Source organism: Rattus norvegicus, chromosome 3, assembly GCF_036323735.1.
Source record: "Rattus norvegicus strain BN/NHsdMcwi chromosome 3, GRCr8, whole genome shotgun sequence".
NCBI lineage: Eukaryota > Metazoa > Chordata > Mammalia > Rodentia > Muridae > Rattus > Rattus norvegicus.
The window spans coordinates 77464027-77726073 of record NC_086021.1 but is presented as its reverse complement, the minus strand read 5'-3'; the positions used below and the strand labels follow the sequence as shown (position 1 = coordinate 77726073).

Below are 262047 nucleotides of genomic sequence, written 5' to 3'. Positions count from 1 at the left end.
CATAAAATCCAGGACCCCTCCCAAAGAACAGCCTGGAGATAACCACAAAAATGGAGAAATACCGTATCTCAGGATGGGCCATCTGCTCTGAGCAGCCCTATTTCACCCTATGATTAAACATTCTTGACATAGAAATGCAAACTGCTGACCACCTTTGGGCCCCTAACACCCACCAATGAAATTTTAGATTACCTGATCCTAATCGAGAGCCCCCCCACCCCCTATAAGAAGGCCTATGTTCCTTTGTCTGGGGTCACCATTTCAGGAAGTGGTTGACCCCCACATGCTGGTTGTTTCTATAGAATAAATGTTCCTTGTTTTTATATAGCATCTAAGTCTAGGGTCTTCCTTCAACAATTTTCGGACCCTTACACTTTTTTTTTCTTTTTTTTTTTTTCTTTTTTCTTTTTTTCAGAGCTGGGGACCGAACCCAGGGCCTTGCGCTTGCTAAACAAGTGCTCTACTGCTGAGCTAAATCCCCAACCCCGGACCCTTACACTTTTAAAAAAATATTTTATAATATCTTATAATTTAATACATTAAATTATATATAATATAAAAGCATCTCATAATATTAAATTTTCAAGTTTTGAAAAACCCATGTACTATATGTCCACATAGATATGGACAGACTTATATTCATTTCCCGTATAGGATCTGATACGTCGGAACCCATTGCTAAGTCGCTGAGCTAATCATACAGTGGCATGTTTTCGCTTCTAATGGAAGACACGAAAGAACAAGTGTGGGAATACATCATGGAGAGAGAGATGAGGACTGGCTTCCACAGCAGTAGAGAGGAATGCCATCTCCTAGACCTGGTGAGGGTTGACCTTAGCAGAGGGTTCGAAAACAGCAGTCAGTAAATACTTATTGTTAGCATTCTAAGCTCCACCCCCACAGTTACCTGGCAACAGCCAGGCATGCCTAACACTATAAAAGGGGCTACTTGCTCCCTCCTCACTCTCTTGCTCTTACCCTCTTCCCCCTTTGTCCCTTCTCTCCCCACCCCCCTCTCCCCTTCTCATGGCCGACCAATACTCCTCTACTCTTCTATTTCTCTACTTCTCTCTTTCTGTCTATCCTCAACTCCCATCCCCATGCCCTGAACCAACTCTGTCCCTCAGAGCATGGACCCACTGAGGCACCCCCTTTCCCCAGACCTCCATGGAACATAATCCCCTCTCTCTATCTTTTATAAATACAACATTTGTGCCAAAACTCAGGACATACCCTCTTTCTTTTTAAAAAACATATCACTTATTTCAACCAAAAAACAATTAGAAGTAGACTTTTAAATCTGTGAAGCCTTCCAAACAAACGGCCAGCCTCCGGGACAGGGCTTTGAATTCCTTGGGTTATTATGATCTTTAGGGACTGCTGGGTGTGTCCTGTGGCTTGTAGTCACCTTGCACAAAGAATTCCCTTGACTCTTGATTGAAACTTGATACTGGGGTTCCAAGCATTCAGTTACTTTTATAATGAGGTGAACCGAAGTCAGACCTCAGCTTACAGTGGTTGGATTTTGAACAAAGACTACAACAAGGAGTAATATATATCATTTTCAGATGAGATTTCAAATAGTGCTGAAGTCTGAATGGAGACTGGGCCTCAGACAGGTAACACAAGCCCTTTGCTTCCAGCAGAGCAGACACACCTGGAGACAAAGGGCCCCACAGGCTTTATTGTGTTGGTGAGTACCGTAGGTCACAAATCTCTATTTTCAATAACCTTTTAATTATATATTGACCTCCCCCATGTCTGCTTCCAGGATGCATAAAGGGAAAATCCCCTAATAGACCTTCTGGCTACGGAAGGATAACTCAGGGCCCAGCCCCTTGCCACCCAGGAGCTCACACCACCACAAGTTGTCCGCTCCAACCTTACTGCAGCACTTGCTAGCCGTTCTTTGTCAATATTATCTTAGTAGGTCAGTTTGCTGACACTGGATACCTGGTTACAGACAATTGAGGAGATCAATGAAAAGACATGGATGTGCATGTGTGAACATTTTTACCAAGAAGGTAATATATCTTCTCGGGTGAGCATTTTCCACTGTGATCTGGAGGTGTTAAGAGAACCACACTTTTAAATAAAATTTTCCTTGTTTGTGTGTCTTTGAGTACTTTGAATCAAGCTAAACTAATCTAAACAACTCCACCAAGTCACTTTCAACATTGTGGAACCCCAATTACATCTCAAACCCAATATCAGAGGAAGAGAATTTAAAAAATCCGTTTTGTCTTTTAAGACAGAATTTCATTGTGTAACCCTACCTACTATGTAGACCAGGCTGGCCTCAAACTCACAAAGGTCTTCTGCCTCCCAAGTTCTGGGACCAAAGATGTATGCTCCACATTCTAACCCACCTCTATTACTTTTTTTTTCCTTCCTTCCTCCTCCCTTCCTCCTTCCTTCCTTCCTTCCTCCCTTCCTTCCTTCTTTCCTTCCACTTAGCCATTTTTGTTGTGTTGTTGCTGTTTTGTTTTTCCTTCATGGACCACTCTTTCAGTGTTAGCAATGGCTTGCAACAACAGAACTTCAATCAATAAACTTGAGTGGAATGCTTCCTAAAACCAGCCTCAGAGAGAACAGTGGTTTGTTTGCTCCCAAACTGCCCCGCAGCTAACCTGCGGGCTTGATAGGGAGTGATAACGCCTTCCTGCTCCTCCTCTGTAGACCAGACAAACAACCTCCTTTCTGGGGTTTGGCACTGTTCTAACTCTACACAGTAGCTCAGTTCCTAAGCAAAGGCTTAGGCATCCTCTTTCTTCTTCCAGCTTTGTGGAAGCACCAGCACCACATCCTCTTTCTTCTTCCAGCACCAGTGATGCTGCTCAAGGTGAATTCCTAGTCTCTGCTCCAGGGGCCTTTTCTTTCAAGAGAAAAAGGCAAAGACTGCTTACCCTCCCAATCCATCAGGACCACAGGCAACCTAATGATAGCTTTGTCTGAAAAAAGGAACTTCTGCCTGTTTTTGGGTTGGGGTGTGTGTGTGTGTGTGTGTGTGTGTGTGTGTGTGTGTGTGTGTGTGTGTTTTGAGACGGGTTTCTCTGTGTAGCCCTTGCTGTCCTGGAACTCACTCTGTAGACCAGGCTGACCTCAAACTCAGAGATCCACCCGTCCTGCGTCCTGAGGGCTGAGGTTAAAGGCCGTCCTGAGGGCTGAGGTTAAAGGCGTACTCCATTCACTATTATCCTGCATCTTCACCAGCTTTTTGACACGCAAGAAAAACTCTTCAATTAACTACACATATATCTCAACCTGGATATATGTTGTATAACAATTTCTTCCCAGATTGAAACATTTCCTCCTGCCCTGAGCCTGTTAAGACAAAAAGTAAACAACTCAAAAATAGCTTCAGGAAGTCCCTGAAACTGAGCAGATTCTCTGGGGTCCCTCTCTCCCAAAAGTAAACAGTAAAAAGCTGCTGAGAGTCACCCTCAACTGTCAGGATACAAAGAAGCTTGAGACCAGACTAGCTGCCTTCAAGATGCAGAAGTTCACCTCGCTGTCTGGAAGAGGTGAATGCCGATTGAGCCACCTGGAACGCACACTATCCAACCTGTTGTGCTGCCCACAGGCTGTACAGCATGCTCCAGACTCCTTTCATGAGCTGTCACTATGCTGAGGTGGGCTTTGGTGATGCAGCTCTCCTCGTCATTTCTGTTCCTGTAAGTAATCCCTCACCCATAGTCCTGTAAGTACTCCCAGTAAAACTCAATGGTTCCCTAAGTTGGACTTTAGTGGTATTTTGTTCTGTCATGGGCTCCCATCTGGTTGAGTAAACTGGTGTGTGTGTGTGTGTGTGTGTGTGTGTGTGTGTGTGTGTGTGTGTGTGTGTGTGTTATGTGTAATGTGTCATGTCTCCCTGAGAAAAGTCTGTCTCACAACAATATATTAAAATTATGGCAAGTAAAACAGCCAGCTACAGCTATTTGTGGTAGAATACACCTAAAACCAAAGCCTAGGTGGGATGGACGGAGGAGGACATTGTGCCTAAGTCCAGCCTTAGCTCAGGAAGGAAGCTATCTTAAAAAAAATCAACCCCAACAGCTATATAGTCTATGATTCTGCATGTAACATTCTTGCAATAACAAAATAATGGAAACAAAAGAGAAGAGAGAGATCAATAGTTGCCAAATGTGGGGGCTGGAGAGATGGCTCAGCGGTTAAGAGCACCCGACTGCTCTTCCAGAGGTCATGAGTTCAATTCCCAGCAACCACATGGTGGCTCACAACCATCTGTAAAGAGATCTGATGCCCTCTTCTGGTGTATCTGAAGACAGCTACAGTGTACTTATATATAATAAATAAATAAAAAATCTTTAAAAAAAAATAGTTGCCAAATGTATTAGTCAGGGGTCTCTAGAGTCACAGAACTTAAGCAATGTCTCCTTATAGTAAGGGAATTTATTGTAATGACTTACAATCTGTAGTACAACTAACCCAACCATGGGCAGCTGTGAATGGGAAATCAGTCTAGTAGTCGCTCAGTCCCACGAGGCTAGTTGTTTCAGCTGCTCTTCCGTAGAAGCTGGAATCCTGAAAAAGTAGATTCCAACAGACGTGCTGGCAAGTAAGTGCAAGCAGGCAAAGAAGAGCGCATCTTCCTTCTTCCAGTGTCCTTATGTAGCTCTGCAAAAGAAGATGTGACTCCGATTAAAGGTGTGTGCCACCATACCTGGATCTGGAACTTGCTTTGTCCCAGCCTGACCTTGAACTCAGAGATCTGCTTGCCTCAGTCTCTTGGGATTAAAGGCATATATTACTTTGCCGGGGACTAAGCTTACAATAGCCACTATGCCTCAAGATCTCCACAACAAGATCTGGGTCAGAAGCCTGCATCTTCCAGCCTCAGGATCTGGAACAGAGGTGTACCCTCCATTTCTGGATTGTAGTTCATTCCAGATGTAGTCAAGTTGACACCGGGAATAGCCAGCACACCAAGGTTTAAGAAGCTGGTTCAGGCAGAAGGAAAGTAGATGCAAGTATAAAAACGAAGTTGAGGGACACTGTCAAGGCCAACATCATGCAGTGATATTGTACTATACTTTGGAATGTATTAAGATTGTAGGAAACTAGTACATAGAAGTGGGAACTCTATTGTTTCTTCGAACTGCATAGAGCAACTACAGCTATCTCAAAATGAAAACGTTTAATTTTTTTAAAATGAAGCAAGTTGGGAGATATATAGTTTGGTGGTAAAGTGTTTGCCTGCTACATCCATTCCCCGGCTATCTATCTAGTTAAATTATGCATATGTGTACATGTCTATGCATTGTGTGTGCATGTGAGTGAAGGAGTCAGAGACAAGAAGACGTCAGATCCCCTGGAGTTGGAGTTGTAGGCTGTTATAAACCACCAACATTGGTGCTGGGACCTGAACTCGGGTTCCCTACAAGACCAATGTGTGCTCTTAACTACTGGGGGTTACTTCTTCAGCCCCATTACTGTCTGTCTGTCTCTTTGTTTTTAATTAAGCTAATATACAATTCAAGGCTAAAGGAAAAGCCATCCCAGTGTCTGCCCAGATCTCTAGCTGATAATATAAACTACAACAGATCAGAGCAGTGCAGAATAAGCAGAGACTCCAGCTGTTACCAACAGCAGGGATGTTTGAGCCAGGCCAAGTTAACTTCCTGTTAAAGCAAACAGCTGAGACTTTTTAGAACAGAATACAATCCAGAGTCTCCGAAGTGTCTTAAGTGAAACCTCGAAATTCCTATAGAAAATTTAACTTAAAGCAGTCAATGCAAACTGACTTGAAGTCTCTCTAGATGTTGAAAGTAAGAACAAAGGACTTTTAAAAAGCCATTAAAACCATGCTTAAGAGAAAAAAGGAAAAGACCTTATAGTAAAAATGCAGACATGAGACATCAGCACAGAAACCAAAAGTTTAAAAAAGAAACACGTGGAAATTCTGTAACTAAAAACATAAAATAAGTAAAGGAAGAAAGAACATTTAGCAGAAAAGCTCATCGGACTCCCGGAGAGGTTGTAAAAGTAAAGGATTCGGAAAGCGAATGGTTAGGAGGACAGAAGGCAAGAATTTAGGATTACAGGAAAGAAAGCAGAACGTCACAGTGGCTTTGTGTCCCCTTCCACCATAGAAGCATAGGAGTAATTAGTGCCTCAAGAAGATAGGAAGGTGAATGGGACAAGGGACATATTTGAGGATACAGTAACACTTTCCCAAAGATACAGAAGGATGAGCCTTATTGAACCCCAAGCAGGATAAATATAGAGAAACCTGGTCAGTTGAGTTTCAGGGAAATTGATGGAAACCAAAGTTGAAGACTTAAAAGCAAATTCCATGAACAAATGCATTACATCACCAGAGGCTACAATACAAATGGCTACTAACTTCTCAAAATTTCTTGTCACTTAACTATTCTGAAGTCCATGTTCTAGCTATTACTCAACTTTAGCTGGCCGCCAGCCACAAGAGGCAGTTGTGTGCGTGTATGCATGATGGCAGGCCCTTAGCAGCGCTTTTCTTTTCCTCCACCATCCCATCCTCCGAAATAGATCAAAGAACCCGTTGCTCCATGGAGACTAACAAAAACCTAGTTGCTTAAGAAAATAAAGGTGTGCCTTTGTTGAATAAATATTAGCGGTAGGTTGTCATGTCAACCCTTGGAAAGTCAGGGTAGGGAAGACAGGTAATGGAGAGATCAGAAAAAAAAAAAATACAGCTGATTAAATTGGATTATCATCCTGAGAGCTCCTTCTTCAAATCTCCAGTCAATGCTGTCTCTCTAGGGGTTTATTTTCTTTATATTCTTCGGCTAACAGAAGTGTTCATTTTTCAGGAGATATTGACCTGATCCAGGACTAGAGTCAAATAGCTTAAAAGAAAATTTTACAACTCTTTCAGGCTCAAGATCAATGTAGGGGGAAAAAAAAAAAGGAAAGGTAACAATGGATACTTCTAAAATTGAAGAAGTTTTCATCAGAGACATTCATACAAATGAACTTAGAGAGGTATTTGAAAGTTTTCCTCACAATGGTCAGAAATACAAAGCAAGAATCAAATAGAAAAACATAAATCAGAAGTGGAATTGAGCATTTTATACTGATTCTTACAAAAATGTAACAACCTGTAAGGATAAAAAATATCTCAGGGGACCAAAGATAGACCCTCTTAGAATGGCTACATTCTCAACAACCTTTACATTAAAGCAATAAGAACTGATTCTAACAATGATGCTGGACTGAAGGTCTTAAGCCTTTGAATTCTCAAGTCCACATTTCTTGTCCTGACTTCTCTTCCGATCTCTAGATTGCCATTCACCACTGTTGGCTGGGTCAGGGAAGAGTGGTATTGAACGTTGTTTTTATAGCTTTGCTCATTCACTCGTGCCTAGCTGCAACCATGAGACCTTAGACTATAGGCAGTTGACCTATAGTTTTACATATATAAATTCTTGAGGTTGGAACTAAAATTTTAAAATGTGTCAAAGCCTCCAGTCGGTGTGGGCATCGGCAAAAATGTATCTAATTTTCCAGTAAATAAAATGGTAGATAAATGAATAAAATATGATTATGGGTTAATTAGATAGTGCTGTCTTCTAAAGCCCTGTTTTTGAAGCACAAAAAGTATCCAGTGATAAATAACATTAACATCAGATTGAGACTTAAAAAAAAAAATACTTAGTTTCTCTGTAGAAGAGAAACTAAGGTGACTAGTTTTATGTCAACTTGACCCTAAATTGAAGCCACTTGATAGGAAGGAACCTCAATTGAGAAAATGTCTCTGATAGATTAGGCCACACGGCATTATTTTAAATTGGTGATTGACAGGGGAAGAGTACAGCCCACTGTGTTGGTGCCACCCCTAGGCTGGTAGTCTTGGGCTCTATAAGAAAGCAGGCTGAACAAGTCAGAAAGCAGCACCCCTCCATGGGCTCTGCATCGGCTCTTGCCTCCTGGATCCTGCCCTGCTTGAGGTCCTGTCCTGACTTCTTTGATGATGAACTGTGATGTGGAAGTGTGAGCCAAATAACACCCCTCGCCCCCCAACTTGCTTTTTTGTCATAGTGTTTCATCATAGCAAAAGAAACCCTAAGACAGAAATAGTACTTTAAAAGCAATATTTAAAAAAATGAGAAAATCCCAGATTTGTATACCTATATTTTTGGTTGTGAGCCTAGCTGAGCCATCTCTCCAGCCCAGATTTGTGTGCCTAAACACCAGCCAAATGTACCATTAAAGAAAATGGAAATATGCAAGATCTAGTAGTAGAAGGCAAGCCTGTCTCATGAATCACAATATCTTGACCTCTTGTTGCCTTTGAGGATGCTCTGGACAGAAAGTATATATTTTGCTATTGGCAATGGGAAGGAAGTCGCTATTGTTGAGACAGTGATGATATTAAATTAGGGAGAGAACAATCAAAAAGATTCCTATGTAGAAGATACTCTCTTGGGTAATTTTCATTTTGTAAATTTGGCCTATCAAATCTACCAAATCTAATGTTCATCTTACTTGAGCAAAGACTAGTTTAATGGTTCCTTTTACATCTGAGCAGGGCTCAGGACCCCGAGACTACCTTCTCAGCAAAAAGGGGATTTATTTGTCCTAGAGGGACAGAGGGCAGAGATTAAGATAGGAGGTAGAGGATGAGGGAGAAGAGCATAAGGGAGAGAGAGGAGGGGTCTTTGACCCAGAGGACAAAGGACTGCCATGAACAGAGGAAAGGAGGCAGACATAGCCCATAGGCAAATGGTGATTTACTAAGGTAAAAGGTGAAACCCCATGTTAGGATAAGGTGTTTAACTTTAATTGGCCATGTTAATTAGGTGAGCCCAAAGGGTTTTAATTGCTGGACTTCAATACTTTGATGGCTGGACCTTGGCAGTGTGAAATAAAGGAATGGACCTAGCTTTAGAAATGCAATGTACTGGTTTTTAACAAGGCAGAGGGAATATCTTTAATCCGGGCTATACCTTCTGTTGTAGACCTACATAAGGACATTGGAAGAAGAAAAGAAGGCTCTTCTTTGCCTCCTTGAATTTACTTGCCAGCACATCTGTTGGAATCTACTTCTACAGAGGCCCAGCTGAAACAACTAGCCTTGTGGGACTGAGCAACTACTAGATTTTTGGACTTCCCATTCACAGCTGCCCGTTGTTGTAGAGTTGAACAACAGACTGTATGTCATCATAACAAATTCCCTTAATATATAAAGATATTCTTTAAGTTCTGTGACTCTAAAGAAATCCTGACTAAATAGAAGTTGGTACCAGGAGTGGGGTTGTAATGCTGCAGCTGTCTACTTCTGGGTGGTGCCTGCATAATGTGCAGGGCTATCAGTCTTCTCTTCTTCCGTCAGCCCATCACAGGGAACACTCCATGAGGCTATAGGTGCATGCTTGGCAGCAGGTGGCATTGTAACAGGAGTAGAAAACATAGGCATTTGAGCAACCTCTTCATGTAACTTGCTTGTGCCTTCAGGATCTGCTCAGGCCTGATCACATATATACCACTTCCATTTGATAACAGACTGCTGCTGTGCACGTACGTCCTACTTTATGACTTGGAGAGTCTGATAACACCCAGATCATGATGGTTAGTTCAGGTTGCATGGTAACTTGGTGTCCTATTGTCAAACGTTCAGTTTCCACTAAGGTCCAAGCAGGCCAAGAGCTGTTTTCAAAGGAAGACTAGTTGTCTGCAGATGATGGTAGAACTTAGCTCCAAAATCACAAAGGTCTCTCCTGTGATTCACTTGCAGGGGCCTCCAGAGGCTCCAACCAGCATCTCTATCTGCCACCAACACCTCAAGTACCATCGGGTCGGCTGGATCACATGGTCCATGGGTAGAGCAGCCTGCACAGCAGCCTGGACCTGATGAAGAGCCTTCTCCTGTTCCAGGCCCCACACAAAGCTTGCCCCTTTCCGAGTCACTTGGTAAATGGGCCTGAGTAACACACCCAAGTGAGGAATGTGCTGTCTCCAGAATCCAAATAGACCAAATAAACACTGTGCTTCTTTCTTGGTGGTGGGAGGGGCCAGGTGTAATAGCTTATCTTTCACCTTAGAAGGATTATCTCTGCGTGCCCCACACCCCTGGACTCCTAAGGATTTCACGGAGGTAGATGGTCCTTGAATTTTGGTTGGATTTATCTCCCATCCTCTGATACCTCTGTACCATGTGTTACAAATGAGTCCAAAGTGGTTGCTAGTTCCTGCTCAATTGGGCCAATGAGCATAATGTCATCAACATGGTGCACCAATGTGATATTTTGTGGAAGAGTCAAACGGTCAAGATCCCTTCTAACTAGGTTATGACATGGGGCAGGAGAGTTAATATATCCTTGAGGCAAAACTGTAAAGGTATACTGCTGGCCTTGCCAACTGAAAGCAAATTGTTTCTGGTGGTCCTTAGGAACACGTACTGAGAAGAAGGCATTTACTAGATCAATAGGTACCAGATGTGTTAATTTGGTCAAATAATGAAGCTACATCTGGCACAGCAGCTGCAATTGGAGCTACTACCTGATTTAGTTTTCAGTAGTCAGTTGTCATTCTCCTAGATCCATCTGTCTTCTGCACTGGCCAGACAGGAGAGTTAAAGGGAGATGTGGTGGGAACCACCACCCCTGCATCTTTCAGGTCCTTGATAGTGGCAGTAATTTCTGCAATTCCTCCAGGAATATGATACTGTTTGACTCACTATTTTCTTTGGCAGAGGCAACTCTAAAGGCTTCCATTTAGCCTTTCCAACCATAAGAGCCCTCACTCCACAGGTCAGAGAACCAACGTGAGAATTCTGCCAATTTTTTAAGTATATCTATCTCAGTTATCCATTCTGGAACTGGGGAAATGACCAAAAGATGTGTTTAGGGACCTACTGAACCTACTGTGAGTTGGACATCAATCAAAACTCCATTAATCACTGGTCCTCCGTAAGCCCCTACTTTAACTGGAGAGCTACAATGTTTCTTGGGATCTCCTGAGATCTGCATCAATTCAGAACCAGTATCAAATAGATCCTGGAAAGTCTGATAATTTCCTTTACCCTAGTGTACAGCTACCCTTGTAAACAGCCATGGGTCCCTCAGGGGAAGAACTGGAGAAAGGCTAACAGCAAAACTTTTAGGTGTCTTATCAAGATCCTTTCTCAAGGGAACCTGGACACCCCTTCATTCAAGGGGCTCTGGGTCTGCAAACTGGCTTGAGTCTAGAAATTGATTCGCTAGCCGAGATTACCTTTTGCCATGATCCAATGTAGTCTTTCTTTCATTTGTTTTGGGAATTTTTCTGCTTATACAGAACAAAAGATATGCAGTAGGCTTCCTATCTACTTTGTGCCTGGAAACACCATGACTGATTAGCCAGTACTGAAGGCCTGAACAAGTCATACCATTGTAAATTTCATCTCTTCTGTGCTGACTGTTATGGGCTAGGTCATTATAAATGTTCTCTTGTCTGCGCCAACCATTATAATAACTATAATCACCTTGTCTCTGACAATTCAACACTGCCACCAGGCCCTTGTTACCTTGTGGCCCAATCAAAGCCATTGCATTTAATTCATCTAATTGAGCAGCAGCATCTCCAACCCTAAGGTCTGGCAGAAGGTAAACGGCAAGAACAGAACTCTTCAAATGCTGCTGCCCCTCTCACCAGTTTCTGTTTATAGGATTCGTGAAGGGCATAGCTTCTGGGCCTTGCCATGGTGGAGGAATAGGTTTTACACAACGTATCCACTCTAGCATTGCAATTTCCCTGAGCCTTAAAATCCCTTCACCAACACTAAGCCAAGGAACATCAGGCATCTCCAGGTCCTTTTCAGTAAGGCATCTTTTGGTAATCGGTTCAGCCAACCATTCAAACAAACTTCAACATCTGTTTTAACTGTGCGAGCTTCCATATTAAACCTGGAATCTCCACTCAGAGGGCCCATGTCAATCAACTCAGCCTGATCTAGTTTTATGTTCCTTCTACCCTTATCCCACACCTTAAATCCATCCCCACACACATTCCCCAGACTTCTGCTTGAATGAATTAGCAAACTCATTAAGCTCCTTAGTAATGTAGCACATCTCCTCATGGACTACACTTTCTACCTTCCCTCTAGGGGCCTGTTTTGCTTTGAGTCTGGTTCTAGGTCTAGAAGAAACTATTGGTGGGCCTTGAGGAACGCCAGTATTGCCTTGCCCAGAATTTGCTTCCGAGAAAGTCACTGTTGGGTTATCAGACTCTGAGGGATTCATTTCCTCTTGTGAAAGAGGCAGTATTTCAAGGGGTGGGGCTGAGGACGCTACTTCCTCAGGTGAGGTAAATCCTTGAGAATCTGAAGATTGAAAGTTCTCAGCTTCTTCAACAGGTCCTCCCTCACATCCCCATCCCAAGTTGTAGGATCGCATTCTTTGCCAATGAATGCCCTTAACTTTAACTGCTGACACCCTCTGATGCTGAGACTTGAATTTTCTCTATAATTCAGCCAACCTTCTAACGAGGGCTTCAGTTTGATTTTCTGCAACAAGCTCTATGGCTGTTGGAAAGAAGATCCTATTCAAGGGCACATTTAGAAACCTTTAGAGTGTTTATTTGAATCTGGAGCCATTCGATTTTATCATACAGCTCATTCTTTTCCTTCACTAATTTTTCCAGAGATACTAAGAACACGCCAGCAAAATCATTTTCCAATTTCCCCCCCAAATTGTAGAAAATTTGGCTCACTTGGCCACCTAATTCATTATCAGTAATCATTGATGGATTAAGATAATCGAAGGCATTAGCTTCTTTAAGTTTGAGATATAGTTTCCACCACGGGCCTTCAATATTCTCCAAGTTCCCAGTAGAGAGAGAGAGAGAGCCTGGAGAAGTTTCAGTAGTTGAAGGTAAGGTGCTGGTGAATTATTAAACGGACTCCCAGAAGCTTAAAAGACTCATCTGTATACTTTGGGTTCTCTAGAACTACTCCTGGTACCAACTTCTGTATTAGTCAGGGTTCTCTAGAGTCACAGACATTATAGAATATCTCTATAAAGGGAATTTATTATGATCACTTACAGTCTGTACTCCAACTCCCCAACAATGGTCAGCTGTGAGTGGGAAGTCCAAAAATCTAGTAGTCACTCAGTCCCACAGGGCTAGTTGTTTCAGCTGCTCTTCTGTCGAAGTAGGTTCCAACAGAGGTGCTGGCAAGTAAGGGCAAGCAGGCGAAGAAGAGCCTTCTTTCCTTCTTCCAATGTCTAGGTCTCCAGCGGAAGGATTAAAGGTGTGTGCCACCACACCTGGATCTGGGACTTGCTTTGTTCCAGGCTGACCTTGAACTCAGAGATTTCCTAGCCTTAGTCTCCTGAGATTAAAGGTCTGTACTACCTTGCCTGGGCCTAAACTTTTCATAGCCACTATGCCTCAAGATCTCTATGTCAAGATCCAGGTCAGAAATTTGTGTCTCGCAGCCTCAAGATCTGGATCACAGGTGAGCCCTCCAATTCTGGACTGTAGTTCATTCCAGATATAGTCAGGTTGATAACCAGGGATAGCCATTACAACACTGGAAAAAAAATTTCAAAGCTAGGTATGGTGGTGCACACCTTTAATCTGAGTGCTTGGGAGGCAGAGGCAGGCAGAGTTCAGTGAGTTTGAAGCCAGCCTGGTCTACATATCCAGTTCTAGGCTAGCTATGGCTATACAGTGAGACTCAATCTAGGAAAAATATATTTTTAAAGAATATGGGGGCTAGAGAGATGGCATTTCAAGATGTCCTGAGTTCTATTCCCAGCAACTACATGGTGGCTCACAACCTCACAACCATCTATAATGAGATCTGATGCCTTCTTCTGACATGCAGGTGTATATGCAGACAAAGCAAATATGTGTGTGTGTGTGTGTGTGTGTGTGTGTATGTGTGTATGTATATATATACATATACATATACTTAATTTAAGAAAAGGAAAATATGAAATTGTATGTAAAGTCTGTTTAAAGTATTAACTGGGGGCTGGAGAGATGGCACAGTGGTTAGAGCCTCTCAGAGAGGCCAGGGGCTTTCTAGCACTCATATCAGGTGACTCACAACTCCCTCTTCAGCCTTCCTCCCACCCTGAGACACCCTGCATGCAATTGGTTCATAGATGTATGTACTCACACAGTTAAACAAAAGAATAGTTTAAAATGCCGATTTTAAGCCTGGTGGTCTTGAGGGACTCCTAACAGTAGGCACAGGGGCTGTCCCTGATTCTTTTGCCTACTGTGGGAACTTTTTCCTCCTACTGGGTTGCCTCATCCCACTTTGATATGATGGTGTGTTTCTGGTTTTATTGTAGTTTATTATGCCATGCTTGATTGATGTCCCTGAGAGGCCTGCTTTTTTTGGAGGGAAGGGAGAAGGTGGGTAGATCTGGGGGCAAGGGGAGGTCTGGAAAAGACTGACTGGAGGAGAGAAGGGAAAACTGGTCAGGGTGTAATATATGAGAGAAGAGCAAACAAATAAGCAGGAGGCAGGAGGCAGGAGGCAGGAGGCAGGAGACAGAAGGCAGAGGCAGAGGCAGAGGCAGAGGCAGAGGCAGAGGCAGAGGCAGAGGCAGAGGCAGAGGCAGAGGCAGAGGCAGAGGCAGAGGCAGAGGCAGAGGCAGAGGCAGATGGACTCTGTGAGTTCAAAGCCAGCCTCGTCTACAGAGTTCCAGGGCAGCTAGGGCTATGCCAGAGAAACCCAGTAAAAAACAAACAAGATACTGGTTTCCATACTGAGTCGTGATAGTTTATTGCAGACATGAGAAAGGAGAGGCGCCTGGATCTAGTAGAGCCTCTTTTCAGCAGAGAAGCCGACAGAGTTCTGGCATGCTTAACTGCTTAAGGTCTTTCATCCTAGCCACAAGCCTGCAGTTTTCTAGGAACAGTTTTTGGGCTGGTGGAAAACAGATGAGCTTTAAGAAGCCATATTTTTTCAATAGTCATATATACTGGCACATGTGGACATCCTTGTTTGAGGTTGATTGTGCACAGGAAGGAGAGGAGCAAGAATAAAGTCTAGAAAAGTTTGCACAAGTCTCTAGTTAAGAGAGTAACTTTGCTGGAGAGATGGCTCAGCGGTTAAGAGCATTGGTTGTTCTTCCAGAGTTCCTATGTTTAATCCCAGCAACCGCACGGTGGCTCACAACCATCTGTAATGGGATCTGATACCTTCCTCTGTCATGTAGATAAATAGGAAGACAGACCACTCATATACATAAGTAAAGAAATTAAATTAAAAAGAGAGAGTAACTTTGCCATGTCTCTTTCCGGAGCTCAGGTTTCAACAAGTTGAGTTGTCAGGGTTTTTTGTTTAACAACTTCTGTATATGTGGGGGCATCTCCTGGGACAGGCTGGAATGAAGGCAGAAAAACCCTGGGTTGAAAAATAATGGAGCCTGCATTCCTGCACCTGATGGGACTTTCTGGCCTCAGAACTCAGGTGCTAGCACTCTAGTTTATTGGGAACCCATTCTTTTGTCCACAGGGAGGCCAACCTCCTGATAACCTGGTCAGCAACATCACCTGGTCAGCAGAACTTGCTTCAGAGTCGAAGACCAGTTCCTTTCTCTAAGACAATCTTGTGTGTATTTTACTGATTTTCTGACAGTGGTTTTCACGAAACAGGGTCATGCATGGAGGCAGTGAACAATTCTGATGGACAGAAAGGCTTGTGGATGCTGGAGTGGATCTCTCTTTTATAATATTGATCATATATCATAACAGCTACTTGTATGCAGGACTCTCACTGTTCTAAGCAATTTGGCTTATGACGTGAGGTAGGTACTATATCTTACTATGCTCTGGTGGAAGCTGAAACACAGTCCAGGTAAGTAATTGATCACCTTTCGAAAGTGGTGGGAAGGAACCTCAGCTCAGGCAATCTGGTTTGCCCTCTGACCTGTGACACCCCCTTCCCTCACACCCTCCCAACTTTCATCTTGAGAGTTTTCTTTCTTTGTGGTGATGGGGATCAAACTCAGAGCCCTTTGCATACAAAGCACACACTACCACTGAGCTACACTGCCAGCCCAAGAGTTTATCTTTCTGTATGTGTGTGCAGGACTCATACAGCACCTGCTGTCCACCTTGTTTGGTGCAGCCTTTCTCTTTGATGTTGATTGGTGCTGTATACTGTATCCTGGCTAGTTAGCCTGAATTTTTGGAGAGTGCTGTCTCAGCCCCACATCTTACTCTAGGAACACTGGGATTGCAGATGTGCTCCATCAGCCCTGCCTGGCTTAATATGGGTTCTGGGGATTCAAACTCAAGTCTTCACATTGCAAGGCAAGCAGTTGTCACCCCAGCCCTCCGGAACCTTAAACAGAGCCTTTAAATAAGAAACCAACCTAGAAACCATCTAAGGTCTTAAGGACTCTCAGTGAGTGATGCCCAGGGAGTCTTGTCGTTTTGTTTTAGGGGGCTGGAAATTGAGTTTAGGGTGGTGGTTCTTAATTTTCCTAATGCTGTGACCCTTTAATGCTGTCCCTCATTTTGTGAGGACCCCCAACCATAAAATTATTTTGTTGCTACTTTATAACTGTAATTTTCTACTGTTATCAATTGTAATATAAATATCTGATGCACAGGATATTTGTTTAGGCCCCCAGAGGTTATGGCCCATAGGTTAAGAGCCACTGATTTAGCTTTACGCATATGCTTGGTGAGAGTTCTCCCCAGGGAGCTACATTCTCAATCCCATATTTGCTTGTTTTTTAATTTTATTTATTCTCTTCCCTCCCTGCCCCCTCCCCTTTCCTCTTCCTTTCCTTCTCCCCCTCCCCCCTCTCTGTGTATGGTGGCTTGCTTCCTGCCATGATGATAATGGACTGAACCTCTGAAAATGTAAGCTAGCCCCAATTAAATGTTGTCCTTTATAAGACTTGTCTTGGTCATGGTGTCTCTTCACCGCAGTGGGAACCCTAAGACACCAAGAAAAAATGAGAAAAATCATTTAGGCACATAAAACAAAAACAAACGGAAACAGTAAGTAGGTGCTCCTGTATTTAGCTGGGCGACACTGGTTTTCCATCTCAACCTCAGCTATTTCCATTTGAATCTTAGGACAGAATAGTAACAGCCATGGCGCTAACAGCTACGTTTTATTGTGCTCATGTGGAGCCCAAGTATGAACTGAGTTTTCACATATACGCCTTTGATCTTTTTTTAAATTGGTTGGGGGGGAGGGTCTAACTCAGGGCCCACATGTGTTAGGCAAGAGTTCCACTACTCAGCTAGACCATCAGCCCAGATGTTTCTCTTTTGAAGATGCCTATCTCCTCACTGTTCATCTGGGACCTCATCGTGGGGGGATATGGGCTGAGGACTCTGCTTTCCAGAGATCTTTAATTTGCCTGTTCTCAGCCTCTGCAAACCAGCCTAAAGGTCTTTAGAAAACCTGCTGACTATCACTGGCACTGACAGTTCTAAGTCAGACGTCAAAGGCCAAATCCTACAAGTTCAGAAAGTCTTTATGTGTCTTCCTCACTTCCCTTCCCAGGTAGTGGCAGTGTTCTGGCTTCCAAAGGCTGCAGTCAGGAAACTGTTATATAAGATAACAACAAAGAAATCTTTGAGACAAAAGGATGTCTTTATTGAGCAGTGACAGATGCCAACCAAAAGGGAAAAGAGGTGGGTTCTGGGATTAATTTACAGGGACTCCGGGACAGTAGGGAAATGTCCACCTGATTAAGAAGCCAGGGTATTTTATAAGGAGACTTTGGGGAGAAAGTATAAATTGCTTACATTGAACCTGCCCTGTCTATGGAGAAGCGGAGGGAGGGAGGGAACAGCAACTGGGTGAAGTCCTGGGACAAGGGGACAGTCCCTAGGAAGAAGTGCTCCTTCTTCTCAGGCTGGCTGCATCTGCAAGCAGAACACAGTTGCCCTTGTGGCTAATCTCTAGTGTTTCAGGAAGGAACTGGGGTACAGTTCCCCTTTCCTTCTCTGTTCCTTTAGTCCAAAGCTTTTGTAGCAATTAAACAAACTCATTTTATCTTTTCCTTTCTTTCGTCTTCTGGCTAACCTAACTTCACTTTGGGAGGACAGTCTCTGCGTTCTTATTAAAGCTTAGCATGAGAAAGCATGTGTCCTAGTGACTTTTCCAGTGGTTTTATGTTCTTAATCACCCGTTGGCGTGTGTGTGTGTGTGTGTGTGTGTGTGTGTGTGTGTGTGTGTAGCCATGAGCCTTCTCTTTTTAGCACTAGGAGTCAGCCACCATCTGACAAACTCCTTCCGGGTTGTATTTCCAAACCTAAGGCTGGACTCAGCCTTCCTTGTCTTGCAGCGACTGTGCAATGAACGAGAACACAGTGATTGAACAAAAGCCCGAAGTTAGGTCCCTCTGCACTCTAATGTGGATGGCTTTCTTGGTTTCTCTAATACCTGCAGGGAGTTCTTTTCACATCTGTAAAGCGTAGGTAAGGTGTTAACGCAGGCAGCTACTGGGAACCCCGGCAACTGTGGCTTACTTGTACAGTACAGTCTGGTGAAGGCCAGACAGCATTCCATCGGACAGTTTTCCCATTTATCCGAGAAACCTGTTTGTGTAAAAGTGAAGGATGAAGGCACAGGGGGCAGGATGTTTTCTTTTAGAGAACCCGGGTGAGGAAAGTGTCCCTCAACGCCGAACACTGTAGAATACAGTCAGTGGTTTCACGAGCATGCAAACTAGCCTTTACTGAGAATCAAATCACCACAGTCATATATTGAGGAAGATGAACTGTCTCTCCTTAAGGACAACAAGCGCTCAAGATAATAACCATGACAAGTATCATTAATCCGTGATTCCTGTGAGAGGTACAATGGTCTGGTAAGGGGTCACCCCGCAGGGGCACTCGGCAGCTATTGAGTGCAAAAAGCTGCCCCGCTAGGGAAACTTCAGCCAGACAAAGACTCAGAAAAACAAAGTGGTCAACAACACAGAACTGAAAATAATGCAGGATTCGTGAGGTCAGATGACACACTTATAAAGCACTTGACACAGGGTGACCAGCTCTGAGTATTGCTGCTTCTGAGCTGGAAGAGATTAAAAGCAGAAACATCGGAAAGCGACTTTCAGCCAGGTGGTCACAGGTAGGCAAAGAGAAATAGTTCCTGAGGCCAGGTCTCTAAAACAATACAGGTCTAAACAACTTCACCTTGGTCTGTCACCTCACCATCTTCCTGTGACACTCAGTTCACAGGGACCCAAGTGCCCAGCAGGTAGGTAAACCCAATAGTTTGGGTCTTACATAACTCATCGATTCCTTTACATCTCAGGGTCCTGTCCCCATCTGAAAATTAGTAGGATTGAGCTAAATCACTATTTTCTAAAGTCAGGCAGCTTACGATGGTCTCATAAAAGGAAGGGTCTGGGCTGGCAAGATGGCTCAGCTGGTAAAGATGTTTGCAGCCAGATCCAATGACCTGAGTTCAATCCCTAGGATTGAATTTGCTGGAAGGAGAGATTTGCCATGGTATGGACAACCTGCCCCTACCTTCATATAAACAAATTAATAAATGTAATAAAAAGTTAAAGAGTATTTAGAGGGAAGGGACTATTACATCCTCCAAGTACTCTGATTATAATGCTACTTACATACTACCACAGATAACACAATCAATCCATTATCCTTATGGTTTAGACAAGGTCTTACCCATACGTAGCCCAGGCTGTTCTTCAGCTCATCGTGTAGCCTGAGCTGACTTTGAACTTGAGATCCTTCTGTCTTAGTGTCAGTGCTGAGAGCACAGTCATGTGCCACTACACCTGGTAACTTAATATCTTAAAGGTGGCATGACTTTCGTATGTATCTGATTCCAATAGGAGGGTGATGACCTGATGATCCTTGATTCCTTCAGGCTGTGTTTTCAGAAAGTCTCTTTGATGGAACCTTACACAGTAGGTGTTGAAAAGATTTCAATGAATTATGCCCTGGTTTATACAATTTTGCAACCTATTACTTGTTTTTTTAAGAATTAAAAAAATTATATCTATCTGTCTGTCTGTCTGTCTGTCTACCTATCTTTTTTACACACATTCTCATGAAGCAATGGCTATCCTGGAATTTATTATGTAGGTCTGGCTGACTCTTCTCTCTCTCTCTCTCTCTCTGCGCATGTGTGTGTGTGTGTGTGTGTGTGTGTGTGTGTGTGTGTGTGTGCGAGCGTGTGTGCACATGCGTGCACATGCTTAAGGATTAAGTAAAAATCACTTTATTGCAATGAACTCACAAATAAAAACATCACACAGAGATTTTTATCTACACCACTTTTCTAGTCAGGTTCTTCTAAATTTTGTATAGAAATACAGTTATTAAACCATAACTTGGTTTAAATCTTCCCTTGTAACAAACTAAACAGCAGAGAATAATAATTTTCTAATTAATTCATTAATTAAATAATTAACTAATATCTCTCACAACCCCCTTGTCCTTTCTCTACTGGCCACAACTGACAACTTAATCACATTAAAAGAGGGACACCAAGGCAAGGGCCTGCAACCCAGCCACCTCAAATTCTGAGGCATCCTCTAGCACCAACCAGTCTTTGTGGGTTCTATTTCCTTTCTATTATTTTGGGCAAATGACCAACCACCTTGTGAAACATGGAGACAACAGTCGCATCTACCACACAGGGCTGGGTGGTGCTTAAACAAGGAAGGAATTTAGAACCGGGCCTGGCACGTACACACTGAATAAATGCTAACCAAAATCTGCTTCTGTGAGTTTGAACAGGCCAGAACGGTACCCGGTCTCTTTCACTGCCAACGATGTGGCTCAGGGCTGGGCTCATGGGAGGCAAATATTTTACTATTGAGTCACTCCAGTGTCAAAGGGGTTTTTAGGGTAAAACTTTGGACCCTAGGAGCACCAGTGAGCTAGGCTGGGACATCTGATACAAACCAATTAAAGAGACAAATATGGTGAGAAGAAGAAAAAAGTTTGTTCAGTGTGGCTGCATTTGAATGAGCAACAAATAAAGACCCCCCCCCCCCAGTCCATTTTTGGAGTGTGGTCTTGAAGTTTGGGTTTAAAAAGAGCACAAAGGCTGTTGAAATGGCTGAGGGGTAAATGTCCTCACTGCCAACCTTGACGAGCTGGGGACGAGCTATGTGAATACACATAGGGGAAGGAGGGAACCTGCTTCCCCACGTTGTTCTCTGACCTCCATGTGCATACTGTTGGGCACCGGTACACACTTAGAAAATAAAATAAGCAACTGTAAAAACAAATAAACAAACAGAGGGTAAGAGGTATACAGAGCTAAGCACTTCCAGTCAGAATGTGGTCCTGCTTGTCACCAGTGTCTTAGCTCTGGCCTGTTCCTTGAGGTGGTCTGACAAGAAATGGTATTGTGTAAGATCCTCTTCTTACAAGGATCTTTCTTCAGCTGGTTCAGGAGATCCATTTCTTTTCTTCTGGAGCGTGAGGTTCCTGGGGAGATTTTATTCTTTGTAGCCTATTGTCTCAATAATCTGGTAAGCAAAGGGCGGGGAGGCATAAGCCCCTTGTGGCCTTTCCTTTGATGCTTCTTACGGTGAAGACTCAGGCAGGATGGGGGATGGGCTGGGGGTATCGGTGGGGTGGGGGTGGGGGGCCATTTCTTTTGAATTGTCAAAAGATTGAGTGGCTATAAAGAAACATCCATTTTGTTAATCCCAGAGATGGGAGGAGAAAGGCCACTGACCCAAATCATCATGGCCAAATTAATTGAGGAAAACAGTTAATCAAAGCAAGCTTTTTTATTTGTGTTCATGGCTGCCTCCCCCTAAGGTGAGGTTTGAGGGGGTCAGTACTGGATGTGAAGACAAGGTTTTTCTAGCTCAGCAGTAAAAGGTTTCCAAATGGGGGATTTGGCAGGCAAAATAGGCAGGGTTATGGGAGCAGACCATAAGCATAGCAAGTTAGTCATAATGACCTCCAGAAACAAAGCCATGATAGGTGCAAGGTGGATGTAACCACAGGTGGTCCTTCCAACCATTCAAAACAAAGGTAGAGTTGCAAGGTGGTGATTAACTTTTTGGAAACAAAGACAGGATTGCTATTCCTGAACAGTCTGTACAGAACCACCATTGGTAGTTAAGGTTACAGCCCAATTCTTGAGAAATGGAGGTTTCATCACAAACAGGAATGAGCCTCATTTGTCTTTACTATAAGATGGCTTTCAAGCCTAAAATGGAGGCAGGCTGGTTCTTCAGTCTCTCACAGTTCTGGAGGCTGTGATGTCGAAGCTCAGGGTGCCAGCTCTTCCTGCTCTATGTTCAGCTAAACTAAGCTCACATCCAAACTCTAGACTGTAGGAGATCGTAAAACAAGCAGAAGAGGCAAAACCCAGAAAAGATTCTAAATTACAGAGGGGAGCAGAGAGACAGTGTGTGTCCATGGTGGCCATCTTGCAGGACGACCCTCCGAAGAGTTGCAAGGCCTGGCGCTTTCTTCTTTTCAGACTGAACAGGGTGGACCAGTGCAAGCCCTGAGGTGTTCCAGGAAAGACTGGGCAAGAGTTCTGAAGCCAAGCCAAAGGAGTGTGGCTTTCCTTATTCTCTTGGATAAGTCTGAGGAACCCAGCTACCCTGTCACAAGGGTTTTAGAACGTGTGGAAAGACACACATAGGGAGAAACTGGGGCATTTTGCTGACAATCAGTACCATGAGGTGGGGAATCTTGAAAGTGGGTCCTCCTACCTTCTAGAAAGCAGCCCATCCAACCCTCTGATTGGCACTTCATGAAAAACTCAGACCAGCCTGGCATCATGAGGCCCACACGGAAGGTCAGCACTCCAGAGGCAGAGGCAGTGGGGGTCACAAGTTCAAGGAAGCCCTGAACTTGTGTACGTTCCAGGAGTGTGAGGAACAACAAGATCCTGTCTGAAAAAATGGAGCCAGTCGTAAAGGCCACTCCTGAATTCTGACCCATAGATACCATCTGGAATCATAGATGGCTACTCTTTATTTTAAGCTGTTCTTTAATTCTTGGGGGCAATTTGTTAACAGCAAACCATAGCTATTTCGAGGTCTGTAACGAAGATGCAATTGTCCCTGAAGAACATTTATATAACACAGGGGAGTCTTAACCTTTCTTCTTTAATATATTCCCTCACCAGAGCATTATTGAGACGCTATTGTGTGCTAGCTGGAATAAGTGCAAGAAGTTCAGAAGCAAATAGAGTTGGCTATTTTCAAGAAGCTCAGGCTCTGGGGATCTGGGGTGGGGTGCTGCGGGGTGGCAAGCTGTAAGTGCCTGTCGCAGATGTCAGTTACACCCCCACTTTCATGTCACATTGCCATCTGTGTTGATGTTCTGAGAACATCAACTTTGGCTGGGCCCGCAGTGGCTGGAGAGCTTGCTCAGTCGCCCGGCTGTACAGTTGCTTGGTTTTAATAAGAGTGATCAATACCATCAGTTTCCCCTTTAAATGCTAATGATGGCTTTAGCGCAGCAGATGCAGACATACAGTGTAGTGCAGATTAAAATTAGGCTCAAAATTAAATTGCTTACACATAGCAAAGGAGCCAGTTTGGACATCTTGATAAACAACCACACCAGCTGACGAGTCTTGAATTGTCTTGCGCCCAGCCTCAGCCAGAATGGACATTGAGAGGCCATTAGTGAGAGGGCTTAGGACCTGGCAGACAGGGGACAGGGGTTGGGGGAGATGACTGCCAGGGCAGATTTTGCTTATAGCTCTGTGTACATAATATACACTGTATCTCTTCTTTGTTACTCTGTAACTGCAAGTTACTCCTGTAATGGAAAGTCTGCATTCAGAGTCCAGTGCTAAGTGCACAAACTCAAAATGGAAACTGAATCCAATTTCCTACAAGTCGAGGAGAAGCATCTTGGGAAAGTCAGACTGGCCAATCCCTAAAGGGTCTCAGGATACCCAGAATTGGTTTCAGAGCAAAATGGTGTCTTACTTTGGAGTTGTACTCAGGGACCGACTCACATTGCAAGCTCACAAGAGAGACAGAAAATCTCAGAAAGGTAACAGTTTTAACACTAGATCTATGTTTTGGTTTGGAGGCACCTGTTAATGACAGTGAGTGTGCAGTTAGAAGAAGATTTGGAAGGTTGGTAGCCTGATTAATTGACTGCTTCATTCACTTAATAAATAGACTGAGTACCATTTAAAAGCTATGATATTATATGATATAATATAATAAATATATATAATATGATATAATATATAACATATATAATATAATATATAACATAATGACCAAGTGTAATTCTTGCTCCATGCAGCCTAGCCATGCAAGCAAATGCAGACAAACTTGGGGATAATTTCAATAGAGTGGTTGATAAGCACGACTGAGTAGCCTGTAGTGTTTCTGTGTGGATGCACGGGGCAGGACAGTGGCAGCTGGAGATTGTGGAACATTCCTTACAGGGAACAGCATTTTAGCTATAGGCTGAAGGTTAACTGTGGAAGCAGGTTGGGGGTGTATAAAGTTTCGACGTTAACAGACAAAAAGACGACTAATTTGTAGGGCTGAACGGCCCGAGGAAGAGTGATACAGAAGAGGTTTGTGAACTTGGTCACGTGATCATCACCACCGCAGCTGTGTACTTTGTGGATACCTGTGTCCCTTTGGGAGGGCCCTGCTGGTTAATCCTGCCCTGCTTATGTGAGCTTGGGCAGAGGGTAGCCTGTGGGGAGGTTTTGCTCAATTTTTTTTCTCTTGTCCAGACTCCAAGGACAGCTGATGGTAGGGAAGGGACTTTTCTGGTAGAGTTAAGTAAGAGAAACACCAGTTATTAGCACCGAGTCTCCATTTTAACTGTGAATGAACTGTAAGTCAGGGAAGTCATGTTTTAACTGTGTTGTCTTGGACAGGCATGGCCACTGCTTAGGCCATGAGAGTGAGAGAGAAGCCACTGGTGTGAGTAACTAATGTTTGGAAACTCTCCACCATGGACTCTTCATCACTGCAATCACATTATAAGGCAGAAAAGGCAGGTGGATGGGAGGAGCTGGCCCCTTCCGGAGGACCCAGGCTTGGGGTTACGCTCTCATCTCCTCAGATCAGCCAGGCTTCAAATTCAACTCGGCAAGCGATTGTTCAAAGGCTCCTAAAATGTAGTCTCTGTAATCTCAGAATGAAGGAATGCTGAATCCTGGACAAGTTCACAAAACCAAACCATGGTGGCTCTGGACAACAGTTTCTGTAGCAACTTGTCAAGGAGGAAGGATACGTTATAGAGATGGGTCCTAGAAAGTTATAAGCTATCCCTGGACTCTGCATTGGAAGAGGCACAGTGAAATCAGAATGCCTTGAGCCATTCTAGGATGTGTTGACCTTGATATGACCTTGACTAATGGATATTTTGACCACTCTGTTCTGACCCCAGGATATTTTGATTCTGTATTTATAGTTAATTAACTATTGATAAATGTTTTTTGTCAATACAAATACAGAGTAAATTTTCTTTTAGCTATTTAAGTTTCTATGTAGCATAATAGTTACTGTTTTTATATTAATCGTGTATGTGTGTGTGTGTGTGTGTGTGTGTGTGTGTGTGTGTGGTATATGTGGTATATGCTGTGTGTCTATCTGTTTATGTGTATTTGAGTTGGGGGCAAAACACCCCTATGCATAAAATAAATAAATCTTAAAAAATTCACCAAGGCTCAGTGTGGTGGTGTGTACATGGCCTAGCAAGTGGCACTATCAGGAGGTGTGGCCTTGTTGGAAGAAGTGTGTCACTGTGGGGGTGGGGTTTGAGACCCTCCCCTTAGCTACCTGAGGGCTAGTCTTTTGTTTGACTTCAGAAGGAGGTGTAGAACTCTCAGCTCCTCCAATGCTATGCCTTCCTGGATGCTGCCATGCTTCCTGCCTTGATGCTGGACTGACTCTGAACTGTAAGCCAGCCCCAATTAAATGTTATCCTTTCTAAGACTTGCCTTGGTCATGGTTCACAGCAATGCAAACATTCAGGCGTTAGCCCTCACCTTCTACTTTATTCTGAAGCAGAGTCTCTCTTGTCTCTCCGCTTCCCTTCTGGGCTCGCCAGCTCTCCAGCGTCTGCACCACCCTCTGCTTTCCACCTCACCTAGGAACACCATGTTGATAGTGCTGTCACCTCTGGCTTTTGGTCTGGGTTCTAGGGATCTAAACGCTGCTTCTTGGGCTTGAGCAGAAAGTGCCTTATCCACTGAGCCTTTTCTGAGGCTCTTTTCTATTAAATTCTCCCAAAGTGGTTTCTCCTATGGGCTTAACATATCGTTTAACGTTTCTAAGGAATATCTTCTGTATCATAGAATTTTTTTTTTCTTTTTTTTGGAGCTGGGGACCGAACCCAGGGCTTTGCGCTTGCTAGGCAAGCACTCTACCACTGAGCTAAATCCCCAACCCCAGAATTTCTTTTAATTCATAGTTTGGCTTCTATTTTGCCCGACTACAACTTGTTACCTCTGTGAGGCTGCTTGAGGGAAGTTCCTTAACCTAGCTTCCCTGAGAAGCATCACACATCCGTGCTGCTTGCTGAGGTAGCATCGACTGCAGAGAAGGGTCTCAGGAAGCTTACGCACTGCTTTGGTACCACGGTGCTGGAGAAGGCCCACCGAAGACAGAGTTCCCAGGCGAATCCTATTGACCTCAGCTTCACTGTCAGTCATTTTAAGTGCGTTGTAGTTTAATTTTTCTATAAAGCCGTACTCGTGGTAAGTCAGATGAAAGCAATTGTTAACAATTCTGCTCACTTGTGGGTGCATTCGTGTACGCACATCCTGTGCCCCCCTAATGAGCCCCACCCTTAAGCTCTTACCTAAACATTTTCCTCTTTGTCTATTTTAATCTCAGCCTCTTTCAACTAAGATACTTCCTGACCCTTGGAGAATGACTGACTTTGTTTTCTGGTGTTGAGAATTGAAACCAAAGCTTTAAGAATGCTAAGCACATAACTAAGCCCGAGGCCGAGGCCGCTGTGTTTTTCTGTTTCAGTAATTGACTGCTTTGATGGAGCATGTCTTGTAAATTCTTGCTCTGCTCTAGATCTACATGCATCTTCTTCTAACCTTACAAATGTCTGATGACTAAGTATTGTTGAGAGAGAGAGAGAGAGAGAGAGAGAGAGAGAGAGAGAGAGAGAGAGAAGAAACAAGCCAGAAAAACACGGCCAACTCTTATTACTTCTTTACAACCCAAAACCAGACAGCAGCTGTTCTTGTTTTGACTTTGACTGGAAGCATCAATGCTGACAAGTACTTTTCCACTAGACTTTACAAAGTGGTCAGTTTGGTGGGCTGTGGCAGCAACTTTTTTTTTGTGACCAACCACTATACAAAAGAAGGCTGAGAACACACAGTCAGTCACGTGAATGCCAGTTTGGATTATCTAACTCAGGATCCACAAAAGCAAGACAGTGGCAAGGACCATGACACCTTCATTTGCATAGTACCTTTCTAACAGAGCGGTGTATTTGTTGTTCTAGTTCACACCGTACTTTGTATTCCCTTCAGAGTGACTGATTCAAGATTGTTACTTATCCAAATGTTCTCAAAGAAAGTACTGCCTATTTGGAAACAGCATAGTAAGACAGCAAACTTTACACAAGCCTTTCTGTTTGTTTGCTATTGTTTCAACACAAATAAAAGCCAGAGGGGAGAGGGAAGACCTGGGAACAGACTGTGTTTGACACAAAGGATTCCAGTGGAGAAGACAGACCTTGGAGCTATACAAGTCGGTCAGCCATGATGGAAATGGGTACCTCATACTCACGAACTACTCATCTTGATTTGCACTCCCATTGCCTTGCTTGTTAGTAAGTACAGATGGTAAATAAAATTAAGTTTTTGAGCCAACGTTTTAGGCCATGACAAGTCTTCCTTGTAACTGAAAGTCATTTCCTACCCTCTTGACTTTAAGGCTACAAAAATCCTTGATGATCCCAGCAGACCCCAGGTATTGCATTGGAGCATACAAACATATGCTGTAGCCTGTTTTATATAATATAAAAAGAGAAGTCAACCCCATGCAACACCCATGAATCATGTGAGTTCCTACAAGGCACCGAGAATCCTAGATAGATCCAAAGGCACACAGTATTTAGTTGTAGTGAGTGCTGAACAGAATCCCAGCGTAGTGAGAGTAACGTTTACCTATCTGGTGTATAACAGGCTTGTTGCCACCTGACTTTCTGACTTGCAAAATAGGAAGTGTTCCACAACGCTTCACATCCCATCTTCACATCCTTGTGTCAGGAGCTTCCTGCTCTAGACTACAGGCAGTCTCCTCTTATCCCCCAGCTGCTGCACACCGGCGAGCTGCAAAGCTGGTATTTACTGCCTTGCTCTAACAAGGCTAATGGTAATTTAATCTCTCCAGCTTTTAGCTTGAGATGGTGTTATCCTGCTCTATCTGTTTTCTTTTAGATTCGAGAGTTCTGACATCTCGAGGATGCTGAATGGACTGTCTTACCACACAACCTCTTTGCTCTTTCTATGGTGAAGGTGGACAGCATCACCCAACTAGAATCCTGGGAGCTCAGAAAAGGAACTGGCCACAAACCTCCAGGCTGTTTGAATCTTTTGTCTGATGAACCTTAATGAATGAGATAGCCGGCATACAATAAACATTAACTTCAATAATCTTCTTTTATTACCTAAAAATGACAAGCCAAATCAGTTCAACCCTGACCATGACAGAAACACAAATATCTCACTAAAATAAATACTAACTCGGTGGAGATGAGTGAGGCACTTGCCTTGGGCACAACATTTAGGGAGGCATTTAAAAAAAAAAATCCTTCGACAATCAAGATAAATGAAATTTTATCGCAGTAGATAAAAAATAAGATGCAAAAATTCACGATGAACAAAATACCTACATTTTAAAATAAAGGATTGTTCACAGTGCTTTGCTGAGCTATCTTGGATCCTTAGATGAAAGGGAAAATCAGACGAATCCTGCTTCATCTAGAAATTTGATTTTTCTGTGGTTCTCACTAGCTTTATCCCAGCCCCAAGATGTTCCCAGCATGGAATGAATGGCACAGCCTTTCCCGCTTCAATATTAATTCGGGGGATGAAACAAGGGCAGTTATTGTCAAGTTTAATCGCCACCTCTAGTCGACTAACAGCCATAATTATGGCCATGCTTTGGTTGTCTTTTCAGTAAAAAGGTATTTCCCAACCCCCAAACTAGTCTTTTTTGGTCCCTGGAATCTCAAGACATTTTACTACCAAAAATCCATTGCACAAACCACTATATAACCCGCTTGGAAAAGCGCATCTGACTGAATCTCTCAAAAGTTCCTCCGCCCACGGTAGTTGCCGCGGGTTCTGTCCTTGCTAGTCTTGGCCGAAAGTTGCCTATGCGTCTTCTTCCGATACTCCACTTTAGTCCAGCCCCCTTCACTCACTCTGCTCTCCTCTTCCCCTGCTTTGGGAGCAGTCTCGGGGTGCAGAGGCATCCCGGGGATGGTCTTGGGCGCACGACGGTCATGATCATTCGGGCTCCTCTTGAAGTCAGGGGACTGATGAGTGTTCAGCGCTGACTGGGGCAGCCTGTAGAACTTTCCAGGATACCTTTCTCTTGAAGGTGTGGAATGCTGACTTTTTCCACCGTATCTTCCTTTCGGAGAAGAGTTGAGGGATACACTACCGCGGTAGTACTTGTTTCTGCTTCGGTCTGAGTAGCGGCCCCTCTCGGAGGAGCTGTCATTGAGGCTGGAGAAGCCGCTGTCCCTGGAGTTGAGGTGCAGGGAGGAGAAGTTTTTGGTCAGCCCATACTGTGTTGGGGAGGAGCTCCGGGAAGGGTTGATGCTTGGTGTAATCTGCTGGTACTTCACGGGAGTCTGAGTCCGCCTCACTGCAGCGGCGTAGGAATCCTGGTTAACAAAATACTGGAAGAAAGGGGAACCCAGGATGGGGTTGCTTTGGGAACGCTGTAGAGAAGAGTGGGATGCAATCTGCCGCATGCGCAGAGTGTCTAACCATTGGCAGTCCGCACCTGCAGGGGAAAATGGAAATGAGCATCTTCCACGCCACAAGCTGCATGCCTAATTCATAAGCCCGGCTCAGGCAATCAATCTCAAGGCTGCTTGGGGGTGTGCCAAGCGTTACCATTCGTGGACGTTCCAGGCTATGTAGGTACATGGACCTTTTTCTTTATTACCACGAACCCTTAGCGGGAAAGGTCATTAAAGAACATTTTTTTTTCTTACTTTGCAGCCACAATCCGACTGCATTAGGACCTTCACATATATGGAACAGTGTAGTGTCCCAGCATCTTCTTCCTAAACTGCCAATTCTATATGGTTTACACGTCTACCAAGAGGCCTGAGTTTGAGGTTGCCTCTGCAGCCATGCGTGCCACGGGGAACATCCTGTGCTGGCCCATGACAGATAGACTGACGACAGCAAAGGACATATTTCTCTCCTGCCCAAAGCAGAATTGGTGTGGGGTAGATAGTCTGCTGGATTTCCCGGAGGTTTTTTTCCCTAAATGTGAGAAAAGGTTAAGACTGGCGCCTGGAGATTTCAGGGCATCACTGTGTTTACAGGGTAAGCCGGACACCACAGCAAATCCGTGGGCAGGGTGAGTATGGCAGCGAGGCCAAGAGGAGGTCATCCCTTAAGATACCATAGTCAAGAGTATGTGTCGTACTGCATCCACAGCCTACGTCACCTTTAGACCTTCAATGACGGAAGACAATACATTTTCTTAAAATGCTGACTGCTGGAGATGGGTCAGAGACTGTGCATCTCTGACAAGGCCACAGGGGACCCTGCAGAACCAAACTTTGAGATCCACTGAGGTGAGCCGGGTGGAATTGGGTTTTCTGCTACTGGCAGGTGAAAAGGGGTGTGCCTGATGTAACGGGCGAGTCTGAGTCTTCAGATCACATTGGAACAGTGAATAAAATGAAGTGGGGGAGGACAGAAGTGAGGTGCACAAGCTTGAAACCAGAGGAAGACCGGAGCTCTCCAGGGAGAAACTGTCTGGAGGAATTCCAGCAGGCGGTGGAATAATTTACTGCTTCCTAAGAGATGACTTGGGGTCTGGGCAGTGTCCTGGAGAAGGGAGCACCACGGTCAAATGTAGATGACCATAGGACCTACTTCCAAACCCACCTTGTTTTCTGCCATCCACCACCATCCATCACACCCTGATGATACAGTCCACTGACTATGGGAGAATGCATGGAGAAACCAGCCCCATGCATAAGTGTTACCAGAGGGAATCTGGAACTCAGCCTGATTTAATTAAAAACATGTTTATTTGGTGTCTCTCAACATGGTAGGATTTGAACTAGGTAAGGTGAAGGCATGATGTCAAACTAAAACTTAGAAGCCATTGGTAGTTGTTTTGTGTACTATCAATCTGGAAATGGGAACACTAGCTTCTCAGAAGAGAAAATACAGCAGAATCATAGAAAGAAGAATCCCACAGGCTTCATGGGGCGGGGGCTCCAGGGTCAAACAGGGTCATAGCTATGAAAGTCCTATAGAAGTAAAACATGCCCTGTAAAACACCAGGTATTAGAAAGAAGTCTTTTGCTGTTGTCTCTGAAACTCCTATGTAGCTTACATGGCCTTGAACTTGAATAGTTAGGTCAGCTGTGAGCTAGCCTACCCCTTACGGGATATGGCAGACATACTAGGCCAGGCACGCAGGCTTAACCAACATGAAGGAGCTTAGACATTGCCACAGGATAGGGGAGCATGTCTAGATCCAGACCTACCGTGTGGAATCACCTTGCAGGCCCTAAAAAGTGTCTGACAGTGTGCTTGTAGCTCGTCTTGGCAAAACCCTAAGCCCAGTCATGGTGGGCACGGTGTCCCCTGATGGTTATTTGCAAAAGAATATAAAGCAAACCAACTGTTGACCAAGGTGAAGGCATGATTTGCTGCTGGCTTTTGACTATTCTTCAGGATTCTGGCCACCCTGGCTGGTGGCCATTTAAAAATGTTTGTTCTGCTTGGCATGTCAGACCTTATAGTGGTCAATGTAGGGGCCAGGCTTTCATAACTCAGTGACAGTTGCCCTTGGGGGCAGTAAGATAGAGTCCTGCCTTTGTCTCCATGCCTGACAGAGACCTAACACATAAAAGCTTTTCTTGTGGGGAAAAAGAAGTGCTGTTGAGAAAGCCTGCATCCTGTGTGCCTGAGGGTGTGTCTCACGGTTAGGAGGGAACTGCCTGTGGCTTTGTTCACACCCACCTTAGCATATCTGTGAGCGAGCCTCAGTCCTACAGTCCTAGGGTTTCTCAGCCCACAAGTAGGGAATCAGGGTTTTGGCTTGAGTTCACCAGGTAAGGGCCAGTTTCATGGCCTGTCGGCTGGCCTTACATGCTTTTCTACAGTTTTAAAATTACTACCACATTATCTAGCACATGCATTAAGGTTTTCCTCTTTACGAGCTCTCTTAAATATGTGTGTATACAGGTGGTGCATGCGTGAGTGTGTGTGTGTGTGTGTGTGTGTGTGTGTGTGTGTGTATGTGTAAAACAGCTCATTCCACGAGGCTTGTGTGGTTAGAGGACAACGCTGAACCTCTCCATCCCGTCCCTCGTACTCCATTCTCATTTTGTTCATCCTTCCCCTCCCTTCCCCCACCCTTCCTCCCTCAGTGCCAGGCATCATCACCAGTTCTCAGGACTTAAGAAACACTTTGTTAGACACTCGAGACCCCGATATCTGGAACTCAGCCTGTAATGGGAATCTCCTAACCGACATTCTGGCCTCAGGCACACGTGCTGTGCTCGGACACTGACTTACTTGAGTCAGACCTGCTGCCAGGGTTGCCCTCTGAGCTGGAGAACAGAGTCTGAATGGCAAGCTGGACCGCCTTCACCTCATCCTGAGGCTTCGCTCTGTCCCACTGTATTGAGTGCACGTGCTTAGTGAATTTCGGTGTTCTGACATCACTCTGTTTAAAAATGAAAGAAAGAGAAACCTCATGATCATGCCTATATACATTTATAAAGTGAGAAGGGGAAATGCATGTTATTATGTCATTTGCCCAAATTAGTGAATTTGAATAAGAGGAACACTTTAATCTCCTTTCCCATAATGGACTCTAGTATCTCTTCTTCTCCCTTCTCCCTCTCTTTTCTCATTCTATGCCCTTTCCTACTTTGTAAATTATAATACTTAAAAATAGGGTTGTTGGGCTGGAGAGATGGCTCAGCAGTTAAGAGTGCTGGCTGCTCTTCCACAGGCCATGAGTTCAATTCCCAGTAACCACATGGTGGCTCACAACCATCTGTAATGGGATCTGATGCCCTCTTCTGGTGTGTCAGCAACAGTGTACTCACATACATAAAATCAATAAAGAAAGCTTTTAAAAAAAGATAGGGTTGTCTTCTCCCAGAATTTATAACATTCGATAGAGCTCAATTTACTTATATGATAAGAGATGTCTTTCATATTTGAAAAAAAAGATATCTTATTGAATAAACAGACATTGACCACTGTTTTCCTTAAGAGTACCTCTGGTCCAAAGTTCTAGGATGTACATAGGGAAGAGAACAAAATAAGGCTGTCACCGAGTGAGTGAAGGTGAGCGGGTGCACTGTGGGATGGGATGAGAGTGAAGAAAACCAGTATCGGGAGAGGATATCGGATCAAGATAACACGTCCTGAAACAGTCCTCATCACCAGATGCATCTATAGATTACAGTCTCTTTAGAGCGGTGGGTGTAGCTCAGTGAGACATTGGCTGGTCCCTTAAGCGGCCTTGGGTACACACAAAAAGGAATCTCTAGGATTCATACAGGGTGTGGTGGTACACGCCTTTTACCTCAGCGATCAGGAGGCTTGGGTAGGTGGGTCACTGCGAGTTCAAGGCCAGCTCTGGTCTCGTAGCAGGTTGGAGACCAGCCAGGGCTACATAGAAATATCTTGTCTCAAAAAAGACGAGAAAAGGAGGGAAGGAAGGAAGGAAGGAAGGAAGGAAGGAAGGAAGATAAAAAGGAAGGAAGGAAGAAAAAGAAAAAAAGATATCTTTAGAAGCTGGAAAGTGAACAATAGAGGAGTGGCATACCATCATGGAGTCGGAGGAAGAGGAGGAGGAAGGGAAGAAGAAAATGAGAGGGAGGAAAGGGGTTGAAGATAGGAGAGGGGAAGGGGAGGGAGGAAAGAGAGGACAGTAAGAAGAAGCAGTAAGAAGCAGGCATGGTGTGTTTGCAGAGTTGTCTGCAGGAATCAGTAAAAAGGTGGCTTCTCCTGGGTGGGTGGATGCAGGGAGAGGCCAGTTAACAGGATCGCTGACACACTTATTGCCTTGCAGGCTGTGGAGTGAGGTGGTCGAGGTTTGGGTCTCTGATTCTATAAAAGTAGACTGCGACAGCTCAGGAAATCTCAGTGGAGAAGCATGCAAAGCCCAGTCTGAGGGAGACTTCCTGCAGCTTGCTAGAGCCACTGTGAGGCTCACAGGTCGGGGCGAGGGCAGGAAAGAGTCACTATTCCCAGAGAGAAACACTGGCTGTGAGCACGTTAGCTCTGTCAGAGTACCCAGAGCCTCGGGGGTCCTTTCTTCTCTTCTGCCAAATAGAGAAAGCCATTACCCACCTCTCAGTATTTACCTGAGGTTTGTGGGACTGGGCAGGAGCACTTGCCTAACAGTTCTTGGCTCACGGTGAATCCTTACTAAAACTGTCATGAACGGATGAAGGGTGTGTGTGCCTACCAACGGAAGATACATACCGGTGTCTTCACGAGTCCCCAGGCTCTGTGCTATGACGACACCCCTCCAGCCTGGGCCACATGAGGTTCCTGCCTTTCTAGGGTCAAGTGCTCCAACAGCCAGGAAGACCTTGTTGACTTTTTACGATGTTATTAGCACTAGATACATTTTTTTTAATATAGAATTGAAGTATACTTTCAGAGAGATATTTTTATAACAGTAACTATGAGTTTTGTAAAAGACATGAAACTTTAAATTCCCCCTTTAAGCAAAGTTTTAAGTGTAAGGTATCCGTAACTTATGTATTGTATATTGTGAATTTTCACAACAGAATTGGCGCGTCTCTAAAGCTTAAAATGCTTCCACAGACCTCCTGCCATGCTTACAGTGGGTCCTTAGTGGGGTCCCCAGATCTGACTTCGCCCATCTGTCTGGCTTCATCAGTGTGCTCTAGGGACTTGCACTTGATGTTCACACAGCTGTTCTCTGATCTGACAACACAAGCTACCACCTCCAGCTGTTGTTTGTTTCTACCTGTTGCTGTCTGACAAGATAGTGACTGGTTACTCGTATCTGGGTTATTCTCGACCCAGTCAGCAGGTAGTAATGTATACTTTTGTGGAGATAGGTTTTCTCTGTGTAACAGAGCCCTGGTTGTCCTGGACTTTCTTTGTGGACCAGGCTGGCCTCAAACTCACAGAGAGCTGTCTGCCTCTGCCCGCTGTGGGCTGGGACTAAAGGCATGCACCACTATACCCGGTTAAGCACGTATGTTTTAATAGCATTGTTTTTTCAATATATATTTTTTGAAGTAGAAATGTATGGAGTCTTTTAATTTGGCTATAACAACAAACTCCTGAGGTGGCTGTAGGGTATGTGCTGGTATTTTGAACACTCATTGATCTCCTGTCCTAAACTCTTACTTCCAAGTGACTTCTACTCATTTTTTTTTTTTTACATCATTCGGTAGGGTATACACAGTATTCAATCGATATCTAACAACAGTATAGACTAGGAGTTACCCTCAATTCTACTCTCTTTCCTTCCTCGCACTTTGCTAGAGAAATTGTGTTCATCTTTGCATATGCAGGCTGGTATGTAATTTCTCTTCCCATAAGAGCACATACTAACCTGTAAGTATCCATAGAGATCTGACAAATGCCTGCTCACCAACAGGGGCTGAAACTCCCAACCTGTTTCCGGGAGCTTACCTCATAGGTGACGGTGCACTCCACTGTCTGATCCTTCACTATCCCTACGATCCACTTCTCCATTACAAACGGTGGCTGGAACACAAGCGTTAGGACAGCTTAGTATCAGAACGCAGTCCTGCGCCGCCGTGTGTAGTCGAGGACACTTGTGCCATACGTAATTTGCAAATAGGAACGATATCAGAATATCATAAAATCTTGTTGGCTTGTAATATATAACTGGGTTTTATGTATAAATATGTATTTGCAAATGTTATCTTTGGATGGCTGAATGAATTGTGTGCAAGTCCTATTGATGGGAGATTATAATCCGGTCTTCCACAGTCTCTGTGATTTTTTTTTTTTTTTTTGAGATAGAGTCTGGCTGTGTAGTCCTGGCTTAGAACTGGCCAATGATTCTCCTGCCTCAACCTCCCAAGTACTGGTATCATAGACGTACCACAATGTAGGTTCTTAACCTGTCTGGGCTGATCAATGGCCTGTCATTTGATCCCATCTGTGAGTTATTAATTCCTGCTGTTTGAAGCAGTAGCCCAAAGTGTTCTCAATATGAAGATTCATGTCTTCCTTGAGGGTAAGCAGTGAGTACTGTAGAGACTTTGATAATCACTCGGATTTCAGACTATTGTTGCCAAGAGGCTTGTACCAATAAAGACATTGTGGTGCTGTTTTCCCAGGGTCTCAAGACAAAGGATCAATGAAGCCTATATATCTTGGATCTTATGCTAATTCTGATAAATTATTTTTTCATTTTCTTCTCATTGTCCTATCCTCCCAGGTTAGGGCTGCAAAAACAATGGCTGTGTACAGCATTGTTGGCGGGTTGGGTGTAGAATCTAAGAGACATTTAACTGGGCTGGTTTTGTATAAATTAAGATTGCTATTGCCCCTGTGGCTCTTTAAAAATAACTTCCTGTCCATTTTGAATGGCCTTCCCAATCCTATTTTTCCTGTAAGTCCCGTTAAGGTTGGTGTGTGGTTTTGCACTGGCGCATGACAGCAGAGACATCCATTTTCAGTTCTACAACTGCACTGCATTACTTTTGCAGTGAACAACTTCCTTATGGTAAACAGTGGCCACACTTCTTCAGGACAGAGAAGCAAAGGGACAACTGTGGCAACAGGAGAGGACAGAACAGCGACCCAGAGGAGAACACCTCTCCTTTCTAGTCCCTCAGACACCAAAACATAGTATGTCCCCACAAGGTAAGGAAACACCAAACCATAGCCTTACAGGTAAGTAATGCCAGGGAAGTGAATTCCAGTTATGTAGAGGGATTCAACCCTGAATACCAAACCAGCCTTTTGACAAATCTACTGTAAGTTACAAGGATTTGGTCATTCAGTCATCGTAGGTCTATGTGGAGAACACACAAGTCAAATGCCATGACTTTGTAGACTCTGGCTCTTTGCAAAAGGCTCCATTTGCTTCACTGAGACGCAATATACAGTTAAGTTAGTCATGTACCAGCGTTGATAGTTACTTGAGGTCGGGATGACCAGCCCTACTGATATGTGCTTTGTCTGAAGCAGTAGGCCTTCTTCTTCTTTTTTTTTTGGTTCTTTTTTTCGGAGCTGGGGACCGAACCCAGGGCCTTGCGCTTCCTAGGCAAGCGCTCTACCACTGAGCTAAATCCCCAGCCCTAGCAGTAGGCCTTCTATCACAGAATCTGATACATTTTTTTTTTCTAGTATGGTTGGGGAAAATGAATTATTTTCCATTCTGAGGCGCAAGTTAAACATTTCTATCAGATTTTCTTCAGGGTTCCCAGTGACTCTGTTTTAGTAATGGGCTCTCCAATCACTGTAGAGATTTCCAGTGTGAGCACACAGAGGTTACAAAGCAGGAACCTGAGTCTCCCAAGTGTCCTTGTCTCAATCCTTCTAGACACTGAATAGTTCAGGCTGGGGATGCAGCTTAGGGACAGAGCATTGTCCAGAAGGTACGAGGTCCTGTGCTCATCAGTAGCAGTGAAGGGCAAAAATGAAGTATTCATCACAAGTTTATTCAAAGTTTAAATCAATCCGGTTCCAAGTAAATATTTTCATTGATAACATCTTTTTTTTTTACTTTAATAAATGATAGAGTTGAGTCTGAAGAAACGTAGGATTAAAAAGAAACTTAAATGATACTTTTTTTTTTGTTTGCAGTGCTTTTTAGTTCCCACGGCATAAGTGGAATTTTAACAAAAAAATTATCCTCTCAATCTGCTAAATAAAATGTGCCTTTCAAGAGGCAGCTTGAGACCGAGCTGATGTGCATCCAGGAGCACAAAAGCCCACTGCTGCGGTATTCTAATGTCTTTGTTTGATATCTGAGAATTCGGAGAAGGCTTTTGAGCTGTAAATAGAACCTTACCTTTGTCATCTTTAAAATCTCTGCATCAGGGAGGCTCGTGTTAAAAGTCACGTCTTTTATGTATGCTATAGCCACTTCGTCTCCATCCATCTCCATATACATCTTCCATTTGCAATCCTGGAATTAAGAGCAGAGCCACAGAAGCGAATGAGTGAGCCGATTTCCCCCCCCCCCCCCACTTCAGTGTTTTATAACACACAACATATTCTAAATGAAGTCGTGTGGGAGCGCTTTATCTTGCCTTCTCCGAAAGAAGACATGAAATTAGATCCCTTTTGTGTATCTAATAACCCCCACTCAGTGCAGCCTCGAGGTGTAACTTTTTGCAACAGATCCATTCAGTGTAGGTATTAAACAGCATAGGGATGTCTCATCATTGGTACAAAAAGAATCACGTTCCTCCCTTTCCTATTCCTTTACCAGTCAGTTCTCTTGACCTACCTACCGCCTAGAACTGGTAGCGATGTGGGCTAAAGATGCAGCCCACTGTCTTCTCAAGAAGAGGAGAACGTCACTCGGATGTGATGACACGTAACTGACAGCTGAGCAGCTATGGGAGGCGGAGGCATCGCTGCTTTAGTTGCCCTTAAAGTGTAGTCGCTGCCAGCCTGTTCCTGTGTGTGAATGCGCGTCCAGTTCTGCTAGGGCCTTCAATGTTTCACGGAAGCTAGAAATTTAGATTCTTATGGAAAACCACTTAAGTTTTAATAATGGTATATTAAATTTACAGTTCTGTAGATCATTGACCACTGGGGGTCAATGCTAACTCAAACCACAGGGAGCTATTATACACCAGCAGAGTGCCTGAGGCTGATACCATCAAATGTTGGTTAGGGTTTGAAGCTACTGGAACTCCCATGCTCTGTTGCAGAAATACAAGTGGTATAATTACTTCAGAAAACCTTTAGCAATTTATTACAGAACTAAACATATGACCATGACTAAGAAATTCTACATGTATAGGCATTTAGATAGAAGAGATTGGGAAAAAAAAAAGATTTGTCTGGGTACGTTCTTAGAAGCTTTAACTTACTAGGTAATAAAGTGATCAATACTAATAAAAAAAGAGAATAGAACTTCTATATGTTCCTAGAGCAGACAATCCAAAAATTACTGATACATTCAGAAACATGTGTGCATCTGAAAATCAGTGAGAGAGAAGTATGCAGAAGAATGCATTAATGAACGCATTTTTCTGACACTCAATAACCATCTTTTGGAACAAACTTTCAGAAGATTGATTGCCTCTTCAGATGGAAAGACTATGAGAGAACTTTCTGGGAGTGGTAGGGCTCTATTGACAGAGCTTAGGGTAACATAAGGGGGTGTACGCACTTATCAAAACCAGCGACTGTGCACACAAGATCTGTCCGTTTCTTATTGAACCCTAATTGTACTGGCACGATTAGGAAGCAGGAGTGTGGTGTCTCTAAGCTACTTTGAAATGTGTTATGAAATAAGTATTGCTCAGGTGGCTGGAGAGATAGACAAACGATAAAGGGAATGACCAGAGTAAAATGTTAACGGTTAGTTCAAGGTGCGTATATGGGGTTTGAATACAAAATCATTGCTGTAGAAAGAATTTCGTAATCAAACATTACACATGTACGCAATTCGGACTTGATCTCTAGACTGTAAATTGATATTGTCTCTTACATTTTTCTGAAGAACCAAGGGTTGAAGGATCAAGCATATCACAGCAAGCACACACAGGTTGAAACGAGAAGGCACTTTCCCGACAGTGACTTAAACCCTTCTCTGGAGCAAGTTTAGATGCAGTTCTAGGCAGGAGGAGCAGCAAGGAGGCTTCTGAAACCCTACTGGCTTCCGTGAGGAGCCAGGACTGGGGCTTGGGAGAGCCACTGGAGGACCTGCAAAGCCAAGCTAGGCTGGTGCCTGCGGGAGGGCCTCCCTGCCCAGCTACATTCACCAGGTTGCCAATTAGAGGAAGCGAAGGTTCCTGCAGTGAAATGAACCTGCTTTCTCACATCGGTCACAGTCACCACTGAGGACTGGCATGTCTCTCGTCTCTCAGGACTTCTTTGTTTTGGAGCCACTGCTATAGGGGCACAGGGGCCATGGGCTAACTGGGGAGGATGATGACTGTTGTCATGACTGCCCTTCTCAGAAACAGAACCTCCCCAAGGCAGTTCGTGAATGCAACACTTTAAAAAGACAGAACTGTTTTTAGTTCTGTTTCTTTGGCCTGTCAAGTTTGGGAATTGGGCTAGTCAGAGGCATTGTCAGAAGACATTGCAATGACTGGCCTCCCTCTGCTTCACTCGTCTCATAACCTGTGTTGCCTTCCCTCTTCACATGGTGTCCCCTTGACACTTTGTGCTCTGTTCTGGTTAGTACAAGCCTCTGGACATGCCTGTGAGAAACTATTTAGATACACTGATTGAGATGGAAAAACCCTCTTTAACTATGGGCTTCACCGGTTCACGGGCTGGAGTCCTGGACTGAGTACAAACCAGAAAGAGAACTTAAGCACCAGCATTCGCCTCTCTCTGCTTCTTGACTGCAGATGTGGCCAGGTGTCTCAGGCTCCTGCCACCATGAATTCTCCATCATGATGGGCTGTATTCTTGAACTGTGAGCCCAAATAAACTCACTCTTAATTTTTTTGTTGTTGTTGTTGTTGGATATTTTTGCCACAACAACACAACAGGCAAATAACACGAGCTCCAACCTCCGTCTCCTCACCCTGGGGGAGCTGCTTGCTGTTCTTACTGTGCTGGGCACGCTGCTGGCTGCTTAGAGCATGTGATTTTATTTGTAATAACTCAAAATAATCCTGCAAATCAGGTTTACTTTCCCTTTAAATGAATGAGGAAAACGAGGCTCAGGCAGGTGAAGGAGCTTTCCTGGTATGTCTTGACCAATGGTGGTAAAGACGAGATTCTAACCAGGAAAGGAGCCAGGAACACCAGTGGGGAAGGCAGTAAAAATAAGATGGTCCCGGCTGGTGGCTGGTTCTGCTGAATTCCAAATACTGAGAGGGAACAACCCAAAAGCCAGAGGCCAGAGCTCGTCCCTGCAGCTACTGCCCACTGTTCTCCAAAGCTCAACTCTGAGGGGCCCTGATACAAATAAGACGGCTCTGCCTTTCATTTTGCAAATTGTATTTGTCTTTTGTTTGAAAGACCTTTAACTGAATCATAAAAGAAGACAGCTTCAGAGGCCATAAAATTCTTGTCAGGGAAGCACTAAGAAAGGAGAACATACGCCAGTTACAAAGCTGGGAGAGAGACCAGGTGGAGCTCAAGGGAGGCACTGATCTTAATTTGCTAATCCCCTGACAAAACTCCTAGAGCTTATGGGTAGCTGTGACATCATTGTCATATAGTTAAGAAAAGTAACCCACAAAAAGGCACACGAGGAATTCTCTAAGTCCTGCTCATTTTCAAATTGACCTAAAGTGTCCTTGAGGCTACTCTGAGTTCCACAGGACACAAACACAGAGGCTGAGATGACAAGCAGCAGTGCTCATCAGTGGACTGCTGGCATTTTTCTTACTGACTGCTAAGCTATATAGGCCAGTGTGATGGTGTGTGGGACAATGACAGGTAGCCTGGTTCCCCGTTGAGATAAGGCTTGAAACCCTGGAAACTCTGAAGGGATGGTAGGCGCTTTGCCTGTTCCTGAGTACCAGGCCCCTGTCACTAGCACAGCCCCCCCATAGATTTGTGGCCATCAGTCATCTATGGGCAAAGCCCCTCCACACATAACCATTTTAATGAGGTACCTAAATGCTTGGAGGCTTAGCCAATAAGCTTTCCTTCCCAGACACTCTTCCCTGCAAAAGGTATTTAACTTCAGGCCCATACTGAGAAGGGGAGTATGGTTCCACCATGAAAATAAATGCCTCTGTCTCTTTTCATCGGGATCCACCATGGGGAGCCATGGAGAAGGCCTTTGCCTACAGAACCATCATCTAATTTCCTGTTGAAGGCCTCCCTGCACTTCCAGTCACAGCCACCACCAAACCCAAGCTCAAGCCAAGGACTATCCCTGCCAGACCAGCTGGAGCTCTCCCTCCTCAACCCAGGGCTAGATCCAGCTTGTCCCTGGAGCAGTGTCCCGAGACCTCCCTAGGCGCAAGGAGTAACTTCCCAGCATCCTGCCTCCCCAAGTGGCTGTGCCCTGTGGTGGAGCAGACACAGGACCCATAACCCTATAATGGTGCACATCGGTGATCCTCACACTCAGGAGGGAGAAGCTGGGAGATCAGGAGCTTGAGGCCATCCCAAGCTACCAGAGGCCTAATATTAAAGAAACAAAACAAAACCAAAGTCCCACATATTCCCAAGCCTCCTGCAGGGTCTTATATATCACTGCTAGCTATTCATATCTTGGTCCTCACAGGGACCAGGTTCTGATTTAAAAACCATTCACCTCATCAGGGCGATTGATTGACTGGCTTGAGCTAATACAACCTCAAGTTAGCAGAAACCTGAGTACAGACGCTCAGTGAGAGCCGGTCAAGAGTGACTGTGGTCATCTGAACAACCCTTGATCTTGACAGGCCTAAATCAAACGCTAGCAGCTATAGTGAGACTCCTTTTCTAAAACCATCTCAGCCTGGCTACGTGAACTATACCTGTTGATGACTATTGTGGGGACACATGGGGGAAGGTTACAAACTAAGTCATTGCTATGGAGAAATGGAAGAAGGGGAGATGTAGAAGAGTGTGAGCTTAAAGCTCCACCTCCTAACCCTGACTTCTAATTTTTATTTTCCCCCCACCTAATCAAAGCCATCTGATGTAATTTTTCTGAATCTCACTACTCTTTTTATTTGGTTCTGGGTTTAGAAAGGTCTCACCCTTTACCCCTAGTTGGCACCACACTCACTTTGTAGAACAGGCTCTGTAGAACATTTTGTTGAACTTGTGGCAATTCTTGTCCCTGCATCCAGAGTGCTGGCATTATAGGTGTATACCCCCATGTTTAGCCCAACAAACATTATCCTTTTTCAAGAAAAAGATTTATGTGTCCCATAAAAATATCACTATTTTCAGATGAAATGATAGTATACTTAAGTGATCCCCAAAATTCCACCAGAGAACTCCTAAACCTGATAAACAACTTCAGCAAAGTGGCTGGATATTAAATTAACTCAAATAAATCAGTATCCTTCCTCTATTCAAAGGATAAATGGGCTGAGAAAGAAATTAGGGAAACAACACCCTTCACAATAGTCCCAAATAATATAAAATATCTTGGTGTGACTTTAACCAAGCAAGTGAAAGATCTGTATGACAAGAACTTCAAGAAAGAAATCGAAGAAGATCTTGGAAAATGGAAAGATCTTCCATGCTCATGGATAGGCAGGATTAATATAGTAAAAATGGCCATCTTCCTGAAAGCAATCTACAGATTCAATGCAATCCCCAACAAAATTCCAACTCAGTTATTCACAGAGTTAGAAAAAGCAATCCTCAAATTCATTTGGAATAACAAAAAACCCAGGATAGCGAAAACTATCCTCAACAATAAAAGGACTTCAGGGGGAATCACTATCCCTGAACTCAAGCAGTATTACAGAGCAATAGTGATAAAAACTGCATGGTATTGGTACAGAGACAGGCAGGTAAATCAATGCAATAGAATTGAAGACCCAGAAATGAACCCACACGCCTATGGTCACTTGATCTTGACAAAGAAGCTAAAACAAACCATCCAGTGGAAAAATGATAGCATTTTCAACAAATGGTGCTGGTTCAATTGGTGGTCAGCATGTAGAAGAATGCAGATCGATCCATTCTTATTACTCTGTACAAAGCTCAGGTCCAAGTAGATCAATGACCTCCACATAAAACCAGACACACTGAATCTAGTAGAAGAGAAAGTGGAGAAAAGCCTTGAAAACATGGGCACTGGGGAAAATTTCCTGAACAGAACACCAATGGCTTATGCTCTAAGATCAAGAATAGACAAATGAGATCTCATAAAATTGCAAAGCCTCTGTTAGGCAAAGGACACTGTCAATAGAAAAAAATGCAGCCAACAGATTGGGAAAAGACCTTTATCAATTTTACATCCAACAGAGGACTAATATCCAATATACATAAAGAACACAAGAAGTTAGACTTCAGAGCACCAAATAACCCTATTGAAAATGGGGTACAGAGCTAAACAGAGAATTCTCAACTGAGGAAACTTGAATGGCCGAGAAGCACCTAAAGAAATGTTCAACATCCTTAGTCATCAGGGAAATGCAAATCAAAACAACCCTGAGATTTCACCTCACACCAGTGAGAATGACTAAGATCAAAAACTCAGCTGACAGCAGATGCTGGCGAGGATGTGGAGAAAGAGGAACACTCCTCCATTGTTGGTGGGATTGCAAGCTGATACAACCACTTTGGAAATCAGTCTAGCAGTTCCTCAGAAAATTGGACATGGTACTACCTGAGGACCCAGCTCTACCACTCCTGGGCAAACACCCAAAAGATGCTCCAACATGTAACAAAGACACATGCTCCACTATGTTCATAGCAGCCTTATTTATAATAGCCAGAAACTGGAAACAACCCAGATGTCCTTCAACAGAGGAATGGATACAGAAAATATGGTACATCTACACAATGAGTACTACTCATCTATTAAAAACAATGACTTCATGAAATTCTTAGCCAAATGGATGGGACTAGAAAATATCCTGAGTGAGGTAACTCAGTCATAAAAGAACACACATGGCATGTGCTCACTGATAAGTGGATATTAGGCAAAGAGCTTGGAATACCCATGATACAACTCATGGACCACATGAAGCTCAAGATGAAGGAAGACCAAAGAGTGGATGTTTCAGTCCTACCTAGAAAGGGGAACAAAATACTCAAGGAGAGTAGAGGATGGGAAGGACTTGAGAGGAAAAGAGGATAGAAGAGGAAAAAGAGGGGCGGAGTCAGGCATGGGAGGAGATGGGGGAGATGTACAGAGGAGAGGGTCAGGAAATTGAGCAGAGCTGTGTAGCAATGGGGGTTGGGGAACTTGGTAGGCACCAGAAAGTCCCAGATGCCAAGAAAGCAAGAGACTCCCAGGAATCCAGGGGATGACATTATCTGAAATACCCCACAAAGGGGAGGGAGAACCTGTAGAGACCATATCCAGAGGTTAGGCATGGGCCCCCAGGTTGAGGGATGGGGCCACCCACTCATCTCCAAAATTTTAACCCAGAATTGCTCCTGTCTAAAGGAAATATGGGGACGAAGTGTAGAGCAGAGACTGAAGGAAAGGCCATCCAGAGATTGCTTCACCTGGGGATTCGTCCCCCACACAGACAACAAACCCAGACGCTATTGCTGATGCCAAGAAGTGCATGCTGACAGGAGCCTGATACAGCTGTCTCCTGAGAGGCTCTGCCAGATCCTGACCGATACAGATGCAGATGCTAGAAGTCAACCATTGGACTGAGCACAGGGACCCCAGTGAGGAGTTAGGGGAAGGACTGAAGGAGCTGAAGGAGCCTTATCTGTCATCAATGGGAGGGGAGGCCCTTGGTCCTGTGAAGGCTTGATGCCCCAGCATAGAAGAATGCTAGGGTAGTGAGGTGGGAGTGGGTGAGTGGGTGGGGGAGCACCCTCACAGAAGCAGGGTAAGGGGGAACAGTATAGGGGGTTTGCAGAAAGGGGATAACATTGGAAATGTAAATAAATAAAATATCTAATCGAAGAAGAAGAAGAAGAAGAAGAAGAAGAAAAGAGATTCATGTATCCCAGGCTGGCCTCAAACCTAGTGCTGGCAACCATCACGATGACTGGTTTTGTTAAACAGAAGGAACACATTTTTATCTTCTTTCACAAACGGAACGTATAAAACTAATTTGGTCCTCCTCTGCTCCGACAGGCCTCAATACTGACTTGCTAATAAGAGCCCGGTGCCTGGAAGTGCAATGGCTATTAAATGTGACTGACAGCCACAGCACCTTATTTTGGTCAAGGTAATTGACACAGGCAGATGAGGCGATTTGACGGAGATCACACAGGTAGCCATCGGTGAGCTGGGTTCCCATTTGAATCAGGGCAGTTTCTTACGATGCTCTGAAAAGCAGGTTTCCTGTGTTTGTTTCCCATCAGCACAGTAAATATCCAGTATAATCAACTTATAAAGAGAAAAGGTTTATTTTGGCCCTCAGAAGTAGAGTTTCGCATTAGTAATCGTTTGGCCATTACCTTGGGGCCAGAAGTAGGATGGTGGGAGCTGTGGCATAGTGGGACCCAAGGGTCCTCTTTGAGGGCGTGCCTCTGACGACTTGAAATCCTCACACTACACCAGCTCTATAAAGGTTCCACCTCCTCCCAATAGGTCTAAGACGAGAATTGATCCCTTCAGACGCAATGTGGGTTCATTCCAGATTTAAACTGCAGAGTTTCCTCTGAGTCTTGAGCTTTTCCTTGTTACAGGTTAACCCAGGACAAACAGTACCCGGAAGTTGCCTTTTACAAAGTGCAGCGGGAAGGCAAAACCTGCCAATCGTCCAGATTCTCCCGTTGAATCCATATATAAGGATCCAAGATAATGAATAAGACCTCATCTCCATGAGGTTCGACATACTGCACTTTTTTCTCCCATTACTGCAGCAGGTCCTTGTTGGAGGTACACGGAGTCCCGCTGGATCACCACTAGATCCAGCCCAGCTGGCACTGTATCACCCATACCAGAAACAACAGCTCAGGCCTTGTTGCAGATACAAAGTCAGGGCAAGTCCCAATCACCCTGGATTTTGGCCACAAAAGCTTGGCTCCCACCCAGGATGACGTGCACACGGCTGGAAGAATTTTTATCCTGCCGTAGTTCTGCAGAGAGCATCACCTACACCTGCTGACCCACAGGGAAGAGACTGAGCTTAGCATAAGGGCTGAGGCCAGGGACTGTTTCTGCTGTGACTTGGGGCAGCAAACACAGTGCTTTGCGATTGTCCCTTAACTAGCAGATGCAGCCTCTCTGCAGTCTGCCGGAGACACATGACATTTTGATGGGGGGGAGAGAACAAGGTTTGCATTTGGAATAGGAAAAACAGAAGGATTCTACTGGCTGATCAGCTGCTGAGATGACAACCTGGACAATTCTAGGAGCAAGGGCGGGAGGAAGAGAGAAGAGCATCTCAACTGACTTCTCCAGGATCGCCAGTTATGTGGAAGCATTTTATGAATTAAGATTGCGGGCCAACTAAAACAGGGATCCTTTGCCTATGGAGATAAAATCCTCAACAACACCCAGTTAATGCTAAGTTAAGTATCTCTTTGTGAGCGCTCACTATTAAACGCGTTGTGAGCTGCTTACAATTCCTCGGAGCTCCAAACTGGCTGAAATGATGGCAAACATAGACATCCCTTCTCTCCACATAAAAAGGGGGAGGGAAGAAGACACGGGAGAGAAGAGAATTAGGAGAATAGTTGAGAAGGTGGTAGATTTGCCAGACAGGAAGAAAGTAACTCAGATATTAAAAAGCACAATATATATCAAACTGTAAAGTTCTGGGAGCACAGAGATAATACGCCTCTTCCTCCTCTTCTTTTTCCCTACCAAATTAACTGGAGCCATCAACATCGTAGATTAATCTTCAAAATAGGAATCTAAGTCCAGTATCCTTCAGAAGGAAAGTGACCCTCACATGAGCTATTTTAGACTAGTTTTCCTGAAGAACATGGACATTTAAAAACAACACACTGAGGAACAGTTTGCACGTCATAAAAGCACAGACCTTCAACTGCACAGGTCATCGAGTTTGACTGGCGTTGAAACCTGTGTAGCCAACCAAGCAGGCAAGACATCTGAGGTCCTCCAGAAGCCCCTTTCCCTGGCAAGCCCTCTTCACAGCCATCAGCGGCCGGCCCTGTTCTCTTTTACGTCACACAGACTGAACTTCATGATGCCACGCGCATACGTCCAGCCTCAGGGTTTTAAGGTCTATTTATGCTATCTAACCCCTATAGTCTTACTGTGTTCTAGAGAACTCTGTCCCCATTTTAGGAGTAAAGAAACCGAGGCTTAGAAACCATACAGCAAGCCTTGTGGAACTGGAATCCAGGCCCTAGATACATCGAGTTTAATCTTAGAGGCACCAGCCCCTCCACCCCCCCACCATCCCCCACCTGCTCCTCTCTCCCCATAAATGGAGAAATATAAAAACCACCAACTGTGGATGTACTTTAAAATATAAACCAGAGCGGTCAGAATAAACTTTCTGAAAAAGCAGAGCCGGGAGAGAAAGATGCAGCCGTAGCAGCTGACTGTCTTTTGCGAAGCAATCCCGGATTAAAAACAAAACCCACAAAAATAATATCGGTCACAGCTGTATAAAAAAGTAGGGAGATGCTGCTGACGGAGGCCTCTGAAGGCTCCTTTACACGTGTCACATCTTCTAGCTCAGCTGCCGAAACCTGCTGTGCTAAAGGCAGGAGAGTGGCATGTCCTGTGCTAGCACCTGGGTTATTTACCATTAAGCCTAACCTCGCCACACTATATTTTATTATGCCGTCTTTAGAAGGAAGATAATACAAGTACGGTTAATTTGCTTCTCTTCTTTATCTATACAGTGTCATGACCCATCACGGCTTTGTCCCACGAAATTGTTTTTTTTTTTTTTTCCCCAGCCCAAAAGAAACCCACAAGAAAGTCTCCCTAAAAAAAAAAAAAAAAATTCCATTAATAACCTCTTTCAGCGCGTATAGGTTGCAGGGTCTGGAACTAAGAATGTTTTAATCTCTTCAGCAAAACAATGTCTCATAATGATGTACAGGGCTATTGCGGTACTGATGAAGAATCATACATAATTCAGCACCTTTCGCTTTGGCACTACTGTGATAGCCTCATTAGCTGTTGCCTCACAGTGTCTGTCAGATGGTGTCCATGCGAACGCAGGCATTATATTGTCTTTGAGATGTGCAGCTGCTTCCGTGACACTGCCAGTATATAAAAACATGACGCCAGTTTGTTTTATTTAGTGCTAAACCTTCCAGTTTGTAAAAACAAGGCTGACACAGAGCCTGACATGAGGCAGAGAAAATAATTAGCTCTCATTTTCTCAGCCTCCGATTTCCTTCTCCCTGCTGTGTTCTCTTTCCACTAAACCACCACATGTCAGTCGGAATGGGAGGCAATTAGTGGGCTCATTTCAGTCCCCACAACTGTGCTGAAAAGAAAGTATTTATGATGACACAATGAACAGCTGAAAGATTAAATAACATTTGCCTTTTGAAAAGAAAATGACTTCTAGCTAAATGGGCAATTTTTGATTATTCTCAAACAAGCTTAGAGTAGTTGGTTTTTAAAATACAAGAAAGGAAAATGAGTCATTTTTAGGTGAAAGAATCAAATAAAACTTGACACAGTAATGCAAATAACTGATGTTTTATTGCAAAATATGTAAATGTGTTATACCCTTAACAATGGCTTGTGTCTAAGGTCAGGGCAGACTGGTGCCAAGTAGACACCAGTGGAGATAAGGTTGTTATATCGACTTTTGGGGGGTTGTTATTGGAGTTACGTATGAAAAGGGGCCTTAGGGATGACGGGAAGTGAAGCACATGGAGAGAGACACACTTTCTTTCACAGGGCGCACTAGGCTCGAGTATCTAAGGTGGTTCGGATGTTAGTTAATGGCTTAGAAAGGGCTTTTAGAATTTTGCATTTGGAATTTGAAGGTAGTTATCTTTTTTTAAAAAAGAATAATCAGTTTTGCTATTGATTTGCCATTAGTTAAGAACATTCTGTGTCGGACCGGGTTCCTAAATGAATATAGACGGTGGCCTGGCTTCCCTGAACGCTCATCCGATTCTTTTACTCCTGAGACATTTGCTGCCTTTAAATTTTTACTCAAGATTCTCAGAATATAAAAACAGCTACTTATAAAGTTGTTCTCCTATCCCGTGACTCTTGGGGTGGGGACAAGCAGTAGATTTACGAAAAAGCCCTGACTTGTGGGGAATACGCACTGTTCACCATGTGAGCCATTTTCAGTCCAAATGCAGGACTGGGAGAGCTGTCGTGTGTCCTGAGTGCTTCTAATCTTAATGTAACTAATGTGTCTGTTTTGGAATCCGTTATTCTCAGGGCCTGTAAGTGACCCTCTCAGTACAAAACTTACAATGGTACCCAGAAGCTTCTAAAAGCAAAGATCTCTGTCCGTATCCAACTACCACCTAGGACTCGTCAACTATAGTGACCACAGAGGGTTTCAGAAGACAGGCACAAATTTAGATTTCGTTTGTTTCCCCGTCTCCAGGCATCTAGTTTCACTTTTCACAAATCTAAGTCCTGCCTTTTGATTCATATAGCACGGTCAGTGTGAGACAATGTAAGTCAGCGTTGATTCAGAAGTCAGGCGGCCATGGCTTCGTTAAAAGGCGAGAGCTGTTTCTGAGCTCTAGCATTCTGAGAACCAGCACTAACATGTCTGTGTGTTTGCTCACATGTACTATATCATGTTTGCTGCTTTTAAAGGGACCCACAATCCCAACGAAGACTAAGAACGGTCCAATCGCACACCAGAGGCAGCTCTCCCAAGCTGATTTTCTTCTTTTTTAATTTTTTTTTGTTTTTAAGGTAATTTATTTATTTTTATTCTATGTGCATTGGTGTTTTGCCTGAATGTGTCTTTGTGTGGGTTACAGACACTGCCATGGGGATGGCTGGAATTGAACCCTGGAAGAACCTCTGGAAGAGCAGCCAGTGCTCTTAACTGCTGAGCCATCTCTCCATACGCCCCCCTTCCTGCCACTCCCAGATAAATCTTTTCCCAACAAAGTTCAGTGACGTCAGGCTGACAACTTGAAATCAGTCATGGCAGAAATATTTATACCACCAAAATCTGGAAATGCTCCATAGGGTGGCTGTCTCCTGTGGTTGTTAGTCCCTGGCACTTGGGCCTGTGGCTGTCAATCCACCAGCAGGCCTCTCCCAGCTCAGCTCTGGTGATATAGGTGACTACCCAGACTACTGCATGGAGCGCTGCTCCAATCCGTAATTAGAAGTCAGCCGTGAGTTACACAGCTGTAAACTGCATTTGCTTCTGTCACGTCGACTAAAACTCGTGTTCTTCCTCTGTTTAAAAGACTCCTTTAGGGATTTACGATTGACGTGTAAAAACCGGACATACTTACCTAGGAAGCGCAAGGCCCTGGGTTCGGTCCCCAGCTCCAAAAAAAAAGAACCAAAAAAAAGAACCAAAAAAAAAAAAAAAAAAAAAAAAAAAAAACCGGACATACTTGAAGCGAATAGCTGCCTCAAACTGAAAGCTGTCGCCACAGTTCACAGCTACCTGGCTACCACCTTCCGAATCCCTTCCCGCTTTCCTCTTGTTAATTCTGTGATGCTAACATTTAACTTAGATTTCCCTTGCTAGTGAAATTTTAAGTCCCCAGTCCAGAAGTGTTAACTGTAGACACTGTGCTATGCTGTGGCTTGCTAGCATTTAGTCCCTTTGCAGATCAGGCCTTGTAGGGTTTGGCTAATCCTTCTCTGTCTTCTAGACCTCTGCCACTGCAGGCTTCAGCACTTAGCTACATGTACCAAGACGTGCAGGTGCGCGCAGTCCCTCCCCCACAGCTGATCATGGGGCACGGAAGTCCCCTATACTGAATTTATAATAAATCCAATACCCATCGGAGTGGAGAAAAGCTCTGCTCTCAGCTCTTCTGAAATTGGCAGAAGGTATTGGCTGTATGTGCGTACACAGAATTCTTTTCTTGGGGCCCTGTTATTTTAGCCTTTTTGTGTATCCATTTACAAAATTTACACAATAAGTTAAAAAAAATCCTCATTTGATAATTTCTGTTATTTATAGTACTCTGAGGAAGAGCCTGGTGACTCAATTCCGTTTATTAAATGCAACGTTTTAGTTTGATAAAGGCCTTAGGACAACAGAAGTGAGAGGCAGAGGGAAAGGTGGTTTTGACCAATTGCTAACAGCCAGAGCAGGGAGAGATTGACCCGCCTCTGTGGGGGCAAGGAAGCAGCCAGGTGCTCACAGGACAAGGTGTAGGGAAGAAGAGGAATAAATCATCCACGGAGAATCCTCCTGAGACAACCAACCTCCTGAGGGACATTGCCAACCTTTTCCAAAGTCCTCCTCATTTTCTCCTGCCTCCTGTGAAAAACCCCTCAAAAGGAAGTCCAAAGCGATGGCCATTTGAAAAGGGATCCTAGACCTGGACCCAGTTCCCTGTTGGGAACTGCTGGGAGAGGGAGGGGATGTTTCTGCTACAGCAGGTAATGAGTTCAGGCCTGTAGGAGCACAGCCTCTGTCACATTTCTTCTGTCTTACTGGGGACAGGGATAGCTAAGGTCTCTGGGGTGAGATCTGACGGTTTGCACCAAGCAATGGATGTCAGCCTAGTAGTTCCTGCTCCACTCTGCTTTTGAATTTTTATGACACAAGAGTCTCAGAAGAGCTCGGTGAGAAAAGTACTGGGTGATTTGATAGTTTATCCCTGGGCAAATTGAGCATCAATATTCCTGACTGGTGAGCTGATAAGAGAAATAATAATAAACTCTAGGCAGCCGAATATTTCAATAAAAAGCATGGCTGCTGCCCTGGGGAGTGCAGGTACCGCCCGAGCTTCATGAGGCTGCTTCCCTTTGCACCAAGCCAAAGGCTTCGCAGCACAGAACACAAAGCAGTTGTCACACAAAACAAGAATTGCTGGGGTATAGCATTAACTGATCAAAACCCAGCTGATCACCAGTGCACACACTCGGAGGGGATGACGTTACTTTCCAGAAGGAGGCAATGACTGGAGCTGCCCCTAACCAAGTGGGGGTTCTGGACGAGACACTTCATCTCTCTCCTTGGTTTCCTCCTGGGGAGGCTAATTCAGGGCTGCTATTCCCTATCACGCTGAGTTGAAAAGATAGCCTTGAAATGTTTGCGAAGTGTCTGATGATGACGTAATGCTTACCGGAGGCATTAGTGACATCTCCTGCCCCTCCATGGGGATCAAGCTTAGGAAGACCCAGTTTCTCCCAATTTGATGGTCATAACCTCCATATATATATATATACATGTATGCATGTGTGTGTGTGTGTGTGTGTGTGTGTGGGTGGGTGGTGTGTGTGTGTGTGTGTGTGTGTGTGTGTTATTTAAATAAAAAATTAACTTTGCTCCTTGGAAATGGTCAAATACGGTAAGGCCCATTCTTTTTTTTTTTTTTTAAAGATTTATTTATTTATTATATATAAATACACTGTAGCTGTGTTCAGACACGCCAGAAGAGGGCATCAGATCCCATTACAGATGGTTGTGAGCCCCCATGTGGTTGCTGGGAATTGAACTCAGGATCTCTGGAAGAGCAGTCAGTGCTCTTAACCACTGAGCCATCTCTCCAGCCCAGTAAGGCCCATTCTTATTTATTAAATTGCCAGAATCTCCATTGGCATAAACATACTTTTTTTTTTCTCCCCTGCTAGGTTGTTTCAGGGTAGGACATGTACACGGACCCTTTGCTTGTGGGAGAAGGCCTGGGGCTTGCATAGTGCTGGGGACTGATGGATCCTGGGTGTCCAGAGGGTGTAGCCTTGAAGACAGAGATCCTGGACTAGGTGTCATGCAGCCATTTTGGCTGTTGGAGAAGAGACACGCATGCAGACGTGGATGGTTGCTGAAGGTTCTTTGAATCAGCCTCACGCCATAAACCACGTGGTTGGAAAATGAAGCGAAGTAAAGTAATTTAATCTGAATTTCTAGGGCGAAGGTTGACTACTCACAGTGAAAGGGTTTCTCCTCGGTAGCTGTTCGTATATAAATCACACTTTCAACTCTGTTCTTGGTAGGTTTCAAGTTTTCAAGATGGTGGAGCATTCGGAATGATCTCCACAGACTTATAGTTTGAACGTTTTATCCTTAGTTGGTGGTGGTTTTTTTGTTTGTTTGTTTGTTTGTTTGTTTTTGAAAGCTACAGAGTGTTTAGAATGTGGGTTCTCAGTGGTGGAAGGCGGTCACCAGAGGTAGGTAGCCTTTGAAGGTTCTATTTGGTCTCTTGTTGCTATCATGCTCCTTGCTGCTTGGTTTACCATGACCTGAGTAGCCTCTACCACAAGCTCCATGCTCGGAACTGAACTGCTGCACAAGTCCTTCATCGTGGACTAAAATCCCCCAAAACCACAGTTCCTTGCGTCATCTGTCAGGTGTTTCGTTAGAGCATTGCAAAGGTAACCAATACCACTTTTAGGCTATACTTGCCCAATTGTCCTTCTCAAAGGTAAAGAGAAAAAGTTGCTGTATTTTCGAGAAAGGAATCCCTGGCCTAGATTATTCCCATGGGTTCCTGTTGGAACATCCTTCTCATTTTATTTGTGAAATAAAAGCTGACATCAAACAAAAGGTTTGGAGGGGTGGGGATGGGGTATGGATTTCAAAACATCAACATTTCTTGTGAGTTTTTTCTGGTCATAGAGGGGTTGCAAAGGTAGGTTTATGAGAATTCAGTTAACAGGGATTTTGAGTCTATTTCTTTTTAAAAATAGGTCCTACCTTTAAGGGTCAAGGTAACAAGACTCATATGAACTGTAATTTGCATTCAAAGCATGCTGATTTTGTAGGGTGGTGTAACTCAGCTTTTTAGAACTGGACAGGAACCCATTCTGTGGCTGTTTTGTTTGAGTCTAGGGACAGCTTACATGAGTTAGCACATTTGAAACAAAAACAAAAACAGACAAGAAACAAACAAACAAAAACCAAGCCATAATAACACAAACAAGCCCTGGTTGTTGTCACCTCATCTAAGTCTTGTTATCTGTTTCTTAATCAATGATGACAATATCATGTCTTCTGAATCTGACATAAATTCCAGGGACTTATGGTAAGATGGCATTCACAAGATGCCCAAGATTTCCAGAAAGTAAAGGATGGGTTTTATTCATTATATTCAGGTAATTATTTTGCTGTGGCCCATCATCCATTTCAAGCTTCCATTCAAAACGTATCCCTTCCAAAAAACACTTTCTGTTAACCCAGACCGGTTACTTCCTTATACTTTTACACCTTGGCATTGCACCCACACCTAAGGCTTCCTTTTGATCTGTTGCTTTTACCACACCATCTATCCAGCTGCTCAGTTAGAAACCTTTGTCCCATTCTTAGCTCTCCTCTCTCCCAGCTTGTCTCCAGGGAATGCGAAGTCACATCAATTCTATCTCGGTGTATCCTGGCCTGTCCTCATCACTCATAACTTGCTTCTCTACTTGACTCACACTTCTCTCCACGCTGGCCTGGCCCTTCCCCAGTCACCCTCCTCTGCTTCTGAGCAAGGTTTTAAATGTGTAAACCAGATCTTACCTACTATGTGTGGCACGCAGGCGGTTCCTTTTGTGCTCACCAGCCCCTCTCTGGCCTCGGCTCTCCCAGCACTTCCATGTTCTTTGTTAAGTCTTCCCAGAGGGGGAAACGCTTGAGTCAGGTCCATGGAAATGAGCCCAAGAGGAGCTTCCTGTGTTTGCCGGGCTTCATATACGCTGGCCCCTCTGCCTCCCATGCCCTCTTTCTACTAAACAAATTGAATGGTTGGTTCTGAAATGTGAATTTTAGCATCATTCCACCAGGGAGACTTTAAGACCATCCCCCACTTCTTTCTCATAGACAAGTCAACATCTGTCCTGTGTGTGTGCATGGACTGATGTTTGTGACATTGGAAAGTTTCATCATTCTGAACCGCAACCACTCACTGATCCTGTCTATTTCTCCCAAGATGCTATGGGTTCCTTGCAAACCACAACTGTGCTTTCTGACTTTGTATCCTGAGCATCTAGCATAAATCCAGGCATACCATAGACCCTCAATAAATGTCGGTTGAGTGGATGGGTGAGAGAATTCTGGGTAGGTGGCCCAGGGACAGCAGACTATCACAAGTTGTGGGAACTTGTGTGTAACTCAGAATTTAAGAGGTTCACATCATTATGGTAAGATATAGGTCACTATATTTATTCTCAAATATCTCCATAGCTTCTAAGTTTTACTAAAAATGTTTTTCAGATTTCCACATTAACAAGTACATATTTTTACTTGTCAGTAATTGAAATCATAAAATAATCGAGTACTACAAATTGAAAAATATTTTCTTATTTGAAATATCTCTTGACAAGTCTCTCTCAAGGAAATTCTCTCTCTTTATCTACTTACAAATCATAAAAAGTTACTGTAAAGAAAGCTTATAAACTGTCCCAGAATCGAGGATATTAAAGAAGGCAGACTGTAGCATACACCTTGTTTGCTACTGGGCAGACTTGAGTGTGTGGCGGGGTTAGAAGGTCCTTCACTGTTGCCAGGGAGAGAGGAACTTCATCTTCTGTCCTCATTCTTCCTGTTTCTTACAAGAATGAGTGGATAGTGACCAGAAGTGACATATTATGGCCAAAATAGAGGTCATAACACACCCCCTTCCCCAGGCACAGTGCATCAATACGCCTGCAGTGCTGTAGGCAGAAGATTTCCCAAAGTCCCGGGTAAAATCCAACCCTCATGACTTACACACATCCCCAGTTCCCAAGCACTAGAACCTGGGACTGGCTTGAGAGGAGTAGGGTTTTATTAAGCAATGGCCTAGAGACCAGCCAGGCCTGTCTAACCCTTCCCCAGCCACAAGCTATAGGTTCAAGAAGTTAAAATATAAGTCTTTTAGCAAAGCAAAAGTACAGGTTATGTAGTAGTTAAAAGCAGGGGCTGGGGCTGGAGAAACGGTGCAGAGGTTAAAAGTATTTGCTGTTTTTCCAAGGACCTGAGTTCAATTCCCAGCGTTCACATCAGGTGGTTCATATCCTTCTGTAACTTCAGCTCCAGGGTTCTAATACCTTCTTGTAGACTCTTGCATTCACGTAGACAGACAGACAGACAGACAGACAGACAGACAGACAGACAGACACACACACACACACACACACACACACACACAAAACAAAACCCCAAACCAATTCTCAATTCAGCCACTTTCAGGCTATGTAACTCTTGGAGGGCAGGTATTTACCCCTCAGAGGTTCACTATTCACATTTGCAACCTGGGGAAAAGCCACTTTCATATGCCAGCCCCGCCATGATCCATCGTCATTGGCAACGTGACTAGATCTGGAATTTCCTTAGGAGACTTCAGTCTGAGCCTCTGGGTATGTCCATGAAGGCATTTCCAGAGAGATTTAAGGGAGGAGGGAAGACTGGAGGTGGGTTGCACTGTAAGGGGAAGGGCTCCCACACTGAATTAAAAAGTCCCAGTGTCAGCATACTCTCTCGCTGTCTTTCTGCTTTGAGCGCAGTTGCAGTGTGGCCAGCCCGCTGAGTCATGGTACCCTTCTTCCCACCTCGTCGGTCAGACCGTGTCCCTTCCTAAACTACGAGCCTAAATAATCCCTCTTCCTTAGACTGCTTCTGTCAGGATTTTCTCGTAGCAATGAGGAAAGGTAATTCATACAAACACTCTTTGTGTGACACACAGTAGAGCACAGACACAGAAGAGAAGCTATTAACTATTTACAGGGATCTGAGGTAACGAAAGTCATTCAAGAGTTCTGCTCACAGGCTACCTAGGCAGTGCCCCACCCCCACCCCTCCAGGCTGAAAATGGCAATGAAGGTCTCATTGAATGAGTTAAATGGCTGCTGCCCTATTCGGAGCTGATAATCCAGATCTCTGTTTCCATTCTCAATTTGGCTTTATTCTCCTTTTCCTCAAGAGCCAGAAAGCAGAGGAAGCAATGGCCAAAAACTCATGCTGCCTGTGCTTTGCTCTGTGCTCTTGAGAGCGTGGGCGGCCTCCCCAGTACCCCTTTTCTGATGGAGATTATACATTTCCTAGGTTGGATTCTAGAGGTAGCCTGCCAGCCTAGTTCAGCTTTATGAGGTTTGCACTTGTATTCACAACCAGGTTACCAGGTGGTTGGAGCTGGTGTATAAAACATGGAGTTACAGATGGAAAACGCCCAAAGGACTCAAAACGTTACCTGTGGGCCAGTGCCTGGCTTCAGGTGAAATCCAAAAACAAGTTCAAGGTTCACTATTTTTTCCTCATTTTCTTCAGGTTCCTCTCCTGAATCCTGAAATAGAAAAGCAGATATCATTATTAGAGTCGCTTTTTTTTTTTTTTAACTCTGACTTTTCATGTAAAGCAGGTAATTTGTCTCCCCCTCACCCCCGCAATGGCACAGGAAAGGGTCCACCAGGCCTCACCTGCTCAGCCCACACTTCCTGGTTAGTTCAGCTCCAGGTTCTGACTGTTCATGGGTCCCTGGTCCTCAAACCCCTGGCCACATTTCTGCAGTTCTCCCCTAGTTTCTGGTGCTAACGGGATTTTCCCAGTCCAATCTATTATTGAACTTCTATTAGACTAAGACACAGGTTGTAATTCAGACAGGGCTTTGTAAACTCTGCTGAATGGTTTATCTTATGCTTCTTCTGAGCAGCGTCACTGACGTGGATTTCGGGAAGCGTCTGGCAGTGTTCACTTCTTTCTGGAGTGCATTTTGTACAAGATATGTGGTGAGATTTCAGGCTGAGAGCTTCGAAATATTCAAAATATTTGTATACTCTTTCTAGACGGGAACTCTGCAGCATCTCCACTGTACGTGGACTGAGAGACCCAAGGGCCGAGAGGTGGGAAGCCGAGGCTGTTGGTGAATTAGCACAGCTCTGGGTACTGACTACAGTAGTTGTTGATTTTATAATGAAGTGTGTCGTGTACCCTGAGGCTACACTCACAACTGCGGGTGAGCACAGCGCTCTCTCCTTACTTATTGCTGTGTCTCCCACAGTGATCTGTAGTCAAGTCTGGTCCAAAACCATGATATAAAAGTTGTAGATAGAAACGATTCACAAGTTTAAAAATAACTTTTAATAAGTAAACTGCTATTTTATTACTTGTTACTGTTAATCTCTCACTGTGCCCGGTTTATATATATTAAACTCTATCACCTGCAAGAAAAAGCAGTGTATATGGGGATTGGTGCTAATCTCAGCTGCAGGCATCTGCAGGGGTGCTGGGCTGTATTCCTAAGGATTAGGAGGGGACTCTATTTAACCTAAGAATCCTCACTCCACCTCCAGGGCAAGTGGTGACCCTAGAGATCTGCTCGGTGACTTCCTTTAGTAACTTAAGGGGCAGAGAAAGGCCTCCAGAACCAGTCACGAGGCCAGAGGCCTTCCCCTATGTTATCGAGGAGTGCTATTCTTATCTGGAATGTGTTGTTAATATTTCAAAGTGTCATTTACACACATGGCAGTCTTCAAAGGGTCTTTGTTGGACAGATGTCATTAAATTTCACTTCAAACAACAGTTCCAGACATTAGCAAATTTGGGTGCGGACAGACGTGGCAGGTGCCTATGGCAATAAAAGCGGCCGAGAGGGAGGCTTCAGTGAGGAAACCTCTCTTACCTTTATTAGTGGCGGGAAGTGAAACAGGTTCAGGTAATCGTGGGTTAGCTTCTCAATTGCTGACTGGAAGGAGAAAAATCATGTGACTTTATTAATGATTTGATGAGAGCAAAGAGGATTAAGATTGTTGCACATACAAGAAAGGATTCTTTATGCAGTTTAAGGCTCTCTCGGGGATGTTAACGTTGACCACTGGTTGAGCGTATGTATGTCCGATTGTCAAAGTCACAATAGCAGTTTGTCATCATTTAGAGGAACAGGAGTGACTACTTTAGAGCTACTAAGCCACAGCCCACCCAGCTCCCCCACAGGTAAGACTGGCCAGGTCCCTATGGCTGGGGCTCCACTTCCTAGTCACCTAGCTCCTGGTTCCAACTACTAAGGAACCCTTGGCCCTGAAGCCCCTGCCCACACTTTCCCCGTTGCCCTGACTCCAGTGCTAGCAGGTAAGCAGTCTCCTGACCAGCAGACCTGAGTCTATACTCCTACTTAAGCAAGCAATTCCAAATGTGCAAATCTGTGCAAACAAAACAAAACAAAAGAAACAAACAAACAAAAAACACAGTGAAAATTCAGAGCAGCGTGTCTCCTCCCCACGTTACTTATCCCGTAGTAAGAGACTCGAGGGGAATGACCCCAAAGAACTCCCAAAGAATTCAAGAATATGATTAACACTATGTTCAGACAACTCAAGATAAAAGCCAAGAGTTGAATGAAGTAACAAAGTCACCATAAGATATGAAAATAGAATTCAATTTAAAAAAAAATGAGAAAAAGCCAAGCTGAAATGACGCTGGCAAAGAACCAACCAATAAGCCAGGCAGGGATGTTAACCTCAGGGTCTGCAATAAATAGAGCTGTCCTTCAAACCTGAGCTGGGTAGGGCCAGTTAACGCTCCAGCGTTTAGCCTATGGCTGTCCCGGAGAACACAGAAGTGAGGACCAGCAAAGCCATCAGCAAGGCTGTAGCCTCAGCATGCACCAATTTACCGCTAGGGGGCACCGAGAATCACAGAGAGGACAGGTTAGATCAGCAGTTCTCAACCCAGGGGTCGTGACCCCTCTGCAGAGGTGATGAAATCTAGACTCGTGCCTGGACAGAACACACCAAGCCAACATGGTTCCACGTGGAGAGGTTTAATGAGGAGAGGAAAGGCAGGCCATGAGCACGTGGAGGGAAGAGGGGGATGGGGAGAGAAGGGACAGGAACAGAGGGGAAGAGCAGAGAAGAACAAAGAGAACAAGAGCAAGTGTGGGTTGGGGATTTAGCTCAGTGGTAGAGCGCTTGCCTAGGAAGCGAAAGGCCCTGGGTTCGGTCCCCAGCTCTGAAAAAAAAAAGAACAACAACAAAAAAAAAAAAAAGCAAGAGAGAATGAGGAGGGGGCAAGCAGCCCCCTTTATAGTCAGGCACAGCTGGCTGTTGCCAGGCAACTGTGGGGAGGAGCATACCTGGCTGTTCCCAGGTAGCTGTAAGGGTGGGGCTTAGACAGAATACCAATAGGGTGTACTTGTCAAACAACTATTTCAGAAGGAATGCATATCAGATACCCTTAATTTCAGATATTTGCATGACGATCTGTAATCCGTAGCAAAATTACAGTTATGAAGTAGCAGTGAAATAATTTTATGGTTGGGGTGTCACCACAGCATTGAGGAACTGTATTAAAGGGTCTCAGAGTCAGGAAGGTCGACCCAGGAAAAGTAGATGTCTGTTTGGTTTTTTTGTTTGTTTGTTTGTTTGTTTTGTTTTGTTTTTTTCCTAAAGCAAAACAAAACTTCCAATGATGTCATGAACACTATGGGATGCTTAGCTTTTGTCTGGGTACCCTGTTTCTTCACGGGAAGCTTGGGGAGAAGGGAGCAGACAGGTTCAGAGGGCGGGACCCTGGACAAAAAAGCTGGGCGGGTGGATATCCGGCTCCAGCTTGCAGGGTTTTATCCCCTCCTCTTAGGTTGAGAGTCTCAGTCACGTGATGACCGTACCTTCCAGTGGTGGAACAGGGAGTGGGGATAGCTTCTCACCGGCAGTGTGTGGACCCATGCGTGCAGCAGACACCTGCCAGGGACCAGATGGTGCGCCTCTGCTCTGTCTAGAATGCTCGCGGGGCTCTCATTCCAAAGCCCATTCACACCAGAACCATTCACACAAAGACCCAGTCAGAAAACCCTTCTTCTCTCCCTCTCACAGAAATTAGTTTGCTTGAGTCAGAGTCTCTCCCTGCCTGGTGCTCACCCAGTAGGCTAGGCTGGTTGGCTCTGGAGCGTCAGGCACCTGCCAGTCTCTGCTTCTCTAGCTCTAGATTACACTCGCCTAGCACCACGCCTGGATTTTTTGAAGATTTTTCCTCAGGTTCTAGGAATTGAACCCAGGTCCTTATGCTTGTATGGCAAGCACGTTACCCTCTGAGCTGTTTCTTCTGCCCTGTATTATTTTTTTAGTGAGGTAAAATTTACCTACCATAAAAGTAACCTTTCCAAGTGTTTCCTCCAGCTGCCTCGACTGCCGAGACAGGGTCAGGCAGCCCTTTCTTCTCCAGTGTATTCCAAACGTCACATGACACTCAAGCAACTGCTACCCCTTCCCTTCCTGTCCCACCCACTGGCGACCACCACCTCTAAGATAGGCTATTCTGGATACGCAGCATACACACAGAATAGCAGCGTGGCCCTCTGTGTCTGTCTTTTTCAGAGAGCACCCACACAGCCTCACATGCTCCAATCTTACTGTGCTCTCCTTCAACCAATGCTTCGCCCACCTCCTCTTTTCTCTATTCCCATTTCTGCTAAGGAGCCAGGCAGGCCTCATTTCTTGCCTGTTTCAACCGCCTACCTGGAGTTTTAAACCCAGCTTCTCCTCCCTAGTCCACTGTAAAACGCCAAGCCAGAAGCCAAGTTTAAACATGTCAGCTCTCAATGCTCTCCAGCTCTGGCCACATTCCACACATCCGGTTCGAAGCTGGAAGTGGTTCAGGTGCTGGGCCACCCTCAGTCTACTTCAGCCAATCCCAGGTCTGCTCCAGCCTCACACTTCCACCAGACCAGCAAGCTACCCATGGCTCTGAACACAGGCAACCCACTTCTTGAATTCTGTGTTCTACCACTCCCCTTCTGATGAGTCCTTGTCCCTAGATCCAGCTTCAAGTACCCCTCACCCCCTATTTTGAGGCCTCTCCATCTCTTCCCACTGGTCAGGTAACGGACTGCCCCTTTTCTTTCAACTGCCTGTAAGGAGTCGTATGCATGTTTTGTCTCTTCTCTGGGAGGTAAATTCCATAAGGGCAGGGTGAGTCTTTGAACTTCCATAGGCCCAGCCCTGTAAGCAGACAGGCAATGAATTTGATGAGTCATGTGTAGTAAGCTGGGATATTACTTATCCAATAACACCAACCAGCATAGATGGGGCATGTCTGCTATCCTGGCTGTGCCAGGAATATTTAAATCACTCTGGTTTGGTAAAGTATCATAGCTTACAACTCCTTTTCCTTCTGGCTGGTTCTTGAGGCAAGTTGGTAAAGGCAGAAGAGGGTAAGGGCAGATAGGAACATCTTAGTATCTGTTCCGCAGGTCAAGATTTACAAAATTTTGTCATTTGGAGCTCAGACACCTCTGTGCCGGGAGAACTTTTTGTTTAGCTTTTTTTTCTCCCCAATAGATGTTTGTACAGGTGTCTTCTTGTTCCCTTTGTAGGGGAGGACATCACGGTACTGCTTTGTTTTAAAGATAGTAGGTTAGTGTCCAGCCATTGTCCCAAGGTTGCCAAGAGACATTTCTTACATGGGTCTGGGCTCTTTGGAACAACATGAATGAATGATTCTCTCTGGGCTTTAATGGGACAGCCATAGAGAGAGGTACTCAGAGTAAAGGGGGATTTGTTGACGTGGCTTTGGGGAGGTGTGGATTTGGAAGAACTGTGTTCTTTTTACCCTTTGTCCCATCTAATCTATATACATCCACCCGTCCATCCATCCATCCTAGGATTGGGATTTGGGGAGCAATTTGATCTTGCAGTAGAGATAGGGAACAGTCTTACTATATAGTTCAGGCTGGCCTTGAACTGCCAAGACTGTAGGCATAAGGTCTCTTTTGAAACAGATCTCTAGTAACATTATCCCATAGACGTCTGCACTTGTTACTATATTAGAGTAGCTTTCTGGAAAGCCAATCAAAGGGCTCTGGTTCCTGGGTAGCTGCTTAATTAACTGATTAAATTTATTAAGTATTAGGTACAGAACTTGTGTACACTATTTCAGTGCAGTCCTACTAGGCTCTAGCCCCAGTCCTGCTCTGGGCTAAATTGTAGAAAAAAAACAAAACAAAACAAACAAACAAACAAAAAAAAAACCAGCAGTGAAAACAGGGTCAGTCTGGAACCTTCCAGACTGATGTTTGGAGGGATGGTAGTATTTTTTGGAGTTTCTTCAGGTTTCAGAAGTATGCACTTTGTCTGTTGTGTGAACAAGATTACACACGTGACATATACTCCTGTGACTTGGGTGCTGGCAGTGGCTTTGAGTTCATCTGGGCTGTACACAAGTTCCAGGCTCCTTGTGGATTCCTCGTGAATGTCTGGCCTCTCCAGCTCTAAGTGGGCTAAGTGGCCTCCTGCTCGTCCTGGGTATGGTGGTTGCTCTAGATCTCACTCTACCTTAGTTCCAGTCCTCTGGCCCACTAAGCTCCTTCCTTGCCCTGGTCTTTCCCCCGGCAGAGAGGAGTTCTGCCCTACACACCTCCAGTGCTAATCCTTTGCCTGACTAATATTACTTGTCCTGAGCATTCAACCCCTTCATGACTTCCTTCCAGAAGTCTGCCCACATCCTGGGTACCTCTCCTTTGTGGCATTTCTCAGAGGTGTCACTGCACAGAACGGTCCACTTCACTTTCCCCTAGACTAGAGGTTTCCTGGCGCTACAGCAGTGTTACGCCATTTTACCCAGGTAAGGGCTGCTATGCCAGGTTAACCTGTTTGCCTTGGGCTTTTGAGGTGGGAACAGGAGCAGACCGGGTGTGGTAGCTACTTAGGGCCCAGCCTGGAGGCACCTCAGCACCTAACGTCATCACTCTACATGCTGACACGTGGCCCACCCCACGCCACACCCTCAGTTGACTTATTGACGTTCTCCTACCACGTACCTTAAAATGAATGATGTGTCCCTTGGAGACAATGCCCATGTCTTTCAGATCTTCCTCTTCCAGAAGCAGCAACCGCTTGCCTGTGATGTTGTTCTCCTTAAACAAGCTTGCGTATCCACTCATCTCGACTGAGGACTCGCCTGGGGGAGAAGGGCAGAGGGCAGGGAATGAGGCTCAAGCACGGCCTCCACAAAGTGAGCTCCACAGATACAAGGGTGACTGATTCTACTTGCCTTTCCCGACGAGCTGCTGAACCCAAAAATACTGTGAAGAGAGGACACACACATGGTTTGGGAGGTCCACATACAGGCAGTAGTCATTCTTAACAGTTAAAGTCTCCCCTAGATTCAGATGTCTCTCACTGAGCCACAAGGGAAAGATAGACGAGTTCTCTCGGTAGTTCTAAAGCCTCAAGCTTTCTGATTGGAGATATCCTCCCGTAGGGGGCATTGGGCAGTTGAGACACTTCTGAGGGAGAGTTTACATCTCTCCTAGCGGTGCTTCCATAATGACTTTTCCACTCACACGGGCAGGTGGTGATTGCTATGGCACGTTTTTCAGGAACTGCGTGAGTAACAAGGACCACACAGCAGTGGGCAGAGGGATGGGACGCCTGCTGGGCCTGTCAGGCCATAGCAGTCACGGGTGAGGGACAGGTAAAACAAGGTACTTTCTGTGTCTACTGAGGTGGTTACAACCAAGGGTCCCTTGTCCTTGAACATTACTCGACCCCTGTTTACTGGTGGCTTAACATCACCTTGGGGAAGACACGTAGAGGAGAGGCCAGACTCAGTCATTCTGATACCCTGGGTCCCTTGACAATGGACTTCTACCTCAACCTGGCAGCAAACACTGAGAATCGCTTCTAGAACTCAGATCTTTCAAATCCATCTCTATTCAAAGGAAATGATCCATTCCTGTTGTTAGGGAGGGAGCAATTATGTACAGGGCTGGCAAGAGGCATGGCTTCTAGGGTTCTGGGAATGAGGAGAAACAGGAAGCTGGCACCCGGCCTCTTTACTTTGTGGAGCCTGTGCTGCTGCCTAACACTAAAGGAAGCTAACTTCATAAAAATACAAAGGGCAGAGGGGCATGCCCCAGCCCCGCACCAGGCTGAGCTGGAGAACAGCTCTCCTGGAATTCCTACCCATGAGTCTTGAGATGCCTTGGGGTGGCTGTCTCCCTAGGGCGGAGCTAATTCTTGCCAGAGCTACTTAGCACACCATCTTTACCTTCCTCTTCATTAAATGATGCCTTTGCGCTTGTAAATTGATCCGGGACAGGCACGGACCCTGAGGTATCTTTCTCTCTCATCAGCAGATCTCAAAACCATTTCCCATTAAGGAAGCAGATATGGGGACAGAATTGGCTACACGGTTCTTCAATTCGTCTCCCCAGAGCTGCACGCAGCCCTTCCTGTGGACTTAAGCATCCCGTGTTGTAAGATTATGGGGAACACTCTGTCCATTCCTCTTGGGGAAGGCCTGAGCAAGGGAGGCAGTTAAGCATTTTGTCATTTAATGAGCAGGCCTGAGGTGGGAAAGGGACCCTGGCAGAAGACTCCAGGCTGTCATTGTCTGTCTCCCCTACGCGCAAGTCCTCCTTTGGTGTTCTAGGCAAGTTTAAGTATCTTTTGAGGCATGTGTATGGACACTGAGGCTTTTGTCTTGCTGTTGGCATTCTGCACTCTGGAGTATTTTCACAACCAGTAGAGGAGGGTGAGGTTTGAAGAGCTAGTCGCTTTTACCATGGGGTCCTTATTTCCAATCTCTGTCAGATTATTTGTTTATGCAAAGAAAAGAGGAGTTTGTTAGTTTCTGCTAGTTAGACCCAGATCTCTCAACTGCATTTCTAAACTTGTGGGCAAATCTGCTGGCTTCCTACCCAGATCTAAAGAGGCATTAACAGAAGCAGCTTACCACATCTTCTTCGGTCCACGCACCAATCTCAAAGGAAGGCAGCAGCTGCGTGGGAGATATGAAGGAAATGAAAAAGGGAAGCAAGATTATCCTTGTCCTTTGATTTCTCACCTCAGCTCCCCTGCCGCTCTGGCCTGCTTCCTGCTTCCGCTTGCCAGTTAGGCCGAGTGGAAAACAGTTCCCTCACCCCCTCAGAGGGGGTCCTTGGATGCTGAGCCCAGCAGGAACAACCCACTCTACCTTATGAGCTGTTTTAGGGGGACTTGGTACAAGTTGGTGTGGTCTTCTTTGGCATGGGGCTCGGCAGGAATGGATTTACAGCCCACAACATCACTAGCTACCAGAGCAGCCTTAGAATGCTCAGCTAACAGTAGGATTATAGGGTAATTTGCCATCGGAAATTCCAAGCAGCCATAAGTAGACAGGTGACTTATTTTTCCTGTCCTAACAGTGGGCTTCCAGGGCTTAAACACCTGACTTGCATGGAGGAAACAGGATATGTGAAGTTGGAACTGTCCTGGGGCATCTGGTTACTGGAACACAGACTAGAACAGCTCCCTGTCAGGGGTACATGTGGATGGGGACTTGCAGAGCACTTCAGCCTGTGCCAGAGAAATGTTCACATCAGTACATCCCACAGTTATGGGCTAAATAGCAAATGCTCCCATAACTTGAAAAGGCCTGTGTCCTATGGGCCAGTGTGTGGTATAGTCATTAGCTTCAACTAGCTTGAGTCTTCAAAATGTTTAAATGGTTCATGAAAGACGAAGCAAAAATACCACCCAGCCTCTGTTACAAACAGTACATACAGAGTAGGCAAATTGGAGAAAAGACTGGGAGGGGGTGGGTATGATCTAAACATGTTGTATACCTGTGTGAACTTTTGCAAGAACAATAAAAAAGAGAAGTTGATTGTTGTTGCCTTTACTGTTAGTGTGACGATCTGATTGGTGGCTAAGTTAATCTTCCTAACTTAGAAGTGCTTACTGTATACTTAGCTCAAAGTGCTAGGAAAGCAGAGTCCCTGTAAGGAATTTTACTAGAAATGAATGAAGTATGTGTGGATTATGTTTGGGAGAGGCCACTTTTATCATGTTTTGTTTTTCTTTAAGTTCCTAATTCATAATACTTGGTACGTGTGTGTGTGTGTGTGTGTGTGTGTGTGTGTGTGTGTGTGTGTGTGTGTGTATGTGTGTGTACATGCATGTATGCATATGAAGACCAAAGGACAAGCTTGGGTGTTATTTCTCAGATCCTACTCACTGGGTTGGAACTCACAGATTAGGCTGGGCTGGCTCTGGGCTTCAGAGACCTACATGCCTGTCTGCCCCCAGCATAGGGAGTGCATGCCACAACAGTGGGCTTTTTATGTATACTTTGGGTTGGAGTCAGGCCCTCTTACAGGCAAAGCAAGTATTTTAGCAACCACGGTCTCTATCTAGCCCCGCCTGCTTAACTGTTATGGTACTACCGTCTACAATGAATAGATCGAGGGATGCATGTATTCCGTTGCCAAATTTCTTGGTAGTCGTCTCAGTGTTGACAGGCACACAAAGGCCCATGCTCCATAGCATATGACAGGGGGATGGAAGGCAAGTGGGCTGAGCTGGGGATTGCGGACCCAGGAGTGGGGTGGGGTTGAGGTGGAAGAGAAGGCAAGGAAGAGTGAGTGGGTGAGGCGCTGACCATGGGGGGTCGGGTAGGTGTGACAAGTTCACTTAATTGGAGCAGAGGATGAAGTGAGCTTGCGTTGGAGGAAAAGGGGAAAGAAGCTGATTCTGGGTGGGGCAGAGCACAGTCTATTGTTGCAGACCCTCCTGTCAGAAACCCCACACGGATGTGCAGAGCTTGAGTGCTCCACACACTCTGCTCCTCGTGCGCTTCCTCTCTCTGAAACACAAAAGCTGCGAAGGAGTCACCGAGCACACTCACCTGCTTTAATAACGTGGATGAGTGACGGAAGTTGCTCTCCATCAAAGAAAGTACATGGTAAGCTTTACTTCTTCAAAGGGCAGCTGGACAGAGCTGCAGAGACATGCCGTCCCCTCTGCCCAATATGGACACAAATGTGGAGTAAGAGACAGCAAGTACTGTTAGAGCTGGTCTTTACAGGACGCCAGCGCATGCATGAATGTGATGTGTGTACGTGTGTGTGTGTGTGTGTGTGTGTGTGTGTGTGTGTGGGCGTGCATTCATGCATCTGTGTTGTTTTGACTTCTACATAATTGCCGAATAAGTGTGATGTGTGTGTATATGTGTGTATGTATGGTCTGATTTCTATATAATTTCCAAATGTGGTGCTATACAGAACTGAGAAATAAGTATTTCTTGAGTAAAGATTGCAAAGGAAATAACCAACATCTTCAGCTTTAATGTGCAGAGGAGAGCAGAGTTCTTGCTGCCAGGCTGGCTCATCTACATTATGCCCCAGGGAAGAGCCTGAACTCTGCCTCATGCTCCCTCCAGCAGGAGTCTGCAGATGCTTGCAAAGATCAGTGAGAGGGGGGCTGGAACCAGGCGCTGCAGCAAGACGGTTTGAATTTGGCAAGACAGGGGATAAGAGTTAATGATCTGCAGCCACACAGAGGCTCACCATCTCCTTCATGTTTTCTGTACCTGGTTAACATATCAGTGCGTCTGCTGTAGACGAGTTCTAAGCCTTTCTGTTTTCTTTAGGGATTAAAAAAAAAAAAAAAGAAAGAAAGAAAGAAACCAAACCAATCCCTCATGACTGCCCCATCACTTTAGTAATTCATTATTTATACTCCATCAGACTCGAGGAGAGAAAAGCACTTGTGTGCATGTGTGTGACACTGATTTCTTCAAAGGATGTTGGGAATCCAGTCTAACAAAGATCTTATGTACACAGCGACACATAACAAAGGGATTTACTGTCAAAACGTTTATTGCAAAATGGAGTCTTAGAACAAAAGAAAGCGGAGAAAAGTTCACATCAGAATGAAACGTGCGACGCCAACTTGGATTTCTGAATACATCGTGGACTCGGTGCTGGAATATCAGCTTCCAACTACGAAGTCGGCAACTAAACGGCCTTACCACACCAGAGCACAGTTTAATCTTCCATACAGACATTGTACATGGCATTTGGCATAAGACTTGCTCAGAATAACATTGCAACGGAGTGGAGGCGAGAAGATTGTTATGCAAACACAGTGATGAGGCCTCCTACTGAAAGCTCACACTCCAAGGATAGAAACTTTTCCGATAGCAGGTTTTCAGGGTGCAGAAGCAATGTGTCGTGTCGGAACTAAGGGTGTTCTGCACACGCTACAAAACAGTTGCATGGGTGCCTGAACTCTAGTTGGCAATAATTATCCACATGCCAGAAAGTTCCTCACACAAGCAACAGAGTGCCCACAAAGTTGGGGTCTGAGAAAACATGGCCTGTCCAGGATTCCCTGATAGACACTCATTTTTCAACCACAGAATGCTGTGCTGACAGCAGCCAGGCTGCGTCACGTCCAGCAGGGTTGAGCCTCTGCTGCAGTGTTAGTCTACACAGGAAAACGGGTCTTACTCGAAAGCAGCAGGAGGTGCCTGATTATAGAATTACGCCTTACTGTGTGCTGTGGTACAGTGAGGCTCGACTGGCTTCACAAGGCTCTCCAAGTCTAGTGTGACAGAAAAATGTTCTTAAAGTATCAATATTTAACTCAGGCTAGGTTTTTAAGACCATCTTTCATGAAGTTCTTGGCATGCTAATGGAAACTAAAGTCATATACATGCATGGTAACTGGATGGGAAATGGGTCTGAGTCTCTCCTAGATGCCACCCCTTCCCTTAGTCCCTTTGATTTCAATGGGGATCAAGCGTGAATACCTCAGCTGGTGTTCAGAGTCTAACAAACTCACTGCATATTAATAAAAAAGAGGCACTGGTTAAAAAACACAAACAGTATTTTCAGAGCATCAAAAGCAGTGTGCCAGGTGTCTGCCACCACATCCCATTGGCTAATTGTGAACCATTAAAATGTGATTTTGCTTAAAAAAAAAAGTTAGGAAAAATGCCCTTTACATGACTTCAGCATGACAGCAAGTCCACCAGGGTTGTACTACTGTGGAGTCACCATGCTGGGGCAGCGCCCCTCCCCCAGCAGATACAATAATGTCGTAGTGTTTCTGCTACCAACCTTAAGTGGGGGAAGGAAAATAATCGTTTCCACCATCAGTGATTTGAGAAAAAGCTGCAGCCTCCGGACATGCAGAAGGCGTCCTTATTGTTCTAAGAAGGCGTGGGTGATTTTGTTTGGGGGAAAAAAAAAAACTAGAGTTGGAATCGCAGATGTGTCAGGTTTAACGAGCAGCACAGTGGGGACAGGACAACTGTACGGAGATTGTGCATGGAAACCTTTGCAAGAGGGGGCTGCCCCTGGCAAGCAGGATGCCACCAGTCTACAGTAAATGCTGGCTGGCCAAGGTCACATTACTTCTCAGCTGAGAACCACTATGGATGCCCCCAAATTCTATACATTAGCTTTACGAGTAAAGAAATGTCAGAGGCAGTGTTTTAAGGTGTCTGACTGACACTTAGTACCACAATCAATAGTTCTAATTCTCATTCTGAACCTTCACTTCTTTTCAGGATTTCTTTAACTTTTGAATTGTGTTCCTTTGTAAGTCAGGTCACTGGAATAAAATCTAACACTGATAAATTAATTGGTCATTTCAAAAACTGATCTAAGAAGTGAGTTAAACCTTCGACATTGGCTTCGTGAGAAATTCTTCATGTAGCTAATAGACATTTCTTACAAAATTAACTGACTCTAAAGCTCTATAGGAATTTTTACAGGAGGTGTGAGAACTCTATGGGGTCCTGTTTATTTGAGTCGGGTTTCTGGTATATTTGTACATTTTAAAGCCACAAGATGAACACTAATTGGAGCAGAAGTAAAATGGCCAATGGCATATTCTCTGGTTCTAGATGGAGCAGTTGGAAGCTTTTCCCCAAGGCTCCTGCTCTATCCTAAGTCCTGTGGTTTCTTCATAACTGAGGACTGAGCTGAGCATAGCTGCAATGTTGGTAGAGAAAGCGGCAGCAGTTAGGAGATGGGGACAATTTTTAATGCACTAAAAATTTTATATAGAATATGAATTAGGTATTAATTTAGGAAATACATTATTTCCATGCCATCTATCTGTTCTAAACCAACTCTTGCTTAGTGGGTGGTGAGGTTTATGTTCTTACATATAGGGCAGAACTGGCCTCTCAGAGGTCCCTTCACCTTCTTGGGCTCTGTGTAAACATTACATCACCATGTAACAGCGGGCCTTTCCTGAGCACACTTTGAGACTTCTCCCTCTAGCTCCCATCTTCCTTGCTTGCTTCAATTTCCAGCACGCACTTAGCGAATCTTACCGTTCTGTGATGCTCACTAGCATGCACGCTCCACGAGTGCAAAGGCTGTCTATCATCTAGCTGTCCTCTAGAACTCGGTAGACAGTGGGTCCCAGCGAAGGCTTGTTGAACACGAGGCTTTATTTTTGCCTGGGCAGGAGTGCAAGAGGCTCCCTCACCTCCCACTGTCTCCTTCAGGTGCCCACAGCATGCTGGGAAATCAGGAGTTGCTAGGCATCCTTTCTGCTCCATCTAAGACTTTCTGTTTGAGCAGCCTGACTACATGTGCTGAGTACGCATGCGCCGAGGATTCCAACTTTCAGCGGGATGGGGGTTGCGGGGTGGGCTGTCTTCTTCCGCAGCCTTTTCCTGTCTGTAAACACCCAGCGCATGTGGATCCGGCATGGCACGTAGGTTCCAAGGCAACTGAATTAAACTGTTTGTGTAGTTTACATTCTAAGAATTTCTCTCTTTATTTTTCCTGAAAGCCATCTACTTTTAACTTCATACTTCCGAGCAAGTGTCATTTGCAATAGATAGTTTAGTGGTCCAGGTTACAGAACACACTTCTCAGTGTCTCCTTAACTTGGCGGTTAACCATAGCTGGTGCTACCTGGGCCCTGCCATGGCCCGGTGCTATGCTACATGGTTACATACTTCTGAACCTTTATCTTTGAAGTACATTAGCATCCCTGTCAGGGTAGCGAAGGGCTGGCAGGTTCAGAGATTCCATAGTCTACCTGGGACTGCACAGCAGACATACCCAGAACATTCCACTGTTCTTTCTCCCCAGATAAAGCTGTAGCACACTTTCCACTTTGGATTCTACTTTTCGGTCCTCATCAAGGGTTAGAGGCCCGTCGTACCTCACGTATCTAGTCCTTTCTTGGGACAGAGTCTTGCAACGTTGCTCATACATAGTCTTGCAACATAGCTAATACTAAACCCACTACTGTCCTGCCTCAGCCTCCGAGAGCCAGGATTATGACATGAGCTACCGTACCCACCTGAGGTTATAGCTTCTGTATAGAAAAGCCCACCAAGAGTATTTAACTTCCATTGTCAAATGAATGACACCAATTTCTGAGTTAGATTGATAAGGACTTTTGTCTTAACTTTATCTAGTTGTAATTTTTATATGCCGTTTATAGTTTAAATAAGTTTTAGCCGCTATATTAGTCTTCTTCGAGTGTCTCTGGGTGGCCTGGCCTTCATAGTAAGTGGTACCTGAATTTATTTCCCTAGCCAGTGTAATAGAGAACAATACAAAGGAAAGGAAGTGGGTGTGCTGGGGGAGGCTACATGTAACAGAAAGACCCCTTCAGAGAGTACTTGTGTCTAAGAAGGATAATTAATTTATCGTTCCTATTTCCTATGTGTGGTTTTTCCTACACACAGATTAGAATCTAGTAGTATTATTATGCACCCCTGGAAAACAAAGAAATAGAGTGCCTTTATCGTATGGAAAGAGCAGGCTCCTGCTCATCCTGTTCATGGCTAGACACGTCCCTTTGGGACCATGTGCTTCTGTGTAAAGGACACGCTAAGCCTAGGGTGACACTGCGCTCTTGTTAGGATGCTTCCAGCCAGCATGGGGATGCAAGCTCGTCTGCTGCTCGCTTCAAAGCAGAGCATTTCTCCTTCGAATGTTACTACTGAGAACACCACTCGGGTTTTACTTTGAGGAGCCGTGTGCTGTTTGGCATTGAAAATTCTTGGCATTAAGGTATTTCTGAAGGGGCGTTTGTTATAACCTTCTTTCACCTCACCTCAGGTTTTTTTGTTTTGGTTTTCTGGATTTTACAGTTGCCAATCACCTCTGCCATTAGAATGTGCTGTACAAGGAAGAAACCTTGGAACGCTGGGGAGAGTCGAGTGTCAGAGCGGAGTGGGGAGCAAAGTGCGTGTTCAAAATGGACATTTTCTTAACCAACTGAGCCAAAGGTTTAAATACAGTCAAATACAAACTACAAAGCATGCGCTTTAAGAAGAAAAAGCCCAAATGTCATTAGCTCGAGAACATGAGAACATGATATGTATGTAATCACATATTTCTATAACCAGGCACCACACTCACTGATAAATATGCCTTTAGCTTAATTCCCCGCCCTTTGCTGAACGCAGAAGCAAAGTCACGCTGATGAGGAAACCACCCTAAATGAACTCGGCCTAAGGCGCCGTGCTGGGGGCTCTGCCTCCCTATGCTGCTTTTTGCACAGACTGAGATAATACATTTTTTCTGTTTTTCTAAACAAAACAAAACAAAACATTTTCGATCTTATTCCTTTCTGCCGTCAATCACTATTATCCACGTCCTTCTCCTCCTCACCATCATCGTCATCATCGTCACCTTCTGACAAGTCAAAGTCACTGAACCCCAAGGCCATGTTGACTTTCTTCCCTCTCCTCTTACATGTGGTTTTGGATGAATTCTGCTTGGCTTGCATGTTTATCTGCATCCCAGAATGCAGCACAGCTCCTGCTTTGTTCATTGAGAAGACATCCCCAAAGCCCATGAGCATCATGGCCTGCAGACTTGGGTTCATGCCATGGCCCTCCCCGTTACTCGCTGCAGTGATCTGGCAAGACATCTCTGCACTGTTTGATTCCTCTGTTTTAGATTCAAAGTAAGACTCCTCAGACATTCTTGCAGAGAGAGGCAAGAGAAGCTATCAAAGGGGAAGAAAGGACAGAAGTGAAAAGAGAAATTAGTACCAATTTAAGTCAGGGACAGATACCACACAATTAGATGGTACCCCGCAGCAGGTGGACGATGAGGACTTTTGAATGGCGGACCTGACACCAGCGTATTGGCCGTAATTTTATGAGTGGCAGGGTGAATCGTAACAGAAAGCTCGCAAAGCACCATACTGAGCCGGATTGCAAACAGACAGGGAGGTACCAGTGATAAGCCCCTGCTTTGCTTAAAATAAAATAGTTTTCAGGATGTCTCTTAATTTTCCCCAATTTCATTTCCACACAGAAACATTTGATTAACCATATATTAAAAAAAGAAGAAATGAGGCAGAGATTAAATCTCAAGTAAAAAAAAAAAAATCAGAAAGCCAGATCCAAGGAAGAGCGCAGAGGAAGGATAAAAGCACTTTGGCTGCAGTGCGTGCATGCGTGCGTGCGTGCGTGCGTGGGTGACGTGGGGATGTGGTTGATTCGACCTCTTTCCCTGGGACCGTGCTTTGAGCGCACTCTGAAGGTGACCTTACTTCCGTTTTTTACTGACTTGGGCTTAATTTCTTCATGTTATTATATAATTGGCTTGGGAGGAAATTCGAGATCCTGTCTTTAAGTCGGCTATAGCGAACCTGTGGAAACTGGGAGGACCTGTTGAGGATTCACTTAGCCTGTCTCCTTGCTGTAGCCACCGATACCCAAGTCTCCTTCCAGTAGGACTTGTCTATGAGGCCTTTCTCATAGTCACAGTGGTGGTAATTTACTTTCTTCCCTATCAGTTCCCTTCGACAGCCTACCTAAGCCAAAGCCTTTGCTCCTATTTCTTTCGTGGCAAAACTGTCAGGGTGTAAAAACAATGGTTCTATGTTGTCTGAGGACAAAGCAAAGAAAGGTCCTTGCTTTTCACCAATAATGCACAAATACGGGAACTCTTGGATGAACTTTGCATTCTGGGTGTGAGGGTACAGAATAGTTACTTCTCTTATTTTAAGATTAAAAACCATTGTATCATTGTCGCAGGCACATGCATGCCGCAGGCGCATGTGTAGAGGTCAGAGACAACTTTTGGGAGTCCGTTCTCTACCCCTTTAGGTTCTCAGGGCTCGGCTTCTCAGGCTTGGTTGGCAAGTGCTTTTAGTGACAGAGCCATCTTGAAAGCCCAGTTTTCCAGTGTAAGTAACTGTTGGAGATACGTTTTCAAAAGCCAGCCCATTCTATTAGAGGAGAATTTGGGCAGTTTGGGCTCAGTACCAAGGTCCTGCGTGCGGTCCATCCGGCCAGCCTCCGGCCCTTACTGCTGGAGCAGGGCCTCACTCCCTAAGGCCTCATTCCCTCCCTTCTCACATTCCAAAATCGGGTTTTCAATTGACAGAAACCCTTTGCAGCTTACTTATTTATTACTGCAGTGGTCTCTTCTCACAGTATGATAGAGTCTAAAGAGCTCCTTAAATATTTGTTAAATAGTTTATCTCTAAAAATGTTTTTATATCAAGCTGCAGCAATAATTAAAAATAAGCTTCATCCCTATTTACACACAGAGAACTCATCCTTCCAAGGATCTTTAATGTTTCAGTTTTAGGAAGGAAACTAGTACCCCTGAAATCAATTTGACAGTATTTTTATACACTTGTGTAAATGTTAGACTATCATATTTAAGATGAAGCTACTTATAAGAAGAAAAAAGCCTCATTTTTGCCCTTGTAAAAAGATTTCTTTTTCTCAGCAGTCTAGTTAAAAACTGACTAGAGGGTGAAGTGAGGATGAAAGAAAACAGCTACTTATAAAATACCTGAGCACAAACTCCTCTCCCTTAGAAACACCAGCTCAAGGCAGAGGAGACATTAAAAGCAAGTGTTATATACAAGAAACCTTAGGCCCCGTAAGTAAAAAGCGAGGGGACCTCACAGGGACTGCACCATGCTGTCCGCTGTTTGATGGTGGTCTGCAAAGCACTTTCTTTAAACGAGCTTTCTGGGGTTAAAACACAAGTGAGCAACCTACCAAGCACCTGTAGCATGTTACACCTTATCACACAACCATGTTACCAGCAGCAATAACGTGCGAGGCAGCCATCATTTCTTAGCAAGACTGATGCCGGTAAACCAAGGCGAGGCTCTGAGGCACACACTAGTAAGCGGCTGAAAGTTTTCTTGACAATAAGACATTTAGAAAGGGTAGAGCCATGCAGGGCTTGACAGTTAAGGTTTCAATGAGCTTAAAAAGCGGAAAGGAAACAGCTTCCTAGCCTTCGGCAGATGGGATGTAGGGACAAGGCTGTGCTCTCCTGCTTCCCCTGCCTTCAAGAAGCTGGGCTCTGTCACAGAGCTCTGAGTCCTACACCCAGCTGGCACCAACTCAGCCTAAACCGGAAACAGCACCCTTTACCCTTCCTATCGGAGTCTGGTTAAGTTCCCAGGACTTGCTAACAAACGTGAGGTACCCTTCTAATATCTCATGCCAGACTTAGGTATAGCAATTCAGTTCTGACCTTGGCATTCCCAGGATTACCAAAGTCATTTTTGAAAAGGGTAAATGTGTAACATTTAAATGCATTCTCCTATTTTGGGGGGTGAGAGGGTGCCAGATTGCGTCTCCATAGGAATTGGAAATAAAGACGGACTCTCTTGCTCTTTAGATATTGGAAGACATTTTGCAACCTGTTACTGCTGCTCAATGGAGGTTAAGACTTGTCTAGATAGGCCTTTGAGGAAGACACAATGAGGGGCATTTAACTTTTTTTCTTGGTGTATTAACAATAACTTTATTTTGAATTTCCCACTCCGTGTGATTTTAAGTGGACAGATACGGTCCACTGAAAATCCTAGAAAAACCAATCCTAAGATTTCACTTGATTCCTAAAGGTAACTCTTGTTTAAAATCTAAAGGATGATGGAACAGGATGTACAATTTAACACACAGCTTAGGCTCAAGGTTAAAGCATGAGTGGTCAGCGCTCCTCTGGACTTGGGAAAGAACCAGGGTCTTCCCAGAGGTAGAGCAAGTGGGTTGCCTGCCCTAGGAGAAGCCTTCTCCCCATTTGGTGCTGAGCACACTCGTGGCTCTAAACCATAAGAAATATTAATGCTTGTCGCCTCTAGGTCAGCAGACCAGCTCAACCTTAGAGAGAAAATGTGCTTAAGTTCTTACACACCCACGGCATTCCTGGCTGCCTTGGAATTATTCATTCCTGATGGCGAAGCTGAAGGACAGCCTTCCTTCAGTGTTCTGAGGGCCCAACGATGAAATAGATTTGACTTTGCTCTCGTAATTCTAACATACAAATGCAATTCTTAAGGAAATTCAGTTCTGAAGGAAAAGATCCAGAAGGAGAAAATTTTCTTTTAAATCTCTGGCGTTTTAGAGTTTCACATTTCTAACTATCAAGGAAGGCCTTTGGTTCTCAGGAGCAGGGTGGGGAGGTTGGGGCAGGGAGAAGTCTGGCCATGCAGTCATGCTCAGCATGCTTGCTGAAGCATCCTAAAGGCTGAGGAGTGCTTTAGGAAGCCACGAGGCGGGGGACTCACCGGGGTGTTGGACTGCTCGGTCAGTTTCTGCTCCCACATCTTCAAGCGTCTCTCCCTTTCTTTGAGCTCCTGCTCTTTAAAGCTGAGATCGCGCTCTAGCTTCTTCAGCCGCTCAAGGGTAGCCTCAATTTCACACCTGAGAGAAAGAACTCAGTAAGTCTCCACTAATGCCTGTGGGTGCTCAGTGGGTCCATTGATGGGCTAACAGAGAAAAAGCTAGGGTGTGGGCTTTGAGATTGGCCAGGAACCAGCCAGAGTAGCCGGACTCTCTCTTATCCTTCAAAACCAACGATTAGTTTCTAGTTGGGAAAAACAAATTCGGAGCATTTTGACAAAGCATCGAAGAGGTCGCACTGGTTGGGAGTGGCCATTTAAGACGCTTTACAGCTCACAAAGCATGGTCACAGGGTCTCTCATCTTAGTTCTAAAACTAAGGGAGGGTCTGTGTTGTGGATGGGAAAATGACACCAGGTTGTACACTGCAGAGCTGGCTACCGAGCTGGCACTCTTGCTCACAGAGTGGCTGGGTGAGGATCAGTAACCTGGGAGTTCCTCTGCTGACTCTGCGTGTGCTTTTTCCTGAGAATTCCTGGTCTGTTTGCTGAGAACAATAAAACACAGGTGCTCAAGACTACCACAGAGAAAGCACAAGACTGGGCTGGCGAGGCCTGGCCGTTCCACTATTTACATAAACACAGGCATTTTTTTCTCCATTTTTTTTTCTACTGAAAATAGACATTTCTCAATATATTCTGATTATGGTTTTTCCTCTCCCTAACTCCTCAGAGAGTCCCCCACCTCAACCAAATTCACATCCTTTCTGTGTCTCCTCAGAAAATAAGCAGGCATCTGAAGAGTGATTGTAAAATAAAATAAGATGAAATGAAAACGAGCAAACTGGTATATGACAAAACAAACAGAAGGAAAAAAAACAAAGAAAAAGTACAAGAAACACATAAAGGTGTGCATGAGTGTGCAAGTGCACATACACACACACTTACACACACAGGAATCCCATACAAATAATTTTTATAATCTAGCAAGCATGGGATACTTGTCTAGAGAAGTTCTGAGTCTCTTTTAGACTCTATAATTTAAAAGGAAGTTCTTTCCCTCCTGTCTAGGCCACTCAGGACACTCTGCCCAGTAACAGAAACTGTTCCTTACACAAACTGAAACTGGCAAGGTGTTTGGTACAAACTTTTCCTCCTCCAGGGCTGTCACAATGTTAATGTCTAAATTTATGCTCTGAGAACTGGAAGTTCTCCGCCTTGAGTTTCTGAAGAGCTTGCACATGAGCCATGAGCCAAGTAATGAGAGAGGAAAGGGCATGTGTGTGTGTGTGTGTGTGTGTGTGTGTGTGTGTGTGTGTGTGATGCACAGACATGCAAAGGAACACAGGAAGGTTAACGGTGTCCTGCAAGGACTTTCTGGTTGTCTGCTGAGACAAGCCTGTGCTGCACACTACATCTTCACGGTGAGACTTCGATGTGGAAGGATGCATGGGCCCCAGAGTTCAGCTGCTGGCGATACCCTGTCCTTGTGTTTCCAGGCAAGGACAGAATAAGTGGCTGTCTCCGTCCACTCCTATGATTTGTGTAACTTGAGGGGCAGCTTGGGGGTGGGGCTCCACCCACAGGTTCTCCTCTCTGCCTGTAGGAAGAACCCCTCGGCGTGGGAAGGCTTCAGTGCAGCTTCTGTGTACCCTGGTCCCTTTTACTGGGGCCATGTGAGAAAACATGAAGGGACAATAAGTCACAGTGCAGCCCCAAGAAAAGTCAGGAAAGCAGAAATCTCTTAGAATTATGACTTTATCATAAAATCCAAGTTTAATCCTTAATATTTCTGACAAAAATATGATGCCAATTCATGAACGACTGTGTTTTAACTTTTCAGATGGAGAACTGAAGAGAAAAACTCAGCATGGAACTCCTTGGAGTAAACTTTCATTACAAAAGAGAAAGAGCCACTATGGGCCATTGAGAGGGTCACTGGGTGGAAGCAGGGCACAGAGCAAGGCATTCTTGGTGGTGGAGTGGCCAGGGCCGCTATCTGTGAGACACTTGGTAAGTTTGTCCTAACTCTCCTGCCAATGAGACTGATCCCACTGGAGCTTCTCCTTTCCGTCAGGATGAATGGCTAGCGCAGTCTGTTTTGCTTGTAACTAAATCCAAGGCCTCATCTCAAAATCTGGCTCAGGGAGCCCACTATGATTTTGAGCCCTTGTGGAAAACAGATCAACAGTTAAATAAGCTGAAGGCTGTGGCAGAAATGCAAACCCACTGGGAAGTTGAGCTTCCTTAACCTGTCCTGTATGCCCCGAGTCCCAGCATTGCTCCTACCTGCACGCTGCGGGAGAGTGACCTGAACCTGAGGACATGAAAAGGCACCCCCACCCCTTGTTGCTGACTTTGTTTTATGCATCTATTGATGCATTTAGAAAACCTTCCCATTCTAAAACTCCAGTTGTTGGAAACTGGTTCTCTCCAACCGAATCCAGCCAAGGATGGTTTCAACTAATATCAGTTTTCCATTTTCAGGCACTGAACTGGAACTATCCTTTCATTAGACAGATTCACTATGGAGTCACAGGTCGGGCTGAGGAAACAGCCACATGGCTCCTATATTACATGGAAAGTAGGAGCGTATAAAAGTTGTGGCATGAACACGTGATGGGTCCTCCTACCCAAATTGCAAAGAATCCATTCTTGATCTCTGCCTTTTGTTCTTGAAGGCATGTCATAGTGACTGTACTTTGGCCACGATGGAAAAAACAACCGGCAGTGTTTTGTAGATAGGCAGAACCTGAACACTCCATTTCGGCCCCTTGGCTCATTCATGTACACCATTGCAGGTTTGTGCAGTCACACGTGATAACAGCGGGAAGCAGAAGTGTGGGGCCCCAGGTTCCGCTCCGACTGCTCGAGCAGCTGAGGGTTCGATGAGCAGAGTCCCATGTTAGCTCTCTTTCCTTATACTGTTTAAGTGGCCTTCAGTAAGCTACTTTTACAGAGGACTTTCAGGATCATTTAACTTTCTAAATTAGATGTCTTGTCTGCCTGTGTGGAGAGAAGGCTTGGGCAGGTGGCCATCACTTGCAAGTGTCTCTGCGTGCCTGGATGCACACTTCATGGTGACTCCCATTTGAGCCCTGATAAAAGTTGGGGCAAAGGAAGTCATAGCAGAATGTCCTGTCCTTTGAACTATGGGGCGATCTGAAGACCCATGACAGTCTCTCTGTAATGTGGTACACTGAATGACAGTTTTCCACTTGATTGGTAACCTAAAGAGATCACACCCTGCAGTTTGCTTCTGAGCAAGAAAGGAATCTGGTAAAAAGAATGCTGCATATTAATGGAGAGCCGCCATGACCGATGACTGGGGACTATCGTCCACGTGGGCCTCATTATGGCTCCACTGCAGTACAATGTGAGCCCAGGTAAGTTACCCAAGCCACTGAGGCCTCAGGTTAGCTCCTGGGACACGACTGGGACTGCTATGGGGATTGAGAAAGATAACCCAAAGGAAGCACGGCATCTGGAGGAAATTTATGAACAATCACCAATTACTAGTATTTTTTTTTCTTTTTTTTCGGAGCTGGGGACCGAACCCAGGGCCTTGCGCTTGCTAGGCAATCGCTCTATCACTGAGCTAAATCCCCAACCCTAATTACTAGTATTTTAAGCATCATCCCTTGTGGCTTTAACCAGTTGTCAAGTTCAGTTACCATAGCTCTGCTGCCTCAAACTACTCTGAGGTGAGAGTCCGGTGAGACACACACGCTGTATCAGAGCAGCGCTAACAGCTCCCGAGAGGCCTGAGAATGCCCCTGGGAAATGGTGCTCCCTTACTATCAGGGTACCTCCCCATTCTTTAGTATCAGCTCTCGTCATTTTCCATCCTCAAGGTGTGGGGTTTGTCTGTCTATGTTGAGATGGAGTTCTGCTATGTTGCCCAGGCTGGGTTAGAACTTGCCGTCCTTTGGCCTCAGCCTTTTGAGTAGGTGGGTCTATAGGCATGTGCTACTCTCCCCGGCTTTCACTTTGAAGTATTTTAAACATTACATTTATCACTCAGTTAATCCAGACTTAATGAGAAAGTTCTTAAAAATGGCAAATAGGAAAATGTCCTCCCTCCGCGACCCTCTGGCTCTCTGCGGCATTTCCCAGTGCGCATGGGTATGCGCATTGCTGTGCACTGGTTCTTTACTGCCGCCATTTTGAATAAAGGGGCCTGTAGCTTCCATTTTAAGCTCATTTCTTAGAGCCACTGATCAGAAGTCATGGGTAGGATGCACCCTGCTAGGCGTGGGGACACCTTTTTTGAAAGCAGTTCTTTTATTACACAACTTCTGTCTCGAGCTTTGGCATTCTAAACAGGGTTGTCTGAACAAGTCCCCACACATTCTGTTAAAAGCCTCCCCATTGGTTTGCCCTATAATAAAGCCATAGTAGCAGGACTTCTGGGGCAAAGCATTTGTACATTTTTTTAGGGCATTTAAAATCATATAGTGTGAAATTCTGAAAAATATCATGAGTTATTCACCCTTTTGCTTGTTTGCTAAGTAAAGCTGAAGATTTTCCATGTGCTTATTAGCCACTTGACCTCCATTAAATTAAGTTAATTAATTAATTAAATTTAAATTAATTTGTCAAGTTAGCATGTAAAAGAGTGCATTCCCTCCTCGTATTTTCATGAGTCACTGTACTGTGTGCTCACCTGTTCTTTGCTTCCTCAGCCCTCTGTCCTCCACACTAACCTCCTGCCAGTCCTTGCCTGTGATGTTTGAACCACACATTCTGTTGCCTTCTCTATTTCCCACCTCACTCAAAGTTCTTCCTTTCAGCCATGAATCTTTTTTCAGCTCTGCAACCCATACAGAGGTACTATAAACTACACAGGTAGTTTTATTTTGTGTGTGTACGGTGCTGTGGTTTATTCTTGTGGGTATGCACTGGTAGGTGTGCGTATGCAAGTGTGTGCATGTGTGTAAACAGTAGATTGGTGTCAGGTATTTTCCTCAATCCCTCTCTACTTTATTTTTGAGGTAGGGTCTCTTGTTGAACTTGAAACCCACAGATTTGACTAGGCTGACTGGCCATTGAGCATCTGCCTGTCTCTGCCTCCCCAGCGGATTACATATACATCCCACCAAGCCAGTTTTTCATACAGACATACACGCACATGCACACATGCACACACACACACAAACTTGGGTTCTGCATATAACAGAAAACACACGATGTCTGTCAGTCATATTTAACTTAGCATAATGATTTCCAGTTCTACTCATTTTCCTGAAAAGGCCACGATTTCATTTTTATTTACAACTGCATGAAATAAGGCATAACTGCATAAGGGTATGCCACATTTTCTTTATCTTACTGATGGTCACCGAGGTGGGTTCCATTACCTGGCTATTGTGTAGAGTGCAGTGAGCCACATGTATGTGCAAGTGTCTTAGTGATCTGTTAACATTGTCCTTTGGGTGTTCTGGTGGTTGATTAAGAATGGCCCCCTTAGGCTCATACATTTGAGTGCTTAATCATCAGGAAGCGGCACTATTTGAGAAGGGTTAAGGGGTGTGGCCTTGTTGAAGGAAGTATATCACTGGGAGTGGGTATTGAGGCTTCAAAAGCCCAAGGCAAGTGGAGTGGCTCTATCTTCCTGCTGCCTGAGGATCAGAATGTAGGACCCTCAGCTACTTCTCTGACATCCTATCTGCCTGTGTGCTGCCTTGATCCAGGCTAAGATGAGAATGTACTAAACCTTCAAACTGTAAGGCAGCCCCAGCTAAATGCTTTCTTTTATAAGAGTTGCCATGGTCACCATGTCTCTTCATAGCAATGGAACACTGAGGAGTATGGCTGAGTCATGGAAGTTCAGTTTTTGTCTCTTTGAGGAATCTCCACCCTGATTTCCACAGAGGTGGCACAGGTTTACTATCCACCAGCAGTGAAGGATCTCTCTTTTCCCACATCCTCACCAACATCATCGTTCGCTTGATGATAGTTCTTTTTGTAAAATGTGCTTTCATTAGAATGCTGTTTTAATTAAAATGCTTCTTGGAAGGTAGGGATTGCAGCATGTTTGGGGATCCAGGAGAGCTGCTCAGAGAATTCTTGAGACCTAGCTGGTTTTCAAGATCGTACACCATGACAGATGGCAGCATGACAGAGCTGGCTTTTCTACCCTCATGTTCTCAGAAGAACATAGTTTTCCTGATGTTTTATATGGCATATGGGCCATGGATGAAGGCAGAGGCAGACTTTATTATCATTTTAAGAAGATTTGTTTTTATGTGTATCTATGTGTGTGTCTATTTGCTTGTGCATGCATGTGGGTGGGATCCCAGAGAGACCAAAAGAGGGCAATGGACAGCCTGGAGCTGGGGAGCCAGGGTGCCCTGAGCCTCCTGATGTGGGTGCTGGGAAGTAATTGCAGTCATCGGAATTAGGAGCAAGCACTCTTAGCCGCTGAGCCATCTTTTCACCAGTGTGCATTTACTATTTTTTCTTTTTATGTGAATGAATAAATATATTTTAACTTTTTCTCAGTTCTATTTTTAATGTAATAAATATTACTCATTTGAACAAAAATTTCTTGGGGTCCCCCAATAATTTTTAAGAGTGAAATAGAGATGTTAGAGAGATGGTTCTCTGGGTAGGGGTGTGTGCTGTACAAGCATGAGGCCTGGGTGGGGTCCTGGCATGCACACAGCTAGGCATGACAGTGCTTGTGTATAGTCGCAGCACTGTCTGTACCAGGCAGACAGAGACAGGAGGGCCACTGGGACTTGTCTGCCATAGCCTCTCTCCTGGTTCAAGGAACAAGGAAAGAGTGAGATACAGGAGGTCCTCACTATTTCTGCACACACATGTGTGCACCTGCATATACATGTGCATACAACGCCTCCCATGCACACACACATGAATATAAACCCAGGCCCTCCCTCTGTTTCTGCACACACATGTGTGCACATACATATACATGTGTATACAATACCTCCACGCACACACACATGAACATAAACCCACCATGCACATAAGCACATAAAAAATGAATTGGAGTCCTAGACGCAAAATTTCTGAGAGGCTCTAGTCTACCACTCTAGGGAAGAAAGTTGTAAGTGAATGATGTTTCTCTTGTAAACTTATTTAAGATGGGTCTCGGTTTTGGCTATGGGAAATTTCAATAGTTGCAGAAAATTTAGTCACTTTGCTCGGTTTTCGTTGTTGGAACACTTAGAGAACCCTATCTCAAACACACTTGATACTCGCAGTTTTAAAATCCCTCAAATCCCTTGGACAACAGATCAAACAGCATTTCCTTAGGGAAAGCCTGTATTATATATTCAGGTCGGATCAGATTTCATTGTTAACGCTCTGTTAGCCATTCCTTCTCTGTCACGTGGCTTGCCAGGCAGAATGCGGGTGGTTGTATCCTCATATTTAGCAAGTGCTTTGGGGGCTGCTGCTCAGTGTATGTCTGGCAACACTGTATTAATCAGTGTAGCCCAGCACCTACGGGAGCATCCAGGAGACGTTTAAAGACTCTGACTAGAAGCACAATGCCAAATGAATTAGGTACATATTTATCTTCTAGGGTAAGAGCAGTGTTGTTTACATCACTACAGTCATGCTCTGACTGCCTGCTGCAGCCTCCTTCCTTCTCTCCCTCCCTCCTGCTCTTCATATGTTTACTGAGCAGTTGCTATTGGACGAGATGGAGAGGAGACACACAAAACAATTGCTTGCATTTCCAGCACTCCAGCCATGAGACACATCAATGCAATGACCCCAGAGCTCTGTGGAACTGACCTGGCCAGAGAGTGGGGGTTGCTCCCTTGCAGAAATGCAAGGTCACCAGCTTCCTGATGGCTAATGGGAGCTGGGGGAGGTGGGGCAGGAGGAATGTGCAACTCGAACAGGGTGTCTATAAAAAGGAGACTGCACTGAGAGCTCTGGTCAGGGAGACCTGTGCCTCTGTGGAGGAACTGAAAGCTCAGGGCATGCTCAAGGTGGGGCTGGATGGTGGGTCTTCTGAACCATGAGAATTTCTGTCTTTGTCTGAAGAGCAATGAAACACACATGTGGAGATTGAGGGGCCATGGTCTGATTACATGTTAGTGTAGGAAACAGTGTCACACTAAAGTTCTGTTAAGTTATGTTAGGCCAGAAAAAAAAATCCCTCAGATTTGGATGGGAGCTTACTGCTTTAATTTTATATTGCTAAGAAAAAAATCATGAAAGTCAATGGCCCTAGATAGCTGCTTCAAAGGCATGAAAATAGATAAATAAGGCCACCGTAAAATACCAGTCAAATAGAAGGCCCCCAGTCATGTGTACTGACAGGCGGCAAGAGCCAGTGCATGCAGTACTCACTTAGCACCAGCAGATGGCGTAGGGCATCGTTACTGCCATGGATATCAGGAGCAGGGATGAAGTTTCTTCAAATCTCCGCTGAGTCGGGAGGGACAGTGTCCAGCCCCCACACGTGCTATTTATATTCCCTGCGTCATTCGACCTGGCCCAACTGTTTCATCTTAGGCTTGTTTTCCCCTCACACAGTCCGATTCTCTCTCTACTTATTTGTTTTACTAGGGTTTATCATATCTATCGTGTTTTTATAGGTTCCCCAGTCCCTGCGCTAGCAGATACAGTGCACATGGCAAGTCTAACACTATGCGTGTGTGTGTGTGTGTGTGTGTGTGTGTGTGTGTGTGTGTGTGTGTGTGTGTATCTGGAAGGAGGCCAAAGCGTCTTACCACAGATTGTGTACAGAGAAAGATCTGGAAATGGCTTTTGTTTCTCAAGGTATGACTTCAGCCCTCTTCCCAGACACTTAGATGCATGCATGCTAAGACAACAAGCATAGAAAAACTCTCACAAATGAATGCAGGGTTACAGCTCTGGGGCTTGCTGCCCCATGCCCCTTGCCCCGCTCCCCATTCCCCTAAGCTGTGCTTAAACATCAGGACTGTCCATCAGTGTCTGGTTCTCCTCAGCCTTGGGCTGGGACTCACACTGGAGCTACCTACCTCCATTCTGCCTTGTTATGTAAAAATGAGTTACACTGGTCAGGAAGATTCGTGTCATTTGACATGGACTCTAGGATTGAAATGATTTGCTTGAACGATGGCCGTTTCTGAAAGAAGAGAAGAAGGAACCACCATGAGATTCAAGGAATGAAACAGGAGAAAGTCCAGCCTCAACATGTCAGGGTTCTGACTGTGTGTGTAAAACCAGCAGGCCACTGGGGGCAGGGAGCCATGGTCTTCACCCGCAGTTAGTTATCCTCAAGGATACACACACGTGTTGATTTTTACCACACTGACTCTGGTTGGGATAACAAGTACTCGTTTGTATGTATGGAGAGAGGCGCTAAGTCTTACTTTGAGGCGTGGCCAAGAGCTCCGATTTTAGAGATGAACCTGTGCAGTGGACTTGGTTAAAGCTTAACTACACTGTGCATTCTGGGCTCTTCAGTTCACAATGGTTCCCTTTGTCTTGTTTTTATAGACTGTGTGTGGGCAGGCAGTATCTGCTTACCAACCCACTGGAACTAAAAAGACGTCCCAAATCAGTCTGAAAAAATTTTTAAGCCAGGGTAACATCATTGTCCTCAAGGTTTATCCCATGGCTCTGACAGCAGCTCCTGAAAAAGCTTGCCCAGTCTGTCTCTAGCAGGTCCCGTCTCTGCTCACCTCCTTCCTCTCCAGCCAAGGCGCAGACAAAAGGTTAAAACAAAAATGGAGAGGCATAATAAAAGGATGATGCATGCTCTCTCCTCATCGTGCCTCATAATTACACCATTTCAGAACAAATTACAGCTACAGCAATTAAAACACGCATTTTAATTTAGGAGCACAAAAACAGGAAGGAACAATGTTGAGGTGGCTTGCTCTTAGGACCTGGTGCTTCTGACATCATTAAGGAAAGCACTTTCCCCATGTTTCAGAAATGTAAAACTAGGGTATTTATTGACTTCTGTCTTCGTTTATTTCGAGGGCGCCCACACGTGCGTGCACACACAGATGGTGTGTGTGTGTGTGTGTGTGTGTGTGTGTGTGTGTAATAAAGCATAGTTAAATGTTACTGGTGAACAAAGGAAAATGCTTTAAATAGGGTGCATGAAAACAAGTCTATGATTTTAAACTTCATTCCGATCTTCCTGTCTCCTACCATGTGTCAGGTTTTAAATGAAAAACAAGCAAAACAGAAAACCCCCAAGCTGTGTAACTTTGAACAAAAACTGACAATAAAATAAATACCAGAAGTGCAGCAGGAAAAGCAACAACAGGGCTAATGATTTTTTTTTTAAAGACCTGGCTCATGGACCCCAGGCTAGCCCTTTAACTCCGTGTAGCTGAGGATGACCCTGAATTTCTGATCTTCCTTCTACCTCCCAAGTGCTGGGCTATATAACACACCTAATTTATGCAGCGCGGGGAAATGAACCCAGGATCTTGTACATGTTAGCCAAACATTCTACTAACTGAGCTACATTCCCAGCCCAATGAACTATTAGAGACTTATTTTCTCCTACATTGAATTATTCTTGAAATAAAATTAAACTCCTTTGTATTCACGTGGCAAGCATCCCCTAATAAAATATCTTAAACCCAATTCTCATACATTATCAGAATGAGCATTTAAAACGCAGGCATGGCTGGCTGCAGTGGTCATTTCAGCAGTCCTAGCTGTTGAAGGGGGGGTTGGTGCTAAGACAGGAGGATTACTGAGCACAGTACTTCAAAACCAGCCCAGGCAAAATAGACCCTGGCCTCCAACAACAATGTAGAATTCTGTGGTCATGGTCTCAGTGTGCTGTTTGGAGAACGGGTATGCTGTGTAGCATCTGGCGATGCTCCTCTAAGGACTTAGTTGCCTTGACAGTGTGATGAACAGATTACTTATCTAGGAAAGAAGTGACAGCCAGGACCTCTCACTAAGCATCTTTAAATCTCTGTTTGCTATGTCCATCTTATACACAGGACAACAGGCTTAGAAAGGTGGACATTATCCAGCTTTGTACAGAAAGCTGGTCACAGAACCTGGGTTATGCTTTTAAATGTCAAATCTTTCATCTCATAGGGAATGATACCAATTGCTACATAATTCTCAGCTTTAGAGATGCCATTTTAAAACAAACCAATACTCATCTTTTATTTCTTTTTTTATTTTTATTCATGTGCATATATATGGGATATGTATATATATTTATATGTGTATGTATGTATATAATTTTATTTTTGACACAGGGTTTTGAATATCCCAAGCTGATCTTGGACTTACTGTGTATTATTTATAATTCTCTTCCTCTATTTCACACCGGCTAAGCTACATTTCCAACTCCAATGGAATATTTGAGCACATGAATCTAGGCCACCAGGACATACTATCACTTATACAATACCAGGTTTTCCCTATAGGTCTCCCTTCACTGTAAAAGAACACTAGCCTTAGAGGGAAACTGAATATTGTAATTAAGTATTAATACTCTAAAGTCTAAAGTCTGAAAAAGGAAATAACCGACTGCTGCTCTCCAATTAGAAGGACTGGTCCCGACTCTGAGCCACGGGATGAAAATGTCAGGAAATTTACTGTGGTCTGGTTTCTGCATCTACTTTCTATGGCTGAGAATTAGGTAGGAATTGGTATCATACTCTATGAGATAAAAGATTTGATGTATAAAAGTGTACACACACATGTGTGTGGTATGTGTGTGTGTGTGTGCGCGTGTGTGCGTGTGTGTGTGTGTGTATTCCCTCGTAGACCGTGCAATCCATTTAGCATGAAAATCTATCACCATACAAGCTCGATAATAACCCAGACTGACCGTGGTCTGGGCAGGTTCACAGGTCCTGGGAAGGCAGGCTTAGTGGAGTGCTGCCGGAGAAAGAGCATGCTCAGGGGAGGAAGCCTGTGCTGACAGATTAGCCATGGGTACTGAGGGGCGAGCTGCAGCCGCTCTCTGATCAAATTAAACACAGTGGCCTGGAGTACTTTGTCAGAATAAATGTCACGAGTGTAGAAAACAAAAATCTGTTTCAAAGTTACTTTATACTTCATGTGGCTGGAGCACAAGATGCTTCGGTTCCCAGAGGGTTCAGCTTCCTACATGTTAAAGGCATTGCTGGTTTCATGGCTACTGTTCCGGGCTTAAATTCCTTGCTTTTCAATGTAGTTATATTATCATTTAAGTGCACACTCTTAGGATGTTAACTAATGTAGCACCATGTTTTCAACCAAGGAATTAAATCATACTGAAATATAATTACGACTCTAGGGATCTGAGTACATTATTCTAGTTCAATGCAAATAATTTCAAGAGAAATCTCTAAGCCGGAAAGAGAAAACACTGCTAAGAATCACTGTCTGCTGCCACGGGCATGAAAGTAGAGGGACGGTGATAACGTTCAAACAGTCCGTCTTCGAAAAGAAGTACACGAGCATCTGCTTACAGTTTAACTTAATTAGCGGTAAAGTGGACATTTTTTTATGCTTAATTATTAAAACCCCTCATTCTGGAGAAAAGAAAAAAATCACACACTGAAAGTAAGAGGCCCTAAAGCAGAGGGGCAGGTTGGAGCACTCAACCTCGAGCGCCACTGCCATGTACTAACGAAGACGGTAGAGATGGAAAGTCAGGTGCTTTAGGAAAAATAACACTAAGTTCTATGGAGCTCCACTTGCCAAGAGGCTGACGGAAGTCTGCCGGACGCCAGGGCCAAGGGAGCCCCGTAAGGAGTCTTCCTGGCCACAGAAGCAAGGCACACGGCTGGGAGGCTTCCCAACACGGGCGCTTGCTGGTGTGTCACTGTATTTTATCTTCAGCGTAAGGTGACATGCCGGAGATGTTATGTACGAATCAACAGGAATTCTGTCCACAGGCTCACATCGTCTCTAAGCCATTTCCACCAAAGAACAGACCCGTCATCAGTGTTCATTCGTGGGGCTCTCACTGGACATGGGTATAAAGTATGGAAGAAGTCCACATTATTATGTTTCTTCATTAATTTTAAGGCCTCTGTTTTTGAATTAGTAGTAAGACCTCAATTTCCATAATGTTTTTTTACAAATTTGAATTGTGAATTTTGTTTCTTGAGTTTTGATTGCTCAATTGTTTTAATGTCTAATCTATGAGACTCACTTTAAAATTAGAACCTTTACTATGAAAATTTAAGCAAGCACAAAACAGTATAATGTGCCTCTATATTCTATGACTGAGCTTCAAAACTTATCACTGCCAACCGTGTTTAGTTTGTACGGCTGTCGGATGCCCTTCACTTTGAAGCAAATCCAAGGCTAGCTATCATTTTATCTATAACTATTTCCATACGTTTCCAAGAAGTTTTTTTTTAATTAATTAATTAATTAATTTATTTTTCTGAGACGGGGTTTCTCTGTATAACAACCCTGGCTGTCCTGGAACTCTCTCTGCAGATCATGCTGCCTCAAACTCACAGAGATCCACCTGCCTCCATCTCCTGAGTGCACCACAACCACTCACCTAAGGATATTTTCTTAGGGCTAAACTTTGTGGGAAAAAGGAGCTGGGATATCCATGCTTACATGTGATAGATGCACAAAAGCCTAGGATTGGAATTTCTTCAGTTTTATTGTGACAATTCAAAAGCATCCCCAGACTTGTCCAGGGAGGACACGCTGTGATTCTACTGACATAAACTTCTCCCTGCTCCCCTGTTAGAGAGAAAGGCAGCAGAGAAGAGGCTAAGGGCAGGGAGTCATGGCAGACTCTCTGGGTTCACATCCACTGGCCGTGTGGCCTTGGCCCATCATTTAACCTGTGCTGCCTTGGCTCCTTCTGTGAGCCAAGGTTGAGATCGATCAGATTCTATATCCAAGAGTTAATAGAAAGTGCTTGAAACGCAACCTCACATATAGTGTGAACTGTGTTGGCTGTTTTTGTTTTTGGTTATGTGTGGTTTTTTTTTTTGTTTGTTTGTTTTGTTTTGTTTTTAAAAACAAGGTACAATGGTCATGATTAAAAGCAGAAGAACAAAATTGTTTTTTCGACCAGAATGCCAACAAATGCTGTTAAAAAAACAAAGGCAATATAAGTCACTTGATCAAGATACGGAGGTGTCCACCTGGGGCTTCATCATCCTGCCGTTCACAGGCTTGGCAATTCAGTTGCTACCCCAGGTTTTAAAACCTCAGAAATGAACAGGTGAGGTTTCAGAAATGTGAACCATAACAAACATACCTTGGCATCAGCCTCCCAACACTGGTGTAGCAGTTCAGCAAAGCTTCTGGGGCAACTGCTTGGAATGGTTAATCTCTACAACAAAGGAGGAAAACAGAAAAAAAAAAGCCACAGGTTTACTCTTCACGACAAGAAAATGACCTTTGACGGACTGTCAAACAGTTCATTTAGAAGCTTAAACAGGACACAGAATTTAAAGCTTCCACAGATTAATATTAATATATGACAGGAGAATTCATGTTCCGATCTGCCCAGCTCCGGCTTTCCCAGGTGGAAATCCTGGTGGATGGAAAAGTCGGGTTCATCGTGACAAATGCAGCAGAACAATCCCAGCTACAGTGGGAGAGGGGCAAGCTGGGGCCTAACGCTGTGTTTAAAACTGTGGTTTTAAATTTATCACTGCGTTTTTATAGCGACATAAGATTTATGCCAGCCAGGTAGCTAGGAAACAAATTGAGTTTTGGCAGTAGGTGTGAGGCTCTGAAACCGTCCTTGGCTCAGAAGATCACTCTGCATTTTCTCACTGGTGATTCTGGATGTGCCATTCAGAATGCATAGCTCACTTGGCTTCACCTCTGGCCACGCCTGTGCACTGAACCAGACTGGATACAAAAAGCTTGGCTTGTGAGCATGGATCCTGCTCACACACCCTACAGTCCTGGTTCTCATAGAACACCGCAGGCCCCTATCTCAGGGGGGAACTTTTGTTTTAAAAGGCTTAACGGTCTGGCCGATAACTCATCGGCAACAACAGAACGGCCTGGCATGTATGAGCCCTGAGCTTGATCTTCAACACTGTAAAGATCAATGTTCCCTTTCACAGACCGCAAAGTGCCATATAATCCAGAACTCTCTTGCAAGTCACCAAATCTCAAGTGTCCCGTGTGTATTTATGTAAGTAAATAAAGTTTATAATTTTCTAGACTTAGCATCTAACTAAATGACAAAAAAACATAAAAAACTTTTTAACAGTTTACAAATATACCAGACTTCTCAAAAGCACAATATCCACACACAAGAAATCAGAGGAGACTGGTTTTTACATTATTCACAAGCTAACTATGTTTTTAAAGTACTGTTACTAGCAACAGTGCTGGTCTTGGAACCAAGTCATTAACACAGCTTATCTCTACCTGGCTGTATCTGCATTCACCCGCAAGGCTAAGCACCTTAAATGGCCTCATCATCTTCCTAGTAAGGTTATGCCTAGCCTGTGCTTTCTGTAGTATTTTCATTTACTCTTCACATTACATGGCTACACTGACTTGAAGCATGTTGCGTTCGGGCACGTTGAGGTTTTCTGGTTTTCTTTTTGGCGGAGCCGGGGCTGTCGAAGCAGTTGTCACAGGGAGAACACTGGGGTTGGAGACACAGCCATGGCGGACCAGCGGCGCTCACGAAGCACTGGGCTGCATCCCCGATGCTGAGGGTGTGCGTGGGTGGGTGGTTGTCGTGGAGAACTGAGAAGCTAAGCACTAAGGTCTAAGTGTCTAGAACTGTCTGCCAGGAAAATTTTACAAATAGAAAATTTAAAACTGAATTTGGCTGGAATTGGGTGACGCTATGCAGAGACCTGAAAAAAAAATAGGTGTCGGGGCAGGAGAACTGATAGTCTACATTTAGAATTACGGATGATATCACAATAAAGTTAATAAACAAGCAAGCTCGCCACATCAAGGCTAGGCCAAGTCTTGGAAACTGCCAGTCCTTTGACATCACAGTGAGCAGAACCATGTTTTCTACTGTTACTTAGGTGTATTGTAAACTGTACACTTTTCATGGAGATCTAAAGGAAAATGAGTTGCTCACCTAAAAGACAGAAGATGGTTGGGAGTGAGAGTGAATAAAGCTCACTACAATTGCATGCGTGCAGCCGTGTGTACTCCACACAAATGAACGGAAGGTTTCAGAGGGACGCCCTGCAGCACAGCCTTGACGGGGTTTACCAATGAAGCAATGTCAGCAGGCTGAATGTCCTGATGCCCTCTTTTCTCACTAGAAATCTTTTTATATACAACATTTCAAACATCACACAAAGGAAAAGGTAATTTAAATATCTAATATCATCAAGGATTAGTTAACCACAGACTCAGATACTTTTACGTAAGGGATTTCTTTAGTGTATTAAAAAGTTCTTTAAAGTAGGATCTGAAGTATTTATGTCCTGATTACAGAACTTGAATGCGTTCCTAACGCATCCAAACACACCAAAATGGCCACATCTTTGTACTACGTGGAAACACTACTTAAAGCTTAAATATTTTAGAACAAAGATTTCTCATTTAAAAGTAGAGTGTCTCCCAATAACTAAACTAGGTAGGGTATTTTTTTAAAAAAATATGTTTGCACCATTTTATATGTAAGATGCAAAAAAAACTGTTGGTTTTCTCTTTCTAAAGTTAAAGAGTAGTAGATTAAATTTAAGTTTAAAACTTTTGTGCTTTTATTTAGTGTGTGTGTGTGTGTGTGTGTGTGTGTGTGTGTGTACAGGGATGTGTGCACCTGTGCCATGGCATATATGTGAAAGTGAGAAGACAATTTAAGAAAGTTAGTTCTCGGGGCTGGGGATTTAGCTCAGTGGTAGAGCGCTTACCTAGGAAGCGCAAGGCCCTGGGTTCAGTCCCCAGCTCCGAAAAAAAGAACCAAAAAAAAAAAAAAAAAAAAAAAAAAGAAAGAAAGTTAGTTCTCCTCCTACCATGTGTATCCTGGGAATTAAACTCAGGTCATCAGGCTTGGTGCAAGTGCCTTTACCTGCTGAGCCATCTCACTGTCCCAATAAAAAATAGAAGTTTGATAAAGATTTTTGTATTAATTAATTTGCTATTTACAATGAAACACATTTATATAAGAAGCCAAGTATTTATAAACGTAGAAATTATACTCTAGGACATTCTGAAGGCTCACTGATATTTCATGGACATAGAAAAAAAAGCAAATACATGTATTTAAAAAGTTCTTACTAATGCCTTAAGTCACTGACTTCTGTGCAGGTTTGCTGCCCCCTTGGGAAGGTGTAACAGGGTTTATGAATCTATTTTTAATAGAGGCTAATGTCAGAATTGTCAAGTCAAAAGCCTTGCTCCATAAGAGTTGAGAACCAAAGGTCCTTAGATATAATATTAGAAAGCGTGACCTCTCTATAGGTTCAGACATGGTGCTCCGTGTGGAGCTACAGCCTATAGAAGGGCTCGCACCGAGCTTAGGAGTGCTGCCCCAATCCTAACTGGCCGGCTTGGATGCCGCTGCAGCTGTATAAGGAATTAGCAGTGGAAGCTGGGTAAATACTTTTACAGACTCCTAGGAGTCCATATTTATTTCAAAATAGGAAGCAGTTTTGAAATGCAACCCTACTAATTGGATATAGAGATTACAGAATGACTAAATGGGTCACCTTAACAATCTCTCCTTGGTAGTTTAAACACATCGTTCTTAGTTAAATGAAGACTGCCAGAAATATGGAAACCTTTCTCCAACCCCAAAACCGAAGGTATTCAACAGTAAAGACAAAGGAAATATTGGAAGTTGAAGAGGTTTTATAGGTTAGGCTTCTCGAGGTGAACTCGGTCTCTGGAAATTGCTTTGACACTACGTGAGCAGAACTTGTTTGGGAACCAGCGTCTCTAACATGGCAAAAGGAAGACGCCTTCGTGAGTGGGAACACTTCGAATCCCAGCGAGCCTTAGCTTCAACACTTTCTTTTCCACAAGTGAGTACTGTGCAGAATGCAAAGAGTAGATAATTATCCTTAAATCAAGCAGTTGCACTCTGATTCATTGGCAAGCTGAACCTATGTCACCATGTGGGTTCTCTCAACTTCCCGATTCTTGTGATGAACGGCTCAGGAAGTCTTGAGCTGCTCATCACAGCACACCACATCATGTCCCATTGGCTCTAGGGCCAGGAGATGGCTTCCTTGTGCGTGATATTAAGTTCTGAGGGGTGTGGGTGGGAGCGTCCCAGCCCTCAGGCAGGATGGAAGCCCATCCCCCTCTTCACTTTAAATATCCAATGCTTTAAAAATGCATTGGACTACAACCTACTCTGTCTCTCTCCAGATAAAAATACGAATCATTCTGTCAACTCTGGGGGATCTGGGTGGCTTTCTAAAGCCCTTTCCTGGTCCATCCTGTGTGGTGTAGAGATTGCAGAGTGCCTGCTTCTGGGTCAGATGAAGGTCAGTGCTGTCTTCACTTAGAATTGTGAAGCCTGAACTAAACACCTAACCATCTCACTGGCCAAAGGTATAGAACAGAAGCAAGTGGGTCCTCGTGTTCAAAAATGATCAGTTACCTCATGTGAGGTGAGGTCTTACTGAACAGTGCATGGAAAATTACTATCATCTAATTAAAACCTAACAGCTCTCGTGGAGCAACAAGCGAGGCCTGGTCTTGCACAGAAGTCCCTTTCATCTCTTACGCTGGGCAGCCCTCTCCCATCAAATCCAGCCACTACTACGTGCCTCCCATCCTCAATGAGTGGAGAGGACAAATTAGTCCGATAGTTCTGGGTTAATGGGATCCGGGAGATGGAATTTTGGTTTCTTCCGGTCAACAGCAGCTCTCTGATTAACCAGGCTTGCTCTAGACTCACATGGGGGGTGGCGTGGGTCAATCCAGTTCTGTTAAAGCGCTGAAGGGAGCAATCTTTACATAGCATCCGTGCAGAGGTTATCTCACTTTAAGGTTGCACTCAGCCTTTGTACACGGAAAGGAAAATGAGGAAGCCCTGGGAAATAAGTGGTTTTGCCTTGCAAAGGCAAGCGTGCATGTCCGCGACGCCATCTAAGTTCTCCTAATGCTGTGGTACTGGACGCTTCATCCTTATGCTGAGAGGCTTCCATGGCTGTGCCTTTCAGTGACAATTTGAAACCTTTCAAAATGTAGTTGCTCCCTTTGATATGGATGTGTCACGGTCTCTGATGTAGGCTCATAGGTCCAACTAGCTGAGAGTCTCAATTTGTGGGAAGAAGAAAAGCGAGGCTGGGGACACAGCACAAACGGTGTTTACGCCACTGAAGTTCCTTTGAAATGGAACGACTCTGCATGAAGAAGCCAGCGCTCTCGCCACCGCCTCGCCGATTCCAGTGAGGAGCTCATCTTCAATGTAGTGCTCAACGTAGGTGGCAAAACTGTAATTTTTCCCCTTTTTTGAAACTATTTTTTCTTCTTTTATTTTTGAAATTCTCATCTAAGCGACAGTTTCTTGTACTATAGTGACTCCTGCTGGGAGAGGTAAGTTGAAGTAGCTGAGGTCTCTTACAGATATATCAACTCCCGGCCAGTAAAAAAGATGTCCTGAACGCAGGAGATGCAGTTAAACTGTTCCCTACCTTGGGCGCAATGGCTTCTTTCATCACTAAGAACAAACCCCCAGGTTTTACAATTGAGACTGAGAAAGTAGTACAGTACTTGTCCAATTTTTGATCTACAGCATCACGACGTGAAGCTGCAACAATTAGATGTAAAGGGTCCATTCATGAGGAATAACATCACTTTGACCCTTTGTGTTAGCTCCTACTGCTAATCTTTCCATAAGCGTGAACTTACTTTCAATTTGAAGAAGATGAAAAAGTCTTTTGCAAACCCCCAATTCTGTTTTCTGATCTATGCACCTGAATGGAGAAACGGAGTCTTACCTCGTTTTTTTCCACTACAAGCCAAGCGACTTGTAATCCTTCCAAACCTTTAAAGGGGACCTCCCTTGTTAGCATCTCCCAGAGAACCTATAACAAAAAGAAAATGGAATTTTTATTCTGGTACTTTATATCGGTATATTACTGAAAAATGTAGCTAGCACTTAATTGTATCCAATTACTACACGTAGCCAACATCTGTAGAAACTTCCACAATATATGTATATATTCAAACATAGGACTTCTACCATACATTATATACTTTTATTTTCTTTGTATATAAAGAAAAAAAACTTGTTTTAGGTATTGGAGTGTCTACGCTTAAATTTTTATATTAGCGATTAAACTTGATCTTACTACTTCTGGTATTTTCACATATTCCCACAAACTAGGTTTTGTATTTTGTTAGAGAACAGTCTTTCTGCCTTGAATCTCAGATACATTTTTCATTAGATAGTAACCAGGCATTCAACACTTTTTAAAGGTTCAATAATGCCACAATTAAAAAAAAAAAAACAACCCAAAAACCCACAATGTCCCCAGTTCAAATCGTTAGCAAACTCATCTGTCCCATACTCAGAGATATCTGTGAAATTTTAACATTTAGATACTGTGATTTGGACAAATTTCAGAATGAGTCATTCTAAGGAATCCATTCCTACATACATACACTATGTCATATTCTGAGTAGTGCACATTTAATAAGCATATGAGCCGACTGTGTGCACGAGTGAATCTTTGCATCCAACATTGTGTAAAACTCAAGCTAAGTGGGGGAGCGAACATCAACTGAAATGCTGCAGAAGGAAAGTGGTTCTAGAACAGTGGGTTTGATTTCTCTTTAAATCCTGAGTAATGGCGATTTGAATGCCCAGTTGCTTTCTCTTTTTATTCAAATAGGCATCCCAAAAATTGGTTTTGAGACAAGAGACTGGCTATGTAGCTTAGGCTAGCCTTGAACTTAAGATCCTCTTGTCTCAGCCTCCCAAGTGCTAGAATTACAGGCATGTGTCACCACGCCAGCCCGATATCACAAGGTGTCGTCTACTGGCACTTTGCAAAGCACAAAAGCAATTCTAATTTTGTTAATAATCAGTTTGACAAGCACTATAATTTATTGAGGGCCTAATGTGCTCCAAATCCAAATCCCCATTACATGCGCTGCCTTGATCACTACCAGGTCCTCTGATATCATCCTCAGTTTATGGGTGACAATGACGGTGTTTGGGGAGCTCACATGAACTTGCCTACACCTATCTACCAAGTAGGTCAGTGGGATACAAACTGCTTCCTTACTTGGAGGCCGTGCTCTCATCCCCATCTAAGCATGGGGAAGCTTCACTGTTGGAAAATACACAACAGGCTCTGCTGAAGGTACAGAGCCAGGCAGACTTGGGGCGACGACTCTGCACGGTAGGTAGGTTTTGCTCTCCCTTGCTGCAAACTCAAAAGCCTATTTCTAAACACAAGATGGAAGGCATGGCTCTATCGAGTAAGCCTTAAACTGTAAAGTCATTATATCCTCAGACAGCCTGCTGTCTTGTTCAAGCCATGGCATGTTAAATGAATGCTGGCGAGCACAAAGATAATTAGCAAGAAAATCAGGGAAATTGGCAGATGCTCCTCAAGCAGGAGAGGAGAAAAAAAAAATCCCTGAAGCCTCTTTGGGCTTTTAATCAAGTGTGTAAGGTACTTCTTCAGAAGAGCTACTGAATAATTCTATTTGAGTCACACAAGTGATTAGGCAAGGTATGGGGCACCCAGAAGGGGAAGGTGCTAGTGCTGGAGGTTAGTGAGGGAGGGCAGGAGTCAGCACAGGAATGTAGTCACCCAGCCACCCTGCCTGCCTGTGCAGGGGAGAGGCAGCACTGGGCTGAGCAGGAAATGAGGTCCCTCAATTTCCTGTGATCATCACTGTCTGTTAGTGACAGAAGGGGACGGAGCTGAAGGGTGGGGAAATGGAGACAAGAAGGCAGCTTCAGAAATGTCAAACGCTTCAGCCTCGCAGACGCTCAGGTAAACAGTTCATGCCTCCCCTTTCCTAAGTCTGCGGGCAAGCGCGACAGGCACACAAGTGTGTGCCCACGTGTAATATCTGCTTGGATTCTACAGAGTAAAATGCAGCCCCCGAGACTCTGGGGCAAGGACATCGCATCAAAAAGGCATTTATTCTTCACTTTTTTAGATTGAAATATTTGGCTGGAAAATATCAAAAGTCTAATCAATTAAGAGGCGTGACCCTGGAACAACCGGACTGTGTCACCCCATCTGCGCCTCTGCAGAGCCATGGCGGCCGAGGGGGTGCCTACGGGATTCAAAACTGGGGCAGAGGCGCGCACCGCCAGAAGCCTTGGCTTGTGGAACCCAAACAAGGTCTTCCACTCAGCACCTCCCATACTTTTCCCTTTAAGTATCCAGATTTGGGAATGTACCCAAACGAAAGATAGGGTGGCTTTTTTTTTTTTTAAATACATTCAATAAAAACGACATTTGGCACAAGAAGTAAGTTTGTTCAGGAAGTCACTTGGAGGTCTAAAAATACATTAAGCTGATGCCTTAAAATTCCAGTTCCGAGGATGCAGGCCAAACACTGCTGTGATCTTTTGCCTTAAAAATATTTTCCAACTCATTGTATATCAAGACGTCCTCGCAGTTACTGCACTCACAAGGAAACTTTCTATTTTCAGTTTACAGAAGAGAAACCTGGACTATGGGGCTGTGTTTCTGCCTTTTCTCTCACAAACAATAGGAAGCCGTCACCTGAGCCAGCACTCTAGACAAGGTGCAGAGGGTGCCTCTTAAGCTCCCTCAGTTGAAGCTAGCTTTGGCTGGAAGCTCCTAGGAAGGCAACCCTTCCACAATGCCACTGGGAAAGCTTTGTGGAGGGTGACAAGCCGTGTGCTCTCGCAAGGCTGCCTGTTCAGTGATCTATGCCCTTCTTAGCAGATCATGTACTAAGGGTGTACAAACATCTTTCTTGTAAAAGTTCTCCTTGGAGAGAGGACGACTGGCTTCCTAACACTGTTGCTCCGCATAGCAACAAGAAGGGTCTTGGAAGGCAGCACGAGGCTAGATAGTTTTGCCACACGTTCAGATAAAACTCGTTTCTCAAGTCAAGAAAGACTAAAGACAAAACTATGCCTCGTTTTTTGGATGAGTTTCAAAAATCAACCTTTTGATGGCCATATTCTCTGAGTGTGAGCTATGCACGTTTATGTCAGAGTGACCACTCTTCCTTTGGAAGGGTCGCCGCCATTTTGCATAAGTATATTGTTTTCTTAGGTGCTTCTTTTGAAGTTTGAGGATCACAGATGTCTACGTCCTAACATGGCCTCAACTGGAACAACTATGCACTCTCTTTCTCTGATGCCCAACTTACAGGGAACTCATAACCATCTTTTGGTTTTTGTTTGTATAAATGGTTGTTTTAAGACAAAAGGTTCTGGTGAGCAAGGCTTGTTTCTCCCTTTTACTGATGATGCTTATTTAGAATGGACAGAATGAGAAGGGACAGTGTCAAATGCCATCCTGAATTCTTATCTTGAAATCGGCATGAACATAATTCTCTGAGGTTCTGCTGACAGAGTTCTCTGTGTGAGCAAGCCAGCATTCCTGAACTTCATTCAAAGTGAAACTAGTAGTGGAAGATGATTTTATAATCATTTATTTTATGCATTACATGCATGTGGTAGTCAGACGACAACTTGGGAGAAGCTGTTTTCTCCATCCACGTTCTTCCTTCTAGGGATTAAATTTAGCTCAATGGGGTAACCCACACTGAGTCATTTGGTCAGATCCAGATGATGGCTTTGTTCTGACGTTTCCTTGAATGTAAGTCTGGGTCTGACACAAGTGTAGTGCATGCAGAGGCCAGAAGAGGGCGTCAGATCCCAGGGACTGGAGTTACAGAGAGTTAGGAGCCCCTGCGTGGGTGCTGGGAATGGAACTGAGGTCCTCCAGAGGAGCAGCCATTTCTTCAACCCTCTAAACTGATTTTAAGGAGACAACGAAACATTTCTATTTCTGCTACTCAAGGGCAGGCAGGCAGGCAGGTTCTTGCATGAATTCTACATTGAGACTGATATAGTCAGGGAACTGGACAGTTGGGCTCTGGGCCACACCTGGGGTGTGGTGTCAGGCAGTCCTGGCAGTGTGCATTTCTTTTAGGAAACGGCTTGTTCAGTGTCTGGCACATCCTTTCCCCAGGCAGCAGGATGGCCCATGTCTTTAATACCAGAGGCTAGGTGAGAGGCAGATCTCTGAGTGAGTTCCAGGCAGCCCTGACCTACATAGAAAATTCCAGGTCAGCCGGGCCACATAGTGAGTCCTTGACTTAAAAACAAAGCAAAACCATTCTCCCCGCAAGGAAGCCACACAAGTTTGAGCAAAGGTGGGGGTGGTACACGTGTGACTGAAGGCCTTGTGTGCACACGCATCTCTCGAAAGTGGCACACAGCCCCTGGAGTAAAAGGGTTTTATAAACAAATGGAGAACCTACAGCTCTGGGAAAAAAGATCTAGGCAGCACTTAAGGAAGTGCTCGGTGAGAACTGCCAGACAGATTTTAAGACACAGGAGGGATCCTTAGACTTAGGAGTCACAGTCAGTAGCTATGGTTTCCAGGGGAAAAGGCATTAACTCTCAGTTACAGGGACCACGAGGGCACTGTCTAAGGAAAGGCAGACTGGTGCCTTTTCACACAGAGTCCCAGGCATCTGGAAGAAAGTGGTGTGGAGTTTATTTTCACAAATGCAATAATACTGAAACTAAAAGTTCTTTTTATACACAACTCAGAGCTGTGACTTCAGGTCAGAAATCTCTAATAGGGAAATTCCAAGACTTGTCAAAGTATAAATTATACATGGGCTGCTAGAGTAGGAACCAAGCTGGAGAGAGCCCGCCAAGTGAGAACATGGGTGCCTGGGTGCATGTCTCTATTCTTATATACTCCTGTACATGCAGGGAGAGCCGGACAAAAGACCTACATGTTCAGCACATTGCTGCCTTCCAGGAGGGCCGGCAGAATAGGGCACATCGGCTTCTGTTGAGGGAATGAAATGAGGTTCTGGTACCATCAAACATGCTATGCAAAATTTAAATCAACCCACATTTGTGTCCAGCCCAGAGACTAACTCAGTAGGTAAACATTTTCACTAAAGGACCATAAATTGGCAAAAAGAAGACAATTTCCTTGTGTAGTGCTGGGTATTGAACTGGCCTCGCATGTGCCAGGCAGGTGGTCCACGGTGCAGCCATGCCTGAGCAAAAACACTGTAACAAAATCCATTTTCAGAATTTTTGGTGAGTGTATGACTAATACACTGAGAGGACATAGAACACAGCCTGGGTAGGCAGTCTCCTCTGGGACTACTATTTTGTTTTGCCCCTTTCTATCAGTGGGAAATGTTTCCTTGTTCTCTGTAATAGTGAAGTTTTCATTCTCACAAACATTCAGAATTAAGGGGAATTGAATTATTTAAAGCTGACACTACAGTTACCATCCATCTAACCCCTTTAAAACCCTAGACTTTAGCCAAAAATACAGTCCATTCTTGAAACTGTTTTCAGTAGCCATCGAAATTCACCCGTCCCTAAGAAATGTAGCAATTTAGGAAGCACTGGCGCACTGGAAAAGCCCCCACATAAGGAAGTCAGCTCAAGAGGGGAAGGGCAGTGCCTGACACATGGTCCTTTCCACCACCTCCTCCTACCTCAGGAAAAGGGTGTGTGGAGGGAGTGACCTGTTTCTTACAGTGATAGCGTCTCTTTTGTGAGGGTCAAATAGGTAATTCGGAGGTGGCAAATGTGGCACAGAGGCAATGAGACCCAGAGACTCAGAGTTACCCATGATGCTCTGGGTCTTTTAAAGGATATACAACACTTTAGGGGAAAAAACATCTTCAAACAAGCCACAAAGGATTCTTTCCTGCAGCAGGAAATGCCCTACCAGATTCTTCCTCCCAAATGATCCTTCCTTGGCTGGCTCCTCCCTCGATTCTACTCTTTTTTTTTTTTTTTTTTTTTTTTTTTTTGGGTTCTTTTTTTCCGGAGCTGGGGACTGAACCCAGGGCCTTGCCCTTCCTAGGTAAGCGCTCTACCACTGAGCTAAATCCCCAACCCCTCGATTCTACTCTTACTCCCATCCGCTGTCCTCCCATCCCTCCAACACCTTAGCTTCACCATTTGCTCTCATAGCTTTTGCAGCAGACCTGGGCAAGGTTATCTGGTCTAACTACATCTTCTTCTGTAGTTTCAGAAATGCACAAGTTTAGCTCACTTGGCAGCTCCTGGCCATCACACACCATGTGGCCATCTATTCTAAGACATTCGCAGTATCCGTGAACTACACAGATGCTCTACAGTCATATTTCCACTCAGCACAACAGCACTCCCGGCAGGCCTCACACTCGCCAGGCTCTGTATTATTTGCTTCTTGGAAGTAGTGATGGTTCTTCTTGTTGCAGGGCCGATTAGCTCGGAGTCATAAGTGATCAAGCACACACTGTGACAGCTGGAAAGCCCCTCCCTAAGGCCTCCACTGTGGATGACTCTTCTGTCTCAAGCACAAGCGGCCTAAACTGTGGCTATTTTCTTCTCTAAGCTGTTGGCCCTTCCTATGTCCTTTGGTAAACGAGAAACGAGAAACGTACTCACCACACCGTAGGAATATGTGTCACAGGTTTCAGACACAGGGAGACTCTGGATAACTTCTGGAGCCATCCATGGGAAAGTGCCAACCAAGGACATGTGTGTTGTATGGTTATGGAACCGCGATGCACCGAAGTCACAAATCTGAGGACATAGGAACCAACATCAACTTTCTACCCAGCACTGACGGCAGACTGTTAGTCACAGAACCATCATCAGAAACGGACAACTCTCTTCAAATAAAAAGAAACAGTCCTACCTTCAGCACTCCGTCAGCAGCAATGACAACTGAAAGAAAATGAAGAGAGATTATGATAATCACTTCTGTTTGAATCGTCTTAGCATCGAAGAAAACACAACTTCATGTTTCTAACTTTGAAACCACTCCATTTCTAACTTCACAGTATAAGCTAGGCATGGTGGTGTGCATCCGCAATCCCGGGCTGAGGCAGGGGGGCTACCGTGAGCTGAGGCAAGCCTAGGCTACACAGCAGGAACTAAACCTGTCAGGGATACATAAGAAGACCCAGTTCCAAACGCACACATTTGTATAAAGCAGGTATCAAAAAGCCATTTTGAGCAGCACCTCATGGAATTAAGCGTTTTAAAAATGCTATCTGCCTTATAGGAAGGAACTCTCCAATTCAGTAACTATTTTCCTTTTATGTTTTATGATCTAAAATTCTGTCTCACTGTGTGTGTGTGTGTGTGTGTGTGTGTGTGTGTGTGTGTATGAGTGTGTCTGTGTGTGAGTATTCTTCCCAATTGAAGATTAATTTTCTGAAAGGTGGAGACAACACCCGTTCACTCACTCATACACTGTGTCTTGACCACAATGTTGCTGAGCACCTACTGGGGTCAAAGGTCACCGCTGCCTCTCCTCTCCTCTCATGAAGTCTGCAGTTCATCAGAGAGGCCATTAAACATCCACAATGAAGTGGGGGGCGGTGAATTATATGAGGAGGGAAAGAGAGTTAGTAAAGAACCAACCAAGAGGAACATCTAAGCCTGGGGAGGTTGCATGAGGTTTCTGGTAGGAATGGATGCTTGAACTAAGACTTGATGACAGAATAGCCTAGGAGAGAGAGGAGTTTCACCTATGAAACACTCAGGTGCAGGCGTAAAGGCATAGCCATTCTGGAAGACAGAAGCCAATCCAAGAAGAGGTCTTGTGAGAAATGAAAGGACACAGAGAATGTGATGTGGAAGAATGACAGGAGGCAGACAGGAGACTGATGGCCTGCATCACAGCACACAGCAAGAGGCAAGGAGCGGGCTGTGATGAGAGTGGCTGTGGTCCGGGAGAGACATGGTGCTGTCAGTCCTCAGACTGTGGGAAAGGATGGGAGCCTAGTGGGTTGAACTGAGAAATATCTAGGTCTGGATGGGGTGGGGTGGGGGGAGCTTGAGGAGTAGCATTGGGTGGACGAGGGCTCAAAGATGAAATCCAGAAACCTCTGGCTTCAGCAGCTGGCACTGCACTCACCAAGGAAGAAAAGATAGGCGTGGCTTTTTAAGGCAGGAGGGAGAAGGTGAAAAGGTCAGGTTGGACAGAAGACATGTAAGGCCATGTAAAACATCTGTACAGCATGCCTAAGAAACAGTTCCAAAGCTGACATCAGCCTAGAGTGTTGCTATGGAAGGAGGACTTCTATGGGAGCGGGAAGGTCAAAGAGAAGGCCAAGGACAGATGCCCTAGGAGGGTTTCTGGGGTTTGTTTAGTAAGCCACCCAGTGCCTTGAGCAAGGTAGACAGCAGCTATTACTAGTGACTTTGGTAACTGGGAAATAACCAGTGTGGTGTAACTAGTCTGAACGGAAATGTGCAGCGGCAAGAAGGGAGCTACAGACTTTTGCAAATAAAATGCAAATAAATATTACTGTGGTATTCAGTTGTTCTTAAAATATCTCCATGATCCTGACATAATATTAGCAAGTGCTCGTTTAAAAAAAATAACAACAAAAAACAATATGGGGCTGGAGGATGGGTCGGTGGGTGTAGAAGCGCTTGTCATGAGAGTCTTGTGAACCGAGATGGATCCAGCGATCCATATAAAGATGGAGAAGATAACTGACTCCACAGCGTTGTTCTCTGACTTCCAAGGGCACATCTTAGCACACACACGCGCACACACACACACACACACACACACACACATACACACACACACACGCATGCACACACACACACGCACGCACGCACACACACGCACGCACACACACACAATATGGGTTTATTTTTACTACATTTACTTATTCATTTTCTGTGTGTGTACATGTGTTGGTGCATGCAAGCCATGGTACACACATGAAGGTCAGAGAACAACTTGCGGGAGTTCTCTCCTTCTGTCATGTGGTCTTGGGGGATTAAACTCAAGTTGTCAGGCTTGGTGGCAAGTGCCTTTTACCCACTGAGCCATCTTGCCAGCCCAGAACTAAGTTTTCAAAAATATTACAGAAAACAAAATCTCACTCCTTCTCCCAGCAAAAACAATTTGCCAAGGTTAGGCTGATACTCTTTTGATGTTAATGTACACTCTTTCCTTTTAACTATATAACTTGTAATTTAAAAACAAGGAATTCTCCATTGTTATAGTTTTCATGCTAACTATATGGGTTTTAAAACACCAGATAACTTGTTTATATTGGAATTAATAGCACAAATTGAAATTGTGGTCATACAACTTTGTCACTTAGTATCAATAAGAATTTTTTTTCTAATGACTTCCTGTTAGCCTGCTCTATATCACAAGTTTAGAGTTCCCGGAAGTGTCTGTCTCAGAAGAGTCAAAACAGAGTAGGACAGGGTGGGACAGTTGCCCAGCCAATTGACCAGGTTAAGGAGGGCCAGGCTGGATTCTCAGGGTAGCAGCTGCCTACAACTTCTTGTCCTTCCTGCTCTCCACCTGTCAGACCCAGGCCTGGAGGTCATGGTGTGAGTAGAGTACCTGAGGCCTCCATTTGTCAAGACTCAGGCCTGGAGGTCCTGGGCATGAACAGAGCACCTGGGGCCTCCACCTGTCACACCCAGGCCTGGAGGTCCTGGCTGTGAGCAGAGCACCTGGGGCCTCCACCTGTCAGACTCAGGCCTGGGGGTCCTGGATATGAACAGAGCACCTGGAGCCTCCACCTGTCAGACTCAGGCCTGGGGGTCCTGGGTATGAACAGAGCACCTGGAGCCTCCACCTATCATACCCAGGCCTGGAGGTCCTGGTGTGAGCAGAGCACCTGGGGCCTCCACCTGTCAGACTCAGGCCTGGGAGTCCTGGGTGTGGGCAGATCACCTGGGGCTCCATCAAGGCTCTTCTTGCCCACCTGCCATCACCACCCATTCTAAGGATCATACTGTTGATAGATTAAAGTTTTTAGCTGCTGTGGTCTAAGAGTTCTAAAAATAAACGTTTTCCTTCTCCCTGCTGAGAGCCGCTGAAAGTGTAGAAATATCCAATACCAAGGGTTGCTTCTCCCCTCTACCCCCCAAGTGGCAAACTCTGGTGTTTACTTAGCTAGCTCTGATAAAACTAGTCCTGCTGCCTTTCTGACAACTCTGATGTGACATAATGGAAGAAGGTAGTGTGGAATCCAGCAAGCTATTTTAAAACTTTCATTTTCCAGATGATAAATATAGGCTCATAAAGTATAGGAATGTACAAAGGAGGAAAAAGAAAAAAAAAAAAAAAGAACGAATGCCTTTAAGTCTGAACTCTCAAGCATGCTGGTCATCTTCTGGCACTACTCCAGGTAATAGAGACACGAGTGACCAAAAGACATATACCATGTAATTCACAAATAATATTCACAATGCTGGCAGAAGGCAGCATCTAAAAATAGGAGACTTAAAATACATGACCACACACTTTGACCTCACGATGCCAATTTTAGAAAAGATCGCTAAGGAAATAATTAGGGATGTGTTGAAAGACTTGGCCAGAAGGCATTGAACTAAACATTTCTTATTTTAGAAAAAAAATTAACCAGTCCAGTTGTCTCCATCCCATGTTAGACTCACACAGCAGAGCACTACACAGCTTCCTCAAATAACATACGGATTTATAGACGATGTTCTCATGGGGATGCGTGAAACAATGAGTCACACACACGGTGGAAAGCACTGAGCCTAGGTCATCTGCAGGCAGGTGCAGACTGAGGTAAAACAGTAAGACTGAAAGGTGTGCTAACTCACCGTTTCTTGACTTGAGGTCTCTGTGGATCACCTTGACCGGAGCCTCCATGTGCAGGTAGTGCATCCCTTTCGTGAGGAGGAAGAGGGTTAGTGGATCGTGGTAATGCATCAATAGGACCACTCAGAATTGTGCAAAGAAATCCACAGTGGAAAATCAATCTATACGTTCTACTCTTCCATGCTTGATAAAAGAGAAATCACATATGTCTACCTTGGCGACAATCTCTTAGCTAAGCTGATATAGGACTTTACTGTGGGAGACCTCATTTCCTACAGCACCTAATAAGGACACCGTGATTTTCTCAAACTCGTGCAAAGAGCAGAGCAGAATGACCAGAGTGGCCCTTTAGTATCCACTACCAAGTGCATGTGTGCAATGCCCGGCCTTAGGCCCCACGGTGCTCACGTGGACACTGTGACCACTGAGCTGCAGCAGAGTCACTTTTCTGCAGGACCTGGGAGAGGACAGAACTGTGGTGTGCAGCTGGCCCACTGATGAGCAAAGGCACTGTGATCCCCTAATAGAGGTGCAATACTTACAAAATAAAGTGCCAAATTCCCTCTGATAAATATATATAATATGAGGTGCTCTATCTACTGGGTGCATCAAATGTAAATAATTTTATTAATTTGAATGAGAAATTATACTTTAAGATATATTTCATGGTTACCCCTTAAAAGTATTCGGTCTTTTCTGTTTCAAGCGAAGATGGACTATAGGGAAAACATGTTTTCTACACAGTACTTCCCCTCATCTCCATGTCCTCTTTCTCAAACAGTGGAAGGAACAATCCTTCCTCACCCCAAATCCAACAGGACCCCCAACTCTTTTGTTGAGATGCCCACCAAAGTAATTTAATAAGTATCCTTGGTTTTTTAAGTACACAGAACATTGCAATTTTATTACAGAGAATTTATTAATAGAGATTCTTCCTCTACTACACTGGTTATTATATACTGAAGAATCATAAGAACAAAGAAAATAACCAAGAGGTTTAACTTACTACATAGGGATATCACTGGAAAGAGTCAAGTTAACACAAGTGTTAATGACTTCAATGACCTGAAGTGACGTAACTGGGACAAAGGGCCTCATTTAATAGCAAGTTCTATATCTTCAAGCTGAGAAGCTCAATGGCTGCTACTTATGTGGTACTTATAATCTCCATGACTGAATTTCATAGTTAAGTCTTCTTTGCTTAAAACTCAAATTTCCAAATGATTTTCAGGTATAGTCTACTTGATTATTCTAGAAGCAAGACTAGATTATTTTTATACTTGCTGACAAAGACTTCAAAAGGGAAGATTTGACGATAAAAACCTTAAAATATAGGCATTTCTTGACTCTGGGTCAGGTTATCAGAAGGAAAGCTCCCATAAATTATTGGTGCACAATGTATAGTATCTAGCTTTGAAAACTTGGCGCCCAACTGTGTGTTACAATCACAAAATTCCATCCAACTTGTTTCTATTTCTTGTTCCAAATCATCTGCTTTGTTTTTTTTTCAAACCACTGAAAAGGACTGAAAAATGATCTCTGCTGGTTTAACTATTTATGAATTATCAATAAGATCTGACCACGGTGGAGGTTTGGGAGAGCTTTGGACTGAGGCTGGATTCAAGTTACCCTACTCTAATTATCTGCCATATATAATTGCAGAAGCACTCGCTCACCCACTCCCATTCCTCATAAGGAAGAGAATCCTTGCAGCTTTAAGGGCAGCTCCCAGCAGCCAAGACGTTGAGCAACACCTATTTCCAAATGCATGAATCAAATCTCAGAATGAATTATTCATTCTCTAATGTCTCAACATACTATTGCTTCAGCGGCTTCAATCACCGTCAACCCGAAAGGTGCACAGGCTGAATTTGAAAGAGAATCAACAGAGTCAAGTTTTCTTATTTAAAGTTTATACTTCACTGTAGGGGAGAGGGTTGAAGTCAATCTTAAAGTCTTGATTCCTTTTTCCTTTTTCCGACCATCTGAAGTAATTCCCACATATTACATATCACTTAGGATTATGAGCAAAAGGGCCCATTTTCTGAGGCCAAATCCATGAGTATTTGGCTTAGAGAATTAATTCTCTAATCGGGTAAGAGGATCTTCTTAGCCTGTTCTTCCAACCTTCCTTCTCCAGAGTCTCTGCCTCCATTTTGCTCCTGTTTCTTCTCCTCCCCACTCTTCTAAAGCAGAGAAGCAGCTCTCTTGAGAGAGCAACGGTGCTATTCTGGAGCCAAGAGAGTTGGCTCTCAGGACCATGTGACAGACAACAGAGTGGGTGCTGCAGCTAGAACAGGAGCTCTAAGGGAGAGAGAGCACAGCTGGAAGCTGCCACTCGATTTGTTTGCTGTCTATCTACCCTAAGTACCATTAAGTAATAACAGGAGTGCAATTAGCTGAGCACCCAACACAGAACGTCGTAGAGTGCTCTAAGGACTGTGTTTCCGTCTGTGTAGGTGCAGTCCCACAGGGCTGCAGGCAACTGCCAGTACCAGCACATCGCTTTGCCTACTCGCAGGTGCTCCGTGTGTGCCATGGGCACCCACAGGTGCTCCGTGTGTGCCTTGGTCATGCAGAGACGTGACAGTGATACTACATGAAAGCTTCTCAAGGACATGGGGTGTTAAGACAAGTTTATGATGTCTGATGAATGAGTTCATAGCTAAGTTCATTGTCATAGCTCACGAACTAAGTATCCCGTCCAAATACCTCACAGGTAGCAACCGGCAGCATTAGTTTAAAATTTAATTTGCTTTCTTTTACTTTTCTTGTTTTAGGAATTTGGTGGGTGCTGGCTAATCCTTACCTGTGCCATGAAAGCAAAAATATAAACCTATTGAACGGTAAGCAACTCGGTAGGGAGAGTGTGTTCCAACGCGCAGGTGCGAACGACCCAGGTAAAGTGCCAAGCACGGCTGCCCAGAGAATCCCAGAATACAACCATGACACCCTCGGTCCCTTCTTAGAGAAGGACGCTTCTAAGGCAATTCTAACAGTCCTGACGATAACCTCAAACTGTTCAGGTAGGAAAGTGCAAAAGAGGAGAAAAATTAATAGATTTTGAATTGCTTTAGAAAGCATTAATCTATGCAGGAATCTCTGGGGAGGAGGAAAAATCAGGAACCTGGCTTGGGATTTATTTAAGTTTCAAGGGAGAATATCCAAGTTCTGCTACATATAGAATAAAGTGCGAGCCACTGCCTTGCATGTAAGCCTGGGGCTGCTATTTTAGTACATTATTATGCATTTAAATAAGTCCAATCCTGCCATAAGTCATCTTTTAGACACCTATGGAGAGACTTTCAGGACAACAGAACCACAAGTTTTCCACTTAATATGACAAGTGAGTCTGTTCATTATAGCATCACAAAACAGAAAAAAAATCTCTGCCCTGAAACTTACTGACTTTGTAAAATCTGATTGTTTTTGGTTTTGGTGGTAGGGGTGGTGGTGGTGGTGAAGGAAACAGAAAGACAAAGGGAATTTAGTAATGGAAAGGCACTAACCTAAAATATTATCTGTCCAGTGAGTTGAAAGTGTTTACCAAATTTGATCTGCAGAAAGAACGTCTGTACTCAGAATAGAAAACTTCCGACAGAGAATCCCCGGTCGGAGTGGGAAGACACTGCCCCCTCTGTGGGGCAGAGCAAGCAGCCCCCTCTGTGGGGCAGAGCAAGCAGCCCCCTCTGTGGGTGCAGAGCAAGCAGTGTTACCTTTGGCTACGTCGGTGGCCCAGGTCATGATGTGCTCCATGTCCATTTCCTCGCTCCTGTTGCTGTTAATGTAATCATACAGGGATCCCAGGGATGCATATTCTGTTTTAGAAGGAAGGAGTCCACAGTTAGCTGTGCTTCAGAAACTAGACCCTACATTGTCATTGAGGAAACACGTTAAGAGCGTGAGAAAAGACGTAAAGATTACATAAGAACTGCCTTGGTCACAGTGTCTCTTCACAGGAACAGAACGGTGACTAAAGCAGGTTTACTCCTTCTTATCTCTTTTTCTTGCCCGAGTGGACTGTCAGGAGCCTTTGCATGGATGGTGCTGGGTAAATATGGTCAGCACAGAGCGCATCTTGTGCCCAGCCTTGGGGAAATAGAGCTTTTCAGTTGTTAAGTATGACGTTAGCTCCAGATGTTTGTAGATGCTGTTCACTGAGAAAACTCCTTTCTACTTTGAGTCTGCAGAGATTCGTCCTTATCAGTGGGTGTCATAGTCTCTCAAGCGCTTTTTCTAAGGATGGGGATGTAGCTCAGAGACAGGGCACTCTCTGGTATGGCGGAGGACTTATGCTCAGTCCTACTACACAGAACACAACAACCAAAGGCTTCTTCTGTATCTTGTGAAATGTCATATTCCACATTTTGTTTCTTGTTTTTTAACCTGTTATTGTGCCTCATATTAACTGATTTCAGATGTTAAGTCAACACCTTGCATTTCTGGAAAATATCCCATTGGTCACGGAGTACAATCTTTTATTAATTGTTTTTTAATTTAATTAAAATAAAATGGCACGATTTCCTCTCACCTCCCTCTACCCTTCTCGTGTCTGACCTTTCTCCCAAACTCACAGCTCTCTCTCCTCTAACCCTTGTTCTCTACACATCTAAGTGAATAAACTTAGAAATGCAATCTGCTAAGCCGTCAGTGTTGCCTAAGTGTGTGGCAGTGCTGGTCGCTCTGACTAGCTAACCAATAAATGGACTCGTCCCTGGGGAAGACCAAGTTTCCCTCCCTCAGCAGTCGTTAATCTTAAAACTCTTCATCCAAGGGTGCAGGCAGTGAGATTTCCCTCATCTCCCTTGCAGTGTCTCTTGTTGTTGGAGTTTCAGATCTTGCTTAAGTAGCCCCGTCATGGAATACACTATATTAATATGTGACTGGATCCTTCATGCTGCTATGGTTACAGAGTTTATATTGCATGTATGAAGGAAACTGACTTGTAGTTCCCCAGTCATGGCTTCGTGTAGTTTTGGGGTACAAATAATATTGGCCTTATTACAGCCTTTTAACCTCTGTCTTCAGAAAGAACATGGAAAAGAAGGGTTGATATTATTTCTTCTATAGACAAATCACAGAATTCACCAGGTAAAACAATTGTCTTTTCCCTGTGGAAATATTTTAAACTAAAACTAAAAACTTAAGTTTTTCTTATACATACAATCAGACTTTTCTTGAAGTGAGTTTTGCTGTCGTTGTTTAAGTGCCGACGTCATTACAAAAGCCCAGCTCGAGTCAGTTTAGATCCCTGTATCATTTTAGGAGAAGGCCGACTGCATACATACAGTCTACCTTACTAGCGCAGAGGCATATACCACCCACTACCATCTTCTGAAGGTCCCGTAGGAATCAAAGCACTTGCTTCTCCATCCGTGGCTCGGCCAATGCCTTTCTTCTCCTCTCTCAGTCGATCTGGCTGAAGATTCATGAGTCTCAGTGACTGTGGAAAAGCCGAGCCTTCCACTGATCTTTCCTGGTGTTTCCATCTGTTTTCCTGCACTCTCTGACCTCTCACCTTTTCTTTCCCATGGCTCACTTTGGTCTTTCTGCTTCCGGAGACTACACACTCCTTGCTCAGTGCTACACTCCACATTTCTGCCATGTTTACATTTTATTTTCTTCTAGTTCTAACGTTTAAGGGTCTGTTGTGATTTCTTCTGGGCTCTAGTAGGCACTTGGAAGCATGTCATTAATTTTCAGATACTTAGTGCTGCCTTTCACCATGTTCTTTGGTCACGCATTTCTAATATATTGCACGGTTGGAGAACACACATTAAGTAGTATCAATTAGTTTTGATGACACAATTGGGTTGACATCGGACATCTTTTCTTTGTCTCCTGCCCTCAGTCAGATGCTCCTTACTTACTGTATCCTAATATGTTATGTCACTTCCTTGATTCCTTTAGAGATTTATTTTCTAAGTTGTGTTTGTGTGTGTATGTTTGTGTGGACAGGTATGCTTGAGAGGCCCGAGGTGTTAGGTACAGTCCTGGAGCTGGAGTTACAGGCAGTTATGAGCCGTCTGGCATGGGTGCTAGGAGCTGAACTCATCTTTTGAAGAGTGGTATGCACGTCCTTTTCATACAGTCTCTCACTATGTGTCCTTGACTGGCCTCAAGCTCACAGGCTGGCCTCACATTCACAGAGATCCACCTGCCCAGCCTCTTGAGTGCTGGGATTAAAGAGCCACAGCAGGCTGTCTCTACAGCACGATCAAGCTTTTCTTTAAACAGGGTCTCCTACACATTCAAGCTGGTCTCAGATTCACAATGGTGTGCTTCAGCTTCCTGTGCTCTGGTATTATAGAGTCCTATCACCTTTTGATTAATGTGTTTTTAATTTCTTGAGTGACTTTTTCGTGGTGACCTGAGGAATGATAAAACACATTTTATAGCCCAGGAACTTCCCATTACTAATCTGAAATTTAAAATCTTTTATACGCTTTTCTCCACTACCACTGTTTCTCCCTGATCTCTTATACTATGATTGTAATATCTCAGTGAAGCATTTACTGCTCTGTAAAATTGTGTTTAAACATGTTATGAAAGAGAAATGAAAATATATATGAAGAATATTTGTGTCACATTTTTACCATTTCTCTCCTTAAATTTTTATTCCCAAGTATCTTCTGTCAGCACAAAGGACTTTCTTTAATATTGCTTTCAACTGTTGTTTGTGTTCTTAGTAAGGCTCATACTGAAGGCCTTTTTGCCAGTTCTAAGCATTAATTTTGTTATTTCTTATAAAGCAATTCTATCTGCTATAAGTGCACTCTTTCTCTGACCAAGAAGATCTTTATAGTTATTTCACCATTAAAAGACCTTTTCTTTGGCTTGATACAGTCTTTTCTTTAGGCACGTTATATCCTTTCATTGCCACCTGGCTTCCATTATGGAACATGAATGAGAGTGAACATTGGTCATATTGCCCCTCATATGGATGTGAGCCATTTCCCCTTACTGCATCCATGACTTTCATTTTGGCTTATCCATGGTCTGACCATGGTGTGGGTGTGAGCTCTTTTATAGTTCACGTCCAATAGCTTTAAATCTGTGGGTAGCAAAGCTAGTCTTAACCTCTCTGCCAAGGGGGTGACCTCTTCCGCCTTCTTGAGTGTCTCATTGGGAACTGAAGACTTACCATATGGCTCTGTGCCTGTCAATCACTTAACATTTCCTTAGCAGGTAGCTTACTGAACTTCAGGGTAAAGCATTTGTTTTAGTTCTTTTGTGTGCAAGAGAGTGTAAAGCTCGTGATTTTATTGTCTTCATAACAAAATCAGCTTAGACAAGGATCACGTGACCCCTTCTCTCTTTTTATAGACTCCTAGCTCAAAATGCTCACACTTCTCAGTAGCCAGCCTTCTCTCTGCTTAACACACTCAAGTCTCAGCACAGCCGTTTTCGTAATTTTAGCCGTTTTGCAGAAAGTAGGCTTAGTCTGACCTCTGTAGCCACTGTTCCCTGCCCTAGCAGTTTTCCTTGGGCATACAATATCTGCTTCTGATACTGTGTCACTCTGCAGGGTTCCTGTTTGCCATAGTGTCCAGCGGGCTTTAGAAATGTCCACCATGTTCACAGGAGTGACACTGGCGCAGAAAGCATTTTAATTCTTTTTTAAAAGTCATTAACACATTAAGCAAATATGTCCTTTGATTTCTAAGTTTCTTTTTTTTCTTTTTGAGTTTTATGGTGATGATAGCAGGCTCTGAAAATGCAAATATATACAGTCATCCCTTAGAATCCTTAGGGGTCTGAGGACTGAGTTCCCCGTCCAGGCCTTAAATCTGTGGATGCTCAGGTTTCTTCTAGAAAATAACAGTGTTTACACACTCTCTCTCTCTCTCTCTCTCTCTCTCTCTCTCTCTCTCTCTCTCCCTCTCTCTCTCTCTCTCTCTCTCTCTCTCTCTCTCTCTCTCTCATTAGAAAATACACTGAGTTATGGTCCCTTCTTGCTGGTCATGTGCAACGTGGCCGTTTCCGTACTATCTTGCCATACCAAACAACAGCAACCCCAGTAAACTATGCCCTTCGTTCAGTCACAGGGGTCACAAAGGGAACCCCTCATATTCTACAGTGCACTGTGTTGCTCAGCTATGATGGTTAATAGGTTAGGGGCACTAACTGCACATTTGTCCTGGATATTGACAATTTATGGTGAGTCTACTGAGACGTGAGCCCATTGTAGGTCGAGGAGCATTTGTACTTAGAATCAGCCCTAGACACTCGCACTAGCAAATACAACTGTAGGTACTATGTCAATAGAGGTTACATTGTATTGCTTTCCATCACCCCTTCCTTCCCTTCCTTCTCTTTCTTTCTCTCCTTAGTTGGTAAATACATGAATGAAAAATGTTTGCCAGTGGAAGGTCAGTGTACTGTTGTTGAAACAAATATAATTATCAGGACATTTCTTTATAATAAAATACCATCATTTTAGCAGAACAAATGAATTTGGGTAAATGTCTGCAACCTGTTATAAAATGTGACATTTGTCTTTACCTGGCTAATAAGAAGGACCAGCGGATATCAAATATGCAAATTGGATGGTCTGTGATTGAAGTAAATCAGGATCAAGTGAAAGGAGATGCATTTGGATAATTAATGTGTTCTGTGGTTGAACAGAGTGAGACTTGGGCCCGTTGACGGTCCATGTAGGACGGGTATAATCTCTTGCTGCCATAGGATAAGGGATATGGACACATAATAAACAAGACGTGCAATCAGCCACTGAGCCCAAAGATGCAATTCTCTATACTTCTGGGATTCTAAGTCACGTTTCCTCTGGAGCACTGGGACCAAGTCTGACACCTTCCATCACTCTTAGATTAGCAGGCTCTTCAGTGGGCTGCTCCTCTGATGTGACTTGCCATGAATGAGTCATGTGGCCTAACGCCTAATCACTCTGCTTCCCTGTCCCAGGGGTTTACATGTTAGAGTATTAATGGGTTTCCAAGGGGCCTGGAGAGATGGCTCAGTGGTTAAGAGCACTGGCTGCTCTGCCAGAGGACCCAAGTTCAGTTCCCAGCAACCACATGGTGGCTCACAACCATCGGTGACTCTAGATTTAGGGAAACACAAAGAGGTTTCCAAGGACCAAAACTGCAAAACAAAAACGAACAAACAAAACAACAACAACAAAAAATCCCATTATCGTATCTTTTCTCTTGACCCTGGAATCTAAGCTTCTAGCTACTCCACCCATTACCGTATCTTTCTCTTGACCTTGGAATCTAAGCTTCTAGCTACTCCACCCATTACCGTATCTTTTCTCTTGACCTTGGAATCTAAGCTTCTAGCTATCCCATTACTTTACAGATTTCCAGGGAAATGTTAAAGGGAAAAAATGACAGTTAACCTTAGATAATTTCCTCAGAAGCAGTCCTGAAAATCTATGATGAAAATATACCACAGATATACCACATGCAGGGGTGTGCACATATACTTACTCCCAGAGCGCATCCCTCGGATTCCTTCATTCATACCAGGTGATGATGCTCAGAAGGAATCTCAGTGATTACCCAACCCTGCTTCAGAAGAGTTGGAACAAGATCTCCTACCTTCCAATTTGCGTTGCCTACCTGTCTTCTCTATCCCCCTGGTAAATCATTCTTTCAAGTATAAGAGACAGCAGTTGCCTGCTCTAACAACCTTCACAATTAACAAAAAAAACTCAAGCTGAACAAACTTAAGCCATCCAAACTTCTTCCCTTGGAGTCTCCAACATCTGACACACCATGAGGTTCACACGGTTGATGAGTTAGCCCCTAACAAGGCATGGCGGGTACATGTACTGTACCCACACAGAGTAGGTTTCATCCTAATGCTGTGGAAGACTGGCTTAAATGGCTCGAATGAACAAATGTTTAGCTGAAACTAAATCTCTACGCATAAAGATTATTAAGGTGATATGCTTTCAAACAACAAAATTGGCTAAGTAGTCTCTTAAGTAATCAACCTCACGGGTTCAGTAAGAAAGCTAATGATTTTCCATTATGTCATGATTCTGAAACTTATTTTAAAGAAGTATTTGATGTTAATGGTTGCTTACTTACTGTCTTTCAGACATAAACACATAAGGGAACAGATCTCTAACCAAAGAATTTGAGTAGGTTATACGATTATAAGGAGAAACACCTGCAGAAGGGAGACACGGACAATCAGATAAGCACGCAAATCAAATCAAACCACCTCAGGACTGATGGCTCTATCTGAAGCAGAGACTCAAAGACTGCTGTGCTAGCTTACCACACTTCTTGGAAAGGAATTCACATCTCTTCTCTATCCCTACCTCAGGAAACTGAAAAAACTCCCCCAAGGAACCTTGTGCTAGTTAGGGTGTTTGTTTTTTGTTTTCTTATAACCTAGAATTATCTAGGAATCTCAGTTGAGGAAACGTCCCAATCAGCCCAAATGTAGGCAAGTCTGTAGGGTGTTTCCTTGAAGATGGATGTGGGCAGGCTCAGCCCATAGCTGGGCAGTGCCACTCCTAGGCAGGTTGTCATAGGGTGCATAAGAAAGCAAACTGAGAAAGCAATGAGAAGGAAATCAAATGGCACCCTTCCATGGCCTCTGCTTCAGTTCCTGCTGCCATCTTCCTTCCCTGACTTCTCTGCATGCTGGACTCTAATCTTCAAGGAAAGCAAACCCTTTCCTCTCCATGCTGAATTAGAAACAGGACAGCAAAGGCATGGCATGGTTCACCCATAACAGCAGAGCCTGTGCTGGGGTCTGCACAGTATACAGCTCACACGTTCAAGATAAACATTGCTAAGCACCCGTTTCCGCATTGAGCAAAGACTGCAGGCTGGGGACACAAATCCCTCCACCTAATAAGGACATAAAAAATTCCACATGAGAGCAGAGTACATCAAACTACTAAAGGGTGGACATCAAAGCAACCTGATCCTGTGAAGAACCAGCGACCCTTCCAAACCTGGCTCGCAGGCATGAGGAGCTTCTGGAGAAAAGCCACGTGAGGGGTCTAAGCCACTCCGGGTCTGCTGCCTGTGGGGTGACCACGCAGCAAAGGTAGACTTGACTTAGAGTTTCAGTTTCTGTCTTACGAAATAAAATTATTTTGTTTACTTTGCAGGTTTTTATTTTAATATAAGAAATTTATGAGCACCCAGCACGGTTCTTTCTATTATGCGTGTTTTTTTGTTTTGTTTTGTTTTGTTTTTTTCTCTAAACACAATCCCAGACCCTGACAATACAGTGCAGGAAAGGAGGGCAAATCCCTGAAGGTTTTCTTACTTGGTTTTCTTTGGAGTCAAAGAGTTGCCACAATAAAGGACCTGACCAGAGTTGTTTCCTGTAAAATCCAGCGTTACAGAGAGGCCATGGGCCTAATATTCCCCACTAGGATGCACAAACCTAAGTGTAAAGTGTTTTAAAATCTGTGTCTTTTTAGTTTCTTGTGGCAGAAACTTCCCCATGTTCATTTTCATTTTCAGAAAGGGTATTTCCGTCAGCTAAAAATCCCTGCTCAAAATTACGTGATAATTTAGCTCAAGGTCGTTACTAGTGCAGATGACCAGATCTGAAAAATATGGCCGTCACATCAGAGACCTGAATAAAGGGCTCTAAGGGGAGGAGAACGGATTGTAAGAATTACAACATGAACATCTCAAGAAATCTTAATTTACGAAAGGTCACAGAGTTACAAAAAACATCTCTCACTTCAACTAATTAAATGGAATTTTAGTTAAACGGCACCTTACGTACTGGTAATGCAGCTGCAGGTGCATTTGAACAGCATCCACACAGGTATAATTAGCCACAATTAAACATGGGTAGAGGTGGAACACCATTCTTAATTATATTGATATAATCAGTTTTATTAATGCTTTATGGCAACAAAAGTGACGTCTGACAGCAGCACAGAACCCACAAGAGAACCGAATAGTAAGCATTTTTGCTTCGGAAGGAAGCCGGGCAACTGGGGAGGAAGAGGACAGTGAGCGCCTACCTGTGACAATGCCATAGTTGGGAGGTTCCAGAATCACTCCGTAAAACTGGATGACGTTCCTGTGACTGAGAACACTCAGGATTTCTGCCTGCACAAAAATCAAATGCACATGTGTGAAATGGTGAGTCTTCCTGGGTAGGCTTCAGAGTCCCTTTCCCTCCTCTAATGTTTACAGAGACATATAGGCACTCAACAAGCAAGAGGTGTGGACAAGACGTCTGCAGAACCAAAGTCTAAAACTTCCCAGGAAGGCAACGGCAACAAGAGTACAGAAGCCAGCAAGCCCACGTGATGATGGAAGATGGCGGCAGACAAAGATGCAGACAGTATGTTTATTTTCAGTGAAAGCCCTTTTTCTAGTAGCTAAATATAATTTTTCCTGTATAATATCTCTTCGTGGTCAGGGGTGCAGAAGGCCTGGGCTTTTATCAGTTGAGAGTGGAAATTAAGCTAGAGCTATTCAAGCACTAAGAAAGTGGTTCTCAACCTTCCTAAGGCTGCGACGGTTCTTCATGTAGTGGAGTTATTTTGAATTATTTTGTTGCTACTTCATAACTGTAATATTGCTACTGTTATGAATCATAATATAGATAACTGATATGCAGGATATCTGATGTGTAACCTCCAAAGGGGTCATGACCCACAGGTTGAGAACTGCTGCCCTGATGGAATAGATTTGCTTATTTATTTATGTCATCCCCTTTTATAGTGATTTTTCCAATAAGTAATTAGAAATACATTATTGCTGCCTTTCTGTGGGAACATAGATTCCTGATGTATTGCTACAGTTTGAAATAGATTAATATTAGAAAGCTTTCTAAGAATAAAAAAGTTATATATATATTTATTAAATTTAACTTTTAAGATTAAAAAATGCCATGATGAATATTTGTTAATAGTTAAAAAAGAATATTGTGTGTGCTGGATAGTTTTATGTCAACTTGGGACAAGCTACAGTTATCTGGAAGGAAGGAACTTCAACTGAAAAAAAGTTGCTTCCATGAGGTCCAGCTGCAGGACATCTTCTTAATTAGCGATTGATGGGGAAGGCCCCACCCATTGTGGGCTGGTGGTCTTGGGTTCTATAAGCAAGCAGGCTGAGCAAACATAGAAAGCAGGCCAGCATGCAGCACCCCTCCACGGCTTCTGCATCGGCCCCTGCTTCCGGGTTTGTGCCCTGGGTGAGTTCCTGCCTTGACTTCTCTCAGACATGGACTATGGTCTGGAAGTGTAAGCCAAAATAAACCCTTTCCTCGTCAAGCTGTTTTGGTCATGGTGCTTCATCACCGCAATAGTGGCGCTAAATACGACATAAATTGGTACCAGGATTGTGGGTTACCCCCGTGACAGACCTGACCATTGTTTTTGCGTTGTTGCTGTTGTTGTTGTTGCTGTTGTTGGCATGTGTACGTGGAGGGACTTTGCAGCTTTGTGCAGGAGAGCCATTGAGTGCTCAATGCTTTGTGAGCTGTTGTGTGGGAGTTTGAAAGATGGGCGTGTTGAGGGCAATGTGAAGGATGGGGGCCTGGACTGTGAAGTCTCAAAGGAAAGTTTAAAGGCTTTTATTGGGGGCATTTGTTATTTTGAATTGGGATTCTGTGGTTCTGGTAGCTGGGACTGAAGAGCTAGCTCTAGTTAACATCCCAGAACTAACTATGACATTGTCATAGAAATCACACATATTAAAGTCTTACTACTTTATGGAGACACTATGGTTAACCAAGAAATTTAAAATGTAAGGAGGAATAAGTTAATATAGAAAGGTTTAATATTTCAAGTTTACAGCATACTACTGGAAACCAGAAAATGCATTTTTATTTTACCAGCCCAGAAAGGGGATACAAAAAAAAAGTCAGAAAAGGCCCTGGTGGAATCTGCGCATTGTGAATTAGTGTGGGTTTTGTGACACACTTGTTCTCACACAGTAGGAGTTGCTATTTCACTAAAAACACATTCCGCGACTAGTAACTAGGGGGGGCAGAGAGGTTTGGGAGTTGGTACAGAGTTAATACAGGCAAGAATAAAATAAAATACAAGACAGTTTGGACTTGCTTGAGTAGCCAATCTCTGCTCTTTTCTGGGCTCCCTCAAAGGGTAACTTGGGCTAGATTTCAAAAGAATGACTGCCTAACCACTCAGGGGTCAGGCTTGAAATTTGTTCTATACTCACTGTTGTCTTAAACTCTTGAGAGAGAGGATTTGATGGCAGTGTTTCAAGTCCATCACTGTCCAAGACAAACCAAAGTCTTTGGTTTTGTTGGAGTCTTGGCTCACTTGTTATTCTTTGCCTTGTGTCTTGCAGTGAACCTTTCAGGTTCTTCTATCGGAAACCTAGCTACTCAGTGCTAGTGATGCCATGGTAGTGATGTCATAGCAGTGACTTCATGGTTGGAGCATCTTTAAACACCAGTGTTTTTTTTTTTTAATTGTAATTTTGCCACTTTTATAAAACATATTATAAGTATCTGATATACAAGATTGTATCTGATATACAATATGACTTTAAATGGGCCATAACCCACAGGTTAAGAACCAACTGCACTATCTCCCTGTTTTCTTGCACTTCTATAAATTATAGCTTGGCTATAAAGGGAAGCTTTGTAACAGACAGAGACTGCTATAGAAAAGCACAACCAATTCAAATGCAGAGTTGTGGAGCCCAGTCCCAATGGATACATCTACAAAACACTTCAAATCTAAGGCTCAAGGAACATTGCAAGAGATGGGGAAGAAAGACTAAGAACCAGAGGTTCAAGGAGTTTGCTAAAAGATTCTGCCTTCTAGTAACGTCAGAAGCTACACCCATCAAGTCTCACCGACATGACTGTCTGAACATGAGCTAAACAAGGACAACAGACATGCCAAAGTGGGTAGAGAAATGACCACAAGGCCCAACCCTACACAAAGAACTGTAGGCAACCGAGGAAGCAGGAGAGATGGCCAGGGAAGGGCACATCAATTGGTCATCCAGTGTCAAATGGTCAGCCCCTAAAACATACATACAGGTAACATTATATGGGCTGAACAGGCTACACTTAGGAATAGATATGTATCTACATATATGCATGTAATAACCAGTAATAGGAAAAGGCCATGATTTTGAAGGAGAGCTGAGAGAGGCATGCAGGAAAGACTAGAGGAAAGGAAAGGGGGAAATGAAATTACATTGTGTTTTCAAAAATTAAGAAAAAGTCATAAAAAGACGCTTACTCAGTGTTAAGCCTTCCACCCTCGTTCTCTGTCCTCTACACTGTCCCTATGTCCAGAAACCCTTCTGCAGGTGAGCCACATGCTGTTTTTCATTGGCTGCAGCTGCTGCTCCTCTCCCATGCACAAGGATGGTGCCCCAGTGGGGCCTCTTCACTCGGGCTGCCCTCCTACACTTGGTCAGCACTGTATGTGTGCACCGGGCCCTCCACCAGAGAGAAGCTTGTACAGAAGCCCTGAACTCTCAGTACAGAGTTCCACTCACCTCATGACCATATAACCCACAGCTGCTGCCCTTGGTGGGAGACTGGGGAAGCAAGAACATCAGACTTTAAAGTTACTGCTACAGCAGCGTGGAGAGAGCTGTGAGGCCAGGCTGCCTACTTCCTGCAGGCCCGGTGTAGGCAGATCTTCCCTTCCAATCCCTTCCCTGACTATTGCAGTCTAACCACCAAGGCAAATGAAGTGAATCTCTTCATCTCCATTATTGTGTGAGCCAAGTTCCCAGGGGCCTGAATGGACCCAGACCAGAAGCATGACTGTATTCATAGTTGGAGTGTTTCCCCAAAATCAAACCTTTGTTTAAAAAAAAAAAGTGATTCATACATGACAGTAAAACGGAAATCTAGCCCCTTGACTTTGAGAAGCCTGTGTTACAAGGACTACTTACGAAGCAGGAAGAGGGATTTGATCACCCGAGTGTCAGGCATAGGTCACACTTCTGAGTCACTTTGGGCTTAATGAGAACCATTCACAGTCACATGACAAGCAGCGAGCGCTACAATTCTATAGATTCTCTTTCCACTGAGGCTCCCCAGGTATTCAGGGAAATAAGGACGACTAAATGAACCAGATTCAGGCTCCATGACAGGAATCCTATATCCCTAAAGAGATTTAACATCATAAAGACTCCTCTTTCTCTTTTCTTTCTTTAGGAAAGGAGTCACAGATGCTAAGGAAAGCTAAACAAGTCATTCTCCTCATGTTTCTGAAAAGCTGACACGAAGTCACACGAGGCTCTCATCAGCCGCGTCAGCAGAATTGGGAAGTCTCTCTCCTTGCTCAATGGTTTTCCTGGGTGGGGCCCTACAGCTGACTCATTATCTGGAGATGGGCCTGGGCCCTCTGTTAGTACATGCTTGACTCAGACTGAGGCCAGACTAACCTGGCTGAACAGGAGGGTGGCAAGAACTTAATGAAACAAACAGTGTGAAGGCCTGAGACTAAAGAAATGTCTCAAGCCACAAGTGTGCTAAGAGATTCACATTCCTTGTGCCTGCAACTGGGTGTCACTGGTTAACATGAAAAGATAAAATATTAAAACAACCTGTGTTCAAATTTGGATGATCAAAGGTACATGTAAAAAGCTGGCTTTTGATCACAAGTTACTTAACTTGATCAAAGAGTTGGCCACATTGTGCTAAATTATTGAAAAAAAAGTTTATTCCCAAAGAAAGCCTTGGGTCTTGCTTTCTTCCTAGAAAATGACTTGGGAGGATGCACCTCCTGGTTCCTTTAGTTATAATGTCTGTTAATTTCTGATGATAATGAACGGATTACTAATAACATTTTCTCATGGAGGAGGTTCTCAAGAACTACACAATGCACTAAACATGGTGTATTAGGACCGCCTCCTCTGTAGTGGGAGTCTGGCTCTGACAAAGCTCTACATGGTAAATAAAGGCTTAGTGTCTAGTACTCAGTCAGTTCATGCTTCCAGGCCAATTAATTCATCTCTACCAGCAGTAGGATCCCTGACATGAGTTACCTGATTTAGTTTCATTTATTTGTTTTTCCACGTTTACTTAAGATTTTACCTAAACACATTTCCAAAACATTTATATTTTCTCATTAGGAAGGTTCTTTACTGTATTTAAGACACTGGGTCTTAGACAGGCTTATTAGTTCACTTGTTAGTGATAAGATTTGACCCCAGGTCTCCCACTTCTAGTGCATATTTCTAGTCCTTGATCTCTTTAAGGAATGTCTAGTAAGACTGTCTATTTTAGCTTGGTGTTGCACGTCTGTGATCCTGAGCTATACAGGCAGTTCAAGGTCAGCCTAGACTACAAGACCCTGTCTCAAAACAAACCACAAACCTAAATGAATAAAATATTTACACATTTATTAATATAAAATATTTATTAAGAACTGCCTTGCTCAAACGGGTATGAATTTCCAGAGTCCCCCATATCAAAGGCTAACATTTTTCGATTGGGTGTCTATTATGAAGTAGACTAGGTTTCTCATTTTTTCACAACAAACCAAGGACTAATCTCAATTATCACGATTTCTACAGGGGAAGAAACCTAAGCAAGGAGACAATTTAAAACTCATCAAGGGCACAGTGAATGGTGAAACCAGGCTTTTAACACAAGTCATGTGATCTCAGAGCCACACTTACAATCAGCAAATCATTGTGCTCTACCTACAAACCCGATTTGAGAACAAAAAGGAATATGAGTTTATACAACACCCAGACATTACAAGGAAAATTCCAGAGCCCTCCTAGCTACAAAAAATGTAAGGAAGCTCTCAGAGGCTGGGTCATTGTCTCCACTGCAACATACTCACACCTTCTTGACATTTGACTGTGTAATATCAGGTCAGAAAGCAAGATCTAATTCTCCCTAGGCGCTGGGGCATAAGGCCAGCCAGCAACAACTAAATTTATGGCTAATAAAACCCGTTAATTGCACAGCATGAGGCAGCCTCTCTCTATGCAAAAATTACATGGTAGGCATTTTGAGCAACTTCACAATCTGATTAGCTGAGTGCTTTATAATATTACTCCACAGTGCAACAGCGTTTGATTATTTACATCCTGTAAGAGAAATGTTTGCCACATTTATTATGGAAATCCGCAAAATCACTTAGAAGAGTTTAGGCAAATTTAATTTTAAAATAGTCTGAGAAGTCCCTTAACATCTTTTACACTCCAATTAGACAGTATCCTGAATACCTGGATATTTCAGCTGAATTAATAGCGATTTTACTCTTTGGATGTTCTAATATCATACTCAGAATCTGAAGGTGAAAGCATGTTTGATTGGAAAACAACAGCACCAAATCCTACACATATAATCTGTTATTACAGGGTTTAAAGAGCCATATAGAACAGCACAGGACAAACAGACAGACGTGCACACCAATAGAGGACCCAGAAATACACGCATCCAAGGACAGTCACCTCGCTTCCTATCAAGGCGACAAAGACATACATTGGAGGAGAGACAACCTCATCAACAACGCTGGGGAAACTGGGTTTCCACAAACAGAAGAATGACATCAGACACCCCACCCCCCATCTCTCACCATCAACATATATACAAAAAAAAAAAATGGACCAAAGCCTGAAACTTTACAACTTGTAGAAGAAAACATTTCAAGACATAGGTACAAGCAAAGCCTTTCAGGAAGGGACTTCAATGGCTCAGGGAATAATGGCAAGGACTGGCAGAAAGGAATCTGTGAGATACAGAGGCTTCTAAATAGCACAGAGAGCAGTTAATGCAGTGAAGAGGCAATCAACAGAGTAGGAGGAAACTTCTGCCAACTGTCCAACAGCAGATTAATATCTAGAATATTGTAAGAACTCAAAAACTTAAACATCAAGGAAATTTCCTAAATCATCCAATCATTCAATCCATCAGTGGGCAAATGGACCGAACCGTTCTCAAAAGAGGAAACTCGGGAGCTGGGGAGACGGCTCCGGGGTAAAGTGCCGTTGAGGCAAAGCTGAGTACTTGAGTTTGGATCTTCACGGCCTAGATGACAGAGCCAGCATAGAGAGGTGCGGGAAAACAGAGACAGAAGAACCTCTGGGGCTCGCCTGCAGTTTAGACCAGAGGGCAAGCTCCGGGTTTAGTGAGCCATCCTAACCCAAAAATTAAATTCAAGCAGTGATTGAGGAAGACGCTCAGTGCCAACTTCTGGCTTCCACATCCATGTACATTTATACAGATTCAAAAGACGACAAAGGACAAGTAAATGTATGGGGAACGCTCAACATCCTTAGCAGGCAGAGAAATGACTATCAGACGTATATTGAGACTCCATCTCACGTCAGTCAGAACATCTATCATTAAGGAAACCAATCACTAAGAAATGCTTGAGAAGTTACAGGAGAAGAAACTCTTACACACTGCTGTGGGGGGATATAAACTAGTTCAGGTGCTATGGAAGTCAGCCTGGAGGATAGAATTAGAACAGTTGGATCACTCAGGATATGCCGTGTATCTCCAGAGAAGGAATCCAAGGGAATCCAAGCCAACACACCAGAGATACTTGCATGTCCATGTTCACTGTGGCACTGCTCACAAGGGCTAAGACATGTAATGTGGAAGCCTATCATGAGGGCAAGGGGTGGGGGAGAGATGGCTCAGCAGTTAAGAGTGCTTGCTGGGTTCCAGTCCCACTATTCACATGGCGACTCACGACCACCTGTAACTCTAGTTCCTGGGCACGTGAGATCCTTCTCTGGCCTCTGAGCACCAGGTTTGTAGCATGCATACATACTGCAGGCAAACACACATACACATAAAAACAAACATTTTTTAGAAGAGGTGAATGGATACTGGATGGGGAAAGAGCTTACTCAAGTGTTTGCAGCAGCAGAACTTGAGTTTGGTCTCTGGAAGCCATGAAAAGAGCTGGGTGTGGTGGTGTGCTTATCAAGCAGGCACTCAGGAGGCAGAAAGGCGGATTCCTTAGGCTCGCTGGCTAGCCTGGCTAGCCTCGTTGGTGACCAAACAGTCCCTAGTGAGAGATCCTGTCTCAAAACAAACGAAATAAAAAAGCCAACAAGGTGGATAGCTCCCGAGGAAAAATGCCCCCTCTGGACTCAGCTTGCAGCATATGTGCTCACAGTTTTATATGCGGAATCTAGATTTTTAAAAGTATATAATATGAAATAGAAAAGTGTGTGTGTGTGTGTGTGTGTGTGTGTGTGTGTGTGTGTGTGTGTGTGTATGAAGGAAAGTATGGAGAACAGAAGAAGAGAGGGACAAAAGAGGGTAATGGGGAAGAAAGACAAATGTGTTACGTTTTCTCACACACAGAGTATAGACGTATATGACATATAGACTATATAACATATAGATGTACAGAGAGCACATATCTGAGAAAGCAGAAGGTGATTATTTAGGGAGAAAGGAACTAAGAAAGGGAGAAAGAAAGGATGGATGTGAGCATACTGCAATAAGTCACGTATGGAGGGGTCATGATAAAACCTATTATTTTATATGCTAGCTTTAGACATTAAGTGAAATAAAAAGAACCTTAAGGATAAAGGAGATTAGGTAGCTTTGAACATTTTCCTTCCTAGACCTAACCTACAGCTCCCTTAGGTCAACCCCACTACCAGGGAAGCTTGATTCATACAGTGGGCATTCTTTAATTGGATCATAGGTAAAGTTATAACTTTAGCCTAATGATCCAAGGAGAAAGAGTATTTTCTTGAATAATTTGTTTGTTTTTAATCTCATTGTTTCAGTGGCTATTTTAACAAACATTGTGCCAGATATTTCAAGTTGGTTGCTGGGAAGGTTAAACAGAAGCTCGTTGCTACCGTCTACAAAGCATACTGAGCCTCCTGGGTGTGTTTTTATCATGCATCCATGGATCAAGATCATCTGTATTTCTGCTTCTTGACTGCATCTGGCTCCCAAGACACAGGGACGGCTGTGGGAATATAACCTGAGAACTACTGATGCAACATTCTAACCTTCCCAAGACATTTAGGAAGATATACAGAAGTGGCTGCACTGAGCTAGGTTTTAAAGGTTCAACATGATCCCAGGAAGATGGTCGGCTGGGATGCAGGAGAATATAGATTCTGCTAAGAGCCTACAGAAAGAGATGCTATGGCGTTTGTCTCACATGAACCCAGTTACAGTTTCATTACTAAAATCCTTCTGCAATCCACAAATGTGGTTAACTACTGAGTTTCGGAAGTTGTAAGCTGAGTGTATTCTTATCCATACGTTACAGTAGCTATCATGTGTGGAACATTTCCTACGTATGAGCATGATCAAGCCATTCTGCTTGCATTAACTTGTTTGATCCATGACTTAAGTATCATTATCTTCAATTTATCACAAAGAAAATAAGGAACAAAGAGATAAAACAACCTGCACAAGGAGACTGAGAGTCAACCAGACGTCTGGCCTCAGAGCTATAAAACACGAGTACAGACTCTGAGAATCACATAGATGCTGGGCCCATACATTTCTACATCAAAGCGAGTAAACAAACTCCCCTGTGGTTCCACACATACCAAGGTCTTGGCTCATACTAAATCTCTAGCTCATTTGCTGAGTCTGGGGATGAAAAGCACTGCAGAGCGAGAATCGAGAGGCATACGTTCTCATTATGGCTCTGGTGCTTAGGGGAGAAGGACAGAGTGAATGGCCTAAGGTCTTTTCACACTAGTATTCTGACTTTAGTCTGATATATTTGGTAATGGTCGGAGCATCTTGGAGGCTCGCCAGGTGAGTCTGCTATGCAGCCAGGACTTGGTGCCACTGGACTGCAGCCTAGTAGGCTCTGGAGTTGGAAAGGTTTTGAGCTAAACTTCCACTCCATCAATAATACTCTGTCTTTGTCATCTTGCTATCTTTAAAATCACAACTTCACTCTTTCCGTGGGAGATAAGAAAAGCCACTGTCAACTTGAAACAACGCCAAACTCTCATGTGAACTTCACATAGGTACGCCTTCTCCTTAATGTCAGCTGCTGGCAACAGTGAGCAGAGAAACCTTCCAAAAATGTACAGACCTGAACTCAGACACACAGAACATCAGCTAGAGCTACAAATTGATGGAAAAACAAGGTCACAGACCCATGAGGCAGGAGACCAGGGAGCCAATGACGAAGATCAACCTCGAAGAGCCTCCTGCACACTGGAGATGCCAAGACCAGGGGTGACCACCAAGGGCAGTGTAGAGTGGGGCTTTCCAGTGGAACCTAGGAGGCAAGTCGTGCTTGCTGCAGATGGCAGACCCAAAGAGTTGGAGCTGTCCAAGCGCTTTGGAGCCCAGAGGATTGTGAGGGAGTCCCAGATGCAAGACACTGAGGATTTACACCACTGGGATTGATTTTTGCCTCTCTCTGACTGTAACTGTGCTCTGGTTCTCCCTTTTCTTTGAAATAAGAAGTATGTGACTTGTTCTTGGTTCTACATGAGCCCAGTTAAGACACTTCAGATTTTTGGACAGACTTTTGGTTATTAAAAAGATAAGAACTAAACTTTTAAAGTATTTAAAATGTAAAGACATACGTTAAAAGTTAGGTTGTGTTTTATAGTGGGATGTCAATATCACGTCATGGAGACAAATGAGAAAGGAATGTGTCTGTGTGTCAAGTTGGCTGATATTTTGTGAACTTGATACAAGCTATGGTCATCTGAGAAGTGGTAACCTCTAATAAGAATATGTCCCCATTGAACTGGCCTAGTGTCATCTCCGGCAGGTAGTCCTGGAGTGTATTTGAGAAAGCAAATTTAGCAAGTGAGGAGGACAAGTCAATAAGCAGTGTTGGTCTATACATTAGCACCTGCCTCAGGGTTTCCACCCCGACTCAGTGGACTGTAATATGAAATAAACCCTTCCTTTCTCAAACTGTTTTTAGTCACAGTGTTTTATTACAGTAATAGAAACTTAACCAAGGCACGCACTGTCTTCTCTATGCGCTCCTGAGTGAGGTTTCTGTTGCAACGGTTTGACCAAATGGGTCCCTAAATTAAGTCCTATATTATGCATTCAAAGTCGACAAGAAATATATCTTTGAGTTATTTTTCCAGTTGTGAATATGAGTCATGAGATCTTATTCATCATGAAATGATGAATGTTTAAGGATATGGAAACACTAAGCATAACAATTAAAGCATAAGATAAGCCAGGGACAGTGAGACCTTGAGGGGTGGGGGCAGAAGGATCAAGAGTTCATGGTTCTCCTCACCTACATAGTGGATTTGTTCAGGGCCAGCCTAGGCTACATGAGACCCAGCCTCAAACTAAATTATCTCTTTGTGTCCCTGTGTATGTGTGCAGAAGCACATGTGGAGTGAAAACCAGATGGTAATAACCTTAGGCGTTATTTCCCAGGCAACATCTACATCTTTTGAGACAGGGTCTCTCATGAGCTCACCAAGTAGACTAGGATAGGCTGGCCAGCCAGCAAGACTGCGAGATTCACCAGTTTTTATCTCTTCAGTGCTGAGATTACAAGTGCCACCAGAGCTGGGAGTCTCCTATTTGTGGGGTCTGAGAATCAGACCCAGGTGGTCACAGGCACTTTACTGATTGAGTCATTTTTTCAGCTCAGAGAAAATATCATTAACCCCCAGAAGCCATAGGGACATGCAGTGAAATGCCACATAAGATGCATGTGTCTAATTAAGGTAGAATCAATGGTCATGGAAGATTGGCCACCTCTAGGACAGGCCAAACACCAACTGAGACTGTCAGCCTTTCTAAACACTGTGGATTCGAATCCACAGAATGATGATACCAAAATTTGTTTTTCTTAGACCATATTTTTAAATAGTCTTTCTATTTTGTAGAAATTTTAGTCCTCTCATCCCTACCACTCAATTCCCACACCGCTACATCTTCTGCCACTACAGAACATTACTACATCTTGAAGTTTAGGCTTTATTTAGACTCTCTGCCAGTTCTGGTGATCAAACTCAGGGCCTTGCTAGGCCTGCATGCTAATGCAAGGGCTTTATTACAGAGCCACCACTCTGGCCCCTTTATTGCGACTTTTAACAATGCTTCCTTACTGTCTTCTTTGTGTTCCAGGACCCTTGTAGCAGTCATATGTTCCTTATGTCCCCCACCCTCATAATTGGAAGTTCTAATATGTTTAAAAGGATGTGATACTTTTTAAAGTATGATGTACCCCAAGAACACAACTCTGAGTAAGTCCATGCCTGCAAAGTGCCAGGAAACTCTGATATATGATGATCACATTCAATCTGATAAACAAGAACAAATATACATATTTATTCCTATATTGTGCCTATGTCTATGTGTAGGCTTAGATTTTTCAAAACCTTCAAAGCCTTTCCAGCCTCTCATCTAGCCCACTGTCTAAAGGTAGGGAAAAAAGGTGGTAAATAGGACAAGGGATGTGGACCTGTTTAGAAGTAGTTCTTTGGTCTTTGGGATGATCCCAATCTCTGTTTTTTATTTTATTTTATTTTATTACCTCAATGCCCTGGCATTTCCCTACACTGAGATGAGCCTTCACAGGACCAAGAGCTTCTCTTCCTATTGACGCCAGAGAGTGCCATCCTCTTGCTACATATTTGGCTGAAGCCAAGGGTCCCTCTATGTGTACTCACTGGTTGGTGGCTTAGTCTCTGGGATCTCTAGGGGTTCTGGTTGGTTGATATTGTTGTTCTTCCTATGGGGTTGCAAACCCCTTCAGCTCCTTCACTCCTTTCTCTAACTCATCCATTGGGGTCCCTGTGCTCAGTTCAATGGTTAGCTGCAAGCATCCTCATCTATATCAGTAAGGCTCTGGTGGAGCCTCTCAGGAGACATCCATATCAGGCTCCTGTCAGCAAGACCTTCTTGGTCATCAGCAATAGTGACTGGGTTTGGTGGCTGAATGTGGGATGGATCCCCAGGTGGGGCAGTCTCTGGATAACCTTTTCTTCAGTCCCGCTTTGTTGTTAGGATACCAGCAGTCCAGTTCAGTAGTGTCAGGATACCAAACACAAATCAGCAGTGTGCACAATCCAGCAGAAACTGCCAGGCTTCCACTGAATCTGCATAAGTCAGCGGGAGCAACCAGGACCAGAAGAATGCCTTGAGAAGTTCTCTGGTGGCCTCTCACAACAAAGTGAAGATCAACAAAGATGCAAGACCACTGAAGCATTGCAAATCTACCTTTGCAAGTGCCCTGCCCTGTCTGTTGAGTTCTACTTATGCTCTCTCCAAACATCCCATGCCCTTTCATGGGTCTTGCTTTAGGAAAACATCACATGAGTCTGAATCACATGACAACCAGAAATTTCAACTTCTTATCCCTCTTTGTGTTTAAAAGTTGTCTTTCCCCCTAAGATTAACAATCTACATACAATAAAAATCATAAGAACCATAAAACCAGAATGTTCTATCATTTTAAATAAACAGCGTATATACAATAGTCTAACAAAACAACCCTAAGTATCTATTAATATACAATAATTCAAACAAAACAACCTTAAATTCTTATCAATATACAATAAAAACAAAAAACCCTTAAATTCCTAATGGTATACAATAATTAAGCAAAACAACCACCTCCCCAAAATGATAATAACCATATACATCAAACAACCAATAGCATCTGCCCCAATTTAAGGGATCAGGATGATGCTCTCCTTATAACTACTTTCTACTGAATTGGGGCAAAGAATTCTTGTTCCGGGTCCAAGGGGAAAAATGGTTATCCTGAAAAAAAGCTATCCGTAGCATTTGCTATCTAGTCTCTGTGTTGTCTATACAGTCTTTTTGTGTGATCAACCATTTGGGATAGCCCTTTTGAAGTTGGTGTGCATGCATATTTTTGGAGAAATCAGCTAAGAAAAAAAAATTCCATTCCATAATACTATCTTGTCTTTGCATAATAAGCCCAGTAGGAGAATGAGTTGAAGACAAAATGACCAAAATACAATCAAGTTTAGAATCAATGCCATCCACATATGCATTTTGCAGTCTTCGTTCTACAAAAGTGAACTTTTTCTGCTTCAGTTGTTTGACATCTTGGATTGTTTGAATTTGAATCTTCTTGTGATGTTTGAAACAAATTACTTAACTCATATGTAATTATTCCTATTGTAGGTCCCAGCCGGTTAATATTTCCTATTAATATTTGAAAATTATTAAGTATTTTCAATTGGTCCCTATGGATCTATACCTTTTGTGGTCGACTTTTTTGTTGGTTGATTTTATAACCCAAATAACTAAGCGAATCTCCTCTTTGTATTTTTTTTTTCTGAAGTAATCTGTAGCCCCCACCATGGCAGAATCCTTTGTGTTACCTTAAATGTGTTCTCTAAAACATCTTTGTCAGAATCGGCCAACAGAACACTATCCATATAATGATAAATGAAAGATTGAGGGGACTGCTTATGAATTATTTCCAGTGGTTGATGGACAAAATTCTGATATAGTGTCCCAGTGTTACCCAGTCACAGGCACTAAGCACTCAGGCAAACGACGATGCATGAGATACAAGTGGTGATAGCCCATGGAGATCAACAGACCTGATGCATTTCTTATCAAACCATGTGCACACTGCATCCAAGACCCACCAGCAGGACAGAAAAGATGGCTTGAGGTGAGAGGGAAGTCTTACTCGTCTTCATTTCTCAGCACAGACCTTAAAGGGCTACCCACATTGTACACCTGAGCACTGGAGAGAAGAAAGCTCAACGCTTCATTCCTTTGGAACAGTAAAATTCAGAGAAGGCTCTGTACCCATGCCTGTACCAAAGCCACTCGGCACCCTGCCTCTTGTAGCCTAACATTTTAACAGAAAGTTCTCAGAAGTCTTTATGACCCAGCAGGTAGGGAGGACACTAAATCACTTCTGAGTAGAGCAGCCAACATGTCCACTTAAGGGTAAGCTTGTCAAGCCCACTAGGTATTGCACAATGTTAGCAGGAGACACAGGTTAGCAAATGGGCATCAAGGGGTTAAATGGAACATATGAAACAATAAACTACAATTTTTAAATTATAAAAAATATCATTTTCTTTTAATTTTCAGCATTATCTTTGGGAAAATAACGGACTAAATAAAAATGACAAAAAACTATTTTCTGTGTGAGAGCCAAAGCTAGGCTTTGTATGACCAAGACGGCGCTCTGCAATGAGTGACATCCCCAGACTCAAAGGAAAAACAATTTTTTTAAAACTTTTGTGAGGCTGATTATGAATACCACTTCAAAAGAATTTTTGTTATATTTATTTATTGTATGTGTGTCGGGGAGTACATATGTGGGGGTCAGAGGACAACTTGGGAATTTGGTTCTCCCCTTCCATTTTGCGGCTCTGGTGACAGAACTCAGGGTGAATGGCTTGGCAGCAGGTACCTTTAGATGACTTCACAGTCATCTCACCAGCCCTGGATGCTTCTTGACCGAGTTTATATTTTTAGAGGTTAAGATAAAATCATATTAACAAAATACTTCATAGACCCTTTTGCATTAATGATAGGAGATGTCTATGTGTCAGATTCATGTTTCAGAAAGGCTACGACATGATGTCTAGCTGTACACACTGCGTTGCTCATTATGTTGTGTTTGGGGTAGGAACAGCATCAAACAAAAACTTCATATTCCAGGCTGAAGAGATGCCTCAGTGGTTTAGAGCAGGGTACTGCTCTCCTAGAGGACACAGGTTCAATTCCCGGCCCCCACGTGGTTGTTCACAACTCTCTGTAACTCTGGTTCCAGTATTTTAATGTCTTCTTCTGGCCTCCGTGGGCACTGCACACATGGGGTTCACAGATATATATGCCAACAAAATGCCTATACACATAAAATAAAAGTAAATAAATCTGTTTTAAAAAGTCCACATCTCAGACATCTTTTGAAGCATGCATATATATATATATATATATATATATATATATATATATATATATATATATCCTTCCTCAGATAAACCTAAGAAATAACATATAGATCACAAGCATAAAAGTATGAGCTAAAACTAACAAAACTTTCTGAAGAAAATTTAAGACTAACTCTTGATAACCCGAGCTAGGCAAGGGCTTCTTAGATAACACACGGAGTATAAGGAAAAGGAAAAGATAAATTGGACTTTCACAAACTTTAAAGTGCTGGGCTTGAGAAGACACCAACTAGAAAGGAAAAGGCTGACCCACAGAACCGTTTACAGGCTTCTCTAGATGTTTTTCTACACAGGCACAATGAGTTGGTCTGCAAATACAACTTTACTCTGGCCTCTCTAGTCTTTATGCCTTTGATGTCTTTGATCTCGGTGCACTAAAACCTCCTCTACCACCCTGAACAGAGATGGTGAGGACATATGGTCTTGTCTTACTCTTGATCTTAGAGAGAAAAACATTTGGAATTCCACTGCCAGGAGAAAACGTTGACTATAGGTTTTGTGGTTGATGCCATGCAGAAGACGGGGAGTTATTGAGAAGTATTAGTCCATCGTAGGGTCTATCCGAAGACTATTCCATGGCGCCTGATAAGAACGTGTATTTTATTGGTGTTGAGGATCATGTTCCAAGTTGCTCAAAGGGAGACACTTAAAATATACAAATATAAACCAGGCCTGGTGGATATCTGCATGGTTCCAGTTACTTAGGAGTCTGAGGAGAGGGAGGGGTGACAGCTGACTCTTGGAGCTAGAGACTAATCTGGATGGCATAGTGAGGCCTATCCAAATTAATAACAGTAAGTAAATACAGCAGAATGCAGTTCACAAACACAACTGTGGGCTTGTTTGCTTCTGGCTGAATTCCATTACACGTGTTTGCTTAGTTTAGAAGTTCTGAGATCAGACATTAATGACTACTATACTTAATAAGTAATTCACTTACGTCATTCATGCTATCTTTGACAAAACTCTTGGCTCTTGGTGGTTGAGATTCTGTGTGTGACCCTTCATGATGCTTTCCGTCTGCATACTTTCTAGCAGCCTGTGTCTTATACCTAACTTCTATAGACAACACATAGCTGGATCCAGACCACAGTCCCTGCACTGTGATCTAAAGCACTGAACACGGTTCTGTGTGTTGTTGGGTTTAAGTCCATGATTCTGTCTTTTCATTTGATTTACCTGGGCTTCCTTGTTGGTTGTTTTGTTTTGTTCTTTAACATTTCATTTTTACTGGCTTGTTCTGTCTCTGCTTTTGACTTGTTATGGGGGGTTGTTCAGTAGCTGCTCTAAGACTCCAACATTATTGAAGTCTACTTTGTGGCTTCCTGTTATATATTCTGATGGACGTGCACTATAAAACCCTACTATAACACTACAAATCAAATTTTGAGCAGTTAGTGTTCTTTTGAAGCAATTAGTGAGATAAAAAATACATTTATATTTACCCTCAAACATACCACACTTCATCATCTCTTGTAGTGAAGACCTGCTGGCGGTAAATGATCTCAGATTTTGTCTAAAAAGTCACTGTCCCACATCGCACCCTCATTTTCCAGGATATCCTGGCTGGATATAGAATTCTGATTGGCAGCCCCTGGCTTCCCTTTAGCAGTCAGCTGCTCCTTGGCTGCTTCTGGCCTCCACTGGTTCTGATGAGCAGTTACCATGACCTGCATGGTCTTCCTTGATGCAATGCGTTATTTCCCCCCCAGCAGGTTGTTATGTCTTCTCTTTAAATTTCATTTTCTCTTTATGTTTAATTTCTCTTTAAATATGTTTCTTATAAATTTGACTTGGCAGTAAGTGGGCATGGCATAACGGCGGTAACTGGGTACGACACTTTTTTTCCTTTACACTTACCCTGCCTGGGGTTTGCTGAGCTTGTTTGCACCAGCTGCGTGCTTTCCACCAAAGTGAGGGAATCTAAAGTCATCGTTTCCTTTTCAATATTTTTCCTGCCCATCTTCTCTTTCTCTCTTGCCCCTCCCTTCTTGTTTCTTCCTCCTATATCTCCAATCATATATCAGTTAGATTGATATATTCAATATATAACTTAATGCTCTTTTTTTGTCTGCTTGTTTTATTTTGTTGAAATGGGTCTTACTATGTGACTCAGACTGGCCTCCAGCCTATGATCCTTCCAGAAGTCTCAGCCTTTACAGGAAGGATTACAGGGGTGTGCTAAAATTGAGTGCTGGACCCCCTCCCCCATCTTTGATGACGAATTCCTCAGATTTGACTGTTTCTGTTATTGTCCTTATGTATACTTAGCATTCCTCTCACTGTCCCCAATCAGCTAGTAAGGCCAATTCAGTAGACGTTACATTTCCGATGCGGAAGCTGCATAGTTCTGTTGAATTCCACACTGGCCTCTTATTTTAACTGCATTTCTCTTTACGGTCTTGAACATCGATAGAAGCTTCTCTGAAGACTATGATAAATGCAATTTCATGTGTCTACTATTTATTATGTAATGGACAGGAATACGACTTTGTAAAATAAGGCAAGCAGATAGTACGTAAGTAAAAATTTGAAGGTTATTTTAAAAAAATGGAATGAGGTAGTTCTACATACAGCTACATGGAAAGATGCTTTCTGAAACTCAAGCTATACAGATACAGGTCTGTGCATATAAAATATCACGACCTCATAGCTTTGTTTGTTTTAAGATGACTGTGGGTTACTATACTCAGAAACCACGCAAAGAAGCTCTGTATTTCCAGTTGGATGATAAGGTCCGATGACCCTGGGAGGGTTCCTCTCGTTCCCTTGCACTGGTGTGTGCCTTGCACCCTTTGTTCCCTGTGTGTATTTGGTGGCCGCCACCACAGTCAAGATCCAAACCAGATCACACAGTTACCTGGTAGCACTCTTTTCAAAGCTTCCATTGTTATGGTAAAAGGTAACAGTATAATTGAAAACAGTGAAAGAAAAACAAAGCAATTCTGCGATGCTACAAGCTGGTGAGTTAGATTTACACAGACTTTTGCCGCAATGTCGTCACCTCTTAACATAAGAACCTGGAAGGTACACGTGACATGGACAGATGAGGTGACATGGATGAGGTGACAGATAGGGTTGTAACCATCACAGTCACCATGAACAAGTAATAAAAAAAGACCCTATACACTAATGTCTGACACAAAATATGTTTCTTAGAAATCTACTTTTCTGCTACTGTTATACCCACATTAATTTCCTGTACTAAGAAACTGTCGCTTTTAGTTTCTGAGAGTGATTCTAAAAAGTAACAAAAAGACGGGAAAAAATTGCAGAAAAACTAAAAAGCTAAAGTAAATGTGGTTCTTTCACTTATAAATAAGAATCAGGGGACAAATGGGCACACAGCATGTGTACTTTTTTAAGTGTTTCCATGGAGTCTAATTTTAATGTTGGGGTTTTTTTTTTTAAATCACAGTATTACAATAATTCTTCTCTCCTTGACCCAAAAAGCATGTTCAGAAGCTCAGAATAGCAGAGCTATTAACATTAGAGTTTCCCAAAGATGAAATGGGCGTCGTCCCAGGAGGCCGCTGAGCTCCCATCATTAGCCGCCAGGATTCCAACAGACTCAAAATGCCCCTGTGGGACAGGGGTGCTCGAGAGTACACCCAAGCTTGAGAAACACAGTCAAGAAAGGGCTTCTCCAGCACGGAGAGCCTACCATAGAGCGCTGGGCTGTGGGCAGAGAACTTCAGATCAAGTTCTGGTTTTCCCATTGTGATGTTGGGCATGACAGAGCCTACGCCATCATTTAGTAGAGGGGAGATTGCTGCCACCGAGTTTTATAAGTGACAGAACACCATCTGAGTAATGTCACTCAGCACTGGGAATGGCTCCAGGCATGCTAGGTTAATACCTTAACAGAAGTTACATAAGCCAACTGCTAAGGAGGACTGCTGGATGGTAAGGATCATGGAACTCACTTTGTAGAGAGCCTGTGGAATCTAAGCAACAAACTCTGTTCTCACCATCTGGGGTGACTCAGATAGAACCTTGGTTGAGAACCAAAAGCCGAATTGTGATTTATGAGGCACTAAGTTCCTAATGGCTCAAAATACCAGAAAGAAAGCAGGTGGGTTTTGCCCAGGAATGTTTAAGCATTATTAAATGCCTTCTACTCAGTAATATTCAACCTTCTCTCTTGCAGCAAGTCTGGGCAGGTAGATGAAGGAGTCTTCCTGAATGCTGGATTGGGATGCAGTCTATCACGGTCAACTTTCTATATGTCTTTAAAATAAGCTGCATACCTGCAGCCCGGGAGGATTATGAAAGCAGACAGGAACTGCTTGATAACCCTGTGCATGCTACCTAGCTGGAGAACATTTTTGATTCCTCTTAAATTATATCTTGTTGCCCAAGAGCCAAGCCTCTTAGGAAATGCTGTACAGGTTCACAGTTCCAGCTAGGGCTTTCAATTCTGAACAAACAAAGTACAAGTTTCTCCTTTTGCTCAGGGTTGCTCCTTTCCTCTCTCTTAGAACACACAGTCTTTCAGCCAAGTAATTTATAAAACACAGTAACAGCCACACACTGACTGGCTGACAGAAAACACTTTTCGCTATTAAATATGATTAGTAGATGATCTCCTTCATATATAAACTTGCTTATATAGAAAAAAAAAACTCAGCCTGACAGGTGAATGAAAAGAGATGCTTCTTTTTATTCTTGGCCCACAAGATAAATGCCCGCCTTCCCAAACGGAGCAGGAATCCTCTCCTCACATCCATATCATCACGTCTATACCTCAACACTAAGAACACTCTCCCAGTGCCAGAAGTTAACTCTGTTATCATTCGAGTTAAGGGTTCTAGCAGATTGCTAACCTAGATTCTGAGAGCAAACAACGAATTCTGCACACAAATCGCACAGTAAATTATTCTTACATGTAAACCGTATGAAAGATAGACTAAAGAACGTAATAAAGAAGCCAAGCCCCCTGACACGCTACATCAGCAAACATCATACATTTTCAGGCAAAGCTTGTGCATGGAACCCCCCTTTCAGGTTAGGGGGGAATAAAACCAAACGTCAACTCCACAATCCTCTGCATATTTTTGTAGCTTCCATCCCTAAAGACTGGTGCTTCTTGCAAGAAAAAGATGGGACAAAGATCCTAGTGTCGCAGGTCTGAAAGCCAGCCACATCAAAACCAGGTAGAGTGGTCCGAAACCTAGGCAGCTAGCAAACTGCTGGAGAGATGTGGGCATGCTTCTGCCTAATAAAATCTGAATCAAACACTTTGCATCTGATTCTCCATGTGAGCTTTTATGCAAACTTCTAAAGTGCAAGGAATCCTGGGGAGGAAGAGCTATTCTGAGAGATCTCACATAGTTCACGTAATTAGGGAAAGCACTTCCTTTGATTGTAAGTGTTCAAAACAGCCCAATCCCCCTATCAAAGGCACTCTGTGATTTGGGTCACCTCTTTCACTTCTCTTTCATGTTTCTCAGGATGAGAGGTGAAGCTGGAGAGCACATTATTTAGGGGAAAAAAGAGCTGGCTTTTTGTTTTAGGGATTGAACGGCACTATTCAAAAGCCCGTCATTAGAATCCCCCTCTCCGCCTCACCTTCCGCCTCTGCCCTTCGCTACAAGGCTCTTCAGGTGCCGCAGAGCTCGCCATCCCAAGATACCAATTTAAGGCTGGTGGAAACCGTCGTAGCGTGTGTGAACGGCTTCAAATGTCCATGTTTGGTTTCAAAACATGGTTAGAAAAACGGTCATCTGCAGGACATTGATCTTTATATTATGAATTTTTGCTACTGTAATACTGAATAAGGAGAAATTAGAGGTACACAGATATATAGTCAGGCAGACAGATACACAGACAGACAGACAGAGTCACATGCTACTGCCACTTTGTTCTTCTCCTTACTCCTAGGGTGTGCTTTCTCTCTATGTGTGGAACACAGCCTCACTCAGTGCAGGTCTTACCCTGCTCCTGTTACAGCCAGTTTTGCAGTTATGTTTCTAATGTACCCAGTACAGCCATCTAAAGCTCCGTGGTCAGTTATCACAATTAGCTCTGTCAGAAAACTCACTGTTGACCATGTACTCCGGTGGTGACACTCCTACAGAACGCAAAGCTAATTTAACAGAGATCTACCTGCTGCAATCCTTTTTTAATTAAAGTTTCAGTTCATTGCAATTCAGTGTGCACAAAAGCTGGTGAGTAAATGAGATGAAGTTGGCTGAAGTAACAAGACTGCCACCATGCTTACCTCCCTTCACTGTAAACTCAAGGGTTTTACTGGCCTGGAATTATACCTGTTAAATGGGTTCACGTAAGCAAGCTACCAAACATCCCAGCTAACAAGCACAAAGGGAAAGCGGATATAGACCTGGAGCAGAGAGGAGGGGCACAGCTGTCCCGGCTCTGTTCCAATGTCCACCACAGCTCGGAAACCACAGTAACTTCTCTGGCAAACAGCTCACATTTTAACATGTTATTGTAAACCGCCCCACACAGCCATGCCTTCCTCACACTCTACTCACACTCACTTTCCCAGAATACACATGAGCTGTTTGTCTTTCTTGCTTTTTGTTGTTCTTGCTTTTCCCTGTTTCCACCTCCTGAGCTCTTGCTCAACTGCGTTGACATCTTTTGGGGCTCATACAGAATCTGTTAACGCCGTGACTGGTCCTCTTATCATAGCAGCAGAGAGAAGCTAATACGAACTAACTTATGAGTGGAGGCGCTCAACAGGACACTGAGCAAAATTATTTAATTGTACAAAAAGTAAGTGTTCTTTACGCACTAGAAAATTTAGAAAATTTATGCGCAAATCAGTTAATTTGTTTATTTCTGTTTTGGAACTTTAGGACCAGGTAAATTTTGTCTTTCAAATAGTAACGCAAACTCTTTGCTCCCATCATGACCATACACCTCAGCATCTAAAAAAAAATGACAAATAATTGAATGCTTACTATGAACCAAACATTGTCCTGAGATGTATCTTCAAAATAAGGAATCCAAGACCCAAAATTTTAGAACCTTGCCTGTTTTAAGAACACTTATGAATTTATCTCGACAAGTTCAACTGTATGGTCCCTGAGAATCTCCCAACTTCAGCACAGGTCTAGAATGTATTCATCACTTAGTGGTTGCCTTCTGAATTAACCTGGAGTTAGCACTCTGCAGCCTAAATAATAAAATAAAGTTAAAAGGGAGCACCAGGGCTGCCTTCAGAGACAGTATTTAATGGCTGCCAGAGGGAGGAGGTAGCCGGTCTAATTTATGTAGTGCAACAGACTGACGAACCAGTAGACAGAACTAAGGTGAGGCAAATACTACATATGAACCAAATAGGACAATTTAAAGAGAACAATTCAAAAGAAGAAAGAATGTCTTAACAGGAAGCTCCCACAACCAGAAGTAATTCAAGTGTCCAGATAACCAAATGACCTAGCAAGCAATCACTGTCACACCTAGAGTCTCTCTCGATTTGATAGCTCTCAGATGCCTGTCCTTTCCCCTGCTGCATGAAGCGTATCTGCTCATAGCGGGTGTGTGTGTAGGGGGGGGTGAGGGGGATGAACACACACACACACACACACATACACACACAGACATACACACACACAATACACACATAGACACACACACAGACACACAATACACACACACAGACACACACACAGGCACACAATACACACACACAGACACACAATACACACACACAGACACACACACAGACACACACACAGACACACACACAGACACACACACACAGACACACACACAGACACATACACACAGAGACCCACACAGACACACAAACACAGACACACACAGACACACACAGACACACACACACTCACAGACACACACACAGACACACAAACACGGACACAGACACACACACTCACAGACACAGACACACAGACACACACACACTCACAGACACACACACACAGACACACACACAGACACACACACACAGACACACACACACACAGACACAGACACACACACTCACAGACACACACACACACACACACACACACACAGGTTCTACTCTGGACTGAGTTTATCAGGATCCTTGTAGAATATTTTCATAAGCCCACCAGTCATTTTGCTATGTAGTTAATTAGGAAGACTGATCTTCTGAGGCCCTTTTAGGCTTTAAGACTCCACGGCTGCTCTCAGCTGTCTCTTAATTTTATGATATTTAAATTCTCACCCTAGCCTGAAGGACTCTCCCTCTGGGCTAAACCCTGGCCTCGCATTTTACTGCGCCTTCAGTCAGTTTGGAAACGGAGGTCCCCATTGCTCATCCCCTCTCTCTGTCACTTCATCAGCTTTCAGACCACACACGTGCCCTCCACAAGAGCCCTGGATACCCATCAGCTTCTAGCAGTAAAAGAGCCTAAAAGTGAACAGTGCGTCGTTACTGTATTTATTGTCTTATAAATTTATACAATGAAATAAAAAAAGATCAATTCTTCATCTTAAAATACGGGGGAGGGAGTTAGACAAAGTATTTAAAAAGACTGCTCCCTGTGATGGTTCTTGTGGCAGAGGCAGGAGAAGTAAGGGCTGAGAGCCATCCTGGGCTATACAAGAGAGACGGTCTCCAAAACACAACATCCCTAAACTGCGTTTGTCTCCTTTACCAACTTAGGAGAGAAACACTTATTTAGGGTTGAAAATGATAAATAAATAAATAAAATTTAAAATCAATAAATATCTTTATTACTATCTGTAAAGTATAATACTGCAGGGAGTTTGGAAGTACGAAAAGGCAAGGAAAAAGGGGGTTGCAGAGTGATAAAGGGCTAGCCTTGCACACAGATCCCCAGATTCCTTTATTTAACATTCCTATGTGCCAGGCACTATGTTAAGCTCCTCTTGGGTGCTAGCTTAGTTTTCTTAATAAGCCTATTCAATGCTACCAACATACCCATTTTGTAGAACGTGAGATTTAATGGCTAAGTAACCGGCCCTGGGTCACAAGGTTGATGAAATAGTACAGGTGAGGCGGATTCAAGCCAAGGACAACCACCTGGGATCCTGGCCTCGTAACACTACCGTGGGCATCTAACTGGAAGGGTCGGGTTGGGTCAGAGGCATACAAAAGCCCCCAAGACAAGGGCTGTGCGGAGGGATGAACACTATGGAAACACGCAGGGAAAATGTCGCTCTGCTGCAGGGAAGAGAGGGCAGGGCAGCTGTTGTTCCAGCTTGTTCTCTAATGCTCTCACAAATACCGTGATCAAAAGCAAGTTGTGGCAGAAAGGATTTAGAGGCTACAACCATCATTGGGGGAGGCCAAAAGGCAGGAGCTCCAGGCAACCCCTGTGGGAGGGACTTAAGCAGAGCCCACAGAAGAACTCACTTGCTAGCTTGTTCTCCATTGCCTGTTCGATCTGCTTTCTTAAACCAAGACTGTGTGCCCAGGGACGGCACCCTCCACAGTGGGCTGGGCCCTTCCCACATCAATCATTAATCAAGAACATGGCCCACAGATTTGTCTATGAGCTGATCTTGAAGGGATGGGGGGCGGGACTGAAGTTTTCTTTTCTCAGATGACCATCTCTGCTGTCAAGAGGATAAAACAGTGAGCAACACGGCTGTGAAGAAGGGGTGTTGCAAGGACAGCTTCCTACAGCCAGGGAGCAGGTAGAACTCACTCCACCTCTCTGGGGAGTGCTCTGTCCTCACCTGAACTGGTTGAGGCGAGGTTGAGCCTCACTCTGATGAGCAGAGAAAGAAGCATTTTGACAGGGGTTGACCTTTTAAAGGAATAAATGCCTTGACTGGGGATTTTTGTCTGAGATATTAAGAGTCATCAAAGGTCTGGTCCAGAACAGGCATGACTGGATCTGGTTTTCTTCTCTCGTAAATTTGGTGTCCACGTGGCAGATGGATCCGCACTAATTTTTAAATTGTCTCTATTATTGACAAAGCATACATGGTTAGGAATATAGCTAGGTAAACTCTCCTTCCTTCAGGAGCCCCAAAATAGAGTTCTTCTAGTTTCTAGAGACTATCTTTGGGAGTTGAAGGTTCGTTCTATCTAACAGGAGAGAGGACTGTGCATATATCCTTGACCAAGAAACAGTCTTCTTCTATTAGGAAAGACCATCCTCTTCAGCCAAGCATACAGCTGAAGAGGGATGCATGGAGGAATGAGGGCAGGAGATACTGCCTAGCCAATCCAATTCTCCAAATGACCCCTGATGATCAAAGGGGTGAATGATCACTTTCGCTTCCCGCAGCCTTTGATACAGAATCCATTGGATTTCTACTGGGGTGCGTTGGGGGTGAGATAAGGGGTATTTCATAGCATTAGACATCTAATACTGGCTGCAAACTACCCAGAGAACCAGGAAAATATAAACTAACATCAAAGCAGTTAGCTGACATCGTGGTGCCTATGTGCATGCATGTGTGTGTGTGTGTGTGTGTGTCTGTGTGTCTGTGTGTGTGTCTGTATCTGTGTGTGTCTGTGTGTGTGTCTGTGTGTGTCTCTGTGTGTGTCTGTATGTGTCTGTGTGTGTGTCTGTATCTGTGTGTGTCTGTGTGTGTCTGTGTCTGTGTCTGTGTGTGTGTGTGTGTCTGTATCTGTGTGTGTCTGTGTGTGTCTCTGTGTGTGTCTGTGTGTGTGTGTCTGTGTGTGTCTCTGTGTGTGTCTGTGTGTGTGTGTGTGTGTCTGTGTCTGTGTGTGTGTCTGTGTGTGTCTGTGTCTGTGTATGTCTGTGTGTGTGTCTGTATCTGTGTGTGTCTGTGTCTGTGTCTGTGTGTGTCACTGGCACCTGTCTTCCCCAATCATTCTCCAGCTTATTTTAGAGACAGGGTCTCGTACTGAACCCTAAACTCAGCATTTCAGCTTAGCTGACTGACCACAAGCCATGCGGATCACCCTGTCTCCGTCTCCCAGTTCAAGATTACAGCTTCCTACTGCTGCGCTCACCTTCCACAAGGGTTCTGGGGATGCAAACCCAGGTCCTCCTGCTTGCCCGGCAAGCACGTTGCTGGCTGCTGTCTTCCTAGCCCCAGCTCCCCCCTTGTGTTCTGCCTGTGTAACATGACAGTTGTCTTACACCAGCTCCGTCCCAGGGTTTGCTTTGTCATCCATCGATTCAGAGGCCTAAGGGACCCATGCTGCCTGATGGACTGCCATCCTTCCGTGTTTCACACCATTTGCTGGATTTTACTCATCTTTGATCAAAATATTGCTTCCCAAATGTATCTAATATGTCACATAGTTTTCTAGCTAAGTTAAAACTGCCCCACCCTTTGGCTTATAAAACAAACAATATAAGGAAATGCCACAAATGAATATTCATTTTGAAACAGTTACGTTTTAACTATTTTGAAAACCGCATGCACATAGGAATGGTTTAATGGCTCCTACCTCAGGGTAGTTTATTTTTCGCATCACCTCAAAATGAAATTGCTGAATTTCTAAGCAACTCTTTCCCCATCTCCATCACACTGGGTATCCATGGCAACAAGTCCTGAAGAACTGGTACACTGTGGCATTTCATTGTTTAATGGAGCACCTAATGTCAATTACTATACATATAACTTTATGTGTGTGTATGTTACTTAATCTCCTTTATATTCTCTAAGGCACACAGGCAGTCTCTGACTCCCTGGAGACAAAGCATTATCCCCTCTAGTGGAGAAAAGCCAGAGCAGGAAAACAAAATGAGAGCATGCACCAGGATGATTTAAGATCTGGGGCTGCGCTGTTTCTGCTGTTTCACCGAGTCAGAAGACAGGCGAGGTTTTTATCTGCACAAAACACAAATGCTACTACTCCGTGAAATAATTATATTCTCTTGAAAGCTGTGCCCATAAACACGTCAAAATCTGTTTTTAGAAGCTTTGTACTTGTGTCATTAAAACTATTTGTTTCTGTAGAATTTGGTAGATTTGAAAGCCTGGACATATTCTGAATCCTGCAGTTATTAAAGTTCCGGCTTTATAATGACACAGTGATACTCTCGTGTGGCAGTAAACCACCAGCAGCCAGAACAAAAACAGAACAGGACAGAAACACAATCTGTCCTTGAAAGAACACTTTCCCAGGGAGGTCGCTAGCACTTGTCCTAGTCTGATAACACCCTGACACTCCCACACCTGCACTCACGGCACTCACAGGATGGGCAGTATCCTGTCATTCTATTCTGCACATTTGTAAACCTGCATTTACACTTGGAGCCAGAAAGACTTTAATCATATTTGTCTCGTTTTACAGATGAATGAGCCAGCCCGGAGAGGCGACTTATTTCAGAGTCTAGGATGAAATGTGAAGGGTCCTGTTCCTTGACAGCTTGAAATTCACTGCCTTGCTCACCTGCTCGGTGTCCTTGCTGAGAACCGAAGCGGATTCCATCTCAGACCAGCCCTTTTCTAAAGCAACGTCCTCCGTCTATAAGCTGTTTTATAAAAGTATGTAACCAGCATCAGTCCATGCCAGTAGACATTGCTCTAAACCACCATTTTCCTCGTCGATGGAGGATACTAGAATTTATTTACTCAATCCTGAACAGACATTTAGGTTGTGTTGAATATTCCTTACAAAAAATAATTACACGAACATTGCGCTTCATTTCCCACGTGAACTTGTTTGCCCGTGATTATGATATATAATTAACTGTGAAATGTTCAGGTCAAAAAGTATGAACATTCCAGTAGATAATTCATGTACTTCAGAAACGTCAATCTGTGATTATACACAATGGAGAGAGTGTTTCCCCGGCTTGGCCAATATTAGCTGTATTTGTTCTCTTTTCATATTAACAGCGAACGCTCTATTCTTTTGTAAAATGTTCCTTCACATCCGATTTCCATTTTTATAATAGTGCATTTATCCCGTGTTCTCCACTTTAGTTAAGTGGCTCTTGATTATAACTTCGGATTCTAGAAAAGGCAACGTATACATGCTTTCAATATTTCAAATATAAATAACCTATCTGATGAAGCTTCACTTCTACACTTCTCTGCGTCACTCTAACTAAAGGGATTTTTGTCTCTGGAAGCACAAGTCTGACTGCAGTGAACCTCTGGTTGTAGCCAGAGACCCAGGCTTAGAGGCTGGCTCTTGTTGCTGAGTTACTGGTGCCTTCAGCCCTGGGTTCTTCGGGTGTAGAACCATCGTAGTTTCACTGTATGGCAGATTCTATGATGCATGTTTCTTCTGGTGTCGCTGAAATTATTCTGTACAGTGACTGAGGCTCCTACCATTTGCACTGGCGATGTTTGAGATTCTTAGTGGTATATACAGTGACAGTCACTTCAATCCAAAGCCACCTGAGATCCCATAGAGCAGGGCAGTGCCCCCTCATAGGACTGTACTAAAAGGAAATGAACTCGGTGCCTGCCCACACATCCTTATTCGTGTAGCCCTATCAAGCTCTGCAATTTGATTTCAACGTTTAAAGATTTGCAAAATCTAGTTCCTAGATTTTACCTAACATACTTGAATTTTCTTCATTTTCAAATTACCACAGATCCGGCAGGATATTACTTAAAGCAATAGGAAGGGAATTCTGTTTGAGCAGGAAGTGATCTATTATTCTGCACTCCCAGGAAAGAATCCTCTCTCCACAGCATCCCACTGCCAGGATCTGAAGCACAGCCTCCCAGTAGTGAGGGAGAAATAATACAAAGACCAGCATGGGAACTTTTGATTAAGGTCGACTCGACCGCAGTGTTTCCCATGCGCTGCTCGGTCACACGGCCTTCTGCAGCTGCATAACTCAACAGCATTTCTTGGGAGACAAAATAGAAAAACCACCCCTGAAAAATAACAGAGATAGCATCTGGGCAGGAACGGGAGTTGAAAGTTAAATGAGGGAGAATTACATTTACTTCATCATCTTCCTGACGCTTCTGCCTTAACATAAAGTCATTATATTTATCTTGCTACTCACAAAGAAATATGCTAACAGGGCGTGGGAGGCACCAGACATGTATGTTTCAGTGGAGAGAGAAAATGGAGAGAATATGCATACAAGAGGCCAAGCAAACGCCATTGGAGATCTAGGTTGACCATGTGTGGACCACAGGACGTTGGGTCACAAGTTGGCTGCCCTGCATTTTGTCATCTGTGCCTTGGCACTAACCCCCAAACTCACGGAGGGTCAATCGTATTAACACTCATTTGTATATGCACACTGTAGGGTACTGTTACTCTTTTTGCTCTCATTTAGAATAAATCTTACCAGTGAGTTTCCAACCAACACACAAACTCTGAATTAGCACTTTCCTTTCCAGCTCCACTCCCGTACCATTTAGGAATTAGGCGATTTGAATATTAAAAAAGAAAATCCCCCCGACCTGGTCTGGTTTACTGGGAGTGTAGTATACTTCGGCTTTCTCTCATCTCCCGAGGCAGCTGCTTCTCCTCATCCTCCTTCCCCACCGAAAGCTCTTCTAAATGAAACCAGATTTGTTTTTAGCTGAGAGGTCCTAAATTGGAAATATCTTCTTTTTAACCCAATCCTCAGAAAAACAAAATCGTTGCTTCTAAAGCCTCAGAGACGGGACATGAAAGCTCTTTCCGTCCTGTCTTCAGCCTGGCAAATCTTAGAAGGCCCAAGAAAGCAGTAAATTGTTTATTAAATATTTAAATTAATAACTAAGCCGATTTCTTAAGTGAAGTAAGTCACAGAGGGGGTGAGCAGTGCTCCAGCTTCTAGCGGGTTCTCCGCCAGTACCCATCCATCTGGCTCTGCCTTCCTAGACTTCCTGTGGTAACCGGAGGGGCAGATGGCCACTGGATGGTCCTCTCCAGTAGAAGGTTGCTCTCTGGTGACTGTTTTATTCTCTTTGTAATCACAGTCCTCATGTTTACAGAGTGGTCATAATGCTAGGCCCTACTTCCTGTTGTGTGTTAGAAGAAAACCACAAAACCGAACCAAACAGGATTGTGGTTTGGTTAAGGAAATTAGTGTCCATTCTACAACCACATGACGGTCACGGTGAGAACAGGCCTTGAGCTCTCTGCTCAGACAGCTGAGATCCAGAGAACTCAAATGGCCTGGGGTGTGGCTGCTGTCCTCTTCAGCCTGAGCTGGGTAGGTGCTGTCCATCTAAAGAGCTCTCCTGTTCTTTTACGTCTACCCAGACAGCCTGTAGGATGGTTCTGTAACCCAAACAGTCAGTCTTTCTCTCTCTCTCTCTCTCTCTCTCTCTCTCTCTCTCTCTCTCTCTCTCTCTCTGCCTGAAACTGGCCATAAAACAGGACTGCGTATTCTCACAAAGCCCCATTCTTTGTGAGCTCAGACAGCTCCTTCCCCGTGTCACAGCCGGATGACCATGGTGTTGTTACCTTATGCTTAGCATTCCTTTTCCTGACCCAGCTTATCTAGCATGAAACTCTCGAATTCCTGCACCCACTCATATTTATATAAACCCTACTAAGTGCTGCTGGCAAAAATCATCACACTAAGTGCTTTTTAAATATATATATATATATATATATATATATATATATAGAGAGAGAGAGAGAGAGAGAGAGAGAGAGAGAGAGAGAAACAATGCTTCTTTCTTTGCATTAAGTATAAAGAAATGTAATTATATTGCTCCAAAGAATTCACCCTTAATCATTCTAGTGGTATAATTTCCTGCTCTTTTAATGGACAGAGCACTGAGACGAAGGATGGGGACGTATACGCCCTTCAATTTAATAAATGAAAAGGAGACAAAGACAGGACTTTCTGAGAAACCCTTCTGGAATGAGATGCAGCTCCCTTCCTCTCCCTGGCATACTGATTGTTTTTAATGCTTGACAGTGTATTCCATAGCGTGAGGTTTTATTTCCAAAGAGCAGGCATGACATTTAAGTGCAAGATAAAGAGGGCTAAGCAGAAGACACAAGCACTCAAGGCTGCTGGAGGGGCTCGGCTCCTTGCTTTGCTGTGGTGACAAGAGGGACTCTCCACAGTAGGGGCTCTGAGACTGCTCAGTCTCAGGATTTGTAGCCCTATTAATGGAGACAGAAATACCAGATGAGAATGTCTTGCCCTAAGGAAGTGACATCCACAATGGGTATTTTTTTTTCCAGAGTGGATTGAACACATCTATCTTCCATAGAACATATAGGACACTGCACAGCAATTTTTCAATATATTCATTTCTTCTCCTACTTTACAGAATGTGCCAGTAATTAATTATGCCCTTCAGTTATGAATCTACACCTTGTGCTCCTGTGTGGTACCTAAGCTAGACCCTGTGAACATTTGTTCCTGTCACTGGTGTGAGTCTAGGCTTTGTTACCGCAGCATGGGAGGTTATCACAGAGATTCTCTGGTCCCTGCTGCCCCTTCTCTTTCAGCACTGTGGCCAACCGTGTGAAGGGGAGCTAGTCTAGCACGTCTTTCTGACTCCTTGGCTGCTGGATTCTTGGATACCAGCTATATCACAGGCTGATGGGTACTGTTCTATCTGAAGCTTAGACCACTGTACTCAAGTTAGGTGGCTTTGTGTTCTAGCTGGGGCCATACACCAGATATCACCAGCACCCTAGCCAGTAGCTTGTGAACCATCCCAGCCCAGGTGACCCTAAAAACTCCTTTGCCATCCATTCATAGTTACAGACTCCTATTTAAGAGTCTCAGTCACAGCCTGGGCCCAGACCCTTTCTGACATCTGGTCATCGCTGGATATTCTTCATGGATGCTAGAGTTTACAGCTGTTCTTTCTATCTGTTACCCCTGTCCTCCTCAGTCTCTTTTGTCCCGTTTGGTAGTTAGTAACCTTTACTAGTTGGTAATTCTCTACAGACTAACGATTCTGACTGAATCTGAGCAATGCTGGTTGGTCTTTAGATGATTCCAGAGAGCCTGAAAAAGAGAACTTGGGGATTAGTTTGGCTATCAGCTTTGACTAGAATGGAGAACCAGTTCCCTGCCAATGGGACATGAAATGCTTCAGACTAGAATCAAATCCATCAAGTTATCAGCTGTGATGAACTGCAATCAAGTGCTAGAGTCAGAAAAGCTTATGCCCTTGACAATTATGACAGGAAACATGGTTGGTATGAATGCTTTTGAATGCAAAGATGTATTTACCTAAAGGAAACAACTGTGGGGCTGTGGGGATGGCTCAGCAGTTAGAGCACTTATCACTCTTACAGAGGGTTTGCATTTGGTCTCCAGTGCTCATGTTGGGCTGCTCACTATGGCCTGTAACTCAACATGCTCCAAGGGGCACACAGTATCACCCAGAAGGAAATAACTCATACACAAAAAGAAACAAACATCAACCCCCAAGCAGACAAACAAATAAAACCCTCCAAACCCCCAAACCCTGGAAGTGTGTTTAGGAAATATCAGTGGTGTTAAAAAGAAACCAGTGGGAATAAACAGTAGATGAAGCTGCTTTCATGGCTAAAGAATGCATATAAGATTCCAGAGTTAATGTAAAATGTGTTAGCTCCAAAATCTAAAAGTGTCTCTAACAGTTTAGATGGTTAGTTGACTGAAACTTGAATTCAGTGTAGACAACATGTCATGATATTGAGATGCTAGACTTCCCCTGGCATAATATTGAGGAGAAAATCCAAAGGCTCAGGGATATATGTCTGTTGAAGTGATTAATCATGTATGAACTACATATGCATCTTCCAGTTATGGTTAGTTTTATTAACTTGACATAATCTAGAATCCTATGGGAAGAGAGTCTCAATGAGGGATTGCCTACATCAGGTTGGTCTATGGACATGTCTGCAAGGGATTGCCTTGATTAAATTAATCAAGGCAGGAAGATCCACCCACTGTGGGTATCACCATTCCCTAAGCATGGCTGTGAGTTGCGTAAGAGTGGAAAAGGAAACAGAGTGCAGGCATTCATGCATTCATTGCTCTGTGCCTGATTATGGAGATGATATGACCAATTCCATCACACTCCTGACACTGTGACATTTCAGTTATGATGGACCATAACCTAGAATTTTGAGCTAGAAGGTTTCCCCAGGCTGATTGTGTCAGGGTATGTCATGGCAGCAACAAGAAGTTAACAAAGTTACCAAAGTTACCACCTCAACTACTATCTCAATTACGCTCCTGAGAAGGATCAGAGACACTCTCAACATGAAGACCCCAAGAAGCTCATTCGTCAGGGGACCCTGCATCTCTCAAAATTTCCTGTTATTCTATTTTGTAGACCAGATTGACCAAAGGATATGCCAACAAACACTCTAGTGACTTCGTTATTTCTTAGGCATGACTGAATATTTCAGATCAGTGAAGGTACCAAAGACATGGTTGGTACATTTACCATCAAAGGCAGCAAGGTTATACTAACCAAATGCTTTATAGCCCATAGCAATCTCTGTTGTTGTGAGTTAATTTATCCTGATTCTCCAGGAATAAAGTCAGTGTGGAAGCTTTAGAAGGTTGTATTAGCTACATAATAGAAAACAAAATATTTCAGATATATCTGTCGGCCATTAGATCACCTCTGTGGAGAATTGGTATAATGCTCGGTTTCTAGGCATAGGCCAATTATAAGGCCTCGAACACTTTGATGGAAAGGAATGCCAGGCTTCCTTGAGGAGGAGTTCATGATGTCATCCAGGGCACACCACAAATCCTTTAAACATCCCTCAAATGCTGCCATTTATTAGACAGGGGGTGCAAGGTGGGGAACTATTCAGAATCTCAAGGATCACTGACCGCTAGCCTTGAATTGCTTCCCCATTCCCTACCTCCCTTTAATAGATGGAGGGAGATTAAAACATGAGCTCAAATTATAAGTGACTCTGTGTGATATGTTACTACCAAGTGGATGAGAATGTTTAAGTGTTCTACCCTCCCATTAGGGATGACCCCAAAGCATTTCAGGAAAATGCTCCCAGAGGGCAGAACTTCGGATAATTTATTTGGTGACTCGCTTGGTCTAGAATGTGAAATGACCCAAACTATGAATGTATCCTAACAGCTGATGAGTTGCCCTTTCGCTGGATGATTGGCCATTCTTATACATAAGCCCCGGAGACCAGGGACGAAGAACCTAGTGCAGATGTGTGTAGACAGACCTTCCACCCTGGGCAGACTATGTCCCCATGGGAGGCTCAGTAATGGGCTTCCCAGGCAGGGGAGTGTTTAGGCATCTGGGAAACAAAACCGTTTGCCCTGTAAATACCACTCAACCTCTTTTCTAGCTGTCCCAGGGTATGAGTCTGAGAACAAAGTAGCTATGATCATAAGGCTGTGGACCATATGTAGGGCTAATAAACACAACTTCCCCATAACAAGACTGAACTGTCTGCTGGTTCTGGTTAACTATATCAGATTCACTAATAAGAGACTCTGAGCCCAAGTGTCACCATTCCAAAGAGGACAGATTGAGGGCACTGGACATGGGGGAGGAATTCATCTTCCCTGGATGAGAACTTGCCATCCCCAGCTGCAATGCTGCTGACAGCCTCGTCATGTCATCCTCACACAAGGTCTTATGCACCATGTCAGTATTCCACTGTCAGCTGCTGCTGAAGGAAACCACTCACAACCCAGGAAGTGAAGCAATCGTCTCATAGCGATGGGATTAACTAAGCTAAGCTCGCCACACAGCCCTCCCCTCAAGCAGGAACTGACAAGCAGAAAAGTAGAGCAGTCTACTGGAGACTCAGTTACAGGACCAGCTGAGGAACAACTGCGAACATTTCTGGTTCATTTACAGGATGAATTACATATGCTCTGCCTCAACCACTGTCTCCTCTGCACATGGATCTGGACTGAAGGCGAGGGTGGCCCCTGTCCTATGATGCCTAAGAACCCACTCACAGATTTTGTTTCCTATCTCAGTAACAGTGACCTCTGATGGTTTGGAGATTTTAGGGCCCAAGTACAGAATGTAGAAATGATCCTACTGAATTAAAATATGAGAATGCCACTGGCTATTTTAAAGTTGTCTACTATTAAGTTTACAAGCAGGGAAAGAAAAGTTTCCTGACTGGAAACTGAGTTACGGAGGGAGAACTGGGCATTGCAAGGAAGTTGCACGATCAGCTTTGTCTCTGGGACACAATTCCCAAGAGAATCCACCTAAAAGAAAGCTTTGCTTTGGCCCTTGGTTTTACAGTTTCGATGCATGGGTAGTTGGCTCTCTTGTTCTGGGAACATCATATCAGAAACACATGATAACACAAAACCGCTCTCCTCATGGGTGCCAGGAAACAAGAAGGGGAAGAAAAGAAGGGGTAGAGTTCCTAAATCCCCTTCAAAGACATAACACCCGAGACCTAACTAACTTCCTCCCGCTAGGTCCACTCTGAAAGTTCTCACCTGCTCCAGGCAGCAGCACGAGGTAGTGGCCAAGCCTTAGCTTGTGCGTTTGGAGGACAAGCAAGACACAAACCAGAAAAGACTCCTATGTCTGACACCCAGGGAATTCTGGTTCAGGAGTGCTCTAGGATATCCATACCCGATAACAAATGTTAGTAAAACATACAAGAGTCCAAGACAAACAGGAGTAATAGGGACTGAGAACCTTCAAGAATAACAGTTCAAGTCCCCTTACTGGGTAAAGTCCTTCAAGCCCACTGAAGTTTAGGCGGAGGGAAAACAGAAATATGGAGAGACTATTGAAAAAGTCACTTGAAAGAGGTAAATTAGAGAAACAGGAAAGTAGTAGCATCCAGATTTTACTTTGCTTGTTTTTTGTATGTCATGGACGGTTTGTGTATAGTATTTATTGCCTTCTTGTTTCTCCTTCCCCTTATGACGCCATACATAAGTTGTTGGGGTGGGCTTTAGGACTCAGGCGTTAGGTAATAACAGTCAGTATACCACAGTAGAATCTGAGCTGAAGTCGACGGAGCTGGCAATGGATGAAGTGACTCTAAGGACTGTGCATCTCATTTCAGGGACTGATGGGACAGACCTTCACTTGTGCAGAGGACAGCTGATCTCCACAGGTGAAAGCACAGAGTTGTTTCCTTATTATGTGGAAGTTCTAATGTATGTGCTGGGCGTGTTCCGAGGCTGAGTAGTGGAAGACACAGAATTATGTTCACCGCCTCTTGCCCTGCTCTGTAATAGCTTTATGGGTAGTTTTTTCCCCTGCCAGATGGCATCATGTTAGCCTGTCGATAAATGGTGCTGAAGACATCGCAAGGCACAGGCAAAGAAAGACGTGTCTCTGGAGCGGTGGCGTTCCCTCCAGGGGCCAGTACCAGTGTCCCAGCAGCTAACACCGCACATGCCAACAGCGGCTGAGAACTTCAGTGTGAAACTGCAACAAAGCTTCCTGACACCCAGTGGTCACACCCCACCAGATAAAATCCAGATTTCGGGGAATGGGGGGACATGGGATAACACACACTCCTCCTCCACCTCCCCACCCCACTCCATACCACCCTCTGTTTTTGCTAGTCCCATAATCTCCACAGTCTATTGGGGGTTGGGCTTGTGTACTATATATCCAGATGCTGTTTTTGTTCCCAGATATCTGGTTACAGAGGAAGGCATGGCCAAGCAACTCTGGTCTCAATGTTATATAGAAAACTGTTTTCCATCATCTCTGATTGGTTAATAAAGAGCTGATCAGCCTATGACTGAGCAGGAAAGGACAGTAGAGGAGGGGCATCAGATCCAAGAGGAGATAGGTGTGCAGAGACCACGTGGAGAGACCAAGGTTCGTCATGAGGTCTCACGAAGAGAGAGCAACCATAAGGACATGCATGGAGCAGGGAAAGCCAAAGCAAGACTCAGATGGACGTAACGGGGCAATTTCCTGGGTACTAAGAACCTAGAGGTTGGAATAGCTCAGAACCTGCCCAGCATAGTGCCAACAGCCTGTTGATAAACCTCCAGGTCTCTGTGCCTTTTATTTGGGAGTTCTATGAGCTAAAGTGGGCGTAGAAACGATCTGCAGATAAAGGGGGTGGGGGAGGGGGGCGTAGCCACCCCCCAAGCACCTCTACAGCAGTCCTTTGGCAGTGAACTGTTTTGCTGTTTCCTAACAGGACTTGGGTATCATCTTCTACTTCTGGACTGAAGGCTCTATTGTTCTGACAGAATATACAAGTGGGACAGTAGATGCCCAAAACATAATTACAGCTACCTCTAGGAGTATTGGCTTTAAACTATTCTAAGTTAAGAACAGAAGAGGATAGAACTCCTTAACTGAAGGTGAGAGGAATCTAGTTCGATGTGTGGTGACGACGTAAACACAAAAATGAAAGTGAAGTGTCTATCAAACACTAACCGCCAAGCTGAGCTCTGTCGTCAAGGAACCCCTGTCAATCACGCTCTGCAGCCAGGCTTTGCCTGACACTGTGAAGTCACTGTGCTCAGAACTTGCCCGTCTGTGCATGTGACCGTGGTTCCCTGGGGTTCGAGTCTTCTGCAGTCAACACATAAAATAATTGCGTTTTTTATTTGATATGCTCTTTATTTACATTTCAAATGTTGTCCCCTTTCGTGGTTTCCCCCACAAAAGGAGGTTTCTCCTCCCCCTTCCCCCTGCTTCTATGAGGGTGCTCCTCCACCCACTCACCCTCCCCTTCCCTTCGCACTCCTCGCTCTGGCCTTTGACATTGATTTTTTTCTAAGTTCATCCACTATGACAAAGTTGGAACAGAAAGACAAAATTCGAAGAGGTATCTCAAGACATTAACCTGGCCCATGAGTGAATGCCTGTGCCTCGTTCTCACTCCCACGACTAAATTCACTGTCACAGAATTCAGAGCTCGTTCTAGAAGCATGTGATGTTTATTTCCTTAAAAACCAGCGGCAGAGAGCCAGATCGTGGGGCACACCTTTAATCCTAGCACTTGGGAGGAGGAGGCAGGCAGATCTCCTAGTCCAAGGCTAGCCTGGTCTCTGGTCTCCAAGACAGCCAGGTCTGAGAAGAAAAACTTTGTGGGTGGGGGGGCTAGCAAGGGGAAGAAACAAACAAAAACAAGCAAACAGCATCGGAGGCAAGGAGTTCAAAGTCATCCTTGGCCTACACGGTGAACTGACCACTGCGTGAGAAGCTGTCATCAAACTATGATGAAGCAAAATTAATCTTAAGGCCGAACTTAATATTCGAGTTCTGTGTGCAATGCCAGAAGCGGCAGTTGGCCACAATCAACATGCATTTGGGCTCAGAATTTTCTGATTACCATTACACAAAGACCTGAAAACCTTCTGGGGTAGATCTTCCACCAGAAAGAAGGTTCAGATGCAAGAATCTGGTTGTGTCTTTCCATTTAGCACACCTGCAGGCATCCACCGCCCTAGTCTCCCTCCGGTGTGTAGAGAGAATGACAGGCACATCACCCGGAGACAGGGAAGGCCTTTGTATAACTTAGATGTCTTCATAACCTAGGCAAGAAGTGGCAGACATGAGTCACAAACACGGTTTGTATATGTCTCATTCAGACACACTGGCTGGGGAGCTCCCTGCTAGAGCACTCCACTGTTTTGTTGCGTCTTGGAAGTTATCAGCCAATTCTCTTCATGCAATTAAGAGTAAACTTCATTATACTTTATTAAGAAAAACATAAATGAGGAAGTTTACAAGTTTATAAGAAAGGAACTCCTGACCTATCTTGTTTGTTTTTTTGTTTTAACTGTGCTGTAAATGGAACATGGGACCTTGTATATACTGTCTTTGGCTTTTTTTTTTTAAGAGTTTGTTTGTTTTTGTGTGTTTTTTTTATTTATTTATTGAGACAGGATTTCTCTGTGTAGCCCTGGTTGTCCTGGAACTCGCTCTGCAGACCAGGCTGGCTTTAAATCAAAAAGATCCAACTGCTTCTGCCTCCTGAGTGTTGGGATTAAAAGTGCATGCCACCACACTAGACTAGGTTTAATTTTTTTTAAGTTACAATCATTTATTTGTGTGGGAGTGGATGAATGGGTGTGTATTGGGTGGGTGTGCATGGGTCAGGGCACATTTGTGGAGTCAAAGGACACTTTCAGGAATTGTCCTCTCCTTTCAGTGTGGGAGCTCTGAGGATTGAACTGAGGTGCCCAAGCTTGGTGGCAAGCACCTTTACCCGGTGAGCCATCTCACCAGCTTCATTCTTAAGAAACTTAACTGAAGGGGGTGGGGATTTAGCTTAGTGGCAGAGCACTTGCCTAGCAAGTGCAAGGTCCTGGGTTCGGTCCCCAGCTCTGAAAAAAAGAAAGGAAAAAAAAAAAAAAAGAAACTTAACTGAAACACTTCTCAATCTTTCAGATGTATTTTATAGATACATTTTAAAGGAACTCTTTCTTGACCTCACTGTCTACACTGTTAAGTTCTAATGAAAATACTCCCTATTAAATGACCAGTAATTAGAAATGGGAGACACTCTTTCTGACCCACTATCTCCAGACACTTCTTGCTGCCGTCAATGACCTTCTCAGTAGAGCCACTCAAGGAAAGGAACCTGACCTGCTTCTGCTTCAGGCCGACCAGCAACCTGGAATTCTCTGCAGAGTCATCTAATTTTTGAAGATCCAGGATGCACTTTTAGAACAGCACACACACAGAGCACAGTGCAGATGTGCCTGCAGCGGCCATTTCCACCCTCAAACCACCGGCCAGCAGATAGCTGTACACAGTGGTGGTGCCCTCTGCCCTTTCCCACAATTCCTGTCACACCTTGTTGTGCAATGCTTGGCTGGCCTTACTCTGGAGTAAGGAGACTCTGTAGCCCATACCCCTGATAAAGACTGAAATTCCAAGTCTTGAACTTCTCAATGCTGCAATATTTGTCAGATGGTGAGTTTAATTTTTGACAAAGCTGAAAGTCACTGAAACCGAATCTGTGAATGTGTTAAGTCTTATTTTGCTTTGGGAAAAAAGAGAACTCAGAGCTGGGAGATGTGCACCAAGTTACTGTGTTTGCCTTTAGGGCACAGAGGGTGAAGGAGACAAGTATCTGTAAGCACTGAAGCAAGTGCACGACAGGAAACATCCAGGTGTGGGGGTAACAACCTAAAAGGGAGGAGGATCCTCACACACTCCCCTGAAAAGCCAGCCCTGTCAGCCTACCTCAGTGGACTTCCTAACCTACCATGATAAGATAAACATCTGCTGGATCAAGTGGGGACCCAAACTGGAAGGTAGCTTTTTTTTTTTTTTCTTTTTTTTTTTCCGGAGCTGGGGACAGAACCCAGGGCCTTGTGCTTGCTAGGCAAGCGCTCTACCACTGAGCTAAATCCCCAACCCCTGGAAGGTAGCTTTTAATTAAAAAAAAAAAAAAAAAGTCCTAAAGCCTGATTCCCAGAAAGTACAGTATAGGTAGGCCTTGACTGCCACACCTCAGCTCCGGAACTGAAGGAACTGCACAGTGGCTCTGCATGACAGAGGAGACCTAAGGGAGGGAAGGCTGTGTCCTCAGGTAAAACCCTCCCTCAGCCTCTGCACTCTTACCCAGAAGTCAGGTTCCCAGCTTCTGTTTCTGTCCTAAACTCTGAGCCTAGGCGTTTATGGAGACCCGGCCTCTGTAGGCCATGCTTGACTAAACAGGTGTCTGTAGGCCATGCTTAACTAAACAGGTGTGAGTGCTTGTCTCTTGACTGAATTCTTCAAAAGGAAAACTTCATCCTGCTCATCCTGACAAGTGGCTGTGGGTAAACATTCCAAGCTTTTTATTGGTTTGCTAAAACAAACATGGGGTGTGGGAGAGTGGGGGCCATATTAAAGGGGAAAAGGCTAAGGGAAGTGTTATCCAAGCACTGGCTACACAGTCTCTGCCTTACTGACGGAGCAAATGCAGACTCAGGTCTGAAACAATCTACACAAAGGCAAACTCCAGAGCCTTGATTGCTAGTAAGCAAAAAAGCACAAGCTGTCCTAGCTGCACTCCTAAAGGAAAGGAGAAAAGAAGCACCCAGTGCTCAGATAAATGCTATTGGTACACCTAGAATCTCCAGTGTTTCCTCGGCAACCAGCTAAGACCCAGAAACGCACACAGATCGTGATGCCTTTCTGCTACACATACACAGGCCTTCACGATGGCAAAGATACTGGAGAGCATGGGAAGAGGGAGATCAGAACTCAGGGCATCACTGACATTCTAGGAGAGCTGAAGGAGAAAACACCCAATGCACAGAAGTCTGTGTTCAAGGCATTCTGTGTGGGCTAAAACTAAACAGGAGAATGAATGCCATTTGTACAGAACAGCGACAGACTTATGATTTTCTTTTGTAGTTGTTATCCTAAGACGGCAATGTATTTGGTTTCCTTCTTTCCTTTTCTTTCTTATGACTGTAAAAGACCATGCAGGGATAGGGAGAGGGACTACTGGTAGATAGACTGCTCTGCAAGCATGAGGTCCTTCCTGAGTTTGGGCCCACAACACCCATATGAAAAGTCTGTAATCCCAGTGAGGACACAAAGATGGGGGCTCCAGGGACCCACTGGTCAGACAGGTTAGCCAGTCAGTGAACTCCAGCTTCAGTGAGAAACCCTGCCTCAAAAAATTAAAGAGGAGAGTGACGGAGAAAGACACTGGGCATCTGCCTCTGGCCCACATCCCTCCTCTCACCCTCCACATACAGGCAGACAAGGAACACATCCACACAAAAGGATATCCACACTGATTCCAACTTGCATCCATCAACCATTCTTACCACACGTGTACATTAGTTTCCCAGTTTCCCCCTAACAACAAGTTCCCTACAGGGGAACGTGGTAGGTCACGCAGCACTTCTTTTCGCCTTGTCTGTCAGTCTCTCAAGCTTCCAGAAGGTCATGTCATTTGAGATCCAGCATGAACATGTGCTGTTATCCTCCGCAGCTCTGAGAATCATTGTCCATTTACATTTCTGCCCAGCTCACATGTTCTGGAACACAGGAACGTCCTACATGACTGACTCTCAAGCCTAAGGAGACTCAATCTCCAGGGGACAGGGGACATGTATAGTTAAAGTGCTTAAAAACACCACGGTTTGTAATATAAAATGCAGTAAGTCGATGACAAAATATTGTTTGCTGGTAAAACAAAAAAAAAAAAAGAAAGAAAGAAAAAAAGAAAAACAACAACAACAACAAAAAGACTTAATAGGATCAAAAAAATCATCGTTGAGACTATGGAGTCTTCCAGTTTCGGAATGCCACACTGCAGGACGATGAAAATAGCTTGTTATTTACAAGCCCTGGAAAGGAAAGATCCACAGTGATGTGTGCTAACAAGTCACAGAGGAACACTGGGTGTGTTCAGACGTCAGGCTGCTGAAATAACAACAGTTAACAGTTGTCCGTTCCTGTGAGCTGACTAGATGCCAGGAGCTGTGTGCGTGCACTCACACAGATCACCTTAACCGGCCCTCACAGCATCCTTATGAAGCCAACCCCATTATTATCTGCATTTTATAGCAGAGAAAACTAAGGCTTGCTTAGCCTGTCTACATGCCAAACAAGCCGGGAAGCTGGGATTTGAATCTCCACTGACTGAATGGAATCAGGCCCTAAGCTCTTATACACCATGCTACACAGCGTCCCAGGACTCCAGGGTCTCTGTTTTCAACAGAAGGTAGAAGATACGATTTTAAAAATATGTTTTATTTCAAAATGTGCAAGTGGAATTTAATTTGCGATTTTCATACGTAAGTGTCTGCTCTCTGTGCCAATGGAGCAAATTCTCATTGTGAACCTATAGACAAGATCTCTTTGGGTTCACATTTTCCGATTTCTCAATAATTACCTTGTTCTTAGTTATTGTTGAGTGTCGCTGAAAACCCAGATCACACAAATCCTGGACATTTGTGGCAGGTTTCTCATGTCCAGTTCTTGGGTCCAGAGAACCCTGACACTACCATGCCCTAAGCTGACCGCACACCATCCACCTGTTACTCAGGGCCCACCTCGCTGTTCCTGTTTCTCCCTGCTTCCATAATCACCACAATGGCCAGGCCCTGGCCCTCTGCCTGTTAGTCCTTCTGTGGCCACGTTTTCTAGCTGGTCCTGATCACCTGCCCTCCATTTTCCTTCCACTGCTCACACTCTGTCCTCAGCTACACACCCCTAGCCTGAACACAGTTCCTCCTCTTCTCAGAGAGAAGCTGGTCCCGAAGACAGGCCTCTCAGCAGCTGCTGCTCTGACTCCTGGTGTGTGCGTGACCCCAGTTGAGGATCAGATCAGCACTTCAGCTGTGGTCCTCACCGCTCTAAGTGTGAGGACACTAAGTTAGAGGACAGCTAAGTCTTCTACCGTCAATCGGAGCCGGCCGCTGGCCTCCACTATTTCTTCGTGACTTTACCCCTCACCTACCTCCGCATTCTCTCATTACGACTTTTGATGGCATCGTGCTACAAGCCTGTAGTCACAGCACCCAGGAGGCTGTGACAGGAGGATGTTGAGTTCAAGGTCAATCTGAAATACATAGAGACTGCTCTTTAAAGAGCAAAAAGATTTGTCCAGCAGCAGATGTTAATAAAATGCTGTATCATACTTGAAAATACATATCCAGTGATTAAGAGGAGTATGTATTTCTTAAAGTAAACTCTACATTCCAATAACAAGCAATTCGGTTCCCACCAAAGGACGTACTGCCCTGCATGCTTTAAAAATGTACTTGAGTTACGGCCAGCGAGATGACTCAGTGGGTAACAGCACTTGGCTGCCAAGCCTGACCACCTGAATCCGATTCCCAGAACCTAATTGTAGAAGGAAAGAAGCAAACCCCCACAGTTGTCCTCTGACCTCTTGACTGTACACACACACACACACACACACCCCAGATAAATAAGTAACAAAACTTTATGGCAGAGATTTAAACAGGTTTTGTGTATCACTTGCTGAATACAATCCCTCTAGCAGGGCACAGCAGTTTTACGGTCTCCTTGCTCTTTGACAGAGACAGTGAGATGCTCACCACAGATGTCCACTCCTCAGGGTGACTTCTCTAAAGCAGCTAATTTTGTCAAGCACTGTTTTCCTGAATGACCAAAGAAATTACATTTTTTTTCAAGTCATTAAAATCCTGCCAGGCTCATGCCATCGGGACACTATTATTTTCCCCAGAGAACGAATCACTGAACATCTGATGTTTGTGAGGCTAAGAAAGACCATGTCAGATTCTTTTTGCAAATACAGCCCACCAAACCCAAACCTAAACAAAGAAAGAACCATGGCAGTGAAAAAGCATTCCTCCTGGCTATAGAATAGCTTTTCAAAGACAAAGTAGTTTATTTAGAGCAGGAAGGAAGGAAGAAAGGAAGGAAGGAAGGAAGGAGGGAGGGAGGGAGGGAGGAAGGGAGGAAGGAAGGAAGGAAGGAAGGAAGGAAGGAAGGAAGGAAGGAAGGAAAATGAAAGAAATCAACCACATGTGGAAAGGGTACAAGTAGACCGAGTGACAAGCTGGATCCTTGGCTACAGGTTAAGAACCAGCACAACCTTCCTATAAATTTCACAAGACAAGGCTGAGCTGAGATCCTGTGTGCATCAGTACACTCACTCAGCCGCACCGACTGACTGTCCTGTGGTGGGAAAGTCACTCCATGCAGTCTAGAGATGATGATGAAGAAGACACAACTCCTACCCTCAGGAGGCTGACATCTTAAAGAAGCCTATGTAGTCCCAAAGGCAGGGACCAGTGCCAATCCCGTAAGTTCCACCATGAGGAATCTTCAGGGAACTGAAATACTCTAAAATTGTGCAGCGCACAACAAATACAACACTGATGGCCATGTTCAAAAAGCAACTGGACGTCCTCTTGAGAGGTGAGAGTCAGGCATCAATAGAAAACACTTGGTAATGTGGCCTTGATGGCTGCCACAGTGATAATGACTTCTTGTTTACACAAAAGAGCAAGAAGTCACAAGTACCTTTAACAGAATTCTGTTTTTGAAGATTAAAACCAACCAAATCTCTTTTAAATTCTGTCTCCTATTTATTTATTTATTTATTGATTGATTGATTGATTGATTGATTGAGAGAGCACATGCACAAGCATTTGCACCGCGATGTGCATGTGGAGGTCAGAGGACAACTTGGGGCATCTGTTCTCTCCTCCTACGTGTGGGCCAGGGATAGGACTCAAGTGGTCTGAAGTGCCTTGACCCTCTGAGCCACCTCACTGGCTGATCACTCACAGGCAGCGTCCCGAAACTTTTGGAAATCCTCACAGGTACTTCTCTCTTCCACTTTTTCTGTTGTCTAACTGTACTCTATTTGACTTTCTCGGACACTGGAGTCATGGTGTGTGTTATTTTTCTTCTGTAGCAAGAGCCAGACTTTATGTAAAATCAGTTACTCTGGACATACCATTTTTACTGGGATACATTAAATGGTTCGATTTCCCCACAATATTTAGAGCATGGCTGAAGAGTAAACATTAACTAACTGAAATGTTTATTGCTTAATATACCAAGATCAATAAGACCTTAATGAGAAACTGCTATAACAGTTGCCATCACACTCCTTCTGTGACACACGAGAGTAGTCTCCCCGTACAGTAAATATGGAATCCTGACAGAGTGATGGAAGGAGTTTTAAACTTTCAAAAGAATAAGTAGCAAAATAAAGACGGGGGCTTTTGCTAGCAAATAAAGTATCTCTATGGTCCTCTCAGTCATCTCAAAAGAAACACATCACGGTATGTGTCTCCATGCATTTTGCAGACTGTGGTGGGTACTTTGTAAGTTGTCTTGGCCCCGGGGAGGCCATTCTGTGGCATTTCCTTACTGATTGCTCCCGTAAGGCTCAAGTTATCTTCAGATGTATTTACAGTACACAGTCACTCATTTAATCTGTATATTTGTTCAACGTGTGGCCAATTTTCCCTATCTCTTTTATTGCAGTTCACCCCGGAGTGTCTTTATTCTAGGATCCTGGTAACAAGACTGTCTCACAGAGGAAAGCTGACCGAGATGCTGTTCGGTCAGTGTTTCTGAAAGGTGCCATCGATCATCAATAAAAGGATTAATTGGTTTCAGCTGTTTAATTTTTGGTTCAGAGCAATGATTATTTTTTTAACATGTAGAGTGTATCAAAGTAAAACATGAAGTATTTGAAAGTTCTTAGACAGGAATGGCTTGTCAGCCTAAAAGGCATAATCAAGAGCCCTTACAAATTCAAACATAAACCATAAGCGGTCATGACCAAGAGGCCAGTCACTGTGTAGCTGAACACAAGTCTGTTGCTGTATTCACAGTGATGAGTACAGACAGGTGTGTTCCACTGTGGTCACAGCTACTGTGGTCACAGCTACTGTGGTCACAGCTACTGTGGTCACAGCTACTGTAGTCACAGCTGAGAGCAGAGCAAATGAAGAACACATGGGTACATCAGTATACGATCCCTCTCTAAGATGGGCAGCAGTGAGAGGCAAGTCCTCTGCAGCGTGATGCCAAACATCAGGACAAACGTTTCAACTTACTGTGAGCAATGCACTGGGGCCCAGCTCCACACAAAGGAGGCTATGTGTGTTGGCTAGGTGGCTTGGCCAGCTTGTTTAGCCTCACATAATCTGATGTGTCAAATAGAGAGTATTATCCTGCAGGGTGACTGTGAAGAAGCAGAGAGCAGTAACTATGGCAACTGCGTTGGGCACACCGGTGATGATCAAGAGGGTGACGGTATCAGCTGAAGAGACAGCCTCAGCCTTCAGAGACGCTGCAGCTAGGATGCAGAGCTCACTATCTTAGCTCTTGTTCTATGGCTGCAACGAAACACTCTTGACAAGCAATTCAAGGGAGAAAGGGCTTATTCAAGTTATGGTTCATCACGGCACAAGTAACACTATGTACACAATCAGATGAGAACTATAAATGTGTGTACTGTGGTGATGAGTTCCAAGTCTACTCTCTACAGTCCAAGATGCACTGTCTAGGGAATGATGCCATCCACAGTGGGCAGGTCTTCTCACCTCAGTTGATGTAATCAAGATAACCCCCCACAGATATGTCTAGCAGCTCACCTCCCAGGTGACTCTCACTCCTGCCATGTTGAAGTTAACATTAACCACCACACAACCCACATGCTTGCCCACACACGATTAACTGGGCCTTGGCAAGGCTCTCTTTCTTGTTGGATGCAAATGGAGCACTTGCTCCTTGCTCAGTGAAGATCCTAGGTAAGAATTCATTGGAATCTTTCTAAGAGGTGATACCTCCCTACTATTACTTTGGAGTTTAGCTGAAGATAAACTGATGGTGACAGGTACCTGGGTCTTCCCTTGGATCCAGTGCTCTTCCACATAGTTGACATGTATTAACTCATTTAATCCTTTCAAACAGCCCCATGACTCAGGTACTATAATTAGCTCCACTTTTCAGCTGGGAAGCCACAGCGTGCGCACATGGAAAGTTAGGTGACCATTCCTTACAGGAATGTTAGTATCACAGGGCAGTTTTAATCCTGTGTCAAATTAGAGGCTTGGATGTTAAATGGTATAAATTCAGAAACAAAGAATTATTATGGGGCTGAGAATGTTCATGAAAAAAGAAGAAATTAAACCTGAAAACTGTGTAGGACCTGCCCAGGTCGAGGAAACAATGGTATTACAGGTAATGGAAAGAACATGGGTAGACATGAGGAAGTAGCAGGACAGAAGGACTGACAAGGTGAAGAGCTCAGGGCAGAAGACAAAAAGCAAAGCAGGCTCACACCAGAGGGGAGGAGCTGGGCAAGGCATGGTTCTGAGGGCTTTGTTTCATCTGTGTTCCTAAGTCAGCCCTTGGTCCTATTGCCCAGCATGGCAATGATTATAATCGACAAGTTCTTAACACAAGATGCCACAGAAACCGTGCCAGAATCCAGCAGCACTGCCGGGAATCTGCAGCATTCGAGCTTCAGTTCTGTTGGACGTATCAACATATTTGAACATTGAAAGAACTTACAAAGACAGCGAGTGTCACGCTCTTATTCTTTGTTATGTTCAGGGACAGAGAAAGCATTAAAACCACAATCCTACAATTAAAAACAGAGAATCCACTAATAAAAATGCTACAGAATCTGCCAGAGCATGAAAATAGAGAGGCGGATGCTCGCAGCCAACCATTGAACTGAGAATGGGGTCCCCATTGGAGGAGTTAGAGAAAGGATTGAAGGAGCTAAAGGACTTTGCGACCCCATAAGAGCAACAATATCAACCAACCAGAGCTTCCAGGGACTAAACCACTACCCAAAGAGTATACAAGGACAGACCCAGGGCTCCAGATAGCCTTGTTGGGCACCAATGGGAGGACAAGCCCTAGGTCCTGCCAAGGATAGACCCCCCCCCCCAGTGTAGAGGAATGTCAGGGTGGGGAGGCGGGAAGGGGTGGGAGGGTGGGTGGGGGAACACCCTCATGCAAGGGAGAGAAGAAGGGGATAGGGGGTTTATGGGGGAAACCGGAAAAGGGGATAACATTTGAAATGTAAATAAAAAATATCCAAAAAAAAATGCTACAGAATTGCACAGTCAGGAAGCAAGGCCCCTAGGACTAATAAGCAATAATATTCAACTAGCTCTTCCCCAGTGTAAATACATCTCGCCATTGTACTAGGCATAACAAAGCTTTCATTTTTATCTGAGTTCTATGTCAGTTCCAATATTCTACTTTCTAACCAATGCAGATATCCTTTCTCTACCTACAAATTACTAACAGTCCCCACTGCTATGACCAGTTGACATCCAGATGTCCTCCGCTCATAAATGTGTACAGTGCAGCTCCGTTCTTAAATCTAAACTTATCTGGCTTTCAACATTTCCAAAACATGGGAGAATTCGTTTCTTTCCTTATACATGGGGAGAGGCATAAACCAAGGCTAGCCAAGAAAAGACCTTCTATTTTCCTTCTCGATGACTCTGCCCTCTTTCAGCTCAGGGGGTGGTGGAATAAGAAGTGATGCTTCCTTCACTCCTATTATTTAACTGCGGAGAGTGAACACTGTTGAGTATCAGCAGGTTCCAAGGTAACATGAAGTGATGGGTGATGCCATCTTGGTTAGCTTCAGGCATGCCCAGGGGATTGGTAAAGAACAAAGCTGTGAGGGCATTTCCAGAGGTTAATGCGGGAGGAAGAAGTATCCTGAATGTGGGCGGCACCATCCTATAGGCTGGGAAAAATGGGAAAGAGGAAGGCCAACTAGCATGGCCATACTCTCTATAAGTATTTCATTCTCCTTCTGCCCTCCCCCCTCCCCTCCCCTCCCCTCCCCTCCCCCTCCTCTCTCCTTTCTGCAATTCCTTCATTCCTTCCCCGTGAGTTGCCCTGTTCTGGGCCTTGGAAAGTATGGACTAAAACCATAAACGAAGTGAGTCCTTCCTCCCCTAAGCTGTGCGCCCAGGTATTTGGGCATAGCAGCAACAGCAAACAGCAAACACGAAGGCTGACAGGTTGCCGTCTCCACCAGACAGAGGGACGAGCCACGTGTAGACAGACACCTGTGTCAACATGTCATCAAATCCTGCCATGTTTAATCCTTTTTAAAGGATCACATTGTGGGACTGGAGAACTCTTGTTTGTGTGAGGATGGCTCTCTGGGCCAGTGGTTGTGAAGAAGACCCTGGGGTCACAATGGCTTTCTCTGTCGCTTCCACTCCTTGCTAAGCTTCTGCCTGAGCAGGTCAGTCTCACCCAAGTGAATCGTCAAGTGCCGAGAGGACACGCTCATGGCGTCTTCCTGTACTTCTAGCAAACGTTCTTAAATGAAAATATATTTTCAAACAGAAAGAAATGGCGCACCGTAAGTACATCTGTGAAAACGTAAGCAGCCGAGTCCTGGGGCCTGTGGACACGGCCGTGGGACAGCAACATGACAAGGAATGTCCCACATTTCAGAGATGTGCAGAGAACCTGCAGAACTAGCATGGAATGATCCACTCACAGTCTGTGAAGCTTAGTTCACCTGAAATTGCCGAGGCAGTGCTACAGGGGGGCAAAACTGTACCTTTTAAATTGTGTTTTTCTGATTAGAAATGTAAATATATGTCACAGTCAAGCCACTCTAAAAACTTAGCGACATGTATTTCACCACGGGAAAAAAATAAACCTAAGTCCAACTGGGCTCAAACAGTACTGCATATTTAAGGGATGGGTGCTGATGCTGGCTGTTGGGATGAAATGCGTCAGACAGGCCGATGGGTGAGTAAGAGGGCAGAGAGCTAGCCGTCCAGGTGATAACATATTCTTGCTAACTATACTTGTTCCGTATGTTGTGCATATGGATGTTCACTGCAAAATTTACTTTATTTTTGCCATTTTTTCACAATAAAATATTGAAAGAAAACATGAAATCATAGAAAACCACAGACGTTCAAGGAAAAAATAAAAGCAGCACTTAGACACCAAGCATATACGTTATATAACTCGTCTTCCTCACTTCACTTCCGGTTATCTCTGAACATTTTGTGAATGGCATGTGATGTCACTCCCACAGTACTGTCTCCGAGTATCTCCATCGCCCACTCTCTGACTCCCTATCTGACATCTCAACAGCTGACTTAGAAAGTCTCAGAAGCACAACTTCTGACACACAGAAAGTAAGCATTTGGAGACCAGCTTCTCTGGCTACATTCTTCTAAACTCTTCTCCAGAAAGGAAAACCTGTCTACCCAGAGGCTTGAGTTTAAATTCTAAACACTCTCATAATTAAAATAATAAAATAAAATAAAATAAAATAAAATAAAAGTGTCCCTTTTGTTTCTACCAAAAAACAAAGGTTCTTTTTAAAAAAAGTCTAAAATAGGTACCCCAAATACTCTCGTTTTGGCTCTGAAATAGCAACTCCAACTCAGGGAGCTGACTCAGGACCTCCTGAAGAAATGGCTGGCCCAGCAGTGGGACGGGGATTAAGTGAGTTGGGTAACTTTCTGTGTCTGGAAGTAAGGAGATCATCACAGAAAACAGTGCATGCCAAAAGACACAGAAACCAGCCTGAAGGAGTTCTCCTTACCAAGCTGGACATAATTTAAACACGAAAGTGTATGACTTAGTGGATTGCATTTACTTTGAATTGTAAAGGGATTTAAGATCTATAAACAAACAAATAGGCCAGTATAAATACAGGGAGAGAGAAGGTGACATGGGGAACAGCTCAGGGGGGAACCTCTGGCCTTGGCACAGTGGACTATCATAATGTCACATCTAAGACAACAAGGGATGCTTAAGCTCAGAAGACATATTTACACAGCCTCAAAGTAGCTCCCAACACCTAATTACCAAAGAGAAATAGGCATTTTCACTAAAGAGGAATTTGGTGGGCTCGTAACCAGGGAGTGGCTCAAAAGTAACATTATCAAAACTAAGGCAGACAAGGGATACCCATCACGCCACACCAAGAGCCACCAAGGACACACAACCACTACAACATCCCCACCACAACCACATGAACCACATGAGGGGAAATCCGCAGGTCCAAAACAAGGGGCACTCTGCAAAGCACAAGTTCTCGGCTCAAGACTGGGGAAGTCTTAAAAGGCAAAGAAAGGCAGGGTAACTGTTCCAGACTAAAACAGACTAAACAGACACACAGACATTTGTCATCCTGGAGTGTACTCTGTGTGGGGAAGTTCCCATAAAAGTCTCTTGAGACAAGTGGAAAAATCTGAAGGTGGACTATCCCAAGAAGTAGTACAACCGCTCAATATCCTGAGCTCAGCACACATAGCATCTGTAGTTATTCTCAGAGCCATTAAAAGTAATTATAACTGCACATAAATCAATAAGGAAGGGCAGATGTCACAAAATGTCCCTATCTGGTAGACTTAAGTGGTATTGTAGAGGTTGTGATAGTCTTATAATTTTTCTTGGTGTTTGCTTTAAGTAGTTTTTTTTTTTAAAGAACATTTTAAGTAAGTACCAGTTTTTGTTCCTTTCAGTATAATGGTAATACATACTTTCTAAAATAGAGGGATACACCATGTCCTAAGCAAAGAGTCACATGAGCTGTGACAATACATTTGGCACATATATTCTCCACATTTGACTAAGTTAACAAAACAGAGTCCTGGGAAGTGAGTTACAGGCACTTTATTAAGGGGTCTGTCTCTTCTAAAACTCATTGGGAAAATACTATTCAAGAAGCACAGGGTGGAGTGTACAAACAGGGGAAAGACTCTAGAGTTCCTTACCTTTATCTTAGCACTTGAAAAGTGCCTAGCCAGTAGCCAACACATATCTTTTTTTTTTTTGGTTCTTTTTTTCGGAGCTGGGAACGAACTCAGGGCCTTGCGCTTCCTAGGTAAGTGCTCTACCACTGAGCTAAATCCCCAGCCCCAGCCAACACATATCTTATAAATACAACTCTGAAGGGGTGACACTTCCCTTCCGAATACCCCCACTGCCTCATCGGACATTCACACTAAACGCCTGTGGAACTGGCAGTGTGGGGTGCCGTTGCAGGGATGGATAAAGACTGTCTCTGACAGCAGCCAGCCACTGAGGGAAGTGCGGCTTCTGCTTTTGCCTACTTACAGTTTATGAGTTATGCTCTTGCAATAGAGAAGCGGGATGTGGCAGCTTCTAGCTCTTTGCATTCACCCCACGCTCTCGAATGTCATTTTCCTGACCTGTCAAACCACGGAAAAGGCACGTCCTATGCACATACGCTGGGGAGGTAGGAAGTGAGTGGGTAAAAAGTAACGCTTCCCCTCAATATCAGATTCCAGTCTCATCCAGTAACCATGTAAGAAGCTAATTGTATCCAAGTGCCATGACCTACCTTTAACATTCTTATATAAGTGGATGGAATTGGCCTGCTTTCTACTCTTACCTGGTCAACTAGTCTCCTGGTAAAATACTGAAGAACAGGAAGCCCAGCCTCCTGGATTCTATCTGCTCCTACTGGAGTGGCTAATACATCTCTCAGTGCTCTGTTTCCTGGTCTATAAAATGGGTGCAGTGATGCAAACTTACCAGATAAGAGTTTGGTGTCAGAAATGGTTCTAATGTAAGGGTTGGTCTTTACTAGTACCCTTCTGCTTCGTGAAAAACACATAGACAGCCCACAGTAGAGACACCTAAGTGCCAGTGTCATGGTTTCAACACTGGGTGAGCTGGCTGATGAGCTCCAGCCAGAGCTGAGAGGGCGCTTGCAAGGCTAGCACTAAGCTCTCATCTCTCCTCAGCCAGGGTAGTTGCTGGTGGCAGTTAACAGTAAGATCACTTGGGGAGCAAGATGAGCATGAGAGGGAAGGTGTTAAAAGCCAGCAGCAGGACCACTACAGATAGTGGTAATATACTGTACATTTCAAAAGGCCAAAGACATTTGAATGTTTACGTTGTAAAAGAAATGTAAACAGGATAATGGATATAATGACTTAAGCACACAATGCAGTCATGTATTGAAACATTAACATGGCTCATAGATGGCTCATAAATTTTCAGAAGTAAAGAGTTACAAAGGCTTAACTCTCGTGGGTCAGCTTTACAAATCATTTAACTCTTGAGGCACCACACTGAATACAGTGGTGGCAGCGGTGTGTGTGTGCACGTGCGTGTGTGTGTGTCACATTCCTATAAAAGATGAAGAATCTAAGTTCAGGGCTCATCTACTTCAACACAAGTGCCAGACTCTCAAAGCCAAGACCTTATTCTGATTTCACAAGGTAAGACGACACTATCTGGAGCCTAATTCTTTATTGCACAAAACGCACCCCTGTGAGCCTGTGGAGGTGAAACCCAAGAAGCTAGCATCACTTAGATCAGTTGAGAAATAATACTCTTATTTTTTCAAAAGCACCAAGAGGGACCACCCCCAATGCAAGGGGTTGAAACTGGTAAGCAATGAAATTATTACCTCTTACTCTTTACTGCCCCCTCCTGGTTCCCCTGAAGAAGTGAAAAAACTCAAACCCGCCTGTTTCTGTAGGCCAGCCAGCTCAGAAAACACGGGCTTACCATGGAAAGAAATCTTCTAGCTTCAGATGACCCTTAGTAGAGCTCGACCCTAAAGCACACAGTGCAATATTTTCTATTTATGGGGTTCCCAGAATGGAAATTGGGAAGGCGCCTCATGGACTAGCCCCAAAGGACCTGCTAGATCCTTCCCAGCTCTGTGACCCTCTAACTCTAGGCTGAAAGGATTATATAAGAGCTGTTGTGAGAGACTCTGGCAGCAGAAGATCTTACCTCTTTCTCTATTTTGAGTAACTTCTTCACAGCCACCTCCTTGTCCTGGGATATCCATTTGGCTCGATAAACACTCCCGAAACTTCCTCCACCGCAGTTTTCAAAAAACTGCAAGTCGTCAAATTTAATTTGCACAAAGGAGGCACCGAGAGACGACATCTCATAATGACCAAGTAGTAAACGTCCACAAAACCTGGAGAGAGAAAGGAGAAGAAAATGCTGAATCACAAATAAATCCGAGTCGTGCACTAGATATTTATAACAAGTCCTGCGAAACTTCCAGAGAGACCCGAGGGCTTCAGAAAGAGATGCAAGGCAAACAAGTCGAAATGAAAGCACTCACCCTGGCAGTCAGCGCAAAACTCAACAGCAGCTTATCCAGGCTTAGAAATGACTCAGATTTCCCCCCAAAAACCTATTACAGTGCTTCCTACACATCCTCAGGAGCTCTGCCTAAAGGCTACTGTGTCACCAGGTCTCCTACCAGAAAGGCCTGACACACAGAAACCATGCTTTCAACAGCAAGCTTGCATAGCTCTTCTGGCATGCGCAGCGCGCCGGCTCTCCGTGCTGCCCTTGCCTCACGGGAAACACACACAGCCTAAGTCCCTGAGCACCCTGGCACCACTGCAGCCCGAACGCTGCAAAGTAAACGCACATGCAGTGTTTAGACTCTAAACAAGCCTTCACTTGGGGTGAAAGGAAACCTGGCCAAGGGCTTCCAAACTTGTCTCACCAGACTACACGCCATAGCAGAACCGATTGTCTAAGAGACGTTGTCCCTGATTACAGTATATTAAGTCATCCAAGGAATACTGCCAAAGATGTTTAAAAAAATATTATGCTTGTTTCCTGAGGAACAGATGACCCCTCCCAAGATTACCACAGGGTGATTGTCTATGATCGACTCGTCCTTACTCTTCCCCAGGTAAGTGTTCATTCTTAATCCACTATTCCAAACCATAAATTATCAGGAAGAACAAAACCTGAAACACACAACCGGTGGAGCAAGCTTTTGAGCAAGCGTAAGAAGCTACAGGCAGCATAAAAGAATCTGCATGTGCACCCTTCCTGCCTCTGTGAACCACAATGTTATAATCATGGAGCAAACAACAACGCGCCTGGTTCATGCTCCTGACGGTCACCACCGTGAAACACTTAACAAACAACAAGATCTCTGTAAGAACTTAAAGGCATCTGGGATGAAACACAACATACAATCACATTCTGCATTTACCCTCTATAAATATTTAGATATATGGAAATATGGCGCCTGCAACCTACTTGATGATTTTGACACCACGAGAAGCACACGAGAAGGGGACTCAAGTGTGTGAGCGGGAGAAAGCACCATGACAGAGTTGAGAGCCACAAATCAGAAAGGAGCCTGAGCTTTTTACTATCCTGGCCATTTTCTACGAAGCCTCCATTTTTTTTTTCTCTTCCCAAATAAAAGGTAGAAGGGAGCAGTGTGGACCACTATGAGTTCAGTTTCTCCATCGACAACTTGGAGCTCTTTAGGGAGACACACACACAGGGGGCTCCGAGAGCTCTGTGCACAGCTGCCTCAGCCGTTCCATTTTCGGAACATCGGCTCACTGAAGAATGTTGATTTCTTATTGCGAAGTCCAAGTCTGCTCCACTTTGGGGAGAAGGCAAGAAACAAAAACGAAGGATTTGTTTATCCTCTACTGTTTAGAGCTTGTAATGTTTAGAGGGCTGGCTGCGTTGACAAGAAAACAGAGGGAGGAGAATGGCTGTGAGGAACACAGACGCAGCCTGTGGCTGCGTTTAATTCGGTGATTTTCCAGACAGACTCACTACAATCCAGCTAACTGTAGAAAGGAAGGTTTATAGAAAATATAAGAGAATGTGCCAGACAAACACAGACAGCATGTGCAGAAAAGCTCGCACAACAAACGTCAACCACTCTATGCTAGCTCTCCACAGCAGAGGATGGGTAAGTCTATGCTTCTGTAATTAATTTTACCCAAGTGTAAGAACTGAAATGCAACCATGAAGCTTATACATTGGAGATCCACTGCCTGCCTCTTCCCCCTCTCAACTCTGATGGCTGCGAGAGCAAACTCATAGCAGCTCCTTCGAGAAGCTCCTCCTCTTGCTCACATTTCTAAGTCATGTGTTTGAACACTGTTGCTTCTTGCTTTTCCCACTTTAGATCTTGTTATTAACCATTCCCTGGGAAAGGGAGATTCGGTTCTTACACACCATCCTTCACCTCCGTTCATTCCACACTGGTCTAACCTCTGTTTACACCTTGAGCAGTTGGCTAAATCAACAGTCACGGTTTATAGTAGCCTTGCAAAGTCAATATTATTCCCAGCACTGCCGCGCAGCAATGACTGCATTTTACTTGGATAACTTTTTGCTGTTCCTGGAGTTATTCGTTGCCCTGCTCTTGTCTTCTGTTGCTGGTTTAGCGTTTTATACTTCTGATGAACTTAACCAACTCATCTAATCCCCCCAGGAATTACAAAGTGCTCAACAAAGTTAAAAAACACCAGCTTCTTCCTTCCTCACCCTCTGATCCCCGGAGGAAGGAGGACATTGGTTTTCATGGAGACATTCTTTCTAAACACTTCCTCTTGATTCAGTCTGGCTGGAATGGCTGCTCCCCAGGCCTGACTGTAACTGGAATTTCATCTGCTATTCAAAGACCTTCCTTCTCTTTCAGCCTCTGAGGAAAACCCTGCCCCTGTATCTTCAGCTTCTCCTTCTTGGTTTACTTCTGCACCTTGACAACACACATCGCCAACTGGCTCCCTGAGCAGAGGCCACCATGTGGATGTGAGAACTGAACTTGCGTCCTCTGCAAAAGAAGCAAGTGCCCTTACCTGCTGAGCCATCTCTCCGGCCCCCTCATCTCATTTCTTTCTTTCTTTTTCTCAATGATTCTTTTTTTAATGTGCATGAGTGTTTTGCCTGTGTGTATGACTGTGCCCCATGTACATGCCCAGTGCCTGCAGCATTCAGAAGAAGGCGTCAGGTCCTCTGGGATTAGTTATTGACAGTTGTTAGTAACCACGTGGGTGCAGGGAATGAACCCATGTCCTCTGAAAGATAACAAATACCGTAATCGCTGAGCCATGTCTTTAGTCCCTCTCCTCACTTCTAACGTCACTACGTTATGATGCTACCCTGATGCCTAAACCTCTTTATATTTTTTTTCTGAAAACTTTTAGAGTCATTTCTCTGTAGAACTTTGCCTTTTATTAGAGGGGTCTTACAGATGAATTCTTTCCTTCACTGGCAAGACGCTCAGTTCCCACCTTTATCTTACATCTTTGAATGGCAGTTGTCTGGTGGTGTTCCTTTAAGACTGCACCATGCTCATTTCAAGGCTTTTTCTCAAATGAGCATGAAGCGCTGCCATCTAAGGTCCCCTTCTGTGCTGACCTTACCTGCATCTCCATGCTTGGTGCAGGGGATAGACCTGCTTCAAATCCCTATCTCCACCCAGGAAACCCACCCCTAATACCCCTCTCCACCCAGCCATCCCACCCCTAATACTCCTCTCCCCCCCGCAGCAAACCTCCCTAACCATGATTTTGAAGCCCATATGAGAAACTACACTCTCCCTTTATCTATTCTCATCAAATTCCGGCCAGAACACAAACTCTCTAAACACAAAACTCCTTTCTCTCTAGGAACTCGGCACCTCCCTTATAACCAAGCACACGGTACACACCTTCTCCACTCCAAACTATTTGTTCCGTTGATAGGTTTTAGTTAATTTTTCCATTCTAGCTCCTACCTGCCACTCTTTACAAGTCCCTAAAGAGGATTCTAAACCCAATTCCATTTTGAGAAGCTTCCCCAAGCTTCTTGGGAACCTTGGCACCTCCAGTACTGGGTGCTTCTCGCTTTGGATTGAATTAGAGGAGGGGTGGAGAAACCCTTTCCAAAACAGAGCAGGATGATGAGATCAATAAGAATTAACCTGAAACGACTGGCCAGTACCCTTGGCTGTGGCCACCACACCAGACCACAGGCAGGGCACATCCTTCCAGAACAGTTAGTTACTCGTGTTGCAACACACCCTGCCATTTGGGAACTGGCTCTACATGAATGAACTATGCAATTATTTGGACATTTTACTGACAGTGTAAAAAATAAATTCATTCTTTCTGAAGAGATCAACAATGTAGAGTGTCTCAGCACAGGTTTAAATTCCAGTGAGCTCAGACAGGCTCATACACTTCAGTTGGAAAATTGAGCTTCCTACCCCCCATACACACGCACACACACGCATTTATGTGTGCACATGCATGTTTTGCTCATGCATATGCATGATGTGTATGTATGTATATATGTATGTCAGACTATATATATGTAAATTGCTTTCCCTTTCACTTTAAGTCACTATTTAAAGAAGATCACAACATCTGAGGAGAAGGAGGAAGCCTGAGTTGTTTTAGAGCATCTGGGGTGAGATGCTGATCAATTATAGCATCAGGACCTGATCAAATTATGCTCCAGCTTTTCAGACATATCTCTACTGTCTAGACCAGGGGAGCTGTCCGTCTACACCCATCTGCTTACGAAGATCGAGTACAACATGTTCAACCCACTGCGTTTGAAGACGGGCAATCACACAACACTGCAGGTGGACCCAGAACAGGACTCTCACAGAAAACAGGACAGAAGGGGTCACAAATTAGAGTACAGTAGCAAGTTGGCTAAACTTGCTTATTTGGGCAGTAGCCAAAACTCAGTGATTTTTAAAATGTCCCTAAATTAAAAATACAAGAATAAGTTTAACTATGAACTAAACTGATAAAAGCATATACAATATTATTAGTTAATTATACAAGCCATATACAGGCAGAAAGACCTTAAATGGATTTTTTTTAACTTTTAAAAGTTTCCCGTGTTTTCAAAAAAGGGGCTAGGATCAGGACTTAACTTATGAGTCTTAACTTATGGTCTTTATTTGTCTCTTTGCTTTTTCAAATTGGCATTGATCTTAAGCCAGTTGCCCATTTCTATTCCCCCTACTCAATTTTTGTCACAAATTTAAAATAAAAACAGCAGCAACAACAACAACACAGCAACAGGACTACTCAGACTTCTAACATCTGATCAGCAAAGCTGTTAAATTAGACAAGACTGAGTTAAACTCTGCTTCCTGCTCTCTCGAAATAGTCACCTTTCCTCATAAAGAAGAATTTTAAAGTCACTTCCATTTCACAGGCCCAAAGTGATCATGAGTGCAGGGTTTGACCCAAGTCACTGGAAAGTGTTACTTCTAAGTGCAGACTGTATGCAGCACCTTTAGCAAGAGAGTAGCAGATCCAAAGTGCCAGCTGTCTGAGCCCAGACGGAGGACTATGTTCTAGGCAATTCACACTTCCCACAGTCCTCCCCAAGGCCTGCTCTGCCCAGAGAAGCAGAGGAGTTATAGAAAGACCTCACCCAGAGTCCAGCGAAGAATTTGCACATAACAGGTGGAAATTATGGCTTTCTAGCTGCTGCTATGACTTTGAGGCCTTGCTTAGCCAAATATTTCAGCCCTTACAATCAGGTTTGTTTTCCCATTTTCAACATTGCTTTCTTTTATATTTCAATCACTTTTGCTACACAGACATTAACAAATTAATGACACCTCGATTCCTAAATCCTTTTCATCTGTGTTTACGTGTCTTAATTTCTTCTCAGGCTTTTGTTTGCTCTCTATTTTGGGAGTTGGGTCACTTTGCAAGATCTATCTTACTAATGAGGAATACCTATTTATTTCTGAGACAAGGTCTTGCTATGTTGTCCAGGCTAGCCTTAAACTTGTGATCCCCCGCTTCTGCTTCCCAAGTGCCAAGTTGAAGATATATACCAACATGTCTAGTTCTAGCTATAATTATAACTTTTTCCTTTCAAACTGTTTTTCATAGAGATGGATCCTATTTAAGTTACTAAAACACATTTTTCCTTTGCACTTTTTAGATATTAGTATTTCTAGATGTTTTTACTCAGTCATAGCACTTGCTTTGGTGGTGTCCCAAAGAGTCCGCCTTCCACAGGGCCATTGTCTTCTTCCTTATGTTATCTGTTCATTGCACAAAGCCACCTAGCTCAAGAAAACTCTAGCCTGTTTTATTAAATGCCTCCACAGCATAATGAAAATATTTTTAATTAACTTTATAAATAAAGTTTTTGGAATTTCTCTGGGTTTCTCTCTTTTGGATATTTCTGACTTTTATATTTCCTTTTTCCATCCATAATTTATACTTTCCTTTTGTCTTCACAGTATGTTTCTTTCTGGCACAGCATAAGAAGAAAAATGAATTTGTGTCATTATGATCAAGATAAACTTTTAAAGAGATTTCTCAGGCTGAAGAGATGGTTCAGTGGGTAAGATTACTTGCTGTGCAAACAAGAGAAGCTGAGTTCAAATACCTGGCATGTATATAAAAGTCATACATAGCAATGTATACCTGTAATCCCAATACTAGAGGTGTGGGAACCTGGAGGGTAAAGACCTGGGGGATTCTGGGAGCTCTCTGGCCAGTCAGTCTTCAGATTCAGTAAAAGAACTTGTCTCAAAAAAAAGAGACAAGCTTTTTTTAAAAAGAGCTAGACACCAAATATCTTCCTCTGGCCTCTGCATGCACTTGCCTATATATCTACATATATCTATATCTATATCTATGTGTATATATATATATATCTCACATACACATATATCACACACGTATACACATATATGTATACCATACATACACATATACCATACACACACATACAAGTATACCACATACATACACACACATACACATATACTACATACACATACACATACACATATACCACACATACACACACACCACACATACACACACACCACACATACACACACATACATACATATCACACATACACCACACATACACAGATACCACACATACACACACATATACCACATATACACATACACCACACATACATACACATACATATACACCACACATACACATATACCACACATACATATATACCACACATTACATACATACACATATACCACATATACCATACATATACACATATACCACACATACACAAGGAAGGTAGCAGAAAAGAAGAAAGGATTTGGGGGCCAGAAAGATGGCTCAGCAGGTAAAAGCCTTGCCACCAAGTCTGAGACTGGCCCAGGAACGCACGCACAGGGTAGAAGAGAGCTGACTCCCAGGAGTTGTCCTCTGACCTCTATGCACTGTGCATGTTCAAACATGTACACATAATAAATAAAATTTAAAAAGTTAAAGATGATTTCTCAAAAGTACCCTCATCCTCTAACAAACCTTGCTCTGACGTGTATTTTATTTCTTCATACAGCTCAGTAAATAAAAGAATCAAAACATCTCATCCTCATGTACTTCACTGTTTGGAATTAGAATATATATATATATATATATATATATATATATATATATATATGTTAAGAATTCTGGGTTTTGCTTTGTTTGTTAAAGAATGGAAAAAGCTTTGGTTTGATGTATTTCTTCATAATGTCAGGACCAGAGATTTAAAGGGTCAATTCCTGACAGACTGCTCTGTGTCCTTCTTTTTAAAAAGAAAATCATTAATAACAAAAGGTTCAAGACTAAGTTTGTGAACAAAACTAACTAGAACCGTGCCTATGCTGCTATTGCCTTCAAAATTGCTTTCAGAAAAGCAGACCATGGCATAAAATAGCTTGGACCCAGGAAATAGGACTTCTTCCAGCATGGCATCTGAGAAAAATCCAACTTTAAATAGGAGTCTAAACGAGAACAGACAATTCCCCTCTCTATCTGCGCCTTACCATATAAGTAATATGATTCTCTAGTTGGAGCAAAGGTTAAAATAAAAACAAGCTGGTTAAACGAAGTGTTCTTATTCATCCACTAATATTCCAATAAATGAAAAATCAACCCCCCCTTGGCAGGTTTCCTTGCCAGGAATGCTGTTAGCAGACATAAAAGAAGTTAAGAACCAGGGAAGTGGTTGGTGGGTGATACTGTGTGGAATGCGCCTTGTGTCTCCTCCAACTAGGAGACAAGACCCAGGGCTTCCATGTCCTGGACCATAGGTGGAGGTGTGTATGGTGGGGGGAGGGTGGAAAAGAGAGAAGAGGTGAGACTGCTATCCATTAAAGAGGGGAAACAGGAAGACGAAGATTCTGGGGCTGCCTAGAAGAATGCACAGGCTGCTGGGGTGCTGCACTTCTGGGGAGGAGGCCTACTTCCTAAACCAGCTTCCCACTCATCCTGGGGATTTGCTGCACAGTTCTCTACCACAGAACTGTCCCTGTCAAATAGGAAATACCCAACCAGCCCAGCTTCTGACAAACCAGGTACAGTCCGAGACTGATTACCTACAAGGAATGCTTCCTAACGAGGGCCGACAGGCAGGTCAGAACCTGGTCGTCTGAAGGAAGATGAAGGATAAGACAGACACGGGGATATTAAAATGAGCCAAGAGCAAGACCTGTATGATGCTGGGCTGAGTAAGAGGCAGAATTATCCGAGGTACAAATTAAAGAAGGGCTAGTAGCCCACAAGAAGATATTCTTCCCTCTCAGTAGGGAGTGACACATCCCTGTGTGTTCAACGGAAGGTGTGTGTGTGGTGTGGGGGAGGAGTGGAGACTTGCATCACTGAGGAAAGAAAGGATGCGTCTGGAAGGTTCGCTTCAGCCTTACTAGCATGATGACTAACCAGACTAGCATGAAGTGCTGGCTGCCGGTCTTCCTTTACTGGAGATGCAGTCATGCACCTACAGTAAACATGAGGGGATCTACATCTCCGAAATAAAAAAGAAATAATAAGAGTCCTTGGGCCACCATCTTGAAATTCTTCTCACATGGTTGGAGAGGTCCACATTCCAGTGCCTGTCTCGTACACTTCTCTCCTATTCCCCAAAGCAAAGAGCCCTTGACCATAAGGATATGCAGATTACACCTACTCCTGGGACGATGCTCTAATTCAAGACTTTCCCTAGCAAAACAGAATCGCATTACCTCTTCCATCAGACTGGAGGCTAACAGGGCCCATCCCTTCTTCCTGTGCGCTTACTCCCAGGTATGCAGTAGACAGCAGCACAGAGAAAGTCAGTGAGTCCTACAGCATACATCTGACTTTAAGATTTGGAGGAATAAATGAGTCTGTTTATATTGGTTTGCTCAGTTTGATTAAGACAAGGGTGAGAAGAAGAGACTGAAAAGTCCACGTGGGTTTTCAAGATTAAATGAAAGATTTTTTTTAAAGCAAATGTTTGCCTACAGTAGAAGTGCTTATGGGTCTATCTGCAGACCTTTAAGGGGACATACTCCTCTGTCACAGTAGGATATTTTGTAAGAAAAGGTTAATAAGTAATATCTACTCCAGGACCAAGAGATTAATGTGTTCCTTCCCTTTTAAGGTTTCCTATGTAAAGTCCAGAGAGGAGTGATAGATCCTGAACACAAGATGTGCTTACAAATGGTTCCCAGGGACCTTAGCCCAGGCTTCTGGTCATAGCCTGTCTATCTGTATTCTCCTAACTTCAAAATTCGTCATCTATACACTTACGTGTGTTCATTTTCAGATTCTTCCCCGACACATAGTTTTACAAAGCCACATACAGAGTAGCTTTGGAAACCTTTACACGCAAGAGAGGAGTGGTTAGGAAGGACCCCCATCTAATCTCGGCATGCCCACTTAGTGTGAGAGCAACAAGGCAAACTACAGTAGGCAAGCCTTGACTGTGTGAGGCAAGCAATCAGCTTAGGAAATGCGGGGAAGCCCTCTCTGCACTCAGTCATGACAGGTGGAGCTTCAGGAACAAGCCCAAGCATTTCCACATGCTGTCTCACAGACCTCTCCCTGGGGAAGCAGGTATTACTGCCCCCCAAGGTTATAAAAGTGAGCCAAGCCCAACTTACAAATGACACAACCGGAATTCAACTTGGGTCACCTCCTTTTCGTCCATGGCCTTTTTTTCTCCATCATTGACTGCCTCCTAATCCACCACCCCCCCCCTTTTTTTTCTTTTCTCTAAACAGACCCATTTCTTGTTACCATAATGAGTGGATTACTTACTGTCCACACATTAGAGGCTTTAATTTTCTATTGGCAATGGTGCCAACGGGGTTAAGTATCAAGTGTATGGCTCCCTGTTCTCAGTCCTTTACTGTGCTGGGATTATTCAACTCCTGCCACTCAATGTTTCAGCTGTCTCTCAGAGGGTCTGACACAAAAACCCTGTATTATCAGCCCAGACATTAGGCTCTGGCACTGATGGCTCTCCTGCCTGCACAGGTAAGAATGTTTTGCTTAGCGCTGGAACTCTGTTGATTTCTGTGCTCAACAGCCACAAAGGAAGTAGCCTAAACTTCCCCACAGTAAGACAGAAGGTGTCTCAGCTCTTGCTCTTGTGTTTAGATAGAACAGTCCCCCATCTTGTCCCATCTGTGCAGGGTAGAATAAAATAGGATCCAAACTTCTATTCCCAACACCCGAGGGCACAGAGGCTTGCTTGTTCCAACAGTACTGTGTTACCACAAATTCCTTTTACCAGCCTAACAGAACTCACGGACTCTTCCCTGACCATGTCAAGTTCTAAGACCCACCGTGAATTCTGCTTCTGCTGGGCACACCGAGAGTTTTATCTGACCTACTTTACAAAACGTCCCTGTCACTTCTCCAGTGTCTCCTCTGATGATCCAATGATTCACTCCACACCCTTCGTAAGTCCTGCCTGTCATTCCAGAGGCCTCTAAGACTCAGTTTCACTGCACAGCTCACATGATAGGCAGTGGTCCAATGTATTGCCAATAGCACTCACTCTGCCCTAACTTAAAATACACAGCCCAGCCTGCCAAGTTTCCTTATTTGGCAAGAAGGTCCCTCAGTTCCCAAGATCTTTGACCATCCATTTTTAGATCTAAATCTGTGTGCTTAATATTCGGTCGGTTATTATTTCCCTTAATGTGTTCTTCTGTATCCCCCTCTTCCCCTCAAGAAAAACTTTTAAAACATCAGTTGCTTGCTTTCTTAGACAACAAAACGTTTCCCACTTAAACTTTTGACTTGCATAGTTTAAAAAAAAAAGCAATCCCCAAAAGTTTTTGTCGAAATTATATTGTAAAAGACTAAATAAACAGTGCTCGAAAAGACCCATTTTTCTCTCTTAATTCCCTCATTCCAAACAAGCTAAATTCATGTTCATTTGCAATCTCCCAAATCTCTGGCTATTGTAGCAGAAATCTAAAACAAAGACTCTATGAACGACCAAAACCATAATTAAAATGCAGCCGTCACTTTTTAAAAAAAAATCAAAAAGGAATGAAATTTTCACAGTAGAGACAGGCCTATGACAAAGAGGTCTGGTCTTGAATCATTTGTTTATTTTTATCGTTAAATGTTTTGGAAGGTTTGGATCCACTGAACATTGGCAGTTGGTTTCATCTACGGTCAAGAAGACCAGAAGATTCGCTACAACCACTTCAAGGGTAAAACAGGAACCCACTTTAATAGCAATCGGAACTCAGATGTCCTCAATCCATTCTGGAAGAGGGATCTCACACGCATTATTAATGAAGGCTGCTTATTGTGAAATCGCTGGAACGGGCCACCAAATGGTGTACTTTCGTTATTAACGAAACTAACAAAAATAGTAATTATGTTCTCCATAAACAGTGCTTATGCAGGATCTCCAGGCGCATGAGAAACATACATTTTCAGCAACCCAACAATAACGTGCCATTGTTTTTTTTTTTAGGCAGTTCCATGTCATCTGGGCAGTTTAGAATTAAAGTTTTTTCCGAGAGCTGTCACACACGGGGCGAGGCGTGGCTGCGGCCCGGGTCACTCAGAGCCCAGCCGGGTATGGATCCCCGCGCCTGCGACACCCGCGTGTGCTCCCACGGAAGGCGAGGGTGCTCGGGAAGGGCAGCCAACGCAGGTTCCCGGCGGTCGCCGCGAGCTGTGCCAGGCCGAACTCTTCCGGGCACCGAGTGACCCGCGAGACCGGCCCGGACATGCCCAAGCCGTCCTTGGCGCAGCGGCAGGGGGCTGAGGGCTAGGGGGCCGCAGGGCTCCAGGGCACCGGGGGGCGAGCCGAGGACAGCCTCCCGCCGAGCCTCGGCCTCCCACAGCCGCGCTGCCCCGGCCCCGCAGGCCTCGGTGCCGCCGGTCCTCCAGCGGAGTTCCCTCCCGCCTCCCGGGTCCCCCGCGGCCCTTACCTTGCTCCCGGGCCGGGCGCGAGCAGAGGCCGGGGTCGGGGACAGCGGCCCGCGCGGCTCCCACGCTTCCGCCGGAGTCAGGAGTTGAACATTCCGCCTCTCCGCGCGGCGCCAATGAGGAAGACGTCGCCGCAACAGCACCACCTACCTCCGAGCGCGGAACCGCCGGCCCGCCAGCCTCCCGGCACGCCCGGCCCTGTGCCCAGTGGGGAGGCCGGGGCTCGAAGTCTCAGAGCCCGGCTGCTGCAAGGCCCCCAACCCACAGCGGGACTGGAAGCACTTGGCTAGGAGCGGGACAGCAAGGAAGGCGATGTCAGGGTTGTGGGGAGCCTCGGTGGGACTATCAACAGGTACTTTGGAGATTTTGAGGAGGAGTCAAGGCCTGCTGCTCTGGTTGGTGACTTTTAAGATGAAGTGCCCGCGAGAAGACAGAGTCCATTGCAAGAGTGGACAAAACATGGCATCTGGCTTCAGGAAGAAGAGAAATTGATTGGGCAAAATGGAGCTGGAGAGGAAAGAGAGGAGTGGTTGCAAAAGTAAGGGAGACGTTTTCTGAATTAGAATTTAGTTGTTCACACACATGGAGAATTAAGGAAAGTTGAAATCGTGCAAAATGGCAATTTGTGTTTTAGTGCATGGCTTTACTTTGGAGCAGAAGGCTTACCAGCCTTAAGATGTTGGGCCACATTCTCTTTCCTCCCCATCCATTTTAGTAGTGATTTAGAGAGTTGCCTAGGGATGGTAACAAGATAAATGGTAGATATTGTCACTACCTGGTTACAGATGGATTTGTGAAGGCCAGAGTTAGAGGGTACAACATGGGATCTTTAAAAAAAAAAAAAAAAAAGGAAATTGGAATTGAGAGACACGTTTCAGAAAGAGGCCACAGAAATTTGTGACCCATTCGGTTGGGAAAGAAGAAAGCGGTGATGCCAAGATTTGAGACCTGGGTGACTGGAAGAATGATGGTGTCATTGACAGAAATAGAGATCTGCGGAGAGGAAACTGGCTTCCTGCTGAGTTTTGAAGTCAGGAGAGGAAAAAACAGGCAGAGATGAAACAAGAAACGGAAATCAGAAAAGAGGCCAAAAGAGAAATAGAAATTTTGAACACTGTTCATATATACTTAATATGTGAATGTGAAAGGGTGGGTAGATATAAATGAATGAGAAAAGAAACCACTTTCTCGTCTGCGATTATAAGGACTGAGGTTCTGAGGTTAACAAGTTACATTTCGGTAATGGAGAAGACTGATGGAAACTGTTCCGCTTAAAAAAAAAAATTCTGTTGTAGGTGATCAAACAATTGTTAAAAAAAAATAAAAATAAAAAGAGCTGTCTCAAAAACTTACTCAAAAGATGGGCGATGGGCTCTTGAGCAGGATGAGAGCCGGAAGAGACTGCGGTCACCTAAGCTTTAAAGAAATCTGATTGTGACCTGACTCTGGCTGAGGAGAGGGAGAAGCTGGCTTTGCTGTTGCTCTTCTCAGTGATCACCTGGGACACTCACAGGCTGACCTCAGTTTCCCGCTCACCACAATCGGTGGTAGCTTCTGGCTGGAGCTGTCAGCCACCAGCCATCCATACGTTGCTTTGTACTGGAAGCATGGAACTTCTGGTATTTTTAGCTGCACTATCTCTCCCCCTTATTGCCTTCATTCTGTTTTCCTCCTGTAATTAGGCTCAGAGAGTAGCCAACAGTAACAATAAACACTACAGAGTAGTTTCAAAAACATCCTTGAAGAAGCACCTCACAGCCTCCTGCCTTCCCATTATGTTGCAAGGTCCTCATGGTCATACCTTATATTCTATGTGGGGGACCATGACTGTAATACGTGCACAATGATTCTGTGCTACACTGAGGCTTGCCTCAACTTCTTTTTAAGATTTATTTTTAATTTGTGTGTGAGGGTTTCCCCTGCATGTATGTATGTGCAGCCTATGCATGTCTGGTGCCCACAGAGGTCAGAAGAGGGTGTGAGAGTCATTGGAACTAGACTATGTTTGGGCACCATGTGGGTGCTGGTATTGAACCAGGATTCATTGGAGGAGCAGCAAGTGCTCTTAACCACTGGAGCTACCTCTCTAGTCTCACTGCTTTAACTTTTGATTCCTTAAAAAACAAGGGCTGGAGAGATGGCTCAGTGATTAAGAGCACTGACTGCTCTTCCTAGAGGTCCTGAGTTCAAATCCCAGCAACCACATGGTGGTTCACAGTCATCTGTAATGGGATCCGAAGCCCTCTTCTGGTGTTTCTGAAGAGAGCTAAAGTGTACTTACATAGAATAAATAAATACATCTTTTAAAAACAAACTGCAAGTCTACTTGTGACTATATTGATGTCTTTAGACACCAGAGCTGATATTGACTGTATTGTGTTTACTCCTAACACTCAGCTTTTTCAAATGTAGGGGTGGGGGACTTTTTGCAAGTTTGTTCTTCCTTGGGCAGAATATAGATTTACGAGTGTAAACAGTAATAACAAAAGAGTCCTTGTTGAAACTACCAAACCTTTACTTCAAAGGCTTCCACACTAAAAATAGATGTACTCTCAGCAGTGGGGTGGCTTAGAAGTCCTCAGCACCCTCTTATAGCCAAAAACACCCTCCAAAGTAAGCATGCATTCTGAGTTTTAAAAAAACCTTTTCAAAGTGCTGTTTAAATACAACTTAACAACAATGTAACCAACCCCTTGATATTCCATGGGATTATTTCCCTTAAAGGTCTCTTTAATGGAAATCCTGGAAACTAGCAGGTAACTTGAAAGGAAGAAAGTAGTCCTTGTCCCCTCCTTCCCTAAAGTGATAATATCTGCCCCACAGGCTGGTACCCTGGGGCATTCTCTCCAGCCATCAGATTGGGAATCTTCTGATGTCTGAACCACAGCATCACAGCTAAGAATTACCCAACTTGTCTACAGAGGCCAGATCTGTATGGGTGTGAGTTCCTAGGAAGTGAAGGTGACCAACCAAACATCCTCTGTGGTAAGACTGAAGCCTACTGTCAGAAGACAGCTCACTGGAGATAATCTGCCTTTCCACTACAGGGTTGGTAGCAAACACTTTTTTCTACGGCACCGTCTTTCAGTCCTATATAATAGATTGGGATAAAACCCAGACGGGTGTAGTGGTTCACAGACAGCGTTTGTGAAGTTCAGCCAGCCCAGGCTACAGAGCGAGAGACCTTATCTCAAACACCAAAAGTAAATTGGAAAAAACAAAACCTTGTCTAAACCTCTTCAAAAATCAGAAAGGCACCTCTCTCTCTCTCTCTCTCTCTCTCTCTCTCTCTCTCTCTCTCTCTCTCTCCCTCTCTCTCTCTCTCTCTCTCAAATCATCTGCGTGACTGGCTTAAGTAAGAAGACATGGACGCTTAATCTGCCTCTGTGCTTAAATATATCACAACATCACACACATATACTCTCTGGAAAATTCTACAGTCATGCAACTACACATAAAAGTAGTTGAAAGAGTTGTGATCACTACTCTAGAGTCTAAGGGTGCTCCCTAAGCTGGAGGGAGTTTAGTAGCTGACACTGTCTCAGGACAGTGCCACAGCCGCATTGAGCAGGTGAAGAAAGTCCTTTGCTAGACATTAGAGCACATGGAATGTCCTCCCATCTTTATCCTTAAGGAGCTGCTCACTTTGGGGGACCATCCTACCTAGTGGTCACGTGGGATTATCGAGGCCCACCTACCAGAATCTTTCTACTCAGGCTCACTCATCGCTGAGGCTTGCTATGCCAGCCTTTCGAATCCACGACCTAAAACTGAGTTTGTCACAGCCCTCCAGCATCACGCCTCGCCATGCCTGGGCTCCGCTTGCCTTCCTTCAAGGTAGAAGTAAGAAACTGATAATGTCACAAAAAGATTAGCTGTGGTTTCCCGAAGGAGTCCCAGATTTATTGCTAAATGGTGTCCCCTGCGCGTGCATGCCAGGGCACACTCGCTGAAACCAGAAAGTGCTTAAATGGTTTCTCTCTGGAATCAGGAAGGGGGTGTGGCTCTATTTCACCCAGGCCTTGGAGTTCTCAGCGTGATTTTATAAATCAGAGATTTTAGCCGGTGATGACGCAGCATAATGAGTCACTCTAGGAGCAGGAAGTCAATCCACGGTGTTGAAACAACAATGCTGACGGGGTTTCCCAAGGTATACTGCTGGATTCTCCTCATGTATCTGCCCGTTCAGCATTGTAGCATCTGGTATAGAGACCCGGGTAGCACGAACATTAAGTGATGGAGAAACCTGAGAGTAGAAGAAATGGCCAACATATTTGATAGAAGAATCCTCTCAGGAGCTAGCAAGGTTGTCCAGTGGTTAGCCACATGTACTGCTCTTCCAGAAGATCTAGGTTCAATTCCCAACATCCACACCAGGCAGCTCTCAGCCATCTGTAACTTCAGCTCCCGGGCATCTGACACCCCTGTCTTCTCTGGACATCTGCAATCACGTGCACAGACACACATAGATATAATTGAAAATAATAAAAATAATTTTAAAAAGTAATCGCTTCAAACCCCCAAAGCTGCTGGGCATGGGGGTACATGTCTGTATCCCCGGCATTTTGGGATCATAAGTTTGACCCCAAACTAGAGCTTCACGATGACATCTCATCTCAAAAACAAACAAGCACCTCAAAAAACTTTGAAAAAAATTTGGACACCTCAGTTCCTCGTAACACATTCAAAACCTTCAATCCTCTGACCCAAATTTTCCTGCCCCCAAATTGTCTGCCATCTTGATGAGCTTCTCACCTGCATCACACTGAACTGTGTGCCTCTGCTCTCTGTTCTGCTTCCCAGCACCTGTTTTTAAGGACCGGCTAAAGCCTTTGCTTCCCCAAGGCCCCTTCCACTCTTCTGTGGGTCAGTAATCCTCCCCTGCCCGTGGGCTCTCATGATTCTTTATACTTGAGTTTTACTCCACAATATAATCATTTAATAACTTGCAAGCCTGTCATTTCCTGTTTGTCATGAACCTTAAAGGCAAGATCCATGGACATCACTCTTGTGTCTATGCCCGGTTCCTACCCTAACTGGCTCAAGGTAGTATTTGAAAGCACTCATATTTTTAATGAGGAAAACAAAATGAGTTACAATTGGGTTTATGATTCAATTAGCTCCATCTTTAGCGATTAGAGACCAGAAAGAATAATACGCCTTCATTAATTCAGTTAGGCAAATCACCGGGCGCTTCACAAATACACGAATTGTTGAATGAATTTAATCCATGAGAGAGGAAGTGCAGGCTTGAGTGATACTACACAATTTGCTCGCTATCACAGCTCATGAATCAGGATGGGTTCTGAGTAAACCCCAACCAGCTAAATCATGTAGCCCATTCCCTTCCTATTGCACCATACATTAGAGGAAATGTACTTCTAGAAATGCCCAGGAAAGGAATGAGTTTCCTCATTCCTCAACCTGTGAGTCACCACCCCTTTGGGCTGTTGAACAACCCTTTCACCGGGGGTACCTAACACCATCAGAAAACACAGATATTTACATGACAAATCATAACAGTAGCAAAATTAGAGTTATGAAGTAGTGACAAAAATAATTTTATAATTGGGGGTCACCACAGCATGAAGAACTGTATCAAAAGGTCACAGCAGTAGGAAGGCTGAGAACCAGTGATCTAGCAGGTAGATCTGTCATCTGACAACTCTTTCCCAGAGGGCAAGATTGCAACAGATAGAGTGGCAAATTATGTGTGCACCCAAAGGCTTTGTAGTAAAAGCAGGAAAAGAAATCCATGTGTTCCCTGCCTGCGGAGTTTTTCTAAAAACCTTTAAGTTTTTTTGGTGTCAGTAATTAAAATGAAGTTCACTGACTAAGCAGCATAGAGGAAAGAGACTGGATCCACTGAGGCAGTGCGTTTCACAGTGTGACGACAACAATTTCTCACTGTAATGGTTCAGGGACAGACTCACAGACTTCTGTAAAGAATATGTTTCTATATGTGAACCCACAGCACTATTTAAGTACTCAAGAAAGTAAACACTCTTCATACCCATGTGGGGGCCTATCTGCTCATGCCCTTCTCATGCCCTTCTCATGTCTGCCCATGCCCTTCTCATGTCTGCTCATGCCCTTCTCATGCTTACTCATGCCCTTCTCATGCTTACTCATGCCCTTCTCATATCTGCTCATGCCCTTCTCATGTTTGCTCATGCCCTTCTCATGCCCTTCTCATGTCTGCCCATGCCCTTCTCATGTCTGCTCATGCCCTTCTCATGCTTACTCATGCCCTTCTCATGCTTACTCATGCCCTTCTCATGTCTGCTCATGCCCTTCTCATGTCTGCTCATGCCCTTCTCATGTCTATTCATGCCTGTCTCGTGTCTCCTCGTTGTCTTCCACTCCTCCACCTCTGTCTCCTTCCCAGCATCTTCATCTACTGAGGATCTTTCTGTGTCAATTCTCATCCTTGCGCCTGGCAACCATACTCTGCCCACATCACAGGTGTGGGTAGGAAACTCTATTTACAAAGAGTATTACTGAAATCTAAAGGGCAGCTGGCAGAATATAATTACCCCAATCCAAAATATAGTGAAGGTTTCAACCCCAGATGCCTGCATTTTAGCCTTAGGTGAGCTGGTAAGACACTGGTAAGGAACAGAACATAAATGTAAATTAGTTATAAATAAGTTGGTAAGACATAGACCTATTATCATTTTTTATAGTCTTTATGTCTTCCAGGAAAGAAACCCCCTTGCTATCATGGATAAAACAAATTCTCGGATTCAAATTTCTAGATATTAAGAAGTCAAATGATGTAATCCCATATAACATTGGGTTTTATTACTGGTTTATTGAATGTGGGGTCGTTTTCCACAGGGGAGAAAACACTTCTGTTGATAGCAGAAAAATCAGTAATTCTATTCCATAAAGAAATAGTTCCACTTAATAATATATGCATAAATCAAGTGATATCAATAACCTCCTACAAAATTTTCAGGTATTTATACATTGTTCCTGCCTTTCTTTCTTTTTGAGACAGTCTTGTTCTTTAGGTCAAGTTAGCCTGAAAGTTACTATGTAACATGGGCTGGCCTGACTACATACTGCTCTTCCATTAGATTCTCAAATGCTGGCATTACAGATGTGAGCCAACCATGTCCAACCTCATGGCTGTTTTTTGTCATTATATACTTCATTAAGTGATACTAACATATAATAAATGTTAGTTCCAAAGATTCGAGGAGAAAGACCACTTCCAAATCATGGTCAAATTAATTAAAGCAAGCTTTTTCAATTGTGAACATGGCTGCCTCCCCCCAAGAAAGGGTTTAAGAGATCAGCATTAGATGTGAGGAATACAAGGTTTTTACAGCTCAGAGGTAGGGGGCTTCCAAATAGGCAGTTTCTATGGCCAAATGGACAGGGATACAAGAACAGAACATAAACGTAAATTAGTTATGAGGACCTCCCGAAACAAAGGTATGATTGCAGGTGGCCGTGACAGCCTTTTGAAACAAAGGTAGGGTTGCAAGACGGTTATAATAAGCTTTTGAGATGAACACATGGCTGCTGCTTCCTAGAACAGGCAGTACAGGATCATGTGTAGTTAAGATTGCAGTGGGGCACAGCCCAATCCTTGAGAAACAGGTTTAATCATATACAAGAATAAATTTAGTTTGTCTTTACTCTACGATGGCTTTTAAACCTAAGGGGGAAACTGATTGGTTCGTCATTTCTTTTTACCAATATCACGTCTTTTCTCTTTCATCTGCATTCATGTCTTAGCGGTTAGACTGACCTCTGTGTGGGTTTTTTCTCATTTCATTTGCTCCCCAAAAAGTAAGCCACATAGACCCTCTGAAATGTTTCCATATGCAAGATGTAAGGAGATAGTGCTCCTCTCAGGCCCGGACCCTGACGATGTAGATATACCAAATCAGCTGACACAATTAGAACATCCTGGTCAAATATTAAACTCTTTTCTCTCTACTTCTTTTCTATTATTCTTCCTCGTGTTGAAATTTACCAACTAATATCTTTGTTATGTTCCAATTGCCCTTTTGTGGGGGAGCACCCTTGGCTCTTCTCTAACTTTAGAAGGTCCATTTGTATTAAGACCCAGTGCACGCTGTTGTTTGGAACGCCTTCTAATTTAGTAGCATCTGCAAATTTTATTAACATGCTATTTGCTCCCTCTTCCAGATCATTAAAAGAAATGCAATTTCTTATGTATTAAATTTTGCGGTCGAATAGATTTAATTTGCTGCTGTAATTTCAACGCATGTTTTCTAAAGACACAATGCAGTTAAGAATGGCCTTAACATAGGCTTAAATCCACACTCAGCTTATAGTTAGTTTACTATTATGCAATCCATTTGTGTTCTTTAATCAGCACCGTTGTGAGCTCCATTGAAGCCATAATCTATTGATTTTTCTCGTCCCTCCTTTTCAATACAGTCATCATCTTGGCTTTAAATGCACAGCAACAGCAGAGTTAGTCATTGTTGTTCCCTAATCCGCAGCTATTTATAAAAGGAAATTAAGTCTTTTTTCCTCGGTGAATGATCTTCCATTGATTTAAGAGATGTTCTACATCAAGATCTTTACTTCATAATCATAATATTTGTTTTTCCTATGCAGCGTTTCAGTGTTCTAACATGAAGTAGATTGGAGATATGTTTTTGTAAGCAAGGAAATAGTGCATAAGGTATAAATACTTTATATGTTTAATAAAATTCATTTAACAGTTCGTACACTTATATAAATAGAGGTGTGTGTGTATATATATTTATGCATATTTTAAGTATGTCCGCCTGCTCTCAGAGAGTCTGAGGTGACTCTGTTTTCTCCAGCAAACCATTTTTCAAGTCAGTACGTGAGATTTATGAGGCCGTCCCTGTTTGTCACCTTCTTTATTATGTTCTACAGAGCTAGCTAGTTTGCCTTTTCAGTGAGAAGAGACTTCTGGTCACATGTGGCGATTTCAAATCATACATCCAATTAGTCTTTGCGGTCTCTGAATTATTTTCAGGAAACATCTTCCTTCTCTTTCCCAATCTCTTGATTCCTTCCCTTTCCTTCTGTGGTGTCCTCACAATATGATCCCATAGTGGCTGTTTATCTTGCATCTTGGACATTTTTCTGACTTCTAAAACGTGGTTCCCTCATGTGAGTCATTCTCTTAATAGCTGTGTTGGCCATCTCATTTCATGAAACTGTAAGAATTATTTTTTAAGCGTGTGTGTGTGTGTGTGTCTGTGTGTGTGTCTGTGTGTGTGTGTGTGTGCGTGTGTATGTGTGTGTGCGTGCGTGTGTGCGTGCGTGCGTGTGTGTGTGCGTGTGTGTGTGTCTGTGTGTGTGTCTGTGTGTGTGTGTGCGTGTGTATGTGTGTGTGCGTGCGTGCGTGTGTGTGTGTGTCTGTGTGTGTATGTGTGTGTGTGTGCGTGCGTGCGTGTGTGTGTCTGTGTGTGTATGTGTGTGTGCGTGCGTGTGTGTGTGTGTGTGTGTGTGTGTGTGTGTATGTCTGTGCGTGTATGTGTATGTCTGTGTGTGTGTGAGTGTGTGTGTGTATACGAGGGCTGGGTAGCCTGGAGCTGGAGAACAGTCAACTGTGAACCACCGGATGTTGGTGTGGGGAACTGAACTCTGGTCTTCTGCAACAGCAGTATGTGTTCTTAACTGCTGAGCCTTCCCTCTGAAAACGTAGTTTATAAGTTTTATAAAAGCTAATAAAACATACTTGTTTACTGTAATAAAGACACTTATGTATATTTTTTGACGGAGAGTTAAAGGCTGTATTTCCAGAAGATTTGTTTCAGAGCATGTGCAGAGCAAATGCCCATTTTCTCAGTAAATGTCAAAATCGTTTCATCTCTGGCTTTGGATACAGTCGAATACTGAGGCTATGATTTGGAGAGAACATTTTAAAGTTGCCCTGTGTTAACATAATTTTATTCATCAGATTTAAAAATTATTTCATAAAAGACATGGAGAAATAAAAGATAATAAACAATTAAAAGCCTGGTGTGCTGACGTGTCCTTTAATCTCAGTCCCTGAGAAGCACAGGTAGAGGGATCTGCGTGAGTGAGAGGCCATGTGGGGCTACGTAGTAAGACTGAAAAAAGCGAGCAAGGAAAAAGAAAAAAGTAAATTTGTTTCCTCTTTATTTTTTTTTTTTTTGATTAGTTTTGAAACCTTAAAGAGTTGAACTTTTCTTGAAAACACTGATTTTCTGGAAACCGTTATTAGCTTTATTTTCCATTAGAACACGTAGTCTCATATTATTCTCTGTGCAGAGTCCCATCCACAGTTTCAACCTCTCTATAAAGCTTCTTCTGCTGGCCTGAAATGTGTGGTCCTTCAGCCTCAGCCTCCTGAGAGCTGGACGGAAAACAGTGGGCTGCCACCTGAGATGAGAGTTGATTCCTGAGGACCCTTGGCTGGCCCCTACTCTTAGTACCCCCTTCCAGACATGCTCTGCTCTATTTCCTGTCGTACTTGGTGATAATTCTTCGTGTAATAACCCCCATTTTCAGCCCTTTCTTTGAAATTGTCTTAGGTAGTGATAAGTTGCTATTTCCTGGTGGGGGGAGAAAAATCAAACACATGTGTTACATGCTAGGGAAAAACAAGGAGACAGGATGTGTTTTGTCTTAGGAGCCTGGACTGATAACAATGCACTACAGCCAAGTGGGGGAGGGGTGGGTTGGGGGAGGGGTGGGTCAAGGGATGGGAGAGGATAATTCCTTCAGAGTGAACAAACGATCTTCCACGGTCCTGCAAGCGAAGATACTTTCTTCCCAAGATACTCATGTATACAAATACATCTTTGCCCCCTCCTCCCAGCCTTGTTTCTTAAACATTTCACTCAAGATTGTCCTGTGGCCGGATGTCAGGAGAAAATGTAAATCAGTTGAAATACCTTCGTAGTTGTCTTAGTTTCTCATTTCATTCGTATAGAGCAAGTCTTATTAAATCCTTGTGGCAAAGTAATTGTAATCCTCATTCCAAAGTAATTGTAAGTCAGATGGGCAAAAAATCCCAGGGAATCACTTCAGTTGAGCCACCAAATCTCAGCCTCACTTAGCCGGTCTACGGTTGTCTAGATAACCCGTTTGTCTAGGTCATTTTGCTATGAAAATCATCACACAAACCTTCCACAAGTTTCAGTGTGCCAGATTGGCTCAACAACGCAGGCAGCGTTCTCATCTCTAGAGGAAGTCGCTTTAGACGTATCCCATGATGCTGGAGATCATGCCTGTTCCTGATGGATCTGGATATGGTCAGGGCTGACGTTCTGTTACCGAACAGCACTCTAGACTTCGTCACTCCTGGGCCTCACTTCAGTCTGATCATACGATTACCCTAAACAGACATGGACCCGGTAACCAAGTTCAAGCTCTTCCTCTTCCCCAGGTTGGGTGAGTCATGATGGACTCAGCCGATATCAGAGAACCTGAGGTTTTGATGGGTCCCTAAGGACGGATGTTAAGGGCGACATGGAAGTGCTCTAAAGGCACTAAAAATCTGGGGGCTGGGGAGATGGCTATAGTGGCAAAGTACTTGCTGAGTGAATTGTGTTTTGTCTCCAGAACCTGCGTGGGAAAGCCAAGCATGGTAGCACGGACTGGTAAGCTCATCTCTGGATCAACAGAGATGTGTGGATTCCTGGGGCTTGGGGCCTCCACAGCAGCAAGCCACTGTGAGACAAGAGCAAAACAGAGGTGGACCGGACCTGAGGAACAGCACATCTGACTTCCACCTTTGGCCTTCACACACACACACACACACACACACACACACACACACACACACACACCAAAAAATTAATAGTTGAAAACATTATGGAATAGGGACTGAAAAAAAAAAGTCTGTGGTGCTGGATAAGCCCAGAGTGATAACCGCCATCTTCTTTTGAGCCCCAGGGACTTGGGTATTTTATTTAGTCTCTATGGAACTCATTTCTTCCTCTACAATTTGAGGGCAACAATTAGGTTTTTGTTTCGGTTAATAAATCAATGCCTGTACAACATTGAAAACAGGACCCGGTCCAGAGTCCGCATTCAGGAAAGCAAGTTATTGCTATGATTGGCTGTGGTTCCCATGCTAAGCGTTTATTATTATTGTGACTTTTCCGTTCCTTGGATGACTTGTTTCCCCTGGGGCCGAGTATTCTGTATTCTTTTTATTTAGATTTTACAATTCTATGTTCTCAGATACCGCTAGGGATTCCTAGTTGTCATTTATATATAAGACAAAATTACTATTCTGGCTATTTTAAGGAGCTGGCATGCATTTTCTTCTGCACTATGATGTAGATTTCTCCTATAGGCACTTTCTGAACACATCTAGTCTGCAGTAGGGTATGTTGATTTGTAGGCTTTCTTTACAAAAACAGTTGGCTCTGAGGCCCCCATAGGCCCATGTGTTGAAGGTTGAAGTCTTGACATCAGGGCTCAGCAGAAGGGTTTCTAGTTTAATCATTAGTGTTATCTCTGAAGGATCCTGTGGGACCCGGTCTTCTCCTTTCTTGCACTTTCCTGTCCAGGCCATTGAGTGAGGAGTTTTTCTCTGCTGTGTGCTTCTTCTACAGTATGCTGCCTCACCACAGACCCAGAGCAATGACCCAACCAACCATGCTCGCACCTTCAAAATGGGCTAAGCCAGGTGGAAAGCACCCTCCTTTAGTCCCACAACTCAGAAAACTTGAGTTCAACATCAAGGATATAGAAAGTCAAGAAAGAAAAAGAAAGGAAAGAAAAGGAAGGGAGAGGAGGGGAGGGAAAGGAAGGGAAAGGAAAGAGGAAAGTGAAGGGAAAAGGAAAAGGGAAGGGGAAGGGAAAGGGAAGGAAGGGGAAAGGAAAGAAAAGGAAAGAAAAAGGAAAAGGTAAGGAAAGGGGAAGAGAAAGGAGGGGAAAGGAAAAGAAAGGAAGGGAAAGGGAAAATGGAAGGGAAAAGGGAAAAGAAGAGAAGGGAAAGGGAAAAGGGAAAAGAAGGGAAGGGGAAGGGAAAAGGGAAAAGAAGGGAAGGGGAAGGGAAAAGGGAAGGGAAGGGAAGGGAAGGGAAGGGAAGGGAAGGGAAGGGAAGGGAAGGGAAGGGAAGGGAAAAGGAACAACAAAAAATGTATGACCTTTTCTCTGCATAAGGTGATTGTTTCAGGTATTTTCTTACAATAAAAAAGCTGACCAATTCAATAACAATGTATTTTTTTTCTTGGTTGGCTTTGTCTGTATGATTGAGTCATTGTTGTTGTGCCCTGAACTGTAGATCATTTGGCAAAGTTATGGTCCACATGGCCAATGAAACCATGTCAAGACGGTTGGAGAGGAGACAGGAAACAGTATAGGGAAGACTGTACATGGAAGTGAAGACTTTTCTGGGAGCTAAGAGCCCTCTACTGAAATGACCGATTTTAAAGAAAATAATCATTTATTGATGTGCACGGGTGCGTGTGTGTGTGTGTGTGTGTGTGTGTGTGTGTGTGTGTGTGTGTGTGTGTGTTTAGGTCAGAGAGGTGTCTGACCCCTTGGGGTTGGAGTTACAGTCAGTTGTGAGCTGCCTGAAGAGTTCAGAGATGCAAACTTAGGTTCTCTGCAGGAACAATAGGCGCACTTCACCACTGAACAATCTCCTGGCTTCAGAGTGAGCATTTATTAGGAAGGTAAAGATCAGGGGAGATTAGGAGTTGAACCTGATAAAAGGCACAAAACCATCCCTCTTGCCTCTGAGCAGCTACCAGAAATAGCAAAGGGGAATCAACCTACCCCTTAATGAGCTCATTATGACTTGGTGGCTTTAAAGAGAAAGGAGGAGTGACCTCAGTGTGTATTCTGGGAGTTTTTCTCCTAGTGGAGTGGCAGTGACTTGGAGAGGCTCCTATTTCTGTAAGCATGTCCCCATGCTGAGAATGTGCTTGGGCACAACCTGGCTTCTCAAGGCTTTGACTATTCACTCTTCATTCCCAACCTAATCTGAGTAAAGCCACACAGGAATGATATTTACTGCTCCTGATAGGAACACATGCACGCGCCACACACAGTACATATGCCACACACACACACACACAGCACACATGCCACATACACACACACAGCACACATGCTACATATACATACACAGCACACATGCCACATACACACACACAGCACACATACCATATACACACACACAGCACACATACCACATACACACACACAGCACACATGCTACATATACATACACAGCACACATGCCACATACACACACACAGCACACATGCTACATACATACACAGCACACATGCCACATACACACACACAGCACACATGCCACATACACACACACAGCACACATGCCACATACACACACACACAGCACACATGCCACATACACACACACAGCACACATGCTACATATACATACACAGCACACATGCCACATACACACACACAGCACACATACCATATACACACACACAGCACACATGCCACATACACACACACAGCACACATGCTACATACATACACAGCACACATGCCACATACACACACACAGCACACATGCCACATACACACACACAGCACACATGCCACATACACACACACACAGCACACATACCACATACACACACACAGCACACATGCTACATATACATACACAGCACACATGCCACATACACACACACAGCACATATGCCACACACACTCCAAATACACACACTCATGCACACACACATGCCATACACATACGCACACAGCACACATGCCAGACACATACACACACAGCACACACGCCACATACACACATCATTCACACAATACACACACCCCCAAATACACATATACATACGATACACACACACAGCATCCACACTACACTATACAAGGCAGGAAGAGCTAGAGGCAGTAGGTTTTAAGTAACTGTACTTTCCTGAGTACATGTCAGATCACAACTGTTGTGTTTGTCTTGAGCTGAGCTTATTACCCAGGCTACCGCTACCTCCTGGACTCAAGTTATCAGTCTGTTGTTTGGTTTTCCCCTTGTTTTTCTGAAGCCTGCTATGTCACCTTGCCTGTCCTGGAATTCACTATGCAGACCAGGCTTCCCTTGAACTCATAAAAATCCTTATGTCTCTGCTTCCACCTCTTAAATGTCCTGATTATATACAGTGTTCCTTGGCAATTAGACCCAGTCCTTCCTGTGATCATTGGCTCAGCTTTACAGATGTCTGAGACCGTTGCGGTAAAAAATAAAAAAGGGCAGAACGGTTCCCGCACGTACCCTCGGGGCAGTGCCCTCACTAGTTCCAGCTCCAGCAGGCCATTGGAACTAGAGCTAATTTGTCTCGGTGGCTCCACGCTGTCCCCAAGTACTCCCTGACCCAGACAGGTCGCTGCTGCGCCAGTTTCACAGAGACAGCCTATCTTGTGGCTCTCTTACTGGACTCTGTTCACATTTTCACATCTAGCCCCCGGTCTCAGCAGCGGCTAAGCTCTCGTAATTCTCTGCTGCTGCTCTGTTTACAGTCCCAACATCCGCCCCCTAATAGTTATGGTATAAACTCCCAACAACCCGTTAAAACCAAGACTCAACCAACTGTAACCCAACAATCGGGTTTATATGTTAAATTCTCAATCCACGATACATCTACACGATAAACTTACAACCAGTTGATAAGGATATAAACTGCCCACCCAGATAAGACAAATTTGCCTTCAGAAGTCCATCCCAGCTACCTTGGCAATTCAAGACCACCTGGATCTGGGTCATCTTTCCCCATCTCGATCTTGATTCTCCTTCCTTCTCCTCCCTTGCCTTACAAAAACTTTGTCCACTCTTTATTTCTTTTACTGTCCAGTCATGACTTTGACCTAACTGGTGCCAACCCTCACCTGCATATTGACATCAACCTACATGAAACAACAACCACATGCCACCATGACCAGCCTCATAGTTATTTATTTATTTATTATAAATTTATAATACCCATTTTAAGCAAATGAACCTTATAACAGAAGCGTCTCCTGAAAGTTTCAAGTCAGCATGATTTAAGGTTCTCAACAACGGCATGTCAGTCAGCCTGTAAGGTGGGATGGAGACAACGAAAAGGAGAAAGAAGAAACCAGATGACTGGCAGCCAAGAGGGCCAAACAAGATTGTGTCCGATGAGGATGTTTAAGCATAAGCTATCCCAGAGCTCTGTAATGAAACCTCTTCTCTATATCGTCAACAAAAGTCAGTGTGTTTGCATAGCTCAATCACACATTGGCTTCAGCGGTATCAATTCAATAACTAAAGCATGGAGAGTAGCAGGAAATACAAGGGGACTGATCACACTGTCTCAGAGAAAGGACTGCAAATGCAATGGAGTCCTCTCATTTAAGGGGAATATGGAGCACTATCAGATCTTGGGAAAATAGTCTTTCTGTAGCTGACCTATGACACACAGGGAAAATTTGTTTAAGGACTCTCTCTCTCTCTCTCTCTCTCTCTCTCTCTCTCTCTCTCTCTCTCTCTCACACACACACACACACACACACACACACACACACATACACACACTCACATACACACACACACACCAACAAACTTCTATTTAAAGATAAAAATCCAGGGGGAACAATACAGATTACTCAACCTCATGGTTATTCGGTGTTCTCTTCCCAACCAATCAGCCCTAAACACACATACAAGTAACATTATATAAACTGAGCCGGTTGTATTTAGGAATATATACGTGTGCGTGCGTGCGTGTGTGTGTGTGTGTGTGTGTGTGTGTGTGTGTGTGTGTGTATAACAACAATTAAAGAAAATATAGGTCATGAATTTGAAAGGGCAAGAAGGGGTAGGCAGATGGGAGGGTTTGGAGGGAGGAAGGGGAATGAGGAAATAATGTAATTATATTATAATCTCGCAAAATAAAAGGAGTAATAAAAAAGGAAGCTGATAAATTACTTCTTAAGGTAGTTAAAGAAGTTAATTATTTTATTTTCTGGAAAAACAAACAAAGCAAAAACCATGAAACACCTTGCTGAGCTGAGCTGAGCTAGCTTGCCTATGGTCCCAGCTACTGAGGAGGACGAGGCAGGAAGAGCATCACGGAGCTGCACAGCTTGAAGCCAGACTCCATCCGGAAATAACCAGGTGCATACGCACATGTCTGCATATGTACATAAAACCTTAACTCACGCCCGAGCTTCTGACTATATCCCATTGCCTTTACTGCGCAGCCTCACAGGTAAACAGATCCAGTCTTCTAGGGGAGAAAGATGGGCACACAGGACACCCTCAGCATGAGTATGTTGGAATCAGGCCTACTGACTGCGACCCACACTCTGCCATCATCTATGAGCACAAACTTGGCCAAGCTATTTCATTTCTGTGTGTTTCCTCATCAGGAGACAGTGACCCTATTCATCTCCTGGGGATTTAGAATAAAATCCCACTCATATGTACCTGGTACAGAGTACATACGTGTTCAATAAATGGTGGAATGAATGGGCAGGAAGCACTGCTGACTGAATCAGCATAGCCCAGCAGATTCCCTTCCAAAGTCAACATTCAGAAAACTTATTTAAAGCTCTGAACTCCTTAGTGGCCTTCCTTGTCCTCTAACTAGGAAAAAAAATAAGAATTTCCTCCCCCAACCTCCATCCAGGTATCTCTTGGAGTCCTGAAAAGCTCTATATTCATGTCCCAGACCTTCTGGTAGCTGAAGATGTGCCTTTTAAATGTACACGTGAACTCTGCCCACGTGTAATATGGCTGCCTATCTCAGCCACCCCCCACGACTGTTTCAATGTTGACTTAATGTTATTCATTTGCTTTTATTGTTTTTGAGAAGGAATTCTTAATTAAAATGGCCCAGCAGCACCCAGCTCACACAGAGTGCTGCAAGCGATAATCCCTAATTTAATGTATACTTTGCTTCATACTTACAGTTTAATTTCTGAAGCCAGAAATACAAATGGATTTTATAATGGCTTATGTGTATTAGATAAGAAAAGATTAGGACCGTTGATGAAGAGCTAGCCTTTTTAGGAGAAATCTCATAACCATGAGAAATTGATTCTAGACTCTGTGAACTGAACTTCTCAATGAACACCCAGGCCACATGAAAACCTAATTTCTAGTATGATTTGTGTGGGTATAACTTGTGCTTTAATTTAATTTTTTTTCTATTTGGTTCTTTCATTTTTGATCATTTGATCTGTAGGTAGGAAGCAGGAGTCGTAGGGATGAAGAGATAGCTCGGGGGAAGAGAATTTATTGCTCTTACAGAGGACGAGGGCTCAGTTCCCAGCACCCACATCATCTGTCTCACAACTGCCACCCACCAGGGATCTAACACCTTCTTCTGGCCTTCTTAGGAACCTTCATGCACACGGTACACATTAACTTTTGTAGGCTCACACATGTGTGCACACACACACGTATGCATAATTTTTAAAAATCATTTTTAAAAGGAAGCATGAGTCTTTTTATCTTATTTTCACTTCTCATCCTTCTCATACAGTAATTTAAAGAATGCCATCTGTTAACTGCAAAGAATTTTTAAGCCATACCTGCACACAGGCATCCACAGCTATACAGGTATTCTGGTTCAGCAACACTTGTCTAACTATTCTAACACAAGTTTGGGGTACAAAAGGTGTGGTGGTTTGAATATGCTTGGTCCATGGGAGTAGCACTATGAGGAGGTGTGGTCTTGTTGGAGTAGGTGTGGCCTTGTTGGAGTAGGTGTGGCCTTGTTGGAGGAGGTGTGTCACTGTGGGGGATGAGCTTTGAGGGCTCTTATGTTGAGGTTCTGCCCAATGTGGAAAAGAGAGTCTTCTGGCTGCCTTTGGATCAAGAGGGAGAACTCTCAGCTCCTTCTTCAGTGCCCTGCCTTCCTGCATGCTGCCAAGCTTCCTGCCATGATGGTAGTAGACTGAGCCTCAGAAACTGTAAGCCAACCCCAATGAAATGTTATCCTTTTTAAGAGTTGTCTTAGTCATGGTGTCTCTTCAACAGCCATGGAAACCCTGACTAAGACAAAGGGCAAGTTTTTAATATCATTCCCCAAATGTCCCCCATTCCCAAGTCATTTTCAAGACTCAAAGCTCTCCCCTCCTCCCTCTCCATCTTTCTGGAACATATCAGTCAAAGTTTGCAGCCCAGGCGTGTCCTCCAAAGCCTTTGGTACAGACCATAGCACACGCAGGGAAGTCTGGTTGAGGGGTTCTCCAGTGAGATGGTAGTAGCTAGAAAGAGCCCCCCCCAAACCATGCAAATGTGAGTGTTCCTAAGTCAACCGCAGATCAAGCAATGCTCAAGCTTGACTTCTTTCTTTTGTCCTATGTTGCCTCTCCCAGGATTGCTAAAGTCACCAAGACAAATACTTTAAACAAGTGGCTTCACCAGGTCTGGAACAACTCCCAACACAGAGAGGCAGATTCTCCAGCCATCCCTCCCGTGTGTCACCCTCACTCTAGCAGATGACAGCAAGATCACAATGACTTTCTCTTCCCTGCTTCTACCATTTCAGCAGTGTGGCTTTGAAGTTCTGCATGGGTGCAGGAGGCGGAGAAAAGTGCTTTCTAAAACTCACTGATTGAAGTGGTTTGCGATACTCCGTGATGTTTGATTTATGTGCCAACTCAATGGGTATTTGGGGAATAAGACTGATCTTTAAATTGAAGTATTTTAGGTAAAGCAGACTGATTTTAGGACAGAGGCACTCTGATGCAGCTGGAATCAGTGGAAGGCACCTAAATAGAAGAAAGTGACCAGCTTCCCCTAAGAAGAACGTCACCTTCCAGCAGACTGCCTCTAGACCTCATCAGTATTACCAGGTCTCCTTACAAAGCATCAATTCCTCCCTTCGACCCAGAGGAAACTAAGTGCACAGGGAAAACCTGGCATCTCTGTGTCATGCTTTGCTCTGTGTGTGTGTGTGTGTGTGTGTGTGTGTGTGTGTGTGTGTGTGTGTGTGTGATAGTCACCATGACTAAAATCGACTTGGGGAAGAAATGGTTTGTTCAGCTTATAGACCCAGGTTGCAAATCATCACGGAGGGAAGTCAGGGCAGGAGCTCAAGGCAGGAACCTGGAGGCAAGAACTGGAGCAGAGACGGTAGAAAGATGCTGCCCACTGGTTTGTCCTCGTGGCTACCCAGCTTGCTTTCTCATAGAACCCAGGACCACCTTTCCAGGGTGGCACTGCCCATAGTGGGCTGGGATTTCTCACATCACCAAGACCGTGTCTTATAGACTTGCCTACAGCCTAAATGATAAGGCACTCCCTCAATTAAGATTGTCTCTTCTCAGATGACTCTAGCGTGCATCGAGCTTGAAAAGAAGGGAAAGAAAACAAAAAGGAAGGAAGTAAGGGAGGAAGGAAGGAAGGAAGGAAGGAAGGAAGGAAGGAAGGATGGAAGGAAGGAAGGAAGGAAGGAAGGAAGGAAGGAAGGAAGGCAGGCAGGCAAGCTAGTAGCATACTCTGCCTTCTGGCCCTTGGTTTGTGGTAGACTTTGCATAGGCTTACCAATCATGCACGGAATACCTTCCAGTTACCCTAAGCCCATCACCATCCAAGGTTGAAGGTACAGAGATTAGTCATTGTCCTAAACCCTGCAAGTCACCTTGGATTCCAGGAAAAACAAAGCCTCCCAGGACAGAACCCCTCACGTCAGCCCAGATTAGGACAATTATCTATGATAGTGATGTTCCACCCTGGACCAGATCATCTTGTCAAAACTAGATTACTCCTTCACATGACTACAGCAACAACAATAACTTCATATCAGACCACTTTGCAGGACCCAAGCTGTGACCATGACTGACAGGCCCACACCTTGACTGGGACAGTTTCATTTATATACCTCTTGCTGCTTGCACTTGTCCATCCTTTATTTTAACCTAAAAGTCCTGTTACTGCCTGGAAGACAGACACCTTTAGCTAGTCTTCATGCTGTGCATAAAGCAAATCTCCTTTCTGTGCTTCTAACCATTACGGGTTCCTTTAATTGGCGCATTAAGCCTGAACTTAGCCGGTTAGACTGCAGGAATGGGGGCTTTCATCCTCAAGTGCTGGTTCTAGCCTGGCTCTTTACCTACAGAGCTGCAGCCTGGAATACGCTGGGCCTGCTTTGGACCTCCTGAGTCCCAAGCCTACCATCTCGTACTTCAGACTGTGTTCCTCAGCCTCTGTAATTACATGAGCTAATTTCTTATAATGCCTCCCCTTTGAAGAAAATGTATCATGAAGAACAGGCTTGTTCCACAGTTCTGTCTCTCAGGAGAATGTTGACTAATACACAGAGCGACTGAAGGACTCACGGGCAAAGTTTGTCTTTCCACTGATCCACATCTTTCTTTCTTTATCCTTCTAAAGGCATCTTGGGACCTGCAGAATCCATCTCCAACCCCATGCCAAGGTGTTGTGCCTTCTTACCCAGATAACTTCTTTCTGCTGCAAAGACAGATCTGTCATCACATGTCCACCTGCCCTGAAACATCCCAGCCCGGGCTGGGAACCATCAGTTATGCTGTGTTTCTGCCAAGTCCCAGGTGTCACCACTCTACTGGTGACCGCTGCCCCAGCTAAGGGAACAGCAGGAGGGATGCTGGGAATCACCTATTTGCCCTGTAGACACAGATGCTGCTGAAACCTGATCCAGAGAATGCTGTGCTCTCTGTATTTTCTTGGGCTGGGCCTCCTCTATTCCTGATTCTTCCTTGGTTAGGAAGAGAGACCTGCAAGATAGGACTAGGGTGGCCCCAGGAAGCTTCCCTATGGTGTTCTATGCACCTCTCTTTTCCAGGACCAGGAAAGGAATATCAGGACCTATGAGCTTTGCAGTGCCTTGGGCTTCATGGCAAAGCTTCAACTGATGGAAATTGCCAGAAAGAGCAAGGTTCTGGATTTCTGGGACATCGTGTTCCTGATGTTCCCTAACTGCTTGGTAAACACATGCCTAAGCAAGGAAGGCACCCTCACACTTGCACATCTTTATTCTGTCAGGGTTAGTAACATCAGCCGTTCATTTCTTTCCCCTCTTCTGGTGTCAGATTAACACACCGAGCAACAGGATTACAGACGGATCAAGGTCCTGGGGCCATGATCACCACATAGGCAATCATGTGTCAAAGCTTGGAAACCTGCTCTACTAATCCACTCTCATCACATCTCATGCACACCTTGGTAGTTTAGAGGATTACTAAGGCTGGGCAGTGTATGAAGAAAGGAGGTTTGTTTAGCTTACAGGTTTGGAGGCTACAAGTCCAAGATCAGAACCTCATCTACCCAGCCTCTAATGAGAGCCTCATGGTGAATGGCATCGTGGTAAGAGCAAGTGTGTGAGGAGGGAAAGTCCATGGTGAGGAAGAAGGCCAAGAGAAAAGGAGCCCAGGCTTTCTCTTCAGATCACAAGAATGAAGCAAGGTCCCACTATATGCTCCTGTGATCTAGTTACATTATAATGGTTTCTATCATTTCCCAATACTGCCACACTGTTGACCAAGCTTCCATTATGTAACCCCTCAGGGGACACACCCAAGTCATTCCTACACTACTGCACCCAAATACCAAGTCCCCAGTCCCCTAGACACCACCTCCCCATGGGGGACATTGACAGCTTCATCCTAAAGGAGATCACACAGGCAATTGTGGGTCATGTCAACATGTGGGTCACGCCCATAAGATGGTACAGCCACTGTGGGAGAAAGTGTGGCAAGCCCTTCAAAACTTAGTGAGCTGGGATCACCAGCGCTGAATGCAGGGGCACACACCTGCAATCCGTGTGTTTCTCTGGCAAGATAGGAGGGGAGGCATGAGATCCCAGGAAGCCTGTGGGCCAGCCAGTAAGATAAGAGACGCTGTCTCTAACAAGATGAGAGATGGGGGCTGACACTTGATTTTCTCTGACTTCCATGCATGTGCTGTGTCACACAAATGCAAACTCCTATGCCCATGTGCGCTTACACATAAAGATTTAATATATGTAAATAGCGTAGTGGTTAATGCAGACAGTCATTTGGTCAATGTATCATGTATTAGTAACTCTGAGCACTCAACTGTGAATGAATCGTCTATACTAACCTGTTCCCTTCAAGGCTCTGGAAACAGTGTGGAAGAGTAAGCAGAAAGAACTAACCAATGAGGAGAAAAGTTGTGAAATGCTAATTTCTGGATATGACATTGCTATTGCACACATCCATTCACAGCACCTGTGGTTATCTTCTCAAGATACTGCACAAATCTAGCTGGTCAAAATTACATCAGGAATGGAGGAGGACCCCCAAGACTTCATCCTTGGTGGAGAAGCTATTAGCAGTGATGGAGAAAGAGTCACTCTACTTTGTGGAAGTGAATGCTGATAGGTTGTCCACGCTCTAGGAGATGACCTCACACCCATGTGCGGATAGACAGTGTTGACTGGATTCAGGGGTTATTAATAACAACAAAAGGAGGACATTAACTTGGGAGGGTGACAGGGTGGGGGCAATAGGGGAGCTGGAAGGAGGTAACTGGGTGGATAGGATACCTTGGCAGAGTAATGGTGAGTATAGATAAACTGTATCAAAATATGAACATTTCAAAGAATAAACTGTCAAAGATATTGTTTGACAATTAAACATAGAATTGCGATATGATTTAGCAATTTCACCCCTAGAGTTAAAAAAGCTGGAGCTTGAGCAGGTATTCTTATGCCTACACTCATAAATTAGTGTTATCCACAATAGCCAAAGGTTAGAAATAAGCCACATGTCTGTCAATAGATGGATAAATTAACAAAATATATTATGTACATGAACGGACTGTTGATAAGTTAGCCTTGGACTGGGGCTGTAGCTCAGCTGGTAGAATGCTTACTTAGCATTCCTGAGGCCCTGGATTCAATACTGAGCAATTCATAAACCAGGTAAAGTAACTTATGGCTATCATCCCAGTACTGTAGGAAGATTAGAAGTTCAAGGCCATCGTCAGCTATGTACTGAGTTCAAGGCTAACTTGAGCTACATGAGACCTGTGTCACAAGGGAAAAATAAAATCAGCCTTAGAGGGGAAGAAGATTCCCGTTTGACACATGATACAACACGGATGAAGCTCAAATACATTAAACTACACCAAAAACCTCAGACACAGAAGGACAAAAGGGCAAGTACTGAATGACTGCCCCTACATGCAGCACATGACGGGCACATACAGAGACAGGTAGAATGGCTGTTAGTACATCTGTAGGAGAAGTGGGGTGTACTGCCTGAGGGGTGTGGGGCTCCACTCTGGGTGCTGGAAGGGTATCGGACAGATCGTGATAGCTGTCCAATGATATAAATGTTTCTGATCCAGAATAACTTGGCTTCAGTGTGTGAGGACCAGCTCAGAGTTACCATGGACCCAAAGAAAGAGAAAAGATCTAGGTTACACAGAATACAATTTATTGGGAGGATTTCCTGAGAAAAGTCTGGTCATAGGCAGCAGCAAGTTGGTACAGAGCCCTTTAGCTTAGGTCAAGGGAAGAGCATATGCATTGTTCAGGTCAAAAATGACTTAGCCCAAGCCAGACATATAATGCCTGGTTTATCTTAAGCTCGTCTCAGAGTCAAGTACATTCCTGGCTCCAGGGGCCAGGTGTAAAGTCCCATATACCACTCCAATTACTCTGGCTATTTCTGGCCAGCTGGGAAACAAAGCAGAAAACTGACTGGGGTTACTCTGATGCAGTCATGGCTCAAGATAGCTAGAGTTAGTATGGGGACGGATCTGTGTGGTGGAGTGGCATTGAATTGCTTACTTACAAAAGAGTTTTAGAGGGCAAGTTTGAGTTTCTTGTATTCTATCCCAATGAAGTTGAAATGTGTCCTACAAAAGATTTAGGTGAAGGGAAGGTGGGCGACTGTAGGTTTTGTTTGTTTGTTTCAGCTCCTTCCTAACTTGCACAATGACGTGACTAAGGTATGGTGGGTAGTGCTCTCCATAAATCAGGTGCGGTGACAGATCAGAACAATGGATCTCCCCTCCAGGGCCTCACCATCTGAAGTTCAACTCTATTCTTCCATATCTGCACACTACTCAAGTAAAAGTAAGAACCAAAAAAGTAAGTCTTCCTTAGCTCACCAGCACATCATGGAGTATTACCCATGATCCCTGTAGGCACCTGAGCATCCTAGCCCTGGCTACGAGTATCATTTCCATCATATAACAAACCCTCTTCCTCCTCTCCTCCAGAGCTCAGATCAACTGACAATTCCACTGGCCACATTTTCCTCACCTCAGGAATTTAAATCCTCATTGTGCACACTAACATCATAACTTCCCTTGAATGGGTTTTTATATGTGTCTGTCTGGTCATGTTTCTTCTTCTGTTTCGCCCCACTCTATGGTAAGCTCCGAGAAGAGGAACTCCCTGTGGCTTGTTGCAGCACTGAATCCTGAGTCTGTAGAGACCTCCCAAAATACTTGAGATTTGAGGAAGAAAATTATATTTTTGGCTCAAGGTCATTGGCTCCAATCCAAAGTCCTTTGACCACATTGCCCCATGGCCTGTTGGGGCACATGGTAGAGGAAGTTCCTTGCATCAGGATTGCCAGGAAGAAGAGGCTTGAATCCTAGCAACCCTTGCTCCCAGTGACCTGACTTCCTTCTGAGGCCCCACCCATTAAAGGCTCCCCTATGACCTCAATTCTTTCCATAGGTTCCACTTATTAAAGGTGCCACTATCTCCCAATATCACCATGCGTTGGGGACATAAAAACACTTTAGGGATGCTCAAGATGCAAACTATAGTGCAGGCCAATTATTACCCACTAATGGATCAATGGACCCAGTGAGCAAATAGAAATAATGACCGGCGATAACTGAGTTAAAGGTTGTCTCCAATTTGTAAGTAGAGGCTGCTGTGGCCTGCTCGTGCAACACTACACTGTGCTATGTAGGACAGATTCAAATTACTCAGAAGCAAGACGTGTAATGCATTTTAGATCGACAACAAAGGAAAAGCTATTCAAGGCAGGGACTCATTTTACCACACGGCTTCCCTATGCTGAATTTTTATTATTATCAGAAGCACAATTTGAAACCAGAGTGACACTTCTTTTAATTTTCTCACACTGGTAGTCATTGATCAGCATTCATAGCTTGAGAGGAAATGCCACATTGAATTCGGGAGGGAAATGTATTTAACCTGCATGGCGTTCAAACGCTGCTGGGAAAACTCAGCTACTGGACTCTATGCCAGTGACCTCGCTGAGCAGTTATGTTAAACACATAAATGTATAATTTTCTACTGGAGCTTTTGGGAAAAACATTCTCTTTCCCCCCCCCCCCACGTCTTTCAGCAAACCTCATTATCCTTCTTATGACCCTGTAGGCATCTCATTTTCTTTTGGCTTGTTTGCAAGTTTTAAAATATTAACTGCTTCTCCTGATTCAGGAAGGGTTTCCTGGCTACTACTGTATGTATACTTTTCAGAGTCCTAATTTTTTGACCTCATCCTTTCTTCCTCGAACAAAGGAATTTAATGTGTTTATATAAGAGCCAGTTGTAATTAAAACCTCTTACCATTATTTCACGTAGTAATTGTTATTCCCATTTGGGAGACCAGGGTAATACATGTGGGAGAATATGCATTAATTTTTAATGATGTTGAAAGTAAATTCAGATGAGGTTAGAGTGTCTGTCACCGTGGAATTGGGGAATGGTGCTGGTGAGCACGGGACAGCAGCTTATGAGGACTGCAGGAATAAAGAAGAGTAAGATGAAAGCAAGGAAGAATGGACACTCACCCTGTTAATGATCTTTATAGACCATCTAGAAAGCCATAACAGTGAAACCTTTGCAGCTAATTAAGGCCTATGATATAGTGAAACATTGAACAATCGCGACTATAGGGAAATTTATTTTGTGATTTAAAGAACATCCCTGGCATTGTATGTGTGTACTTATAGGCAGACGTCAATATTGCGTGCAATAATTATTCTTTAGGGCACCGAAATATTATCTAAGGAAACATAGAAAGCCATTTACCTGGTTTAGCATTTGGCAAGGTAGGTTTTAACTGTGGGATGTTAAGCCAAATTTAATTGGACTTCTCAGAGTCGTTAATATATTAATGAGAACCAGGACGCATTTGTAAGAACCAGACCTGCTATGCAGTGGCCTCCGAACGTGTTTGAAGACAGTGTCTTCGTTCTCTTGTCTTTGTAGTTGTATTTCTGCTGGTGGGGAAATAATGTGAACTTGTGAGACTGATACTGTCTGGAACACACTCACACTGTGGAAAAAAATAGACTTACTAAACAAACAGATAGATCCGCAATATAAAGACTTTTAGGTGTCTCCTTCTTAAAGCTTCCCACTCGGTATGAGGCCCCATACATGCAGTTCCGCACCCACTGCCTTCTTATAACAACAGCGTTTCTGGTGGCTCAAAGGTGATAAGAAGGGTGAAGAAAATATGGCCCCCTCATCTAACACACAGGGGTCAGCCACATAGTGGAATGGACTGTGATACAAGAGGGAACACAAAAGAACCTCGAAGACTGGGTTAAATGAAGGGAGCCGGACACCGAAGGCTTGTATCACATGATTCCAACGTAGGAGGTGCAGAGCAAGCTCCCAGCAACAAAGAGTAGATTAGGGTTGCCTTGGGGTGAAGGAGAGTGAGAGATAACGACTCATGATCAGCCCCTCCCCACAGCCACAGTCTGATGTCAGTGACAATGGTTTTACACTATCACGCATGAACATGCTAAAGCTCACTAGATCACCTTGAGAGGGTGAGCTTGATTATGAGTATATGAGCTTATTTCAACAAAAACAAAGCAAACACATTCAGTCTGGGTTGGAGCTCTTGGTTGAGTGTGTGCTTAGCATGCATATGACCCTGAGTTCAGTCTCCAGTGCACACATAAAGTTGGGTGTGTGCTTAGCAAGCATGTGGCCATAGGTTCAGTCTCCAGCACATACACACACACACACACACACACATACACACACACATACACACACACATACACACACACATACACACACATACACATACACACACATACACATACACACACATACACACATACACACATACACACATACACACACATACACATACACACACATACACACACATACATACACACACATACACATACACACACACTTATACACACATACACACACATACACACATACACACATACACACACATACACACACACATACACACACTTACACACACACTTATACACACACATACACATGCACACACTTACACACACTTATACACTCGCATACACACACACACACACACACATACACATACACACATACACACACTAAATAAATGAAAACATTCCAGTATCCACAATATTGAAAGGAGACACTTTCTGTGTCAAAGACCCTGACAATAAAAAATATTTCTTGTCAAGTATATTTAATGAAGATACTGGCTGTTATTTACAGAAGAGATATGTACATACAATTCCTATACATTAAATGTAGTCTAATTAAGAAAACAGAAAAAATGTACTCCAAAATTTCATACTGAATAAAATAAATAAAAAGGAATTATTTGGCACAATGTCTATTATGTAGCAAATAAATAATTCTATACCATTGACTGCATAACCTATTTACAATCTATCTGAAAGTGCAAAACAATTGCTGAAAATTAAGATTTTTGTAATAACATTTAAGTCCAGAAAATATGCTTTTTTTTTCATCAGTAACAATAAATTTGTAGTGGAAAGGTTTTTTAATGCCCAGGAAAATATTTCAATTTGAAAAAATGTTTTGTGTATATTGTGCTCTTCTGAAATGTTACTTTCTATCTTAACGCTGGCGATATTAAGAACCTTGGTGTTTCTTAGTGGAATTCTCATGTGTGTAATCCTGATTTGTAAGTTTTTAAAAGTTACAATGTAAACATATTATTCTATAGATCATTCCGAAATTACAGACTGAACAGTCATAATGTTTCATAGTGTTGTGATGAGGTTCCATTCCTTCAGAGGTAAGATTATGACGATGGAGGAACATGATGGATAATTTGGACTTTTATGGTCAACACCCTCCCCAGAACCCAGACCCCAAATAAGGTGCTAAGTAAACAAATCATTCAATTATATCATCGCAGGCGATTCCAAGTCAAACCTATCCACGGCACAGTCTCATGCTGCAACAGCCTGGGAAGGGATGTCAGGGGCCTGGTGTAGCCCTCGCCGAGGTTATGCCTTCACGTGAGCCTGGCGGTGGTGTGCCAACCGTGAAGGAGATGACTACAGCTGATGGTTCCTAAGCTACGGCATGTCCGCGTTAGACAAGACAGATCGCTTCTCCTGTGTGGTCGGAAAGCAGGATGTGGCCCCGAGGGGCTCTCAGGAGGTGTCTCTTGCTCATTCTGGGGAATTCTCTAGTAGCAACACAGTCAGTAGTAGCATACACAGCATCTTTTGAAAGATTGTGGACTGGAGACGGAGCATCACTCTGGGCACTGCAGATGTCTATGGCCTGCGAGGCTCTAATCTGTGTGACATCTGTGATAAAGTTCTCTGGTTGTCAATCACATTTAATTGCCGTACATAACTCCGGACATCCTGATGGTTCTTATTAGCTTGAGCAGCATCCGGATCTGTTAAAAGAATAGCAGGAGAGTTGGCATTGCGTAATATCTGCATGTGAGATGCGGCTTTCTTCCCCCCACTGACTTATTACATTTATCATCGATTCCCTGGGTTCTGTCAAGACCTTTCCACACACCATTCCACTGGAATATTTCTACTTGGTTGGTCCATCTACTTCCACCTACCCTCCAATTTTCTTTTCTCCCTGGAATCATCTCTTTTGATCATTTTCCTTTGTATTGCGCACACATACACATATACACACAAAGGCACCAAATAAAAAGGGAAGCATCCGTCTGATGGCCCTGGTGACAGATGAAAATTGTTTTCCCTTCCCAGCTCACCTCTGTGTCTCATACTCTGTCTCCACCCCCTTTGATCCAGATGAGGACTAACGTCAAAGATGGAGCTTCATTAGCAACTCGGAAAAGCACTTAACACCACGTCTGATCTGAAGCCAGCCAGTGGGCCTCGGGCCTCGTAGGCCCCCTCTGCCTGCATACACATACAGTACCACTCCAGCTGTATGTCCCTAGGCACAGCTCGAATTGGAGTAAGGATACCTTCTGGCTAATTGGTGACTTCTAGTAAACTTTTCTTCTCTGACATGACTTGCTCTGAAAGTCCACTGACTGTTTTATTTTTATCTATGGATGTGAATACTTGGGCTATCAAAAAGGTAGGTGGATTTTATTCAAACCAGGACTCCAAGAAAATCTAACTTGTATAGTTCCTACACACCATATAATATAAGAAGGAGGAAGGCCAGATTCAATAGCAGAGCTGGAAATTGGAAGCACAGTATCTCAGGAAGTGGTTACCAGGCTCCTGACCACCATCATCGTGTAGGGATCTGTCCAGAATGGCCGGCCGGACTTCGCTTTGCTTCTGGTTGTTCCTTCCTACCTCCCCCCCCCCCACCTTCTCTTTCTTTTTGAAACAGGGAATCTAAATGTCTCCCTGTAAATTTCTCCAAATTTTAAATTGAGGCTTTCCATACAAAGAAGGAAATGTTGTTTATACATAGTCCAGCCCTCTGCTGAACTCTAGGGGTCACTCTCCTGGGGTCACTCCCTTCCCTAGTAGTATGCAGGAGTGGCGGAGCTGGAATCTGGACTCTGGACCAGAGCTCTTCCCTCCCACCCCTACGCTGCTTTCTAAAGTCCGGTTGTTCCTGTCAGCTCCACTCCCTACTCCGCACAACAATTAGAGCGCCATCTGCATAAAGGGCTGGAGGGGAGTGAAGCAGGTCTGAGAGCACAGAAAGCAGGGACAAGCCACAAAGGCCCCTGCTCGCTGTAAGAAGAAACTCATCAGGGTAATTATCACATATCAATAATACCACAGTGAAGCACAGAACACATTGTGCTTAATTTCCTCCGCTTGCCACTGGCAGTGTACTCTGCGTGTACAATATACTGTAATTACATTGTACATAGCCCCACGATGTTTATGAATCTATTCCTATAGCTTTATCTATAGATTGTTGACTTCAGAGCCCAGCAGCTGTTGTTTACCAGCACTTGCTGATAAGTTCAACAAATGCAGTGGAAAATTAAAAAAAAAAATCTCCTCACTTTCCTTAAAGATGTGGAAGAATGTAGAATTTACTGCCAAAGAGGCTGGTGAAACAAAGCTACCACTGCTTCTGTTTGGTTCTGGAACCTCCCTGAGAACCCTCCTCGAGGCTCTGAGCCCTCTTCAGCACATAGGAGTCTTTGCATGTAATTTCGAGAATGTCTTGGAATCCCCTGAAGGGCCATGGATTCTGGCTTATAAGCTTGTTGTAACTGGTACTGCTTCTCCTCCTTTTCAGTTGATTTATGGCTATGTCTTTTACACACAAAGCACATTACTATAGGAAAAGATATGAGATACTTGAATTCTGGCAGAATCCATGTAGAAAGAAAGGGGTGGTGGCATGTAAGACCCTTCTCATTTTTTAGAAGCCGGAGGGTGTGGTTGTTTGAATTAACTTTTAAAGCTTTTCTCACTCTCTAAGCCAAAACTACTTTCTCTGGTTTTCTTTTTCTTTCTTTCTCTTGAACATTGAAAAGGAGGAAGAGGAGGAGGAGGAAGAGGAAGAAGAGGAAGAGGAAGAGGAGGAGGAAGAGGAGGAGGAGGAAGAGGAGGAGGAGGAGGAAGAGGAGGAGGAAGAAGAGGAAGAGGAGGAGGAGGAAGAGGAGGAGGAAGAAGAGGAAGAGGAGGAGGAAGAGGAGGAGGAAGAAGAGGAAGAGGAGGAGGAGGAGGAGGAAGAGGAGGAAGAGGAAGAGGAGGAAGAGGAGGAGGAGGAAGCCGAAGAGGAGGAGGAGAAAGAGGAGGAGGAGGAAGAGGAAGAGGAAGAGGAGGAAGAGGAAGAGGAAGAAGAGAAAGAGGAGGAGGAGGAAGAGGAGGAGGAGGAAGAGGAGGAAGAGGAGTCCTGGCATTCTGGGTTAGCAAGCTCTGGCTTTGGGCCAGAGCTACACTACAAAGAGCACACCACTGTGATTATTAAAACGAGAACCTGTCAGTCTCTTCTGGAGAGGATGGTGCTGTCACATCTGTGTCATCTTATACCGATGTCAGTTCTCCAAAATGACTCCCATAATGACATTAGCACAAAACTTCCAAGGGTTCACCTGCTTTCTCCCAAACCAGACCGGAGCTGCAAAGCTCTGGTCCTTATCCCAAGTTCTAGGCCCGGGGAGACGGCAGCACCCAACAGGCTAAAATGGCCATTTGTCAATAGTAATATTTCATAGATGTGAAAACATAGCACGGTGTTCACGGCATACACCCGGGAACACTGAAAATGTTATATAGAGCCCTGCCATAGGCTTTTTAGCAAAAGCACTGTAAACATTCATGCATACTCAGGAGACGATAAATATTACCTTTCCCAGTTTATAAACAATAGTACTGACTCACAGAGAGCTGCCGGGCTTCTCAGCATCGAGCGTGAGTCACGCTGGGGACAGCTTGGAAGCAGGCTTATGTGGGCCTTTGCAACCTACCTGTTCTGGCTACCCTGACATGAACAAATGCATTTCCTTCAAGCTCACTTACTAAAATAAAATCCTGACACTATTTTCTGGAGTTATAATGCAAATACAGTTTAGCCTTACGACAGCAAAGCAAAGTTCTTAAACCCAAGGCACACATGGGTCTCATGGTCCAAGCTGTGTCAAATGCTGTCCAGACTCCTGGAGTGTCTTGAAAGTCTCATTAAAAAGGATTTAATCACACCATGTCCATGACGGCATGCAGAACTTACTGAATGGCTGGCTCCTGTAGTAGCGCACCGTTCTGGCAGTATTTGCAATCATGCGCTGTAAGGAATCACAAAAAGAAAAGGGAAATGCTCAGTCGGTTTAGTGTATAATCCCAAAAGGGGGGAACATTATTTATTCCAGCAAGACTTGGTATCACAGGAAGCAGCATGTTCTGGGATGTCGAAGGCAGCAGGTTGATGTACATTTGCAGGTAACGAATATTCATGACTCGGCGACACAGGTCTTTGCCTCACTGTGTGCTTGCTCCTTGTGAAAGTGTGTCTCTGACCCTGTGCTTTGGCGCTGGGAAACCTTTCCACCATCCCTTGAAACTGTCCTGGCTCTGAGGAGGGTGAGCATCCAGGTTTCTCCTACTCCACAGGACTCCTACTCCACAGGTAGATCCCACTGACTCAATGGGAAGTCAGAACATTCTCCTTGAACCGTTGCTGCCCTACTGTGCTTCCCTGGCCATTTTTGGTGTCAGCAAGAGTATGCATTTCAATTCAAATTCTGCTTTCCTTTCTTCTGTCCTTTTACTTCCTAATTTATAATACTGACAAAGTAACAGAATAGGAAATCAAAATGGTAAGGATGGAATAAAACTATGTAGATAGTAACTCAAGGAGTGAACTCATTACTATTTTGGTACATTGTCTTCTGAATGTGTGTGTGTGTGTGTGTGTGTGTGTGTGTGTGATAACAATACAAAATAAAATAATTATATATAATTATTATTGATAATATATATTATATATAATTATTTTATTTTGTATTGTATTACATATATATATATTTGTTTGTTTGACTTTGATTTTTCAAGACAGGGTTTCTCTGTGTAGCCTTGGCTGTCCAGGAACTCACTCTATAGACCAGGCTGGCCTTGAACTCAAAGATCTGTCCGCCTCTGCCTCCCGAGTGCTGGGATTAAAGACGTGCGCCATCCCTGTTGGGCTAGCCTTCCGATATCTTAAAAATAAATCTGGGCTTTGTTTTTCACGTTCACGTTACCCTGTGGTTTTTTCCATGCCACTTGTATTTTAAACAGTCTTTAAACAGACCATAACTCAGTTGGCCTATGTTACTTTCGTCACTAGGCAATCCTAGTTTCTTAAGTATTTGGTTGCAATAAAAATTTTAAAGGGTGTGCGTGTGTGTGCGTGAGCTCATGTCTGTGTGTGTGTGTGTGTGTGTGTGTGTGTGTGTGTGTGTGTGTTGAATACTAACACAAAAGAAGCAGGAACGGGCTGGGGAGTGTGGCTTAGTGGGAAAGCACTATCTGATCATATGAGAGGCCCTCGACTCAGTGTCTAGTACTGAAAGGGCAAGTCAAGGATACCCCACCCTGAAGGCTAGGAACCAAGACCCCTGACTCCCAGGAACGACGCTGTCGAGGCCTGAGCACTATTTTAGCCAGGAGTTTCAGTTTCTTCAGCAGTAGCTTGATTTTGAGGACCCTACCTATATCTCTGGACTTCGTTTCCCAGCTTCTGAAAGGAATCCTGCACAGATACCGGATGAATAGTCCAACCAACAGAAACATTGAAAAGGCTCTACCCAGGAACAGGTACTCCCTGATTTCTCCTGGGCGATGTAAACTCGGTACTTGCTTTTCTCTCTCAGACGACCGTGGTTTACTGAAGGAAAATGACTTGGAGAAAAGCTTGCCATATAAAAACAAAATGACAGGAAAGCCGGGGCCTTACATGTGTGTGTGCACACCCATCGAGCCTTATACATGTGTGCACAAGCACCGGGGTCTTACACATGTGTGTATACGGCGACACGGTGTGAGCCTATTGCCTCCGCTCAGAAGGTTCCGGCAAGTGTGCAGGAGATGCTTTCTCACACACAAAGAGGCAATTGGAAAAGTTGTTCGAACTTCACTTTCACAAAGGGTCCCCCAAACCAGCAGGACTGCTGATCGGCATGAGAAATAAGTGGCAAACACCTTCAAGATAATGTAGTGTACAATGTATAATTAGCCTCTGATATAGTGAGGCCCAGAATAAACAGTAACTATGATAATCTCCCTAATTTACTTTATGCTGGTTTTTCTCCTTTAAAGGCTTTGCATCGGAAGGGCACAAGTATGTTCCATGTAGAATTATTATAATTCTTCCGATATTGAATGGAGTGTAATTACTGAAAACCCCACGGAACGCTGCCAGTATGTCCCTCTGAAGAATAATCAAACAATTAGCAGAGGTCAGAAACCTCTTCCTATACCATTTTGTGGAGAGTAATTGTTCTGCTTTTTACTTTTGAAAGATAAAACATTTCATCCCGACTTTAGCTTTAGACGACTCTTTATAGCTATCCTCTGAGGCTTCATAATTTTTAGCTCATTATGTAGTTTAAAATGTGAGAACAATTGTTCAAATCCGTAATTTCTAGCCCTGAAGTTCATTTTACCTTTCTAAATCTTTGATTAATTTTAACAATGGTTTTAATTTTGACGTATCCTTTTAATTGTATTGCCAAGATAACTTCAGCCTAACTTAAATCCAAAAGCGGGCTTTATAAGGAGGTTCGTCCTTTCCCTTTGTGAGGTCCAGACAATAATGTTTAATGGTGTGGACTCAGTGGTAAGTGAAGCTGCCATTGCTGGCCAGCAGCTGCTTGGAGAATGTTTTCAGGAGGCCAAAGCATTTTATCTCTGACCTCTTTAGCTCCTATTGACACGTGCGATATTTAACATGCTAGTGAGTCCTCAGAAATCCCTACCCCCCAACCATATCCAGAATCTATAGCGCCTTCCACAGGCTGCCCATAGGCCATGGCTACCGAGTGCTTGACCGTAGCCAGCCGTGGGAACAGATCGTTTCTAAAGTCAACCTTCTCATTTGTAAACATTGCTGACCTAGAATTGTGTTGCTATTTGGTGTCAGAGTATTTCTCCCTTTGCCTTTTGCCCACTGAGCTCTGGAATATGCGTTAGGTTAGTTCCTCAGACACATAGAAAACCCACCTTAGATCTTCTGACTCATCCTAAATAGCCCCAATTTATTCACAGTTTCTTATAGGACGATTTAGCTTCGCCTAGCCAGTTTCTACCTTGACATCTTAGAGCGCAGAGACATCGCTTTCCCCCTTCCTTGATCTGGCTGAGTTATACATCTAAGTCATAATTTGAATAAAATTATATAACTGACATCTGTCAGCTTCAGAGAATGAAAGCTTACCACCTGGTTCACTGGGCTGCCCTCGGGACACAGCTCTCAGCTCTGCAAATGTGCAGGTGATTTTGGGGACCAAGGTGGGGGATTTTACATTTCACTAAGACACAGCTAGGTAGCCTTACTGTCTCCTGTGTCCACAGATGTTGCCCCACGTGGCATCCTCAGTGGCAGACAAGATTATTCATTGTTGAGCTCTGCTAAGATTGGTTGAAACTAAAGTTAAAGACACACAGTTTCATTGTCCAACTACCATTATGGGGAGGGAACAAAAAAATTATACCCTGGGCTTAGAGGTCTTGCCAGAGCAGGTTGGCCTGCCTGGAGCCAGCCGGGCAACTCTGTAATGTCAGGACATGGGGACTGGGGGAAGAGGATGCCTGATTCCTCCAGAGCAGAATCTCTCACCCCTCCTTTCAACCCTACCTTCTCCCCTGTCCAGCAAAGTTGAGGATTACGACTCCTATTAATAGCCAAAGTGATTGGTAATTTGGGGTGAATGCTAGAACACACCCCCTCAGAAGGGGCTCCAAGTTGGTGGGATGGACAGACTGAAACCCTTCGTCACACCTGAAATGATTCTTTTGAGGGACTAGTTCTAAGTGCCGGCCTCTGAAGCTTGTTTGTACACTTAGCACCGTGTTTGTGCAGGGCTGAGGGGTGGAGCCAGCTGAGGCTGAGGGACTCTCCTCAGGATGATCATTTGCAGAAGAGCCCACCGAAAAAGAAAGAAAAGCAAGCAAGCATCAGAGACACACACACACACACACACAGAGAGAGAGAGAGAGAGAGAGAGAGAGAGAGAGAGAGAGAGAGAGAGAGAGAGAGAGAACAGTGACCACTCCCAGCCATTTATTTCCCTTTATAACTGAAGGCAGAGACTCAGAAACAGATCTCATTCCTGAGGTCTCAGAGAACACTATGGAGATCCAACTGTGTCTGTGCTTCGCCTCTGAGGTCACAAACGTGACACAAATGTTCCTCAAGCTCTGAGGTAGATCTTTATCTTCAGATCTGGCAAGGTGTGAGGTGCCTTGCTCAAGGCCTCGGCTTTATCCGTTTACCAGCCTGTGGGCTAGCCTTTCAGGAGCAGGTTTACCCAACCAGGCGTTTCCACTCACACTTCCACACCCATGTGCACCTGGCACTATCTGCCAGGACCCTCTGCTTTCTAGCCTTCCTTGTTTGTTCCTACCGACTCTTATCCTTGCACAAGCTCCCGGTGCCTCGTGTTACCGAGGAAGTACTGGCTTATGGGTCTAGCGTCCAAAGTTCAGACTGGCAGGTTTCAGGCAAGTTCAGGCAAGGCCACCTGACACTGTAGGCTCCCTGGTGAGGAGCAGCTCCTGGGACTTGCACCTCTTATAACAAGTGCCTGTTAGAGCAGGTTTGCTTCTCCTTCGGCTGACCGCTAAGATCTTGAGCCTTCTTATTCTTTGGATTTTGATTTTCAAGTAAGATGTTGCTGTAGGACTGGTACAACCATTCTGGAAATCAGTCTGGAGGTTCCTCAGAAAAATGGACATTGAACTGCCTGAGGATCCAGCTATACCTCTCTTGGGCATATACCCAAAAGATGCCCCAACATATAAAAAAGACACGTGCTCCACTATGTTCATCGAAGCCTTATTTATAATAGCCAGAAGCTGGAAAGAACCCAGATGCCCTTCAACAGAGGAATGGATACAGAAAATGTGGTACATCTACACAATGGAATATTACTCAGCTATCAAAAACAACGGCTTTATGAAATTCGTAGGCAAATGGTTGGAACTGGAAAATATCATCCTGAGTGAGCTAACCCAATCACAGAAAGACATACATGGTATGCGCTCACTGTTAAGTGGCTATTAGCCCAAATGCTTGAATTACCCTAGATGCCTAGAACAAATGAAACTCAAGACGGATGATCAAAATGTGAATGCTTCACTCCTTCTCTAAAAGGGGAACAAGAATACCCTTGGCAGGGAATAGAGAGGCAAAGATTAAAACAGAGACTGAAGGAACACCCATTCAGAGCCTGCCCCACATGTGGCCCATACATATACAGCCACCCAATTAGACAAGATGGATGAAGCAAAGAAGTGCAGACCGACAGGAGCCAGATGTAGATCGCTCCTGAGAGACACAGCCAGAATACAGCAAATACAGAGGCGAATGCCAGCAGCAAACCACTGAACTGAGAATAGGACCCCCATTGAAGGAATCAGAGAAAGAACTGGAAGAGCTTGAAGGGGCTCGAGACCCCATAGGTACAACAACGCCAAGCAACCAGAGCTTCCAGGGACTAAGCCACTACCTAAAGACTATACATGGACTGACCCTGGACTCTGACCCCATAGGTAGCAATGCATATCCTAGTAAGAGCACCAGTGGAAGGGGAAGCCCTGGGTCCTGCTAAGACTGAACCCCCAGTGAACTAGACTGTTGGGGGGAGGGTGGCAATGGGGGGAGGGTTGGGAGGGGAACACCCATAAGGAAGGGGAGGGGGGAGGGGGATGTTTGCCCGGAAACCAAAGAATTATTATTAAGTATTAAATAAATTAAAAAAAAATGTTGCTGTAGTCCAGGCTGGCCTTCAACTCATGATTCTTTACTATTGCTCTTCCTTGCCAGGCTCTCCTTCCTCTTCTGCCATTTCTGTTCCTACTGCTTTGGATCTCTGTGTCACTGTTTATCCACTGTAAGCCCTCTATCAACCCTTTTATGCCTAGCATGTATAAAATCCAATTTACAACGGTAATAATTTTTTTCAGACTGCTGTATCTATCTTCAGGACAAGAAACTTTTTCCCCCATAAGAATATATATATGGGGAATTCTTATGGGGAATATATATATATATATATATATATATATATATATATATATATATATATATTCATTCTTCCTTCTACAAAGATTATGTCCACCATAGCAACCCCTGGTTATGTGCAGTAAGGCTGAACTTCCTGGCACTCAACCGGTCTTCGCTGTAATCATTCCTAAGAAAGCCCGAGCTTGGGGCTGGGGACTTAGCTCAGTGGTAGAGCGCTTACCTAGGAAGCGCAAGGCCCTGGGTTCGGTCCCCAGCTCCGAAAAAAAGAACCAAAAAAAAAAAAAAAAAAAAAAGAAAGCCCGAGCTTTGTCTCCAGCAGTGGATCTTTATGTCCAAAGGATTTGTGACAGACACATGTCTAACACGCACAACATTCACGGTCTACTGTACATAGGAAGGTCATGGGGTGTCACAGTTCAGACACACGTGGAGTGCTGTACGAACCTCTGCACACACTGATGTAGAATAGGACACTGAAGGACAGAGTACCATGAGGTAGAGAAGAGGAAGAGGAATGCCCATTCAGGAACGGAAAGCTAAGTTAAAGGCAAGATGAATCTGTTTTTGCAAAATGCTACAGGACACCCTCATCAATTCAATTTCTAACAAATAGAAAATGCTTCTGGGGATTGGGGATTTAGCTCAGTGGTAGAGCGCTTGCCTAGGAAGCACAAGGCCCTGGGTTCGGTCCCCAGCTCCAAAAAAAAAAAAGAACAAAAAAAAAAAAAAAAAAAAGAAAGAAAATGCTTCTGGATATCACATGATCCTTTTCAAACGCCCTTCCTCGTCACATCCAGCACTGGAATATCACTGGGTCATCCTTCTATTTAATGACTAATCCTTGCATACTTGGAATATACCAGACACATTCATGAAACATCAGTGGCCAACATAGACAAGACCCCTGGTCTATGGCCCTTGCCTTCTAGTGAGGAGGAGAGATGAGGAAAAGCGAAGATGACCATCTCGGATCATAAGAGCTACTCCCGAGTCTGGACCAAGAGGCAGGATGCTCGCTGTGAGCAAGCAATGCTAGAAGGGGAGTCGAGGGCACTCGCTCAGAGAAGACGGGCAAGCACAAGCCTGAACCATGAAAATGACCCAGGTATAGGGGAAATAACACTCTCAGGCAAAGGACCCAAGGCTGGGATGGAAAGAGAGAGGGTTGCTTTGCCAACTTGGGTTATCTGCAGAGCTGAAGTCTGAGACAAAGCTTGATGGGTCCCTAGGGCAGCATGGCTGGATCTTACAATGTGATTGTATGTAATTGTATGTGATGTGGTTTTCTCTGTTGCTGGTGATGCGGCTGAAGGATCCTCCACCATCAGCTTCCTTGGCGCATGTCTTTACTACTCTCATGGACTGCAATTTAATGACGTCTATTGTCTTTTGTTAATATTTAATATTCCACATGTTTATGTCTTACCTCTACGATACCATATATTTTAAAGGACCAGGGCTACTTTGTGGGTATCTTTTTATTTCCTAGTGACATCCTTTGCCTGGGCACTCTCATCTCTTCTGTTGCCTTGAGGAAAATCTACATTAGCCTTGGTCTGTGAAGTCTATATAAAGTGTGAATTCTCGAGGTATTCCTATAGATTTCCTTTGGATGGCAAAGGTCTTGGGGACCAGGCAGATTTGAACATTTAAATTTTCACCTAAAGATTCTTTTCCCATAGCTCCAGGTAACAAAAGCAATGCTCCACATGAGCCTTTTAGGATACTGCTGGTGTTAGAAGCCACATTGTTGCAAGTTACATAACGGCATGCCTAGAAACGCCAAACTGAAAGGATTCAAAACATCTCTCTTCTTTAATAAGCTTCCGTTCATGTTTCCAGAAGTCTAGAAGTTTCCTCTGTGCTTCTCATTCCAGAGAAAAAATGACCACTTCAAAATCTTATTCTTAAGTAAATATACCTAAATATGGGTATGTCTGAAATAGAACCAGCTTCATGGTACAGCAGCCTCTGTACCTATCAGTGTGCTTTCTGCCGGGATAGTGGCAGCTGGCCAGCGTGTTATCCTCTAATCCATTGCTAGTCTACCTTCTGAGTGTTATAAATATTCATACGTGCCACAGAAAGCTATAAAGGGCTTTATTCAAACATTTTTTGAATACCCTTTATGTTTCCCCCCAAAGAAAGAATGCTCGAAAAAAAAATTTTTTTTGCATAAGGATAAGAGCGTGAGTTCTCTTTTGTTCGTACTCAAAAATCCTGAAAACCAAGAAGCAGTAAATTCTCTAATCCTCATTTCATACCTCAAGGGTGAAGACACTAAAAATGCAAACAAACAAACAAACAAAACAGTGTTGGCACATTGGCACGCTGGCTTGCTGTGCCTGTGGGAGGCCAGCCCCACAGAAAGGCATTGGTGTCCCTGGCTGCCCTTGGTGACTTCTGCCACTGCCAGGGGTTCCCACTGGAGACAGAGCCCAGAGCCCAGCAGGTACACACACACACACACACACACACACACACACACACAGAGAGAGAGAGAGAGAGAGAGAGAGAGAGAGAGAGAGAGAGAGAGAGAGAGACTGAGACTGCAGGTTCTGCTCACACCTGGTCCTTGCTGATGGATGCCTGACAAGAACCAAGAGAAGGTAACACACTCCAAGACACTTAGAGGTAACTGCAGACCGGAGTGATGGTAGTGGTGCCCAGAAGAAGGGTGGGCTGGCTGGGGAGAGAACATGCTGGATAGCTAGCCAACAGTGATTGATCAATGCTGACTGATAATGCCATATTGATTGGTCAGGTTTACAGAGTCAATCGAATCGATTTTGATTTGAAAGTCTACTTAGTTTTCTATTAAGCTCTAACTCGTGGAAGGGCATCATTTCTGAAATCAACCAGTCTGGTAATACGATTTATCAAATAAAAAGCCTTATCAAATAAAGCTTAGAGAGCTGTTGGCACCGAGGGCTAAGAGTACTTTCCCAAAATCTTCCTCTCCCTCCCTTGCATAGCAACAAAACCCTCGATTCTGAGTGAGACACATTGATACCCCAAAGGCTATGTTTTCTGGCCTTCTTTTTCATGCAGTTAAATTTCTAGCCACTTAAATGTGATGGAGGTGGTGAATCAGCTTCTTCTCTGCCCTTAATGGGCAAAGCATTTCTTTACCCACCCCTTTCTCCTTTGCACAGCTAGGATGTGGATGTGAGGGTGGGCCACATGAAGTCAGAAGAGAGCCAAAGCCAGGAACCTTGGATGTTCCTCAGAGTGGAGCTACCATGCTCACTTGAGACTTCGAAGGGAAAACAAATACATTTTCCGTGTTTCTAAATTATCACAATGATGTTCAACCCATCATTGATTTGGGCTTGTGTATCATAGCCACAAGGCTAGCTTAACCATTAAACAACTATTAAACAAGCATCACCCAAAACAGTTAGGACCTCCTTGCTGGCTGCCGAGCATAGAGGAGTTCACTGCTGTGGCCCTGAGGTACAGACATGAGGAGCCTACTCCTAGGCATCTTGACTTTACCTCTGTAGGCTGTGGAGCAGACATGGCTCTAGAAACTCAGAGATAACCCTCAGCCTCTCCATTAAAGGACCGGCACAGTGAACACTGCCATTCTTGCTTGCTCTAGGCCACACAGTTCACATCAGTAGTCTCAGGTCATAAAGTCAGTCTATTATTCTAGGAATAGTAACTCCCACATCTCTGTGCCCATGTAATTTACAGCTTTAGCTGCCTCTTGGTCTTAGTCTGCTCTGCATAAGTGATTCAGAATTCCTTCCTTCCTTCCTTCCTTCCTTCCTTCCTTCCTTCCTCCCTCCCTCCCTCCCTCCCTCCCTCCCCTCCTTCAAAATGTTTGGGAATGTTTAATTGTCTATACTAAAAAGAAAACAAAGAATTTTTTGTTTGTTCATAAAAAAAATAGTAATCACCAAACTGATTCCATAGCAGGGATGTTCATGCCCTACTTTTGTGTATGGGGGAGAAACCATGGGGAAACCATTTACCCACGGGTGCGGTGTCTTTGAGGTGTGTGTGCTTAGACATGTCTGTTTCCTCAGTTTCAGACAGTGGAACCAACCAGTCAATCGTAATCATGAGCTCATAGCGAATGTGACTGAGCTGGAGCCCACACGCAGTGGGGTGTTTCAAATTCTCCTGCGGACGTACCCACTAGCTTGATTTCAAGGAACAGTTAGAATTTCAGGTCTCTGACTCACAGGAAGACTCAGTCACTGCGGACCATCCATCTGCCTAGAGATGGAGAGAGCAGGCGAGAGCCCCATGTCTTGTTGAGGAAACACCCACACGCAGAAGATGAGGGACGAAGGGAGGGAACTGGGCACTGACCCTAAATGTCATCTAAGTTCCAAAGCCAGAGACACTCACACTGCAAAACATAGTCTTGGGCAAATGTGTACATCCTGGGAAATGAGGCTCTACCGTTCTACGTCTCTAGGATGCGTGCAGCCCAGGGACTCAGAGACAGCGTGGCATTCCATTGACTGTGTAGCTACAGAAAGGCTTTGGCAGGGCCTGCTTTATTGCTTCACGGGAGATAAGAAGACAAATTTGGAAGTACCTTTGCCAGACTCCCTCTTCTCCGGGTAGGGGCAGGGTAGATAGAGAAAGGGCTGGAAAACACTGAATGTGAACAGGCCAGTCTCACATTCGTCCCCGACATTTCACTGTTGCTCTTGTTGTTGTTATGGTGATGTCCGAGAGTCTCCGAGTCCCCTCTCTGACCTCGAGTGAACTTTATGAGACTAAGTAATGCACACTCAGATTAATACCCCATAATAAAATCGGCTGGCAGTGTTGCCTCTTACCTACATGCACTCCAGCCGGCCCTGGCAGATAAACATTTCAAAGGCATCCTGGGGCAGTCTAGCTAGCTGCGCAAACCCTTACAAAACAACAAGAAACAGCCGAAGTCACTCTGGAACGTTCCTGCGTTTTAACAACAGGCAGTGGAGGGACAGAAACACAGGGCATAAAAGCCAGCTGCCGCTGTGAGTCACAACAGAAATACCATTCAACTCCACAAAAGAGAACTGACAGCAAAAGACGGAGCCAATTTGAACCGAATGTTTCAAAACTCCATTCTGTGCAAACCACCTTTGTAACACGCCAGCACACACGGGAGTTACTTGCCTTATTAGTACAAATGCAAATTTTATTTAAAAAAAACATTGTAGTTAAAGGTTATAATACTGCACGTACCATTTTTTCAAAGTTTACTAGATTGTCAATGAATGTCTTGTTCCCCTCATGAGTAAATGTCATATCTGTAAAGAAATAAAAGTCACACTCTAGTCACTAACGGAAATATGTCACACTAAGAAACTACAATAGCACCATTAGCATATGCGAGTGGATTTGCATAACATTGTAGTTGAAAAAGCTGATAATAGTTTCTTTTATGTTGGGTGTTTAACTTTCCAAATTGCTTTACCTGGGGTTAGTAAAGTCTCTACTGTAAACCCTTTTCACTCACGAAGCTTCGAAGCTTCGAAATCATGGGCTTTTCATACCTCTATGCTCCCGCCTTCCAACCCCTTTAAGAGCTTTGGGCCCAAGAGCAGGAGCCAAAGTCGGTGGAAAGACAGACTCTTCTTGCCAGAGAGCCTTCTGGGAGGGTGTTGCTTATCTTCTCCCCTCAGGTACCCCTCCCGCCTGGCCTGGGGATGTCTTCAGATTACCTTTAATAAGCAAGGGCATGAAAGGGATGAGGGGGGGCTCCAGTTTAGCTGCTGTCAGCCTGTACGCCCTGTGATTTCTGGAAGGATCCTTGGGAGAAACAAAAGTGTTGTTGGTCAGTGATGAGTGATACGTGCCACACCTCCCCCTTTTTAACCTCTTAGCACACAAAGCATCCCACAGCTGTGTCTTTGGGGATGAGATGCTATGGAAGAAAGGCAGATTTAATCAGGTTTGGTTTGTTTTAAAAATGACATCACATTCAGGTGAGAGAGTGCTGTGCTGTTTGTTCCTGTTCTGGTTTGAAGGCACCACAGGAGCCAAGGGGAGGCATTCCTCTGAATACAGGAAAACTGAACCATGTAGAACAAATCCTCAACAGTTCCCCCACTCCATGAGGCCCCACCTCCTTCCCAAAGGTTGGCTTCCTACCCTATCCCCTACCCGGCACATCGCCAGTCCCAACTTGCTCTCTGAGCCATTCCTCCCCCCACCCCAGCAAGACCCATTCACCACTTTCCTGTAACACCTCCCAGACAATGAGGAGACATAATTTTGGCAAAGCCAAGACACATGGCTTCAACCTATAGCCACCTGAGCTGCGTTAGGTAGGGACCCTATTACACTGCTTTTCTAACTTACACAAATTGACCTTATGTGGGACATAAGTCCTCTTTAAGTTAGTTCCTGAGGGTGCCATTCATTAGTCAGACATGCTTGTTTTAGCAGCACTAAAAAGGATCATAAACTTCTTAAAGTCATACAAGGACGGATAAAATTTCTGCAGTGAGAACTTGAGCTAATCAGAAATTGGATTAATGCGGACAGTGAACAGAGTAAAAGAAGTCACTTACCATTAAGCTCTCAAACTCCGCATAGAACTTCTTAAACTTGCTCGGCAGTTTCTGTTAATCAAATGGGAACGACACACACATCTGTCAGACTGTGTATCTAGGTATGCATTGTGTGCTACTGTGTCAAGGGGAACACATTTCTTCTGGCTCCTAATCATGCACCCCTGAGCCACGGTGAACTCTCATGCTCCCCGGGCACTTGAGAGGAACGTCTGGAATACAGAGAACTTGCCTCTGAAGAGTCTTAATGCAGCTGAACTCCAAGAAGCTGTGAAAGCTTTTGGCCTTACTGCTTTTTATAATGTATTCGTGACTGGATGATTCATACTCAGGTCTGCCTGCATTCCTGTGACTATAAGCAGCCAGGACCCTCCAAACTCTTGCTTCTATTAACTCTTTGATTCCCCAATTAGACACATAGAATTTAAAAAGGTTTGGAATGATGAAACCTTCTTCCTCCTTTACAGAGAAAGTCATGGGAGAAAGGGCCTTCTTATTTCTTTTCTTTTTAATGTTTTTTTTAAGCTGGTATTTCCTCGGTGCCATTTGGCTGAGGTATGGAGGGACTCAGTGTCCTTTGAGTAGTTGAAGCCTGTGCATTAGGGGTGGAAGGTATTAGTCTCACAGCCTGCTGGTCCCTAAGCCACAGCCGGCACTCTGGTTCCTTTGGTCCACACCCCCTGCTTGCTTTTCTGTTACTTCCCTTATACACGCTGAGTGAGTACACACTTATATACACTTCTGCACGGTTTCTCTGCCTAATGGAGAACCCGAGAGTTCCGTCAGGATGCTAGCTTCTCCTGACAGCACCAGTCAGTACACCTGCTGGGAGAGGCCCAGGCATCGGGACCAGATCTCCTTTCAATCCAGTGCTTGCCATTTTGCTGAGAGCTGTGTTTGCAAAGCTAAGCTTTCTACTGACCAAGGCAGATGGGGCAGAGAGACGTGTTTCCCACCATGAGACTGGGAAGCATCAGCAGAACGGAGACCTAGAGATTCCCCACAGTCCTGCTCTGCCCACCAAGGTCCGGCTTCTAAAACTGCTCTACAGACCAGCCCTCTGCAGCCCCCAGAAAAACACCCCCCACCCCGTCTTCCGGTGTGTGTCTCAGCCTGTCATAGTCCCATTTAATCATCTGTAAAACTCCTGTTTTTGTTTCTGGAAGCCAGTGCCTTGCAAATCTTCCACCTCCCTGAGTGCCCATTTTCAAGGATGGGGGGGGGGACCTTATATTATCTCTCAGAAGATGCATTCAAGGCTGAAAGCTGTGATGGGTGTCAGGGGTCTGAGGACACCACTGGGAACATCCGGAACCACCCGGTGACAGTAGATGTAGTCCATTTTAAAAATTAGACCTCTTTGGGGCTGGGCATGGCAACAGATAGCTTTAATCCAAGCACTTTAGAGGCCGAGACAGGTGGATTTCTATGAGTTCTAGGCCAGCCTGGTCTCCATAGTGTGTTCAAGGCCAGCTCAGGCTATTTGGATTAGAGTCAAACATTCACTGATACAATCCACTTTTGACCACACTTCTGTCATCCCATCTTTCTCTTAATTTAGCCAGATTCTCAGACAAAGCCAATGGACAACAAGGCACTAAACATTCTCGTGACTCTCAAGACTATTCTCTAACTACACGCCGTTTCAAGAGAAGAGTCTTGGTAGTGGCCCATCCAGAGGAAGGCTAGGGACCAGCCATTTTTGTGGTCACGGCTGTGGGGGTGGGCATGGAGCAGTAGGAAGTGCTTCTGAATCCAGTGGGCTTGGCCAGGGAAGTTGGTTCAGTACTCCACAGCACACAGGCAGTCCTCCACCCTCCAAACTGTCCACAGAGCCAAGGCCGGCACTCTTAGCACTTGTCTCAGATGGGGTTTGCTCCCTGTTTCAAGCCCCTCTTCTTACCATAGGCTCCTGTATCTCCTCTTTTGCCCACTGACTGGTTTACAGTTACTCTACCGTCCTCTGAGACCATGCACCTTGCCTGGTTCATGTGACTCCTCCAATGCTCATGGAAACTGTGTGAGATGCTCTTGGAAAACTCCCATCAAACACAGAGAAATGACCCAAAACAAAGGTGCTCACCAGTGCAAGCTCAACCTACAGAATTACATAATCGCACTCTGCCTTAGAAAAGAAGTGAAGGTTTGTCAACTACAAAAGGCTAATCTTTTCTGTTGGAGATACGCAGGGGCAGAAACGGAAGTTCGTAGACTCACGGCACTTACGACAGTAGGGGACTGGCCAGTTAGCTGTGTCTTTTGCTGACAATGAACTGGCCATTTAGCTGACTGCACCCTCCCTAGGGGCCTCTGAGACAGCCCGGAGGGCTCAGAGAGTATTCCAGTCACTGCCTGACTGCTGTTTCGTGGAACCTACAGCTGTCCTCCATGGGCACTCGAAACACTTTAGCACTTGCTTTCCCCCTAACCAATTGATTTGAACTCTGTGTGGGGGATCAGAGGCAGACTATCAGGGGGGAACCCTAGATCCCTAGAGATTCCAGGTAGCTTGGGCAGTGAGATGGGGCACCACACAATGGCCTCTCCGCTTGTTATTGGCATGCCATCTCTGTTCTTTCCCTGACTGGAAGACGACCCAGCTGCGTGGCTCGCAGGCCTCTCCAATTCCCTCATGCCTATATTCAGAGGATGAACTGCTGCGTGCTGCATCTGCCTGGAATTTTAAGAGAAACTCAAGACAGAAGGACTTGCAAGGACCTGCCCTGTAAACAATGGAAATATTTAGGAGAGTCAAGGGAAGAAAATAGTTTCTCGAGGGAAGTAGGTAGGGGAATAACTTCTCGGGGAATGTGGACACAAGCAGCTGCTGTCAGGCACCATGGCAGAGCGGCTCTCACTCATCGCCCCCTTTTTCTGCTGTCCCTCTTACACATGCTCATGTGTACGTGTCAAGAGTCTATTTTTGTGAGTACGTTCTGTTAGAGTTTACTATTTCCCCAACCATGCCACATATAAGGGGATAAGCACATTCCAAGTGCTAAGCTAATGACACACGAAGGTGTCTTTGAACCAGCAATGAATCACTCGCCCTGTTTGTTTCAGAAATCCACAACACACCTGCCTAACTTTAGCTTCCAAGGCAGTGGAGGCCCAACTGCTGCTCCTCTCTGAGAGGGAGGAGTCACCAGGTGGTCACAGGACATGCTCCGCTGCTCCCAACATCTGGCCTCCCAGAAGCAAAATGACTACTCGGATAAAATGGACAACCTCCTCTCTTCCACTCAGAGGCAAGGCTCAGGACAAGAGCAACAAGTAGACATTTCAGAGACCACTGAACCTGTGAGCAAAGTGACCTTTGCAGCCATCTGAGCCATCCGGTTCCTTCACTTCTATCATCTGTCGGCTGCAGAGACCTGGACTTAGGTTTATTTACATAGCAGAGAGGCGAATGTTAAGGTTCCCCACCCCTCCCCCACCTCCTCCACCCGGACAATATGTTTTTAAACTCTCACTCTGACATATCTAGGAAAAGGAGGCCAGTCGCTTCCTTTCAAGGGTCCCCACCTTTCCCGTTGTTATACCAGTGTGTGTGTGCTGTTTCTCTTAAAAAAAAAAAACAAACAAAACAAAACAAAAAAAAAAAAACGCTCCCTGGTGAGCCTCTGCTTTGATTCCCAGCTGGATGCCAGCGGCGCTTACCTACCTCCCATGTTAATGCCAGGCGGCTCACAGCCACGTTACTGAGCCCCATGACGATGGCGAAGAAGGAATTCAGGTTTTTGTACTCCTTGCAGCTGAAACACAAGAGGCACGAGTTTAAGTAGAATGCCACTTTTGAGCAGGGTTTTTTTTTTTAAATTAGAGTTCTATTTTCTGATAGTCATTAATATTTATCAGCACTCATTTATACGAACTGGCAATGACAGATTTAAGGCACTGCTGGAGTTCCGCTTGGGTAGCCCTGCTCCGCTCCACGGCCCACTCTAGTTTTAGAAAGTTGATAGTTTTGGCCGTTGAGGTTTCGGGTTTTGAGAAGTAATTGAAATTCACCTCCCCTAAGGGCTGCTATTATAATCCTAAATTTGCTAAACGCCATAGTGGACCTGGAAGGGGGTGGGGAGCCGCATCCCATGGGATTAGAAAAGGGAAGGCAAAATGATTGGAGAATTTGAGGCTTGGAGGCCGGTGCTCTGACCTGGTGGGTAGGAAGGGGTCACGGATGTCACAAGGCTTACAAGGCCTGGTCCCCGTGGGTCGAGCATTTGTTATCCCCAAGTTTGAAGCTGGGAGATAATCACATCAATAATAAGATAACTGTACTTTTCAGTTTTAATGACACTGGTAAGGTTGATAACTTTGGGTCTGAGTTTATACCAGTATGAATATTCACAACTCTATATCTGAGAATGAAGCACTTGGATCAAGCCTAAGTTCTTATTAAAATGGCCATGTTATCCCAAGTACGTGGTACTCCCGATGGCAAAGGACCACAGCCACACAGCCCAAGTTCTCCACACCAGGCCCCTAAGAAGAGAAAGCATTCGTTTCACAATAAATGGGAACCTTTCACCACATGGCAATATGGCTGTAAAAGTTGACTGGCCTCATAAATAAATAATGTTTGAATAGCATTTTTACAGAAGGCTCGTCGCATGGCTGCTTGGGCTGCTCATATTCAACTCAAAAAGTAGCCACGAGCAGTTCTTCATGTCTGTGGAGGTGGGGAAAGGCACTTGAGAGAGCTAGAGTGGATCACCTCACACAGGAGGAAACATGCAAGGACGTCACAGTGCTAGGGTAGTGGCTCCCGAGACAAGGGCTAGCTAGTGTCACCATGTACATAGTTAACCTTTGCCTTGTGACTTGGAGATAATACAACCAGAGCTGCAGATCTGCTCTGTTTCCAACTTTGCTTATCATTCAAGGCAAGTCAGGAGATGATGGTCTCAGTTTCTTCTCCTGTGAGCACAGGATTAAAACACCGACCCCAGCTCTGCCCTTCAATTTTGCTAAGCTCCAGACTGGGCTAAGAACTTTAAACGCTGCAGCTCTCTAAAGATAGCAAGCAGAACAGATGCTAGTGTCTACCTCAGTGGTTTCGATCTTCCTAACGCTGTGACTCTATAAGACAGTTCCTCATGTTGTGGGTACCCCCTAACCATAAAACTATTTTTGTTGCTCCTTCACAACTGTAAAATTTGCTACTGTTATGAATTGCAAATATCAGATATGCAAGATACCTGATATGTGACATACACCCCCCCAAAGGGGTCAAGACGCACAGGTTGAGAATCTCTGGCTTACAGGTTTCCGTTTGTCCTTGTAGACTCAGGGTCCCAAAAGCCTACAGACTTTAATAGCTGGGCTGAGTAAACAGGTTCACTGTGGGACAGTGGCCTCAGCACAGGGCTGAATCTGGTTAAATAATGAGCTAATGCACAGGGAAGGCCAAGTCTACCTATACAATCAGCAAGAGTGAGGAAGACAGGGATAAGTTACGAGGGCAGAAACAAACGAACAAAAATTCCTTGGTGTTTTGAGAGCTTTTTCTGTATTGCTTCCGTAAAACGGCGGGCAGGTCCTCTCCCCTCCTCTTGCTGCATTTGGCACTCGCAGGCTAAGGTGATGAGAGAACATGCTCCTGTGATGGGAAAGCACGCTCTGTCATAGTTTCCATAATCCGCTCATTCCAAACACATGAAGGCATTTGCTCCCTGCACAGAGGCCGTTCATGCTGCTGGGGAAAGTGGCCACACTAGACCTCTCTTCCAATAGCCAGCTTCCCCAAAGGCAGAGCGAGCAGCATGCAGATTCAAAGGATCTGGTATTCTATTGTCCCCTCAGATTTCTGGCAAAACAACTCAAGGCACTTGGCAAGCAGCTTCTATAAAACACGAGGGCTTTCCTTTCTTTGTTCGGCTCTGGAAAAATCAAGAGTGTGTTGGGGGATCTGAACTGTTTGGCTCAAGAAAATGCCTGGCTGGGGTCGCTTATTCTCCTAACCTTCCCGAGCTCGGGGCTCTGCATTTAGAAAGGGAAGGAGTCTCGCAGCACAAGCCACATTTAGCTTTCTTATTTTTAGCACTGTGGTGATACCAAAAACATGGAAGTAAACAGGAGGTTGTCAGGCATATCTAAATAGCAGAGGAAGATTACATTCATGTCAGGGAGAAGCCTAACTGGCCCCTGCAGTAAATAAATTGTTTCCCAAGAAGTGCTTTTAAATAGAATATTTATAAGATGTTTGCTTTCTCTGGTGGGCATGGAGACGATTTCCTAGCGCCAGGTTAGCTGGCCTTTATGCATTTTACTGATTTTATTCTGCCTGAACTGGGCGAGCTGCCGTTCCAGCAGGTTCTACTGCCCTCTACTGGTGAGAACATGTTACAGAGGCACATCGGCTTCAAGAGCCTTGCAGCCAAAGTTTCTAAGGGAACTTTTGCTGACTTAAATAGCACCCTTCAAACGTGGACCCCACATGAGGTGGGGAGAGGGGAGGAGTCTGAGGAGTTCAGAGCAAAACGAACCTTTCTTTTGACTCCAGCATCAGTACTACAAGATGTCAATTTATATACCGATGTTAACTATTAAAAAGCCAGAAGGCATTCTTCTCTTCCAAGAATTCAGCCGCTGCTGGTTCTTATGCCCCGATTCGTTTTTTGAAAAAGGCATATCTGTGAGAACATAGAGTAGGGACCTTTTTTCTTCCAAAGTTAAAGACACTTACTGAGCCGCTATCTTGATAAATTTTTTCAAAAGCTGAACACGTTTGCTGAGCTGGGAACAAAGGCAGATCTCAGTGACAACCCAAAACTGAATTTCATTAAATCTCCTCAGGAACAAATCCAAGTTTGCTGTGGTCTTTTTAAAATTATGCCTTCCAAATGTGTGGTAGATTAGCTCCAGCTAGAACAGAGAGGAAAAACAATTTTACTTATTTGTTGGCTTTTAAATCAAAACGCCAGCCTGGCTCCTCGATTTGTCAGGAAAGTTGTTCTACCAAGCAGCAGATGTGAATTCAGTCGCTAACCCGGATGTACCTCGGCATAGAGATTTGAAGGGCTTTTCTGAAGCTTGTGGAATATATAAATATAAACTAGGTGTTATTGGGTTAATAGACCCTGGAAGACATAGCATAGCACCACAGAGATTTTTTTCTTTAATATTTAAGGATTTTATAAGTTCAGCATGCACAACACCCATCATGTGGTCCCCATATGGCAGCACACGGAGACGTGAGTTAAGTGAGGCCAGCAGGCTTCGCTCAGAATCCTACGGAGCCCGTGCACACTCAGTGCTGGGCGCCTTACCTCGTGCACACAGTTGAAGAGTTCCCAGTCATACGTTGTCATCTGGTACGCCAAGTCTTTCGAGCTCATCAGTTCAAACGTCCCCACTGTCCCAGTGGTCGGGCCCTCCTGTTCTGGCAAGGGAGTCTGGGAATGATTGTGAGAAACTGGATCAGAACCGCAAGAGGTACCAGTACTTAGTGACAAATGCTTTCAGGAGTTTTGGTGTTGGAAAGGATTTGGGGGGGGATACTTTCAGGCGTGTTCTGAAATGTCAATTTTAAGGTTAGAGGTGCCTTTGTTGTGCTTCGCCCTGAGGCCATCTTTCCTCTTACCATGGTCAACCATCACCAGTTACCAACAGTGTGGTCACCAGCATCTCAACTGTGAGCTGTGGCAAATAAGGCTTGGCAAAGGATGAGTGGGGATATCCTGTGCCTGGGGATTGGGGTGTGCATGTGGGGGTAACCTGGAAACGTCCTTTTCCATGGGAAGGTGGAAGATGCTCTTGGAGACCTTCCCCTCATGTTTCCACAGAAACTATGATAAAGCCAAATACTAAATACTGGAACAGGGGTTTGAATTCCTACCCACAGTACCACATAACCACTGGTGGTGACCGAGGTCAAAGATGGCACAGCCATGTCTTCACACCCCTCCGAAAGTAGTGAAGTGGTAGAGAGCGGTGTGAACTGAGTCCACACAGGATTGCCATCTCCTCAGCCTGACCTCAGAGCTATTGGGCTGAGAATGTTATTTACATGTTTGGGGCAAGACCAGACTCTGCTACTTTTACCGAGACTTGTCAAAAGTTTTCTTTTGGTTCACTCATCTCCTTTTGTGTTCTAAGAAACGCTACAAAGTGTTTTTTACTTTGTCAGAGGAGTGACAGATGGAGCTATAATACATTAATACTTATCTGTAAGACTAGGAGTGGATATTTAGGAATGGATATACATGCAGATGCATGAAGCGTGCACATGCACACACACACACAGAATATTTGCCAATATGATGCTAACAGTATTCGGATATTCAATATTCACGTCACAGGGCTAGGGGTGTAACTCTGGTTGAGCACCTTTCCTTGTGTGTATGAGGCTCAGTGCTCCGATCCCAGCATTAATAAGAAAAAGGGCTCATGTTAGAAATATTACTATTATACAGACTTCATCAGCATCTTCATCACCACCGTGTTAAAGGAACGCCCCCATAGGTGTTCTAGACACCCATTAAAATGGCATGTTCAGGGTGTAGGTGGCTCCTGCACTGGGAAGTTCATCTGTGAGCTGAGCAGTTAAGTTTACATTGTAACAGAATCAACCTCCACCAACAGGCGTGGTGCTATGCGTGGATACAGTTACTCATTGGACTCCATTCGCACATATGGAGACAGAATATCCACAGGCTGACTAGTAGGCATATAGAGAAGCAGGTTGAGGCACCTGAATGGTGCCTTTTGAAGCAGCCTGTCTATGGGGAGTCAGCGCGTGATGGAGGATGCAGAGAAGCAGTGAGCAGGAGGCTGAGAAAGGCTCTCCTCAGGATGACTCGTGCTTACGACAGACAGCCAGGGTGAAAATGAGGGGCCACCAGAGTGTTTGATTTGCAGGAGCAGATTGCAGAGAGGGACCAAATAGCCAGTTAGGAGTACCAGATTAGGAGACGGGGGTTTGCCACAGGACAGATACTAGATAACGCTAGTGCCGGCTTTGGAAAACAGCAGACTGCACATAAACCCCACAGTAGCAACACATACTTGGTATGATCCCTTAATCTTTTGACTGTCTGACTGTAGTTTCAGTAAATCAGGGTTACACTACCCAAGTTGGCAAGTACTATTGAGGCTTGTTAAGAGGATTAGATGGGAACAACTTAAGTGCATCATGTAAATCCAGTCCTCAGCACAGGGGCATCCCCTCTCTCAGATTAGGTTGCCTTTTAGAGGGGTTGTACTGTAACAAATGCATAGGAAAGTGTGGTTAGTGCAACACTAGGTTAAGAGCTGGATATGGGCCCCCTCTATAGAGAACAAAGAACAGGGCAGAAAGCAGCATTCCAAAAAGAGCTGGCACTGGTGGGCAAGTAGCTGAAGGAAGCAGCTGAGAACGGTTCCGGCACAGAGCAAGTAGAAGAGTAGGTGAACCTTTCAAATTCCTGGTCTTAGGACAACTCCTCAGGTCAGCTGGGCTCTCTGTGGGCTCTCTTCTCACCTGGGATATTTTCTTGTGAAGATGTCCCTCTGGCCAGGTACTGCAGAGTTTTACATTGATCTGCACAGCACGGGTAGCTGAGAACTGACAAGTTCCTATCTCTGGACCCCTAAAGGTTAACCTTACTGAGAGATGAGACCCTCACTAATACTGGGGGAAGGCAATTGGAAGAATGGCATTGCTGTGGTCCTAGCCCAGGGACTTAACACATAAAAAGGGAGTGCTAATTGTCAGTGTAATTGCTGGCCCACCGACCTACACCCCAGCATCCCTCTTTGCTTGTGTTACAACTCCTGCCTCTGCAGTGGGACTTGTCATGGTGGTTTTCCTCTGATGACACACTGGTCATCACAGGCTCCTTGAGAAACAGGGACTATGAAGGGTTTGTCTCTGAGACTATCCCATTGTCCAGAAACATCCACAGACCAAGGGACGGAGTGGCAGATACTAAATAGTGAAGTCTTAGGAACCAGCGAGTGGATAAAAGCAGAGCCGAATTACAGTACACTGAAGCTCTGTTGCAATGGCCTTTGTACTAACATTAATACTCAGACAAAAAAATTCCAAGAGAGTAAAGTTCTGGAACGCAAGCCCTTCCACAGTGGGATAAACACGGGTGCTCTGCTGGTTTTAGACAACACAATTTAACACAGAGACTCATTTTCTTCTGGACAGCTTGGGTTACTCCCTTCCTAATTTGACTGTCATTGTCATAAGGACAGATGCTCCTGGGCACTTGTCATGCTAGCTGACACTTGGTAAGTGTGTGGTGATAGCTTCGAGGGCTCAGTCAACATTCCACACTGTAGTCACTCTCTGGACAACTCTTTCTAGAAAGATGGCCATCATAGGGATGTTTTGGTAGGCCCGAGAGGGAGCTTCAGGTAAGGTCTGCCCTGTCTGAGCACAGAGAGGTATACAGCACCCCCAGCCGAGAGGCTCATGTCCAAGTTCCTTGTTGCCAGGCAAATTCCTTCCAACCATCCAAGCCTTAAAATGGAAGATAAGCAAGAGTCCAGAACTTGGAAGGCCGAGGACTGTGAGCAATAAACAGAAGCTTAAAAAGTTAGTGTCTGCCCCCAGGGAGCTGGAGACAGTCCACGTGCCTAACTCTCCACCCCCTGGCTCAACACGGAGGCCAAGAAGCAGCTGGCGAGAGAGGCAAACACTTCACCCAGCACCTTCCATGGAGCACCAGCGACGCTAGCTCTTTAAGGCATACGTTTCCAGGAGAGGATATGTGGACTCACGGCAATTTTTAAAACTGATATGCGTGGGGTTGGGGATTTAGCTCAGTGGTAGAGTTATTGCCTAGTTCGTCCCCAGTTCCGGGGGGAGGGGGGGACCAACTGATATGCGCATGCGTGATGTGTGGGGCGAGGAAGGGCAAAAGTCCGCTGGCACCAGCGGATTGGTTGGGGGAAGCGAAGGCACTGTGTCACGTTCCTGAAGTTCTCATGTGAAAGCAAAATGGTGCCAAATGAGCTGTCCCACCGGGACTAGTGGCACACACCTATAATCCCAGCAAGTGTGATACTAAGGAAGGAAGACTGAGACCCAGGAGACACAAAACAAGACCGCATCTTTAAAAAAAAAAAAAAAAAGATGACAGAAACCGGTTCATAGCGTTCCCTGAAGCAGAAACCAGAGTTCTGATCAGGAAAAACATATCTTATCAAGATCTGAAAACCACATCTTTTTGATGTGGTGCTGGGAGGGAATCTGGGCCATCGCAAGAGCTCTGATTACATGCTTTAACCCAACTCCCTCCTAAAGACCTAAGGACCTTTCTGCACTTAACTAAGGAAGCAGCTCTCCTGGGATGTTGGTGCCGTTCCCCTCTCACCCACATATTGTCTTTTATTTCCTCACAAGGGAAGCTTGTGTGTGTCCAGAGACAGAGAAAAATGGATTTGCGAACCTAAACTGGTCCTGTGGTCTCTAAGATCTTCTAGCAGCTAGTCAATTCCACGCCTAATTTTTTGAGGATAAACAGAAATGAATGTGTCTCTTCTTCCCAGGAGTTCTGAGTGTCTGGGAACAAGTGTTCTGACCTCTGGGATCCCAGGACGATCCAGAGAGCATGTTCAGGGAGGAGCCCTTCTAGACCTCCTCCACCACGGCCTGAACTCGGAAGTCCCCTAAGGCCGATGCCTCCCTTTGCTTGTGATTATCTCCCTCCTGAGCTGAGTATTGATTTTGAACATTGATAATGAACTTGGACGAAAGGAATCAGAACCAAGACTGAAAGCTGAACTGCGTCCCTGGTGCAGCGGCGGTAAAGCTTGGCTGATTTCCACGGAAGTCCGTCTAAAGCCCGGAGCGTCATCTCCAGTGAGCGCCCGGGGCTTCCCCGGCAGACCACAGTGGAGAACAAGACACATAGCAGTCAAGAGTTTTTAGCAGCCGGCCTCAGTGTGGCTGTGAAATTAAGCTGCAGACAAGGTTTTCTGATTGCACACAGGGCTCTGAGGAGGCCATTCACTCTTACCAGTGAGTCGAATTGCTCTCGCGGGCAGGCAAACAGGCGTCCATTAATGGTGAGCGTCGTAAATACTGAAACATCATTAGGTTTGAGCACCACCTTTTCTGTGAACATAAAAAGCATGAGATTGCCTATTAAATCCATCTGAGATTTGCTGCACTGCCCTAATCACACCAACAAATTGCCAGCTTGGTGAATTACCGGAACATGCAATGGGACTGCATAAAACACAGGAGTGAACGGATCTGCTGAATAAAAGACAGTGCTTGCTGTATAGCACGGTACTCGGGACAGCATCAGAAATGACCACACAACAGGAGCGGGCACAGCCAAGGATCAATTTGCCCAGATCTACTCTGCAACCATAATTATTTATAAAACCCACATAGTCATTCAGATACCAAGTTAGGTTTCTTGATGGCAACAATGACTGGTAAGCTGGAGATAGAAAGGTCATTATTAGAAACCTTGGGGGGGGGGCACTTCAGAGATCTCACATGATTTTTAGTTGCAAAATATCTTTTTATTTTTACTTGTGCCCATTACGGAAAGAAGCTAATAGGAAACTACTTTAAGTATCTTTCTATATTTTACAAATCCATTTGTTGAATATGTTTTAGTATTTAGCATATACCAGACACTAGGGACACATAAAGAAATGATACAGAGAGATAAAACATAAATTAAAAATCTAGTTAACATAGAGGGATAAGGGGATAGGGAATGTGTGTGTGTGAGAGAGACAGAGAGACAGAGAGAGAGACAGAGAGAGAGAGAGAGAGAGAGAGAGAGAGAGAGAGAGAGGACAAGGGCCACAAGGCACAGCAGGGAAGGGGGTTAGAAGGTATGTGTCAGGGGAACAGTTAAAACTTTAGATGGGACATCGATGGGCAGGCTTCAGTGGCACCCTATCGTTTAGGTGGATATCTGATATATTGGGACGCCTATGGGAAAGAGGCAACAAATGAATCTCAGAGGCCATCCTGGGTACGGAACAACTGGCAGAAAGTAGGGGAAGTGGTCTTGAGAATCCATCATCCACTCTAAAATCCTGCATCAGCAGAATCATCTACTTTCAGACAAGGCAGAAGTGCTTCACTCCCTTCCTAAAGGAGCCCTCAAAGGGCTGTGAAGCCATCACTGGGGAGTTAACCTAAGGGCTCCTTCCTGAGCCGCCTCCCTGCACTGTGGGTGACCACTGCTCAAACCCCTGCCAGCGTGGGATGTAGGTTTCCTTTATTTCCCAGCTCCTCAGGGCCTGGGAGCAACTCAGGAGCACACAGTGTGTCTAATGTATCCTTTTCTGTCATTGCTACATTCAAGTGGTCAGGCCATACAAGATGATACAAAATGAGGGTAACTATAGTCAGGGGAGAGGAAAGGAATTTTAGTCCCAGGTTAGGGAGTTGAACAACCCTCATGTTATAGAGCAGCTGAGCTCTATTGGGCAAGTGGGGAAACTGTCATCGGCTAAAAAGAACTCGTCCCCCACCACCCCAGCTGCAGGTTTGCGGGCACCTGGAGTCTTTGCTTGTCAAACTTGATGCCCCCTGAAGGTGCACCTTTCTCCCAGATCTGAGGCCCAGAGAGTTTGTTGTGTTTCCACTGAAAGAGCCCCAGGCTGACACGGATGCCGGAGACTGCAGCTGTCTCCCATAAATCACTTCTCACTCCTTTACGTGGGAATCTATTAGATAGGGGATGTTAGACATTTCATAAGCCAGCCTCTTCACACAATATTTCTGCTATCCCTGGGAGCTCGAACAACCTCTGGCATCCTTCTGGTCACTGTGAATGGACTCCGTTGTTCCTTGGATGGTTTTGATTGGCCAGGATGACTTATTTCACGAAAAGCCCACAGTGTTAATCTAAGCTGTTACCTCCTCCAGAGTTCATCTTGACAATGATCAGGCCTTCCCCAGAGCCAAGTTTGTCTGCTACTGCACTGATGACTTCCTTCACCGAGGCGGCTACAGGCACTCGGATGGTGGTATAGGTGTGGTCAATGCAGTAGACCTTGAACAAAACTGCAGAGACAGTTGACAACGTGAGAAAGTGGTCTTGGTCATTCAAAGTACTTAGACATCGGTGGTCAGGGCCTGAGCTCTGCTGGGGTGGGGACTTTAGTGCTGGGCATCCAACCAAACCCCAAGAGATCCCACATCCTTTGAAGAGATGCTGCCAGCCGGGGACAGGCAGGGTCATTGAGGTTTGAGTAAGCGTCTCGGCTCTTGTCTGGCTACCAGATCCCAAGAACATAACTTATCAGGGGACCAAGGAGCACACCCGAGAGCAGCTTTTTGGTAGGTTCAAGGCAATGGTTTCCAGGGAGCAGATTTTAGCCCAACAATAATTATTCCACACAAGAAATTAGAGAGATCACTTACCCTCATCAGAGCCACGAATCGGCTGACGCTTCTGGGCCCTCTCGTCACCTGTATTAAACTGCTGCAAAAGCACCTTGTGCTGTAAAAACAAGCACAAGTGGTGTAAGGGAGAGCGACTAACAAACCGTGACAACTCAGAGAAGACGCATCCGAGGAGCAATCAGAGCCCCGGAATGAAGGAGACATCACTTCGCTGTACTGCAATCCAGTGTCTCTGGATAATCTCAGTGCTACAGGGCACAGCCAGCGTCGGTCTCTGAAGAGTCCTTACCTTCTTCTGTGGAGCTTTTGCGTCTTCTGAGCTATAGGAAGTAGAGAATGCACACTGTTGAATGCCATCGCTACTGTCCCTTCAGCTTGCATTGTTTTACTCTTACGTTAGGCACTGAGATTGTACCATCTCTCTGGACAGCAATGGGAGACTCCCTGGTTTTAACAGTAAGAGGCTAAAACCCAGGGGCAGCAAAGCCACTAGCTCTTGACACAGGCAGACCCGGAGCAGACCTGAGGTTCAATGCTACGGTTCCTGACTTTCAAAGTCATTATATACGTAACTCTCCAGTACTTAATTTAAGAGTCCATTAATGGGAAACCCCCAAATTCATTTCAAAGATAGGAATATTTGCAATGAACAGCTTTTGAACAATATCAGGGAATGAATTTCCCATATAGGTAACTGTCTTCAAATGTACTCCAACTCCACAGACTATTCTATCGCTGGGCTGTCTAATGGACTCGTGTATCTAGACCTGGGTTTGTCAAAGGGTAGCTTCCCTCCCTATAGCCTGCTGACACAAATGGCACCCACATCCTTCTGCTCATCTGGTCTCATTGCTACCTGTGCCTGGGGCCCATGTCACAGATCAGAACATGCGGCTAATGACAGGCCAGTGCTAGCCAGTTTTACAGGCCAAGACTTCTTCGGAAGATGTTCTAATCATAAGGCAGGCACCCGCCGGATGAAAGTACCCCCTAAAGCAAAGCCCCTCCTTACATCTGTTTGACAGTCTTCTCCAGCTCAGCCAGCTGCTCCTTGAAGGCGACCATCATCCGTGCATCATCTGATACAGACACATAGAACTCCTGTAACCGGCAAAGGACACAGGATCTTAGTTAGGAACCTAAAGGTGAGCAGTTCTCTGAACAGCAACAGAGTCACGCTCCTAGGCCATGCCAGTCGCTAGCACCCCTAGACCATTGTTTCACAGAAAAGAAGTGGGAGGGGAGAGGGTGGGGGAGGGGAGGGAGAGGAGGAGGGAGTAGTTCAAAACCGCTGGTGGGGAAAGGGCCTGGAACTAGATGGTGGTGATGAACTGACCATGTATGAATTGTACACTTACAGATAGTTAAAATAGTTAGTGTTAATGTTCTTCACATTTTGCCACAGTGGAATTGAAACAATAAAATGCAGGCGGGCTCAGGTGGTTCGAGTGAAGGAACACAAAGAGGCAGGATTCGGAATCGGCCGCTTTACGATCTGCACTTTTCAAGGCAACTTCAAATTCGTTTCTTCCCAGGGAATATTTACTTTTCACATTACTTTCGAGCATTTTGCTTACTTCCTGTTAACCGCAGGGTGTGGTTGTCAATGGTACAAACACAGACAGAGCCCTCTCCACTGTAGGCTTGTGCTGCAGTCCCCTGTGATGCTCTCAGAGCTGTGCTGACCACTAGAAGTGACACCATCACCTATGCCTGTGTCTCTTGGGAGCAATGGCCTCCATGGTGGGCCATGATAACCATGGCAGTCACAGGGAGGGGCCCAAGTCAGCACATGGTCCCAAGCCACCATATTTCTTTACTCCTTGAACAACTCCTTCCAACCACAGTCCACTATTCTTGATGCCTCATCAACATTGATAGTAAAAAGGATCAGAGGTGGGTTTTTTTTTTGGTAAAATTAATTTTAGAGCAAAGTCTTATACATTTGAAACAGAACCACACTGTCTTCTACCTTACAGAGTGCTCTTGCTGAGTTCTAGAGGGGGAGTGAGGACGGTTACCTTATCGTGGGAGAGTCATGTTCATAGTATCAGTTACCAGAAATCAACTACGGTCTGGAAATACTACATGGAGCATTCCAGAAATAAACAAATCATACATTTTATTTCAGTATATTATAGTATTTTTATATCAGTTATTGTAGTTTACCTCCTAGCGTGCTGAACTGACAAACTTCATTCTGAATAGGTATGTGTGGAAAAGAAGGTAATATATAGAACTTGGTTATATTTGCAGCACAGGTAATGATGGGGTCTTGGAATATATCCGTGAATATTGGGGTACTATTTAATCCAGGGTCAAAGGCCAAAGCCCAGGCTGCAGGGAAGAAAGATAGCTGAGCTGGAAGTAGTGTTGACCAAGTAAATGGTGTCCATTTCGAACTGCTTCTTGACTGCCCTGGCAAATCCTCATTTAATCAACCTGCTTCTCAGCGGCCAACCCCACCTACCACTCACCCTCGCACTCTTACTCCTGAGAAAGTGAGTAACTGAAGACAGACCCACATGCACCAAAGTGTTTGCCGTACAGTTACTCTACGAGGGAGAAAGCAGACCGATGTGGGCACAGATAAACACTTTTGTGGATAGCTACCGATAGAGCGTCAGAACCTTTCATTACAAAGATCACATTGACATGGGAAAAATCTTTACAGAGCTAAGTAGAAAAAAAAAATCAGCCTGCAAAAAATGCTGGGTACTTGTGTGATTACAAGTCCCTCAAACATGCAAAGCACATAAGAGCAGACAATATTGCATCGCCATGGTGCCACACACGGAACTGTAGCGGCAGGACAATGTCTGACAGTGAACACGTAACAAGGTCTAGAACAGGAAATTACAGGGTACCTATAGAATTTTCTGCACACTCTGTGTTAGGGGACAAAAGGCTATTCTTGGGATGAATGACCCCCACGTACCTCCAGGAAAGCCATGGCCACGTCGTCTTCTTGGAGAAGATCACCATACATGGCTGCCCATTGCAGAACCAGGCGGATGACCCGCCTCTTGTTGTTGAGGGCGTAATCCATTCTCTCCTGTTCTGTACCTTGAGAAGGCTGTGCGTGGTAAGTGCCAAGGAGTCAAGGAAACCACAGAGCAACTGCCTACCCACTTCACTTGTGTTACATGCAAGCAGAGAATGACAGAGCCCAGCTTTGGACTGATGCGATCTCTCACATTGGTCCTCTCCCATCATAGTGTCTGAAGCACAGATACACGCACGCGCGCGCGCGCGCGCGCGCGCGCGCACACACACACACACACACACACACACACACACACACACTGCCCTTTACCTCCATGATGATGATGTGATTTCCCATTGCTTATCTCTGGGTATTTTGCCTCTCGCCATGTTGCTCCCCTTAATTCTACCCACATCATTCTGATCCTTCTTTATATGAATTTCAATTTTACTCTTCTGGGTGGGGACCCTGTTCTCCTAGAACCATGGCTGGTGCAGTGTTTCTATGAATAAGCCAGGAGGATGTAGATGAACTCGCTCTGCATTAGGGAGTCCCTAGTGAGGGCTCCAGACCTTCCTTATATCACATTTTCATCTCTCATTCAGAGCCACTGCTTACTTCATTATCAGTTTGAGCACGTTGGTCAGTCATCGTAATTATAAGCTCTGTGAGGCTTGGGGTGATGTTTGTCTTGTGCTCTATGCCATGCCTCATGCTGTGACCTTTATGGCAATTTTTAAAAAAATTTATTCATCAATAGAATGCAACACTTAGTTGAGTGACCACTACATGTCTGAAGTAAATGGTCATCACATCATCAACACTCCTGTGTAGACAATACAAGTATTTTAGATTAGACACACTTTTCCATTTTTAGTGATTTATGGGAGCTCATATCCTAACCACCTAGTTCATAAAACAACTTAGCATTTATAGTTCACGTTATAAACTATACAAAAGGGACTTCGGTGAAGCTCTATTTTAGCGTCTGGCGACAAAAATGTTGTTTCCTTTCTAAAAGTGGGCAAACCACCAACACAAAAGGAACGTAAAAGGCTATGATTATCTAGTGAGAGGGCACAGTTGGCTTTGAGTCTAAGACTCCCGACTCTGGCTAGTTTCGTTCCCACTGAACAACATTCCTGAGCCATGTAGCAAATCACAAGACCGGCCTGTCTTAGCTGACAGCCGAGGCTTAAAAGGCACCATAGAAAACCGCCCTGTGGCAGTGCTGTGCTCAGAGCTAAAGCAGCCAAGGGCCTTTCAGAAAGAACTATAAACAGTCGTGATCAAGGTAAATGACAGAAACTTAAAGCAAAGGTTTACTGCATGTAAATGGGTTGCAAAATGGCTTTCATAAATTGAGCGCGAGATTCATAAAAAAAGAAAATTGCTCAACCAGTATTGCAACAATTCTCTCTGAGCTTACAATAAAAAAAGGGAAGACAGATCACTTTATGTGAAAATTATTTCTTTTCTGATTAACCCTTTGGTCTCTCGCTTACATATATATGCATAACTCAGTTTTCCTTTCGTAAGAACTACAATACCGGGTATAAAGTTTTGGGACCAATGCATCCGGCAGGCAGGTATTAGCGCTGTCAGAGGTTGACTGAAACACGGGTACAGGTTTGGCTCAGCGGAGGCCTGGAGAATCGGATTCTTTGGTTCCCACTGACTATTGCCTTGGTTTGGAGTGAGTCACTGAGAACTACAGACGTCTGTGTGCTCGCCTGAGGAAGAGGTGAGATTAGACAGCTTCCAGCTTCTCCTTAGATATATTTAATAACACTGATATAAGGCCAATCCAACAAGAACTAGGTACCACAAGCTAACATAACAAAAGCAAGCTACCTTCTCGCGGTCTCTTTTGCTCAATTTGATGCAAACCTGCGTTTTGTGTGGTGCCATCGTTTTCATATGGTATGTCCCCACTGAGATTTATATGTTTAGGCTTTAATTCTTTAATGCAACGATACTGCATGGCTATGTCTTTAAGGGACACTCATGTTTTCGTTGAGAGACAACCTTGGTTCTCAAGAATGGATTGGTGCTTTTCAGAGTGGATTGCATACAACCTGTGGGCGTCTCGGTTGGCTCTTCTCACGTACCCATCAGCCCTTCTGCTTGGAATGGGATGACGCCCTCAGCAGACACTGAGGAGATGTGGCTGCCATGAACTCCCAACCCCCCCAGAACTGTGAGCTAACACATCTCTTTTCTGGATAAATGATCCAGTGTCTGGTGTTCTAGTGCAGAGACAGAAAATAAATTGGGACACACGGAAACTGGGTTTAGTTCAGACTTTGGAAGGTCCTGTTTTAAACTTTCGTTTCTGGAGTCATCAGAATAAAGTAGGGATGGCTGGGATGGCAGCAGGGGTGTGCGGTTTGGACAGCCTTGGTAAGTATGAGGCAGTAAAACTATGGATTCTAAACAGAACGTGTTTTAAGTCTCCTGCTATGCCAAGCTTACTCTGAGCTCACTCTACATCAGCTATCTTGACTTTGAGATGTAGCCATAGTATATATTATCCAGCCTTCCCCTCAACCTAGGCTTCTCTCTAACCACTTTGCTAGAAAACCAAGTGATAATGTCTATTAAAAAATCTTTCCGATGACCTTATTCTGTGAACATGTGCATATATTTTTGAACATGAATATCAACTTTAAAAGAAAATCACACTGTGTCCTGACTATCTGGACAGTCTAGAGTCTTCTAAAAGTTTTCATTACACATGAAATAAGACTTAGAGTCGCTTAAAGATGGTGACATCATACAAAGGAAATGGAGGCTTCTACTGGGCTGGTGTACAGGGTGGGAGCCCTTGCCATAATTTCAGAAAAAATCACCTCAAGATGAAATGAGGAAAGTGTTGATTTTCTTTTTAAAAAGATGCACCTGTTTTTGTTTTGTGTTCATAGATGTTTTATTTGCATGTAAGCGCATCGTGTGCATGCAGTACACACAGAGACCAGCAGAGGGCATTGGATTCCCTGGAACTCAAGTTACAAATGAACCACCTGGTGGCTACCGTGAAATAAACTCCATCCCCCTTGCAAGAGCAACCAATGCCCTCAACCACTTAGCCATTCACCTCTCTAACCACTTGATTTGGTTTTTAAGAGGCAAATGTATTTTTTAAAACAAATTAGTGAGCCACTAAAGAGAACTCCAACTATTTTACAGGTATGTGGGGAGAGAAGGCATTCAAGCCGAGTTATTAATAAACACATTCCATAAAGTAGGTGTGCAGTGGTAGTGATGTGGTGGCCCTGGGCTCTTCCTATCTCTTGGAATATTGCATTGGATAATACGCTGACATGAAGGAAAGGGGAGGCTCTGTCCTAGCTGTATGAGAAGGGAACAGTCTAGAACACCACGTTGGTAGCAAGGGTATTTAATTCTGATGAACCTGGTGGTCTTTACTGAGATTGAAGAGGCGTGCTCATGTACTAGCTGGGCAGTATCAACAGTACCTGTGGCCAGTCCTCGGGGCCCATGTAGTCCCTGCACGGCAGCACCAAGGTTTTTATTGACCTCTTTGCTGATGTTGAAATCTAGGTTTTCGGTTTGTTGGTTTGGTTTGGTTTTTGTCTTTGATACATGACAGAATACATGGCTGGACAGATTAATAGGATAATGTCTCAAGTGTATGGAGAAGTGTATACACTTACACATTTATAAAACGCCTTCAGCAGGCTCACATGAGCACACACGTAATGCTCCCCGCAAACCTGGGGTGAAAAATCACTAAGGTTCTGAGGGAGGAAGTGTGCCCGCCAAATGCCTCAGAAGTAAAGAGCAGGGCTCACAGATGCAGACAGGGCACTTATAGCGACAACAGGCCTGCACCAGTGCTTGCTTTGTTCTAGTAAGGAAAAAACAATTACATTGGGAAACAATATGTTTTACTTTATTTTTTAAACTTACTTTCATGTGCACTGGTGTTTTGCCTGCATACATGTCTGTGTGATGGTGTCAGGTCCCCTGGAACTGGAGTTAGAGACAGTTGTGAGGTGTCATGTGGGTGCTGGGAATTGAACCTGGGTCCTCTGGAAGAGCAGCCAGTGCTCTTAATTGCTGAACCATCTCTCTGGCTCCAAGGGAAGCAAAATTCTTAATATGAGATTCCTCTTGTTGTCATTGCCATCATAATCATCCTCCTTCTCCTCCTCTCCCTCCTCTTCTCCTTCTTCTTCCCCCTCCTCCTCTCCCTCTTCCTCATCCTCTTCCTCCTCCTGCTCCTCCTCACCCCCTTTTTCCCTTCATTTTTCTTTTTCTCCACTTCTCAATTCTAATTATCTAGAGCCATCTCTAGTCAGAAGATAGGACTGACTAAAACTAGGGAAGAAATTGGAAAGTGTGTTCTTCCTTTTCTCATGAAAACTAATGACTGGGTTTTTCATTCCACTATAGGAAAATAGCTGATTTATTTCAAAGTCTGGACTTTTCTCTCACAGATGTTTACACTTACTAAACTGAGTTATTGTTATAGCTAAGTTCCCCTTCTGGTCCTTAAGCCCCTTCACAGGCAACATCCCGAATGTGTGTCGATCCCTCTGTGCATGTGTGCCTCTGCACACACCTACATGTGCATACCCTGGAGACCAGGGGGTGGTAGTAAATGTCCTCCTGGGTCACTCACTATCTTGTTTATTTCCCTTGAGACAGGTCTGTAAGTGTTCACTGAATGCCTAGACTGTCTGGCCAGCAAACACTAGAGATTCCAACCTCTCTGGCTAGGTTAGCGATCATTCCTGGCTTGACACGAGTTGTAGGGATGTGAACTCAGCCCTTGTGTGTACACAGTAGGCATTTTGTTAGTTCAGCCACCTTCCCCGGTCCTGGAGTCAGATTCTTAGCGACACGCAGAAGACTTTGCAGCTAATTAACTAGCTGAGATGGCTTCAGGGAATGATTTGTTCCCACTGGAATCTACCCCAAACATGAGATGGGTTGAATGTCTGTAAGGAAATACAGAGTTTAAATGGCCAAACTCATCATTTTATACGTCGCTGATTTCAGGTGGGGCAGGAATCAGAGTTTTCACAGCCTTTAGATAATATTTCCTTCAACTCCATCATGAAAATGGAGGCAAAACAAGATTAAATGATTTCCCAAAAGTTATCAATGAAACTCTTGGGACTGGAACTCAAGTTCTCAGTCCCCGCCCCCCAGCCCCCATAGGTTTTCCCTAGTCCATGTTGCTATGTTTTATTTCATATAATATTCATTTCCTTATTAAACAAGTGGATTTAGAAGTCTGGGGAATTGAGTGGAGATGGAGAAAAATGTGGCCCAACTCTCAAAGCACGTAAAGAACATGCAGAAAAATAAAAGTCTAACTGCTGCCGCATGGGTAAACTGAGTCAGGGAGGCAGGAATTGCTAATGTCTAAACTAGACCATTGGCACTGCACTCATTGCTCTCAATGATGTCATAACTAGTCCAATGTCTCATTTACTGAGGATTTCAGTTCCAGCCTGAGCCTTCTCTCCAAAGGAGCCTGCTCTGTGTGCATGCAGGAGCTCTGAGTCAGAACCCTTAAGCGCTAGGCCTAGCTCTTACAGATATGGTAGCTCTCTCCATATGCTGTTTTGGGATTGGGCACAAAAGAGTCCTCAAACTCTGACTGGTTAACTATTGTAAATCATTACACAATTTGGAACGCTAACACAGAATGTACTTTTCTACAACAACAACGACACCAACAACAACTGCCCCCCCAGTCCTCCAGATGTTTATCCAAATGACTGAGATCTTTCTCCATGACAATGTCAAACCCAGATCACAGATCTGTTTCTAAATAAGTCTGTGATGACTTCAATGCTACCAGGCACAGGACGTCTACACAGATGTCAAAACACCTGGAGTATCTTTTAAGCAAGAACATTCATTACTGGCTACTGACTCTATCAGACGACAAGCAAGCTCTCAGAGTGACTGTCTCCACGGACGAGGACCAGCCGGTTCAACCTTGTGACCTTTGATTGAGGAGAGACTATGCGTGTGCTCAGGGCTGGAAAGGGAAGAGGTGAAGGCCACAAGGCAGGCTGCACTCTTTCCACCTCTCCCTACAGCAGGCTTGATATTCTATTGAGTCATTTTCCTCATACCGGCTCTGCCGTTCAAACACTGTAATTATTTCATATATTTTTACCTAGTTATTATCTTACTCACCACAGGCACCTGTAATTTTTCTGTACTTTTTTTTAACTGCTCATTTACTTATTCTTAATTCAGCTAATAATGGTGCCATGTATTAAAATTATCACAGGGAAAGTAAGTGAAAACCTCCTAGGATGTGGAGACAGCAGATTCATTACAGCCTACAACAGGGAATCAAATATTATGTATACTTTTTGCAGTAAGTGCATGCTAATTATGTAGCTATTTATAAAACACTCATCAACATTCAAACTGATACTCTCCAATGTTGTTGTTTTTGAAAACCCTGCTTTGCATACAAGATCTCTACTTGCAACTGAAAACAAACTTTGGGGGTCATCTGCCCACCGAGGAGACAAAGCCTTGGGAGCCCTTACCTTATGCCAAACTCCTCTCTTGATGGCACAATAATCAAGGCAGTGTTTAATGGATGTCAAGGTTTATAATGTACTTTCACACACATAGCCTCATTTGATCTTCAGAACAACCCTGGGAGTGGGCAGGGCAAGGATAATTACCCCTATTATACAGAGGGGTCTCACAGAGGTTAGGCATAATTGCCCATAATGTGGTTGGTAAGCTGCAGATCTTAAACATGACCTTCTGGCTTCAGAGCAGTTACTCGTCCCACTCTGACCCAGGCCTCTGCATCCTGCATGCCTTTGTGGAGCGGTTTAATGCCCTCCTGTCCTCTCCTTGAATGAGCACTCAAGCTCTAGAACGGGACTAGCCTAGGTTCACATCGGTAAGTCTGTGGTCTGCACAGAGCCTTGAGATGCTCTTCAGATACCCTCGAAGGTGAGGATGAAGTGGGCTAATGCAAACAAGGCATCGGGGCCACTTCTGCAACAGATGCAGCATTTCCTAGACCTTAGCTGCTGTACTTCTGCCTGCCCGGCCTCTGGGAACCAGGGACACAGGATGTTCCTCCGGTGTTTATGTGTGTTTATGTGCAGCTAGTAACTGCAGGCTTCCGGAAGCATCTGCGGTGCCATTAGTCTCTTCCCATGACTCCCACTTTCTTGCTTAGAATATTTTGCCTCCATTGATTTTCAGAATTCTCTGGTTTTTGTTTTTTGCAGCCCTGGCTTCTCAGCATTCCCCTTTCAAAGGAGGATCTGAACTTAGGCCAGTTAGGACACGACTCTGGATAACACACTGTCAGGATTCCCACTTCCTGTAAACATCGATGGTGTACTTGGGAGCACATTTAAAGAGTGTCTAATCTTAGTTCTATTGTAAGAAGTGGGTTTGAGAGTCCATACCCTAGAGCACTGTTATGAGGCTGAGAAAAGTCTTCGAGGGTCTGCAGCGTATCTACCAAGACGGTTGTTTTCCTCAAAGCAGGATATCACGTTCTTAAGGACGAATCTAGATCTCCTTACTGGAAAGAAATTCTCAAATCCCATGACTGCAGAGGGAAAGTGTTCTGATGGTTATGTACAGACAGACAGTTTCCAGAATTCAATGGGGACCACAACGGTAAGACTTGGCTTAAGGCAAATTTAAGTTGACGATTTTTCCTATAGAAATCTAAAGAGGGACTGGGGAAGGGGCTCGGTAGTTAAGAGTACTTAACTCAAGCAGTAGTCAGCGTTAAGAGTGTTGCACTCAAATCGGGTTCCTAGCACTCACACTGGGCAGCTCACAACAGCCTTTCAGTTTAGCTCCAGAAAGAAGCCATGTCTTTGATCTCCATGGGCATACACACTCATTTGCACATACCTACATGCAGGCATACACATATGTGGAATTAAAAACAATAAAAACCAGTCATTAAAAAGATAAATCTAGGGGTTGGGGATTTGGCTCAGTGGTAGAGCGCTTGCCTAGCAAGCGCAAGGGCCTGGGTTCGATCCCCAGCTCCGAAAAAAAAAAAAAAAGATAAATCTAAAGAATGTTTCTAAAAGTTTACTTCATCTAAAGAATATAAACTTAACATTGCTTTATTAATCTTTTGTCTACAATAAAAACAAGTTTCGATATTCATTCCTATTGAGGTTCCCCAGTCAATTCATAAAGACAATATTTCCAGGTCAGTTTCACAGGGCTATAAATGACAAAGACACTGTCTTCTCAGAATGAAACCCTGTTATGTTTGTTTCTGTATAGGATCAAAATACATAAAAGACAGTTTTAGCTAGAAGTTAGTGGCAAATCTATATTCCATTTTTTCCTCTTAATTCAGAAACTAAATAAATTACTTCCATGTCAAAAGCATAAAATTTGTCCTGATACTCAGCCAAAGAAAATTAGTATGCTAATAGAAAATATTCAACCAAAATTACTGCTGTATTTAAATTTCTGTATGTTTAAATATAAACCATTTATCACTTAGGATCCTTTTAGCTTCCGTCAGAATCTGTCCTAAATAACAAAGATTGGTATTCACTGACATAAAAACCTATTGGCAGGGTAAGTCTTCGACGGGTCCAAATGCTGACGCTGCAACCACAGACCCCATTTCTGTGCCTGAGGACTCATTCAGGGCTATCCTAGAGTTCTTTCCTTCCCATACAATCCCCAGATGGTTGGGTCTAGTAACTGGGGTTGTATGTTTGGTATATTCTGTCTTAACTGTTTCAACTGCTTTTCCCCAGAAGCCCAGAGAGCCCCTCTTTGAATTTTCTCTGGCCCGGTCTACATGGAGGCCTTGAGATTGTTTGCGAGGGCAGCTAAGCAGTCAGTGTGACCAGACTGGCTTCCTGTGGTGGCTGGCATACTGGGCAGTCAGCTGTAACAAGGACTACAAACACCAGCTGTGTTGCTTAACACACTCTGCAGTCAGGACATGCAGACTTCTCGGTGTCTACTTGGTCCCCCAGGTCTAGATTTCTCTCACATGTCAAGTGAAATCGGTAGTCCACCCTTTCTTCCAGCCTCATAGTTGGGGAAGTAGACAGTCGGCCAACACTCAGTATTGAGGGGCAGTCAATCAAAGTTCTAAACTGAGGTAACTTCTGAATGGGAGGCTACAGTAGAATTTAATCACAAAGGAGAAAATGAAAATGCTAGGAGAGAAATTTGCTTAAAAACATGAACTCCCAAACACTGAAAACAAAACTCTGTATTCTCTCCCCATTCCACAACCAAATTCTGGCAGGTTTTTCATAAAACAATCAACAGTGGTATGATGCCAGGTAGATCTTTCCCTTTCTCCTTTTGTGTCAACTGAAAGGTTTTTGCGGGGAAAGTATTATGAAAGTGGCAGCATTGTATGTGTGTGTGTGTTTGTATGTATCTATATGTATATATAATTTTATATATATTATATATTATATCATATCATACCATATCACTATTATATTATATTATATTATATTATATTATATATTAAAGTGGTAGAGAAATTACTAATGGCACAGAAAGATGTTCTTAAAAGCCTGTTAGTGGAAAAGCATACAGAATGAGGCCCAGCCCTCGTCTTGCATTTATGACTGTCAGGCTGCACTATGGCCGAGCTAACACAGTGCTTGCAGTCCCAGCATGATGATGATTTGCCTTTGGTAACCAGCATCCCCCTTAAAAAGCCAAGCATGGTGATGTGTGTTTGTAAGCTCAGTGCTGAGAGGGTAAGTATGGGTGAATCCCTGGGGCTCACCCGGTCTAATGAGCTAGCCCAGTATCCTAGTGAGAGATCCTGTTTGGAAAACCCAGGGGGATGGTTCTTGAGGAACAGCACCCAAGGTTTAACTGCTGGCTTCCACATACAGTCATATGCACACTCACCCCTGCACACATACGTACATACAGATACACATAGACATGTGCATGGCACACACACACACACACACACACACACACGGTCACACAGTGAGGAAGGAAATGAGAATTTTTTTAAAGTATGTATCTACATGTATTAAAAAGGATGACAAGAATACAGACCAAAATGTGAGCCATAGTTATAACTGGGGAATAAGGTTTTCTATGCTGGCAGCTTTAATTTTCTTTTTAAACTAAAGGAAAATTGAACTGAATTTTAAATATAGACTTTTTAAGAAAAGGTTTAAAAAGCTGGGGATGAAAAGTATAGGAAATGAACAAATATCACTTTAAGACTCATTATAAGAAACTTGTATTCATCAGGTCAGATCATGTCCAAAGTGTGTCTAGTGAATAGAGCCGCTCTCATTAGCACATAAAAGGGCGGGTATATTAGTGTTAAACCGAGTTCTAGCACGTTTCCCACACTAAAGCAAAACTAGACGAGACACACAATGTGGATGAAGGACTGAAATAGGTGTCAGTGGCTCTGGGCTTGGATCCTTTCCGTGCGGTAATTACCTTTCTCTGAGAAAATCATAATTTCTCATTATCCTAGTTTATTGATTTGGAAAAAGAACAGTGAAAAAAAATACTGACTGCTCCTTTTTAATGGCTGCTATGGAAAGTCAGAAATGTCGAGTTCTTTGAAAACACCCCATACTTTATCCAAACCCACCGAGACACAAAATGTGCTTAAGTATTTTACCATTCCCATGCCCTGTGTTCTTAACATGGGAGTCAACTGACTTGTCTGTCTGCATAGTCAACATCCCTGCTGCTTATGGTGTGCAGTAAACACAGACATACATGCATACTGACACACATGCATTCATACATACATACATGCATGCATATATACATGCATACATGTTGCTTTGTCTGGTCACCAGCTATTTCTCTCTGTCTTGTCAAGCTGTAAACCTGTAGAAGGAACTGTTTTATCTCCATATGCCCGCGATTCCTACTGATCACAATGTCAACTAGGCCCCCATTCCCAAGGATTTGCGGATGACACAGGGCCAGAGGTTTGTGTGAGGTCTCATCAGTAAGGCCTTAAGTACCTGGCTGCTCAGACCCTTTCCTAAGGTCTTGGGATCACTGGGATCCCCAGTTTGCCAAGCTGTCCATTCCCTTCTGATGGGTCGCTTTATTCCTTAAGTCAGTCATGGTTGCTTGACAATACTCGTGACCACCAAAGCTGGTTATCTACGGGCCCTATCCATGCCATCTCCTTGAGAGGAGAGGAAGGCTGAAACTGTATAACATAGAAGCCCTGTTCATATATGATCGTGAGGATAGAGCCCCGACCCTCTTCTTACTTGTGGCAGTTACAGCTCTGCCATTCTGGGACATTATCTCTAGCCATCACAGACTAATTCTCACTTGAGTCTTGTGCTCCCTAAAGCATAAGGATTAAGCTTCTGCAGTCAAAGTGGTGGCCACTAGCCTGGTGCAGCGATGCCAATCAAAACAAGGACAATTACGTCACACAAAGTCAGTTCGTCACAACTCCAATTTTAACTTAGTGGGCACTAAACTAACAAAAAGCAAACAGTGGTGACTAGAATATTTCATGGCACAGGGCCTCACGGGCTGATCTGCAAGCCCAACCATTCATTGGTTTGTTGGGATATTCCTGGGTTCTCAAGGTAAATATGCAAATGAGATGCCCTATGGGCCTTGCACAT

General features: G+C 44.2%; 2 protein-coding genes and 3 long non-coding RNA genes across 15 annotated transcripts in view; 3 read left to right on the top strand and 2 right to left on the bottom strand.

Moving 5' to 3' along the window:
- Window positions 1–28533: 28533 nt before the first annotated feature.
- Map3k20 (mitogen-activated protein kinase kinase kinase 20) lies at window positions 28534–187928 on the bottom strand. Of its 2 annotated transcripts, NM_001398993.1 has the most exons (20): window positions 187804–187928; window positions 175584–175776; window positions 120800–120887; window positions 112542–112643; window positions 108828–108893; window positions 104905–104933; window positions 104652–104789; window positions 98002–98088; window positions 92367–92441; window positions 87175–87281; window positions 78135–78270; window positions 66568–66612; window positions 64882–64912; window positions 64649–64788; window positions 59519–59581; window positions 58091–58183; window positions 38160–38276; window positions 35801–35875; window positions 32681–32831; window positions 28534–29909 (listed from the first exon to the last, which is right to left on the bottom strand). In NM_001398993.1, exons 2-20 carry the CDS (start codon window positions 175740–175742, stop codon window positions 29203–29205), a joined length of 2409 nt encoding a protein of 802 aa, NP_001385922.1. In that variant the 5' UTR covers window positions 175743–175776; window positions 187804–187928; the 3' UTR covers window positions 28534–29202. The 2 variants fall into 2 exon arrangements, with proteins under 2 accessions (NP_001385922.1, NP_001385923.1); NM_001398994.1 differs by lacking the exons at window positions 28534–29909; window positions 32681–32831; window positions 35801–35875; ... (4 more) ...; window positions 64882–64912; window positions 66568–66612 and adding an exon at window positions 69455–74591.
- Window positions 98240–100504, top strand: LOC134486106 (uncharacterized). Its single transcript, XR_010064809.1, has 2 exons — window positions 98240–100014; window positions 100184–100504. It is a non-coding gene; the product is annotated as an uncharacterized LOC134486106 (long non-coding RNA).
- LOC120101564 (uncharacterized) lies at window positions 185607–189149 on the top strand. Its single transcript, XR_005502202.2, has 2 exons — window positions 185607–187071; window positions 187341–189149. It is a non-coding gene; the product is annotated as an uncharacterized LOC120101564 (long non-coding RNA).
- A 26991-nt stretch (window positions 189150–216140) lies between these two features.
- The window catches only part of Rapgef4 (Rap guanine nucleotide exchange factor 4), a 292910-nt gene continuing 247003 nt past the window's right edge, over window positions 216141–262047 (bottom strand). For 7 of the 8 annotated variants that reach the window (XM_039104344.2, XM_039104345.2, XM_039104346.2 and 4 more), the window contains 14 exons: window positions 250376–250526; window positions 248450–248538; window positions 247727–247757; window positions 247456–247534; window positions 246949–247095; window positions 245075–245172; window positions 240392–240517; window positions 239809–239987; window positions 236785–236875; window positions 233121–233171; window positions 232269–232356; window positions 231790–231854; window positions 220600–220654; window positions 216141–217354 (listed from right to left, as the gene is read on the bottom strand). In XM_039104344.2, coding sequence (XP_038960272.1) covers window positions 217227–217354; window positions 220600–220654; window positions 231790–231854; window positions 232269–232356; window positions 233121–233171; window positions 236785–236875; window positions 239809–239987; window positions 240392–240517; window positions 245075–245172; window positions 246949–247095; window positions 247456–247534; window positions 247727–247757; window positions 248450–248538; window positions 250376–250526 — 1378 coding nt within the window. In that variant the 3' untranslated portion in view covers window positions 216141–217226. The remainder of the gene's footprint in view (window positions 217355–220599; window positions 220655–231789; window positions 231855–232268; window positions 232357–233120; window positions 233172–236784; window positions 236876–239808; window positions 239988–240391; window positions 240518–245074; window positions 245173–246948; window positions 247096–247455; window positions 247535–247726; window positions 247758–248449; window positions 248539–250375; window positions 250527–262047) is intronic. The other variant, NM_001100642.1, reaches the window with a different exon arrangement.
- LOC103695171 (uncharacterized) overlaps window positions 251641–262047 on the top strand; it is a 24565-nt gene continuing 14158 nt past the window's right edge. The window contains exons 1-2 of one of the 3 annotated variants that reach the window (XR_010065225.1): window positions 251641–251717; window positions 252485–252623. This is a non-coding gene — a long non-coding RNA (uncharacterized LOC103695171). Of the gene's footprint in view, window positions 251718–252360; window positions 252624–262047 lie in introns of those variants that run through there. The other 2 variants (XR_010065226.1, XR_010065224.1) reach the window with 2 other exon arrangements.

Bases quoted from the DNA above. Each gene is read 5' to 3' on its own strand.
- Map3k20 (NM_001398993.1), bottom strand. From the start codon at position 175,742: ATGTCGTCTCTCGGTGCCTCCTTTGTGCAAATTAAATTTGACGACTTG. The intron at 120,888-175,583 runs GTAAGATCTTCT...ATTTTTGTGCAG, and splicing joins TACTCAAAATAGAGAAAGAG to GCAGAAATCCTGAGTGTTCT. The intron at 112,644-120,799 runs GTAGGCGCTCAC...CTTCTAAAACAG, and splicing joins CAACTATGGCATTGTCACAG to AATATGCATCCCTGGGATCC.